This window comes from Clavelina lepadiformis, chromosome 9, assembly GCF_947623445.1.
Source record: "Clavelina lepadiformis chromosome 9, kaClaLepa1.1, whole genome shotgun sequence".
Taxonomy (NCBI): Eukaryota; Metazoa; Chordata; class Ascidiacea; order Aplousobranchia; family Clavelinidae; genus Clavelina; species Clavelina lepadiformis.
This window is the reverse complement of record NC_135248.1, coordinates 11,224,739-11,445,614: the sequence shown is the minus strand read 5'-3', so window position 1 is coordinate 11,445,614 and position 220,876 is coordinate 11,224,739. Positions and strand designations below refer to the sequence as shown.

The window sequence follows — 220,876 nt, the reverse complement described above, 5'->3', positions numbered from 1 at the left end:
AGCGACGATCCTGAGACGCGTACACCTCTATCGACTGGTAATCCATCGGAAGCGAAGCTACCACGTGGCGGGACTACGAACGTCGACATGACGGGGTTTTGTCTGCTCGATGTCGATGGAGAAACTGTCAGTTCACTCAAAACCGAAGTAACGACATTTGAATCCGGCAACCGACTTATACTACTATCGGGTACAGTTACGTGGGAGGTTACAATAGCGAAGGTTTCCTCGGTAGGATTAGACATTATACTGGTTCTAGATGTAGGACTTGTTTCCATAAGCGACTTTACAAAATTTGAGGTAGGCGTCGGTCGCGTTGTCCTATTAAAGATAGGCGATAACGTAGGTTTGGTTTTAGTCGAGCGCAAATTATACTTAGAGCTGAAAATTGGTAGAAACGATGCCATAAACTAACAATAAATGAATAGAAAATTACTACGGTAATGAAAGAATAATAAGAAAGACATTACCGTGAAGTTAAGCAATTCGATATATATCCCAAGTACAGCCAACGTCGCAGAGTAGTAATAATCCGAGTTCGTTGTGGCCTTGAACTTCTCGTCTTGCTGCTTGCTCGTCAGAGGTGCGTATTCTTCTCCTTGTTGTAGAAGAAAGTCGGGGTCACCATTTATGGGATTGCGTGGTGTGGTAATGGTTTTGGGATGGCCTAAGCCAAACCCAGTCTTTCAGTTTTATTGTCTGACTCCTATGATTGTCTTTGACTCCGTTGCGTTTGCTCTCTCTATTCTGCTTCTTAAATCAACACCAACTTCATAAAGTTTAGTTGTTATATTGTCCGAATAAGTTGTATCGAATTAGCAATATTTACACCATGATCCCACTTTCATAATAATTCAGTAATAACTTCAATTCAGCAGAACAAGGGAAATAACTCAGAGAAGAGAGAATTTCCAAGAGAGGGATTTAAATCCAACACTTGTTTTATATACTAAAATATTGACCAATGAGCGAGTGCCAAATTAACTGCTATCACACGTGTACATGTGTCCATGTTATTCTAAGCTTTTCATCACAAAGAATTCAAATCGATTTTACACCAGTACAGAAAAACCACTTGACACACTTACTATATCACATATTGGTTTAAAACTACGCTTGTGATTAAAGATACTAGAACAATACCTGCTACCATAAACCACGTGTCGCATATTACACCACGAAAACAAGGTACTTGAAACACTTCAATCTATGTCAGCACGCTACAAGCTTTGCACATTATTACATTATCTAGACTGGAGAAAAATCAAACTTTATGCAATGCCAATATATATAATTATTGCAATTATGAAATTGTCCGAACGCCACAACACCATGTAACACAAAATTTGTCCATGGGTTAAAACTATTATTTTCTGATTTAGTATGGTCTAAATCAATAAAAATGAGCATTCAAAAAGTTCAAACTTTGGTTCTGACTTTATGAGATTAATTTATTGGAATTTTTTGACTAGTTTTGCTTTTTTAATGCCTTTGCTCCCACTATATTTTTTTGAATCAATAGAATGGAGTTAAATCTAATTTTAGTTGTTGTTGTTGGCTTTGTCATAATGAAATAATAACGGAAAATGTTGTTTCCAGAATCTATTTCTAAAAAATTACGTAAAGAAGAAAAACACATGTATGCAAGGCGATTTTGCTACACAAACACGAGACAAAAGCCTTAAGGCCTGGTGCTATAGGTATTTATTCAAAACTGTTACAGAGCAAACCTACGCTGTCACTTAAAGCACTCAAAACTTATAACTTAATCACAAAGAAACATTTTTTCGAGATTGGCGACGATATGTGAGTTCACTTTCACGTAAAAGGTTCCATATATAGTCCCCCATCATATTTTCGTTGTACTGTCCTTGATAGCGTTCCTCAAAAGACCTGATATCTTGATGAAATCTTTCACCTTGTTCTTCTGAGTAGTCCCCCATGTTATCCTTAAATTCATCAAGATGAGCATGTAGTACGTGTAGTTTCAGCGACATCCTGCATCCCATCTTCCAATACGCATCCACAAGTTCATCGACAAGTTCCCTGTAATTCTCTGCCTTGTGATTGCCCAGGAACCCGTTAACTACAGAAACGAAAGAAGTCCAAGCTCTCCGTTCAACCTCAGACAGCATCTCTGGAAAATTGATGGAATTTATCAGTCGCTTCACTTCAGGTCCCACAAATACTCCAGCTTTGATTTTTGCTTCTGACAATTTTGGAAACTGCTCTTCAATGTGCTTGAATGCGTCACCCTCTGTGTCGAGTTGCTTAACAAACTGCTTAATTAGACCTAGTTTTATGTGCAGAAGTGGCATCAGTATTTTCGCTGCATCTACCAGTGGTTGTTGCTTCACATTATAAGTTCCAATCTCATAGCTGGTTCTTAGAGGCCAATTCCTCTTCTTGTAGTGGAAAGCTTTATTTCTGCTGTCCCAGAGACAAAGATAGCATTGAAATTTAATATAGCCACCCTGAAGGCCCATCAAGAAAGCCACCATCTTGAAATCACCAATAACCTCCCAATTGTAGTGGTCATACTTTAATGCACTCATCAGGATTTTGATGTTCTGATACTCTTCTTTCATGTAAACTGAGTGAGCCAGAGGAATGGAGGGACACTTGTTTGTGTTGTGCAGCAAAACGGCTTTGAGGCTTCTAGATGAGCTGTCGATAAAGAGCCTCCACTCAGAAGGATTGCAAGAAATTCCCATAGCCTGAAAGAGTCCTTCTATATCATGGCAGTAGCATAAATCATCTTTAAACATGTAGAACACTGAGAAGCCACGATGTCGCTTTCTCTGTGAAGTAATTCGAACACTGTCATCCAGTAAGTCCCATTGCTTTAGTCTGGAAATGAGTAGCTCAGCATTCGACTTTGTCAATGACAGTTCCCTGACAAGATCGTTCATGTCTTCTTGGTTGGGGTAGTAGGGACACCTTTCACCGCCAACTCGGTGTTGAAGATAAGCAACTGATGTATCCGTTTCTGAATCTGTAGAGAGTGCATCTGCTACGAAATGTTCATCTCTCAAGGGTGGTTGTGGCACAGGCATGTCAGTCGTGTTATGGGGTACTGGTGCAATAGATGATGGAATGTCAGGGTAATTGATGGAAGGTGCATTCTTTCCCTTCCGTCGTTTGCTTGGATCCACCATACAGAAGTAACAATCTGTGAGATGGTTTGTAGGCTCACGCCAGACACGGGGGATAGCAAAACGCATTGCCCTCTTCTCTCCCCTAAACCAACCTTCTAGAGTACGACGGCAGTATTCGCATATGACGTGTGGTGCCCAATGTTTATCTTGGTCACCGACTGGCATGCGAAAGTATGCATGATAGGCTTCTTTCGCACGCCTGCAACTCTCCAGACAGTGCTTTTTTGCTTTTTTTGCAAAGAACTCACCACACACATAGCAGAAGGAATCTGCTGAGTACTTGCAACCACGGCAAGCCATACCACACTTTTAATAATGGCGATAGAATTAAAAAATCTGTAAAGATTCAACAACCGAAGTTATGGTGGTATAACTAAGATTTTTCATGTTTTTTCGGCATAAGCAAATAGAATATAGCAATTATTTCCCAAGGACAAAAAAATTTTTTTTTTTTGTTACATAGTGTAATCTATGTGATATAATAAAGTTATGGATATGAATGAAACGCGAAGTCTTGTTTAGTTTTTTTGAAAGATATCAAGATTAAGAATTGAATCTATATAGCGGGAGTTATGGTGCAGACACGAATCACGATTATATTTTAACAGAAGAAGAATAAGTTATATGTTTTGCCTGTAGATGTGTTACAGTAACTAAAAAGTAAACAGGGAACCTATCGCATATTCTTATTCTAATATTCAGTTTATTTCAGTATAAATTTCAAAACACCTGTATTGGGAGTTTGTAACCTTCAAATTTTCCCTCGCCTACGCTGCTGGTTAATTATGATCAACAATGTCTGCGTGGCACTTTTACAGACATCAAATAACCCTAGAAAGATACAATATAACGTAGAAATCAAACTACACGTCCACATGAAAAACCATAGGTATAGCCTAGATATATACATATATGTATATATACATAGGTATATAGTCAGCCTAGTCTACACCAACAAACTAGGACTAACTGTTAAACGCAGAGTACCGGATCTGCTGGAGAAAGCTAAAAACTAGCTTAGCTCTGTTTACTTTGGAAATTTATTTAGGCAATAGACTGGTGGATGTTTGAAATAAAAATTCCCTTAGTTACGTGCATAACATAGAGTACAAAACCGTTTTGTTCACCAGTTTGTGGCAGAATTTCAATTAATAGCTTAGGCTATTCTCAGTTATTAAATTTTTAAGATCTGAATTCGGGCGACGAAGGGAAACTACAGCGAACCCGTAACTGAAGGCAACAAGCGCGAATAAAAGCCTAGGGGAACAATAGTAAGGTTTCGTTCTTTCAGTTATCTAGCCTACACTCACTAACTGATCTTGTGTTCAAATGTAAATTAAGAGAAAAACCTGGGCATGCGAATGCTCAATTAAAATGTGTTTTAGGCTATATCTAATTTCACTTTTGGAAGATCCGAACCTCCCACTTTTACTAATTAACCTACTGATTATTTCATTAACGAGGTAGTTTAAAAGAATTAAGGCTTCAGTGCCCACCATCTAGCCAAAATTTGCGTCTTCGCTGGCACAATTTGTCTTGAAAACTGCTGTACTTTCTAGATGCCTGTCCCATACTTCAAATGCAAGTGGAACTATGTATTGATTGTCTATTGATGTTGGGTGGATCTGCATGTAAACCTGACCGGAAAGTACTGCAGTTTTCAAGAAGAAATCGTGTGTGAAACGACGTAATTGTCAGATGCCTGTCATGATTTTTTGCACTGAAGTCTCAAATCTTTGTTTGTTTCAAATAACCAGCCTTTCTTTGTTTATTTAAATTGTAAGGCGGTGTGAGGATAAGTGAACCATAATTCGGAAAAGTGTGTGCAGGCGCCACATTGGCACACTTTCCACAATGGCATGTGAATCGAGTGTCAACACGGTGTTGGCATTCAGTTCTGAACTCAGCTCACTCGTTAGTATCTTTCAGTTTTGAGTGCAAGAGCAGGAAAACAACATTTGTGAAGAATCTCAAAAACACTCAACAGAAAATATTACCCTTCCTTTTCCTAACTCCGAGCCACTTGCCAGCAACTCAGTTAAAATTTTTGTAGAATATGAATAGAAGGTTTGTTTAAGCAATAAACCTAAACAGATGTAGGACCATAGGAAACACACGCACTATCAGGTTGTCCGATTATCTGTTTTAGGCCTAAATATACTGTATATATAACTGAATTGTTGTATTGGAAATAATTTGTAAAATACTATAGCAGGTTGTTAGGTACTGCACATTGTCTCACAAAGATAATCTCTGCGGTAGGTCGGGTGTGAATTCTGTGATCAGGTTTGTGGATTGTATGGTTGGAAACAATGTCGGGCCCGTGTTTACAACTTGCGCTATTTATTTCTTGCTTGTTTTTCGTAACTGATGCTTCATCGGTAGCAGTAATAATACGAAGTCAACAGAATGAATATCATAATCGGATGGCATTAGAGAAAAAAGCTGAACTGGATGAACAGATTAAGCTGCACAGCTTAAATGCAGAGGTCATTTTAATGCATCGTGAATGGCCAATTGAGGGTGGCTGGGTAATTGTCCCACTTTTTCCCGATATATCAAGAAAATATGCAGCAAAATATGACTGGGTTATGTTCATTGAAGATATCACTAATGTGGATCTGAAACGATTGATAGAAGAAGTTTTGCCAAAACATGATCCCGAAAAAGCTATGTATTTCGGGAGTTGCTTATATGACAATGAAATATCAATAATTCATCATTTTGCTTTTTATGATGGCAAAGTAAGGGAATTCAAGTATCCGGACTTTCATGCAGGATGGGTTATGAGCAAAACTTTGGTGAGAAAAGTAGCAGAAGACTACGACCTCGAAACAAAAAAATCCGATTTTCAAATTGATGTTCAACACGAGATTGCCATGTTTCTGGATAAAAACCAGGGAGTTAAAATGACGTGCGTGAAGGACTTGTGCGGCAGCAAGACCAACAATAAATGTGTTACATCTCTAGATTATCATTTCCCATACTGTGGAGATCATATTGGGCTTGATGACATTCATATAAGTGTTAAAACAACCAAAATATTTCACACCAATCGTGTACAGGTTGTGAAAGACACATGGGGAAAATACGTCAAAAATATAATCTATTACAGCAATATCACTGACCCCTCAGTTCCCACAATTGATTGCGGGGTACCTAATACAGAAAGGGGACACTGTGGCAAGATGGAGGCCATCATATTGGATGCATACAACAACGATAAGCTTAAAGAATTTCCGTGGCTTGTAATAGCTGATGATGACTCGATTATAGGTTTATCATCCCTAGTCAAGCTTCTCAATTGTTACAACCCTAAAATTCCCATAGTCTTAGGTGAAAGGTATGGCTTTGGACTCAATGCTGGTTATGGTTACGGTTACATAACTGGTGGTGGCAGCATGGTTATGAGCAGGGGTGCAGTTGATGCGTGGGTGAAGCACGGGTGCAAGTGCCCTAGCAATGATACTCCTGATGATATGTTCCTTGGCCAATGTTTTTCATACACCATCGGCATTCCAGTAACTCATTCTCCAAGATTTCACCAAGCACGTCCACAGGACTACTCAGATGGTTACCGTGGCAATCTCAAACCAGTATCTTTTCACAAGCACTGGGAGGTTGATCCAATGAAGGTTTACCAAGAGTGGTTTGCAGACGATGACGATGCAACTTTTGGAATTAAAATGCCAGAACCTACACAAGCTCCTGAACCTATCCCTGTACCAATACCACCAACACCAACAGAAAAGCCTTACCGTGATGAACTCTAAACAATTTTGTTTGTAGTTGTGACCTTGGAAAGTGACCACCTGCTATCGTATACTTGATACAGTTTTAATGAAAACACCATTGTTTTTTCGACACAGAACTTTAAAAGATATTAAAAAGGCCGTAAATTGAAATTTTTTGCATTGTCCTCTAAATGATTGAAAATTAGTGTATCAAGCAAGTCCCAGATGCAGTTTTTTTATTATCTAAAATGCAGTTTTTTTAAATTTCAATATCTCATTTGCTGATTTCTTTGCACATTTCAGTTAGTTGTTGTAGAATTTAAACCACTTCAAGATTGATGATATGCTTGTCCATACAAGATTGCCTTGTACTCATCTATGATATATCTATGGAAGACTATCATATCTAAAAGAAATAAGTGCTCATGCATTTATATATAATATACTTGAAGTCCCTTAGTCATATATTAGTGGTGGTTGTCTTACTCAATGTCACTGCAGTTCTAATTCATAGGAACATGGTGTTCCGGCACTTTTTATCTGCCAGTTGTTACACTTAGCATAGGTTTATGGTGGAAAAGGGCCCACTTTACTTGTTTCCTTTCACCATTATTTCATGTTAACAGTTTGATGCCATTAAGTATGATGTTTCACACAGTATTTGAAGTGTTTGTACTGTATTGCTGGCCAAATGTGAAAAAAAGAGCAAATGTGGAATTGTTCGATTTTTCTGACTGAAATTGTGCAATGACAAAAATGTTTAATATTTTGCTAGATGTAACTTTTCGTATGTTTTTCTTGCATGTTTTGGTGTGTCAAATTTTGATCATAACTAGTTGCTATCCGGTTTATTTTCATGTCTGTAGAGAACTCTAAATTTTGTTTAAACTGCTTTGGTGTTACCTATTATTAACAGGGGTTTTTCTAGATTTCAACTGCTCAAAATGTCAAAAATTGATGATACCCGGAAAGGTGATACTTCTAATGAACAACTGTTCACACTAAAGAAGTGGAATGCAGTTGCTGTTTGGAGTTGGGATGTGGAATGTGACACATGCGCCATATGTCGTGTTCAAGTGATGGGTAAAATAAGTGTTTTTGTATTGCACCTAGGCCTAATTAATTTTAAATTATATCTGTGTTGTTGTCTTAGTTTGCCCTTTTTATTTTAGAATGAGTTAAAGCTTGAATTTAAAGCCATTGCTTAGTTGTTAAAGAGCTGCACAATTATTAACTGTAATACTGTATTGTATTACACATAACAAGTTTTTATATTTGTCAAAATCACACTTTCCATCACAGATGCCTGTCTGAGATGTCAAGCGGATAATAAGCAAGACGGCTGCGTTGTGGTGTGGGGGGAATGCAACCATTCTTTCCACAACTGCTGTATGTCACTTTGGGTGGAACAGAACAACAGATGTCCACTGTGTCAAAAAGAATGGGTTATACAGGGCACTGGGAAGTGATTAATATTACATATAATACCATGTATTTGTCCCTTTTCTGCTTCAAGCAAAGATGAGCACTTGGAAGAGAAAACTTACTCTTACCTCAGTGGAACATGTCTAACATAACCGCCCTTTTTACAACGACCAGTTAATTTTGCATTACCGGTTGTTTGCTGTGGGTTTCGTGTGTGCTGTGATTGTTACGCTATCGTAGACTATTCTGAATGTATAAGTGTTGGCTCAGCTCATGTTACTGCTGTAATCTAGTCCGCTTTGCTTTGTCCCGTTTTTCTTTTTTAAATACTTTAAATTTCCTTACTAAAAATAGCTGCAGCAGTTACGTTTTTGCGTTAACTCTTCAAAGGCTTTCTGCACTTAACTACATATATAATCGTGTTGATTCTACTCTATGGCTACAGTGTGACGTAGTTTCGTTGAAATCATGACACTTTTCTCGTTTATACCTCATTTATATTGACGTGACATAAGCTTACATTTTAAAATGCAGTAATACGAATAACTGAGCTAAAAAAAGCGTGAATTTAAATGCTCGTATGCTGGAGTATAGCAGCTGCTGTCCAAATCTTTCACCATTCAACTCTCGCGCCTTTTCCCGCAGCAACAGCATAATTTTTCCCAAGTAGTGAGTTCTCTCTCCTTCGGGTCACCGACGTTGTTGTACCAGCCGGGAAGCAGGTCTTGCCGTGATTCCTGATCTGGAGTCGGGACAATAACTTTTGGGGGATCTGTCACCGGTTCTTCTTTGAGATCCAACTCGGTCATAGACTGTTCCACTTCACTAGGTCTTTTAAAGTCCTCCTCTTCTAAACTCTCTTCCTGATCTTCCGGCTCAGCTTTTGACAAAATAACAAGCTCTTCGGCGGGATCCTGCTGTTTGCTTTCTTCGCTTTCCACCACATCTGATTTTTGTTCTTCTTCGTCTTCTTTCATCTCCAGCTTTATTGGAATTTCCTTAAAACATTAAGATTATTCTGGTTGCATGTAAAACAAAATGCTAAATGATCTCTAAAGATTATGGTGGCTATTCTTAGTCTGCATATCTTTACTATAATGCCTTCATCGTCTTAGTTAAAAACTTATGAGGTTTTTTACTAATCTAACAGTTAAGGTTTTAAAAAGAGATGTCTCAGTTAGGTTAAGGTTAAGAATCAATTACATCTTATTTCCATCAAAAGCGCGGTGGGAACGAAAAAATCAACCAATTGCTAATAGCACGCATTACTGAGCAGGAAAAAGTGGCAATTTTGAAAAGGTGCTCGTAACAATCTAAGCAGTCTTGTAACTGCTGGTGACAACTAGTACTGCCATTAAATCCATCCATAGTTTCTCGAGTGTATGAATACACTTACTGGTTCAGGTCAGAAATGATATCTTTGATGACTATGATTACTAAAGGCGTCATAATAGTAGTTCATTCTGTATTACTAACGACAAAGCTAAGCTGATTTATTTCATTTGATAAACTTATAAATTATAACTCTATATCGATATTTTATCGCCTATACCTCGTCATCAGATTTTATGACAATGTCCAAATCCTTTGATCCGGTCACAGTAACCACATCCGGGTGTTCATCGTCACATTCTCCAGAAGCGTCCTCGATCACCATGTCCAAGCCTTCCACCGCTATTTCAAACTCATCCAGCTTTCTTCCTGTTGAAGTGATGACGATTTTGCTATCCTCCGGGGCACTGGGATCCAGCTCTACCTCAAGCTCCTTGAAAGGAGGCGAAGTTATTTCAATGTCATCCGATTCCATTTGGATTTGCTGGTCATCCTCGTTGTCACTCAATATCGCCACTGGCAATTTTAAGCCACTGTCTTTTGAGAGGTCCTGCATTGTAACATACGTTTTGGTTTAAACCCGTTATTTATAAATACTTTATAGGCTATTTTCCGTGTAGGGTTATTCTGTAAGGGTACGTCGACATCGGGCTATAGGCTGAGCAGAAAGTATAGGGTTTTCAAGCTTAAATTATTATTGTTTCCGCAGGTCTATAGGCTACATTATAAATACAGAGCATCAAAAATGTGTGTGGTTTAAAGCCCATCCCTTGCATACACCAGTGTCCCTATGACAAGCTGGTTTGGCTTCTATCAGCAATAGAACATAATAGTTGCACATGAGAGGACTATGTTTGAACCAGCGCATGGAATCCTTAAAAGCAAGGCAAATGGGTTGAATTTTGTTAAGTTTATCGTAAACGTGGGAAATTACTAGCTTTCCCTTCAGCATTCAAGAATGCAAGATTTATCATTGTCTCTTTCGCATAATCGTCTCAATTTTCGTTATAGGCATGAACAATTAATTCTCGATTGTATATAGATGCGGTTTGTAGACTCACCTGTCCGACAATTTCCAAGCTAAACTCATTTTGATCTGAGTTATCTGCAACACACTTTATATCTTCGTCTATGTCCAATTCGTCTTTCATAAAGTCGACGAGAACATCTTTCTTCGTAGATAAATCGGATTTTACCTCGCTTGGATCCGGAGCAGTCCCAATCTCCTTAATGTTTTCTGTCTCCATTTGAGATTTCACACTCATAGAAACAATTATAGGCTCCACTAATATAAAACCGAATAATATATCTCTACTAAATTCTGGATATGTAGGTATATCTCAAAACAAATATGTTGTTTCTGGTAAATATTACGCTTAGTATAACGTTTCCGTTATACGAGACACATTATAAGGTATAGCAGCTCATACTTAAAAGAACGATTATGATGCGGCGTGGTGGAAATACAAACTGTGCGTAAAGCCTGTGCGTAGCTTGCCCGTGTTTTGACTGTATAATTGGCCGCCGCCGTTCATATTTACTCGTTGTTTCAGAATCTTTACATATGGTCTGCTACATAGCTTAAAGTGTTTTTGGCCAATGGATTTGACTTATTTGCTTGAAAGAGTGGGGAGTTAGTTACAGTTACTTTTACATAACAAAATGCATCATTTCAATCTTTGCCTTGCACATACCATCGGTATTTATCTGGTCTTCGCTACAACCACCTGTTTCTATGGGTGGGTTTTATGATATTTTACCTCGGACTGGGAACAGTCTTTGCACTAGGTCGATACTTTTGAACTCGGCGATGGTTCTTCGCCGCTAAAGTCCCGGCTACCGAGCTTGTCTTTAAGTAAGTTTGGATGGATATAGCCTACATTTCGCCTATGCAAATCTTATTTGTTTTTCAATTTTTTTTTCTATATTGCCCGAATTTAAAACTACTCTTCAACACCGCGTATCAGGAGTAAGCTTTGTTTTTTCTCTCAAGGTTCATGGGTATTAGACATTCTACAATCGCTCCGACATCGAGTCGAAAAAATGTTTGTACACAATGCAATTATCAAAAAATGGTTTATTTACAAAACTTCAATAACATTTATTACCTGAACCTAAAATACGCAAAAGGGCAGTTTCAAAATTATAAAAACGATTGAAACTTGGACAGAAATAGAGGAGAAGTTTGTTAACTCAAACTTGAATAATATACTCGACCCACTAAATAACTTTGGACTATCTGAAGCTGATAAATAATTATAATTTATTTAAATGACCGCCATGTCTGTTGAGGTTGCTTCTCGTTATCCAAAATTTTATATCAAGTAAGGTCAACTGAACAAACTTCTACTTTGACTTCATTGATTCAACAGAAAACAAGAGCTGCATGTAGGGTATAGGTAGCTGGGTGTAACCATATACAAGTTAGATTCATTGCCCCACGGGAAAAATTCTATAGTTTAAATTTATATCGAGCACGTAAGACATCGTCAAGTCGTTGGTGTTTTTAACATGCGCAGGATTTCAACGAAAATGAAACAATTAGGACAATGAAAATTCGCGTAACGTGAAATATTTCGTCGCCATCCAAGGTCACAATTATTACAACATAATAAAAACTACCAAGAAAGAAAATTACAAAACTGAAACAATATATGAAAGTACGACGTGGCAAAAAGAGAAAAAACACTAACTTATCACCTAATCTCAGATAAAAATCAAACGAATAGTAGAATTAAGATAACCATATGAACCGTATGTGTCGCAGAAAATCATTTCTTATACATTTTGGGTCCAACTGCGCTTTCCAAAAGAAGTTGACGATCCTTATGACTTCTTTGTAGAGGTGGTGAGGTTCAGTGAAGTATTGGCACCTGTCAATCACTCTCTTCATACTGCTTCGCCCTCGGACGACGCTTGGGTGGTCAGGGTGCCGGTAGAAGTTGTCACAGACTCCGTTTTGTGGATCTTCGGTTCATTTCGGACATTTTTCTTGTTCTGGGTTTTCCGGTATGTTACGTAACTGACACCGACCACAGCCCCTATGATTAAGAGCTGGGCCATGACTGCAACAGCGATGAGCCAAGAATACTCCATGGCGTGCGCCTCTGAAACTTGAACTCCGGGACCAAGCAGGGATTCGTTCTTTTTCGTTGCTACTTCCGGTTCGAACTTAACCAATTCGCTGTCTGCGCTGTTGTCGTTGACGTCGTAATCAGTTGTGCTGACGTCATAATTTCGTGGTGGACTAGCGTCGGTTACGAGGTCAAAATTTAATCCAGTTACATCGGACGCTTTTGATGAAGAGATTGTTGTAATGATGAATTTTTCTGGTTCAATTGCGGTCGTCGTTTCGGAAAATGACTTTGTTTTCTACAGTTACCGTATTTAACAATTACTAAACGTGGGTAAAGTAAAAACAAGTTTATACGTCACGTAAGGAAATAATACGTAGCGCTTAAGGCTATAATCAGTCATCCATCAAATCTAATATTGAATAATAACTTATAGGTGATATAATACTGTAAGACGTACTTCATTGTGGGCACTTTCTGAAGAAGGATTCCTGGTGTTAACTGGTATAGGGCAGGCCCCAATTTTGTTGATCTGAACATGAAGTAAAATATAACATTCTATAAAAAAATTAATTCTAACGCACCCGCAATGAACAAGCAGAAATCTAAGAAAGTTTAGAAATTTATAAGTTAAATTAGTCTATTATCCTTCAACAAAAAAGTTAACATCGAGTTGGCAAAAATTCCACCCGAACTAACCCTACCTTAATTGATTTCTTTTCATGGCAGGCATGAACCCTCATCTGGCATTCATCCTTGTAGGATTTCCCGTCGTTACCACATACAGTCTCATTGATGTACAATTGCGTCTGTATTGATCTTCTTGGTCGTCTTCTCTTACCGTCTTTGTTGTTTCTGTGTCTTCTCTGAATGCCGCAGGGTAAGAAATTTAACAGCAAATAACAATGTGTAAGGTATTTCAGCTAAGCTATATAAGAATGTGCTATTTTCACATTCCTTCAAAAAAATTCAAAATCACAAAATGTTGTTTTAAAGAAATGTCAATCCACCTACCATTGATCTATCCATCAGGAAATCAGAATCGTCTCCAATATATATCTTGCGACCATTTTTCATAATTAGTTTTTGCTGTAATTCTGCTACGTCATCAAGCGAATCGATGAGAGGTTCGTCGCCGATTACGTCATCGGTGGTTGTCGTGGATGCGGTAGTGGTTGTTGTTGATGACGTAATATCCTGATTAGTTTCGTACAGTTCTTGCTCTTCATCGAAACGTAATTGGCGGCCGATCTCAGGGAGAAATTCTTCAAGATGGTTCATTTGAATACCACCGAGATGGGCTAACGAGTTCTGCTGAGCCATCAAGGAATCTATGTCGAAAAACAAGTCATTTTTCGGCTTCACGAAAACAGTTCAGAAAAAGTTAGTTTCTTCACAGAGTTACGCTAATTAATCGCCAAATACTGATAAATTAACCAATCAATATGTACTGTTTCTTAAATTGAACAAGAATTTCGTTATTTATAAATTTGCAAACACAAACAGTGTTGACTATAACTTGTACCTTCGCTGCAAATGTCATCGCAAGAACACTCGAAATCCTCGGAGCCCTTTGGAATGCAGACGGCGCCATAAAGACAGTAAACTACGTCACAAGGGCTTTCCTCTTGCAATGGGGCGTCAGTAGCTCCAACTGCAAAAGTAAAATTATTACTTTCTTTAAAGGAAAACACTTAAAACTGATTTCACAAGTCACTCAGTGCTGGTTTTTTTTTTTCAACTAAAAGTAATTCGAAGACGCAGCATGTGTGCTGAGACATTTATTCTCTGGGTCGTACCGGAAAGTCGATCTTGTGGGCTACAATAACCAGGGTGAAGAACTTTCAGTGGGGTCCTCATAATACAAGCCGTGAAACGTAATGAGCAGAGGTTCGGGTAATCCACTCCGTCGCTTCCGCAAACCGGCTTTATATAGTCACCTTGAAAACATGACGTCATACGGTAAACAGAAATATCTTAGTGCAAAGCTAAATAAGGTAGAAGTTTAACTGGGTAGGAATAGGACAAAGTAAATCAGTTTCAGACTATGTCTAAAACTCGGTTTGAATGTTGACATAAACATGGATTATGTTATAAAATAAATTCCTTGTACAAATTCAGGTTTTAAAGAACTTTCCAACTCACCTTCACAATTGAGTGTGCGGCATGCTGTTGTCGAGTAAATGTCTTCGTCGTCTCCGAACTCACCGGACCCCTCACCCGAGCTATCACCTTCCAAGATGTCCGGCACTGTTCGGTGAAGAAAAAAATTGTATATAAGATGCAAACAGGCAATAACCGAACAGTTAAAATAGAAATAGGAAACGGAAGCCTTTCAAGAAAACGATTTTCTCGTAACACTGCAAACAATTTATAAAAAAAACGCTGTATAAGTTAATGGTTGTATAGATCTTTTACGGAATTTTTGACTAATTTAATTACAACAATCTGCGACAAAATCATGAATAACTTGAAAGTTTTCCACTTCCACATTATTAACATGCTGTGTAATATTCTGTTAATCAATATAGACATTAATTCAAAATTCAATACCTTCAGGATCAAGGCAAGAACCGACATGTGTCAGTTTAATATCGGTCTGCCTTTTGCAAGAGGCCTTCTTCATGTAACATTCGTTGTGATATGTCCGACCATCAGATCCGCACACGGTAAATGGCAACGAGGCCTCGCATTCTGCGAAATACCGATTTGTCAAACCACTCAAACTCCAAAACCATACACCACAATAATTTAAGAACTTTTTTGTATTCCATAACCGATTAATTAATTTTTTTTGAAGTTTTTTTCAAGTTCAAATGTCGGCCATATAAGGCAGCGTATTTGTTTAGTGTCGGATTTCACCAGTTACATATTAAAACCAAATGTCTATTTTCACTAATCTGTTGAAATTTGTTCCTCAAATTTTTCAAGACTGTCTAAGATTACAGCTATAAATACAAAAATGGTGTCAACGAAAAGTCTTGCCGACAATTTAATCGGATTATGTTCTCATGCATTATATAAATTCTCAAAGTTTTTTGACAGGGAGATTTTCAAGGTACGGTATTACGTCACGTTGTCAGGGATTCTTAGTAAGATTCTTAGTATAGGCTACTAACACATCAAAAAACAAAAGTTCCACAAACTTAATTGAATAAATAGAACAACGTCTCCAAAGAGATGCGAAACGTTACAGTGTTAGTGTTATTCACCCATTCTGCATAAACAGGGCCCGTCTTCAGAGTCTACGTCACACACGCCACCGAATTTGCACGTCACGCCTTCGTCACAATAAGTTGCAACGTCATCACCGGAACCGGAACCATCGGTGTCCAGCGGAATCATCATGTCGTTCAAATACGGGATGGAATCGATTCTTGGGCCTGTAAAAATATCAAGAACTATGATATTCACTGCAGAGAGTATATAGCCCAAAAATACCCAGTGTTATTTATGAGAATAGGAATACGTGCTGGGTGAGACGAAAAATTCACAAACTGCCATGAGACGGGACAGAAATACATACAATCCTGCATAAAACAAAGGGTCTCCTCCTATTTTCTAGACCAAAATTCTCTAAAGTACAAAGTTTTAGCAACAAAGTTACAGCCAACTAGAGAAAATTTTCAGCTGAGTTTGCCAGATGTCTATTCTGCTTATGGCTTTCAGGGATACGTACAGGAAAAACAACAAGAATCACATCCGTCAAAATATACTAGCCAAAAGAAATTGCTACCTCTCTCACAAGGTTCTTTCCATTTCACTTCAATCGGATACTGGCACCTGCACGCAGCCAGGTTAAGCTTGCATTCGCTGGTGTATGTTCGACCGTCGCTTCCGCATACGTAATGTTTTTCTGGGTTTATTCTTGACCTCCTGGGACATTTCCATGAACATTGACAGGTTTCTATTTGACATAGCACTTATAGTTAACCAGTTTGATGATTTACAGAAACCAGTGTATTAGCTATTGTAGTATAAGCTATAGTCACAATAGTAACAAGAATAGCAATAATAATTAACATTAGCAGAAAGGTTTCTGCATAGTGTTTCGAAAAAACTTAGACGTTTTGAAGCTGGGATTGCGCAGGACGTTTGATGGAAAATCTTCTCAAGTCAATATGGTACGTCATTACGTACGTCATTAGGTACGTCATTAAGGCAAGGTTACCAAATAACGCCAATTACAGTTGGTGCACATGGTGGTACCGAAACGGTTACGTGACTTACAATCTCCACAAGTAGTTGTGGAAAAAGTACTCGGGCGAAATATATGTCAATATTTTTTACATGCAACGTTAATTTTAATCTGCTCTCCTCTTAACTTCAGCAGCCTTTCCCATAATTTCGAAAGAGTTTAATCTTACGCAAGTCGGTAAATTTCACACGTCAAGCCGTGAGCACTGAACAGCTTTGGACGCTGAATATCACGCGTTAAAAACTCGGGGTGAAGAAGCACAACTTTATCAAACAACGGAGCACATACAGTAGATCGTGCTTTTACTAAGTCAAACGAAAATCTGGCTTTAATAAAAGCGTTATATCAGCAATTTTGGCCCACGATTTGACCCAAAAGTAACCCTTTAAACAAGATCTTTTCAAGATATTATTGACGTTGACACCTACATTACGCGCATCGAGTATTGCTGCAATATTTTCGAACCCTAAACCTGCCTGTTCGTAAGCCTGACTGACAGCAGTTAAAATAGGCCAAGCTCTAAGTGACAAAGCACACCTGCGCGAATTAAGCTTCTCATAAACGCGCGATATCTCCTACTTCAAGGGATAAACGCAACAATCTTAGTTACAAAAATATTGTCACTCAGCAAAGAGCGTAAACACTGACTTCACTTTCCTGTTAACCTAATCCTGTTAGGATTTCGGTACCATATCTGTTACTTTTAGGCACATCCTGACATGACATGAAGGAAAACTAAAATTTGGCACATGTTGTAATTCAAATTATATTATCATACACGAACTGACAGCTAATTTAAAAAACCAAACTATCAGCGTAGTTATGGGACATTGGTTCATACAGTATTGACATTACAAGTTGCGTACAACTTAAATATATGTTGCAAATTGTAGAGTTCAATAAAACTAAACTTGGGCTTTTGAGTCCTGTAATTACAGCAGTAAAATCTCAAGTACCACGAAAAACCGCAGTGAAGTGTTCCAACCAATGCAGTTGTTTACTCAAACTCAGCAACACTCATACGTGTTCGCCCAGTTGTGACGAAAATAAATCAAAGTAATTTTGCAGTAGGTTCAAGTTCAGTTCGTTGAACTAGACCCAAGCTGCACAAAATAACAGGCCGTGATCTTCACCCAATTCCACAACGTACATGTACCTAAACATTACTGTACAAAAGCGAAAGTCGAAATCTAACAACAGACGTACCTTGTTGAGTAATGACGTCATGGGAGGAGAACCTCTCACAGATGCCTCCAAAGCGACAATTACTCGACGTGTCACAAGGGTTACCGGCGTTGAAGACGGTTGACGGTTTTGAGGGATTCCGGGCGCAGTTTCTTGTTAAATCCGCCACCTCCGAGGTACTTTTCCCTGGAAAATTACACGCCCGTTATCGACAAGTGGACTTAACCAGCGAAAAAGCTAATCCACGAAGCATAGCTGTATAGAGCAGTTAAGATATAAAACACAGTTCAGGCCAAGTGCCAGGTGCTTTCCTTGAAACTATAACGAGCGGGTTATCCGGCAAATTGCGGCAACAGATATGCTTTTGATGCTTTACTTTTTGACTTCGTTGATCCAACGGAACTTGTGTTAGTAACGCAGCTTATGAAAATGTGTCTGTAACTAAAAGCGACGTAATCCAAGGAACGGAAATAACTATTTCGAAATATTTTCTAAACGCTTGAAATGTTGGGGCTTAAACATTTATCTATTTATTTACGGGTAGGTGTAGAACCATGATAACTAAAGAAGAATTGGAGACGGAATAACATTTTAAGGCAACAACTACAGCTGTTTTGGGGATATCCCCGATCTTAAACCGTAAACGTAGTGTTTCCCAAATTAATTCCAATCTTTTAAAAGATCTATTTTATCAGCGCTGACGTGAAAGCTTAGTCAATGCGGCAACCGTTTAAGGTAATACGCACTCGGTTTTTATTTTTCAAGGTTGCAGAAATTCGTGCCAACGCCTTATAAAGCCGGCATTTTAGCAAACTCTTGCAGAAGCGTGGATATTATCAGGCTAAAAATCCGTGGTATGTTTAACGTACAGCTTATGTCAACAACGGGTCTGTTTGTATGTGTTACGTGCGACCGCTAAAGTGAAAGGCAAAGTGCGGCGGTTAAACAAAGACGTCGCAAGCGATGATCTTTGGAAAACTTTATCACAGAAAAGCAAACAAACACGGGAGATACCTAGATGTAACAAACGTGTCTTATCAGTATTTCGTACCCGTGTTGAAACTGATGGCGGTCTCCAGTTGCACGGAAAGGATAAAGATTAACATCCAATTTGTTTTCGTAGGAACTCGTTCAAAAAATTTCCCTTTACTGCAAAATGAAGCCATTTTGTTGCAAGTATTGCGCTTAAAATAATTTCTAACACTAAAATCACGTAATTTCTTTAATCTGTTGAAGAAAACATGCTGATTAGCGATTACTTACAATGAGGCATCTTGACAGTTACGTTTTACGGTTACGTTTTCAGCCCTCCACTGAAGAGTGCCTTTATAACTTTAACTCAAACGAAATTGCTGCTAAGATTTTCTTGTTTGCATTTCCTCAATATTTGAGCTCTGTTTTCCATATTACCTATTACCCTATTATTGCTGACACTAATTTGAAAAATGTTCGAAATCAACATTGTCTTTGATTGAGGAGGGGGTTTCGGGACTGCTGGTTCCTGGGTTGAGAAATTTGAAGTAAATAAATAAATTCTCTGAGAACCGGTACGAACAGCAGTTCCATTCCAGCTTCAAATAAAGTATAACGAATTATGTTACTGACTCGTGACGTTAGTCTGGTTATTTTAATTTACTTGATGCGTGAAGCCTGCGCCTTTCAGCACAGTATCTGATCTTCGTCATGTTTGAGCAAGTAAATTGATTCCGATCGAAATTTAACGTTGATTGAAATGTTTAAACGGGCGCAAATCGTGAGGCGCTCGTGGTAACGGGATCGACAGGCCGGCGGAAAATCTAAGCTGTTTACGAGGCGATACTCTGCTTTGAGTATGGTCGCCGCAGTAAGCTGACTCATTATTTCTGAGAACACGAAACAACAAAATTTGTTACAACCTCGGTTGTCATGTTTGAGTTTACCATTCCCAATCCCAGGACAAGTCTACACAACAACAACAACAACTAACAACGACCTCACTGCCTGCATGTACTGGACATTGCCACTGTACGAAGGGCCGTATGTTATACTATATAACGTACTTCGTTCAGGTCAAGTACTTTTTTATAGGAATCTTAGTCTGTGTAAGAGCTTTTATTAACTTAACTTGTAGTTTCCCACGTTTAGGCACAAACTTTATGACAAAAGATTCTTGCAGAGATTCTAAATCTTTCAACACCGGATTCTGCTTCGTAACCGAGTTCACTGAGCAAAGGTCACAATAAGATAACAACGGAATTGAAGTTCACTACAAACTTTTGAACATATAGTCATACAATTCAAACATATAGACATACAACAAACAGGTCGCTTTTCAAATGAACGTAACAAACGATTAATTTGGCAAGTAACAAACGCGCCAATTTCCTAACTTTTATTTTGCCCAATTAAAGCTTCCTATAGATCGATCCTATAGATGTAAACAGTTTCTCATAAAAAATGAGTGACTACAATTATACGCCCACGAAACGATAAAAAATATTTTAAGGAGAAACACCCGTTGTCGTCACAATAGCGTTGATGACGTGTGTGTTTAATTACGTAAGACAGGTTTAACGCGATTGAAAAAATACGATAGCTCTAAGCGACCAATCCACAAGAATCTATGAAGTAAACACGGTAATAAAACAAATGAGTTAAAAACAAACAAAAAACAAAACGTCTCATAAACCAACCGCGATGGCAATCTTACAGAAACCACAAGCAAAATGAAACGTCTATTTACACGACAAACAATTAGCGCATGAGCAATACGACCTGGGTATGGATGCGAGGTTTTTCAGGCCATAGACCTCGCACAAACAAAACAGCAATACGTTTCAACTGCTTTCTCGATAGATGATAGCTTTAGCTTTGACTTACGATAAACCACGACACGATAGTCTACAAGTCAAGCAACTTCAAACGCAAGTGCTTCAAGACTTAGAGAATTTTCTCAAATTTTCCTCCCACTTATGACAAAGATGCGTCTGTAGGAATTGCTCACGGTTACAGCTATATTTAATCACCTTTATTAATCAGCCGATGATGAATTACGGGCACTATTTTTCAAATTTTCCCTGAGCCCAGCATTATTCAGTCGATATTTTTTTGTTATTATTCCCATTCTCCACACAATCGTTCAACTCATTTCGACCTAAACCAAACATAAAAAGAATTTACCGATGAAAAGTTTCACGGCTTTAAGCGCTCGAATCGCTGCAGTGTTACTTATGTTTATCCCACGCGGGTGCGCCTTGAAATTCTTCAGACTCAAAAACCTCTTGCAGAACCAGTCGATTGAAACGAGCGAATCTTGAGGTGTCTTGTATCACAGTGACGTCAATCTGCGCACGTTACAGACGGCAAAAACGTCACAATAAAGTCCTTTTGAATGCGCTATTTTGCGCAAATACTGGGAACGTAGATTGCTTTCATAATAAAAATTTCCCATAAACTGCGTAATAAAAGCAGGGCCACTTTCTCACGTTGGTGCGTGTACCTCTTAAAAATCTAATCTATACCCTTATTAAAAACTACATTGTAATTTAGTTAAATAACTATAATATATACCTGGGAATGGTATACACTACAGTATATAGCTTTTTGCAAGAAATAGTAACTTGTTCCTAACGACAAATAATAATTTAATCAGTCGTATTAACTTGGGTGCCCCTATCCAGACTAAAGCTGAAATATTTAAACATTCTTTCTGGGTAGCCTATAGAAATTTTTCTTAATTAAAATCAAGCTCGCGTAAGAGTAAATCTTTAAGACCTATCTCGGCGGTAAAGTAAGACATGTGGCTTCACTAACAAGAAAAATCGCCCTAAGCGTCAGCGATCGCTTCGATATAAACAGATGAAAGATCTCCATCTAGAACGCACTTTGGGCTCGCCGTATTTGGTTTGCTCTGGTGCGCATTGCCTTGCGTTATTTATGGACGGCGTGTTTTCGCTGTAGCTTTCATGAAGAAAAACTCTCAGCCAGGCCTTACCTAAGGCAACTTTGGATTTTTATATATGAAAATATTTCATAACTGTTTGCATAAACAAACAATTTAACCGTAACTGTGTCTGACTCGCAGTCCAAATCCAAGGATGTTACTCTCTTTTCTCTACGTAGGTGCTCTTAAATCATCAAGTTTGTTCAGTTGCATGATTTTGAACTTGGTTGCTTGTTGGTTTAATGAAAACTTAAACTATATGACGTCAAACATGGTTTCTCGGCGTGATAAAGAGTAACGCAAAACAGACCTGCTTAATGCTGTGATGATGATTCATAGGTGCACATGCTACCAGCTGTATCGGGATTATCAAAACTGGATAATCTATTTTGTGACATGACACTAAGCATACGCTGGCAAAGTTTTGTCCGCCAGCATTAGATCTGGTAAAAAACGGCCAGGAAACGACAAAAACTGGTAAAAACCGGATTTAACAAGAACCAAAAAAAGCTAAATTATTATCGCAAATCCGATTCAAGCAATTTTTCGGAAAAATACCCAACAACAGATGATTAACATTTGCAACTGCTAAATCATCGCTACGAGAAATTACATCAGCCAGGTTCATTAATTACGACAAAGCACTTCTTTATGGAAAAACAATTCATAAACAAACTCTCCTTAGATCAATTCCCTGGCAATATGGCTACAGTTGTTAATTTCATCCTTGATTTGAACTGATGGGCTCACACAGTGGGGCATTGTCCCGGGAATGGGTCAAGTTTCTGCTGGGCGGGCGGAAGATTACATCATTGGCTTGTTTTAGTAGCGACGGCTGGTCTGAAAAGACAATTGAGTTTTCATCATTTTTTTCAGCATTTAAGCTAAATTTTAAGGCAGGCTAATTGTTTTGGGACAAAAGCGTTTTTGAGGTTTCACTGGTTTTGTTTGATTTTATCTAACAGACCATGTGAGCTTAGCAGAAGCCGAAGGCATAAAGTTATACCAAGGTGAGTCTCTTCAAGTGTATAAGGTTGATATAACGTCCACCCTAAGGACTTTAAAGACTTTGCGAATGAGGGCATAACCTATAATTAACCACGGTCTTGATCTAATTAAGGCAATGATTTGTTTTCCGTTGTGGTAGACTTGCAAAATTTTTACAGTTCCAATGTAACATAATTTGATTAAATTTTCGTATAGCTATTTCTTTTGTACACGTACCATATATACATGTATAGTCTACTATACCAAACTTCTTCAGCCTATATTGCATGACAATATAAGCTTGATATCTGTACAACGTGGAAACTGTGTGTAACTGAACTTTTGTTTAGTTTGGTTTGTCCCCAAATAGTCTCTTTGGTATCGAGCGACCGTCGTTCCAAAATTCATCGACGATAAAAAGTTTTCGCTCGTATATAGACCTACATATTTGATCGATAAGAAAGGTGGGCCGCGGTGAATGCCATTTACGGCAGGGACGAGAAACTTTCTGAGATTTGTCATAAATGGAATTCTCGTTCACTGAATCATGGCAAGTGCGTTTGAAAAGCATTGAAAGTGTCACATTTTCTAAGAAACGTCTTCAGCAGTAATCGCCTTAAATCGATCACCAGTGATTCACTGCAACAATCCATTTGCAGACTAATTCATATAGGGCAATTTATAAGGCTAAACGGTAACTGACAAATTGTTATTAATGCAGTTAATAAATTTACCTGCCAGGTGTAATTTAAAACCAAAGTGTTACTAGACCCGCTTAATACTTAGGCTATTAGGCCTAATTAAGTTTAAAAAGAAGGCTCAAATAAAATGCCTTTTAAGCTTTAGCGCTGCCCAAATTTGATTGAATACCAATTGTATTATTATCTAAAAACACCATTTCAACATGAAAAACGTGAATAATATGCTGTTCTGCATTTATAATCTATGCGCATGGCCTAGCTTACTGCAAGCTATACTGTATCGAATGTTTGAAATCATGAGCCGCATAATTCACAAAGAACAAATTTCCAATTTGCTACTCCATGTTCGTAAGAGATTTAAATCAAAAAGAGGAATGACTGATGCTCATTGATTGAGAGTCGATTTTTCTTCGGGTTATTTCAAAGATAGGGCAAATCACCAGACGTTAAATTTTGCAGACAAATAATGCGCGGTTCGTCAACTTTTCCAAACAAATAAAGCACCAATAGTTGGACACTAGCGACATACAGCGAAATAAAGAACAGAAGATGAATGAAACAAAATATCACTACAGTAGGCCTATGTAACACAATTTTTGTTTCGCTACTTTTTTTAATGCCTCTTTATGTATTTTTGGGTGCTGAGTTCAAAAATCCAGTTACATTTTTCCTACCGTCGTTACTTTTTGTTTCATCTGATGTAGCTTGAAGTAGCAAATTGTGTTCTACTATTGCAGTAGATTTTAACTCCACATCAAGGTTCTGTTCGGTTTATTAAATGCAAAAGCCATTTTAAAAACGTTACTAAGAAAGGCTTGAAGATAAATGTAACATGGTTTTTTCAAACAGTAAGAGTTTTTCAAAAATGTACTTTTAAATGAGCCTTGCCTTTATGACCACTATTGCAGGTAACTTTCCTTTATGACCACTCCTGGTAACTTTTATTTTGGTAACCGATAGTCTGGGAAACATTGAACGGATTTCTTGAAAAACTTGTCCTTCAAAATCCAAAGCTTTGGCAAGCTTTTTTAATTGACCTAGTTTTAACTGACCTAATTCGATATGAAGTGGTGGCAGTAAAACTTTTTTCCAGCTTACAAAAGGCTCCCTAATAACCTTGTATATTCCTGGAATTAGTTTTTCCCCTGTCGGCCAATGAGTTTTCTCATGGTGCTTACCGTCAGGTCTACTATTCCACAAGCACAAGCACAAAAAGCAAGATTATTTTGTGTAACCACCCTGCAGACCAAGCAAAAATTCCAACAATTGAAAGTCACCACCAACATACCACTTAAATTGAGCGTAAATGATTTTAATGAGCAGTTGCTTGATGTTTTTATATTCTTCTTTCAGCTGTAGGCCTAATAAATAAGCAAGTGGAATTGATGGATAACCTACATGTTGCCATTTTGAAATAACACTGCTTTAAGACTTTTGATAGAACTGTCAATGAATAGCCGCCACTGAGTAGGATCATGATCTATTCCAACAGCACTAAACAAGCCTTCCACATCTTTGCAATAGCAAAGGTCTTCAGTAACATCTAAGTAGACAGAAAACTCCAAGTGCCTATTACCGTTGGCAGTACTCTTAAAGTCATCACTCCCACATGCCCATTCACTTCCTCAAGTAAATAGGATGCCGATTTACAACATGATAATGCTGATAGACACAGATCATAGCAATCATAACCGCATAAAAAACCTACAGCTATTGGAAAATCACAAATAATAGAATTCATTGTATCTTGATAACGATTGAAGATAGAAAAAAACTGATAGTATTTTTGGAATCAGCGCTTGAAAATCATACCGACACACTTAAAAAATGTAGCCAAATAAAGTTTTTTTAAATTTTGTTACGTAGTGAATTATTTACCAATTGATGAAAGTCACGTGTTTTATGATTATGTCTTTATTATGTTTCAGTGGAAAAGAGTTGAATTCGGTATTTACGAAAGCTGCAGCATGTTTGGTTTCTTGTAACTTGTTACTTTTGCATTTGGGTAGAGGTTTTATTAAAAGTACACCTTCTTTTCAAAAGAGTGATTTTAAAGAATATGTTCATTTTCAGTGAAAGCAAATTCATTCGTCGTTTGCCGTATATGGTAGCCTACTTGACACGACAAAAAGAAATCTCCATTCTTCTTTGTTTGCAGCTGTTCTGGGGGCGATGACGAGGCATAGTTTTTTGACTGTTAGATCTTTCTCCATTTTTCTACACTCTACACAGTCTACAGTCTACATCAAGCTTCAATATAGGTCTGCTTCGTATACACCTGAACGCGCTGTTCTGGGTATAACAGGGTGCTGGACATGCGGCAGATGTGTTCAACAATTCATCTTCAACGGCCAGCCAAAATGGTTTCTTTAAAAATTACCATTTTGTTCTTCTCAAGTCGTCTTTATTTGAGATGGTGTTAGACCAAAAAATCAAGAACGTTTCGAAAGCATATTAGAAGCCCATACATAGCCTACCTTCTTCTAAATGGCAGTAGTGCTGGTTTCCCAACATTCCGAGTTTTGGGAAAAGACGTTGAGAACAATCCCGTAGATCTCGAGATGGGTACTAATCCTGGTACTAATTTCTTAGACACTGTTGCCACTTTACTTCCCAGATGAGCAAATTCCTGGACATCATCTGGTAATCTGACATTTACTGTAAGCGTGTAAATGAGTTTTTAAAAGCGGTATATTTCTTCATCGCTTGTGTCTTTCTTTTGTTGACTTTGTCGATTTTGTTTGTGTGTGATTAAGAATATCTGATGTCTTGGGCTAAGTGTTCTGATAGCTGTTGGACAGTAGGCCTGTAGCATTTGCCATCATGTCCGCTAGGTAGCGGCAGGACACCAAGCTCATCTGCTGAAAAAATTTTGTGTTTATTCTTTTTTCACAATCGTATCAATTGTCATTTAGACAAGGAGCACAGACGCTCTTTAGAGAAACATCTCCACTTCAAGTTATGACTGTGTTTCGGCGTATGTTGTCTGTTAATAAAATATTTTCAAGTTAACAGCAGTCATGGACCACGAACAGCTCAACAATACACATAGCGTAATGCTTTTTGTTACGCTATATTGCTATTAGCTTTTGCCGTCTGCATAAACGAAGTCTTCAAGGACTATTGTATGCGTGCAAAGTATCCTTTTTCATCTTTTCTGGGTGGTATATTCCTCATCAGTTCGCACATAGCAATGAAGAATGCCTTGATAGATCGGCGTGAGCATGCAACCTTGCTTGACGCAAATCTTCACCTTAAGGTTTGTTGTTTGTCGGTTTTTATGGATGACGCTGAATTTAAGTTTCTTATGAAAGGACTGGATGATATTCACCAGCTTTTGGGAAAATCTATAGGCAAGTGTCTAAAAATATTTCAGAGTGAAGCGATAGGCTACGGTAAAAGTCTTCAAATGCCTTCCGCAAATATACAACCACAAAGTAAAAAGAAACATTTCAATAGTGTGACTGCTCAAAGACCTAGAGCGGATTATGAAAATTTGATCAACGCATGATTTTCATCTCCTGAATTCGGCTTGTTTCTGATGCAGGATTTAATCTGTATCTGCACTGATGCACTCAAAAGGATGATCCGGTTTAAATTTTTGCTGGCAAAGAGAGTGATACCTTTCCAATTACTTCAATCTTCAAGTTCACCCTTTCGTTAGTAGTTTGGAGATGATGCCGGGTTCATTTCTCTATTATTTTTCTTATGTTATAGGCTAGGCCTATGTCATGTAAGATACCTTAAAGAATACACGTGGTCTTCGTGCCTGGCCTTCTGCCTTCAATATCTGAGTGCAAATGCCGTCTTCTTCCAGCCAACTGCTTTCAAGTTAAAAAGTGTGTGATAATATTATGAATTAATGTAATATAAGATTGTGTAAGACATAAAATTCTCGTCTATCGAATCAGCGAAGCATAACACTGCGTGACGTAATCGATTGCTTCGTGCTTACTGTGTGTGCATTTTGATTTATTCAGTCTCTTCTTGTTATTACGATCAACGCCGCAACATGTAGGTCTTTATGCTGTAGTTGCTGTACCAATGTTTTATCTTGATGTATTCGTTGAAAGAAGCTTCAATATAATCAGGATATAAAGTTGTCGAGGTGTACAACTAATTCTAAGATTAAGAAAAGCGAAATAACGACCTTGAGGCTCATTTACTTCGAGGACAATAAACTATTCAACAGACAACATTGTAATTGAAGTGGTCGCCCTTACAGGTTAAGGTACGACAAACAACCATTTCATTACAAGTGTAGCCACGTAGGCTACAAATTGACTTATTTTTTTATGCAGTTTTGTTGAGCAGTTGAATATTAGGCCTATTTTAAAAAGTTGAAAAGAAAAAAGTTATTTTAATCTACATCAGTAAAAATTGTGAAGTGATTTGTCTGGTCGGTTGCCGAGAGTTAGAGCGTTGGACTCGCAATCATGCAGCCCGTGTTCCGTGTTCGCTACCCAATAATCTTACTGTTGTAATGCCCTTGGGCAAGACTTTGCTGTGCTCCTGTTCAGTAGATTCTGTGAACAGTGCCAAACTCACGCAATACAGTTTAAAAAATACGACCAAATAAAAAGTGTGTGACAATCAGAAATTGCATAGAGGTTAGGTCGTTAACCTTGATTGATGAGGAATCATCCCCGGGTTTAAGTCGTTCAAAGACGTTCCTTATTTGAGGATAAAGGCTATAATGATAGATGGGAAGTGCCGCGGTACTTTTACAGTACCAATTGGTATTAAGAATTAATTATCATGTATTCTTGAAAACATACTTGTTAAAATTTTGACATTATCACGTGAAAAGTACCGAGTACCGGGACTGACTGAAATTTCTTAAAAAAGTAATTCGGTGCAGAGATTCGGTACTTTTTTTCAAAAGTACCGACGGTACCGGTATCGGTACTAAAAAAGCACCGCGGTACAGTAATTCGGTACAATAGTACCGCGGTACAGTAATTCGGTACAATAGTACCGCGGTACTTCTCACCTATGCCAATTTATAGAATTCGTATACGACGTAGGACATATGGTGAAGCGCAATTTAATTGGAAGTTAATAAACGAATTTGCATTGACCCGGGCCGGTATTTCAACAATGGTGCAACATTAGTTTCGCAAACTGCTTGAAAAGCAAGCGCTACGATGTTTACATATTCAATGGTTGAAAGTAATATTTTAAGCAGACTTAATATTGTATTTCTGCAGGCGTCTTTCGCTCCCTCCATTATAGCAAACATATGGGTACCGATAAATTCGTTGTTTATTTTGTTTTTGGTAACAGCGTACGCCATGTACGTTCCAAATTTTTGTAGTGTTATTTAAAATTGAAAGATCTAATTTATTCGGCATATCTTGTCATCCAAAGAAAATTATTCCGAGAAAGCAGACGGGTCCCTACAAATTTTGGCTTTCTGACATCTGTCAAAACTTCAATATAAAATTGTGTTATCGAAACAATTAATTGCACAATTTAATTTTTTATCATTTAGTAGGTAATTTGTCTGTTTCTTTTCGAAGTCTTCCGCAGCAACACCGACTAACTTGTGCATCCGATAACTCCCTGTAATTAGCTCTTCTCGAAGTCCCGTCCGGCGACGCGCTGTTCGTTTCGCTCAACTTGTTTTTGTTCGCTGGCAGATTTTAGGTATGGTGGGCATTGGGCAACACACCTTTCTGTTGCAAGATTCGAAATCAATGAACGTCATTTATTTGTCTGAAATCGTGAAATATATGACATAGCAGGATACCACACAGTTTGGTAAAAGATAAACAACCAGTTTAATTTTAAACGCTGAAGTTGGTGCATGGATTGCTATGTATTTTATTCGCCGGGTTTAAAAATCCGGAATAGACTTCTCTCACTGTGAGGATACAAATTAATTATTATCAGACCATCATTCATAGCCGCTGTGATCACACTGCAATGTTAAAAACCTAGCACTCGTCTTTTGAGCAAAGTTCTTATTTCTAGCGGTTGAAGGATAAACAATCACTTTGCTTGGGACGCTTTTTCCTTACTCCGTAACGGCTCATAGAACTGACGAGCTTTGTTTGGAGTGGGTGATGCATTGTTGTTTCAACAGAGAATCTGAGAAGCGTGCTTTGCGTCATTAATCCGGAGGTCTTTCCCAAAGCGTTAAAGTAATATTTAGATCTAGGCCTATAGAGGTTTTAAAAGGATATGGCTCCCAAGAAGTCTTTGGATGATCTTGTTGCTACATGGGAAGTAGCGTTAAGTGATGGAGTACATAAAATAGAATTCGAACATGGAACAACCTCAGGAAAGAGAGTTATTGTTGTCGACGGAAAGGTGTGCTTACCCATGTACAAGGGGAACATATGTATATATTAACAATTTTAATCAAAAAAGTTAATGCAATCCACTGCTATAGAATAAGCAGTTCAATGCCTTAGTAATGAAATGCTTAGATATAAAACTGGGAATAGTTAGCGATGTATGTTTATGATCTAATAGACTTTTATACATTTAGGAAATTCGAAGGAATGATTGGATGTTTAAATTAGTCGGATCTGAAGATTTTGTTATTGGAAAACAAAAAGTTAAAGGTATCATATATCTATATCATGGTTAAATTTCAATAAATGTTTGTTTGTTCTCAGTAAAGAGCTAATTGCTGCAATAGTATGATGCCTACTGTCTTCCGTATTAAACTTTTGAAATTTATATTGTAAAGTGGTAAAATATAATGAGGTTAGTTTGATTAATAAAAATTAATTAAAGGATCATATATAATTATAGAATTATATATATAACAAAAGCATAGTTGTCTTTACCCTAGTATTCAAAAAGCAAAGTATTAGGTCATTAAATTGCTGCATTTTACTTACAACATGACTTTTTGTAAGTGCAGATTTAAATAACTTTACTGTGTCAATATTTTTAGCTTCAATTAGTATTGATGCCTGCAGTGGTTTTGCATATGAGTACACATTACAAATTGAGGGAAAGACCTTGAAAACGTTTATGGAAAATAAAAGCAAAACAAGCAAGGCATGGACTTTACACCTGGATGGGCAGGATACAAGAATAGTTTTAGGTAGATGTTTGTTTTACATTGCACAATGAAACTCTGGTGAGAAACAGAGCTATGGTTTGGTGGCTTGGATCAATTAAGAACAATATTTTTTACAATGATGGTCATGTAACACGGTTTTGGGTTCCTATTCCCAATTTAAAGATTAGCCCTTTGTGTAACAAAGCAAATTATTCAGCGATTATGTCATGTAGTTTGCAAAATTTGGCAACTTTTGTATGAAATTTTTTCAGTTGATGGTGAAATTAATAGCTTTGAAATTTGTTTGTGTCAGGCTGCATGATATTTTCGTTCACACGGACTGGAATGATCTTGTTCATGGCACACCCCTTAGGGTTTAATATACAAGTGAATAATTTCTGTTTTAAACTTGGTAGTTCTACCTGAAATAACCTTTTTGTTTGAATTATAATTGAAATATAGTTCAGATAAAACCGCTGTTTCTGTTTTAACAAGTGTAGCTTCATGTCTGTTATCATTCATGTATATTCTATTTTCTTCATAAGATGTTTTAATATATTGCCGACAAATTGCTATGTTAAAACCATTTTTTTACTCATTGTCATTATGCTGTTTCACTCTAGAAAAAGACACCATGGATGTTTGGTGCAATGGTGATAAAATGGAAACAGCTGTAAGTAGTGATGCGATCTTTGAACAATTGTGTTGTACCGTATATACACTTCTTGTTAGTTATGGAACTTATATATGCCTTTGCTTTTTCAGGGAGAATTTACAGATGAAGGTACAGAGACTCATTTTGAAATGGGAAATCATTCTTGTTTTATTAAAGCCATATCAAGTGGAAACAGAAGGGATGGTCTTTTGCATACACTTCATGTTGATGATAGACTAATACCAGAGAAATAAGCTTTGTATTTTAGTGTGTGATTTATTTTGTATCTTGGAGTTATGAGGATAGGATTTCTTTTTCCACATGGTACTGCCATTTAATTCACTTGCATTAAGTTATGCACATGTTGTATTGATTCAAAGATATTACTTTGTATTAAGCTTTGCATTATATTAAATCATGATTTGCTTTGATTTAACATTGCAAGTATTAGTACCTTCATCCATTACAAACAAATGGCAATGATAAAAATCCTAATACAAGAATAATAGTCATCCTACATACATCACTTTCAACGACAGCAATATATACTCATCTTTTGATAAAATTCCATACCGTGAGTATTGGAATTTCATCAGAGTGGCTTTATTAAGTTAAATTCAATGTAAACAACCCCACACGCTTTTGTAACACCATTAAAAGCGTTTATATATATTATATACCACTTGTGTTACTTTTTACGTACATACTCTTTGCATTGTAAAGTTTTATTCTAAATCCATTACCTTTTAGTATTACATGTTATTTTAGTGAGTATATTTGTAAAAATTACTTATTACCACTGTGGTTCTGTGTATCAAAATGCAAACTTACATACAGATTTATAGCATACTGTTAACGAGCTGAGTTTGTAACAATGGGCAAACACATATTCATAACCAGTGCATCAATGGTTAATTTGTTTATAGTTAGTATCTGGATGTTCTTAGTATTTTCAGAACAATGTTAGGTACAGAAGGCATGTAAAATTTTACCTGAGTTGTATTTGCTGTTTCAAACTGTTTTTATTGTTAGAATTAGTGTGCTTTATCAGGTTGCTGTTTTCGTTTTCCAGTAATATGCCATTTCTATGGTAGAATTTTTAATAAACTTTATGTAGTCTATCATAAGGCTGTTGATCTACGAACTTGCATTGCTGAACATTTTCAGAAAAATTATGATTTCTGTAAATACCTACATTTTAAGTTGCGTATTTACTAATAAGCAAAAATTCTGCAGAGTCGTACATTTATAATCTAGTTAAATTATCTACGTACTAACCATAAATTGAATAAAAACATGGAGAAGTCTTCATAACCAAATGGAAATAAAAACCTTGACAATTATCGACTTGGTAGCGTAGCAATGAATAGATCAGATTTCAGGTAAGACCGCAAAAAATTTAAAGTAAATAAAAAAAACACACAAATAAGTTCAGTAACAGAGGCTCCATTATTGAGAAAATATCACCAAGTTTAAGTTGTGCAAAGAAGCTCCTCCAGTAGAGTAAATAGTACGATATCATAGGTTACACCACATAGATTGTGCCAACAGCACTCATAAATGTTAGTATTTAGAAATTAACACGTAAAACACGTTGCGACAACAAAGACTGCAGATGAAAATGGTATTTCCATCAAAAAGTTCATTTTAAACTTAAGGCTTCAGCATGTTACATATTAAATAACAATATGAATTTTCCGATAAATAAATAAATCTCAGTTTTAAAATTTATATGTTGATTTAGTGGTCTTGCTAACTATTATTCATTTTTATCAAGTCCATTTATAAATCGTGCACATCTTAAGCCCTTGGCAAATTTTTTCAGTTCATGTTTGTTTGCACCCCCATAAGTAATGATGAAATTGAAGTTTAATTATTTTCTCTACCAGATAATGTAAGATAGCTAGCTGATAACTTATTATAATGAAAAAATAAAACAATACGAAGAAACAAATCGTTGTAAATTCTGTAAGAATTTTGGGAATATTAAAAATGAATGTTTTAACTATTTTTATACCATTTTTGTCCCACATAGTAGCAATTGAGATAAAATTAGATTGATATACTGTAGCTAAAAAATGTTTCACTTAATTTGTGATTGTGTGTTAGAAAGCAGATAAAATTCTTACTAGTAAGGCAAATCAAAATACTGTAATATCCTTATAATATTGATAGTAAAGTAAAAATCAATATACAAGGTAGCACTTTTGAGGTTAACTTTATATTTGATTTTTTGAAGTGTAGAAGATTCAAAAATAAAGTTGACTTTAAGAATGCCTCCTTATATACTGCTTTCTTATTTTACTATTTTCTGGGTTAACGCGGTTCAGTCACCAGCAACTTTATATATAAAATTTATGTTACTTGATTTTATTGGCCGATGACCACAGCCTGAAATTGCATACAATGGACCTTCAAATAAAATAAAAGTTTGATAAGAAACAAAAATTGAAAGAACACATGTTTAGTATATATATAGCAAAATAACACAATACAACCATTGAATTTCTTTAAAATGTGAACTAGTAAGTTAAAAAATGTTCAACAACATAAAATTACTATAACCTATAGGTCAAGTGGAAGTATTACCATCATCTTTTTCATGCAAAATAAACTACTTTTTTGCCTATTTTTATTATTTTGTAAATGGAACATGTGGTCAATATGGCAATAACCACAGTTATAACCATTCATTGGGTAAGTCGCATGGCGCTTCACTCCCGTTGTTTCAATGTATTAATGCGTCAATTATCATTTATACGGAATTAAACACAAAGAATCAAACTGAAAACGATTCATACACAATATCCAATACAACAGTTAAAATTTTGTTTAGTCTTAACAACATGAAGCCCAAAACAAACAACAACAAACGTTAAAATTCAGGGAGTGAAACAGTGTCGGATCGGCAGTAGCCAATCAACGCAGCGCTTTGTGTGAGATCACGAGGACCAAGGCAGTCAGAGAGCGAACGTTCATGTCGCCATTACTTGATCGAGCAGAAACCAGCTAGCAAAAGACACTTTGTTTCCGCGCTTTATTTGCCCATATGTTTTTAGCAGTCGCGAAAGTTAAGATTTGTATATGAAGTACATTAGTTTGAAAGCAATCTCAAGCAAGTTTTAGATACAAAATGGTATTCGAAAAGTCCAAAATGATTATGTTATATTTGGTTTATTAGACAGGGTGTTGCCTCCCGCGACGTAAATTACGAGACGTGGCTCGACTCGTTCGTTACGGTCACGTGATATACAAGCAAAACAATGAGAGAAGGCGCTCCTGCAACATGCTCTGTAAGAGTTGGCATGCTTCAGTTGTGATCCAATTTCAATATTGCTGAGTCAGCTTCAAATGTGACCTGTGGCTTTATAATTGATGTGTGCAAACCTGCTGTGTTGTTTGCTACGACTTTGTTGCAAATACTACGGTACCACCCTACAACAGTACTGTAGAGGTCTTCACAGTTTGTCAATTAACCATAACTTTTTGCAAGTCAATACAAAATAAACGATTCAAAGTCATAGTCAGTCTATTCCAATATTTCATTTCTAAAACCCTTGATTATATTTTTTGCCGTGTTATGACGTCAGCACAGATAATAATCTAAGAACTTCCCACCCAAGATCTACGGTGGAAAACCAGACGCAATTTAGTAAGACGCAGAGACGTAGGCTACTTACTGTTCTCAATTAACTGTCACTATTTCACCAGAACTAAACGTTCGTTTGAAGCTGTTTACCATGGTTTCTTGTTAGCCTAAAATTTTATGACATAGATTAAACCCTAAATAGCTAAAACCAACTTTTTGCGTATACCCATTGTAACTTAACGCCTATCTTTAACAAAGGTTTACGTGACCTGTGTTTAGTGAAATAGTCACTCTCATTTTAATTTAACAGATTTTTAAAATAGATTTATTTTGATGTAAAATTGATGATGGCGTAAACTATTTTGGCGGCTGCTGTAAATTTTTGAGATTCCGCTATGGATACCAGTCATATGCTTGGGTTTAATGGCAGTGCTAGTTGTCATAAGCTAGTTTACACCATCACCATATTCATGCACGTTCTAAGCCTTGTAGGTTAATTGTCATTTTATCTGTTCATTAGCTCGTGATATGATCAACCAGCACTAATTTCTGTCCCCACTGCACCAATGACAAAAAATAAAACAATAGAGTTTTTCTTAACATTTTTCAAATTATTGATTATAACTTATGGTGAAACTTTTTTGAGTTTTGCTATTTGTATTATGGGGTGCGAGTCTACAAAATCTATGGTGTATTCTCTTGGAGAAAATTGGAATATGAATGTAGCATCTTGCTTGGCGCTACAAACAAGAAATTATACACTTCTGAAGGACACTTTGAATGTAACCTCATTGTATCTTCAATTTACCCAAGGGGGTGTGAGCCGGCTGTAGTTTTTTGGATGTGATAAGCCAGCGTCAGAAAAAGATCATCTTTGTTGCAGTGGTGAAGTTGATGAACATACAGGTTGAACATGATACAAGAAGACAATCATCTGTTGTACTGTCTCAGCCTCTCATTCACTTTAGTATTTTAGTGGTCTTCCAAGATGTCCTCTAATGACTGATGCAGCTTGTTAGGGATCCACAGGGTCAACACCATTGTTGCTGAAAAAGAGTGAAGTTGTGTAGCTCCAGACTTGTTGCTACAACTGTGATTTATAACACAAACAAGAATTTACTTCTACTAAAAGACATCCAGATTCTCGTCTCCTTATCCCCGGTAAGGTTTGAATCAACCACAACACTTTGGTCGTAACTAGCCAACAGCTGGAGAGGACCATCTCTGACTACATTGTTATTGGCTTTGTATGGAAATAGCTTGGAAAAGGATTTAATAGCGTCACATCAGACCTTTGATACTATTTTTGACTTTTTTTGCCTTGAAAATTGCTTTTCTGGATACACTGCGTTGCTGTGTATAAGCATTAGCATTGCCCTTAATTTCAGCAGCTTTCAATGTTAACTTTGCTTTTTGTGTGTGTTGTATGCCAGTTGATATTCCATAACAAAGGCAAAAGTGACTGTTTTAAGTTGCCTACACTGTCGTGGCATTTCAAGTTTATTTTATTGTAAAGTTAACCAGTGTCACTTGAATTAAACAATAGACTTAATATTATTGGTCTTTTTCTTACTGTTTTGACCATTCGTCCAGTCCAAAGTTGATCACATGAAATTGATTGGTAAGATATTAGGCACTGATGTAGTATCAGAAAATTTATCCCTGGATTGAGGGAAGTATTTAACAGTAATGAGACCAGCAGTTTCTACCTATGTATGTAAGCTTCAGTTCAAATACTTCAGCCACGATTAAGAAATATTCAGTGAAAGTCTAAAATAGTGTTACTCTGGATGATGTGTATGCTAATGTACAGTTATACTGTATATAATTAGTATAAGCTCACTTTGTTCAAATTATTAGGAAAACAATGCACGTTTTTTTGTTCCTAAGATTTGCTTTGACTGAGCATATGAATTAAAAATGAATTGTGGATATATACACTCGGTAATTGACCCAAGGCTTGAATATGTAATGTGAGTTTTTAGTCAATCTTTGGAAAGGCTAATTTTGCAAGTATTAAACATAATGATTTGGTATGCTTTCTATTGCTATATTTCCTCATTGCAGTATTTATGTTCACATGGCACTGGCAGCTGTAGGGCTTCAGTTTAGTAGATAAGCCTACATTTGATAGCAATCTTTTATTTGTCTTTGTCACGGATGTTGATGTTTTTTTGTAATAAGTCTTTCAGAATAAATGTTATATAAACACATTATACATTTACTCTGATACATAAGTATAATATAGCTGTATTTATGGTGAACTTTGTTTCTTTCTTGTGAATAGGTAACAAACAACTTTTTCACTAATTCACAGCTGTTACTGTTTTTCTGCTGAACGTTGTTTAAGATTGTATAGAGAATTGTGTCATGAGTATAAACCTGATCAGATTTTCTAAAAATGCACAACAGCCTCTAAAATTAAAACATTTACTTGTACACAAACATTAAACTTAAATAAATTCAACTTTTCTTGAGTTTTATAGCTGCCATTTCTTGTGATTGTAACTATTTTTAAAAGGAATTAACTCTTGAAATTAAACTGCTATCAATGTTTAGACAGCAATTTCATCTTATGTGGTGATTTTGTAAGTAAAAGTAGGTTTGCTTTGGATTTATTCCTGTTTAAATGTGTTTGACATTTGTTTTAAAAAGTTCTTAGCCAGTGCCATTAATCTGGTTTGCATCTCATGTTGGTTTTGCTCATTTTCGGCAGACTTTGCAATAACTAATGTTTTTAGTACAGCTAAATTGCAGTGTCATATTAGAAAAGTTGATATTGATTTAGTATGCTAAGTCTACCTCAGTACGGTTTACTTATTGCTTGCGAATAGTGATCATTAATAATACTGTAGTACGAAAATCTTACCGATCTTGTTTATGTAGTAAATGTATGCGCAAAGGGGCGCTGAAGACTAAAACATAATGCTTTGTTATTAGCTTCTGGTCGCACCACGTGGAGCCGCGAGGACGCACTGCCCTTGGCATGGTGTTGCGCCATTCTTGCGTGTCCCCAATTGCTTTTCTCTTTTTACGCTCTTTGGGTTGTACGGTTTTGCTCCGTTCATTCTTGTTTCTTATTTATTTGCAAGAAAAAAAATTGCTCCTCTGTACTATAGGCTGCGCTGATTAGTGAAGTGATTTTAAGTTCACTTTATTTGGTTGTTCTTAGCATCTTACGTTTAGCGACTTGATATTCTCACACTCCGCTTTGTTTTCGCCATTAGCGCATTCTTCAATTCTAAACGCCGCTGTTTTACATTACTCAAGTACAGTATCCATTCCAAACTAAAACTTGCCAGTAAAGTTATTGTTGGCTCATTTCCTAATTTTTAATGAGCGTTAGGCGTTTCCTTCTCGTTTGTGCCAGGCTCAGCTTAAACGCGCCAAGAAATGACAGACGCTTACGGGGATATGGCTTTATCCATGTGATATAACATTTTAGCTGCGATCAAAACACTAAAATAGAAGAAAAGTAACCAATCTCAGCTAACATGTAGATCGTTATCAGCAAAACGCCCTATGCGATTTTACTTTAAACGTTCGCTTCTAATTTGATCGTATACGGTCTACGTATAGCTACTTAGGTAATTTCGTTTACTTGTGTGGTTAAGAGTTTGGTTAGTTATCTTTGAATAATCCATACACACGGTAATGTTATACGTGCATTCTTGTACAATTTCTTTCATCCACCGTGTCTGGCTGATACAATTTTGGTTATTGAATATTCACGTCAATGACGTCAAAATAATAGCTTTGTTTCAAAACAAAGTGATGGTTGGTTAATTTAGCTTATGACCTATTTTGTTAATGCATTTTAAATGAGCAGCCGTACGGTCCACTCATCTGAAATTAATGTTAAAAGTTGTCCTTTCAGACTTAGTGTTGTTAAGTAGGTTTGTTTTATAAGAATGTTGGAATGGAAAGTATTATTTCTACAATGCCGCCGTATCGCTAGCACACAACGTGACGTTTGTTCTGAGAGACCTTTATTTATTGTGTGGGAGGGACAGATGAACTTTAAGCTTCCTGATATGGTACCGTAGTCCAGAAAGAACCCAGGCTTTCTGAACGCCTTGGTTTTCTGGTAGTACGTGTTAACGCGTCACGATCTGTATAAAACATACCAATAATGAATATCTAGATAAGGCCGTTTTTAAACAAGGAAGATGAGTTTAACGCTGCTATTTTTGGCTATGATCAACATATTGTATACTTAGTTTAAGTCTGTATTAGGATGTAGCTGCGGTAAGCTTAGTTAAAATGGTTTGAAGAGAACACACGATAAGAATTTAGCGTTTATTTTCCATCCTTGTACTGTAGCGGTGCTACTCATGCGATCGTAATTGCATGCATTGTGTTGGTCGCTTTTGCGCCGCTGCAGGTAAATGATTCATTTTCCCCGTAAACTCACGACCTACTTTATTCACGACTCCGTGTATCGTGTAATGCGGACTCTAACAGATTGAATAGGAACATTTGGGATAGAAACACTTTTTTGATGCTACACTTTGTGGTCAGGCGTTCTTCAATTCGTATTGTGATTTTTAATCCCGCAACTGGGTTTCGTAACTGAGATATGGAGTTTTACGCTTGACTACGTTTACGGGTTTAATAGAGCTTCTTAGCTTGAAATTACATAGCGACCAATTCTTGTGTAGGTTACCAGCGAATCAACGTTTTGTAGCTTCATTCCTTTTTTTGTCCTGTTTTATGGCGCTAAAGTCGCATGAGCATTTCCGGGCTGACGAGAAAAACATATTACATTTCTTAAGCTGTTAATTAAAATTGGGCTGATAATAAGTTCATTTCTACACACAATCGAAACTTTTGAGCAAATTAAACTGGCGCAAAGTCAACTGTGGAATCGTAACTCGTAAGCCGTGGTTTCGTTGTTTTGTGAAGAAAACAACTTGCGTTCTTGTCACGATCTCTTACGTTAAGTTTGGTCCTGCGCGTAATGTTCCTGTTACCGTTGCAGTGGTTTTTGTATGTAAAGTGAGTTGCGGCATAGCGAAATTGCTGCTAAATATACCTCGTAAAATCCTGCAATCGTCAGTCAGTTTAACCAACACAGGAAAGTAATAAAACTTGTTTAGCCAGTGAGGATGCATTTAAAAACTTTAGCCCGGAACACGTATTGTGCGCTTAATGTAATTGTGTAATGGTGTATTTTTCCGGATTGCTGCGCTGTTTCATATACTTAGTGCGACGTAGCGCATTATTACGTCGACACTTGCGCATGTTCGCACGAACACACACAGCTTTCATTTGAAGCGTTCGCGGATGGTTTTAGCATTGTGTACAAGGGCCGTAAGCTTTGCGAGAACGCTGCACTGCCGTGAGGACTGAGGACGGCCTATTTAATTGTTTGGCCATGATGCTGCGTAATAATAACAACATACATACCTTAGTGGTGTCTAACTTGACTTGGCCACTTGCCTTTTTTGTTCGCTTTCAGTTGTTGCAAGTGTTACGTTTTTTTTTCTAAATAATTTTATTGTCTTAGTTTGTAGTCGTACTAATTTTAGTAGAACATTGTTTTGTGGTGATACACTGCAAACCTATGATAACTTATCATTTCTATTTTTAAGCTGTAAGCATTATTGCAAGTGCTGCAACTTATAAAACAACAGATACTGTAGTGAAACTTGTTTGCAATTACATGGAGATATTATACACTGGTACAATCAGATGTTAGCCACCAGGTATGTTTTCCACTCTACAGAGCATTTAATAGGGTGCTCCTTTGGTTCTATCAAAGAACTAAATTTTTCTCTGTGAAAATCGTAACATCTGTATTAAAACTGTTGAATAGATGAATTTGTTCAACATGTTTTGGTTTAGCTTACAGAGGGGTGAACAGATGAACATGTTCTTTTAACAAACATGTTCCAGTTTGCACTTCTATGATAATGATATTATTCTGATATTGTTCTAACCTAACTTCACACCCTACTTTATGTATTATGAACGATAATAAACTTTTAGAGATTGTTGTTGCTATTTAACTCAACACTTGAGTGATACTATTTACTCAACGATGCTGTTACAGTGGGCCTTGTTAGTTGCTGGGGTATGACGAATGGACAAAGATTTTGATGAGAGAATGGCCCCGGCCTTGCACACAACCAACCACGATTCTGCAAGTGAAGCTATCAAAAATAGTCTGAAGCATAGTCTATCGTCTAACTCGAACCCAGACTCTTCACCTGATCAGAACATTTATGAACATGTCAGTGTAAACTTTGATATTAACAAGCAGTATATATTTATGGCTGCTCCGGCAATTGGCATACTTACCTTGCTTTCATATCAAGCTGTTCGCCATTAGTCTGGTTGTGTATACTGTATTCTATATAGACATACATAACATCTGTTATTGGTAGCTACAGGCTAAATCTTTTGGTTGCAAGTTTTTAGTATTTTTTTAATATCTGTATTTATATGCAGATTAATGGCATGTGCCATATCAGCGAGACGATGGAAGGTAAAGAACCTAAAAAGGGCAGTCACCTTGCGGCAATGGAGTATAATGCTCATCCTATATTGCCATCAAATTTGGTGATGTCAATCTCTACCAATGGTGCTGCAGGCGATCACGCTATAACTATAGGTAGGATTGTAAGAATTGTATAATATATATATATAGAAATTTCTGTGATCGATCAAAATACTGAATGCTTATTAGCCTTGCTGTGCTTAGTAATGTTGTTTGCTTAATATTTTTCAAATGATGTGAACTAGTTAATTTTTTTACTGTACCCAATGTAGAAGTATTATTATTAGATGAAAATGATATTAATTAATTTAAGTGTCAAAAAATCATGCATTGGTTATGTAATTGATATGCATAATATTTCATATCCTACAGACAAAAAGGAGACTTCAGTAACTTCTAGTGTACCAGAAGTTTCAGGCATGGGAGATGGCAGTGGCATGCTCTCAAATAAGACCACAAATGGTTGGCCAGTTCATCCAGATAACAGTACGTTCCAAGGGATTATATCAACTGTGAGCACCAATGCAGGATACGGTGATTCTGACCTTACACATATCAAAAATATTGGTGACAATACCGGCACTGTGCAGTCTTTGAAGATTTCACCTGAAGAACACCTAAAAGCTTTTCGTGATAGTTTACGTAAAGTCATTAATGAGAATGGCCATTCACATTCGGATAACCATTGTTTTCATGAAGTGGTTTCAACAAAATCTTCCCATAATCCTGGCGACAGTGCAAATATTGACGGTTCAGGAAAAGTTGATGTATGTGATGGCATTGCAATTTCTTCTGTTAAAAGAGACCAAACTAAAACTCAGTTGGAGAATGAAGATCCTGTGTCACTGACATCTGAGAAAGATCCGGATATGTCATCAATGTCATGTAAAGACAGTAGAAGTACCCCTGTTAACATTGCAGATGAAAATATCACACTAACAAAAGATTATGAATTGGCCACAGTTGCTAAAGCTACACTGCCGGTAAATGGTTTAAATGAGCAACGTGATAATCTTGCGCCTAAATCGACGGACACTAAAAATAATGACAACCTTATTGAGGTATCCTTACCAAGGAATTTAGCTGATTCCACCTACAATGGTGCTAGTATTTGTGATAAAAAGAAGTCATCTGAAATTTTATCATCAATTGAAGAAAGTTTACAACCATCTAGAAATAATGAAGTTAACTGCGCTACTGAGAAGAGTCCCGAAGAAAGCAACACATTATCGTTGTCCACAGCGTTAAGCATGTGTCCCAGAAAAACTGCCGCAGAGATCACTGTCATAAATAGAGTTGACACTACTGCTACTAAAGAATCGTCAGCAAAACAAGATCATGAATCTGCACACAAAGATGAAACTGTTGTAACATGTGATTCTTTAAAGAACACGCCAGTACCAGACGAGTTACTCGAGACCGATAAAATTTTAATTAAAAGTTCCAGGCTATATGTACCTAGTGCTGATCAGCCACGTTCCAGGTTAACAGACACAGATGATATTCCCTGCACATGCTCTAGTCAAGCTGTGAAGAGTGATTTCATAAGTAACTCTACAAAACCTATTTCTAGTAGTATCTGTCAAACTAATTCTAACATGGAAGGCTCTTTCACAACGCAAACTACTCTTGTATGTGACCACAACACCTCTATCTTGTCACACTGTGTTCATAATTGTAACCATTCCGGTGAGTCTAAAACCCTGAATGGTAGCTCTTCACCCAAAAATCACTCGGAAACTCCGTTAAAGGTGCAAGATTTTCTTGGCTTGGCTCATGGTCTTGTCACGGGTAATCACATGCAAAACCTTCCGCCAAAACTAACCAACACACTTCATGAGCTGGCAGCTTCCCTTAAAAGGGGAGAAGCACTCGGCTGTGAGCCAGAATCTCTTGAACTGAAGCAAGAACCAGTCGGTCAGATAAGGCAAACTTCAGCTGCCCCAGAGAAGGTGTATGCTGATGAGCCTGTTGGGAAAATGCTAAATGCAGAAGATGTCAAAACGCAACAGAGACAGCAGTTTGCAGTCATTGCTCAAAATCGACTTGAGCTGGAAAAGCGCATGTCGTCGTTAAAAGAACGTCTCAACAAAGTGCGAACTGCTGGCGTTTATCGATACACACGAAAACAAATGAGTTTGTTGGCTTCAAACAAGCCAGACGACTCCTGTACAGATATCGCATTGTGTGATAAAAGGTGCGTGTTGTTTTGGAAAAAAATCCACGAGCAGATTGAATCTCCAGAACATCGAATCGGTCCAAGATCCAAAGTCAAAAGGGAAAATGCCAAACCACTCAAAAGCATTCTAAAGCACCAATCTCCAAACCTTTGTGAACGTACAGGCAAGTGGTGCCTAAACTATATTAGATCTACAAGCTTTTTTCATAGCAGGATTTTTTCTTGCCTACAAAAACGGAAATAGTATATTCTTTTACCATTTTCACTTTACCTCGTCAGGAATCCTAAAAAAAGAGCTGCTTGCGATGAGGGTGAGGTTTGATCCTGACCTCACCGACAGTAGCTCTGATGAAGAGCTTGATGATGTCCCTGAAGTTCTTCGCAAGAGGATGTCTGGCAATCAAATACCAGTTTCCCAGTCACTCACTGATACTACTCCAAAACTACCACCTAAACAAAGTTTATCAGTGTAAGTAGTAGAGGTATGATCAGTGGGTTGATGGAAACAAGTCTTAATGGTTGAGACACATGTCGAATCAGTAACTTTTATCAAATCCAAGTCTAAACACATTCCAAGTCACCATTTACGATGTATTTTTCGTTTAAATCGATAATAAATGGCTTTCTGAATACTCATAATGTAAATATAAGCATAAAACCTGATTTTATCCATTTCTGACGCTTTTGAATAAATTCTTTCACAAATATAAAAACTAATCTTGACAATTTAAAATAATTTTTTTGGGATTCGAATCCAGTCAACTGAAATTTCCATGTTAACACGAGTCAAGTCGAGTCTTTTAAGCACTATAACACAAGTCAAGTCTTTCCAAAATCCTGACTCGAGTCTTTCCATCTCTGCCAAACCCAAGTACATTTGCCGAATATTGCCTTACATGGATAATTTGGGTGAACACGAATAACGAAACTGGAAAGCCAAAATAGAGAATACTACGTTGACTTTGGTGGCCATGCTAATCTACCAATCTTGCACCAATGTATTATTAACATCTTGCCATGTTTTAAGCCCTTGGGATCTTGCCATTTTTTCTCCATTCATCAAATGTTCCTGAACATGTCCTTAATGTGCTATAACGGTAAGCTCTGTACTTATCGCTTCGCGTGTAACGGCGAAAAATAAACGATGCTGTTTCTGTTACTCACAATTTTATTTAATTTGATGAGAAATGACCATCAAGTTTCGTGGCATCGGCTGCGTGTGACATTTAGGAGGTCAATGCAGCGCAAAAGCTTCACTGACGTGAGCAATCGGTTTTCGAACCAAATATAAAACCCTTCTTAGTGATCACTCTTTAACCGAACACAGCATTACAATAAGTCATTTATGAAACGAATTTTGATTGTATTTTTTGGAAACAAAGCGAGTTGTTTTGCTAATACTGTCATGTGGTAATTAACTCGGGCTATGAACTGATGAAAAGTGATTATCTGCTGCTGATACCAATAGATACGGTATTCGCTTGCTTCGATCTTTATGATGTTATTCGTGTTCACATGAACCCAGGTAATATTCCTCTGGCACATCCCAAGTAGGTAGAGTTGGGTAATTTCGAAAGACAAAGTTAACATTTTTGCGAGCAGCAACCAAAGTGTCCATAAAGTCAACGAAGAACTTAGGCCAAACGCCGTACGAATAGCACAAATTCACTAACATTTTTGTCAAATCGGTACTGATATTAACCTATTTCAAGAATACAAGTTTTTCCGATTATGGCTATATTTTTTTCTTTGTCTTAAAGATGGCGTTCACTTTATCGGATATATATGTATATGTTAACTCCTATAGAAATTGAGATAACTTACTCTGCATAACTTCAGTAAAGAGAACCAAATTTTCATGATATCACAAATGCATTTTGTTTTAGAAAAAGCACGCCGCTATGGAAGTGGGCCAATGAACGCTCTTCAATAGCTCGTCGTTGGACATGGCTTCATGGACAAGTGTCCGAACTCCAGTACAAGATCCAACAACATTCTGACCTTTACCAACAGCTTCGTGCAGCAAAGGTGCGTTCGTTGTACAGTTTTTTAAGTCTTCACTGTACAAAATTTGTTTCGCGTTACTCGCCAAAATAAGTGATTGTTCGTATGGAAACTTTTTGCTTTATAGCGACTGGTAAAAACAACGCAGAGCATGACGTAATATCCTAGATAATTTGAAATTTAGCTCGAAGATTCGAAATTTGTAATTCAACAACGGAGTTAAGTATCTTTAAGGAGTCCACTTTGTCATTCTTTCGTTTTGAACGTCAAACAGTGAATAATAGACCGCTCATAAGTCAATTGTCAGTCCTTTCTCCTTGCTCATTTTGTGTGGCATTGTTGGTAAAATTTATTTGTCCAAGCATCAACTTTGTAACTAAAATGACATGATCAAGATTACCAGTGTTGACTTTTTCAGGGCGAAGTTGCTTTTTGCGATGCACACAACAGCCCCGCAGAAGTATGTAGTAAATACACCATTGCAATGTAACATAAATACTCATGATTTGCATTTCGTTCAGGATATTTTGCATTATGCTAGATATATAATTTATTGTTTCTTTTTTTAAAGTTTGATACATACCAAGGTTTGATGTGAACCTGGTTGAATTTTTGAGATTTTATGAGTTTTTAAACATAGGAAAATGAACCATGGTCTGTGTTTGTTACATAGGAATTAGCTTCTGCAAATGGCAAGGTGTTGGATCAGGTTTCTATGACAAATGAAGCAGAGCCACACTTACCTAGCAACATCACACATCTAGTAAATAACATCAAGCAACAGTCATCGAGGTAATAATTGATATTTAATCACTTTCACTTCGCCGGGATATTTTGTGGTTGGTTGCCGTGTTATTTACGATCTATTTCCAAGTGTTCTTATCCTGTCTGTTACATAATTTATTTATAAATCGTGCAGCGTCTTGGAAAACCTTCGGCCGCTTTCAGTGGAAAATTCCCCGGTCACTGCCAAACATACCAAAGACAGGTAATCATCACTTATATTAAGTTATTTAGGTGTATAGCACATGACTGTAAATTATATGACAAGACAAAATCCTATATGGTGACATCACGCTACTTCAGTCTCGTTTGTTCATGACCTTTGCCGGTTATTAATTCAACTTCATGATGTCTGTATGAGTTGTTTTGTTAATGAGCAGACACGTATAAACAATAAATATGTATAAAAAAGTTTCGTCAAACTAATTACTGTATTTGTCATTTACAAATACAGGGAGCCATTGAAGGACGTGACGTCACAGAAGGACGATCGCTCATGCACAGCGGCGAGAACAAGAGCTCTGATGTATCCACTGCGAAGGAGAAAGATCGTTCGGGCATCGGATGCCGCTTTTCTCGCAAAGAAGGTGCGTAACGACCCTTTGTCAATGACACTTGAGTGCGCTTCATTTGTTGTGTTGTGCAGTTAAAAGATTGTAAGTGTGTGGAACACTATTGTCCGCACTTTGGTTTTTCTTTCGACTCTAATTGTGGTGGTAATTTTGCGCCCATGGGCCTAATTTGTTGCGTATTAATGGCAGCTCTTTTTAACTGGTTTAGCTATATTTCTCATGTATTATGCTTGATTATTATCATTTGCTATAAAATCACAGTGTTTTTGAAATTTGTATCTAAGTGAGAATCCCGCACGAGTACCAAGTAGTTTTAAGCTCCGAAATTAGACATAACCTCTTTATTCGATTATTATCCAAGTTGTTTGGCTGTGTGTTTTATCACTGCCATTTTCCTCATTGCCTTTTTAAGAAAAACATGTTCCTATGTTGCGACCATTATAAACGGCAATGCCTTCACACGTGACAGAGCAAATGTGAGTTTACGCGAGACATTTTCATGGGCATTTTCAAAAAGACGTAGAGAATAAACCACCGCATAATAACGTAAAAATTTTCGGTGTGGTTGAGCAATTGCGACGTGCACAGACAGCAGAAGTAGGTGATAAACTGTTATTTTCAAGTTTGGTCCTTTTAGATAGTACTTTACCTCAGTCATATACTGTATATCGGTTTCAGATATTTTTGTTGCTTTAATAGAAGCTGATAATATTCAGGAAAAGAACTTGTTTGGCCGCCTGAAACGAGTTCCTGCAGTTTCAACTGAATTCCTTGAATTTTACGCTTGAAAAGCATTGATCATTTTTGTGCGAAATTTTTTAGGCATCTTAAAGTCTAAAACCCTAATTTCTTTTTGCAGCCGCTGAAGCCTCCCACCATTTTCAGCGAGAGCTCGATCATGGGCTGCAACCACCACAGGCTCAACCCCTTCCTACGCGATGATGGGAAACCGATTGACCCCATTCACGCGTCCATGGTCAGCCGGGCAGCTCAACACGACCACTCCTACCACAAGATCTTGTCAAGACCTGAAGGTATAAGTTTCATTTGAAGAACGCTTACCGGCGTGCCTTGAAAGTTTGAATAATTTAAGTTGTACGCAGAGTTATGCGATTTCGTGCGGTGCAGAGAGAAATTTTACTTGCAAATGCAATAAAATTTTTCTTGGCTCAGTGTTACTTGAATGAAGTAGGGTTTTTACTAAACGCATTTTACGAAGGCATTTGTGTAACCACATGCGGACTTAGCCCGTCAGCATATCAATAATTACCTCATTGTAAACTGTCACAATGTACTATGCGGTCCGTTGTGCTTACCTGCTGTGCAAACACACGTCATAATCATGCTTTTATGTCGTTAGACATCCCTGTTTCGTTGCGTTTGAATGGCCACATGATGACAAACAATAAGAGAACGGCAGGCAAGCTTAAGAGAGTGAAGGAGCAGAAAAGGTAAGCGAGTTTGACAATTTCTACCCTGAAAATTCCCCATGATAGCCATGTGTATGCAAATATGGTAAAGACCACTGCGATGTTGTCATTATGGTCTTGTTTTCCAATGTGAATTAGCCTTTTAGACTTGAGTCTGTAACGTTTTACACCTCCGTCGTTTACTTTGATTCTGCGCAATTGGTAACGATTTTAACCTTGATAACTTGTATGCTGTGGTATATGGGCAATCGCAATCGAGTCAGGAGCCGCAGCGTTTTGAAAATCTTTCTACTAAACTTTGATAAAGTTCGAGTTTTGCGTATTGCCATCAGAACCTTCGCATTGTGTTTTTACAGAAACGTTAAAGACGTAGAAATTCAAGGAATCGAACATCCCTTGCTCCAGCTTTGAATTCTGTTTTTATATTTCGTAATTTTTTTCAGGAACAAACAGAAACCGAAAGACCAGCACAAGCGAGCCAAGGACGACCGGTCGAAGATTCGCCAGAAATCGGCCACGGTCGTTCTTGAAAGAGCAGACAAGTTGATCCGCAGCGTGAGCGCTCTTCACCGGAACAGCTCTATGGAGGATCGCTCCAGCATCCTTGATCAGAAGAGAAGAAGAGGAAGCGTCCAGGTTCACGTTTTTCCATCGTTGTTGTTCGAAGATGTGCAATGACCCATCGATTTGCACTTTTGATTTTTTATTTGTTAGATTTCGATTTTCAGTCGAACATTTTCTGCTTTAAATAATCGTCGACCGTAGCTCGTTAATTGAATTTCTTTGCTAAATTTGGATTTCAGGAACGCTTACTTTGATATCATAACCAAGTAACGTTTGAAGTATTCGTTACGTAAGGCACATCTCGTAATAATGAGATACCACCTCGTTCGTACGATCGTTGGTTTTGTCAAGTCACTATTGAAGAAAACGATTCTTTATTTAGCTGATGTCAGACTTCAACAAACGCCATCGCATGACGTCATTCGAATCGGATGCCGAGAACGTCCATAGAAGTGACGGCGGCACACCCACGCCTGAATCTTCTTTGAACAATCCCCAATATCAGGTGAACTCAACGATTGTTTACCCTCGTGTTCGTTTTGTTACATCGACAGCTCACATGAGATGTTTCACTTCACTTTGTGACCTACGCATTTTCTGGCGTCGTTTGGATATATTCGATCGTTTAAATACTAAAAAAAACTTAAGCAAATAATATACTACATACACTGCTATCATGTTATATGATGTATTGCACTAAAGCGCCACACATGGGACTTACGAATTCAATTCAACAGGCGGTGTTAAAACGCAAGCGCGCAGCGGAACAAGCTTACGATATTAACAACATCGTCATTCCACACGGCTTGACGACTACAAGGATCGAAAAGCTCCAGTACAAGGAGATTCTCACGCCAGGGTATGACCATTAGCTCACAACTTTTTTTTTTGAACCTTGTAGAGTATGGTCTTTATCAAGGGGCGGGCGGCTATTTTTTCTCACTTGTATTACAAAAATGAACCTTTTGATATTACGCATATACTGTTTGACGGTGCAGCTTACGTTTTGTTACGAATTTGCGTTGATATAATTTAAATAATGTGAATTATTTGAAGTGTACTGCAGTGTACAGTCGTGTTAGCGAGTTACGGTATTTCAGTCGGTTTTTAAATCCTATTTCTATAGTTAAAGCTTCATTATATGGTCTATTATTACTTCAGAACAGAGCGTTAAAATTTACAGTAAACGTCTTCATCCATCCAACCACTCAACCAAAACCGGTAAAACCCGCTCAGCGTTGGTAATTTGTGCCAAATTAAACTCTGGTAAATTTTGAATTTAGTCTTTTAAGGGCGTTTCTCGGACCTTTCTATATTGCAAAATGTAACTGCTGTAGCCAATATAGCTAATGTAACTAATTTAGTTACTACATTAGTTACATAAGCTACATTTTGGTATTAAGTAGTTACATTTTAGTATTTAGTAGCCACGAAAGTTACATTAGCTACATTTTGGTATGTAGAGTAGTCCCGTTTTTATGGCAACCAATGCCACCAAATTGGCTTACTTGACCTACCCGTTACGGCACATTCTCTTCCATTGAATTTTAAGAGCGCGGTTAGTAACGTGGTGTACAGCAATAAAGATCATTGTTGCAGCGCGTAATCACTGGATGTAAAACCACTCAAGGCTGTCTGGGCGGTTTGCTACAATTGAATTTAATTGGTTCAAAAGGCGGTATCGTCATAACGCAATTACCCGATTGTGGTACAATGACCGTTTCTTGTTACTGCTCTCTTAGTCGTTCTTACCAATTAGGGAGCTGGAAAAATTAACGTGTATTCATAAATATTAAGCAACGCTATTTATGTTCCATGCTGTGCAGGTGGAGAGCAATTAAAGACGGCGAAAAGGAAAAAGATGAACAGGAAGCTCAAGGTTTGTCACCGAATTTCTAATCACTCTTATTTTTATAAAGTTCTTTAAACTTATAAATCAAACGTTTTGTTTTATTGATGGACCATTTTTAACACCAATATGAAACCATTGCTTTCAGTACAGCTGCAGCGATTAACCCATATCCGAAACGAATGCATAAACGAAAACTAAAACAGTAGTTTATTCCGTGTAGTATACAGTGGTGCAGTAAAAGGTCTTGACTGTAAATAGGTGGTTCTCTTTTGACCACAGACGACAATGCAGATCTGGAGTCGAAGGATCAGTGTGACGACGGTTACAAGGACAGACACGACCGGTATGAGATCCTGGAGAAAAAGAAGTACATGGCTTACATGGAATGGAACATAAATAAGAAGAACGGTACCAGGTGGGTGACGAATTAATTTACTCATCAGCAACCGCAGCGCAGCTGAAAGTCATAAAACCTTTGCTATGCAAAATATAACATTTTTTTAAAACTGAATAGTTTTTCGTGCGTTACACTATGAATTAAAACAGCATTGTCACCTTATAGGTCGATGAGTAGGGCGAATATGCCCCCCAAGTCCCCGCTTGAACAACAGTCTCCTAGTTACTTCTACCCATCATCACTGCGTTCGAGTCCCACTGCCCAGTTTTCTCCTGAACTTCCCTCACCTGCCAGTCCTGAAGCGCCAGCCGTTGGTGAGTTAATATTTAAACAGTCAGAACAGATTAACAACGACTTTTCTCCTTTGAGATTAGTTATTTAATCGCTTATTAACCACTTCATATTAATTTGATTTAGACGCTACAGTGTACAGTAGGATGTTTCATTTTTTCACCATTTTGGAATTTACTGTACAGATTCTAATAACTTTTCTCTGACGCAGTTCGTTCAAGAAGGTCATCATCTGACCCCTCGGTATTGAGTACTGCCGCCGACAGACATCGGGTTTTCGATTCGGTTTCCTCCGACGATGGAAGCCTTTTTTTGCGGGAGAATTCCAACTACGACTCGTGGGATCTCCGAACTTTCCCGCTCAACGACGCCGACTACACAGAACTTATAAAAGAACCGGTTATCCGGGACGCCAAACCGACCAAGTTGTCTGATTCAGAGGCGGATATTAAATTTCGTCCTATTTTACACAAACCGCTCGGTCCGGACACGAACACCGCCCCGAAACACAAGACCACGACGCCTTTTGAACCCTCTTCTACTAAACGGAGGCGCTTGGACTCGCAACGTTCCACCCTGTCACGTGACGATGAACGCTTGAGCGACGATTCGAATGCGTCATCGATTTTTACATCTGTGCGTGTCAGGCAGAGTAAGAGCGAAAGCAGCAACCGAGCTCCAAGCCCGGTGGCGTCTTCCGCAGCCAGTACGACTTCACAACCGAGACGTCGAAAACCGCCCGTCAAGGATCAAGACTTTTTGTTTTACAGCGAGCTGGACCCGGAATCGGACAGCAATCCGGAGGAAGATTCGGATGCAGGGTCTATGGCCTCCGAAGACAACAAACCACTGGCCAGTTTATCCCGGAAAGCATCGGACACTTCCGCTGGCGGATGGATATCGAAAGCCATATCTAGGGAGTCCACGCCACGTCGTAGTGGCACCAGTGATGACGAAGTGGTAGGTGAGGGTTCACCGACCCAGAAAGCACCATTAGTGCTAAAATTAACGAAGCGATAATCAGTTCGTCAGAGATTGTTCATCATCGGATTGTTTCATCCTGCCATGTGTGAGAGTGAGGAAAGGTTCTTAGAATGCGACGTTCGGAAAGATTTGTTGAATACGAAATTACTTCACAGTTTTTAACTAGTACGTGCTCGAATGCTTTGTTCAAATTATTTGTAAATCTTTTCCAAAGTCTTGAACATTTGTTACCGATTGTTTACTGAAGCTGCGATTTTTAGGAAGATGATTGCGAGGCATTCATTGCCAACAACGTAACCCGAAGGCTTATAAGCTCTTACAGTAAATGAATAACAAGCAATGTACAGCGCGTTGTTGTATAGCGTTTGCGCCATCGTATTTAAAATTGGCATCACATATTGTTCCGTCAATAAAGTGGGTACACTGCAGATTGTTTCTGGCGTTTGACTTTCAAGAGTGCCATTTGGCCGGAACCTTTTTTGCTTCAAATATTTTTTGCCAGTTCCTTTTACACCAATATCTTGTTTTTTTTCTTTATGACGCTTTCGCTCAGATACGTCATCGTTCGGTTGTACATCCTGAGTAGTTCTGATTTGATTATACCATTGTTGTTGGAATAAAAAAAATTTAAATCGTGCACTGTGAAATTATTCCACTTCATAAAGTGAATTTGCAGCATATCGGCATTAGCACGGACAAGCTTGTAGCTCTTCTTTTTACTCCGGGGCGTAATCCCACTTACGACTTTATGACGTTATCGTATAAAAACGTTATAAAAATTAGCGATCTTTTTGCAAGGAAATAGATACTGCACTGTACCTTACTGTAGTAACGCCATATTGCTCCGCATCAGCACCGTCTGCGTGCATATTACGTTTAAATGCAACTACCATCATTTTTCACGATCTTGTTTGTGTTGTTCTTTGCCGTAGTGTACGCGAAAACATAAAATTAAGCGGCAGTGCTGATTAGAGTACACATTTAACCCTTACCGGGCCCTTACATTGAATTAAAACAGGAATTTAGGAACAATTTATATTGATTCGTCTATATCGACACGTTTTCTTCATCCCCTTGAGGTGTCGATATAGGCGAATTCTACTGTATAATGAAGAATCAAAAGAATATTACATAAATCAAAACAAGTGTATGAATTGGGAAACCCGGTGTAGTGCCAAAACCTGTCCCGTATTCTCGTATTTTTTTCCAGACTTACCTAACACGCACAGTCTTGAACTTATTCTATCCCCTAATGATCTTTTTTCTATTAATTTTCTTTTCATTCTCCATTTTTGCTCATATTGACTTTATTTCTTTGATAAAATTAATATGGGCGCCTATTAAAAGATATTAAGACATAGACTCCGCATAACAAATCTAACTTGGTTTCAGGGTCCCAAACCAGTATGATAAAAATGCCATCAATAATCTGTTCAATACAAATAATGTAATAACGTGTCTTGTTGAAATTGAAACATTTTTCTAAAATGAAAATATATTGCAGTTATCACAACGTTAATCATATCAATGTTTTTATCATATGATGACAAATGAGTATGAAAATGGTGATACATTCGAAAATAGTCAGCCACGTCAGAATAAGCCTCATCTATTCGTTATAAATAAAACGCAGACAAAATTGATGATGATTTTATGAAGCGGAATCTAGATTTATTCACCGGAAATTACATAATGTTTTTTTTTTATAAAGAAGACTCCGTGTTTGGCAAATTAAGTTTAATGAGTTGATCAGAATCTGTGGAATGATGGATTTATTTAAGTATCCATGGATTTATTAGGCCCCTTCTACCATACTCTCCACACTTCTACAGTATTGCGACTTCCTCGTTTTCCTCATTCCGTATGTTAGTGTTACCCTGTCAAGAGGCAAGAGTTGTTTGCTGCGTTACTGAATAGCTCTTCCTGGATTGATGTTGGAATTGGATTACAGTTGCCCAAATAAATGACTTTATCTCTCATTAAAGGATAAAACGATAAACAAAAAGTGAGCATCAGCAAGAACCGTGTTGCAATGTCTACCTTTAGTTAGTATGTCATTGTGGCGTACCCTATTATTTTGTTTGCGTTTTAATAAACCTTGTCCGCATGTGTCCTGTACGGTACGTTATTAATAATCAGCATAGGCCTATCTATTTGCATATGAACGATATTCATGGGAACGTTAAGGTAGGCCTAGGTCTGTGCCATTTCAAAATATCACATTTATTGAAATTTGTTTATTTATAAAAATTTATTTATTAAAATAGGCTACATATTCAATGACTTGAAGGTCATGATAAAAGTATGATATTTTGTAGTTTTTCACTTTTCGACACTTTATAATTAGCCTAAGTGTTTCACATAGTCATTTGTTGCATACTTACGTTCTGTAATTTTAGTTGGCTCTAATAAACCCTTTGGTAACTGGTTAGTTTGCAATGCATTTTAATCCCATCTGCAGCTTAGGCCTATCTGCAATTCTTTAGCAAAAATTTCTCTATCCACACCTGCACATTTTAAAACTTAGCTAAATTTGATCTATGATTCCACAATCGAAAAGTAGATTGCATTTATACTGTACATTTGATTGCCGCTCATCATAAAAGCTTTCCAAAATGGTAATTATTGAGTGACATTTGCTCATCATGGACCACCAATAGTTGCGATATATGTAACTTATATATATAAAATTACAATGCTAGCCTAGTATTGCCACTGCCCACTGGTGTCTATAGATATCAAACAAATTCTTTCAGTTTTAACTGATTTTTGCATCATTGAGATATTGTATGCCTTTATCTCTATTGTATTGCAATAAAGTTTGGTGTTGTACAGAACAATCAGACAAAGTCTAAATTTTGGAGAATTCTTCAAGTTAAGGTTTAAGTTTTATACATATATATATACTAGTTTTTCACACCAAGAGTAGAATATATAGTTATACCCAGAATCAGCTGGCAAATTATAAGCAGAAAAATTTATCTCGCCCACAGGGAGTATCATCAGTCTAATTCAAATAGAATAGAATTTTTCACACCAATTTGGTTCATCGATTAAAGAAGAGCCTGGGTTTGCATGAACTCATACTTATATTTTATGAAGAGTTTTATCCAATTGTTATGCTATCTGGCTAGCTTGGTTTGAGTTGCAAAGTCCTCTTTAGGCGTTCATAAAACCTCATGGCTTATCTACTACTTGCTTCTATTTTGACATGCCATACAATTGTAGATTTAACTTTGGGTAATGATACCTGATGCAAATATACATGTTCGTTTTATACAGAAGTCATTTTAATGTTGCAAAAAACCATGTCACTTCTAGTTAATTACACAGGTGGACAGGATACTTTGTTTTACACCAATATGCCTACTTGGACAGGCGTTTGACACCTGCATAATTTCAATATATTTTTCATGGACAAACTTTTTAACCCAATACAGTAGTCGCAATGGTTCTTAAATTTTTACGCGTGGGCCAGGTCATAGCAATTGCTGACATCATAATTAGTTTGTGACAACAATAGTTCTCATACATGCGGTCCACCATCAAAGAACTACATGGAGGAATTAGTTAATTATGGTTGTCTATAAAAACACAGGTTTGAACATGATTCAGAAAAACCCTTCGGCGGCCTGCAGTTAGCCCAGCTCGGATCCAGCCTTAAGTATCTTTCTAGTCTTAGTTGGAACCCAATTTTGAGTTTGACATGTCCAGTTTGTCCACCCTTTTATGTTAGCTTTTCTTTAGCCTTTGTGAGTGAAAGTTTTTATTAGACATTATTTTGTCTCAATGTGGTAAGTTTTAAAGCTTTTTCGCTAAAATATATAATGAAGTAAATGTACATTAGTTCCAACATGTGGACTGGATGGGTGTGTCCATACCTCACACACCCACCTAGGTCTATTTTAAAGCACCTAACAAACATGAAGAGATGAGTTATTTTTAATTTTGCAACATCAAGGTATATCAGCATTATTAGTCTATAGGAGTATATTATGCTCTCGCTAAACATGTCTCTTATGATTACCATAATTGAGCTACCAATTTTTCAAAACATCGGAAAAAGTCATCCCTCATCTGAGAATTGGGTACATGTTATTGAGGGGCACTTCCTTCATAACTGTACAGAGTAAGCATTTGCTACAATGACTGCATCATTGTAAAGTAGAATAAATCCTCCCACATCTCGCACAGGCCTGTAGCTAAGCACTTTCCGAATGTTTACGTTCAGCAAAGGTTGCAAACAGAGTAATAGAAATCGGTATCAGTTAATATTGTGCTTGTTTTGATATTATAATATAGCTAACTGTTTAAATGAGAAAATGTAAATACATATACAGCGGCAAAACTTCACAGTTTGGAATATTCTGGCATTGAGATAAAGAAAGATACCCATCCAAATAAGTTAAATATATAATTTTTCTGTAAAACAAACTTGCTTAAAGCTCCTTGTTTTTTAACGAAACCAATACAACTAGAGTTATTTGTGCCTGGAGGAATAAATTCCTCACAAAATACGCTTATGATTCTGATTTGCATTTGCATTACACTTAGGCAGGTTAGATTTCACGATTCTGCAACCCATTTGGGTGTTGGACGTTATAAAGTTTAGTGTTTCATGGTGTACATTTTGGGGAACTTCCAGTGTAAAGTGTTGAAAATATGAAGTAATTTATTGTATGGTGGTATATATCCGGTGGTACTACCATTGGTATCGAATTCCATAATATTTAAATTGTAGTCAAGTCGTTAGTCCATGCTGACTTGAGTCAAATTGAGTCATGATTTGTTATAGCAACTCTATTTGTGATACTGAACTGAGTCATAGCAAGTTTTTTTTGTATGTTACTCAATTCAGGAAATGTAACAAAAGTCCCCTATCAGGTCCTGACATAAAGCTTTTTTTCCACAACATTAGCTTGTAAAAATGCAATTGTACGACACAGTACAAACTTTGACATCGGCATTACGTCGTATGCTTTCTGATTTTAGAACATATGTGTTAGTATTACAAACAACTAGAATAGAAAATATATGCACAAACTTGTTTAAGGAAATTTGATTTTGTTCAAGGATAGGGACAAAAAACAAAAGTTACTGTACTACTCAGCTAAGTTCTGAGTAATCAGGTACGAAGTCCTAATATCATTAATTGTATGATGTCACTTATGTATATCACAGTACAATTAAGTCGTTGGATTGCATATTGTAGATTTGTAGTCAAAGAGAAGTGTAAGTATGAGTGCCGGTATAACAGTGTGACAACATTGAAATGTATCATAAGAAAAAATATCCAGGTTGGTGTGAGCAAAAATGTCATGTAGGTCGACATGAACGCATTCTGGATCTATTGGTATCAGCAACAAACAACAAAATTTTATCATTGTATCACGCTACCCAATTCAGCTTGAATTATGATTTAATCGCCAACTTTTTTTTCCAACATGGTATATATAAGTAAATAGCAATTGGAAACCTAGTTTTTTTTTGGTGAATAACCTTTACTGTGAGGAATGTTGTCCTTGCTGAAGCTTAGTCTTCCAATTCGTTTTTATTTCTCACCAGCTCTTGATAAATTTGTATTCCACTTATTATGTCTGCCAGTGTTAGCGACAATTGTGTTTACTCAAATCTCACTCAGGCAATATTCACCCAATGTATTTGGTTTGGGTTCAGGTCGTATCTCAATATTTCAATTTATTATTTCATCATGATTTTTGTAATACTGTGTATTGGCATTGGCGACTTTGGCGGCACTCACTCTTTAGTGATGAAGAAAACCTCAATGTGCCACTGGTGAAAAATGTAAGAAAAATTGTATATAATTTGACCTCATGACTTTAGGAAAGTGGAAATGCGATTATCACATGTAAATATTGACCAATTTTGTTATTCTTATGAATCCAATCGTTGAAAGGAGGGTTGGATCGACCCAACTCCTTTATTTTACAGGAAAGTGAGGAATTAACCGCAAAGCAATCAAGTTTTTGTTTGTACGGTCAACTGTAAAGACAATAGAATGGTTGTGATGACGAGTGATTTTGTGCAATTATCAAAAAATAGATTGATTTCTTTTGTTTACCGACGAGTTTAAGCAAGATTTGCTTTTCAGCCACTTAGGTTAAGTGTATTGAGCAAAGTTAGCATATTCAAATTTGCATGCATGTCAGAAATTCTTACTTATATTTTTACCAATCCGATTTTTTTCAAATTAGCACATCCCTACAGGCAACTGATATTTTGTTCATACAATCTGTATTTTAACTGGTTGTGGGTGAAATTATGCTATCTGCAGTATAACAACACTATCATGATAATGAGTGTTACGTATGAAGCAACACCTAGCCAAGGAAAGATGCTTGGCTTGGTACATTTAGGTCCACTTTTTCGGCTCAAGGCATAGCATCTCTGCATTGATGCTGTTTATGTAAAATCATAACACACAATTTATACACATTGATTGATCTTTCCTTTCAAGCAAATACTGGGCAATTATTATTATTTGTAGGTTAAATATAAATAACAGCTTTGGTATTAGACATTTGCAGGTTTCAAAATCAGGAATTTGTACTAAAGTGTAATCAAGGAATGTCTGGTGATAATCTAAATACTAGGAGATTAGATGCACCACGCCAGGAATTGGCCGACGCATACAGTCTTCCTGCTAATTTTCTTGAAATTGAAGTTACTAATCCCGAAACGCACGGTGTTGGCTGGAGACAGAGATATACCGACTATGAAATAAAAATGAAGGTATGGTTTGTGTTGTGTACCCAGCTTACTACGGTGTACAGTGGAAGCTCGGTAACTGAAGGTTGTTGAGACTAATTAAATTGCATAGATTTTCCCTAAGCTAGTAAAATTGTCAGCAAATGAAAATGAAACTGGACAACAATGCTTTTATCCGGCAATGAATGATATCATCATAACGGGCACTTCGAGTATTGAAATTTTGAGTTAAAATGTTTTGAAATTGCGTAAGTTGTTACACGCAATTTAATAGGCGATTTGACCTGAGAAGTTACTTTTACGTAGTTATTTGAAATTTTGATTTAAGCCAAGTCAAGTTAACAAGCTTCCACTTAATGTATGTGCTGACCGTACATATTTTAGTTAATGAACTACATTCCAGTTGATTGCAATGTTGTTAACGTTAATAAGCTATTTTTTCTGTCTTTAGACAAATCTCCCAGTGTTTAAAATGAAAGAGTCAGTGGTTCGAAGGCGTTACAGTGATTTCGAATGGCTGATGAACGAACTGGAAAGAGATAGTAAAGTAATTTGTTCTTTTATTCATAAAAAGTTACTCATTGTTCATGTTTGAGCCAGGTAGCATGCTCTGCCAAGGATTATCAGTAATGCTGACATAGCTTTTATATTAATATATGTCAAGTCCTGAAAAACAGGCTGTAACACTTTTAGGTATTATCAATGGAACTTTGCTGTTTTGTGAGCTCAGCAAAAAGAAAGTGTTAACAATCTGCATGTTCATTCTAAAAATTTAGATTGTTGTACCAGCTCTACCTGGAAAAGCATTAAAAATGCAGCTTCCGTTCCGCAACGATGAAGGTCTGTTCTCAGAAAGTTTTATAGAAGAACGCCGAAAAGGATTGGAAGTTTTTATCAATAAGTAAGTGTAAAAGCCTTTGTATATAGAGCTGTGATACCATATTGTAACTTAGCAGCAATTCAATTCAGAATAAGGATTTCTTTCATGTGTGTAAGACTTTGATAATAATGTTGGCAACTAATGAAATATTGTTTACAATTAAACTTTCTTTGCTTGTAGGGTTGCCGGCCATCCGTTAGCTCAGAATGAGAAATGCCTCCATATGTTCCTACAAGAGTCTACACTGGATAAAAACTATGCCCCTGGAAAAATTCGTAGCACATAACCGAGTACATGAAGCCTATTTATCAAACATAAAATTACAAGCATTGCGAGTATAGCTTTCACTTGGAAGTCTTATGCGATGCTCAAAAATCACCCAATGCAAATTACCTTTGCTGTTTTTGATTGTATCTTTCTAATAATTGCAACTGATTCGTATGTACATCATGTGTAGTACTGAATGGCAGTTTATGAATGGTGTGGCATTTACTCTCATGTGGTAACATTGACCTCAGTTTAAAACCAAGTGCAGAAAAACAAGGGTTGGTGATGTTAAGACTTGTAGTATGAATCCCAGTACCTTTGTTGCAAAACATTACTCTAACTCTGTTGTTAGTTTCCAAAATAGCCCGGACAAATTTTTATGACTTTCCAAATAATGCTTAGGTGACAAATGCTTTTGTATTTCATAGATCTTGTAAAAAGTAGCTATGTCAAACCCGAGTTGATGAATTTGCTTTCAAATTATTTCTTTATTCTGCAGTGAAATTTTAAGTTGTGTTACTTATTAAAAAGTATTTTTCTTCTACTCTGTTTTTCCACCACAGATTCTATTTCCGTTGATTTTACTTTTCTTGTAAGCAATCGATTCAACTGTCTCGGAGCAATTCAATTTCAAACAGTTGAGTAAGATATCTGTGTCAACTCGTACCCTTATTATCTTTCCGAGACAGTGTATGTTATTAATCGTAATCAATGGTTTAAATTCACTCATATACTGATTGTTGTTTCATTATGAGTAACCATTGTAATCACACCCCCCCATTATATGTATTCTGTATAAATTACTTCTATTGTACTCAGTGTGTTTGATTACTACTAGCTGAAAGCACAGCACAGGTCACTGGTATTGCAGTACTCAAACGTTAACAGTAACCCCAAAAGCATGCAAGAGTTTCTCTCATGCTACAATGAATTGTTTCCTGTAGTGCCTCGTGATAAAAGTAGCACAAGTTCAGAATGCAGCTGCCATGTTGTGAAATGCTAATCGGACTACAGAGTCATGTGTTTCAAAATAATACACTCACGTCATACACAGATCATAGAAATAAATGCATTTAGCTTAAACTGATCACCATGACCTCTTATATCATCTGATTGACCACTTGAATGGTGACTATGTTGTTAATATCATCAGATACAAGCATTGGTTCGTTTTTTTCTGAGCATGCTTTGCTCATGTTCGCACAATGTCTTTAATTAACTGAAGAATGGCCATTTGCAGTTTGATTTCCTAAATGGACATACAAATTCTTGTCAGCTTATAATTAACTTAAATGATACCATTTTAAAAATTCAAAATGCACTTCAACTGCAAACCTTGACGTGCTTGCATTACATGTACATAATACCCTTGGATTCGGCATTAATGTACAACAGGAAATTCTTATGGTATTAATGATGATACTTTAATCATACAAAGTGCATTAATTAATTATCTAACAAAGCACATTGCATAATAATGTAACATGCTGTTCTCTCCCTCACTCACCTCTTGTTTATCGGTGACAAAAAAACCTGGTACCCCAGCACTTTGCAAAGTGGCCTGTTGTCCTGTCACTTTCTGGTCAAGTTCATGCAGTATTCTTTCATCCATTCGCAAAACCTCAGTCTAAACATTTATGAAAACAAATGTTTTGAAATATCATCCTCATATAAAGAAATATGTCGTTTGATATACAACAAAGACAAAATATTGGCAACAGAAGTTGATCAAGTTACAGGAATGATTCACATATTGCCTGTAAACGTTTTTCAAGGTCGCTTTTTTGCTTCTCATGTTGTTGCTTCATTACGTTTAGATTGTGTGGTCTACATGTCTGTATTTCTTCCCTTTGTTTAATACGAAGTTCTTGCTTTAGACCTAAATCATACGATTCAGATTAATAATTTTTAGGCAAAAGACTTAATTAAAATACAACCCTTTTTCGTGACTTCCTTATAAATGTAAACACGTTTTCTGTGTCAATACCAAATATGGAAATACATCTATTTCCTTAAGTTAGTCTTTACATCAATTGCTGTTATGCAACACATTGTTATATTTGGCACAAAACAAAAAAGGTGAAAATATTCATGTTGTTTACGTCATAGCTGTATACCTATTTATACAACCCAGGAAACCAACCCATCTTGCTTAAAGCTCACCATTGTAAAAACAACAATACTAGAATCTCATTTTTCATGTAATTTTAACCTTTACTGAAGAATGTTCTAAGTCACATGAGCTAAACTCTCAAACTTCCTGCATGCTTACAGTGAAGACCATGTTAGGAAAAACGTTTAGACGTACGTGTTCCAGAATGACATTAGAAACTCAGCTCTTTTTAATGTCTCAGTAACCACAGTGCTAAATATGCTTTGTCTGCAAAAAGTGACTTTTGCAGTTTCAGCTCCTTTAAGGTTAACCAAAAACATTTCCTTCATAAGCAGCAATAACTCAGGTAACACAGCCAGAGTACTATATGTAGTTGCAAAGGTAACAGACAGTAAGTTAAAAATATGAGATTCTACATGCTGCATTACGTTGTTGTATTGTCTGTTTTCACAATGGTTTCCAGTCTCTCAGAAGAAGCAACAGGCACTGAAGCCAAGTCAGAAGATAATGTTTTCTCATTGATAAATGGTTTAAAGCGTTTATTTACAACTTCAGGAAGCCGAGTAAATGGTCAAGAGGACACCAAGTGAGATACAAATCGTTTCTTCATTCTTTTAAAGCAAAAACCTCCTAGTATTAGCTAGTTTGACTAAAATAGTTTTTGGTATTTCAGAAATGAATTTGACAATGCCACAACGTGCCCGGTTGGCTGTGACGCAGGTTGGCAGCCCCCACAAGAATGGAGTGAATGCAAATTTGGTATTGATTCGACACTACAGCCGGAATGCTATAGGAGCATACAGCGCAGAAAAATACTATGCAAGAAGAACAAAAAACATTGCAGCCTGGTGGTAAGTGATGCACAACATCAAAAATTTATTCTAACGTTAATAAAGCAACGTTTTTTGATTGATTTTTGTTATCTTGTTTATCTACAGGAAATAAGACCATGTCTTCACGAGGATTCTTGCCTTGGACAATGGTCATCATGGTCGACGTTAAGTAATAATTGCTCTGCAAACTGCACAGGATTCAAAACAAGGGTACACCACTGTTATAAAGATGGTGATCTGGCCAAAGGAATGTGCCTGGGTGGAAGCATAAATGCAAGCAACCAGACCGACCTTGCAGTATGTGAGAATCAAACAAAATTCTGCTTAAAATTTCAAAAAAATGCAAAAACAATACTGCATCATTTAAATTTGGTTAATATGATTATTCTTTAAGCTATAACTGATAAAACTCTTTTTAAAGATATGCACTACCCATGATTGCGTGGGAAACAACCAGCCTGTGAGCTTACCACCGAACTTGATTGCAACTAACACTTCATCATACTACATGTTCTACTCAGCAATTGCACTTTTTGCTTTGGTGTGCTTGATATTAATTTTCATCTCCTGTCATAAGATATTGAAGTAAGGATAACTTGGGCTTTTAGTTTGTGTTACATAATGGTTGTGACATTGTCAAAACAAATTGGTAAATTGTGTGGCTTAGAATAAGGATTTAACTGCTTATTGCTATGTTTATGTGCAGCCAACATAAAAGCTAAATTGCACAGTACATTTTGAAATCCCATCACCAACTTATGACAAAGACAATGCCGAGACTCAAATAACTTTATTTAGAAGGAAGAAAAAACCACGATTAGAAGTAGAAGATTACGGAGTCCAGTCATCCAACTCGTTCGTTGTCACTGGTTTGGGTCAACCAGAAGGAAATTTCCTACCAATCACAAGCAGCCAACCAGTACAAAACCTTAATATTGTTAGTTTGGACGCCGCCAATCTATATCAAACCATTAACCCAACAGGTAATTTTAAAAGCAAGGAAAGATTTTAAAAGTCCAAACTGGAAAGCATTCATTCATTCTTATTTTTCGTCTTCAATGTGGGAAACGAAAAAATTATGTTGACGCAGGTGATCGCAAACATATTAGTAGTTAATGACATTTTCCATAAATTGGACGGAAAAATGCGACAAGGCCTCGAGGGCAAAAACGTACCAAACAGAGAATGTAAAAAAGATATTAGCGTCAGCACAGTCACCAAACCCAAGTTTTCAAAGCAGTTTTCAAAGATGAGTTATTCTGTGAAAGCTTGTTAGCTTGAAGCTGAAGTGAATTAACTTAATTTGAGCAGTCTGACTTGACTAAATTGATACTGTGTTACTAAACAGGCAATTTGTCTGGGCCAGTTATAAGTTAAGAAAGTTGAGTTAGTGAGCTTTTACTGCATTTACTACTTGTCTGTGTATTACAACTTACAATTTCACTGCATTCTACACTTTTATTGTCAGTAACCTTTAATTTTCATTATGTTTTAGATATACGTCAGCCTAACATATCTGCAATGTCATACCCAACAGCTGAAAGCACATCACCTCATTTAGTACGGAGGTTACCTAGCCTACCACATTCTCAACATTTGCGAGGAATTTCTCAGTTTTCAAAACCCAACCCCACGAAGAGAAAAAAGGCATCAATTGCAAGTAAATACGGAAGCGTTTTCGACAAAGTTCGAGCAGTAGAAAGCAACTCTTTTGATTCCGGCTCTTACACAACAATGAGTTCATTTACCAGCACTACATCTGTCAGATCAACGTTGTCTTATGATGTTCAAAGCTCACTGTCAAGCACATACAGAAAAAAAAGGTCTGGGTCCAAAATTTTAAAAGGTATGTCGGAAGGTAGTCGAGTAGCAAGTCAGCTCTGGAAAAGGCCTTTAAGTTTGAAAGGTCGTCGCCGTGGCAACTCCAGTGTGGCAGCCAAAATTGAAAAACTGAAAACACGAAAATATGCGATGGTGAGGCGTAACATCAAACCTGATCAACACCAGGTAACCCATCCAGTGATGTTTGTAAACACTGTAAAAGTGGAACAGAGTGCAGATTTAGCTGTTGATCCAGGATTTACATCACAGTCCAAAATCACAAACAGTCAAGGAGAAACTCAAATATCTGCTGAATACCTCACACCCATTCAAGTTAACAAAATGACCACAGAAACAACAGTACCCGGCGATATGTGTAATTATGTCAATGTTGAGGATCAATGTGCTGAGAAGTCTGGAAATGGACCAAATGACTTTGAATATGTCACAATCATGGTCCAGAAAGAATCTAACAAGTAAATTGAACTTAACCGAATCACGGTGCACTTATTCAAATATCATCAAATCAAAGTACCAACAATCCTAATGTTTTAGCAATTTTACTATAAAGTTAGTTATATATTGGAAAGTATGAAATCCTTACAATTATTATTAGACACAATTATGGATGTGCTTATTTAATTACGAATCCAAATATAACAGGGGAATATCAACCATTGAGAATAATTGAGTAATGAATTGTATATTTTCATAAATAAAAATCTGCCAAATTGCAGATTGGGATTGAATGCATTATTTTGCAAGAAAAATAAAAACAGCAAAAACATTGTACAAGCAAAAATCAAGTTAATTTCCATGAAATCATACATGAAGTCACAAGTTTAAGCATATTTGATTACCTAGCGTTCATCCACTATTTGAATTAGGCTCAGCTGGCAAAGTTAGGATCTGACAAACATCCCTACAATATATTATAAGCACATGCCAAGTATTTACAAGCTAGACCTATAATGTGCAACATTGTGCTTCACCTTTCTGGTCTACAAGTAGCTTTTGTCGTTGTGTGTACAGATTTTTCTCCGTTAAATGCTGTATTTCCTCTAAATCACCTGCCATATATGAAATACGCATCACTGTAATAAAAGTAACTAATAATTTCATAAAGTGTCACACATTATATTATTTAAAATTGAAGCATTGCATCAGAAAGATTAGTAATCTATTGCAAAATCTGAATGTTAATAAACTATACAATTGCTGCTTAAATATCAATGGTATTGAAGGTTATGACATCAAACACAACAGGTCCTACCAACAATAGTGAATATAGCACGGTCAAGGAGTGCTGCTGCAATGTCAGATAGCAGACTGTGGGAAAGTCGTTGTTGGAGACTCCTAGATGGATAAAATAATATTTTAGAATAATGTAATAATAATAATATGTTATTACAGTAGAAAAAGGTTGGAAGTATGCTACAATGCGCTGAAGAAGTTAAACTTGAACCCATTTGATTTTGCGGCAAGCGGCAGACTGATAAAACAAAAATACTATGCCAGAATGTTTCTATAAACACAGCAACTGCAGATATAATCATATTTTTTCACAAAAAGAAATATTTAAGATGTTTCAAATTATATTTCAGTCCCTCGTCTCATAATTTCCCCTAATAATTTAAAGTTTAAATCACTATAATGGCAATAAATAGTGGAAAAAAGAAAAACTAATAACATGTCCACTCAACAAAGCTTGAAGTTTTAAGTTCTTCTAAACACAGCCTTTTTCGGCTTGTTGTTGTCATTTGAGCTGGTAGTTCTGTTAGTCAGAGATCAATAAACTATGAACAATGATTTACAACAAATATTACTCAAACAACTTGGGTAATAAAACCCTTACAAAATATTTACCTAATAAAAATCAACTAAAACAATGCAAACCAGAAATAAGCACTCTTTTAGACAAACTACCACCCAATCTAAAAATTCTTGTCATTGAAAAATCATCAATTGTTTTTTAAACACTAAGTGAATTGTCTAACTATGTAAAAACCAATTTCATCTCGAACCACTGTGTCTTTGCACCTATGCAAGATATCCAGCTGCTTTAGTAGTAAGTCCTGAATAGGCTACCTATTGCTCTATGTTCAAATTATGTGTATTTATCATCATAAGCAAACTTACATGACAGTTTTTACTAGAGTAGCGAGACACACACATTCAAAAAGACTATTTTAAATCAGTTGTAAAAGATCACATCGTCCAATTCAATTATTGCAAATGTCAAAACATTATCATAAATAATAAGAGCATCAAAAGTTGAAAAAATGATATAATTCTTTTCAACTGTGCTTCGGAAGCCTTGCAGTCTGGCAGCCTTATACCATCATGCTATAAATTATACCATGTTAAAACATCTGTTACTAATCCTAAAACTCTAAATTTTTAAATTAACAAAAACTTTAAAAAGGTATACTACACTCCATTGTTAAACATAAGTATTTCATGGCTGTAGCACACCCGAGATGAATTTCAGTCATACTTTTTGCACAGTCAACTTTAGATAAACATTACGTTGAGAGCTAACAAAATAGCAGCTTAATAGTCTAAATTTACCCTCTCATAATACATTACATCCAGACAACTTTAACGGCTACTTTTTCAAGCAAGATTATATTTATCAAAAACGCTTTACACAAAACACGAAGGAAGGACATAATCATAACAGCAAAAAACTCCTAAAAATGTTTAGAACAATAGAAGTGTGACGAATAAGCAAGGTTGGCTTCATATTTTTAGCCAAATAATTAATGATTGGCCTAATTGTGATAAAAATTGTTTTACCAACCCACAGAATATTTTCCTAGACCGTTAGATAAATCTGGAAAGTGTTAGACATTTACTAGAGAAAGATTGAATAGGTACACAATTGGCTAGTCTGCACACCCGAGATCTCAGAAAATCCTGCTATAAAATACAGACCGGATTCACAGTTAGTCAACGCGGTAGCAGAGTGGTTAGAGCGTTGGCTCGCATTAATGTGTCCCATGTTCCACGTTCGATAAGCAATGGTGTTGCAGTTGTAATGCTGTTGGGTAAGGTATTAAGAACGCTCGGGGCCGACCTTTGCCCAAAGCTAGCAATGCGACTACGTTGGGTCTCGTGCTGCTTAGCATTAAAACATAAATAACGAATTTACTTTCTATTAAGCACGAATCTCTGTGTTGTTTCTTAACTTGATCTCAAAAGACCCGACTGGAAAACGTGGCAGTTTTCAATGAGGACACATGCGTGCAAAGACGCAAATTTCAGCGTGATGGCGTGCACTGAAGCCTAAATTGTTTTGTTTATTTGCTATAAATTGGCTTGAAGACAAAAACGTTCGGCATGCATGTTAATGAACCTCGTGCGTGCAGGTGCCACACTTTCTACTATGTTCGAAAGGTAATGTTAATTGGTGAAAATATATCACAAAGCAAAGCTTTAATGAGAGCTGAATTGATAGGTAGCTTGAGCAGCTGACCTAGATGACTGTGAGGTTTTTTCGCTGCACCACACCAATTAAATGTGTTATGATACTTTTTGGTTTGCTTTTGTACAGTGAAATAAACTCTCTCTCTTTCTCTCTGATATTTAATTTACGTTATTATTAGTACATTAACTTTTTTTAAATCAGCAAGCGGCCCAGTCATTACAGTAGTTGTTGTATTGGGCTGCGCTTGCTAAGGCTGGCCCTGACAAATGACAACGTTTGCTGCTGTCAAATGGATCTGTTCAACAGTTGTAAAGTCAGGTAAAAAAATCTAAAAAATGAACATGTGTGTAACATTCAGTACAAGCACATAGGCTAGCTCAGTAACCGGGGCTCGAGCAAAGAGGTTTCATCGCAGGGTATATGTTGTGCAAACACTTTTCTTTGTCCGTTATCATGCTAATACCCACCTAGTAACAAACCAGAAAGCTCAAACTTATAAGAATCATTGATCAAAGATTCACCATTGCAATATAGTGTAAAATTTTAATGCTTACATTGGGAGTTTATGAACAAGGATCTGAAGTTGTTCTAGAAGTTCATACTGCCTTGACTGTTCATCTACTTCACTGTAAGACGTGGTTGCAACGTTTGAATTGTATGGAACGTAAGACGACATTCGTATAACTTAAATCTTGATGTGAAATGACTTAATACTGCCTTTTTTGTTTTAAACATTGAAGCTCAGTAATAAATTAAAGCCAAGTTCGTACAAATTTCTTGTTCCGCTAATAGATGTGCACACTTTTGCCAAAAAAGAATTTTCATCAAAGGGAGATTCCCATCCTTGATTTTACAAAAAAGTCACTTAAAAATTTTTATAAATATCCTGAGAAAAAATCATGCTTAATTTTTTATGTTTTAAATGTTTATTAATATGTTGTTCTATGGATACGTTTGCTTTGTAATAAGGTATTTAAAAATTACCAATATTAATTGTGATTATTAATTAATTTTTTATCTGTGAAAGAAATTTGGTAATGAAATGAGTCAATAACAACTTCTCAAGTGTACTTTTAGGATAGGTAATTCCCCTAAAACGACCTTGAAATTAAGATTAACGATTAACATGTGATAATAAAGGGATATCATAGTATACAAATTGAATAGAACATAGAATTCTTATTTTCCGACGTCTGCTTTACGAAACATGACGTCAATGATAGATAACATTGCGTGCCGATAACTTTCTGTTTTCCGTTTTAAGTCGTGACATAAATATCGTGCCTGCCTATCTTGCGTGAGTTATGCACAGCTGTTCAATGCATTCTTTCTACTATGATCAACGCTGTAACATGGACGTCTTTATGCTGTTGCTGTGCCAATGTTTTGTCTAAATGTAATTGTTCAAAGAAACTTCAATATAATCAGTATATACAGATGTCATTCCTATGCAACCATTGTTCAATTGTATTTGAATAGGTTCAGTGTCAAGATAGACAACTTTATTGTTATCTTCACAAGGTGACAAGGACTTTGGTCCTATAATATAGCAGTGGAAAACAAGACATTATAATATTGATAACTGCCAATTGAAGCTAGTCATCAGACAATAAGCCGTCAAGGTGAACAATTAAATCTGTGGGTGACAAAAGCAGACAACAACGTCATGAGACTCATATATCATCACCCGCAATAAACATTTCAACAAGTACTTATTGTAGTGAAGTGGGTCAATCTCTTCAGTTCAGGTGCCATATACCCACTTTCCGTTACAAACGCATTTAGTTAACGGCAGTCATTTTACGAAGTGACTAGGCCTATTTCACTGAATGTAGGTCATGCAGGCTGTTGCTAGGATAGGTGATTAGGAGAATAGATATGCAAAAAGTTGATTTTAGGTTTTATTGGAGTTAGATTTGGGTATGTTTAAGTTACTATGTTAGCCTAGTTATAATATATAAGTTAGGTCAAGAAACTTTAAAAAATAGCTGCGAACACACGATTTTTCTTTTGAAATTGTGGCAGCTGTCATTTTAACCTGACATTTTTTAAACTTTTTCTGTTATAGTGATATCCTTATTACGTGCGAAGCGTTTTTGATAAAGAGAATTTTGCTTGCAAAAATAGCTAATAAATTTACCTTGATATAATCTCTTATGAGAGGGTAAATTTAGGCTGTTAAACGGCTATTTATTCGGCCCCCAAATTAAGGCTTATATATAGTCAAGTGTGCAAAAAATTTAGTTGAAATTTATCACGATTGTGCAGCTGCACGAAATACCGACCGGCCTATAAAACTTAGCCTAACCTAGAATACTAGGCTAGTCTTTTTCTTTACACCTATTAATTTGTTTTTATTCTAAATGTGAAGTATGAAAATTGTCTTATTAATTTCATTATTAATATCTTTTGCCGTACCATTTCATTTATACTTCTCGCTTTTCATGCTATTGTAGTATCTAGCAACTTCAACTAAAGTAAGAATGGAATTGAATGCAAACCACATTTTTTCCAAACAGCTTCTATGTATGATGAAAAATCTCAATAAGTTTAATAATACAGGTAAACATCAATAATATGGAAATAACTACAATTGGTGGCTGAGTTGTTTGTGGAATGGTTTTTGTGTAAACATTTGTGCCAGAGTAATATTTTCTTTTAACAAACGTTTTTCATCTGATTAGATTGCTAAAACTGCATTTTACATTTTACAGATATTATAAATGATTTACTGTAATTTCATCATGGTAATTTCATCGCATGGTAATTACATCGTAATCTATCACTTTATCATATCATGTAATTTAACGCGATGTAATTACAATGCGATGAAAATGAACGAGATGTACTTACCATGCTCTGAAATTACTATGATGAAACTACCGGACACCATTACAAATGTATGCAGTTTTTAGACAAAACTTGGACATTCAATAGAATTGTTGCCACAATATCTATTGAATGTAAACATCAATATTTAATACTTATTAATAAACATTGCAGGCTCATCAAAAGATGTGAGTTCTCAGTTTTTTGTTGCTGGACAAAAAGTGGGCATTTTAACTCCAAAGGTTGTTGAAGAGCTGCAAAGATATCCCCATGTTTTTGAAATCTCTCTAAATCCTAATATTTCACCACAAAAAACTGTGCAAATGAGCGATAAATACGCAAGCTATGATGAAAGAACAAAAGTTATGAGCAAAGTAATAGAAGATATGGCCCAGAGAGATGTACATATTGCACTTAGAGGATGGAGAAATGAGGTTTGTCAAACTTTAGAAAGAGTTACGGCCAATAAAAGAAACAATAGTCGTTATTGCTCTATTAATTTAATGTGTTTTGTCTCCATCATAGTGTGTATCGCTAATTCATGTCACAGATAAGTCATAAATACAAACATAAAAATTTTACCAACTTTGTTATACACACTAAGCACAGGAATTTATTGCCAAGGTTCTAGCTTCTGCTAGATGCTTTTTAAAACCAAGTTTGGTGCACGATAATAATGTGATTAATAGCAGATACGTACCATATTATGTTCTTTGCCATATTCAACAGAAAATTGTAATGGTAATAATGAAAAGAAAATCCCAATATCGCCATCTTACAATTTTCTGTAGCTCTATGAAGTTGCTAGCGGCCCAACAATCCCATCTTTGTTGAAAATGGAAAGAGCTGCCGTAGGAATATTCGGTGTCAGAACTTATGGTTCTCACATGAATGGATTTGTCAATCACCCTGAGAAAGGAATGTGTTTGTGGATTGCACGCCGGTAAGATTTCATTTCAACGCTTTACTATTTCAAACATCGCGTTGCTTGTTACATTTCTTATGCTGGTAATTTATGCAATGCATTGACTGCACCAGCTATATTGATTCCACTAAGCAAGGCATTGTAAGTGTTAAAAAACATGACTATATTCCTGGTGGCCTCGTCATATATGTAATATGTATATAGCTCAAATTCAAAAGCAACATTTCCTGGCATGCTTGATAACATGGTGGCAGGTGGTATAAGCTCTGGAGTTGGGATTTATGAAACAATGGTAAAAGAATGTCAGGAAGAAGCTGGTATACCACCAGAGCTAGCCAAAAAGGTTGTTCCAGTGGGAGCCATCAGGTAATGTAATAGGCTTGTTAAGTGTGCAGTGCTCTGTGCGTTTTTTAATGATTTAAAACATTTTTGTCAAAAAATATGATCTTTATCTTATTAAATATGCTTCAAAAATTTAGTCCTGAAAACACCGATCTGCTTGCTTGCAGTATGACCCGCTTAAATGAGTAATACACACAATTCCACTTTCCATGGTTAGCTATGGAAAAGTAGTTACTTTACTTACTTTGGTTCAAATTTGTCTTTTAACATAGTTATATATATGAAGATGAGCGTGGCATACAACCAGATGTGCAGTATTGCTTTGACCTGGAGGTACCCTTTGATTTTGTTCCAACTGTGGTTGACGGAGAGGTTCAAAGCTTCTCACTTCATACTATAGATGAGGTAAAAAGCACTGATTAGGACCCTGTTGGATAGATAACGACAGGGTGGTGAACCCTACAAGTTTTCTTCTAAACATGGGTTGTCAAATATAGTCTCATTTTTGACTTTTGATTTTATGTCCCAACATTTTTCATGTTTTTTTCTGTAGCAAATTTTGCTTATGTTTTCTGTTTTGAATAGCACTTAGCAGGAAAAGATTTTAATAGTTCTGCTTGTAGTACAAATGACACATAAGGGATGACAAAATATTAATATTACAATCTATATGGTCTGCGATATTTTAAACTGTGCGAATAATGAGTTTTTTAAAGGATATCTGACGTTAAATCGTTTTCATTTTCAATTAATTTATAGCTTTGTTTGTTGGCTTTTTCCATAGGTAAAAGAGTTAATTGTAAAGGATGAATTCAAGCCAAATTGTGCAGCAGTAACATTGCATTTCCTCATAAGAAAAGGGGCCATTTTACCAGAACAAGGTGGCGCATGATTAGATTAATATAAAACGTGTCATCGCTTTTATAAAAGCAAGATAAAATTTCATGTGTAATTAACGTTACGTCAAAATTACCGTTTTATTCGTTCAGTCCCAGATTACCTCGAGCTTATTCGCCTACTGCACGTTCAATTTTGATGCTACAATTCTGCTATTTTATTTGAACCTTCAGTTTTCAAAGTACTGGTAAGTAGCCTCATGCACAGTTGGCCTGTAGGCGTGTTACTGGCGGTAAATTCTATTGATCATTGTGATAAGTATTTACTTTGTGTTTACGGATTACTTATTACTTATTAGAGATTTTAATAATTGAAAGAAGAATTGCGGTCAACGAACAACCGGTCGCGTAGCCAAATCCAATAAAAGATGATGTGGTTTCGTTTACAGTGCGATTTTTCCCCATCCTCCGATGTATGCCATTGAAGTATCTGTTCGCCTGCTTCCATTTGGAAAACGTTGTTTTAAATTCAAACTTTTAAATTTTGCTTGTTTTTTTTCTATTCTGGGTTTAGTGACTGTGCTAGTTGTTATCTGCAAAATAATACCATGAGTATTTTCATGCACTTTTTAAGCCTTTTAGGTTTTGTCACTTCGTTGTGCAATAGTGCATGCTTTGAACAACTAGTATTGATGGTTTGTTCCCACCGCACCAATGACAAAAAAATAAAATGATGTTGCAGCAATAATCCCCTACTCTGCACTCGAATTTAATTGAATAAAGTTAGATTTAGCTCAGAAGATAAGTTTGTGTTAGTTTAAGCTTAAAGTTAGGGCTGCTAAGTTACCTTCTTATAGCTTAACATTCAAAGTAAACCAATAAAACTGTGATAGCATCAAGCGTACGATTTTTTCCGGTAAAATAGTGTTAGTGATTCTTTGAGCTATTGCCGGAACAAGACATGTCAGCGATGAACTTAGGCGGGATTTTGTTTAAATCGGATTTGTTTTGAAAAAGTCAAAAACAACTAGCTCAAACTTTGTATGTCTAAATTCCCATTACCCGGACTGGTTAATGAAGCGTTGGCAGAAAAAAATTCTCTATCCCACCAGTTGTGCCTTGTATTTTATGTTATTATGCCTGGTGGCAACCATAGTATTTTATATTTTTGGCTTATGGGACAAAACTTTTGTATGATATTACAATGTAATTATTTGCTCAAAAAGCATCTTGTTATACAATATACTTTGTGACATAATTTCATTATTTTATCTCTTCGCTTGTCGCAAATTTGTGTTCTTAATCATTTTGCATTTCAAGGTTAGACCTACCCATTGGTGGACAGATCGAGCATTTTACCCGTTTGTCCTAACTACAGATGAAGCGCATCAGCTCCAAGTTGAAGCAACCGATTAAATTACTTCAAGCTATCCAAAGTGTGGGTTATCCGAAGTTAGCACGTTTAATTTTACCAAAGTCTTTTAAACGCATTTCTGTCTTACCGGTTAAACCAATTTGAGTTGTCGTGAAATAAGCAAAATTAAGTTAACGAACTTCCACTATAGCCTGTTGAATTTTCCTCAGTGTTTGGAGTCCAGACTTTGAAATAATATAAAGCAAAAACACTGTGAAATGACGAAATTCAGAATCACGCAAAAATAGACTTCATCAATACAGTAGCTTAGCCTACATAGCAATAAGAAATGGGAATTTCTTGTTTATTGCAAAAAGAAGAGGTCACGATATCCCGTTACTTTAGATTAGTGTTTGTAGCCTATCGCCTTCACAACAACAACAACTTACCATTTAGACATGAGTTCTTCGAATGGAATATATCCTAACTCCTGCTAGTTGAGCTGAACATGTGGCAAGGTGTGTATATTTGCAGAGAACGGTAATACACATCGGCAATCTTTTGTTTAAACGGAAACAAGGTGATGTAAGCTTCCGCTGTTACAAGCTAAACGGTCGGTTTGTACAATAGTGGTACATTACGATGCACAGTCTATACAAGGTGAGGTCTTTATTACTGGATATAATGATTTTGATTGCTTGATACAGCTTTTAGGCTTTGATATCGAAAGACTATTATGATGCTAAAGTGAAATGCCGGACATACGCCGTATTGCGTTTGATCCTTGACATAAATTAAAGATAAGTAATTTCACTAGTTTGTCCGTTTGCTGTTATTATAGAAAAATATGTATTCTGTCTATGACAGCATCGTCAGTTATTAAGTAGAAACAGCTTTCCAGCATACGCAGAATTGGAAGCACTTTTGTTTCGTTACAGTCATATTAATTGAGTTAGCGCTTCGCCAAATTTCTTTTTATGGTCTTGACTTATCATTGGGAAGATTTTCCGTTTTACCTGAAGTTTTATTTTGCTTTATCTATGGAAAAAGTTACCGACGTCACATACAAAATAATATTTCTAAAACTGACAGCACAGCACACTAAATAGATTGGTAAGATAACTTTTTTCAGGGATGCGTTTTTGTATAAGCTAAAGAATCGGATTAAGACTCATCGCTAGAAAAGTTTAAAATGGCCTGAATAATTCTATCAAAGCATTAGGCTAAGCTGTCGTATCTTTTCATATTAAAGTAAATAAAAATACGATCGTGGCATTATTAGATCCGGTTCTACTCTTATTTCATTGTTTTTCATTTTGTTTCCGTGTTAATCTTATTTCCTTGATATGAGCGATACGTTCTTCTACATTTGGGCTATATATGTAGATCTACTACACGATCTACACCAAATCGAAAACCTGTTATAACAGAAGAGAAATCCTTTAAATCTAGATTATTCTCCAAATAGACTATGGTGATACCGTAAGTTTACAAATATTGCTTTACATGTTTCTAGTGAACTTTGTTGAGACTAAACTTGGTCGTTTAAAAGGCAAGACCTGCATATAATATTTGTGTAGCCTACATATTGGTTTTGACAGCATTTTAATTACATGGTATTGCTTCAGAAAACCACTGCCAAGTATATTCAAAAGATAGATTTGAAGTTTGTAGCCTATTTGAAATAAAATAATCTAGAACGATTCAAAACACAATTGTATCAAGGATATCCTTACCAGTACGACAAAAGTGAAGATAGAGTTAGAGTATTTTATAATCAGCAATAGCATCAAGACATCTAGAATTATTGGTTTATTTTGACTGACTTCTTCAGCAACTAAAAAGTTAACCGCTTCTTTTGACAGCTTATCGTAGGCAATATTAACAACTTTAAGAACCTATGTGTTGGACTTCCATGTGCTACAACTGCTTTTAATGTATACAGTGCTTCAAAGATATGCTAGCAAGGATGCGCGGCCTTAAAAAGTACTGGCCTAAAGCAGTAATTGCGATTTTGGTTGTTCAATTGATGCTGTGGAAGACATCTGTACGAAGAATTTTATCCAAAACTCTACCATCAAACGCTCATGCAACATCTCGTTCTTTCTTTGAACCAGTGCAAATGCTGTGCAACGGTACAAACTAACTTACTACAGTGGTTATAGTCCAAGGGAATGTTAAGCATTTTCTGAAAATCTGTAGACACCTTTGGATTGTAGGGGTTATTCCACCCAATAACGAGTTGTTTGTGCCCTGCTCAATTATTTTGACTTAACTGATTAGCTTTGTTCGGTATTATATTCTTCGTTTTGTCATAAACTGCAATCAATATTCATATGAAAAACAGTTTGTGGATCGGAAAACTAAACTTGCCTCATGAACTTACATTAAAAAACAGCAGAAGGTTTGCATTTGCTTTGATTGCTTAAAAATAAAAGGTCCGTCGAGACAAAGGGCCATAAACCGCCAATGAATACTATATAGAGTGTTTAAATTTAGCTTTTCTTTTACGTCCGCTTTACTGCTTGAGTTTATATGTTCTTATTTATCAATTAACAGCTAAGTATCTTGCTTGTTTGTGTCATCATCAAGAAGAAGGAACTTTTTCCAAAGAATACATATCTAAAGGACCCCATTTGACTCGAGAAAGCTGCTTTGTAGAATGTTCGGAAAGGTTTGTAATTGGAACAAACTAACACTCAAATATAACTGACAATGAAAGACTTAATTGTTTAATTCGGTTTATTTAATCGCGGCAGAATCTCCTGCAATAGCGTACACATATATGAAAAATATGAGCATAGAATATAGGGTTTGGCATAACTTGCTCTAAACCAGCGCTTACTTATGGGTACCCATCCAAAACATCGGTGCAAAACAAGGTTTTGCGAGATTTACTTTGTAAAACCCAGGAGATCTGAATTGAAAAAAATGGCGAACACCACCTTAAACAGATGTCATGGAATCCTAATGCTAAAATGCCGTCATTGCAAAATGGGTCTCTAAGCTTATATAAGTTTTCTCCTTAATCTCAAAACTAGAACAATCCAAAACACCTGGGCAAATGAAGTCCCAACTGTACGCAGTTTTTGTAAACTCTTTAATCCTATAGGTCTATTTATTACTATTTCCAAATTTTGGCGAAATTCTCAAAGTTATCTTAGCGTTGCGGCTCTAAAACTATAGAATTACAGATTGTTGACATAAATTACCGTTTCTTTTGACAGAAAATTTCAGTTTGCTGCAATCACAAGCAACGAATGCATATGTGGTGATCATTTTGAGCGATATCAATCTATAAAGACGAGCAACACTTGTCCGAGGAAGACCATCCAGTATCCGGACGATGAATGCACTGGTGAGGACATTTCTTCCGAAGTCTACATTCTTCTGAGTCCTTGCGAAAAGAGTACGTTCCTAAGACTTATGCTTTGTCCAAATTAAAAATTTGTTTCAGTTATATAATTTTGCCTATTATGAGGATCTTGTAAGCCGACATTAGGCGAATGACAATTGCTTTGTGTAGCCTATGGCCAAAGCAAAATTCATAGCTCAAACATCGACACGTAAATAATTTTACTTTTCAAGGCCTGAAAATAAATCTCTTTATGAACAAAGAAGTGACATAGCTCAAACGTTAATGCATCATAGATTTTATACAAAATTACAAAACTGATAAACCGCTTTCAGAAAACATCGTACAAGAAACTTTTTACCATCACGTGGGAAATTTTGTAGAACCTCCAAACTTAGATAAAATTTTTCATCTCCAAAGAAAGGATCTTTCATCGGCTGAGTGTTACCTTTTATGCAAACGGCAAGAAATGCCCTTAGCTTTGACGTTACCCCAACGCGTGTGCTACTGCGGCTACCAAACCAAACGGTAAAAGAGCGAATAAATCTTTTGTTTTAAAAAAACAAGTTCCTGGAATGATAAACTGTAATGTTAGAATATAAACCACGTATTGTGCATGTACTGAAAAACGAAGCGTGTTTTTGGATCAGGTTTAATCTTAAAAATCTACTGCAAGATGAAAAAGGTTCTTTATCCGTTTGGCGAACCGAAGTCCCTGACAATCGCTGCAGCACGCGAAACTTCTTGGCGAAGAATGCTATACAAGATGTCTACGTCGTGAGTTTTCCTGGTTCAGGTAATACATGGACGCGATACCTCTTGGAAAGTGCGACCGGGATTTTTACCGGCTCCATATACTGGGACATGCCGTTGTCGTTGGCAGGTAATAAAACTGCAAAATATTCAAATATCCAATAGCCTGTTTGCTGTTTCCAGCTAATAAGATGGACTATATATGCTATATACAGCGTAATGCGACCTATGTTCGCATTGTTCGTAATGCCCGATGCCCCCATGGTGTCTTTGGGCAAGGAAGTAACAATGTTTGCTCTTGTTCAATAGTTTTGGTGAACAGTTTTTAATTAGAGCAATGCATGATAATACAAAATTTAAAAACAATCCAAACATAAAAATTTGTGATAAGTAGAACTTGAACAAAGACATGCTCGATAACCGGAGTCTACCGCAATGCTAAATTATCGCTGAGTTTAAGTCGTGCAAAGACTTTCAGTCCGAATATAAAGATTATGGTATTGTTCTGGGGCTTTCTGATATATAAATAACAATACATCATTTAATCTTCAATACACTGCAGATGATTGCTGAATAGTTGAATGCTTTTCTACTTTTCATAAAATGAATTGCTATATAAAAGATGTCTGCACTCTACAATAAATCATTTTTGTGAAAACAAATGTGAGATTTTGCCGTGGTCTTGCAGTACAGGCAGCGAAAGCTACATGGTTAAGGACAGATTAAATTGACGAGTTTTCAAAATTTTTCTCAAACGCTTGCAATTTTGTCATGCAGGTTTCTTGGGGGAGAACGATGACCACATAAAACGACGGTACATCGCAATCAAGTCCCATAGAATTTTGCAAAGCAAAGAGAAAACCATTGTCATTATTAGAAATCCATTTGAGGCACTGATGTCGGAATACCGGCGAAAAGCCTTTCATTCTCACACAATTCTGGGCGATACTAGCGTCTTTAATCATTCAGGTTAGCAATGTAATGGTTAGATTAAAATTAATGTTCAAAATAACTTCATTTGTTTGTACATCATACCAAAAGATGTTCTATACTCTATAGTAATAGGATAGATGGACCTAAAAACGATGTGCGTGTGAATACTTGAAGTATTTTCAAAGTGCCAGTATTCCATTACTTTTATCGAGGCCAGACCTTAGACAATTGCGAGCGATGCGACTGCGTTGGGCATTGTGCTGCTTAGCATAAAAAAAAATAACAAACTTTTCCCATAGCTCAGTGTTATTTCCTCAATTGCTCTCGAAAGAAAATGTCTTGGTGAAAACACATAATGAAGCAAATAGCCCTCACGTAGAAACTGATTCGCAAAGAATTGATATTTAGTGTACGTTAGTAGGCCTATATTATTATTATTATATTTACAATCACAGTATTCAACCAGAACGCCTAAGATATCCAATTCTGCGAATCACCAGGCCCCCAAAACGCATATTGTAAAGGTTAAAACGGAGGTGTACAAATAATACTCACTGCAGGATGACATCGGCAAGGTATCATTCATCAGTCCCTTCATTGGGCCCCGCGCTTGCTAAGGCAGGCGCCGGCTTTAGTAGCTACATTGCACACGAAATAGAAGTGGGTTTTTCCAGGGAAAATGTGCATGATTTTTTAGAATTTAAACGTAATATCTACTGCGCTATGTAATTCAAAACGACTTATTCGCATCCCTCTTTTCATATAGGCCTAAAGTATATTTTCCTTTTTTTTGAAAAATACAGGTGGAAACTGAGTAAACTTATTAGTTATTACCTAACCTTAATTGCAGAGTGGTATAATGACTCGAGTTTTAACTTCAATTTCTTCCTTGTAGGACGTTAGTCTAAAATTAAAGTACGTAACCTTAAACTAGTCAAATTTTGAGTCGGTTGTTTATAATTCTACTATTAAAAGTGAAATGATTTTTTCTTTCATCCAACAGTAAATTAAAATGAAGTTTGTTTGTCCACATACGTGCAGATCGCAACAAATTTTGAAAATTTCTAAACGTTTCTTGTTGATAAGAACGGTAGTTTTGCTTTCTTTGTGACTATATAGGTTTGACTTGACTCGAGTCTTATTTACCAAAAGACTCTCTTTGACATGAGTCGCTTAATAACAACAATAATGTTTCTTTATATTTTTCTTCCAGATTGGGAGCGCTTCTGTAGATCAAGCACCACCAGGTGGTTGGTTAACAACAAAGGATATATAGAGCAAGGGGACCCACTGTTAGTAATCTTTTATGAGGATCTCAAAGCAGATCCGATTAAAGAGGTTAAAAAGATGGTCAAATTTATCGGCTATCAAGTAAAGGACTTTAACAAGAGACTGGAATGCTTAGAAAACGATTTAACGGGACCTTCTAAGCGACCCTCAAGCAAGCAGAATCTTTTCCCCTTCAGTGAAGAGCAAGTTATGAAACTAAACAGTAACATCAAAGAATTGCGCAAGTTTTTTCAAGAAAGAGATCCTTCTTTTCCTTCAATCCCTGCTTACGAACACGAATAAAGTCTCGCACAAGACGTACTGACAGGCAGCGCATAAAACTATGTATTTAATCGACCTGTGTCATATTTGCTTGATATGGGGATTGAATCGTTTTTCGGTTCAATAAATCTGATAAATAAGCTGTTTAGCGATAAGGAGAAGACATTTTATTTACCGTAGCTCTATGGATGAAATGAAGTAGATGGATAAGTGCTAACGCCCAAAACACTTTGAAAAAGAAGCACACTTACCAGAAACTCGAAGTTAGTACCAACCTTGGTATTGAACCTTTAGAAGCTATACTTCCAATGTGCCAGATAATTGGGAATTGGCACTATTGTGTACCGAAATACTGTAAATGCACGTAGGCTACATTTTAAGTAAACCCCTGACGCCAATGTCTTGTAATATTGCATATATAGCGATAAAGAATAAACATTTCATTAAAATTAAAACAAAAACTGAAATAACAACCGGACGTCAACAAAATCTAACTTTGTGGAAAAATTAACGGATTGAAAAGCGAAATAGACTGCATGAATTCAACATGCAAAACACGTAATTAATTGTGCTTTTGTAATGGAAGTACAAAAACGCTATGTTGTGTGTTTTGCAAGGAGTGCTAACAATGTAACATGTAAATGAGATAACATATGTGGTTTTAGGTCAGGAGTTTATGGAATAGCATGAAAGTGTTAACTGTTAACATACACTTTGTGGGATTCCACGCGGGTTTTAGCTTTGGGTGTCTCAACCCTTTTGAAAACGTCCTCACTGCCAAAGGTGTTGAGACGTGATGGCAGACTGTCAGCTGACCGTTACCATATCTGTTCCGCCATCAATAGCTCCTGGAACTGTATTTCCTTACCTCAGAAATGTGAAGACTTGCATTTTTTACTGCAACTTTATCAAGTACTTGTCAAGCCTTTTGTAAAAATAAAATTACAAGGTTAATTCACCGAAAAGATATCCACTTGTATTTCTGGTTATTTTTTATTGGCAGGGGCAAAGAAAGATCATCCGTATTATACACCGTCATTTTTAACGTATAAACCATAATTTTACATTCCACAGTTCTCGTGTCATGTTTCCGCTGTACTGCGCATATGTTATGGCGAAGTTACTCACATAATTTCGCTGATTTTGGACGTTACCTGTGCATCCAGTTTTCGGTGAAGCGATGTTTGAACTGAATTCGTAGTGCCTTAGGAGGTTTAGGCAATAACCCAATCTTCCGATAACAAATTCATTTCTAAAACTGGTAAAAAGGAAGTGAACACATACACTAGTTAACTTACGGCCTGTGCGTTTAGAAAGGAGCAAAACAGCTTATTTGCTTGTATCTATATCAATAGACATCCGTACAACTACAAAAAACAACTTGTCTGTTGCAGATGTTGGAAGTAAATATACGGAAGTAATAACGTTTTTCTTTTCATTGAGAGTAAAAGAAATTGACTTTCAAAGTAAAAAATAATCATAAAAAATGAAAAAAGGAAAAAAGCAGACATTACAGCAGGGAAGGTGGCAAATGCCAAAGTTTGATCTTGGAAACTTATAAAACCTTAGAGTTCAGTTGTTAGACAAATAGCTTTACGGGCAGGGTTGTCTTCATTCTCTTCTACTGTACGTTCAAGTAAAGACTTCGACACACGTCACCGTTAGTGTTCTTACAACAATTACTCAAGGCAAATATGTTATACAACCGCGGTCCGCAGCAATAGACAAAACGCGTAAACCCTTCATTAGATTCACCTCCCCTAAAAAACTTAAAAACATGGCTTGGAGAGCTTAGGTGTCTTCTAGGCCTGACGTATTGGGATATAGCGTACGCTCATTACACTAATACACTTCCAAGTGGGTTAATCCTTGGACTTCAACGTCTGCAAGTAAGGGACGCCTGTCTGCAAAGTAGGCCTATAAGGTAGGCTATGACAGGTGAAGAGTTGCTTTAAGTTAGATTTAAATCAAAAGAAATACTTAGGTTAGGTTTAGGTTACTATGTAATAACAATTAAATTGGGTTAACAAGAAATTGTGAAAAATAGCTTCGAACGCAAGATTTTTTTCCGGTGGAATAGTGGCAGCCAATATGTTTTAATCCTGCCTTAATGCAAAATAACTTTTAACACCTTGGAGATTAATTGGTTGCGCCTTGTTTGCCTTTGCAATTATTGCGTAATAACCCAACCTTAATTTTGCGTCCCATGTGTGGAGATGTAGGCCTATACTGCGTCCTGACCGGGTGGTCCCCTTTAGCATTCCTTGTAATGCGTTAAAAATTGTTACTCAGTTTTTTGCATACAGTTTAAAGCAGATCTTATCCTTTTTCTTAAATCAACGTCCAAAAACGCTGATGAACAGATGAATGCGAAATACTGGCCTTATCAGAAAGCAACATCAGTTACGACCATGCGCTACCTGTCTGTGCGCAAGTGGTGCATGTGATGTATTATGTCTCTATGATTAAGCAATATTGAAATTAATAGCTGCTGATAAGTTGTCAAATGGATCGTATATTAGCATTGCGTGAACTCTTTGACGCGCCACTTGATGCAACGTCAGGTATAAACTGGCGCATAAATATGTGGCGCGTAGCCGTAACTGAATCTCTCAGAAAGCCACCTCGCACGTTTGACCATTTGGGTTGTTGTTTATGGCCCAAGCAAAGAGATCAAAACTATACCGGTAATCATACATCAGTCAAGCGAAGTTTACGACTTTTATCACACTCTTCTTGAAAGTTTAAACTTTCAAATGAAATCTTGTTTTCATAGTAAAATTACCGTTAGCCTAGTTAAAAAATTTGAGCAAAGACCAAACTGACCAGCGTTGTACTTCAACAGACAATTGAGAAAAAGTTAAGGGGGTCATTCACTACAGTCAGTTGTCTTGTAAACTGTATCCTATAAAATTGTGAAACTACTATTATTAGTGAAGAAATAAATATGTAAGGTTTATATAGGTAATGGTATAGTCGTAACATATTTAGTTGGTAGCCTGTGGACCGTACTGTAGAGTATGGCAGTTATCGCCGAGATGTCGAGTGTGCAAAAGCAAAATTCCGGTGTACAAGTAAGCAGTTGGGTGGACTGCAACTCGTGGCCCAAGGCTGCCCGATGTTTTATCAGGTGCGGCCCTTTTTTAAAGATATCAGTTTTAAACCTTTATTAAGTACCGAATAAATGAGAGCGAAAGTTAGTGTCTCTTTATGGAGACACCAGTTTGCCCAGGGGTGCAATGCCGTTTTATAAAAAATCTCAGGTGTGTTATTGCCATACTCTGCAGTCAGGGCCATGGGTACGTAGCCTATTAGAAAACTTGCTTTTAGTGCCGAATATACACATACCTAATAAAGAATGCCAAATTTTCCCTATGTCAGATTAAAATATAAAACATTAAATTTGCGGTGCAACAGCAATTTACCTGAGTCAAGTTAGCAAACTGTGTCTCGCTATTTGCTAGCTTTTACAAAAATCAAGTGGGTGAATAAAAGTTAGTGAACAAAACATTCCAAAATGGGAGAACTTTTTTTTAATTAGCTGGTAAAAGCAAAACAAAGGATTTAAATTTATTAGCTGTTCGCTGTTTGACTCAGGTCAGCAATTTTGTGCCTGCAAATGGGAGTATAAGCCAACGTTTTTGATCAAACAAACTTTTCAGTGGTGGCCTGGATTGGTGATCGTCTGACCAATTGGGCCTGGGTTTCTGCGGTCCAATATCAGACTGCAAACTTGGCAAAGTGTGCGCGGAATGTCAGTTTTTAAAAATATTTGAGCACCACTGCACCAGTATTGCGTCATTAAAAACTGTGCTGCTTCCAGCGCAAATTCAAAATTTTTTTCATGCTTGATTTAGAAATTTTATCAAACTGTGCTGTTGCATTACACGAGTTAGGTAAGGGAGCACATGGAAGATATTTCTCACAGCTTGCACACTATAAACTTTGCAGTCTAGGTTCCGCACTGCACTACTACTAGAGTTTACACAAAGCACTGGAAGGCTAGGCTGATGGTTACACTTTAAAGTTAAGTTACAATAATCTCCCAAACAGAGTCTGTCAGAAATCGCCATAGCATACTTAATGTTATGATAGTGCTCTAAATTGCAGTTTTTATTTAAATTTTTAAAAGTTAGCCATGTTTCAAATAACATACATCTTTGCAGTCATAATGTAAGATATGGATGCTCATGAAATCAAACCATGTGTGAAGGATAACTTTTTGAAAAGTGTTATCAACAATGTGGAAGTGGTGCATCATGGAAACTGGTTAGATACACTTGCAATAAACTATACTGATCCACTTGGCAATTCAAGGCAATGGGAAGCAGTAAGTTGCACCACAAAGCCTAAGCGTCAAGATGCTGTTGACAGTGTGGAAGTGATTGCGTTGCTAAAGCGGAATTTGCATCATAACTGCATTGTACTAGTGAAGCAGTTTCGACCACCTTTGGGTTGTTATTCCATAGAACTACCTGCTGGCTTATGTGATGAGAGTGACCTCAATGTAGAAGCATCTGCTTTACGAGAGTTGTATGAAGAAACTGGCTATATGGGAAAAGTTACAAAAATGGCTAAAAATTACCAGCCAACATCTTTAGACCCTTCAACCCAAAGTTCCTGTATTTCCAACGTGCACATTTTAATAGATGGCGATGACCCTAAGAACATAGACTGTGCACAGCATCTAGACGAAGGTGAATTTGTTGAGGTTCTATTGGTTCCTGTTAGAAATTTGCTCCACAGACTCAACGAATTAGTAACTAGGGCACCAGAAAAGACTATTATAGACTCTAGACTTTATGCATTAGCTACTGGCCTTGAAATGGGCTTAACATTGACTACTAAATGTAAACCCTTGGAAGATGAAAGTACCCTTCAAAGTTCAACATGATACAATAAATTTTAGGAAAAAAGTTTGTGTGTCTTGTCCTTAGCAGTTCTCCTTGCAAAAGTCAGGTAGAGTTTGCTATAAGAAAGAATTTATTAGGGGCATTTTAATTGAAATTTCATTGTCTACTGTAAGGATTAATTAGTGTCTGCCATAACTGCCGTTCCAAGTTATACTGTACTCTGCATTGCAGTGCAGTGCAGTACCCACAGTAAGCTGTTTATTATAAGTTCTACATTTTGACAGCATGCCCAGAAATAATTAATCATCAGAAAAATCAAGGAGATACGTAATGCTTAGGTCTAATTACAATGAAAGCAAACATTACAGACATTTTTTGTGAGGAGTCACTGCTCACCCTATTTCTGACAACGTTTATAAAAAAATGGGTAGAATTATTGTCTTTTGTGGTTGAATGTTGCCAAGTATTTAGTAAATTGATGCAATTAAGAAAATTGTTTCGCAGCAACAAGAAGAGTTTTGTAATAAATCAATAAAACATATAAATATGCATACTTTTATCAGAATAATGCCACAACATTAGACCTGGTAACTCATGAATTACAATTTGCACGAAACTTCCATAATTTGAAAGTGTGTTTTAGCTTCAGGGCGAGGCAATCGTTTACTTTTGCCATTGTCTGTGGAGAACGTTAAAACTGGTGCGTTATGCATACTGTTATAGCATAATTAAAGACAAAAAATACTCTTAAACGATCAATCAATGGGAAAAAACGACATAGCCCCAAGTGCTTGAAACCTGCAAAGTGTTAACGACATTTGTACTATAGCACAATTGCATTGTGGCTATCTTGCATGTTTAAGCCCATGGGCTTTGCCACTTTTTCATACTCGTTAACTGTTCGTGAGCATGTGTTTTATTGTGCTATAACTACTAGCATCGTAACTTTCGCTTCGCATAGTTAATGGCGAAAAATAAACCATACAACACAGTCTTGCAATGACGATGGAAGGTTAGCACCGCCACCAAACCTACAGAAAACGTAAGAATTGCGTACTTGCACCTTTTGTTACGAGGTTTGAATTTTTCTAGCTTTGAGATGAAGAAGGGCAATCAGATTAATCACCCTCCTTGAGCGACTATTGTAAAGATTTTTCGTGGATTGAAGTCATTTCAGGGTTTGGTATCTATTCTAGAAGATTTGAAGACAGTCTGCCGGAAAGTTTGCTTTCAGTGCGCAGGATAAATATGCCAATAAATGTAATACCAAAATTTGTGCCACGCCAACGTATTACTTATATTATAGAATATAGGGCGAAATGGAAAGAACATTTGCGCATAAGCCAACTTTCTACGCCGGAAAAATCGGCGCATCATACAGACTTTCTAGTAGGAGAAACACATTGCAAATAATTCGAGGCAAACCCATTCGATTAGAGTATATTAGACTAGACTACTAGAGCCACAGTAGATGCAAACATTGTAATTGCAAACGTTTTGAGTAGTAACTATACTCACTACAAGGTGGAATGAGTATAGACAACAATTAATATTAGAAACGTCTGCGAAGACTGCAATTAAAATGTTTGCATCTACCTTGGCTCTAGAGTCTAGACCTCTAGCGTTGTAACTTCAAACTGCTTTGTCTTCACTGCATATTCACCCAACATCGCAAATATTCTGCTTGCGTGCAACAATTAACAAAACAGACATGTTAAGGTAAAGTATAGAACAGCAAAGAAGTATAAAAAATGCAGTAACTTGGCCCGTTTGTAACCCTGTTCCGAAGTAACGCCATTCCTCGTGATTGGAGTAAAAATATCAGCGAGAGAGGTCGCAAAAAAGTTTCATTCGCTTGAGCAGTGAGCACATACGTTTCGATAAATGAAGCGGTGGTTGACATGAAGGTCAATCAGGGAGAGTTGTAAGTCAGTACAGGCCTACTTGCGTAGTTTGTGTACGGTGTTGTTTTAGACATAGGCCTAGGCCTAGATGGGAATAATGACTAATCAATAGGCTATGCCGCCAAGAATGAAGAAATATAGGCCTAGCAAAACGTAAAAAATCATTGAAACAGAAATATGCTATGTCAAAATGTTTCGTTGTTATTATCGTATTTTGTTGTGCAATGATAAGCTGCTGGCACACAAGCAGCTTAAGTTCATTTTTACTTCTTATAACTTACTATTATAGTAATTTAGTTAAATAAATTATTTATCATATTTGCAGTTTACATTTAAACTGATATGTAGCCTAACCTTATTCTAGCTAGGCTACCAATATAGACTTAATGTTTAGGCTATATTACAAGCTCAGATGAAAGACTACCTTAGCTTATAGCTATAAAGTACCGTATAGCTAACGCCTGAATGAGCACTGAGCAATGATTGCACTTACAGGTAGCATGATTACTAGGCTATGAAGATACGAATTTGATAAGATAATACCAGCTTTAATAGCTAATAATATAATAGCTTATTATAGCCTGTATGAAGTGTGCTCCACTGGAAAGTTTGTGTGATGTGCCATAGCTTTTTCTGGTGCGGAATTGTTGTTTTGCTTCTATGTTCTATAGTATAATAGGCCTAAGTATTATGTTGGTTTGGTGCAAATTTTGAAATTACATTTACTGGTGTAGAATATTTATCCCACGCATCAAAACCAAACTTCTCAATAGAGATAGTGTGTACCAGTTAAGTATTTACCTATCCAAAATAAAGTTGGCTGTTTTTGGGTGAGAAACTCCCCCTGCGCAACAAGATGAAACAATAACCAAGTATATGCGCAATTAATTTTAATCCCCCATGCACTTAGTAAACTTTCCAATCTGGTACTGATAATAGTGATGTAAATAGTTTTAAAAGTTGAAATGTTTCTACTATCACTCCCTACTTCTTGATTTTGATTTTTATGATTGATATGAAATTGGGTGCTGTTTTAAAACTGGCTAAGTTACATTCTGTATATATATACTAATATATGTTTCTGTATATGTTTACATCTGTCCTAATCCCTAACATATATACATTTCTGAAATTCCATTTGTATACCTGGCTTTCATAAAATGGAAACCTGTTGTCGAAATTTGAAATATTGAAGTCTTGTTGACCACCATCCATGCATAGATCAAGAATTGCCCTGCAGACACTGCAGAGAATAGCAGTTTCAAGGAGGACTCATAGCTCTGGTTTAAATCGGAACATTGTAAAGTACCCAGAAAGGACGTTAAGAAATTTGGGTTCCACACGGTACTATGCCAGCACATCCAACGTGTCACAGCAGCAGGCAACTGCTGCTGCTGCGAAAGCAGAGCCCTTCTTAAATGGAAGCAACTCTGCTTATGTGGAAGATATGTATGAAAGCTGGCTTGAAGATCCCAATAGTGTTCACAAGGCGAGTAAAATACTGTGTATAATGTGTGTTTTTGTAGCATGTATTGCATGATAAGTTGTTTTATATGGGTGTTCATAATAATTTCATCAAAAGAAGAAGAATAACATGGAAACAGAATCAAAACTATTGGAATAAGAGTATCTATGGACAGAATGAGACCAAGACTGTATAAAGTTAAAGTGAAGGGGAAGTCCAAAAACGAGTTGGCCTTAAAGCAAAGAGTAGTTGTCAGTAAATATACTGGTAAAAGGATTTGTATTAATATGTATATAATTAGGTAAGCAGTTATTGCCATAAATAAATCATAAGAATGCAAATTCATTGCTTAATTATGACAACGATCGCAGTTTATATTACGTGACAATAACAAAAACAAAGGGGATGAATGATGACTCAGATATTTGGATCAAGTATAACAGACAAATAAAAAGAAATAGATCTAATTACAGTGTACTTATGGATGTAACAGGAACATTTTGCATTAAATAAGCTTTAACTAGCTAGCTTACTGTTGGTGTATTTGTACTGGTTACTGAAAATGCTAACCTACAGTACAGTTCAGTATTGCTTGTTGGCTCTAGTCTCGTGTTGTACTGGTAAAAACAAGAATGTTTATAAACTTTTATATGCTGTGATCTGTGACATTCCTATGCTGAAAATAAACATTACCTAATACTAGTCACCTACCTATGGAGACGTAGTCCATCCATAATGCGACAACTAGCCTACCATACCTAATACAAACACCAGTCATATTGATTTTATATTGTGATGTCATAATGTCTTCCTTGTCATAATAGTAGGCCAAATTTGAGATACAATTTTAGCAATAACTACATAACCGCTATGTGTTATCGGAAACCTTTGGCTGTCACTATTTCAACGGAAAAGTTCATGCGTTCAAAGCCATTTTTCATGTGTTTTTGTTAAACTGACTTATAATAACTTAAATCTACCTTTTAATCTGAATTTAACTTCTATTAAACCCTAAATAGCTTAAATCAACTTTTAGCATACCCATTCTCCTAACTTAATCACCTATCTTTAACAACGGGCTGTGTGACCTACTCACTGATATAGTCACTCTAAAAATCCTTTCACCAAAAAAAAATCCTTGCAAGTTTTGCTGACAACTACTGTTTGATTTAAGGCTAAGTTAAAACATCATAGAAAGATGCAAGAAATTATTGCTATGATGAAATTACTCAGGTCATTTTGAACTTATTTCAGTGATGATATTATTTTGTTTTTGATTTAAAAATATAGCCCCTTTTATTTGCCATTTTTCCTTAAAGCTGGCATTACTTTTATTTTCTTACAAAACCCAGGAAAATATTCCTGTATATAATACTTATATGATCTCATAAGAAACGCCAAATTGCTACTTTTTTTCTGATATTTTTGACCAGTTTGTTTAACTAATAATGCTCCTTGCAATCTAATATAAAGCACCATATTATCGCGATAAACTCGTTTGTACCAAAGCCAAGATGCCAAAGCAAACGGGCAATGTCAAGCATATCAGATATTCCATTGCGCTATGTATTGAAGGTCATTGCCTGACCCCATCAACATAATAGGTTTCACTTCCACCACAGTTTCTTAAACGTCTGTTGCGAGGCTAACCCTGTATCCTGTCAATGACTAATAATTTCTCACGTTAAAAATTTACGTGCTTAAAATTCTTTCTTTAAATTGACGTCAGCAATCTGTAACTATAAAGCTACGCGACACGTTTAAAGGCGTGTATTGCCAACATTCCAAGGTGCCCTGCCGTTTCGTAAACGTTGTTTATGGATTATGATATTCCACCGCGATTTTTTTAGGAGCTGCTGCTTTGTTATGTACTTCGGTACAAAGCAGTTTTAATAAAGACCAACAATTTAATATATGGGCTTCAAGATATGTTGCAGAGATTACAATACAAATACCGCTATTCCGCTGTTAACTATGTATAATACAACATGCGTTTAACATTGAAATGGTTGTTGGGCGTTTTACTACATTCTTTCGGCTTGGTTGTTTGTAATGCTTTTCAAGTTACTTTTACAGGTAGCCCACTTGGCGAAACGTAATGCATAACTTAGCGTAGCATTTCGTATCCAAAGTTAGCAAATAATTTTGAACTCCGGTCTTGACAATGTGGTTTTCGACATTGCGTTTTCCGAAACCAGGCCAATGAATCAAGTATAATAGAAACGGTTTCTTTAATTGCGCTTAAATTAAAGAGGTCAAATTTTGTGCGTTTTCCTGCCAAATGGCTGGTAAACAATGCCGTAATCCAGTTGTGACATAGTTTAGTCACGAGAACTTGTCAGTCCTAAATAGATCGTCTACAAATAAATGCTTTTCGTCGCATTAGCCGTTTATAGCCAAATTCTTTTATGCATTGTTTTTTGCAGAAAGAAATTACGATTTAATTGGTGGCCTACTTTGCTACGGCTTTGACAGAAAAACAAACCCTCTGTTTGTCATTATTCCCACCCAATTGTAAACCTACTTCTTTTGAATCTGTTTTGTTATCAATGCAAACTGCATGTCGCTTGACAGTGTATGAGTGTGGTGATAATGTCAGCTACACCGATTTCGCTTCGTTTAGCGTCAGACTTCAGACCTGTAAACAAATAAATACGCTTTTTCCATCGAAGCAAGCCCATACGTTGTTAAGACGACACTAGATTGTCTTAACTCAATACCGTCACGTTTTCAACCAAAAACTTGCCCAATCATATCGACGTTGAAAGTGGGCGTTTAGTACATCGTCATATTCGCGCACACCGATTGGATGATGTCAGCGTGGCATAACTGCTTGGTAGTTTCACAGCATGCGAAGGCGGCAGACCTGTGTTACAATACCTGGTGGGTGATTGCTTTACACCGGATATACCAGCTGGCTATAATCGATGGCTCTTTTCCTTACTCTTAGTTAGAGAATTGGTTCACTCTACATATCATGTATTTAATTTATGCGGTTATTTACTGGTAGTCAATTGAGTGCATTGTCAAAGGCATGTTTTTGCCATACATTAAGTGAGAATTACAGCAACCTAAATACACAAAAGCTATACAAACCTATTTCACAAATCGTGTTTCTCTATGTAATACTACAGCGTCTGCGTATTACTACAAAGTTGTAAAACATAATTTAAAGCAGTTGCAAGTTGCAACAATCACATACAGCTTTCATAGAACCAAATAATGTCCACAGAAGTTTCATACGATTTATTAATTTATACTCTTTTTCAATACAGTCCTGGGATGCATATTTTCGAAACGTCAACATGGGTGCTGCACCTGGTCAAGCGTACCAGGCACCCCCGTCACTTGGTGGTGGTGTTCCTGGTGCTATGACTGCACAAACATCAGAAGCTGTGCTCGATACTAGTAAAATTCATGAAGTCGTCGACGAACATCTCTCTGTGCAAGCTCTTATAAGGGGATACCAGGTTTGTTATGTGGGCTAACCTGACTTGGCTCCGATAGGTGAAATACTTTGAGTAATTACAGGTTTATTTATGGTAAACGTATTAAACTTCATCTATTTACATTTTTTCCAAAAAAATTCACAGTGTTTTCAATTGTAATTTGTCGTTCATAATGTATTCAGCGAAACTCACTTAGTGCAGGTCTGTTGAATTAATTTCTCAACTTTACTGTGGATTTTAGTATATATTTATAAATACCATTAATATTTTGCAGCTAATTATGGCAGTTGTCTTAGTAATTTTCCAGGACCTTGTGCTTGATCCTCAAAATTGGTTGTTAGTTTTCTTCACTTATTTGATGCCATTTAGCATTGCGTTTATTAAAAAATTATGCTGTTTTCCCAGCTACCTTCAGCTACTGTACTAGTATATCATTAGTGCATTAATTAAATGTACATATATGCTGCTTCCTGTTGAAAATGACATCTTTGTCATCAACTTTATCTAACAGAATTAAATAGAGGAATTATGAAATGCAATCTGAATGGGCAACCGATTTTAATTTTCGTGCCCTTTTGTATTGTTTTTGCAAATTTTTTGAATCTTGGGGTTAAACACAAACAAAAGGATCAGTAATTAATAGGAAAGTTTAGACTCACCCAGTTCACTACTTCACCTCTCTCAATTGCATTCCAGTGAGAGTTACATACTTTTACAATTTAAAGCATAAAAAGCCCGATAGAACAAATATGTAAACAAATTTTTTTTTTAGAAATTTGTTCAAAAAGTAGAAAAGACAAATTTTGTTACTACCAATTAAGATCTTCTTTCCTGCAGATTCGTGGTCATAGGGTTGCCCAATTGGATCCACTCGGCATACTTGAGGCCGATCTTGACAGCTCTTCTCCGGCTGAACTGTCACTTGACAGTTATAACTTGGGTATGAAAATGTGCGCTGTGCAGCTAATGACACCTGAAAAAGTTTCTGAACTTTTTTGTGCAATGGAAATAGGGATGTGCCAAATTGAAAGAGATTCCCACTTGTGAAAATGCAAACAATTAATATATATATTCTGGTGTTCGTGCAAAACTGAGTCTGCCAACTTTGCCCATTTCGCATCATCAAAGTAACTGACGTGGAAGGAAATCATGGTTGAAGTGGTCACTTTGTTATTGATTGAATAGGAATTAACCTGCTTTTTATGTAACTTGTATGAAACCACAAAAAAAAATCTTATAAAACGTTTCATCGTCGTAACAGTCCTCCAAACAGGTATATATAGGCTTAAATGTTGTGCTCTTGCTATTTTTATACTTCTTACAAAATGAATACTGTAGTTTGGTCTGAATATGTCTAGAAGATTCAGATTTGTGAAAATAAGAAAAAATGGTTAAATACTCAAAGTTTGATAGATTTGGAATTGTGTTCGATTTGGCACATTCCTCATGGAAAACTGTCCCAATATCGTAATATGAAAAACTTCTTTTGTTACATTTTTGTATGTTCTGACAATATTTGCTGCATATTGCGACAAAATTTTTCAATTTGGACACGGAAAATGTCAAGGAGCAACTTAAGTTTCATCACTGAAAGGCTAATTTCAAAATATTTTGCATGCATTTCATTAGCACCTAATGTCAATAGTTTTACTTTTTCTTTTTGCACTTACAGCACAGTCCCAACTTGCTTGTCAATCACCTTTCAGTTAATATTGCATGATAACCTGTGTTTGCAATTGTAGTACCTTGAAGTACAGTATATGTCATACTTAAAGAGCATAATTTGGCCTATAATTTTATTTCCACTTCTGATGATTTTGTTATACTGCAATTATTTTAATCATTTAGAAGCAATATAAGCAACAGTAGGGCTTTGAACTTTGCAAATCTTTGCCTTTTTTACCCCCATGTCCACGCTTACAAGATAAAAGTTCAGGGTGGCTGTAACATACTTTCAAGGCTTCAAACTTTTTGCATTAACATTTGCGTTTTTGGGTAGCCTATATACAGTACAGAATCCTACCTCTGTGTGGAAAAGTTGGTGCTTTTGTTTGTTACACAGGCAATTGTGGAATTAAATATTTTCGCCCATTTATGTTATTTGAAGCGTTATCGCAGCATAGGTTTTAGGGTTGCATCAAGCTTTCCTGAAAGGTTAGAGTGAAGTCTTGTTCATACTTTTTAGCGATAAGTTTAGTGTCAAAGGTTTCTATAGTTTGAGTACAAGTTTCAAATATTAAAACAAATACCTCGTTTGTACGCATTTAATTATTTCATTCCTCAGATCCGTGGACACTTACTCAGCAATTTGGACCCTCTTCAAGTATCCTATCCTTTGCACGTTGCTTTGTCACATGCTTCTGATGATGAAATTTCTTCCAGAGAAAGCGTTGTATTTGGCACTGGAAAAAAATATCCATTCGGTACCATTCTGATTTAATTTGCGTGTTTTTTTCTAATTCGTTGATCAGACACATTGCAAAGTGTGGAATAACTGTTTACATCTTTTCTCTTCCTTCTTTGCTGGGAAGGTTTCAATAACAGTGTGCTTGTGAATGCTTGTAGTTATGTGTGACAACTTCCAAATCTGCTTCGGTTGTATTATTTAATATCTGAACTATTTAGCTTAAAACATTTACATATTGTTGCATTTGTTGAGTAAACTAGATGTGAGATGCAAGTTTATCTGTGCGGGAGCTTCCAATTGAGGTGCTGCCAAGGATTGGGTTTTACTAAATTGTTATATGTAAACGTAACATTTCCAAAATCTGATGGATATTATACATTCACTTCTATATATATAACACTTCACTTCTATATAACTATAACAACACACGTTGTGCTTAGCAATACATGTTACCAGAAATGTAACTATATTATTTACGTGCCATAGTGTTGCATGTACTTTATTTAGCCACCGTTTACCTCACTTAGCTTATTTTGGGTTTTCAAAGTTGGAAGTATAAATCTCATGCACTCGTATGTAGGCGTGGCAGTAATTAGAATAAGAAATAAACATGACTTGTTTTTTTCAAAATTCGGTTTCGAGTCAAATCCAAAACATTTAGTACGCTGCTAAATGTTGGTGTTCAGGTAGTTATGTAATTCTCGTTTTGGGAGATCACCGCATGATATTTGATTGTCTGTTGTCATGACATGTTGAAGTATATGAGTTTTGCATTTTGATTGACTTTATTGGTAAAAATGCAGATATTTTTATAGATGACACGTTTTCACTGTTGAAATATAGTACAGCCCCGGCATAATATTTTGGTCTGAATTGTAAGCAGATGTGTGTGAATTACTAGGCACGCATTGGTTTTCGGGTGCAAAGTTTTTATGCAAACCTTGCTGTTGACTTTAATTTTTGGTCTTACTGTAATTAACCACGGTTAAAATCTCAATTTTTTATGTTTGTGTTATACCGTCCTGTGTGTCCTGCTGACATAGGTTAGATTGATAAGTTTTAGACTAGAGGTGTGATGCAGCTAGACTAGAGGTGTAATGCAGTGAAAATTTATCTTTCATATTTTCATGAGCGTTTTTCCTTGAACAAAGAAAACCGTTTACTCAGTTTTGGTTGTTCAACTTGCTTAACTCATGCATGAAAAACCAATGAGCTCGTGGGCATGCACTGAACCATATCACAAGAGTGAAACTTAAGCTTGTCTTGACATTTCCCATAATACCCCTGCCTTCATGTTTTTAAGATCTCTTTATTATACGTATATTTCCGCTAACTCATGACTTGGAAGTTTTTACCGTAAATTCAAAGATTTTATGTGGAAAAGTTTCGCATTGTGATGTCATAATAGGGGAAGCGGAAATGGACAAAGTCTACCAGCTTCCGAAAACAACTTTGATTGGTGGTGAAGACAAGGCACTTCCTTTAAGGGAAATTATTCGTAGACTCGAGGTTTGTCTCATTCGAAACTTGTATTAATTGTCATTACGATTGCTTGCCTACACTTTTCAATTGACAGAGCAGCACTACATAAAACTGTCATGGTATCATCCATATCATTAGAGTCAAGATATTGGTGTGTATTTTCATTTTAAGCCCTATGGAACCAGGAAACTCTTATGTTTTTACAGCACACCTACTGTCGTAACATTGGCGTCGAATACATGTTTATTCATAACTATGAGCAATGCCATTGGATTCGACAGCAATTTGAGCCACCCGGCGTGACCGAATTGAAAGATGCAGAAAAACAGCTTGCTTGGGAAAGATTGCTAAGATCTACAAAGTGAGATTTTATCACATTGCAACGTTAGAAATTTTACTTTTGCAACGGACCTATAACGCTTTTCCGAAAACTTATTTACTTTTATGAAAATGTCCCGCATAAAATTATCCCGAAAAATAAGAAATACGTAACAATCTCGACTGTAGTACTAACAGAGTCGGGATTTTGTTATTGCAAAAATCGCGTTTCGGCATATTTGTAGGTTTCCATTTACAGCACAGTATAGAATTATTCAATTATTCTATAATTCAACATGTTTGTTTATTTTAAAGTCTTTATTTTAGTTTTTCTTATAAACGGCTCCACACGTAGTAGTTTCCTTTGTGCCTTCATTTCATTTACTAGTTTGCCGTTGAAGTCATATAGAGTTTCATGTGTGTACGTAATAGCGTTTCTTAAGTTTTCTTTCATTGTATTCTCCATTGTATTCTTTCTTCAGTAGGTTGAAAGGGCTATTTAAATGTGTGATATTTTTATCAATACTTTTTCCATCAAGAATTGTATTTAAATTAATTCCAGTTTTACATGGAAGGAACATTTCCAAAAAAAAACAATATTGAGCGTATTTAGGGTCCTGACATTAAACTATTGTAATATCTTTGATTTGCATAGAGTCCGTGAAAAGTTATTTTTGTTTCATTATTTTTACATCTTTCAACTGGCGTTGAAATAAAACGGTCACTTTGTTAATCATTGCGATTGAGCGGGTTATGAGAAATCCTAACTGCGCCATCGTTGTTAATGTAAGGATTCCGGTACTTCCCATTGTACCCGGGCCACCATGTAATTTCCTTTGACGATTTTAAACTCTCCTTTTCTATGAAAGGAAAATATTAATGTTACCATTGTTATAACAAGATCGTGCAAATGAACGTTGTGGTAATCGTGTCTTACTTGGCTTTTTTGTCCGTTTATTGCAAATCTCGCGCTGATCCTTGCGTGCAGTCATCTGTTACGAGAAATGTGTCGCTTCACGAACTTGCTATTCATTAATAGGCAAATTTCTGTTAGCTGCTATGTTCTGAATACGCGAAAATTTAATTTTAATTCGGTAACTAGTTGTACAGTAAACATGTACTGCACTTTAACAAAGTTTTGTTGTATCTTACCCTTTTAGCCTAATTTTAATGTTGGATCAAACTTCAAATTAAAATTCTATATCGCCTAAAAACTTCCAACTTAGATTTGAAGATTTCCTGGCCAAAAAGTGGACAAGTGAAAAGCGGTTCGGTCTGGAAGGCTGTGAGATCCTGATACCAGGTTTGAAAACGATCATCGACACCGCGTCTACTCACGGGGTGGAGAGTTTCGTCATGGGAATGCCCCACAGGTTCAGGATCTATTCTTGTTTGTTTCTTAGAGTATTTTTCTGTGCGGTTTATGTATAATGTTGTTCCTCTTTGACTCAGTGGCTAATTTGTTTTCAATTGTACAGTATGTTTGCTAGGAATGTGTTTGCTACCCGAATTACAGATCTACACCAGGTTGTCCCTAGTATGGAATTGCGGAATTTGCCACTGCCCGTTGTGCAGTTAATAACATGTATATCATTCTAAGTACTGTATTAACTTTTCGCAGGGGTCGTTTAAATGTTTTGGCCAACGTGATCCGAAAGGATTTGGACCAGATTTTCTGCCAGTTCGACAGCAACTTGAGAGCAGGTAAACGTTGCCAACATGCTCCATTTTAAATGCTTACAAATGTTGGTGAATGTGATGTAAATTGTGTAGGCTTAATAACAGTTCAGTTGTCTAGCGGTAAACCACGGCGGATGCGTTGGTAGAATGAAATGCATTGCTGCTGCTTTGTATAACCGGGGTCGTAAATATACGCTAGCCACGGAAATACACATCTGTGTACAATAACTAAATGTAGCCTTTTTGTTTGCTCTTTCGACACAATGAGATATTATTTCATCATGAACAGGCGACGAAGGTTCTGGTGATGTCAAGTATCATCTGGGCATGTCACACGAACGTATCAATCACGTGACAAACAAGTTGGTCAACCTGTCATTGTGCGCTAATCCGTCCCACCTTGAAGGTAAGTCAATAGCACGACTACCAATGACGTCACTGCTTATGTCAGCTGCAGTTCTCTATGCAAGAGCAAAGGATGTCATCACAGTGGATAATTTCACTGCATGATTTTCACACGTAGTTTTCACACGTGATTTTCACACGTGCATTATTGTATTATCAGACTTACTCTCTCTGAAAATCTAGACATCTGTAACAGGTCTCAGCCTAAATGAGCGGGCTTTTTTGCCGTTACTTACAGTATGCTCCGTTTTCATTGTTTTATTTCTTCAACCAGTCTTCTTCATCTTAGCATTAAAAAAGCATAATTATTTGAAAAAAATTATAGATAACGAGTTTGTATTTTTAAAATGCGTTTACATTTTTTCAGCTGTCGACCCGGTAGTCCAGGGCAAGACTAAGGCCGAACAATTCTACCTTGGAGACACTGACGGCTCCAAAGTAATGTCCATTCTACTACACGGCGACGCCGCTTTTTCAGGACAGGTAACTTCTTTTATGTTTTCGTATGTAAGAAATGAATAAACTAGTTTTTTTTTTATACAAAAAGTTGTTCATGTGACTCACTAAAACTAGAGATATTTCTGAGGAAAATAATGAAACAGTAACTTAAAATAACGAACCACATTTCATAAAGCACTTTCAGTTATCCATCCTTGTAACAAAACCGATCAGTCATTTTACTTTCGCATTCATTTGAGTCCCGCAATTTAATCAATGTACTTAAATCCGTTTTAGGGTGTTGTTTATGAAACATTTCACTTAAGTGACCTGCCAGAGTACACAACCAACGGTACGATCCACATCGTCGTTAACAACCAGATCGGCTTCACCACTGACCCAAGGCATTCAAGGTTGGGCAAATAAAATTTTCGTTGATTTCTGAGAAGTTTTTATTTGCTAGATTTCATGGTTATTATTGTTTGTGGCGGTTACATTAAGTTGGCGTTGCGTTATGGTTACGTCAAAATTAAGAAACTAATTAAGAATTACGAATATTGCAATAAATTTCAATCTTAGAATGTTTTCTTAACAAAGTTATCAATTTTTTTTAGATCTTCCCCATACTGTACTGATGTAGCGATGGTAGTAAGGGCTCCAATATTTCACGTGAATGCCGATGACGTAGAAGCCGTTATTCATGTCTGCAAGGTAAATATTGACCGGTGATGACCTTTCAGAAAGAGTCCAATTGGAAGCTTTCGCGTGACAGATAATATCCTAGCACAATATATTCATTATTCAACATATATGAGGTTATTGGTAATGATGAAGAGTTTTTAAAACCGTCAACTATGACATCAACTAATTTTCTTGCAGGTTGCCGCAGAATGGAGAATGAAATTCGGCAAAGACGTCGTCATTGACTTGGTGTGCTACAGAAGAAACGGCCACAACGAGGTAGATCGACCATTGATTACAGAAATATTAAAACGGTCTGTGTTACGCGCTTTTTGTGTGAAGAGGATAAAAGCAGAACATTGAACTTCTTAAGCGAAAAAATTTAAAAATTTTCTACTACAGGATATAATACATTACTGTACTCAGTGTACTGCATACAAAGCTGTTATAAGCTACAATAATTTCAATCGATATCGGTGGCCCAATGCGCCAATATTCGATTAGAACAATCACAATAAAGGGTAGACATAGATAAAAATACATATTTACTCCTTAAAGCACGCCAGCTCACCAATCTCTATATATGATCCACAGATGGATGAGCCCATGTTCACGCAACCTCTCATGTACCAGAAGATACGGAAGCATCCGAACGTATTTAAACTTTACACAGAAAAGCTTACACAGGAAGGTCACGTGAAGGGCGATGACGTTGAGGTCTGTTCAACAAATATTGAATTGTGTTCTAACTGGTGGTGATACTTTATTTTATTGGGGTAGTTTACCCATGTCGCTAATGACTTGTTCAAACTTAGGTTATGTGTGTGAAGCATTTAGAAGGGCTCTTAGGTCCATTGTTACCATAAAATCAACAAATTTGTATAATTTATGGGTTGATTTTTACGACCGCTATTTGCGAGATCACAAGCTTGTCCACGAATCTTAATTTTAACAAAAATCTAACGATTTCAGTTCAACTGGGTTTATTCACCATACGTCAGACCCGAAGACGTAATTGTGGCGAATCGCACGACTCGCGCCGTTTATGAATTATCGTTTTTTGACTGGCAAGTTATCACCATATAGTCTGCAGTCTGCACATGGGTTTTCATATTAACTGCGGATATAGTCGCTTTGCTTGGTCGCAATTTCATTTGTTACATTAAATACGAAAGGCAAACGTAAATGGGTCTTATTAAATTCACAGTTTGAATTTATTGAAATTTTTTTCTTGAGATGTGATCCCGAGTTTTTAGTAGAAAAAAAGTAATGAAAAGTATAAAAAGCAAAAGAAATCTAGCAAAAATGCAACATTCAAAAAAGCTGTTTACTTCGCAAACCGTATAGTAAGTATATGCCAATACGTCTGTTTAGTCCAGGGGTTCTTAACCTTTTTCTTTTCATTACCCACTTCCGCTACTTAATAAACCTATATTCCCCACATACTTTTAAAACTGACTGAAAAATCAAAATGAATCCTAGTGACCTGTGTGACATATCCCAAAGCACAATGGTATTTAACAAAAAGAACAATTTCAATGCGAAGAATAACATTAAAGAACGTTTACGTAGTTTCAAACAACGTCAATGCGATTTTTGTTCTTGCTTTTCAGCGACGATCGAGTCAATGTCAGGCTCTATTTTTGAGATTGCACAACGCAAATCTGATTCCAGATTTAACATTGTGTTTCGTTACCCACTTGAAATCCTCAAATTCCCCACTAGTGGGTAATTACCCACAGGTTAAGAACCCCTGGTTTAGTCCAACGGCACAAATTTTGGTATTAGAAGTCCATGAAATATATTTCATTACATAGGCATGTTGTCGGAACCAAGTTAAGTTACACTGAGTTGCACAAACTTTTGTTTTAAAGAGAGTTTACGAGCTTCCTCTGTATAGATAACGTAACAGTTTTATATTTTCGTGCAGAAAAAGGTGAAGGAGTACGACCAGATATGCGAAGCAGCGCTGGAGACCTCAAAATCGATCAATGAACTCAACTTCCGGCACTGGCTCGACTCCCCGTGGAAAGGATTCTTCCAGGATCGATACGGAAAAGTGGAGCTGAAGATGTTGAAGGACACGGGATTAGATGAAGACACGCTCCGACATATTGGGGAGGTTGGAGATTTTAAACGTTTTTGATGAAATTTTATTTGTTTTTTTGGTGGTTTAAACTTTTTCAGGCTATAGTTTTATGCATGAAAACGCCATAAGCTTAATCTTGCTAATATCAGGACAAACAATTATCATCCAAGTTTTGGCAAATGTTTTTTTACAAATCTATTTGTAAAATTATTTATTTGTACATTTGCTTTCTTTGATTTTGGTGTGCGGGGAAAATCTCGATACGCACGCCAAGAGTCTAAACAAAATGTCGGTTGGACCAAAATTTTTCTCACTACTAATCTATCCTGTCATCGTTGCCAGTGGCTCGACAGCGACATCAACTTGCTCGTGACAGGAAAGTCTCTCACTGACCATGCGTGATGGTCCAGACGGAAATGCGAGCGCGCTTATCCTTGCAACTGTCCGTGCTATGTTATATGACAAGCACCTGCTTGTTGTTTTGTCCTGACGCAAAGTGAACAAACTGTGATGGGAAGCAGAAAAGCATCAAATTTACCTTTTTTTAATAAACCGATCATTCCCAGGTTTTCTCCCAAAACAACGACATTCAAATCCACGGAGGACTGAGACGAGTGTTGAAAGGCAGATCTGAGATGGTGAAGTCGCGTACCGTGGACTGGGCTCTCGGTGAAGCGATGGCTTTCGGCTCTCTGCTTAAAGAAGGACTTCACGTGAGGTTAAGTGGCCAAGACGTCGAACGAGGAACGTTCAGGTGAAATGAGTTTTTGGTTTACAAAGGAAGTTTATAAATTTCAAGCGAGCAGATGCACGTGGTGATATTTTGCCATAACAAATTCCATAGCCATGCAGTGCAAGCTATTATGCTTGCATCATAATAGCCCTTACGCCATATATATTTATGCACTAAATCATGAAAGTTATCATGAACATGACAAATTACGGGAAAAAGAAGACTAAAAACGTGTTTTTGTATTTTCCCATCTAGTCACCGCCATCATGTATTGCACGACCAGAAGACTGACAAGAAGGTTTATGTTCCATTGAACGATTTATATCCAGACCAAGCCCAATACAACGTCTGCAACAGTTCGCTGTCCGAATATGCTGTGCTTGGTATGTTGCGTTTTGCGGTCAATTATAGTAACAGTGCATATTTTGATTTTATAACGACATTCATGTATTTATAGAAAGTTTAGTTTTGTGTGTTTGACTATGCTTATATGTTTTTTGTTTGTTTTTGCTCGCTTTAAAACAACTCTTTATCTTTGATTTGAAAATTTTTATCCCGCTTCACCCCAACCGCAATGTTTTTGTGTCCAGGCTTTGAACTTGGTTACTCGATGGTCAATCCTGATTCACTGGTCTGCTGGGAAGCCCAGTTCGGCGACTTCAACAATACAGCCCAGTGCATTATCGACCAGTTCATTTCAAGTGGTCAAGCGAAGTGGATCAGGATGAGTGGACTGGTGCTTCTGCTTCCTCACGGATACGAAGGAATGGTCAGTGCCCAGAGCGAATAACTGATTAAAACGAATCGAAAATTGCAATACTTCAAAGCATTGTGTGACATAACATAATACCGCAAAATGAAACTAATTACTGTATTTAACTTATTTCATTAACTTATACTCTTAATGAAACTTTCTAGGTATATTTCTTCACTGTCGCTATTAGTATCATCAAGTTATCAGTCATATGTTATTATGACTGACATATCTACTCAAAATGCAAAAAATTAACAGTCCTTCGTTTATTTACAGGGTCCTGAGCACTCCTCAGCGCGTCCGGAGCGCTTCCTGCAGATGCAAAACGACGATCCCGACTTTTTCCCGGATGTTAACTCGAGCGACTTCGTCTTAAAACAACTCCAAGACTCGAATTGGATCATCGCCAACTGTACAACGCCAGCCAATTTAATGCATATTCTTCGCCGACAGGTTGCCCTGCCTTTTAGGAAACCGGTCAGTGTATGAATTTGGAATATGTTTCAGATTTTGCTTTTTTCAAGTCACTTTCAGCTAAAATTGGATTAAATCATTTAATCAAACATAAAATGTAAGTCGTGACTGGATTGTTCGTTTGTCTGTGATCTTCGTTTTGCATTTCAGATGGGCGGCAGTAATTATTGCTCATGAGTGCATGAAAATAGAATTTGATACCCGTTTATTCTTATTCTTTACTGTTTTGACGTATCTCCTTGATGTCGCCGATATTTGATGTCGCCGCGCCAGTCAGCTCAAAGTTACAATGTATAATAATAATTAATAGGCTGCACATTGTTAGAATAGCTAGTTGGTTCGCGAGCTGTCGTTCCTATCGAGGACTCGTTCGGCAGGTTTCGTGTTAAAATGAAATTTACCAGTTGGTCTGACAAGGTGCATGCACACCGTTGTTATTTAACTCTGTAAAGGTATTTTTAATTTATTTTATTAAACAGGGCCGCTCTTGCAGACAAAACAAACTTAACCAATAACCATTCAAGCAAGCTTACTCTACAAACCATAACACCCAACACTACCACCAACGTTCAATTCATCCATTCTATCTACAGCTCATCTTATTTACTCCGAAGTCGCTTCTGCGCCATCCATTGGCCAGGTCGTCCTTTGACGAAATGCTTCCAGGGACAGAATTTCAACGGATCATCCCCGAATCTGGTCCTGCATCGGAGAATCCGGAAGAATGCCGACGATTGATCTTCTGCACAGGGAAGGTCTATTATGACATCTTGAAGGAACGTTCGGACCGCGATCTTGTAAAGGACGTCGCTATAACCAGAGTCGAACAGGTGTGAAATTGGAATTGTTATTCAGAAACTAGTTAAATTTCGTCCTTTGGTAAAACCATTTGCTTGTGTGGTCGTGAGGTTAGGTCCTGCTGAATGAGCCGTTTTGTTCTGCTCAATTTTCTGCCAATAGTCCGGTTGTACGAGTCTAATTGCTTCTTAATGCATATATTACTTTCATGCTTTTGCAATGTTCATGTTTGATTGAGTAGTTGCTTCAATTTTTTTCTGTTTTATTGATGGCAACTAAAAAATAACTTTAATGGTTTTAAAAGACTGTCACGTTTCAAATCTTTCCGTAACTCTGCAGATTGCTCCATTCCCGTTCGATCTGGTCAGTGCGGAACTAAACAAGTACCCCAATGCAGACGTACACTGGCTACAGGAAGAACACAAAAACATGGGATTTTACGACTTTTGCAAACCCAGGCTTCGTACCTCTAGCCAATGGTCACGAAGAATACAGTAAGTTTTGATTTTTGTGAAGAAAAGATTTTATCTCGTATGCCAATGTAACATGGTTATTGCTTAAGTTTAAAGCTGTTCAACTTGCTATGCTGTAAATATTCTTCAAGTTAGGACATTAGCAGTTGCTTTTTGCATCGCTCAAACGTAGCCAAGTGGGTGTAGGACGGTCATTCACTATTGTACGTTTTGTTTTGTCTTAGTTACACTGGTAGAGCACCAGAAGCCGCCCCAGCAGCTGGTTCAAAATCCAAGCACCAGAAACAACAACAGAAATTACTTGACGATGCCTTCCGTAAGCTCTGAAACATGCAAGAATATCATCTGTGCACAATATCTCTTTCCTTCATTGCTTTTTTCCTGTTAATTATTATTATACCTTAGAACTGGTGACTTGTAATTGCTTTGCATGCTTTTAAGAATAATAAAATACTTCTGTAAGTTATTTTTCAATTGTTTAGCATAGACTGACTGACTTGTCTGGGACCTTGGAAGTGATATAATGGATTAATTGTTTTGTTTCCTGTGGCCTCACCAATTCACCTGTGGATACTGAAACAACATAATATATTTTTTCTCAATTGTTCTTAATACAGATGTGTTTTGTTTACATTTGTGTGTACTTTGATACGAGTAATTTCAATACATAGTAGCGTTGGGAGTTACCACTAATATAAAAAGTGAACACATCAAAAATGATAGAAAGTTTATTCAAGTTATCCAAGCAAAAACGAAATCCGTCATTTTGGTATTCCTGTCATATCACATTATTACTAATTTTGCATCTAGAGACGTTAGTGTCCCAGGCTCATCAGTTAATAAAATTTCACCATGTCAAACAGGACAACTTCATACAGTAACTAATTGAAAATTGGTTTTGCGCAGGAAATAAATTCAAATAGAGCCGTGAGCCCACAGAAAAACTTCTATACGTATTTTGCTTCCATTCAAGATTTAGTATTGTTGGTATAATAGCTTCATTGCGGTTGTCTGGAGTGCAGGCAGCTCCATTTAGGATAGAAGGTAACCGCTAAATCAAGTAAAGATTAAAGTTAGATGCAAATATGTGTCCAGTCGTATCAAACCTATTCAATTTATTATAAACCTACAGTATGTACAACCAACTGTGTTATTTCCCTTTTACTTACTCGCACAAAATTTTGTCACACCTGCCAAATAATCATTTATAAACTAAATAAAACACTGTACATCATTTTCTGTGAAGTTTTAAGGATAAGACTTAAATAAAATGCAATACTTGAAATTTGCTTTCATGATTGAGAATGCTACTAGTAACTACAAAATTAGCATATTTAGTTATTTACCCCTTGGGAAAATAAACTGTACCCCAAACAAAGATCCCCTGTAGTAATCAATCAACTCACGGGAGTTTCATTCTCATGAATACTCTGCTCATTCCAAAACTGATGAGGATAGAGATCCCACCGATGAACATAAGCAAAGATCTGTTTAGCTTCGGAATATTGGGGGCATTTGATTTATCCAAAATGATAAAACCGAGACCGCCCAGGGAAAAGAGGAATGATGCCGCAAGACCTTCCATGATATATTGTCCATTAACTCTACCAAAGAATTGTAAATTTGATGGTGGATAAATTGTGTTAACCCAGTATTAACCCCAATAATGTAACCACTGTTAAACCTCTACACAAGCATAAGAAGCTTAGTGGCCATCTCTTAGTACACCTGATGAATCCAGCTTATGATTGCGAAAGCTTGTGTAGAGAAATTGAAAATAAAAGTTAACCTTAGAGTGCTATCCTACATCCTGCTTTTTTCTTTTGCTATATGAAGAATTGCAAGGTTTTTATTTACAACTGTAAGCAATTATAACCACATTCTGTTGGTAAATTTTTCAATTGTTAAGATTTTCTTTAACTTTTAACCAATTTATTAATCACTAAGTTTACGGTGCGCTAGTAAGAGGCATTTTGAAATAAACATCAATATAATTAGCATTGTGACTATATGAGTTACCTGTAAGCAAGGAATGCAACTGGTTTTGCATTTCCTTTCTCATCGACAGTCTGACCAACACTTGGTGGTTCCACAATCACATCATAAATGATACCTGATGACAACATACATGAATATAAACAGCATATAATGTATAATACTACAGTATATTGGAGATTAGTTAGTGAATTAATGAAACATCTAACTAACCTTTAGTAACGGAGGTGATAACTTTACTTTTTTGTATGTATATATTTGAAAAAATATCAGTTACAAACAAATATCCACCTGCAGTTACGAGAAAATAAGAAGCCATCACAAACGCAAACACCAACATAGCAGGCGGTTGTCGAAACCAGGTGGGTTTTTTCAACTTGAGGTTTGGACAGACCAACACTTTGAAAGGAGCTCCGAACATTGAATCCATTTTCAAAAACAAATTACGAATAAATAAATAAACCCTGTAGTTCCTAAAATAGTTTTGGAGAATAAAATTTTAAAACACAACCTTGTCTATACAGAAATACAAGACATATGTGCTGCTTAAAGGGTTAATTACACCATGTAACAAAATTTTGCGAAATTTTTAGTTGCCAAAAAATGTTTATGTATTGTGTTTTGCTACTCGGAACTAATCACAAAAATGCAAATATTTTTCCTGAAGTGTCCTAAATTTTCAAGAAATATCGCTTTTTCTGATTTTACCCAAAATTTTTCAGTATTAATAAGCATTATTTTGTATAAGACTCACAAACACGCTAACACATAGAAGTATTGTCCATAATATAGCCTGGTAATGCATTATGTAAGGATCCATATTGCAAACATTCCAAAAAACTTCAGAAGTGGTTTTGTTTGCGTGATTTGCGTCTATGAACTGAGAAATCTTCTCGTATTATGACCACAAATAAACCCCCATCATGTTGCGACTCCACCTTCCTTGGTATCTTCTTTCCATATCAGAAATGTCCTGGTGAAACCTTTCATCATGTTCTTCGCTTACACACCCATATTTGGACTGAAAAAATCAAGGTGAGAGTGCAGGTAATGCATTTTCAAGGACATACGACATCCCAATTTTTCGTATTCCTCCATCAGATTGTTCACCAAAACTTTATAGTCATCGCTTCGTTTACTACCGAGAAAAAAATTAACTACTTCTCGAAATGCATTCCATGCTTCTGCTTCTCTCGTAGTCATTTTATTTTCAAGTTCTTTACACTGGAGCATAAGTCGAACCTCCACAGAGTTGTATCTAGCATGGTTAATACTTTCAAGAAGAAACTTTACATTTTTGTAATCTTCTCTCATTTGGACAGAATGGTCAACGGGTATAGATGGATACTGGTTTCTATTGTTAAGGAGGACACATTTCAAACTTCGGGAAGAACTGTCTATAAATAGGCGCCACTCCTTTGGGTCATGATCGAGCTATTCGTATTTCTTCAAAAAGGTTATCAACATTACTACAGAAGCAAAGAGAGCCGGTCACAGAAAAATACCTTGAAAATCTTTCATGCCTTTTTCTCGACAAAGAACATCGACATGACGAATCTAATAAGTTCCATTGTTTCAACCTTGAAATCAGAAGTTCGGCATTTGACTTAGTGAGCCCCATGTCTCTAACTAAATCATTTAATTCTTGTTGGCTTGGGAAGTGTGGTTCTGAAATCAAGTCTGTATGAGATATGTTGAATTCATCATCTGAGTCTTTTTCAATATCTTCAGACCCTGCTAAATCTTCTGGAGCTTTTTTGCTCGGTGGTTTGGGCAGTGGCAACTCACTGCTATGCGGAACAGGTGCAATAGAAGACGGTATAGAAGGATATACAATGTCACGTCGGTTTTTAGTTCTTCTAAACCTTGAAATGTCAACCATACAGAAATAGCAGTCATCTGTATGATTTTGGGGTTCTCTCCAGATTCTCGGAATAGCAAATGGCATCGAATGCCGGTCTCCTCTAAGCCAGCCATCCAAATTTGATCGGCATGTTCCGCAGATCACACGAGGTGCCCAGTGTTTATCTTGGTCACCAATTTTCATGCCAAAATAAAGTTCATAAGCGTAAGAAAATTTTGCTTCTACCTTTATTCTGTATTTCACTTGCTTTAAACTAATGTATAGACCACAGACATAGCAAAAACAATCAGCAGACAGCTTACATTTACGTGATGATGACATCCCTCAATTTATCGAGAATCACGCTACCTGTAATTAACCTGATAAGATACCAGTAACAATAAAATAGCCAATGTGGCAACCTTGGTATACTGGCTCACTGAGACTATGCCAAGAATGATCATTGTTACGATACAGGCTACAATTATGAAGTTAAAATGTTGGGCCATAGTGACGTCACACTGCACCAATGTTATAACGAATTTACAATCAGAGTTAGAAAAAACAGGGTGCTGAAAATTTAAAAAGCTTAAAATAACATTTTTATACAACATTTGAGACAAAAAATTGCCAGAAATATGTTTTACTCAGTAATATGTTTCAGAAAATATTAAAAAATCGTCACAACTAAATTTTTGTTACATGGTGTTATTCATTATTTGAAACCTCCAAAATACATTGAATTGAGTGCAATGCACTGAAAAAATGGCTGAACACCAATTTAAAATGAAATAACAAAAAGGTTAAGTTTCAGTGCATATCACAATTTGTGTCTGGACTGCTTGGCGTTTTTCAGAGGATGTTATGTGCACACAATATTATTAGTAAGTATGACAACTTTCAAATTGATATTTCGTGCACACTTTGGAAATTTTACAGTCTGGGTGACTGACTAACTGCTACGGGAAGTTGTATTTTCATATGCACTTTACAACCCAAGTCAAACCATAGGCAATACTGGCCAATTTCACCGTTACGATAGTCATCAGTTCGATAATTCAACAACTTGGTATATTGATTACATAGCCCAACAAAAAAAATTTTTTGATGCCGGACATGTTTCAACAGCTTCAGGGCATTTTTAGAGTGATGAATCTGAAAATAGCATTGCTTTTACCAAATTGGCTCTATTTCTTGAGATATTCATGTTTTAATATTTTCATCCAACATGTGTTAGTCGCATACAAAAGCATGCGTCTCATAGGGTTAACTAATTTCATGATATTGTGACAGCTTTGGTAAAGACTACTTGAGGAAACTACTTTTGGAAAAGACTACTTGAGGATAAACTTCATTATGATAAGAAAACTATATACCTTATCTTATTTTACCAATGCCCTATAAAAAGTTATGATAACAACAACAGACACTTTCCAGACCGACTAATCTTACAGAATGATAATCTAAAGAAAGGTTGATCAATGATCATTCCAACTTCTTGTACTGCAGATCATACAGTTCTCAGTTGCAGAGCTATTGCAGGTAAAGTGCCTGACAAAGACTTAATAACTTGTGCTTAACCAGGTCAGTTTACAAATCTTTATCTGCTTTAGTGTAGCATCAGCAACAATCCAGGCTTATTTTGTCAATCTGTGGGGAACATACAATGCAAAAGCAAAGAATAAACATCACAACATTTGTCAAGAAGCAGGCATTTCTTTCATACTTCTGACCAAACCTGGGTGACCAAGATAAACCCTGGGTTTCCTACAAGGTATGCAAAATCTGTGTAGAGGCACTGAGGTTGTGAAAAAGTGAAAAATTTGAACTTGGGGGTACCTAGGGTGTGGACAGGACCACAAAATCACTATGATAACTGTTATTATTGCATAGAGAAGTTAAGAGGTTTCAATAAATTAAAACGTGGAACGTATCCTGGCTTGGCGATTATTAAATGAGTTTTTCAATCACAAACTCATGGTAGGATCAAACTTCACCAGAAATATAATCCATACTAATCTTGCTGATTGGCCAGTTACGTCGTTATCTCACTGTTATAAAGAACTTCTTACTAACCATAAAGTGGAAAAATATGTTGAATTAGTGCATTGTATGCTGAACAACTTTCAAGAACTGGGGCAAATATGAGCATCAAGGTTCATTTCCTCAACAGCGACTTGGGCAGATTTCCTGAAAATGTAAGTGATTTATTTGAAGAGAAGGTTGAAAGGTTTCACCAGGATATAAAGGTCATGGAAAAAGGGACCTAGGGAGGCTGGACCAACACATGATGGCAGGTTACTGCTGGAGTCTCCAACGTGATTGTCCTGTTGTCCACTGCAGAAGAAATTCATGCAAGCAGTCATCTATTAAAAGCTAACTTTATCATGTTTTGCCATTTCCTGTGCTACTTTTCGTCTACATTTCTTGGCAGTGTCTATTGCGCCTCTTTATAACAGTTGTGGGGAAAACTGGTTGCTGGGCCACTTCCACTAAACAAGTACTTGGAGGCCACAATCAGTGTGTTTTGTACGCTGAGTGTGACCAATATGTGACAATATCGGAATATAAGCTTCATGGTTTGGACGTAATCATGCAAGAATGAAAGAAAATGATATCAACAAACCCTTTGAGTTCTGTACATCATGATAGATAAAAAAAAAATTGGCAATTTTTTACGACTTTTTGTCATCTCTGAAACAAAAAATTGTAAATTTTCCAAAGATATAGCTAATTGGAGAAAAACAACCTTATTCTCGGATTCAGCACCCATAACATACTCTAAAATCAATGAAACATCTTAACATAAAAAATTCTGTTACCAATGTTATTCATCAGGATTAGAATTCAACCTCGTTATTTCTTCAGTTTGAGGAAAAAGATTTTGATACCATGGCATAATCTATTGATGAAAATGAAAATATCTACAGGAAAATATATGTTTAGATAGCCAAGATCAGTGTTTCTAAACCTGAGGTCAATTGCCCGCCAACGGGTCGATTTGACATCGCAAAGAGATGTTATAGGCAAATTTGATTCTCTTGTGAGGCGTTTGCTGACAGTTTATCAAAAACAGTTTCTCACAATTATCAAACTTACTAGGTGAAATATATATATTTTTTTATGAAGAAATGTACCTATAGTGTTATATCTACTCAACAATATTGGAGTCACTAGTATATTCAGATGAAAGAGTAACTTATGTGGTTTGGACTATAAAATAAAAACAAGGGATTTTGTATAGAAGTTCACAATGATATAACCTGAACCAGACAATGATGTCATTATGGTAGGCCATAGTGGAAAGTGTAGCACCTGTACGTATAAGATTTATCAACGCGCATGACAGACTTTTCTATCTTCACGCTGAATTATAATAAATAAACAAAAAGGCTCGTTATTTAAACACCATTTGTATAATAAATAAACTAACAATTGCGACTTCAATGTACGCCATCATGCCAAAACCTGCGTCTTTTAACACATGATTTCTCGTCAAAAACTGCTGCACTTTCCAGTCGGAGGCCTAGAAAAAAAGATATCATTACACACCAAAAACCAGAAACTGAAAGGGCCGAAATTGAAAACAGTGATCCCAAGTATTGTGCCTATTTTATTTATTTCAGCCCTTTCATGTTTTTTGTGAGTTCCGAGATATCTGTTGAAACCACAGGGAAGTTTGCAAAAAGTGTTTATTATAATTCCGTGACACATAAATTTTGCAAAATCAGTCAACTCTCATTTAAACTTTTAACTTGGAAAAACTAGTCATAAAGTTATAAGGTAAAAGGTAAAAGAAAAACTATGACGTCACAATTCCTCCATACTCGATATGGAAGTTTAAAAGTAAAGAAGATCGAAGAATCCACTCGGCATTTACCACAAACAACAACTGCCAGACCAACAACAAAACTTTACATTTTGCAAACTTTGCAATATGGCAGCCGAGCCTAGCCCACTTAGTAGTTTAACCATAATGGCTCATTTTTCGAAACATTTCTATTTTCTCAGCACATTTTTGTAATAAGATCGAATACATTCAAGCAAATTGAAACAGTGACACTTCAATTATTATGCTTTCCTTCATTTCACTGAATTAACTTGACACGTAAACAGTAATAGAAAAAGCACCTTCTTCAGATTTCTCTACTGCGTCATTGACTTCCGTGTATCGTGGGAAAATGTGTTCTGGAGAAATACAAAACGATCACAAATTCTCAGTTTAAAAACCAAACAAAATCGTTATCGGGATTTTGCTCCTTAAAAATTAGATTTTAAACAGTTTTAAAAATTATTAAAAATTTCTGGTATACTAATTTTTTGTGATAATCTTTTCTATTGCATGAAATAAAAAAAGCATACAAACAGATGATATCTATGACAAAGAATGGAGTGGATACTCACATAGTCGGGTAATCCCCTATGAAAAATCAAAAATTTTAAAGACAGATTAATACGCTGCAATCAGCATTGGTAACTTTTGGTTTTGTTTTTTGTGCTTTGTAACAATTTTTGTTTCATATATAGCAGGGTGCAAAATTAAATCGTGACATCAGTTACCATCAAGCAAATAAAATTATTTTATACACATGAAGTTTTGTAAAAAGATTTTGTTCTGTAAGATTTAAGGAAAAAATGGGAAAAATATTTATTAGGGTAATTTTTGAATGTTTAAAGTTTTACCGTTATCGGGGTATTCAATATAACCAGGTTAACTTCTTAAAAGAAGCAGCGAAGTACACCTGCTGCAAGCATAATTGCTTTTATGTTCTGCGATCTGGTCGATAAATTATTTATTATTTACATTATTGTCTTACTGGTCTATGAACAAGGATTTGAAGCTTTGTGCAAAGTGAGATCCCTGCCAGAACAACTCAATTAAATGTTGTCTTATAAGTAAGTTTAATTAGGAACGCAATTTCCGGTTTTACGCAACGAGAGAGCGCCGTAGTCGATGAATTTTTGACAGGCTATATTTTATTTCAACTGTAACATATTCCTCGTATGCTTTTGCAATAAAATAAGAACATATATATCGTCGGTTTCATTGTGTTTTCATCACTAGAACGCTGTCATTAAATTAGAGATGCGTTTTACTCGGATGAGTTAGCTGAATTTATCAATACATCTTTTCAGCTGTGCTGATCCTGACTAAAATGAAATAGATATCTTCTATTATTTAATTTGTTGTTGAATATTTTTATGAATTCGTCAATATATGTGCTTTTTCTTTGTTTTCTTACGATTAGTTGTTTATTGTATTTTTCTTGTATACCATACCACTAATACAAGACAATTGTTATGGTTTACTATGGTTTCTAAAACAATACAAGAAGTTTTTTCCTGAAATATTTTATCGAATAAACGCTATAGACCTATATGAGTTTTTTCAAATAAATAAGCTTGGTTTAATCTTTGTAAAATTTTGGCCACCTTTTTAATATAATCTTTTTTTAAGAAAGAATAGCAAAATGAGCGATACCGCCGCAACCCCACTTACGCAAGCTCTGTACCTGAAACTCTTATAAAGTTTATTCTATTTCAACATTTAGCCGTTTCCTTTTTTGTCTTAAATTCATTTGAAATAAACCGCTGTTTTAAATTTAGATAGCTAACTCGTATCAGAGCGGTAGTATTTCTATGTTTCTATTCATAAAAGTGAAGCAATAATAAACTCTTTACAGAAAAAACCTATTTTACGGTATATTCAATGACAAGTAATTACCGTAATGTGACACCAACTCAAATTTTAAAGCAACTTACTGCTTGTGATAAGTTTTTCCTCTATCACCGTGAAAACAATCAGGAGAATATATTTTGTTTAAAACTCTTTATTAAGATTTTTTCAATTCTTGATTTTATACATAGACATCAAATAAAAAAATGTGAACGCGTATCAAAATCAGAATAGCGTATGTAGTGGCGATCTGATCATTTGACAGCATTAGTAAGTATTACGTGTTTCATTTGGCCATTACAACATACATAACTTTTAATTTTCACGGTCAGTAGCGTCTGTTTTATCAATACCTTCGGCAGAACTATTTATTTCTCTTTAAATACCATTTTTGTCGCTTCGATGAGCTTGTTTTGTCAGGCAACTTTTGCTTAAGGGAATTCCCCTAAGTCAAATATGCAGTATCACTTCCGCGGTCAAAGGGTGCAACTTTCCAAAGCAAAGTTTTAAATATTGTAAAATTGCAGATATGTGAACGTTAATGGGGTATATGTAAGTATATACAGAAAGTAAGTAAGTAAGTAAGTAAGTAAGTAAGTAAGACAAACTTGTACGCCGCATAATCATAAACATTGAAATGTTACCTGGAAAAGATTGTGGCCTACGCGGCATGAAGCAACTTATAAAAGTTATTAAATCCTCATCAGAAGAAGTTCTACTTTCCATTGGGAGGTTTGAATATTTAGCTTACCCAGTTTAAATACCGAAAATTTAAGGCTTGAGCGGAGGTGAAAGATCTCCACCTACAAATAATGACAAGTGATTAAGTGATTTAAGATTTACTTCTAGTTACAGTTGAAATGTAGACCGCAGGCAAGTCTAGTAGTGTTTGCATTTCGGTATTAGGCCTATCTGCAAATCCAAACGATGAAGTCATTTGGTGCTGATCGATTAGTGTTGTTGAAATGCTTATTACTCAAGAGTGAAAAAAATGGAAGCGCGAGCAATAGACGCAAAACCGCCTTTATCTAACACTAACTTGCGAGAAGATGCCATATAGCTTATTCAAAAGCCAGTCGTCAAGAGATAATGACGTATATTGATAATGATTAAGGGCATATCCGGAACGTGTATGACGTATTTCTTGACGTTAACAGCTTGGACAACGAACTGCGTTAACATTGAAAGATTAATAACGATTAAGACATGATTAAAAACTTATCTGCATGTTGCCTGTTCATGAGAAAAATATGAACGTCATTATTTATTTGCTGTATAAAAACAAATTAACAAAATAACGAAAATAATAAAGTTGGAAATAGCAGTTGTCAACTAGCCTGCTTCTATCATATGTTGCCCTGTTCTTATAGTTCATTTTGCATTGGAGAGAACTTATGTATTTCTTTCCCTATGTACATTAAACAAAAATCTGCTGTACGTTAATTTATACCTATACCATAGTAGCCCATAGGCCTATATTCATTTGGGTTTAAGTTGTCTGGGTATGGTTTGATCGACCCACTTTATATCAACAATCACATTATGTTTTAAAACTTCAGCTAATGAATAATTAACTGATTAATTACAATTATAGGCTACAGGGTTAAGAATTAGCACTTGTTCTTCAACAACACTTCACCATGCCTTCACTTTCTCCTTTGCAAATTCGTTTTACACAAGATAGCATCGGAATGTACTTCCAAGATGGAGACGAAGTCAACGATGCATGTGAGAAGATCGCTCTGGAAAAGCTCTCAGCGAACCAGTTTCCAACAATTAAGACATTCAAACGGGACAACCAACTATACAGGTTTCTATCATGCCAGAGTATAACGCTGCAAGATTTTAACGTATTTTAAGGTGGAGAAGGGAAAGTCTCGTATACTTAATTCCAAAGCTTCGGGTGATGAAAAGTTAAGATTCTCATTGTGTTGGGCCAACAGTGCTAATGAAAGTAGAGAGGCCAGTTCCTTTCTCTCAAATTTACAATTATGCTAAAACATATTATGTCACCATCACCTTGGTGGTGATAAAAGAGCTCTTTTGAAGTCTGCATAACGTAAAATTCAAACCTGGAGCTAATGAAAACCATTCCTTCATGGACTCCTTATTTTAAGAGAATCAATGAAAAATTCTTGATAACGAAGTTCATTTTACTTGCAAACGATGATTTGGTTAACTTTGTTGATCTATGCAACACAATTTATACATTCTAAGGAATGATTATTATATAGGTCATATGTAAAATAATGGGTTCCACGACATATGGCCGCGGGAAAATGACCGCGAACAAACTCACCGGGGTCAACTGAACGTGACGTAAATTGACCGCGAACAAACTAACCGGGAACAGACTTACCGGAATGAAAATTGACCGGGAGGTAAATTGACCGCGGGAGTCCTGACGTACAGCTTCAATCTGACAATTTACTTAACTAAAGTGTCCATTGTTATTGCAATGAGTCCATTGTTACTACATGAGATAGGCTACAACACATTGTTTCATAATCTCATCAAACAACTCGTCTAGACCGGGAAAATGCATGTAACAATAGGAAATCTATGAATAAAGGTGAAAAACCCGTAGGGTCACCCTACACCCTACAAGGGGCCAAAAAACTCTACGAGTGGCAACCTTGACTGCAATACACATACTAAATTGGATAGTGACTAGATAGCGACTAGATAGTGAATTAGAATTTTGACCTTTTGACGGCCAATTTGTCGCCGGTTAATTTGATCGCCGGCCAATTTATCGACGGTTAATTTTATCGCCGGCCAGTTTACGTCACGGTTAATTTGATCGCCGGCCAATTTGTTGCCGGTCAGTTGTCCACAACCAGTTGTCGCCGGCGAGTTTGTTCACGGCCATATGTCGTGATCCGAAAATAATGATACTACGAAGCGGAAAATAAATATTTATTATCCCGCCTTCCGTACTCAGCCTGTTCTTACTTTTGCTATAGCCTTGACAATCGACGCTTATACGTTTTCCGAGTTTCCGAAAAACTTGGTCTTCTGGAAAAAGTCGAAGTCATTTTCACCAATAGAACCGACCACAGAGACGTCACCACCGAGAACAATGGATGTCACGTGACAGTCAGGAATAACAAGAAAAATGGAAGATGGGTCAGCGCTGACACCTACTGGCATTGCTCCTGTTCGCAATTTGCTTCCAAATCAACTTATCCGGGTGAGAGACTATATTAACTGAAAAAACCTCACTCAGTGTATCAGGTTATCCCAGAGTTGTAGTGGCTTGAAACGATTCGAGTCGAATTTTCAACTGACTTGATTTAAACAAAGTCACTAAAGTAAATAAACAAACTTAAGTTGCTTTATAGTAGACGTGGTAACTTAAATAATTCTTACGGTGCTTAAAATTTCAAACAATCAAAGTATTTTCAGTGGCGTGTTTTATTGCAAAGCTCAAGATCAAAAACGTTTGCTAATATTATAATTGCAATGTTCTTACAACGTTGCAATTTTCTTGGTGTTATGTTTTTCAGATTGGTGGGATAAAAGCCTTGGCTGTCATAAAAAACGGCGTAATATTTACCGTTCGACGCCATCTAACCTTCATATACCAAATTCGCAGGCAAGGGTAAGTGCATGTGAGAATACAACAGAGAGAAAATCATAGAAAAAAGAAAAAGTATTAAAACGATATTTTTGCAGCAAAAACCTGAGACCGTCATTTCTGCTTCAAGAACACCAACCTCGGTAATTCCAGCGTCCACCACACAACATTCTTCTCAAACATCAGACCAACTTTTCAACTTCAGTGCGTGTCGACAAAACCAAGTCGAAATAGAAATGCCAGAATCGGACGAAAAACCTGAAGAGAGAAGCTTTCTATCTCGAGTTTTTCGTGGTATCTTCAGCTGGATTGGAAGCTTTTTCAATAGCAGTTAATTTAATATGCTTTTTTGTCAGTTTTGTTTGGTATTGCTTTACTTCAATGTCTGTATTGTATATGCATTTATACTTGTTTTGTAACTGAAGCGAGATTTTAGCAGAAGGTATTTCTGGATAAGGTTTTCAGTCCGAAATCTTAATCAGAATCGGAATCAAGAAAACTATGATGGCTTTTTGGCTAAATATAGGCAGCATTACTGTAATTGATAAAAAAATTTTTGTACGCCTTCTTTTGTATAAAATGCTTTTTGTATGTGTACTTAAGAGTTTAGTAAGTGAGTTTCGCATTGATTTTTCGCTGCTTCCTTAAGCAATCAACTGCCCTGTAGATTTATTTTATTCGTTACCTATTACAGTACGCGGTTGGCTGCCTTTTGATGAATGTATTATTATTGAGTTGTCTGTGGATATCCTGTACGTTTGCAACGATGAGTTACCAATTGAAGGGTTGGCGTTTACCGTTACTCACGGTGACCACTGACTAAGCAAGCTCTCTGGATTAGTCATGCAAATACATAAAACTCTTACTCAATCGCGTCTGATTTATAAAAGCAAATATAAATAATTACAAAGTTGGCTTTTCATGAAGATGAGTCAGCTTCAGCTCGCTGAACAACAGCTAGCGCTGACAACGAAAATACGATACTTATGATGGCAGGTAGACTGGGCAAGGAATGCCTCTTATAGTTTATTTATTTCGACAAACGAAATAGTTTCTTCAAACCGACAGTAAAAGTCATTCTTTCGGTGCTCGATAAACACACCAGGACGGTGTGTTCCCGGACAGTCAAAGACATACAAACTCCGATTGTAAAGGCTGTAAAGTTCATAAATTGCAATGATTGCCATAAAATAAAAATCTACTTGCCATTTGACATGTTGACCCTTTGGCTAGTACGCCACTGGGCGCTTCCAATGGCGATGCAAAGGTTTTGAAGATAACAACATAAGCAAAAATGCAGTAAACTCATAAAAACTTATTCTGTCTCCAACTTTACAGCTGTAGCAGTGAAAGACGTGTTGGTATAGTCGAGCAAATAAGCAGGTCAGCATGTACACCTAAGTCAAGTAAGCAAAAAATCACAAAAAAAAAGTTAAATTTATTACGCATTTTATTTTGAAAAATATCACGGGTGGTTTACTCTGACTGGCTATAGCATAAGGTAATAACAAAGAAATTGTTTCGGCTGAATTCTCTTTTAAACTGTCTTTTGTAAAAGTCCCGGCTTATGAAAGCTCTCTCTGAAAGTATGCGTCGGAAATTGAACATTGCAGATATTCTTCTGATATAATTAAAGACTAATACATTTTGCAATGCAAGAATTTGGACTTTATGAAGGTTATGCTGACTTAAAGAAACAATAAGAGGAAGTATAAGAAACGAGGTCGAAAGTCAGTAAAAGACAAAAAGAGTTCAAAAGGTACAATTAAAGCCTTTGGCTTTTTGTGATCCAAAAAGAGTTATATACATAGATATCTTATATATAATAACTAGATATCCAACTACCTTGCGCTTGCGCTTTAAGAAGTGAAGCCAGTATGGGTCCGCCATTTTGTCAACATATGCGACCAGAAATGCTCTGGCGCATATGTGTTGAATGCAACATATGAAAAGATTATGTGACATTGGAAAATATTTATGAAATGGAAAGACGTTTTTTGATGCAGACGATGCTAAGCAATATTGCTAAAGCTCAATTGCATAGTTAAAGGGTGTTTAGCGTTTAAATATGGGCCCAGATACTGGAACGGCCCGTACCGTACCGATATCATTAGCGAGCAGTTTGTGCGAATGGTAGGATGTTTCTGGCAATAAATTGTTGAAAGAAATTATTTATGTATCAATTATTTGCTTTGGATCATGCAACTCTTACTCAAATGAAGGGCAACCACATTTCCTTATGCTAGGCCTATACGGTACCGGTAGGCAATTAGCCTAGGCAAGCTTACTTATTGATACAGCTAAAATACAAATATTTACAAAAACAATCGGTGATAGCGCAGTGCAAACAGCTCGGCTTTTCGTAAAACTTCAATAGAATTAGGCCTATACAGAACTAATTTACAATTGGCTTTTAGCCTTTCTCTCACTCTCTCCCAACGCTTTTGGGCGCATGTGTCATCGCAGGCTTGCTTCACTTTTCAGCGAGAGTTGGATATCTAGTTCTTATATATAAGATATCTATGGTTATATAGCCCTCGCCATCGCCACAGCTCTCTCCCAGCAATCACTAGGCTTGATGAGCGCGTATTTGCGTGAAGCGTATTTGTTTTCATTGCGCGACCAAGCAGCCTACCACTTGAGTCTCGTGTAAGACTTGAACACATTTAAAAACTAGAAAACTGATGATGTTCGCATTTGAATTTAATACTATAAAGTGATGAGCAGCGGTCTTCGTTGTGTTTGCTGTGTTTTTAAAATTCAGACGTTCCGCACAGTCAACGGCAAAAAAATAAGCAATAAAATACGACAGCTTTTCCTCTATTGCCGCTTTTATTAAAAACTTTTTTGTTAACTATAACAATGTATACTGAAATACTCTCGGATAAAGCCGCTATACTTGCTAGACAACAAATAGATGGAATATATCAGGCTGTACTATACATAGACTATACTGTACTCCCAGACGGATGGATAGATAGATTTTATATTTTAAATTCGATTTATAATGTATCTATGAGAACCAATCGTTACTGGTGGGAAATTCCCTTAGGCAAAAACAAAGTTTTGTCCTCATGGTGCAGATAAAAATAAATAAAGCACCAAAACGAAGAAATTCGGTTGCTCGTACAACACTGTATAGTGCTGTTCGCAAACCACGTTGTCTCTGAGGCTTGCAACAGTAAGGAACAGAAGAAAGCACCAGCACTACCTGGCTGATGAAATTGATATAACCTAGTTCGCATTACAGCAGGCTATTCTTATGTTTTACTTTAGCCCAGAACATTTGGAGCGACTTGGATATTTGAGTTAGCATAATATATCCTAAATATTACCGTACTAAAATAGTTACAGCAAAGGACTCGTTTCTGTCTCAAAATAATTTCAACACCGTTATGTTTAACGTGAATGTTGTTAAGCTGTTAAATGTTACGTTTTGTTATGTTATGTTAAATGTTGTTACGTAAACGTTTATGTTTAGAGTAAGGAAACGTGAAACAAGCAGCGAGCACAATTGAGCAGAATGTACAGAGTGTCGCCATCACAAGTAAGATTTACTCAAGATTCAATAGCGATGTGCTTTCGATATGGCGCTACAGTGAACAGCACCTGTGAAAAGATTGTACTTCAGCAACTAAACGTGGACAATTTTCCACGGATTAGGATCTTTATAAAGAACAATAGGCATTTCAGGTAAGTGTGCGGAGGTTATCACAGCAGATGCAGAGCTTATCTGTCTTAATTTATGTTATTTTGACTTATTTTACCTGCTGAATTAATTGTCTGACTCTATTGTTGCGTGCGGTTAGAATTCTCTAACCTCTTGTCAACCGAAAGCTTTTATGTTACAACAGATACAGTTTACCGGAAAAGTTTTTTTATTGTAGGTACTGTCCACGTTCCGAATATTACCCATAATCAAAAACCTAGTAAAATCACGGCTTAAAAACAGGTCTATTGAATTGCAATCACCAGGACTAACGTAGTACGATCGTACAACTCTCTGTATCTCTCCGTCTGCCCTTTTCTCGCGTAGAAATTCGAACTTATAAAACGTGGAGCGATGTGAGCGGAAATATCCGATAAATAAACACGAACATTTCAGAACGTGTGAAGGAGAAAAACAATGCGTTGGCAATGGGGATTACATTCAGTTAAACCTGGCGCGTTTTGAAACAACCTGGTAACGTACTAAAAAGAGTTTTCACACGAAGTTATTCAGAAGAAGTTTCACAGAAGTTATTCACAAGAAGTTTCCAAATATTAAACGACAATTGCACATGTGGTGCACACGCGTGTACACCACACCTGGATTTATGTGAGTAGCCCTATTGCGTGCCACACTAATCTTTTTTTTTAAATTTGACGTTTTTTTTGTTTACGGAAACTTTTATGTCAAGATAAATCAGGAAAACCAAACCGTAGATTCGAAATCAAGTAAAGTTTGCTTAATTCAAACTTTTGGGCACACATCCGCAACGCGGAGCCCGAAAATTTTATTTTTACGCTTAAAAATCGCTTTAAAATAAAATATATCCCAATATTTATATGGACAAGAACAGCCAATTAATGGTGCATAATTTTTAAACACCCCATAGAAGGATTTTGTAACGTCGTATATAGCCTATAGCGATTTTGAAATCCTGATAGCCCACCATTTAAATAGCCTATAATTTTTATAGCTCGTAGCTGATAGCGATAAGCAGATGCGCAAGATAATTTGGTGAACGAAAAGGAAAACACGTAAGAAAACGGGATTCGCCCAAAATTGTGTTTCTGAAAGGACATGGACCAGTATATACTTAATGCGGGGGTAAAACGGTAACGCGGTAAACGGTAAAACGCGACACTTAAACAGGTGCCGGGCCGTAGTTTGGACACCCCCTGCTTTAGTGGAAGGCGTAGGAACCCATGCAAAGCATCAGTTAACAGCCAAACTTATTTTTCCAGGGCAATTTTTCTTTACGTTTTCATTCAGCGATTGGTATAAGTCCAATATCGCCTCCTTACCGAGCTGATATTCTGCGACTATTTCAACCTCAGTTATAATTGGGTCCTTTTTTGATATTTTTTGCAAGAAATGTTTCTCTGTAACCCAATTAATGTAACCTGCCATTGCTGCAAATTATGTCACGGAGGTTTTGTTTTCTACAACTAAAAATAAATAGTCTTCGTTCTCGCAATGCGCCTAAGTGTGGTCTGAAGAACAACGAATATTACGAGCCATTGACTTGCAAATTTGTTTTCCGAGAAGCACTTTGGAAAAGTTTGGAAGCAATTTGCGAGTGAAAGCGTCCTTAACGCGCACGTAAACCCTTGCGAAATGTGTTCGAAATACCGCCTCAGTGCGCTACGTTTTAGTATTCTGTATTGTGGTCACATATTAGATTATGACTGAGTGCACCAAGCACCATAAATAGTTTTACAATTTGTGAATTTTGACAGCCTGGACAATCGGCGATTGTATATGTTTCGGGTTCTGGAAAACCTTGGGGTTTTGGAAACTATCACTGTTCGGATGACGGACAGAATTGGTCATCGAGAGGTTACTACAGAAAATGAAGGCTGTCACGTCAAACTTAGAAATAAAGCAGTGACCTACAAGCATTGCTCTTGTTTTTTCACTTATGATTATCCAGGTAGAAGATGTATATTAACTTTTTATCACTTGTGTTTACCGGTTAGCTGGCTACATACTTATTCACAGTCTTAGTGGGTTACCTGTTGTAAAAGTCATCATTTAAAATAAAATAATGCAAGTGTATGCAAATTTACATGAGCTCTTACAAGTCCAAATAGTTTAATACAAATAGGAATGAACTTTTTCATTTCAAAAGTTTTGAAAAACTCAAACAAACTAAAATAAATTTCTACGAATTGAAGTAAATTCAAAGATATATAGAAAAATTTATATAACTTCTATAAAGGCAGGTTTGATTGTTTTAAAATATACATTATTTTAATTTTTTGAATTTTGATACAGAGGTGGTTTTTATCTTTATCAAAAAAATTGACTTATCATTTTCATGTTTCTATTTGTATCGTCATAAAACTTTGCGCTGATGTAATATACTCTCTTAACAAATTATTTTCTGTAGGACCGGTTTATTTCAATTATGGAATTATATTAAAGCATTACTCTAGTGTTGCTATTACTAGATAAGAATAATGCAGTATTATAGCATACTCCATTGTTTTGGTCACGTGATTAATTTTTGGGGATATTTTCATGCAATGTTTCCATGTTTCCATGATTTTAACAGGATAGTCATACACTTGCAAATAGGTTTAAAAATGAAAACATGTTCGTTACGTATGCACGTGTTGCACATTTTTTTATATATTTACGTTAAAGTAAAAGAGACGACTTCTAAAGGAAAAATCTTCTTTGAAAAGTTTAAGGCTTATGGTCGTTTGGGCGTCATTGTCTTACTGTATTTGACAATAACCAAATTCGCTGTTTTCACATTTAAAATTCCTAACTAATTTTTAGTAGCAATTTTCTGATTAAAGCATTCAAGAGTTTTTGCTGAGGTAGTTTGAAAGTCAAACGCGTAAAATTACAAAGAAAAACTTTATTTAAACTCACATTGAATTTTGTGAATTATATACTTATACTCTACTCCCGCATATGCAGTAGGCTATACATGTAAATTCACCCAGGACTTTTTGCTATATATATTTTCAAACTTTAGATACAATTTTCACTGCAAAGTCGTTTTTACAGAAGTTAAAATTAAAATCGTACTGTAACTGTAATTTGATAATTGCAGACTGGTGGGATAGTTCTTATCGTTGTCATAGAAACAAAGTACATGTCACGTTACTTCGCACGCCCTCTCGTCTCCGTGATGTGGACTCCATGGGAAACAGGAGCATCAACAATAGCTATAATGTACGTAAAGGTTTGTTACATAGGTAAAGGACCCAATTAAAAACAAACTAGTTTTGTACACAAGTCAGTCAAGAAGGCATATAGCAAACTCGGAGTAGAAGCAAACGATAATATTAATACTTCAGGAAAATGAAATAAAAAAACCAATATTAGAAATATATTTTGAAATCGCCGTTGAAAGAAAATACATTCTTTATTAACATAAAATCATAAATTGTCTTTCAGAATATAGAGGCCGAGTCATATGACTTTGTTCAAAATGAAGCAAACCGCGTTCAGCGATATTTAACAGCACAAGCTGCTCATCAGCAAGACATGTCTGCAAGTCAATTTTTTTGTATGGTGATGCTTTGCATAATTATTTTTATAATTGTTTGCTTTATATTTATTCTTTTAACGCGCTCAATATGATTTTAACTGATTGTGAAATGTAACGCTTTTGAGAACTATACTGGAATGAGTTATTTTTGCCTTAACTTTCTCCATTTGCGGTCCGCGGTTCTGTTGTTGCTGCTGTGCGTAATTCGATGCTGTACATTTCGATGCAATTTGCTTACAATATTTTACAGTTACAAGTATAACTTCAATAAGCGCATCAAACTTCTCTTCGAATTTCGAAGTACCGTGAGCATTGGTGTATTATGCTATAAACTAAGTCTTTATATAGTACGTTACGTTATATACGCCTACGTTAAGTAAAGGAAATGGACAGTTTTTGTCAAATTATAACCCACGCGATAGAATACTACTGTACTATAGCCTATATGTTAATTGGGTCGCAATAACTTTTACATGTCGTTGTATAACTAAAAAAAGTGAATTTATATATACTCTGTGTTTTATTAACCTTTGAATGCTGGAATCTCTGTACCCACATTAATACAGAAACCAGGCTCGTAAAGTCAGGTTGTATAATATGCTTGAAAATTCAATGCAAGCACACTGTGGACATATTTCTAAAATAAACTAAACCCGCCCAGTGTTAATCCGGATCTGGGAGGTACTTCCAACTTCATCAAAAGGATTCATTGCTGTTTTTTAGAAGAATTATTTAGAATTCCCGAAATATATAAGACAACAACAGAAATATGACGTAAATACACACTCTCAGGCAAACAAAATAAAGTGGCTTGAAGATTTATCATATGGTAACGTTTGTTTGTATGACGGAAATGTGTCATTTATCTCTTATTATTTTACCGCTTGTATCATGTGGTAATTGTTTGTATTACATGCTGTATTAAGTGACGACTGTTTAAATAAGGGTCTGGTATAACGAAAATACAGAATCGTCTCTTAAGAGATTAAATTACATTTGTGACTGCTATCACACGAGGCGGTTTCACTGGTGCAACCATGAAATCCTTTTGGTCTGAAACATTTAAGCATCTCTTAAGGTTAAGCAGCTTGCTAATCTTTTCAGTTTAGCACCACAGCATAGGTGGACAGTACGGCGGTACTCTGGTGCTGTATTACTGTAGCGCGGTACTTTTTCAGTACCGATACCGGTACCTTCGGTATACTTTTGAAAAAACGTACCGAATTACTTTTTAAGAAATTTCAGCCGGTCCCGGTACTCGATACCTATCACGTCATAATTTGAAAATTTTAACAAGTATGTTTTCAAAAGTACATGTTAATTAATCCTTAATATCAGTTTTAGCACTTGTTGATCTTTTTTAAGCTAGAAATGTCAAGTAGAATTGCAAGCGATTAACGTCACATATGTTTTCACCTGAAATAACCTTTACCGGGGGCTTAATAACGGCGAATAATGCATTTGCAGATGCATCTTTTACACCAAAAGTACCCGCACCAAGTACCGAACTACCTTTTTAAAATAGTACCGAATACCGGATCCGTCGGTACAGTTTTTGCCAAGTATCGTTACCGACGGTGCATTCAAAGTACCGACTGCCAACCTCTGCTTAACAGTTTAAAGTTTTTGAGAATTTGTGGTCTAAGAAAGCACTTAATGTAGAATCTTATGCCAAAATAAAAATGCTTCAGGGATTCCAAAAACCAGCAATAGGTCAGTAACTAACTAGACCGTACTAGAGGAACAGAATGGAAAAAATAATGTTCTGAAAAAAAAGCAAATAAGTTAGGGTAAAGCAATTCACGACACAATTCACAATAAAACGGAAAGTATTTAATACAAATGTATGGTAAATGGTTTTTCTAATCACTGTAGCTTGATGATCAAAAAATTTTTATTTCACAGTAAAACAAGATAGTTCCCATACAGGCTGACACAGTAGTTACGTTTTGTTGTCCTCACTCTTAAAAGTACAGGCACATCTTTTATTTAAAAGCAGTTAAGTCAAGTTTCTGTTCACACAGCTCATTTCAGGAGCTCCAATACCAAAACTGTCAGTACAACTGCTTGTCGGACACACGTCGATAAAAAGACACATGTGCTTAATTAACCACAGAAACGCGCAATCGGCCGCCAGGGAGAAACGTAACAGATACAAGGCAAAAACAAGTGTAACACAGTGAATCAATGACTGCTTATTGTTATGATACAAACAATACATATGTTAAGTGGATTTAAATTACACGATATATTCTTCAGTACAAAGACTTACGCAAGAAATCAGTCATCCAACCAGCTGTGTAATACTAATAACGAATAATAATGAATGGGATTAGAAACAATGAAAAGGAAAAAAGTAGTTGCGCAGATCACATCAAAAGACAGTCCACGTACAATGCTTCAAAGAATTATTGAAACCACATAAAATTAGCCAACACTGAACTAACGAGAGAAATTTATGGCATTCAGAGGAAAAAACTCAATTGTCTATTATAGATAGAATCATCCAGATACCAATAAACGCTGTCAATATGACGGGCGCTCATCAAAACAAGCGGCAGCAAAATAGGATAAGATTCTTGAAAGTTGTTCGGGGTTGGATGAAGCGACTGCACACGCAGAAGATATAAAAGTGAGTTCCAATCGATTAAACTCAAGAACATCTTAATCCTTCCAACCTATGGCATCACAAGACCGATGTCTTTCGGGAAAGATAAACATGGCATCCAAGATCGTAGAAGAAGAAACAAAACATTATCACTTCCAGACACCAATGTCGGCAAAGATTTGGGATAATAGACCACAAAGGACACGTCAAAACTTGCTCATAGTGTTCAACAAGCGGACACTTCTACAAAGCACCGCCCTGATGAATGGCGTCAAACCAAAGCCGGCAAAGCCCACTCCATGAGTTGACCTTCAGAGAAGCCACTGGTCGCTTGAAGAGGTGGACCGGCGACCAAAATTTAAAAAGACTCGAATAAAACTCTATAGCGTAACGCAACCCGAAGAACAACTTACGAAGACGATAAAAGGAAAAAACATTTTTTAGCGGTAAACATTTCCCAAAACAGTTCAAAGCCACCAAACCAACAATTGAAGCACACCTCTAATATCAACACGAAAAAAGTATTAATCTAAGTTTATTTTCATTAAATACACGTCGTCGTCGTGTGAGCCAGATGTTATTCAGCCAGTATATAACCAGACTAGATGTCCAGGCACTTTTCAAGTAGCCACTGTGTTGTGCTGATAAATACACGATGTTCAACCTCATAACGAAAGAATTTAATTTCATATTCAGTAAGTTTATTATAAACAATTTTAAGTTGTTAATTTTATTCCGGAACAAAAGTAACACATATTATAAATGCCGGATTAAGAGAAAAACTTCCGGATCCAACAAATAAACTTCCGGATCAAGCTTCAACATGCTCCGGCTGAAATGAAGCGCTGCATAAAAGCGATTGTATATAATTCAAAAGAAGAACGTTTTGTCATGTTACAATTTTTTTAGTTGTTAAAATGGACCAATCTTACCCGCTACATATGTTACTACTCTCATATTTTAAAGCTACCTCGTTTAGAATTGATTTTATCCAAATTTCAGACATATTTCTGAGAAATAAGCTCTTAAAATCGGCTCATGCTTCCCCTCCCATATTGGGTGTACCGACACTTAATCACGCGACACTTGATCACGCGACGCTTAATCACCGACACATAATCACTAGGACATTTAATCACGCGACACATAATCACTAGGACATTTAATCACGCGACACATAATCACTAGGACATTTAATCACGCGACTTGGATACTTAATCACGCGACATTTAATCACGCGACATATAATCACTTGGATGTCGGAAAAGCGTGAGGAAAATTCAGTAATTCAAGCTCGTGTGCATCTCTCTGTGTGGATTGCTTTTAAGGTTGGCCTAAAGCCAAAGGCTATTAGTCTTTCTTTTAGAACTCCCCGACAATTGTCTTTGACTCCGTTGCGCCGGCTTTCTCTATAATGTTTCTTTAAATCAACACCAGCTTCATAAAGTCTAATTGTTATATTGTCCGAAGTAAGTTGTATCACAATAGAAACATTTTCATCATCCTTTCACATTTAAACAAAACCATAACCATGTGTAGAGACAAGAAGGGGAGATTTTAACCAAACTTTAGTTTTTATACAAACACATTAGCCAATCAGGAAATAACATGTCATTTTGCATTGCTACGTATAACCTATGTAATATTAATATCTAACATTATTCTATTGTCACAACGTGCACAAATGCAACGTGCAACGTTTCTGCAAGGAATTGCTGGTACTCAACCTTCTATTCCAATGCGGTACAAGGCACTGAAACTGCGCGTGCAAAACACAGTTGACCGTTATCTGTCAAGCGAGATTTTAGTGCAGTTGCTTACATTTCCCATGCATAACATTGCTGTGAATTGTAAATGTAAATAAACATTGTAAATGTGTGATTAAATGTCGCATGATTAAATGTCCTAGTGATTATGTGTCGCGTGAATAAATGTCCTAGTGATTATGTGTCGCGTGATTAAGTGTCGCGTGATTAAATGTCCTAGTGATTATGTGTCGGTGATTAAACGTCGCGTGATCAAGTGTCGCGTGATTAAGTGTCACCAAACCCCCATATTGGTAGCATAGATAAGGAAACCGGTAAATATTTCTAAATCCTAAACTCCAACCATTTGTGGCAAACATGATATCTCAGGATTAGTTCCAAATCACTTGTCTGTGATGGTATTTTGTGGTTTATTTATATTGTGTATAACTATATCTTCTTCCTGCGAACACCAATCAAATATTTCAAATAATACAGTATATCAGTGTCAGTTATAAATTTTCTCCGTCGCTGGACGTAAGAAACTACAGTACATTTATCTCTAATGAAATTGCACTATAGCCCCATGTAAGCCTAATTACAGTTCAACGCGTATCTGGTGGGCGACATGCCTCACGCTTTCTGTTACCGTTGTTTAGCCGAGTTAATAGAAATATAATAATCTTTTCTGGAAAAAACGTTGAAAGTGTTAAAATATAAACAATATAGCGATTTAGTTTGGCCACGAAATTTCACGTTTTGTAATTCGTTGTATATTAATCATGCTGACAGGCGTGTTAGTACAGCACTGCACTTTGATATGTTTTTAGACGTATATTTAGATGTATTCCAAGAGGTATTTTTAAGTGTGTATGTAGATGTATTCCACCCATATTGATGCGGCCATTCTTGTACACAATGTGTGACTGCGTGTTTGATATTAATAATTTACCGATATGCCACTATGCAATACATTTTATTGAATGTGAAAAAGCATCAAACGCTTATGCTTATATTTAAATTTAAAGCCGTTTATTATCGACCTATACAGCGATAAATAAATCGTAAATAGTGACTTGTTTGTGACTTAACATATGTTAAGACTTGGGCTTGGACTTGACTTGACAAACGTTACTTACTCGACTTAACTTAATCTCAAATAAACGTGAAAATTACTTACAAAACAGCAACCGTTGATGTACATCATATAGAAACAATAACGATTCACGCTCGCCTTCGTCCTGCAAAGGTGGATGTAATTTGCGTGGAAGTCGTGATTCACGCCGTAACAAATCATATGATCGAGGAAATTGTTCAGACTACGGTTGGCGCAACGACAGCCACCGCGGTTAAAGCTTTTGTAATCATAGCAAAACAGGATTTCAAAATTCAGTATAGGCAAAATAAGAACTAGGTCAATAATGATGAAGTTTGTTATTATCTTGTAAATTCCGGGATAAAGCAAGAGAGAGGCATCAAACTGCAAGCATTTTGACAAAAAATGCCGATTCGAAGGTAAGCCCTGGCTTTTATATGGCTAGGGCTTTGAATTCAGGCTGCCTGGAGATGTTTTCGAGGAACAAGGTGAAATTTTCCAACCCATTAATAATATTAATTACAGCCCAACAGATTATGTAGTGGCTTTGAGTGAAGCATTGGAAGAGTATTAAGCCGATTCAATCAACTAATCATGCAAGGTTAGAGAAACACGATGTAGATCCTATGCTACAAACATGCGACAAAGTGTATGTCAGAGCCGAGAGTAACAAAAGTATTCTGGTCCGTTTGTTTTCAAAATTCGTCACCCTTATAAATTCCTTCTTGAAACGGCTAAGGCTCAGACCGACCATAGAACTTCATCTTCTGCAAAGCGCGTACGACTCAAACGCACCCAACTAAATTCTTGAGTTAGCTAAGAAAAATGCCCAAGCAAAAATAACGTCGTTAACGAGTGAATTTTTTACGCAATTTTCTACTTCCAACGCACGGAGCTCGCTTCACACAGACAAGATCAGCAGTTTCGAGGGACGCATTAAACTCTGGATCGCTACGAGGATGGCGGCAGTTGCGGTCACTAGATGCGCAGTTCTCTTTCACTGAACATTACTTGTTCTTTCTTCTATTTACTGGACAATGCGTAATGCGAAATAGGAACGGGACAATTTCATATGACTCTAAAGTACTGTCAAAAATCACAGTCACGTGCGGAATTTGTCTTCGAAAATGACATAGTTTGTAAAACTCAATCACTAAACCGCGTCGCACACAGTCAAGCGGATTTGTTAATTCCGAATTATACATTACAGAACATAACTGCGTATTTTTACACGCGTTATCAGACCTTATCCTATTTCTTCGGGAAAAAGAACAGACGTATAACCACGGCCGACGCAGCGGCACCAAATTATGTCACGTGTAGGCAATGGGTAAGCAATCATATTTCCAGCAATGGTAGTCTTACCAAGTGAGGTCAAAACCTAACTGATAACAAAAGAAAGTTACGATATGTCCGGTTCAGACTTTTATGGGGACACAAATATAATGATTTTGTGCAGTTCATTTATTTTTTGATTACCTAGCCGAGTGACTGATCAGTCGAGCCTTCTCCATTTTGACTTGCCACGTTTTAAGTGGATATTGAGATGTTTCTTCAACACTCGAGTATATTTGGTAAGTTCATACCAAGCCAGCTTTACATTGTCCTAGAACGCGAAATTTGCGTCATAACAGCTTAGTATTAAGTAATTAAGTTTATTATTACAAACAAGATCAAATTGTAATAGCGAGTAGAGATTTCCGAACTCGCTTTATCTATTCATTGACAGAGTGACTACTTCACCGTAAGTAGGCCACACAGCCTATAGTTAAAGGTAGGCGGTTAGGTTATAGGAGAATGTTTATGTAAAAAGTCGATTGGAGTTGGCGCTAATTGGGGTTCAGTTGAAGTTTATTTTGATTAATAGACAGATTTAGGTTAGGTTTAAGTTGTTATGCTATAATATTTAAGCTAGGTTAACAAGAAACCATCAAAAATAGTTTTAAACGTACGATTTTTTCCCGTGAAACAGTGACAACTTTCTTTTTTATGAACAACTTTGATGGCCTTGTTCGAACTATAACTAACGCGGCTGGTGGTCCATTGTATTCTCAAAAGCAAAAAAATGTACAATAATCTAACTTTAAAACTTCAGATTAATATATAAATACATTTTTATGACAAACAGACCAATTAAAACTTAATAACCTTGATATGATCGTTTCATGATCATTAAGTTTCACTATATCAGTTAACTTCACCAAAAAACCTATACGTCGAACCGATAAAGTGACTTTTGATGAAAGAAGCGGCCCATTAGACCCAACATTTGAACAGTTGGCTCACTACTCGTCTGCCACTCTTTGGCTACAACTTTTAGATACCGTAGTTGACTCAAAATTACCGTCGGCCCTCTCACTACATGCAAGAGGAAGAGATGAAATGTTACTATGTAACCTAACTTTTTCTTAACCGGGAACCTTCCCGCTTGACAGCTCAATTCGCTCTTTGGCCTCACTAACTTTTAATTGCATTTTCTTCTATAAAAACACCCATCTTCCTTCTATAAAACCCAAACGTAACTAAAAACAACTACATTCGCCCAGGACTTCCCAGACGAGCGTAACACCACATCAAAACAAATTCCACGTAATGAGAGAATCAACGTGGGACGCTGAATACTAGTTAAGCCCTCGTGGTAGCGAGACGAGACGTCACTAGTGATCGAATAAAAACACGTGTGCCTATAAACAAGTAAGATATGGCAGAACGTGAACAGGCATAAAAATGACTAATGCGAACAACAATGAAATAAAACAAATATACATAAACAAACAAACATAAAACTGACACAGCAAAAAACACGTCCGACTAAATCAATCAATAAAAGGGGTTCAGAAAAACAGTGTACATTGTGATTGCTATAAAACGGGTGCATAAAAATAATCCCGTGACAACTGTAGTGTTTTGTATATTGGCATTAGCTGTTTTCTAACCAATTAAAAATATTAGATTTTTTTGGTAAGATAGCATATTGTTAGTGCTTGTGATTTCTGATGAACCTATTTATATAACTAATATTTACATTTTACAGATTATTTGGGCCTCTTAACAAACAAACAGTTTCGTGTAACTTTGCCATAAAATTCACATATTTTAGTTTCATTTTACGAATTTATTCATTCTAAAAATTTGAAAATCTACTTCTTCAAAGCAGGAGATATTTGATTTAAAATATGTGCGCCATACATAAACCGCGTACCAACTGTTCCTTGGCGCAGTGTGAAGTGCCATACGTGGCACGTGATCGGTATTCGATTAGCCGGTCAGCCAAGCATAGGCCGTTCTCTTAGCGAAGCAAACGATGATTGGTCAAGCAATATCTGGCAATTTTTTTCGACTGGGTAGTTTTTGATGAAAACCGCGCTATTTGAGGTCGGTTTGCCAACTTGATCTGCACAATGCGTTGTGTGACACGTAACTGTATTTGTTATGAGTTGAAGCATTTTCTTCCGTTCTATATGTGATCGTTTCCGCTTAATATGACTCTGGCTTCCTCTGTGAAGTTTCTTGACATGTAACATAAGCAAATGTTAACACCAGTGTCCAGAAAGGAAGTAAGTCAACGCAGCCGAGAACATAAGGGGTACAAAGATATACAGCATTTGGCTTTATACGTTACAGTACAAAATAGCGTGCTATTCAAAACATTGAAAAGCAACTTAACTTCGAGTCACCCAAATAGTACTGTCACTGAAAGGCCGCGAGTATATATTTCTCTCACAGCCAGTTATTTTTAGCTACTTTAAAGTAATTAAATGGAATATGCAGTAGTTAGTTGTAGTTGTTATTTTCGGGTTGCAGATATTATGTCAAACTGTTTTGCAAACGATTTAACATCGCACAAAATTTGGTTGATGCACATTGCATAATTACTACATTCTATAAGTTAGAAATAGGAAGCACAGGTAATATTTGTTGCATGAGATTAGAATTACATAAAATGTTATTTTGTATCATGTTACCTCCTGTTTATACATAGTCGCCTGAGCATCAACAAAACAGAAGTCATAGCGGTTTAAGGATTTCAAAAGAGCAGCCTGCTATAATTCAAAGTAAGTTACTGTAATTATATAGTGAAGCGAACCATGAGTGGCACCAACTCCAGACAAGTCTCTTGGAGCCGATCCTGGGATTTCATGTTTGCCACAGCAGGCTGGAGTATAGGGTTGGGAAATATTTGGCGGTTTCCTTATCTATGCTACCAGTATGGGGGAGGTAAGCGATTTTACATTCGATTCCAATATCACTTAAGACGTTAATTGGTGTCATTCTTTCACAAGTGAAGTATTTCTAGGAGCTTTTCTCATTCCGTATATTTTCTTTGGATTCGTTTTTGCACTTCCTTGTTTGATGTTGGAGGCATCATTGGGACAAATGGTCCGCAAAAATTTGATTGACACGTGGCGCTCAAAAGTTCCTGTATTCACAGGCATGGCTTTTCAATTCAAACCAATTACAAAAAACGAGATTTGACAAAGTATAACTTTTTAAGTTGTTTGCAGGAATCGCTTACGCCAACATGGTGATGTCTTTCTTGGTCGTTATTCATTACGTCACACTCCTGGTGTGGATAGTGAAGTATTTCGTAGCAAGCTTTTCGACTATTCTTCCTTGGATCAGTTGCAATAACACTTGGAACGATGAACGTTGTGTCGATTTTACAATTCAAAACAAAAGCGAGCTTTTTGGTTCAAATCAGCTAAATGGGACAAGAGGAGAATCAGCGGCGGAACAATATTGGAAGTAGGAATTGATAAATTTTCCAAAATTGGTTTTAAGCCAAAATTTTGTTATGTTTTTGAGAGGTAAAGTAGGCTTACATAATATCCTAAAGGCGCAAAAGTATAAAGCTACCTGGCTCGCTTAACATTTACTAAATCCACAATCATGGCAAAATCAATAGACATGTTTGTATATAATTTCAGGCTAAATGTTTTAAAAATTTCATCTGGTATCAATGAGGTTGGAAGTTTGCAGTTGGATTTGATGGCTTACAGTGCTCTGGTCTGGTTGCTAATTTATTTATCTACTTTTAAAGGAATTAAATTCTCAGCCAAGGTAAAGTAAAAGTAATAAAGTTGTCGAGTTTGTTGCTGATGCTTGATTTTGCAAAATCTTTTTGTTAATGCTTGTGCATAAATGTAAATACAAAGTCGTCACAGGACAATACACAGCTAAAATGATAAAGAAATTATGTTAGTGTTTTGAGCTTTCCAATGCTTCACAAAATTAAACTACATAATTAATTAAAGTACCATCCCATATTTTTTTTTAATCTTCCTGTTAGGAGACGTGCTGGTTAAGTTTATGCCATTACTTTCAATTGCCAATTGCTCGTTTTGGTGTGTTTCTTTGTATATATAAGTTTCTTCCAAATATATGAATTACTGTGATATGTTTAGTTATGTTGCATATTGTTAACATTTTCAAATGATTTTACTGACAAATTGGTACTTTATTTGGTTAAGCTTTTAAGCTGATCACTAGAATCGTTACATTCATTACGTCAATTACACTGATATACATTTTGATATTTACCTGAGACAGTATTAACCAATGAATGTATGAATTTCTTTTCAATTTTGCGACGTATTGATTATTTTGTTTTCGCAAAGAATTTCTGATATTTTTATAAACTGTTTCTCATTCTATTTTTTTGCTTAGGTCAGTTACATTACAGCGACGCTTCCGGCCATTTTAATTGTTGTCATGGTGATATTAGGTTTAACACTTGATGGCAGCATGGCGGGGATAAGCCACTATCTGAGACCTGACATTTCAAAGCTAGCAGATTTTGAGGTTAGTCTTTGCAAATATTAGGACAAGCTCTCGCTTATAAAAACTCATCAGATGTTAGTAAAAACTCCTTTTACAATCCTGCGTGAGTATTTTTACTCAAACACTTTGAAGGTTTGGCTGAAGGCAGCATCTCAAACGGGTTATTCGGTTGGCAGTGGATATGGCATCATGCTTGCGTTACGTAGTCATAACAAATACAATGATAACTTTTACAGGTAAGAGATAAAAGAACGAAATTTTATCTTAGAAAATACTGATAATGCTCAAATTTCGAAATGTTTTTCAACAACCTAGAGTGTAATTTAACATCACAATATCACTTAAACAAGCTTATAGTATATCAATGCACCACAAAATCATCCCTGAACACAATCCATGCATTGGAAACGTCACTCACGCATTATATTACTTGTTGTAGGGACTGTATGCTCATTGTCATGTTCAACATGCTTACCAGTTTCGTCTCCGGGTTTGCTGTCTTTTCAAATTTGGGTTTTGTTGCGCATAAGCTGGTAAGATGCTGTAAATTTTTTTACAATGTATTTGTGTACATACACTCTGGTTGTTTTCCATTTGATATTGCCAAGTCGTGTGAAAGCGACGACATTCCATATTCCTTCACTTGTTCAACATGTTTCACGTCACTAACGTCAATTCGATATCAAATATCGTTTTACATAACTGCGCCTACTTTTCAGAACACAACAATTGATGCATTTCAAACGTCTGGGCCTGGTCTGGTGTTCTTGGCTTATCCACAAAGTTTATCTCTTCTACCACTTCCTCAGTTGTGGTGCGCCCTGCTCTTTCTAATGCTATTTTTTCTAGGATTTGACACACAGGTAAATTTAGATAAAACCATTTTAGTTGTTAAACTTAATTTAAGCTCTTTAACATAATGAAAATTTGTGATGGCATAACTTGAGCGTTATTTAGTAATAAGGCAAATATGTATATGTTTTAAATGTCAACTTTGAAGCATAAGAAAACATACATTTATCAATTCAGTTCATTCACTATGAGTTCTTGGTCTCTTTGGTTTTCGATCTTTTTCCTCAAATGCGCGGACGTTATCGTTACGCAAAAGAGATTTTCAATGCAATGTTCTGTGTGGTGCTCTGCCTTATAAGCTGGATATTTTTAACAGAGGTAATTTCACCCATCTATCTATACGTTTTATTTTTTTGACCATACCATTGAATAATACCATAAACAGGCGGAAGATTTTTCGCCGTGTCTTGGGAAATAAATGCGTTGTCTTTAGTTAAATACAACATATTCGCCATGAACTTATTTTTATTGTAAATATTATTTTAGAGTGGACCATATCTGTTTGAAATATTCAATCAGTACAGTAGCGTAGCTTGGAGTTTTTTCATCATTTGTGGCTGCGAACTGGTAGCTGTGGCTTGGTTTTCTGGCGCCAAAAAACACTGCCAATTAATTAAACGTATGATTGGACCAACTCGAACTGAAAATGTGATCATTTTCTTTTGGAAATATTTTACCCCGGCTTGGTGTTTGGTAAGTTTACTGCCGTTTTGCATCGTGTATTTCGTTGACAAGCATAAAAGAAATGTCTTCTTTTTAGGCGTTAGCAGCATACAGCATTGTATTTCACAAGGCACTCACTTACGGTAACTACGTCTATCCACCTTGGGCACAAGCATTCGCACACACGCTCAGTTTCTCGTCTTTTGTATGGATTCCAGGTTTTGCCATATATCTGCTCCTCACTTCAAAGAAAACAAAAGCAGAGGTAATCGCGATGTTAAAATATGCAAACACTAAAACAAGTGGCTGCATTAGAAATATTTGCAATTGTGCGAGTGGACATTCGAATATGCCTATTCCATGTCAACAGTACTTTAAGACACAAACAAGATGAAAGATTTTTGTCACCTAGACAGAATGTTGTTCAGCGATATTGATTTGAGTGTTATTGTGGTAATGAATAAAACCTCAACTGACACCTATTTTGAGAAAATCAAACTTGTGCAGGTAAACGTCTGCTCTATATATTTGTTTTTGCAGCTTCTCGGAAGAGGAAGTCAGTGCTCCAACAACGATGATGGAAAAGAGTTTGATGAAGTAGACAAAGCACAGATAGAGCTCCAGTGTACAAAACTAGTTGAGAGTTCTGTTGCGTGATTTAGCTTATTCCCAACATCAACTGAACATTTTAATGTGTTTTATTAAACCAGATTATATCATATACTCAGTAAGACTCTTATCCAAAGGTCATATCTTGCTTGCGCTACATGATTAGAATCAGAACAATACGAATGGGTTGAACAATGCTTTATTGTCTATTGTACGAAACGTTTTTTCATTAACAAAACAAAACGTTTTCAAAACGACTTTACAGTAAGTACAATGAAAGATATATTTTAGCCTAATTTTGTTTTCTGTCGTTGGATACTTGTGTTATGTCATGAGTAATAGGTTTTTTTTATTGCATCATCGCTCATACATTGTTCAGTTTTGTTCAAATTCTACGCAATATGAGAAACTTACCATATCGAATAGGATCTGCTGCAGTAGGCAAATTGCACGTTTGCAAATTGCATTATTGCACGTTTCCTTGTATTTGAGCATTTTTGATTCCATTTTCCGGCTGCAGTGTAAAATTCTACCTCCACAATCATTCTTTTTACTTCCCGCTGCGTTTCACAACAACTCACTTAAATAAAATTGCGTTTGTCACCGTTAGTATTATAGCACGGACATCAATCACGTTGTTGGTCAAATAATGCGAAGAAACATTTCAACCGAGTCTCGTCATCAACATAGTTGTTAGTTCATTGCTTGCCAGCACCAAGCAAGAAAAGAGTTTAGTTTAATTATATATCATCTATTTTGTAAAAATTAGAAAATATGTCAGTATGTGTTGAAGTCTACTGGATGTTTGGTGCTCGGTGGAGGAATGAAAATTATCTATTGATAATTAAGTTAGGTAAGTGACATCAGCATCAGAGTGTTAAGGTATGTGCGCCATCTCTGATAATATTAACTTCTTTTCTCTTTTGAACTATAAAGTTTCCATTATTGCAAAAATTGTCTATGAATTTCAATGTTTTTACAACCTATGTTCCGATAAACCTAGCCGCAGTTGTGTGGCTGTAAAAGCGCTTTTTCGGGATAATACTAAAAGATATCAAGCATGTCATTGTCCTCTTGGGTAGACTTTCCTGTTTATTTTTCTTTCTAATAAAGGAACGAACCAATCAATAAATTGACAAGCTACTTGTTTTGTAATTATATTAATGAAGAAATTGACAACACCAAAGAAAGTAAAGCAATGGTATAAGCAAATCAATACTTTCACATAAGAACAAGAAATGTCATCGCTGAAACATAATTTTCGTGCAAAAGAATAACTTTCCATAATCTCTAGTTCTCAATAGTTTTGCAGTTTTCATGATTTCATTAACACTCAGGCAAGGCTAGAAATAGGCCTAGTTCTAGAAATATATTTATATCTATCTGTTTACTTTTAAAGAGATTAAATTCTCAACAAAGTTGCAATAAGTAGCTAAATATGCGTATATGTATATACTGTTGCTATTGTTGTGAGTTATTACTGCTTTACTATTTCGATTTTCTTCTGATTAGTTGCGTTTCGTCTTGGATACTGCAAGTCTTCCCGCCATTTTGACCGTTGTCATGGTGATATGAAATTTGACACTTGATAGCGATGTGACAAATGAAGAGATAAATATCGCATTGCTTGGCATATTGCAATTAACTTTCAATTTGTCACATGTCGACTGTTGTCATTCTGGTTATTGAGTGAAATGACCATTGAGGTTTGATGACGTTTTAGGGCTATATCTCCAGGTTAATGGATTCAGTCGCAACACATGAATATTACTGATTAGTCCTATATGATGCTGATTAGTTACTTTCCTTATTATACGACTTGCATGTTGCCAGATAAACGCCAATTTATCTTCTGATTATTTTATGATTCTACCATCATGCCATGAAAAGCCCGACATATAAACGTGAAGTTAGCACAGTCCATCTAACAGCGATTCATCTACCCGACTTATAGAATAGAGTGTAGAGAGACTTATAAAACGTCAGAATTATAGAACAGAGTGAGAAAAGGTTTCGCTGGTTTTAAATGACGCATCATGACGTAACGTTTATAGCAAGATATCGTTTTTTCTTCAAAATGACTTGCCCCGAGAGTACAGTAATATTCCGATTAATTTCGCTTCAAAGGTTCGAATACAATATTTGAGTACAATGAAAGATGTTATGTGTCTTAGCCCTACTCAATAAGTGGTTAGGTAACGGATATGAGGTACCGGTAAAGGCTACAGATTTCACCTTCCTTAAAGTTAATTTTGAATAAAAACATACCGTACAATATTTAATTTAAAACACAATTTTGCAGGTTTATTTTTGTTTTACCAGTTTACCACTTCATAGTCTGATTTCAACAAATAGTTTAGACAAAAAGACCTGCTGATTTTATGACAAAACTTGTCATTGCGTTTCAACTACACTTTACAAAATGGCACACTTGTCAACAACTAGGCTAATAGTTGTCGTGATACACTTTTGATATCTTAACATACTTGTAGAAATTACAGTATAGGTTATATGCGCTTTATTTCCAGAGTAGTTTATTAAATAAAAATGTCTTTAATGTTGGTAAAATATCCAAGTTGCTTCCAGTTATCTTACACAAACTGTATTCTATCCAGCATTTTAATCTTGCTATAAACAGATAACGAAGAAATTTCGCTGTCAATTTATTTTACTGATCGCTACGTAGCGAATCGTCTTTTACGTTTTCAAGTTCTTGGTACAGAGCCTGTATTTCCGTTTCCATTTTGTGGTTTTCCTTGAAATTATCATCCAAAAAGGTACAAAGAGGATATGAATCGTTATTGCTCAAACCGTTGCTGTTTGCTGTCGTGCTCGCAAAATGCAGAAAATAGACACAACCTATATATGGCAGACCCATTCTTACACATCATTTAAACTCATCAATAGCGACTTAATAAACTCAAGAAAAATATCATGTCATGTGTAGAGCCTATACTAGGCTTAGTTTGACTTGCATTTAGTAAATGACATATTTGCAAAACTATGTTTGTTTCTTAAATCGTGAACGTAACTTGGCTCGTGGGCGTCGCTTTCATCTGTAGAGCGCGATGAAGCTGGGCTACTTTGCACCATGTTGGATTAAAAAGAACAGCTAATACAAAAAATTAAACTGTAGAAATGTAGAATTCGTGCATACAATATAAACGCTCACTCAAAAGTACGCTGCTGAGCAACATACAAAAAGTTTAGTAAACAAACACCTTGGTTTATTAGAAAGGTATGCTTTGTCGTCGAACAATGTAATTAATTGATTTCAATTAATGAAAGAACAATAACATCACGTTGACAGGTAATTCCCCTAATACAAAGCGGCAATTCAACTTCCTAAACCCATTATAGCCAAGGCCTATATATATTTGGTTTATTAAACAATCGAAAATTTTAAATCTGATGTATAGAGAATGCTTTGGTTAAATATTTAAAAAATAAGGAAATTATATCACACGTTTATGGAAATACTGTTTGTGAATATTCTGTATGCATTTTATTGTATATTAAATTGTAGAGACAAAATTCCATATAGGTTCATTGATATTTTTTTGCCCCAGGCCCATCACAGTCGTAGTTCGGCTCTGCTCTTCATCACTTTAAGCCTGATGTATATAGGCCGACGATTCAGTATTGGGATTGTGCGAGCTTCCTTTTTTCTGTGGTATTAAACCACTAGTTTAAGAAACTTCCTTGTTCATTATCTCATGTCATTACTCAAAACAATTTCTCGGTGTATTTAGCCGAGAAAGGTACGAAAGTTATTATTTTTCCAAGCCCTTGGAGGTAAGCTTCAAACAATCGCTATTTAGCATAACTTATAGGCTATAGCTAAAAATTTACTTTTGTATAATTATATCTTTGAATCAGATCCATGTCAGATTTCATGATGACGTTGTCCATGGGAATGGGATTCCCACGGGAATCCCATGGGAAATGTCCCATGGGAGGGGATGGGATGGAACAGCACGAATTGCAATTCCCATGGGACATGGGAACCAGTACAGAGGTTATTGTTTGAAGCCATTTTGTGGGTGAAATCGATTTTAATTTAATATATCTATCCGAAAATGTAAATCTAAAAAATAATATCTGCCCGAAAATGTCATAGCTTCATTCTAACCTGCCAATTTTAAATGGGATGGGACATTGGGATGGGATGGGATGGGACAGGCATGAATTGCTATGGGATAGGATGGGATGGGACAGAAAAAAATGTCCCATGGACAAGCCTGCATATTAGCAAACATTTTGTGATCTACGACTGCTGTCTTTACCCATTAGCCTATTTGGGCGATGTATATAGCTACTGATCAGTGTTCAACATTGTTGTTATTATACTGTTTAGTTTTGTCGTACATCATATCGTATCGGTCATCATAACAGACGTCAAAATCGTCGTTGTAACAGCGTGACCTGCATCATTTGCAGGAGCTTCATCATATATTACCGTTTAGTTCAGTGCCATATACTAATCAAGGAATAGAAATCGCTACCAAAATCATATCCGTTAGTTCTGTATAACGTCAGTCTGTGCTTTCTTGATCAGGAAAAATGTCATTCTAAAAAAACATTTTTGAGCCCTGAGGGGTCAAATTTGTTTTTTATTTGGCAACGTCTAAACAAGTCATACAGTACAAAGTACTACAATGTTTTTGATCATCCGGTCTCTGACAATTAGCCCTAAATGCAACATGCCCGGAAGTAAACTGATGCAAAAATATATGTTATTAATGTTAGTACAAAAACTCAGTCACTTTTGCAGAAGCTTGTGGAGGAAATTTATTGCTGAAAAAATAAACAGTCTATGCAAAAAAATCTGTTGATAGGTGGTGGAATGTGAAACACGTTTTTGTAATTGAGCGTATAAATAAACGTTAACGATGGTTGAATCACATAAACAGTTTATAAATAACATAAAATTTTGAGGCAAAACACTATTTCTCCTAAACTTCTAGCAAACTTCTGTTCTGTTCTGATAGCACTCCTTAGAAGTTTTTAGAAAAGAGCGATTACTGCGGCAGACATTTGAGAAATGGCCTCTTTTTCCGCAATTGTGACATTCTCGATCACGGGTCACAGCGGGCAACGTTGATTTGGCCGATGCCACCAGGCGAGGGCCGGTATTACCAGAGCCCATTGAGCTCGATTGCAATTGAGCTCGCTCTAAGTTATCGGTTAAATCAGCCGTTCGTTGTAGGTCGATATCATCTATCTCCAACAGGCGTTGACGTACGAGCGAAGAACGATGAAAGAGTTAATTTATTAATGAAAGAGTCCCGTATAAGTTCGTCGCGGTACTTACTCGCTGTGACTGCTTCAAAAGTACAAACCTTAGCGAGAATCTTAAGGGCACGAAGGTACTCCAGGACACTTTCCCCGTGGTTTTGCTGCCGATTGACCAGTAGATGTCTTGCGTAGACATTATTTCTTGGTCGGATGAACAACTCTTTCAAAAGAGTTACAATACTCTGGTAGCTGTCACCTTCTTCTACGTAGGAGAAAACTTCGGGCGAAAGACAACTTCGAACAACTCTTGTTTTGTTTATAGCGGGCGATTGCGTAGCTCTTGCAGTGCAGCAATGTAGTCTTTCACCGTCTGTAACCAATACTTGAAAACTTTAGGAGCGTCGACGGTATCCGGGCTAACCGTGAGATCTTTCGGACGAAGTAAAAGCTTGTCCATGACCAGCTCGTCTTATCTTGTTTTTAATAAATTGTCATGACCTCGAAACTCAAATACGAAATCCAAGTAACTAAGGCTTTATTAAAAACAGAACAGAACAGTCCTAAAACAAAATATAATCAGTTAGGCAAAACGTGAAAACTATACAAGTATTATATATATAAACTCGTACTATTGAGCAGCCGACCCACCGGCACTGCGCTTACAACTGAATGACGTTCTACAGATGAGACCAACACATTTAAGGTGGCGTGATTATGCGCGAGGCAAACCAGCAAAACAAAGGAATGTCACCACAGCATGTATATGCTGATTTAACAGGCCCAAGATGGAAGAGTTGCAAGTTAATTTTAAATTGAAGCGGCAAAAAATAGAAACTTGTAGTGCTGTTATCAGTCGAGAAGTTGATCTAGGTTTTATAAAGATTCATGAAAAAGTGTAATCATCATATACTGTAATCTCCTCAAATCCATCTGTCTGTTGGTGCAATAACCAATAATGCAACAATGCAACAAGGATATCTTTTATGGTCATTCCACTTATTTATAACTAGTTATAGATTTCAATGAAAATGTAGCCCACAAAATAACTTACACGACGAAAGGGTAAACTGAGCGTGAAGAGCAACCAGCAAACAAAGAATTACCAACTCCAACACAGTTTATGGGCCTACTGTACCTTTCTAATGGTTGTTTATTAATTTTTACTTTTTATGCTTATTAAATTTCAAAACTTTGTAAAAATTGAAAATTTGTTCAAGTTGGGCGCCAAAGTTACCGTCCCAAGATCGAGCGTAAAGTATATAATTTGCAACCGCTAGAATTAACACGAAGACACCTCATCGTTGGTTACAAACTGGTGCTGGATTCTGACAACGACATTGGGACGCGCAGCAACGCAACCAGCAATCAACGTGATTAAGCACTTTATGTAACACGTCTCTTTGTATGTAACCTCTATACGCTTGAAACAAAATAGCAAAAAATCGCTAAATTAAACGAAACATAGCAGAATAAGCCGATATGTATATACAGTAACAGCTACATGGTTGGCATTAGTCAAAGTAACTTTGAATTTCAACTACAAATGGGGCACAAAACATGTTACCTACAATCATGATACTTGATCGAATATAATATTGGCCCATACAAGTCAAATTTTAATCTTGTCAATGAAAGTAAAACAGAATCTAACACGATTGGGACATAGGCCTAATATATTGTGGTACACCACACAAAGCACAATTTGCGCATGGTATATTAGGAGCCAAACGAAAATAAATAGAGTAGAGTACGATTCACACAGCTGCCTAATTTTACTCGTTATTTTCAAGAACAGAGTCTTCAACAAGCTTTGTACACTGGAGCTCCATTTGTGCTTTTTCTACTTCAGTCCGTTTATCTCCATCATCGTCGTTGGAGCACAATCTTTTTCTCCCAAAGAGCTAGAAAGGAAAAAATGAGCAAAGATGGTGACAAGAATATCTCCAACAAATTGTTTGAATTTTATCGTAATAAAGTTACTAGACGTTTCCATGCAAATGTTTATGGTGAACACTGTAATAAAACCTAACCAGACACCAGTGAGCAGTTCCTGTTCATTAAACTGATCGCAACTATAACTATGCAAAAATTAAAAAACTTTTAGGCTATGTCAGTTTTCACATTTTATACTTTATAGTTTATCCTTCAATTTCAAATATATTTTTACTAAAACATTCACGTCACGGCCTTAACTTCAAATCTGATAATAATTTTTTACCATGTACCTCTGCTTTTGTTTTCTTTGAAGTGAGGAGCAGATATATGGCAAAACCTGGAATCCATACAAAAGACGAGAAACTGAGCGTGTGTGCGAATGCTTGTGCCCAAGATGGATAGATGTAGTTGCCGTACTTAAGTGGTTTGTGTTTCACGATGTAATATACACATAAGGCCTAAAATTGGTAAAAGGTTACAACAAGCCACATACAAAAAAATTAGGGATATGTTAAAATATCTTTAATATGTTTCTTAACTAAATAACGCCGGCAAATTAATTGAATAACAACATTGAAGAAAGTTATGTGCAAGGTAAAAAACTACTTGGAAAAACAAATAAATCTTACGAAGCAACAGCAAGGGCTGAAAAATTTCCAAAGGAAAATGATGACGACTTCTGCACGACTTGATCCAGTCAGCATGCGCCTAATTTGTTGGCAGTGTTTTTTGGCGCCATAAAACCAAGCCACTGCTACTAGTTCGCAGCCACAAATAAGAAAAACGTTCCAAGCCGCTGCAGCATGTTGATTGAATATCTCAAACATATACGCTCCACCCTAAATAGATTCGAAACGATAAATTAACTTCTTCTGAAATGCTCATGTTAAATATTTTGTCTTGTTACAACAAAAAGATTTAATACTTCCTGTTAATTAATCATCTATACATTAAATTCAAAACTGTGCTTATGGTCATTTCTTTTTGGTTTGAACATTATTTTCTCAGTTAGTGTGAGTGACTTTTAGACTATTGAATTATATAAGTTCCATATATACATAAGTATATATATTATATATATTATATTATTTTATTATACCTTATATTATATATAAGTTACCTTTGGGAGAAAAATCCAGCTTAAAAGACAGATCAGGACACAAAACGCTGTATTAAAGATCCTTTTTCCGTATCGGAATGACCTCAAACTCGGAAAAAGATCGGAAAGAAATGAAACCAAAATTTCATATGCTATAAACTGAAAGTATTTATATATATGTTGTGTACATGTTAGCAGTTTTAATTATATTGTTTAAAGGTTGTAACCGATTTTGGTCAAACAAAAAATCAAACATTTTTTCTTTACCCACAAAAATCAAGATCTTGCTTATGATGTTAGTTAAAGGCCATAGAGATTTGCAATCTCACAATTATTGGAATAAAACTTACAGTACAACACCTAATAACAGTCAATGAAAACAAGCTTTGTTCCTCAAACACAAGTAACTATAGTAAACAAAATATTTTACTAACAACATTACATTATTACATAACAGCTTGTCGTCTTGATAAAACGTTTAAACTCGGTTTAGGCAAGCACCTGTGAGTCAAATCCTAGAAAAAATAGCATTAGAAAGAGCAGGGCGCACCACAACTGAGGAAGTGGTAAAAGAGATAAACTCTGTGGATAAGCCAAGAACACCAGACCAGGCCCAGAAGTTTGAAAATGCATCGATTGTTGTGTTCTGAAACATACAGTGACATTAGTAGTTTTCCATTAGAGAGCCTAGGATTGGGGAAGTAATTTTTATTTTATGTAAGTTTTATTTTCTATATTTATTACACTACCAGAATCTATATGTAAGACGCCATCCACACACTTCAGTGTGGCGTCATAATAACATCAACGTCATCACTTCTTTGAAAGGAAATTTAATTTAGTATTCACTTTAAACAGTTTACAGTATATGTTTGTATCAAATGACAAAGCAAATATTTAAGTAGGTTATGGCCTAAATTATAAACAGTATATGCTCGTTATAGTTCTGTGATAACTAGATGTAAAAATTTATTAAAAGTTTTTTTCATTTTCTTACCAGTTTTTTTGCCACAAACCCTAGACTTGAAAAAACGGCAAGTCCGCACGCAAAGCTCGACAGCATGTTGAACACAACAACGAGAATACAATCCCTGTAAAAAAACACCTTTGGCAAACCGATAACGCAACTCAAATTTTATTTGAATTAGTTTTCAAAGCAATGTGCTTAATGTTTCGATGCAAATGTTCTAAACTATGTTTTAAAAATACTAAGTTATTCATGTACAAAAGGTTTTGAAAGCATTTTTATATCCAAGTATTTCTATTATAAAGATCATCATAGGATAATGTTTAAAACTGTGAAGGAATCCTTGTAAAGCACTAACCTGTAAAAGTTGTCTTTACTCTTGTTATGACTACGTAAAGAGGGCTCGATACCAAGTCCAATGCCAATCGAATACGCGATTTGTGACGCTGCTTTTACCCAAACCTGGGAACAGTTACTCTCTTACTACACGAAGCAAAACTTCGGCGCATTAAAAGTATTTATTATTCACATGCAATGAAAAGTAAATTATATCTGTAGTGTCTAACTTCAAAATCGGCCAATTTCAAAATGTCAATTTTTAAGTAGTAGCGAACCCCCGTCATACCGCCATCAAGTGTTAAACCTCGTATCACCATAACAACGATCAAAACAGCGGGAAGACTTGCTGTAATATAACTAATCTGAAAAAATTTGCAACATTAAAACAGTGATAATAGTAGAAGCATCGACATAACTACCTAAGCTTGTTGCACCTTTGTTGAGAACTTAATCCCCCTCAAAGTAGATAGATAGACCAGCAGCCATAATAAGACATTGAAGAGAACCAAATCCAACGACAAACCACCAAAATCATTTAAACCAGAAGAAATTTTTAGAACTTCTAGCCTTGAGTATCAAATTAATAATTAAAATGTGAAAACAGATTGATTTTCAGATGGTCTGGGGTTTGCACCCACGAGCCCCAAAGCTTGCTACTCCTACATTTGTACAGAGTTGAATGGAAACGACCTTTATATGTTTCCTTTAGTGTTTAACATGAAATCTTTAGCATGAAAAAGTTTTATTCACATTTGGGAACATTATTTATTCAAACTAAGACACTTGCTGAAACATTAATTTTGACAGTATCATGTAAACGCACACAAATCCATAATGCTTTTGTAAGCCTAGCAAGCAGCACTATACCAATGCATAGAACTGATTTTTACTTCCAACACTGTTCCGCCGCTGATTCTCCTCGTGTACCATTAAGTTTTTTGATGCTGAAAAGCTCGCTTTTATTTTGAATTGCAAAATCCAAACAATTTTCATCGTTCCAAGTGTTATTGCAACTCATCCAAGGAAGAGTATTCGAAAAACTTGCCACGAAATACTTTATTACCCACACCAGGAGTGTGGAATAGCTCATTTTATCGAAAAAATTCATCGTCATGCTAGCAAAAGCGATTCCTGGAAAGCAGCAAGTAGATTGATTTAACTATAGGCTAAGTATTGTTGGGTTCTCGTTATAAAAAATTATTTTTTGACTGACACATGACACTATCAATTGACGCTTTGTGTTCAGAAAAACAATCAGTATTTTAAAGAGAGAACCCGTATGTAATAAATAATGCTATAACGGTCGTTTCACGTAAAATTGCAATTAGCGATATAGCAATTACTTTACCATAGCAATGTTGTTTAACCTATTTAACTCTATAATGGAATGACATACCAGAAAGGATAGGAACGGTTGAACGCCACATATCAAAGAGATTTTTTCCGACCATTTGCCCCAGTGAGGCCTCCAACACCAAACAAGGAAGTGCGAAAAATAAAGCAAAGAAAATATACGGATTGAGAAATGGGCCTGTAAACAAAGCTCATTAGCATAATCATAATAGTAATAATTTTAAGTCTGACAAATCCGTTCTGAAAATCGCTTACCTCCCCCATACTGATAGCATAGATAAGGAAACCGCCAAATATTTCCCAACCCTATACTCCAGCCTGCTGTGGCAAACATGAAATCCCAGGATCGGCTCCAAGTCACTTGTCTTGGGCTAATGTCCTTCATTTTGTGCGTTACACAGTTTATAATTTGTTCTGCAAATGCTTAGGATGCTGATGTAAAATCCCGAATGCTATGATTCTGTTTTTGTAAAATTTCAGGCGAATAAAGCGTGACCAGCAAATAAGTGTAAAGTACAAAACATTATTTTGCTAAAATACAGACAAGGATACTCCTTGTATGTTGTATGCATTGTATAAAGTTGGTTATTATTCATTACGGCTGTATCACAATTACTGTGGTCTACATGTTGGAATACTTTCTTTTAAAATAGAGTAAATTTAGGGAAGTATTTTTTATTTTCTGCACAGTTTTATTTTTTGCTGTCACAACTTCCACAATGGCACTTGAATTAAACCGATAACTTTCGATATTTGACACGAGTCAAGTCAGTGACTAGAATTATAACAGCACTCGGTTAAAATGACGCAAACTTTTTCAACCAAAATTTTGCGATGCCTGTAACCGTTTGTAAAAGAACTAGATGTCATATCTGCAACCTTAGAAGCAATAACTGTATCTCATTCAGTTACGATTATAGCCACAGCTGTCCATGAGCACAACATATTCTCGTCAACCACAATGCTATTCAGGTGACCAAAGTCTGGGTTAGGTCCAATCGTTTGAGAACAGCTCTATTAATGTATAATGTTTGACATTTTCCCTTATTTGCTCGGGTTCAGACTCAATAATTTCCCATCTAAATATTGGTGTTTCTATTCGTATGTGTTACAGGTCCGGAAATGTGATGTAGCAAGCCAGAGTCAAATTACGTGGAAGCATTGACGTATAAGGAAACGGTGAGAAATGTTTCATTAAAATCCACGTATTTTAGTTGTACTGCTATGCCTCCCTCATCACGTTGTGCATATCAAGTTGTTAAACAATCCTCAAAAAACACTGTCATCAATGAGAAATATAATTTTATGCAATGACAGATGTTTTGAATCACACCCTTACTTTAAAATTTAAATAGACAACGGGTACAATTGAACTCCTGCTTTTCAACTGCTTTAACGTCCGAGCTAGGCTATGTCGTCGTTGTCTCCACTCTACAGCAATGGTTTCTAAAGTTTTAACATTTTTGGTTCGCGGAACCATTTTTCAGTAAAAAAAAGTTTAACGGCACCCGAAATTGCTTTCCAGTTTTTGTTTTTGGGTTGTTTATAAACAAGCTGGTTTTACTGGTGTTGTACCAAATGTTTACTTCGCAGCTTTTAAAATAAAGAAAAAATGTGAAAACAAAATTGTGAAATAAAATTGTTAGTGATTTGAAGATAACGCTGCAATCTCTTGTTATGTCTAAAACCCGCTTGGAAAACGCTGTTCTACATGATGTGCTAATCCTTGTTTGTTTTAACTTAACGTACCGGACCAAATAGCAAATAGGAAATTAGCAACTGGAGCTTTTGAGCTTTTGAACTTAGAACTCATGCGAGCCCGAACCTATCACGTCATAATGAAACAAACAAAGAAACTGATTTGTGAAAGCAGGAAGATTTTTATCTATACACTGTTGGTCACATTTAGAGCCTATAGGCTATGTTTATGGTATACTTACTTATTAAATGATACTAAGTTGATGTTGTCTGAACCGTGTTTACCAAATTTAGAAGTAAAATAAGAAGCATGATATAGTTTGGCACTGTTAAGGTTAACTCTATATTTTCGACACGAGCTTTCGCAAGCATAAGCTTGCTTCTTCGGGGGTATACTGTGAAATGATTTCATTTGAAATGTGGAATGAAAGTCCGTAGTTTTATAAATACAGTATAGCTATTCAACAGGCGTATTATTATGTAACGTATATTGCTGAATGTGCTGATCAGTAACCATTCAAGACTGATGATGATGACAAGCCTTAACTGAAGTTATCCTGTAACTTTTTTGTATATATAGACCTACATTGCTCAACGGACGCAATTTGTATGAAATATATGCGCAAATATGCATCAGCTGACCATTTATGATATGTTTAATAAATCGTTAACTTTAGTAAAGTTACTTATTTAACTATTTTTTCATGACAAGTGTGATTTACTGTAAGTACCAACTGTAACGAAAATATGTCACGTGTTATTTATAGTATCTTATGTTTTACCGTTTTTATAGTGTGTTAATTCTCTACTTAATGTGCGATGATTACTTCACGTTGTTTTGGTTTTGGCTGATTAATTGCAATTATCGTTGTTTACCTCACGTTTTGCGCATTCTCGTCTTATCAATTGCTTAAAACCTCACCATTTGTATTCTATAAAAGCCGTTGTTAAATGATTTAAGAAGGTCGGTTTGGTTTTGGTCGTGGAGACTGTTAAAAAAAATAAATTTGTTTTCTTGGGTTTTACTGATGGTGTCGCTGTTCACCGTGAATGTGAGAAGACAGTTGGCATTCGAAAGCAAGAATTTTCGGTTACACCAACAAACTTTTGAAAGGTATATTTTTGCGAACTTAATCAGGGTGAGAAATTAATCGGGATATTACTGTACTACGTTATAACCAGCGTAATACTTTCTCACTCAGTTCTGTAAGTCTGACAAGTTGGGCCATTTTGACCGTTGTCATGGTGATATGAGATTTGACACTTGATAGCGATGTGACAAATGAAGAGATAAATATTGCATTGCTTGGCATATTGCAATTAACTTTCAATTTGTCACATGCCGATTGTTTTCATTCTTGTTATTGAGTGAAATCACCATTGAGGTTTGATGACGCTTCAGGGCTATACCTCCAGGCCAATGGATCCAGTCGCAACACGTGGTTATTACTGATTAGTCCTATATGATGCTGATTAGTTACTGTCCTTATTATACGGCTTGCATGTTGCCAGATAAACGCCAATTTATCTTCTGATTATTTTATGTTTCGACCACGATAAAATGAAAAGCCTGACATGTAAACATGGTTCATCTAACAGTGCTGCATTTCCACCTTGTCAGAATTAGAGAACAGAGTGAGAAAATATTACGCTGGTTATAACGTAGTACAGTAATATCCCGATTAATTTCTCACCCTGATTAAGTTCGCAAAAATATACCTTTCAAAAGTTTGTTGGTGTAACCGAAAATTCTTGCTTTCGAATGCCAACTGTCTTCTCACATTCACGGTGAACAGCGACACCATCAGTAAAACCCAAGAAAACAAATTTATTTTTTTTAACAGTCTCCACGACCAAAACCAAACCGACCTTCTTAAATCATTTAACAACGGCTTTTATAGAATACAAATGGTGAGGTTTTAAGCTATTGATAAGATAAGAACGCACAAAACGTGAGATAAACAACGATAATCGCAATTAATCAACTAAAGTCAAAACACCGTGAAGTAATCATCTCACATCAAGTAGAGAATTAACACACCATAAAAACGGTAAAATATAAGATACTATAAATAAAACGTGACATATTTTCGTTACAGTTGGCACTTACAGTAAATCACACTTGTCATGAAAAAATAGTTAAATAAGTAGCTTTGCTAAAGTTAACGATTTATTACACATATCATAAATGGTCAGCTGATGCATATTTGCGCATATATTTCATACAAATTGCGTCCGTTGAGCAATGTAGGCCTATATATACAAAAACGTTACAGGATAACTTCAGTTAAAGCATCTATCAGTCTTGAATGGTTACTGATCAGCACATTCAGCAATATACGTTACATAATAATACGCCTGTTGAATAGCTATACTGTATTTATAAAACTACAGACTTTCATTTCACATTTCAAATGAAATCATTTCACAGTATACCCCCGAAGAAGCAAGCTTATGCTTGCGAAAGCTCGTGTCGAAAAATATAAAGTTAACCTTAAGAGTGCCAAGCTATATCCTGTTTCTTATTTTACTTCTAAATTTGGTAAACACGGTTCAGACAACATCAACTTAGTATCATTTAATAAGTAAGTATACCTTACACATATAGGCTCTAAATGTGGCCAACAATGTATCGATAAAAATCTTTCTGCTTTCACAAATCAGTTTCTTTGTTTGTTTCATTATGACGTGATAGGTTCGGGCTCGCATGAGTTCTAAGTTCAAAAGCTCAAAAGCTCCACTTGATAATTTCCTATTTGCTATTTGGTCCGGTACGTTAAGTTAAAACAAACCAGGACTAGCACATATTGTAGAACAGCGTTTTCCAAGCGGGGTGCCCCAAGGTTTTAGACATAACAAGAGATTGCAGCGTTATCTTCAAATCACTAACAATTTTATTTCACAAATTTGTTTTCACCTTTTTTCTTTATTTTAAAAGCTGCGAAGTAAACATTTGTCACAACACCAGTAAAACCAGCTTGTTTATAAACAACCCAAAAACAAAAATTGTAAAACAATTTCGGGTGCCGTTAAACTTTTTTTTACTGAAAAATGGTTCCGCGAACCAAAAATGTTAGAACTTTAGAAACCATTGCTGTAGAGTGGAGACAACGACGACATAGCCTAGCTCGGACGTTAAAGCAGTTGAAAAGCAGGAGTTCGATTGTACCCGTTATCTATTTAAATTTTAAAGTAAGGGTGTGATTCAAAACATCTGTCATTGCATAAAATTATATTTCTCACTGATGACAGTGTTTTTTGAGGATTGTTTAACAACTTGATATGCACAACGTGATGAGGGAGGCATAGCAGTACAACTGAAATACGTGGACTTTAATAAAATATTTCTCACCGTTTCCTTATACGTCAATGCTTTCACGTAATTTGACTCTGGCTTGCTACATCACATTTCAGGACCTGTAACACATACGAATAGAAACACCAATATTTAGATGGGAAATTATTGAGTCCAAAGCCGAGCAAATAAGGGAAAATGTCAAACATTATTCATTAATAGAGCTGTTCTCAAACGATTGGACCTAACCCAGGCTTAGGTCGCCTGAATAGCATTGTGGTTGACGAGAATATGTTGTGCTCATGGACAGCTGTGGCTATTATCGTAACTGAATGAGATACAGTTATTGCTTCTAAGGTTGCAGATATGACATCTAGTTCTTTTACAAACGGTTACAGGCATCGCAAAAATTTTGGTTGAAAAAGTTTGCGTCATTTTAACCAAGTGCTGTTATAATTCGAGTCACTGACTTGACTCGTGTCAAATATCCAAAATTATTGGTTTAAATCAAGTGACATGGTGGCAGTTGTGACAGCAAAAAATAAAACTGTGCAGAAAATAAAAAATACTTCCCTAAATTTACTCTATTTTAAAAGAAAGTATTCCAACTGTAGACCACAGTAATTGTGATACAGCCGTAATTATGATACAACTTTATACAATGCATACAACATACAAGGAGTATCCTTATCTGTATTTTAGCAAAATAATGTTTTGTACTTTACACTTTTTTGCTGATCACGCTTTATTCACCTGAAATTTTACAAAAACGGAATCATAGCATTCGGGATTTTACAACAGCATCCTAAGCATTTGCAGAACAAATTATAAACTGTGTAACGCACAAAATGAAGGACATTAGCCCAAGACAAGTGACTTGGAGCCGATCCTGGGATTTCATGTTTGCCACAGCAGGCTGGAGTATAGGGTTGGGAAATATTTGGCGGTTTCCTTATCTATGCTACCAGTATGGGGGAGGTAAGCGATTTTCAGAACGGATTTGTCAGACTTAAAATTATTACCGTTATTACTTTGCTAATGAGCTTTGTTTACAGGCGCATTTCTCATTCCGTATATTTTCTTTGCTTTATTTTTCGCACTTCCTTGTTTGGTGTTGGAGGCCTCACTGGGGCAAATGGTCGGAAAAAATCTCTTTGATATGTGGCGTTCAACCGTTCCTATCCTTTCTGGTATGTCATTCCATTATAGAGTTAAATAGGTTAAACAACATAGCTATGGAAAAGGAATTGCTTTATCGCTAATTGCTATTTTACGGGCAACGATCGTTATTACGTTATATATTACATACGGGTTCTCTCTTTAAAATACTGATTGTTTTTCTGAACACAAAGCGTCAATTGATAGTGTCATGTGTCAGTCAAAAAATACTTTTTTATAGCGAGAACCCAACAATACTTAGCCTATAGTTAAATCAATCTACTTGCTGCTTTCCAGGAATCGCTTTTGCTGGCATGACCATGAACTTTTTCGATAAAATGAGCTATTCCACACTGCTGGTGTGGATAATAAAGTATTTCGTGGCAAGTTTTTCGAATACTCTTCCTTGGATGAGTTGCAATAACACTTGGAACGATGAAAATTGTTTGGATTTTGCAATTCAAAATAAAAGCGAACTTTCCAGCATCAAACAACTAAATGGCACACGAGGAGAATCAGCGGCGGAACAGTATTGGAAGTAAAAATCAGTTCTATGCATTGGTATAGTGCTGCATGCTAGGCCTACAAAGCCATTATGGATTTGTGTGCGTTTACATGATACTGTCAAAGTTAATGTTTCAGCAAGTGTCTTAGTTTGAATAAATAATGTTCCGAAATGTGAATAAAACTTTTTCATGCTAAAGATTTCACGTTAAACGCTAAAGGAAATATATAAAGGTCGTTTCCATTCAACTCTGTACAAATGCAGGAGTAGCAAGCTTTGGGGCTCGTGGGTGCAAACCCCAGACCATCTGAAAATCAATCTGTTTTCACATTTTAATTATTAATTTGATACTCAAGGCTAGAAGTTCTAAAAATTTCTTCTGGTTTAAATGAATTTGGTGGTTTGTCGTTGGATTTGGTTCTCTTCAATGTCTTATTATGGCTGCTGGTCTATCTATCTACTTTGAGGGGGATTAAGTTCTCAACAAAGGTGCAACAAGCTTAGGTAGTTATGTCGATGCTTCTACTATTATCACTGTTTTAATGTTGCAAATTTTTTCAGATTAGTTATATTACAGCAAGTCTTCCCGCTATTTTGATCGTTGTTATGGTGATACGAGGTTTAACACTTGATGGCGGTATGACGGGGGTTCGCTACTACTTAAAAATTGACATTTCGAAATTGGCCGATTTTGAAGTTAGACACTACAGATATAAAATTTACTTTTCATTGCATGTGAATAATAAATACTTTTAATGCGCCGAAGTTTTGCTTCGTGTGGTAAGAGAGAAACTGTTCCCAGGTTTGGGTAAAAGCAGCGTCACAAATCGCGTATTCGATTGGCATTGGATTTGGTATTGTGCCCTCTTTACGTAGTCATAACAAGAGTAAAGACAACTTTTACAGGTTAGTGCTTCACAAGGTTTCCTTAACAGTTTTAAACATTATCCTATGAAAATCTTTATAATAGAAATGCTTGGATATAAAAAAGCTTTCAAAACCTTTTGTACATGAATAACTTAGTATTTTTAAAACATAGTTTAGAACATTTGCATCGAAACATTTAGCACATTGCTTTGAAAACTAATTTAAACAAAATTTGAGTTGCGTTATCGGTTTGCCAAAGGTGTTTTTTTTCAGGGATTGTATTCTCGTTGTTGTGTTCAACATGCTGTCGAGCTTTGCGTGCGGACTTGCCGTTTTTTCAAGTCTAGGGTTTGTGGCACAAAAACTTGTAAGAAAATGAAAAACTTTTAATAAATTTTTACATGTTGTTATCGTAAAACTATAACGAGCATATACTGTTTATAATTTAGGCCATAACCTACTTAAATTTTTGCTTTGTCATTTGATACAAACATATACTGTAAACTGTTTAAAGTGGATACTAAATTAAATTTCCTTTCAAAGAAGTGATGACGTTGATGTTATTATGACGCCACACTGAAGTTTGTGGATGGCGTCTTACATATAGATTCTGGTAGTGTAATAAATATAGAAAATAAAACTTACATAAAATAAAAATTACTTCCCCAATCCTAGGCTCTCTAATGGAAAACTACTAATGTCACTGTATGTTTCAGAACACAACAATCGATGCATTTCAAACTTCTGGGCCTGGTCTGGTGTTCTTGGCTTATCCACAGAGTTTGTCTCTTTTACCACTTCCTCAGTTGTGGTGCGCTCTGCTCTTTCTAATGCTATTTTTTCTAGGATTTGACTCACAGGTGCTTGCCTAAACCGAGTTTAAACGTTTTATCAAGACGACAAGCTGTTATGTAATAATGTAATGCTGTTAGTAAAATATTTTGTTTACTATAGTTACCTGTGTTTGAGGAACAAAGCTTGTTTTCATTGACTGTTATTAGGTGCTGTACTGTAAGTTTTATTCCAATAATTGTGAGATTGCAAAACTCTATAGCCTTTAACTAACGTCATAAGCAAGATCTTGATTTTTGCGGGTAAATGAAAAAATGTTTGATTTGAGTTTGACCAAAATCGGTTACAACCTTTAAACTATATAATTAAAACTGCTAACATATACATAACACATATATAAATACTTTCAGTTTATAGCATATGAAATTTTGGTTTCATTTCTTTCCGATCTTTCTCCGGGTTTGAGGTCATTCCGATACGGAAAAAGGATCTTTAATACAGCGTTTTGTGTCCTGATCTGTCTTTTAAGCTGGATTTTTCTCCCAAAGGTAACTTATATATAACATAAGATATAGTAAAATAATATAATATATATACTTATGTATACATATAACTTATATAATTCAATAGTCTAAAAGTCACTCGCTCTAACTGAGGAAATAGTATTCAAACCAAAAAGAAATGACCATAAGCACAGTTTTGAATTTAATGTATAGATGATTAATTAACAGGAAGTATTAAATCTTTTTGTTGTAACAAGACAAAATATTTAACATGAGCATTTCAGAAGAAGTTAATTTATCGTTTGGAATCTATTTAGGGTGGAGCGTATATGTTTGAGATATTCAATCAACATGCTGGTGCGGCTTGGAACGTTTTTCTTATTTGTGGCTGCGAACTAGTAGCAGTGGCTTGGTTTTATGGCGCCAAGAAACACTGCCAGCAAATTAGGCGCATGCTGACTGGATCAAGTCGTGCAGAAGTCGTCATCATTTTCCTTTGGAAATTTTTCAGCCCTTGCTGTTGCTTCGTAAGATTTATTTGTTTTTCCAAGTAGTTTTTTACCTTTGTACATAACTTTCTTCAATGTTGTTATTCAATTAGTTTGCTGGCGTTATTTAGTTAAGATACATATTAAAGATATTTTAACATATCTCTAATTATTTTTTTATGTGGCTTGTTGTAACCTTTTACCAATTTTAGGCCTTATGTGTATATTACATCGTGAAACACAAACCACTTAAGTACGGCAACTACGTCTATCCACCTTGGGCACAAGCATTCGCACATGTGCTAAGTTTGTCGTCGTTTGTATGGATTCCAGGTTATGCCATATATCTGCTCCTCACTTCAAAGAAAACAAAAGCAGAGGTACATGGTAAAAAATTATTGTCGGATTTTAAAATTATAATTATTATGTAAATTATGTTTATTACGTATGTTATGAAATAGTGAAAAATTATGAAAATTTAAAAAGTATATTCGAATGCAATAGAATTTTCACGGTCGTGACGTGAATGTTTTAGCAACAATATATTTGAAGTTGAAGGATAAATTATAAACTATAAAATATGAAATGTAAAAACTGAAATAAATTTTTTTAATTTCTGGATATTTATAGTTGCGATCAGTTTAATGAACAGAACTGCTCACTGCTCACTGGTGTCTGGTTAGGTTTTATTACAGTGTTCACCATAAACATTTGCATGGAAAAGTTTTGTAACTTTATTACGAAAAAATTCAAACTTGGTAACGGACCATCTGAAATTGTTGGAAATATTCTTGTCACCATCTTTGCTCATTTTTTCCTTTCTAGCTCTTTGGGAGAAAAAGGTTGTGCTCCAACGACGATGATGGAGATAAACGGACTGAAGTAGAAAAAGCACAAATGGAGCTCCAGTGTACAAAGTTTGTTGAAGACTCTGTTGTGGAAAATAACGAGTAAAATTAGGCAGCTGTGTGAATCGTACTCTATCTGTTGATTTATTTTCGTTTGGCACCTAATATACCATGCGCAAATTGTGCTTTGTGTGGTGTACCACAATATATTATGTCCCAATCGTGTTAGATTCTGTTTTACTTTCATTGACAAGATTAAAATTTGCCTTGTATGGGCCAATATTATATTCGATCAAGTATCATGATTGCAGGTAACATGTTTTGTGCCCCATTTGTAGTTGAAATTCAAAGTTACTTTGACTAATGCCAACCATGTAACTGTTACTGTATATACATATCGGCTTATTCTGCTATGTTTCGTTTAATTTAGCGATTTTTTGCTATTTTGTTTCAAATGTATAAAGGTTACATACAAAGAGACGTGTTACATAAAGTGCTTAATCACGTTGATTGCTGGTTGCGTTGCTGCGCGTCCCAATGTCGTTGTCAGAATCCAGTACCAGTTTGTAACCAACGATGAGGTGTCTTCGTGTTAATTCTAGCGGTTGCGAAATATACTTTACGCTCGATCTTGGGACGGTAACTTTGGCGCCCAACTTGAACAAATGTTCAATTTTTATGAAGTTTTAAAATTTAATAAGCAGAAAAAGTAAAAATTAATAAGGTACAGTGTTAGCCCATAAACTGTGTTGGAGTTGCTAATTTTTTGTATGTTATTTGCTCTTCTCGCTCAGTTCACCCTTTCGTCGTGTAAGTTATTTTGTGGGTTACATTTTGATTAAAATCTATAGCTAGTTATAAATAAACGGAATGGCCATAAAAGATATCCTTGTTGAATTGTTGCACCAACAGACAGATTGATTTGAGGAGATTACAGTATATGATGATTACACTTTTTAATGACTCTATGAAAACTAGATCAACTTTCCAACAGACAACTGCATTAGAGATTTCTATTTTTTGCTAGTCACTTCAATTTAAAGTTAAGTTGCAACTTTTCCATTTTCCGTCAACCTTGTTAGATATTTTGCAGTTAATGGGGCCTGTTAAATCAGCATATTCATGTATAAAAAAGTTTTTCTCACTTCCAATACAATTATAGAAGTTTAGAAAAAATTGTGTTTTGCCTCAAAATTTTACGTTATTTATAAACTGTTTATGTGATTCAACCATCGTTAACGTTTATTTATACGCTCAATTACAAATGTGTTTCACTTTCCACCACCTTTTCGTTTAACAACAGTTTTTTTTGCATACACTGTTCATTGTTTCAGAAATAAATTTCCTCCACAAGCTTCCGCAAAAGTGACTGAGTTTTTGTACTAACATTAATAACATATATTTTTGCATCAGTATACTTCCGGGCATGTTGCATTTAGGGCTAATTGTCAGAGACCGGATAATCAAAAACATTGTAGTACTTTGTACTGTATGACTTGTTACGACGTTGCCAAATAAAAAACAAATTTGCCCCCTTCAGGGTTCAAAAATTTTTTTCTAGAATGACATTTGTCCTGATCAAGAAAGCACAGACTGACGTTATACAGAACTAACGGATATGATTTTGGTAGGGATTTCTATTCCTTGATTAGTATATGGCACTGAATTAAACGGTAATATGTGATGAAGCTCCTGCAAATCATGCAGGTCACGCTGTTACAACGACGATTTTGACGTCTGTAATGATGACCGATACGATATGATGTACGACAAAACTAAACAGTATAATAACAATGTTGAACACTAATCAGTAACTAGCCACCATACATCGTCCGATTAGTGGGTAAAGCCAGCAGTTGTAGGTCACAAAATTGTTGCTAATATGTCATCATGAAAACTGACATGGATCTGATTAAAAGATAATTATACAAAAATAAATTTTTAGCTCTTTAAGTTATGCTAAATAGCGATTGTTTGAAGCTTACTTTCAAAGGCTTGGAAAAATAATAACTTTTGTACCTTTCTCGGCTAAATACACCGAGATATTTCGTTGAGTAATGACATGAGATAATGAACAAGGAAGCTTCTTAAACTAGTGGTTTAATAGGCTACCACAGAAAAAAACGAAGCTCACACAATCCCAATGCTGAATCGTCGGCCTATATACATCAGGCAGCGATGAAGAGTAGAGCCGAACTACGACTGTGATGGGCCTGGGGCAAAAAAATATCAATGAACCTATATGGAATTTTCTCTCTACCATTTAGTATACCATAAACTGCAGAATAACAGAACAGACTACTCAAATAAAAACAGAATATTCACAAACAGTATTTCAATAAACGTGTAATAAAATTTCCTTATTTTTTAAATATTTAACCAAAGTATTCTCTATACATCATATTTAAAAATTTCGATTGTTTAATAAACCAAAATAGATATAAGTCTTGGCTATAATGGGTTTAGGAAGTTGAATTGCCGCTTTATATTAGGGGAATTACCTGTCAACGTGACGTTATAAACCTGTCAACGTGACAAAGCATACCTTTTTAATAAACCAAGGTGTTTGATTACTGTACTAAACTTTTTGTATGATTCTCAGTTCTTTTTAATCCAACATGGTGCAAAGTGACCCAGCTTCATCGCGCTCTACAGATGAAAGGCCCACGAGCCAAGTTTGGTTTTACAGAGCACAAGTGACGTTCACGATTTAAGAAATAGACATAGTTTTGCAAATATGCCATTTACTAAATGCAACTCAAACTAAGCCTAGTATAGGCTTTAAACATGACATGATATTTTTCTTGAGTTTCGCTGTTGATGAGTTTAAATGATGTGTAAGAATGGGTCTGCCCTATATAGGTTGTGTCCATTTTCTGCATTTTGCGAGCACGACAGCAACCAGCCACGGTTTGAGCAATAACGATTCATAGTTATCCTCTTTGTACCTTTTTCGATGATAATTTCAAGAAAAACCACAAAATGGAAACGGAAATACAGGCTCTGTACCAAGAACTCGAAAACGTAAAAGACGATTCGCTACGTAGCGATCAGTAAAATAAATTGACAGCGAAATTTCTTCGTTATCTGTTTATAGCAAGATTAAAATGCTGGATAGAGTACAGGTTGTGTAAGATAACTGGAAGCAACTTGGATATTTTACCAACATTAAAGACATTTTTATTTAATAAACTATACCCTGGAAATAAAGCGTGTGTCAAGTAAACGTGTTTCAGGTTTCGCCACCTTTTGTTTTAAAAGCAGATTATGTTGCATACACTGTTAATTGTTTCAGAAATAAATTCCCTCCGCAAAATCTTCTGTATATAGTAACTAACATTAATCATTTTTGTACTAACATTAATAAAATATCTTTTTGCAACATTATACTTTCGGGCATGTTGCATTTAGGGCCGATTGTCGGATACTTGATAATCAAAACTTTGTAGTACTTTGTACTGCATGAATTATTAAGACGTTGCCAAATAAAAAACCGTGTCTCAGCCGCGCATACCGTATATACATATATACGGTTATATATATACGTATATGCATACCGTATACCGTATGAGCCGCCGTGGTTATGTACTTCTGCTTATTTTTTTTTTGACGCTACTCAACTGAAACTTGAGAAAATACGGCAATAAGTTAGCTTCTATAATCGATATATCGGAAGTCGTAATACAGCTGCTTACAGCTGTTCCTTTTGGTATTTTGAACTCTTTTAGGTCCATGTCTTCAGTAGTTTCATGCGGTATGGTGAATATGACCATTGTACGAATTCTCATTAGTTCTTGAATGAATGCATTCGTATAAGGCATGCTGGCTTTGGAAGACTTGTTCACTTTGCCGTCACCTGCGGATGTTTGTAAAATAATTTGTGCTACCGGCGCTGAAAATACATAATTATGCAATGTTTAAAAGTGTAATGCTAGCGGTATCCATAGAAACTTAACAGTTATAAAATGTGTCAAATAAATTATTTAAGACGCTGTCAAACGTAAATATAAATGAACTGAAAGATATAAAATTAATGGTTTGGTCCAAAATAATTATCATTATGTAAAAGCTATATTTCAAGTATTTGGATAAAACAACCATTTGCAAACGTTTTCTACTCACCAATAACTTGATTAATTTCTTCTCGAAGTTTCTTCTGAGTTTGAGGATAATGAACCACGCTAAGGAGGCCCCAACTCAACATGCCTGATGTAGTCTGCCCTCCAGCGGTGTAAAGCTCCCTCATGTACTGTACCAGCTGCTCATACTGTGTAGAAGATGGATTGCATGTATTTAGCACAGAAAACAAGACATATTGGTTACAGGTTGTTTGCTCCACTTCATCAAGTAAGTTCTAATCAAGTGAAAATGAGATTACTTGAAAAACCCAAGAAAGCCATCAGACGTATTTTATGAGTGCAGTGACGCTATAACGAAGTGATATACGTAGCGCATGTAGAGACGCCATGTAGCACGCGATTAACCCAAACGTGATCCATATAACCTCCGCTAATCTAGCTAGACACCAGTGCCTTCAGATGAAAGGTTCCCGTCGGCAGACAATTTATGTTCAGCAAAAGAAAGGGAAAATCGGAGTCAGAAAAGTGACAAGTTGTGTCCATGATGACGAGTTTTCAAAAACACTATGACGTAAAAAATGTAAACGATTCCATCGATATCTGTAAAATAAAAATTTACGCTACTGCAATTTTGAAAAGTAAATAAGCAATTCGAGTGGTGACCTCATCACCTCGCGAGTCACTGACATGCACTTATCATGCATAGATTGGACAGTTTGGTGCTTGCAACGTCTGTGTACTGTGCAGGGTAAGTTAAAAAGTGAGATGTTGTCATTGTATTCAAAATTGCGAGCTGAAGACGTTGGCGCTCTGGTGGATATCGCTCGTCATCGTTCTCTTTCAAAAGGAATTGTTTTTTGGGAATCGGACGACCAATTGAAAAAGGTTTGCACACATTAGATTTTACCGTAAACCACAGTACACCACTATACACCACAATACACCAGAGTACACCACCATACACCACTGGCATAAGATAAAAGTTATTTCACCAGTTTGCATCACTGTATACACCTTCCTATATTAACTGAATTTTTGTAATGCTGCTGCGTTGCCTGTTGTAGACATGTAAGCCGGCTTCATTCACTTTGCTGCCTTCGCTAGTCACAAAAGAAGGATTTCAATTCTTGACGTCTCTGCAACCTCATATCAATAAACTGTTACATAAAGTCAGCCACGACCATCAATTCCTGGCCAAGGTTTTAGAAAGGTGCGACGTTTCATGTTTTTATTTCGAAGAAACGAAAAAAGTCATATAACTACAAACACAATTAAAGTTATTTGTATTCTTTTACAGTCTTGTCAATGTTGACGATTTCATAAAGAGATTGTACGATCTTTACAAAGCTTCAAAGTGTTCAGGTAGAAAGGTCAGTATTTACTTTGACAAGTTGGAAAGAATGTAAAGGAAATTTCTCTTATTGTTTTGTATGTTCATAACATTTTTACTGCTGATTTTTATCCAGGGCTTGGAGTTGGGCGTTTTTCGCTCCGATTACTTGTTTCATCTCGAGGTCGATGAAAATGGAAAAGAATCTCACATTCCGAAGCAGATTGAAATGAACACTCTGGCTTGTGCTTTTATGGAATTCGGCAGCAAATTAACCTCCGTTCATTCCAGTATCTTGAAAGATGCAGGAATGGAAACTCTTACGTCACAATTGCCTTCGAATAAAGTCATGAGCGAGATTGGTTTTGGTTTCCAAGCAGCTTGGGAAGCTTACGACAATCCCGACGCTATTTTTCTCTTCATGATTAACGAGTGTGATCCAAACAATTTTGATGTACGTGCGATGGAAGATGCAATTTCTAAAGTTAATAAAGATATCGTCATTAGAAAGAAGAAATTCTCACAACTCTTCGGCTGTGTTATGCTAACACCAGATAAGAAGCTTATGGTGTAAGAATATTTTTCATATTTTATAACGATCCATCACATTCTTAGAGACAACTTGTTTAGTTTATGAGCTTTTATAGCTTTGTATTGAAACCAATAACACTAGATTGACTAGAATCTACTGTTAAACCCACCTTTAAAACTACAAATATTTATCGACTAACTTTTTGTCAATGCGTATACTGTGAATATATCCCTAATTTCATGTTCCACCAGAAACAATGAAGAGGTCGCGGTCGTTTACTTCCAGACTGGGTACCGCCCTGAAGATTACATCAATGAGCGGGTAACCTTGACCCTGACGTCACCGTCGGCTAATTTTGATGGTTCAGTGATTACAATAATTTGATAGATCGCCAGTGAAATGTAAACGCAAAATATTGCACAAAAATAACCCGATGATGCGTTGCATGTGAATGACTCATGAGAAAGCGCAGTGACGTAGTTTATAATACAGTAAACATGAATTCTGATGTAACGAAGAAAAACTTTATCTCAGTTTGTTAAGATTTTCAAAAAATTTTCGTCATTTCAAATGACTTTTCATATAAAACTTCGCTATAGAGATAAGATGGAGTTTAGTTGCAAAACTTGCAACTTCAAATTTGACTTGATAGTTGACACAGATTGATTTGCCCTTGAATTATTTAACTATTGAATTATTGTTGAACTGGTTGAACTTATTTTGTAACAACAATTGCTTAATGCTGCGGTTTTTGTTTTTCTCAAGTCTTGGGACATCCGGCGAACAATTGAAATGAGTTGTGCAGTGGTAAGTCCTGTGGTTGGATATCAGCTTGCCGGGTTCAAAAGGGTGCAGGAAGCCTTGGCACAACCGAATGTCCTTGAGAAATTTATTGATGATCCCGAGGTGGCGCGACAAGTGAGGAGCACTTTCGTTGGATTCTATCCACTGGAGATGGTAAAGAAGTAACATTAACACCAATACGTTGTGAGAAATTTTGATTTACATCACCAAAACGAATGCACGTTTGATTTGAAATTCCTCCAATGTAATCAGCAAGACATTTATTTTTTTTCGTAATAATATGCCTTTGTCCTTCAGGTTGATTATAAAGAAATTCAATTTTACTTAGAGTTAATGTAAAACCAGAAATGATGTATAAGATGTCCACAGCCATCTTGGACATCTAGCGCCACAACGTGTTAAAAGAAATTGGGTCATTGGAAAAGAAACCCTCCATGAAATCGCCATCGAATTAAAAAAGGGTAGCGCGGTTATGCGATGAAATCGTGGCAACGCAGTCAGACAAATCAAAAATAATAATGTGTTGTCGTAAAATAAAAAGGAGTAAATTGCCGTCGATGAAAAGACGAGCAGTGCCATTATTTGAATAATGAATATTTACAAATACAGTATACAAATATAAGAATATTTGTAAAGTTTTTATCATATTACCATTCACGATAACGAGCTTTTTATATCGTGCGGTGGCGCTACCGTATCGCGACAGATCAATCGCTACTTCGCCTCTCGGTGCAAATCCTTCTTCGCGCCAAGCTCGCTCTGATCCCTCGCTGCTTATGAAATAATTTCATTGCTGTGAAGATTTTTCTTTTTTTATCTCGCCTTGACCTTTCGTAGCTCAGTTTCAGTTTTTGTTGTTTGAAGACTCCAACACTTGCCACAGATACTACATAGATTTTTCACAGAGGTTAAATGACTTTCTTAACATTTAAGAACTCTGATGGAGACAAATTCGTGCAAATGGCGATGAAAAACCCCGACTCTTACGTTGTGAAGGAAGAGCGCGAGGGTGAAGGTGAAAGATTTGAAACTATTTTGATTTATCTAGAATACTCTCAACAACTCTTGATCAATTGTCTGATAATAAACAAGCTTTTGTTTGTCCCGATCATCAGGAGACAATCACTTCGGTGATGACATAATCAAACTATTCAATGAGGTCGGCAGCGATAAACGAAGATGTGCTTATACTTTGATGGATAAAATTTGCCCGAAGCCAATTGACAACGTTTTTGTCACTGCCAATGGTTTTGAAGAAGTCAAAGCTGTCAGCGAGTTCGGGACATTTGGAGTTATACTGACGTACGCTTTACATCATCATTCTTGTTTCACTCACCTAACTTTATGTGTCTGCTGATATCAGTAAATCTTTTACCTTCGTAGCAAATTGCCTGTGACCATAATGCGGTAGAATTTTACATTTTCTTCTTTTCAGCCGTGGAGACAAAATTATCGAAAACTTCTCCTCTGGCCATCTGCTGCGCACAACACCTGGTGGAAGTAACGACGGTCGCTGCCTCACAGGAGCAGCGGTGCTCGATTCACCAATTCTTGTTTGAAGGTGGAAAGTATGACGAATTACGCAGGAAAAGAATCAATAAAATTCCGACTTTTTAAATCTGCATTCAATAGATCTACATCAGTGGTTCCCAAACTATGGTACGCGTACCACTAGTGGTACACGAAGGTCTTCCAGGTGGTACGCGAGCAACTTATCAAATTCACACTAAACGATCACAAAAGATCTTTTATTGTCCTCGGCATTAATTTAATTCACATAAATTAAGTAGAGCGTGAAATTTCATGCCATGTTCCCTACTGAATACTAATTTCTTAGGGTATTGACGCATTGGATTATAAAACAGGGTTTCTTTGTGACGAAATACAACGTCGTTTATTACTACATAACAAATCCTTGAAGTTAGTTTTTGTAATACTTTAGTTATGTTGTAGCACTGTAGCGAGGGCGGTAAAAGTTCGACTAATTTTTGTTTAACATTCACGAGCCTGTAGTAAACATTTTGCTTATCATTTTTTATTTGTGAATTCTGGAGTTTTGTCGGACCACCTACAATGTAGGTGGTACGCGAACGCAACATGAACCAAAAAAATGGTACGCGAGTAGACAAAGTTTGGGAACCACTGATCTACATCTTATTTATCCTCGCATATCGTTTCAAATATGCTTTGGTTGTTTTCTTTCACAAACAAATCTTATTTTGTGTCTGTAGTAGAATTCAATGTAGACTCTCCATCGTTATGGGGTTAGGTTAAACAAACTAAATTTAAACCAAGTGAAAGGTTTTTTCTATGCGCTCATTTTGGTATTGAAACTGTATTATATGCGGTGACAGAACAGTTTGTGTACAGTAGACGTTTGGTTTGTTATTGTTGATGCGAAGAGTGGTTTAAATAGAAAATTAATCTTCGCTGTAAGACTCATTATATCAACGATATGCTTCAGGAATTTGATGCACATTCAAAAAAATGATTTACACATTTTAATCAACCAACATGTTTACTTGCATTGAGATTGTACGGTCTGTATTTCATGGCAACAATCGCTTTCGGTTGGTATCGTTAAGGAACTTTATTGCTTACATGTTCTAGGAGCTAAAGGACATTGATGTTGACTTATCAACATCTGAAGATAATAAACCTAAAAATTGCACAAGGAATTGATACAAAAAGAACGTTTTCCAGGTTAGTGTATAAAAACTGGAACAAGATGTGTCAACACGTTTCAGCTGCTCGTTGAATGCAGCAACAACACACAAATACGCTTTTGTGTTTTCTGTGCGACTCGGAGATGAGAACAGAAGTGAAATACTTTTTGTGCTGGTTAAACGAAGCTTTAGCAACTAAGGCTTAACTTTCAAAGTTAGACTAAACGTGATTTTTAGAGTAAAATGCAATCGATTATCTTGAAAGGTCGGCTTTACTTTAGCGATATAGACTGAGGATATGGGCTGGAATTTAGTAGCAAGATAGTTAATATAGTTTCAGCATCACAAGTGAAATTTAGCTCAAATGTGCAATGAGCTTTGAAGATGGCGTTACAATGAGAAACGGTAAGAGGATTGTTCTTCAGGAACTAGACGTGGACAATTTCCCATCCAATAGGATTTTTAAAGGAAAACAATTCGTATTTCAGGTGGATGATGGAAACTTGTTAAGTTATGTACAGATTGCAACAAGCTTAAATATATGACATTGTTTAAATCTAGCTTTAAGGCATCAAATGTGCAAGTTTTTACAAACGCAAACAACATGTAACTCTGCATATACAGTACATGTATTATTATCATTATGCATTTGATTAAGCCACTCCTGTATAAGAGCAATAATATGAATATTTTAATATTTAACAACAAGTCATTATCGCCATTTCAACACAAAACAACGAAAAATTGTTATTGACTACATAGGCTTTATTTTTAGTATGGAGTAAAATACAAAGTTATAACCAGAGTCAGCTTGCAGATTTAAAAACCAGAAATATATTTCACCCGAAGCGGGCATCATCAGTTTTGAGCACGTGGCTTTCGAGCTATAGTTTAAAGTATAATTTTCAGCTGTATATTTACAAAGATCATTGCATTTCAAAACGGTTACAAGTTGTGATTGATGATTAGAACAATGCACGTTATTAAGCAAAATAAACTCCATTGCAGTTTTAATTCTATGTTGACAGCCTGGACAATCGGCGATTGTATATCTTTCGGGTTCTGGAAAACCTTGGGGTTTTGGAAACTATCAGGGTGCGAGTGACAAACAGAATTGGTCATCGAGAGGTTACTACAGAAAACGAAGGTTGTCACGTCAAACTTAGAAATAAAATGGACATAAATGGCGGTTGGATTAGAACATTGACCTACAAACATTGCTTATGTTTTGCCTATCGTTTCCATCGTTATCCAGGTATTAGTTACATGTTTTTGATATTTCCAAGAAATTAGGAAATTTGTTAATTCTTTAAGTTTAGAAACGGTTTTCGAAAGTTCGAAAGCCAAGTTTTTTATCGAAAAAATAACAGTATTAGCGAGAAAGTGCAAAATTTCCATAAAAATTTAAGCTCTCAATTATATGGTTACAATCATGCAGCATTTTTATGTTTGTAGAATGGTGGAATCCTTATCACCGTTGCCTTAGAAACGGAAAAAACGTGATGTTGCCTCGCTCGCCTGCTCCTCTCCATAATGTTGAACCGGAGTCTACGCAAAGAGACAACTACGACAACTACGACAACTACGACAACTACGACAACTACGACAACTACGACAACTACGACAACTACGACAACTACGACAACTACGACAACTACGACAACTACGACAACTACGACAACTACGACAACTACGACAACTACGACAACTACGACAACTACGACAACTACGACAACTACGTAAGCGATTATATTATTCACCAACTTCCAAACTACAACAAATTTTTTATAAAGTGCGATGAAACAATTTAAGAATCTTAACTTAAAAATAAAATAACCAAAGTTAAATAAATATAAACTTGTAAAATCAAAAAAATAAAAAAGGAAACGGTTTCCAGAATACGTTATGACAAAACAAAACTAAACTATTTAGCTTTTCCGTCATGTATTGAGGCGATCGTTCATTTATAAAATATTTGCTTATGCGGTATTGCATAGTGCGTACCTATACGGCGATATGAACGCGTTTCAGCGGACAACATAAACATATACTGCTGTTTTTTAGTACAAAGAATCAAATAAAACTATATTTTTTTACTTTTTAGCAGCAAACAGCACGACTCACCCTTCGACAAGAAGAATCAGGAATTTCGTGCAAGTTTTTGTGCTGGCTCTTCGTTGCTCTTTTCATCGTATTCGTTGCGCAACATAAGTTGTTTTTTTAGAAGTGATCAGTATAAGCATAATGCTACACTTGATTCACTATGAAAATATTTTTATAAATAACTGTGGAAGAAAACCACTTTACATTGTCGCCTATTTTTGGTGGTCACGTATATTGTTTGCAGGCCTTGCTAGCTTGCTGTACACGTTGTATTTGTTTTGTTCTTTGTACTACATTAATATGTGCTACTTCAAAATAAGTGGTGCAGGTAATAAGCTTTTTCATTGTTTCCTGCCCACTATATAATATTAGCCCAGTTCTTGACTCCGATGACGTACAGAAACTGCTGAGGATGATGAACTGATTAAGGGATCCATCATAATAAAAATTCTTAGTTATACTGTGCAGTCTCACAAAGCAAAGTGTTATCTTTAAAAGGAAAATACGCTTTTTATCCAACTAGGATCTAAATTGCAAACAGAATACATACGTGTACTACAATAGAAGCCAAAAAGATACGGTGAGAGGCGTGAAACAAATGAGTTCAACGTTCAGAGTGAATGTAAGTTATAAATAAATATTCAAAGGCTATATCACTATTTCACCGGAAAAGGTCGCACGTTTCAAACTATTTCACACAGTCTTTAACAGTTTGTTTGTCAACTTAATGTTTAAAAAATGTTATAATATAGTAATTTAATAATATATCTTCTAATCCAAATCTATATTCAAGTACGACTTACTGATATGATAACTGAAATCATTTTTTTGCACTGTTATTATTAAATTAAATGAATTAAATTACAGCAAAGTTACTCAAACTGGAGTACTAATGTAGAAACCAGCTCCCTACACGTGTGGTCGACTACTGGTACCGCTGATATACCAGTTTTGTTTTTTGATTAAACGTAAAACAAAATAACGCATGATCTTAATACCAACATTTATTTGTTTTCAATGAAAGACTCTAGATTAAGCTAGTGTGTATGTGTCTCAATTAGACTCGTAATTTGTGTCACATCGAGTTATTGTGAAAATGTTACTGTACAGTCCACTGTACGCTGTATATATTGTCAAAAGGTTTAACCAGTAAGCGTAAGAAACACAAAAAAGTGCATGGTAGAAATACAAATACATTGTGTCGCTTTTAAGCTTGTTTACAGGTTACTTTGTCAAACGTTTCCGAGAAATTAATGGTTAACGAGCATATCTTCTGTTCGTCAAAAGTGACAAAGTTCATAAATTTTCCGAAGTGAATTTAGCATTAGCAAATATACAGCAGGTTAATATTTACGCAAGTCGGAGTTAAAATTCTCATTCAAACAAAGAAATAATTTATCCACACCTTGTCAGTCAGTTCAGTTCAGTTGGTACAAGTATAGTATGTGGCTTCTTGTAGATAGATTATTGTCAGCCGTAAACTGTTGTCTTTAGTTATTTGGGAACCACGAAGCAAATTTTAGAGGACCTTCATGAACATGCTTCGATATGTTTTAAATTGCACTTTAAATGAACATTATTATGTATAGACTATGTCTTCATTGACCACGCTTAAAAGCATGAATGCTTCCAAGGGACTGACTCCTGAGTAGAAAGCACGATGCATAGAAGGACGTAGAAGGATTTTATTTCTTTCACGTTTGGTACATATACATTCCTATACATTACTATACTAAACAAGTGTAGTTGCATGTTTTTAACCACATGTTTTACTTTTGACTTAATCTCCCACGTTGTATTCGTGCAACGTAGGCCTAAATGTTCCGTTGACGTCTACCTCAACAGTGTTAGAAACTCCGTTCGTGTAAGATTACAAACTTTGATTAGCGTATTAGGATGTGTGCATTCTACATGGGGCGCTTGAATAGAAAGGACTGTATGTAAATTACTTTTGCGTCGTATCACCCTGTAAGAATGCTTTGTTTTGGGTTTGAAAAAGCAATCTTTAACATTTTTCATTTAAAACATGACCTTTGCACTGATACGTTGCTAAGAACACGATTTTGCGGCTTTGTGACGAGGCGTTAAAGCAAGAATTTGCGGACAAATAGTTTGGCGTGACAGAAATATCACGGATTAATATGTAGGAATGTAATGGGTTGAAAACGTCACAAAACCAAACAAATCAATTCAACCAAACCAGGCCGGCAGTTTAATGAAAAACCATTCCTTAAATTACTTGACGGAAATGAATCGGCCTTTTTATGGGCAGAATTTAAGCAGCGAGGAATTTGTGAAATATATGTCCTGCTGATATTAAGTAAGAGACAATCTTTCCAGGAGCATGATCAATGAGTAGAAACAATCATGAACGTCCTTCAGCTGTTGCCATCCGAGATCAAATTTACACAGGATACCGTAGCTATGCGTTTCCAAAATGGCAATTTGGTAAACAAAACTTGTGAAGACATCGTTCGTGGATATTGCAACGTTAATGACTTCCCCAAGATAAAGGTCTACGCACGACGTAACAAATACTACAGGTACGGCTCCAACAAATAATTAATGCAGCCTCTTACTCAATAACAGACGTAACAACGCTTACCGTTTCCATAGTTACTTACTTATTTACTTATCCGCGTTTCAAATAGATTTATAATTTAATTATCAATTAAATCTTTTGCTACTTGTAGTAAAAATTACGATTTGAAATAGATTTGTAGAAGTATATGCAAATTAGAACAAATTTATGAAAGTTCAAATAATTTCATATGAATTCAAAAATAATCAAAACATTTCATGTAAATTTGAATAAGTTTTTACAAAACAATATAGTTTTATTTCAATTTGTATAATATCTTGTATAGGCTACTCAAATAAATTTAAGCTAATTGATATATAAAAGCATTTTTTAAATGAATTATTTCATAAAAATTAAAACATATATATATAAGCAAACTGAAATGGTTCACACAAACTAAATTAAAAAACTCCTATAGATTCAAGAAAAATGAAATAGATTCAGAAATGGAAAAATTACGCAATTTTCTTTTTCTTGTTCCCACTACGGTGGCCTGGTTACCTCATCATAACTAGACCGTCGCAATAGTGACATACGAGTGAAGAAAAATGGATTTATTTGAAATAATCAAATTCATTCAAATAACAAGAATAATTGAAATATTTAAATATTCACTCAATTGATTTTAGTTTAATTTATATCAGGAATTACCAATTGATTGTATATGCAATATCTGCCAATATCGATGGCTTCCGATTAAATAAGCCGTAGTTAATCCAGTTTGTTACGAAAATATTGAGAATCTATGAGTTATTACAGTTTTAATCACGAACAATTATAGAATACGATTTTTCGGCCCAAACACGATAGCCAACAAAGCCAATAATCGATCATCTGCCAATACATCGGTAAAACCTTAATTAATATAAATCTAATCAATTTTTGATGAGCTCGTAAGTCTTTGTTTCCATTTATCTAATTTTTTTGGAATTGAAATAAATTGGCTTAAATATGTATAAACTTTTCAAATTTTACTCAAAATCATACAGATTTACATAAATTGATTTGCATTTTTTTAATTTATCAATTTTTATTACCTATTTATTACCCTATTCGGTTCTGAATAAATTAATTGGATTTTATTTGTGTTTATGTTAATTTTTAAATTTGTTCAAAACTGTTTGGTTTTTGTATATGTTCATTTCAAAATAACATAAATATAAGTGAATTTATTTGAGTTTGTTTATATTTATTAAAATTTACATGAACTTATTGTATTGATTTATTTATATTTTTATTCCCTTTTAAAATCTATGTAAACGTTCTTTTATTTTGTATAAACTTATTGAATTTTATACAAATTCCAATTTACTATTTTAAGCCATAATTTTTCCAAGGAATAGGCAACAACAAGTAATGTAAGAAGTAACTATGATATATTACCCACTTGATTTGAAAATAAGTATTACAAAAGTTACCACGGATCCGGTAACCAACCTTACGCGATACAGATGTAAATTTAGAGACGTAATTATATCAACATTGCACACGTTACAACGTAATGAAGTTCAGTCCTTACCTTTTTTCAAAATATTAGTCTCGACAATCGTCGTCTCTACATTTTCCGAGTACTCGAAAAACTCCAGTTTATTGAAGAAATTGAGGTGAAGCTGGTAGACAGAAATAATTATAGAGCAGTGACTACACAAAACAGAGGGTGCCACGTCATACTTCGGGGTGGAAAAGATAGCAATGGAGGGCGGCTTATTGACAGAACATATAAACATTGCTCTTGCAATGAAAGGAGCTTTATTTTTCCAGGTAAGCTGCAGAATTAAAAAAAAATTTTGAGTTAAAAGTGAGTAAATTAAATTTTCCGACAATAAATTGATTCAGAATGGTGGAGTCAACAAAATCAATGTCACATCAACCAGCTAAGATACCGACTTGTCCAGGTAAACCAACCCGGGTGTTTAAACATTCTTTTATGCTCAGGGTAAAACACAACTATCAGACTTGTACCAATAAAGTAGAATTACGGTTAATTGTAATTCAGTTCTATTACATTGTGTATCAAATTAATACAAAATAGTTAGGGCGACAACGAAACACGTAACTACAAGTTATTTTTTAGAATCTGTATTTTTCAGCAGACGGATAACACCAAGACAGGAATAAAAAAGAGAAAACACAAAAAGCGCAAACAAAAAAAGAAGTCAAATGATGACAACAAGGTCTATGGGACAGGCACAAGCCATGCAGGTAAAAAACTGTATTAATAAAATGGGTGTATAGTAAAGTGTTATTCACCCAAGAATGCTGCGTTCTCAAGATCGATCGATATTCATCATAATCGCCGTTTTTTTGGTGAAACAACAGCAGGTTAAATTTACAAAACTAATTCCAGCTTTCCAAGTTGCTTGAAAATTACACCGATTCTGCACAAAAAGTTTGAGTAAATATTTATGGTTTTCAGTTAAAAGAATTACAAACATACAGTTAACATAGTTTAAACAAAACCAAACTTTCTTAATTTTGTCACATTTAAACCATCGCCATGCAAAACAGAAAAACAAGTATCAAACGTAAAAAATTTTGAAATTTTAGCCGGCTCAATAAACAAAATATCATTCGTTTTGTCAAAAGAGACTTCTATACAGTTTAGTAAAAAAGTTAAATTACAAAAATTAATGCATTTGTTTGACGTTTGAAGCTATTTGTTCGATCAAAATCACAAGCATAACATCGTGGAAAATATCTTAATAGAAAACAATAAAAGTATAGCTTTTTGTTGACAGATTTTGGCGACGACGTACATGAGCATAGACGTTGGATTTTTAGTAAAGTAGAAACTGCTGGTTACGGCTTCACAGTAAAGAGACATCAACCTGAACCAATAAAACAGGTTATTAAGTCAAACAAGTTTAGCACCATTGTAAATAAGTTATATAACATAGTTTCATTTAATTGAAAATTTGATTTACCTAAAACGACAAGACACGAAACAGTGGTAACTGGTTAGGTATCTTTTCCAGTACGAAGAAAATGTGATGTCTAGAACAAGGTAACGATTTAAAAATGTTCTACTTCAAAACTGATTCAGTACATTTATATGCAGGCGCATGGCGACAGCCAAGCGAGTTATAGGAAAATGAATGTAAGCTCCCCATGTCCACAACAATTCCGACATCGCCTCTTCCGACAGACATGCAACGGCAGAGTAGAAAAGGACCAACAAAATGACGGTTCCAGTCTATTAACAGTAGCAAAAAAATTGTGTAATGCGTTCATTAGACTTGCATCTCGCAGTGCTCCATTTTGTAAATGGTGAAATCTAAACAAAATCTTGTAAATAAATACTGTACATTTTTTACAAGATTTACAAAAACGAAAAAGTGACGCTTTTTTAATAAAAATTATAACATAACTCGCCACAGATCTAATTCATCCAAATGGAAATTAAAATCAATCCTATAATACTTATGCCAATCTAAATACCGTATTTACTTGATTGCAACATTTGATTGATTGTAAGTTCGTGTAAACCTCCCTTCACTGCAAGTCGCATGTTATGGTGCAGTAATCAACACTGAAACACAAGATACAAGTTGCAGAGCCAGATGAAGACCGTGATGGGCTTGGGGATAAAAGGTATCAAGGAGCCTGTATGGAATTTTTTCTCTACCATTTAATCCAAAACAAAATGCGTCAAGAATAATCACAAACAGTATTTCCCTAAACGTGTAATGGAAATCTTATCTTATTATCTCTTCTCTTTACTTTTTTAAATATTTAACAAATACATTCTCTATATATCATATTCAAAAATTTCGATTGTTTAATAAAGCAGATATATATATATATGCCTAGGCTATAATGGGTTTAGAAAGTTGAACTGCGGCTTTACATTAGGGCAGGGGTGGCCAAACTGGGATCACGTCAATTGAACAAATTCACCGGCGACAATTGGTCGTGGTCAACTGACCGGCAACAAATTGGCCGGCGACACAAATCAACCGCTACGCATTTTATTTTTATTTTTTACGCAAATTAGCATTGTTGTTTATTCAAATTATATGATTTAAGTGATAATATGATTTAAGGTCAGTTGGTTCTAGGTAAATTTACGTCACGGTCAGTTGTCCTCCGGTCAGTTGTCCCCGGTGAGTTTGTTCGCGGTCAATTTCCCACGATTAATTGTCGTGGAACCGGCCAAACTGCGGCTCTTTGAGCCTTCGATTGCCGCTCTTTAATGAATTAGCATTGTTGAATTAGACATGCAATTTTCCCGGTCTAGAGGAGTTGTTTTATCAGATTATGAAACAATGCGTTCTATCACACGTAATAACAATGGACTCATTATTAGTAATAATCAAATTACACTCCAAAAAGTACATCATTGGACAGAAGTGTGCTAACTTGTACACTGTAGTTAAGTAAACTGTCAGATTGAAGCTGTACGTCAGGGCTGACCTAGTTTTAAGTCTTGGTTACGGTTATACTAATAATTGCAAAAAGAGTTGGTGAAACCCAGGTGGAGATTCATAGTATCACCACGCAGCACTAATGTTTATCAAATAGCTACACTTCGTTGTGAGTGAATAAATTCGTGTTTTTCATTTTGTTTGTGTTGTGGCTCTTTTAAAACTAGAATTTGTTATATGCGGCTCGAGCATGAAGCAGGTCTGGCCACCCCTGCATTAGGGGAATTACCTTCATACACAATTTGTATTGCTTCTTCGTTAATTGAAATCAATTAATTATATTGTTCGATGACCTAAGTTATTTTTACAAACCAAGGTGTTTGTTTGCTGAATTTTTTGTATGTTGCTCAGCATTCTACTTTAGAATAAGCATTTATATGCGCAAATTCTTTCTACAGTACAATTTTTCATATTAGCTGTTCTTTTTAATCCAATATGGTGCAAAGTAGCCTAGCTTTGTGGTGCTCTACAGATGAAAGTGACCCCCACGATCCAGTTTGGCTTAACAGAAAGCAAAGGATAATATTTAGGATCTAGATAAGCAAGCAAGCAGCAATGGGTTGAACAATAGCGATTCATAGGTATCTTCTTTGTACCAATTTCGATCACAATTTCAAGGAAAACCGCAAAATGGAAATGGAAATTTAGGCTCTGTAGTATGGACCCGAAAACGTCTACGACGATTTGCTCCGTAGCAATAAGTGAAATATTGCCAAGTAAGTCGTGCAAAAACTCTTTTCAAGCCAAAGATGACAAAGGTAGATAGGCAGGAATAAATAAATCACAGGCATTTCAACATCAGTACAAAATTTACCACTGTAAAGTTTAAAAAAATTTTTTTAAAGAACGGCGATCTTTATTTTGGTTACGATTTTAATGTCTACAGGCATTACAGCGTTAAAAATTGTTTTTTTTTACTCGTAAGCAAACGTTTGACAATTAGGCTAAAGTAACCGTTGCAGGTCTAGGTCTGTAATTGAACAAGTGATTTAAGTCAAAGGAAGCTACAGTACATGAGGAATCAAAAAAATCAGCAAACAAATATCCTTTTTGCACGGAGAAAAAGTTTTTGAAAAGTCACTTTAGATTTATATGAAGACACTGCTTGAAATTTATGTGTAATATTCATTTTTAAAAGTTGTTTGTTGTGCTACTAATTATATTCCCAGGGTCACGGAGCAATATTCCGTAAAGGTGCGAATAATAATCAATTGAAAAAAACATGTAATGTCCCATAATGTCAATAATTGTGAAAAAACGATCACCTCGTTACACAAGAATAACTTACGATTAAGAGATGCCAAAGTTCCAACCAGCTATATATATCGTATAATAATTAATAACATATAAGTTGATAGAAATAAATTAAAGTTAATCTCTGAGATGCTTTGTTATTCCACTATTGCTTTAGCATTGTAATACTGCATAGGCCTCCAGGCCTACTGTAAATTTTATGTTTATTTGCATTTCGCAATACAGGGCTTGCTTGACAGTATGTCAATCAATAAAGGTTTTACAAAAAGCATGTACCTACCGACTTTTTTGGTAAATATGCTAAAATTTTATAAAGACAATCGCATTCAGGTAGGCTTATTTTTGCCAGTGGGTCTGGGTCTGCAGCCACATCAGCCTTGGCCCGCCTTAATCTGCAACAGTCAACAAGCCTCTGGGAAATAGATTTATAGTTGCCATAGGTGGGCAGTACCGCGGTACTATAGTACCAAATTACTGTACCGCGGTACTTTTTCGGTAAGGACACCGGTATCGTCGTTACTTTTGAAAAAAGTACCGAATCTCTGTACCGAATTACTTTTTTCAAGAAATTTCAGTTGACCCCGGTACTTGGTACTTTTCACGTGATAATGTCAAAATTTTAACAAGTATGTTTTCAAGAATACATGTTAATTAATCCTTAATACTAATTTTAGCATCTGTTGATCTTTTTTATTCAAGAAATGTCAAGAAAAATTGCAAGCGATTAACGTCACATATGTTTTGGTCTGGACTAACCTTTACCGGGGCATAATAGCGGCAAACATTGAATTTACACCAGCATCTTTTACACAAAAAGTACCGGTACCGAGTACCAAACTACTTTTTTAAAATAGTACAGAATACCGGAAACGCCGTTACATTTTTTTGCCAACTACCGGTACGGTTACCGACGGTACTTTCAAAGTACCGACTGCCCACCTCTGGTAGTTGCATGTTTACTGCGATATAGGTCTGTTGTACTGTTTTTTTCTCTACGTCTCTAAGACAATCTCACAAACAACAGGCAATATGAAATTGAAGATAGTTTTTTGTAAGCCCTTGAATGTAAGCTGAAAAATGATGATAGAATAAAACTTGGCAGTATCAGCTACGACTAACTATCTAACTAAGGAATAAATACGATATCTATGAACAACGGTCGCCGCAGGGGAACCCCCTACCGTAGGACTTTTGTTTCTCTTTCTCTTTCAAACACGATTCGCTTGAAGCGTACTTGTCTGTGACCACTTAAAGCAGCACATAAAATTATTAGCGCTCGAAAAAGCATTGGTGCGAAACAAGTAACACAAAGTAAACAGTGGCCAACCAAGTTATGGAAGAACGTGTGCAAAATTACAACAATAGCATAACGTGCCGTGCAAGAAATCATTGTAACCTACAGGCAGTGTTAAAGCAGGGATGGTAATGATTATTGTTAAAGTGAAATGACAAGTGCAAAAACAATCTAACTTAAATCAAAGAATAATTGTCAGTAAGAATAAACGCAGAAAAAGATGGTTAAGAATATTTAGTGGTTAAGCAATTATTGTCAAAAATATGTAGCAAAAACGCGTTTGGCACTAATTATAATAATCTCTTAATGAGGGTTATATGTTGGTGTGTCTTGTGGGAGACGCCTCCGTCGAAAGCGGCGAAAAAATCGTCATTTGCGGACAATCCTCGGCTCATAAGGTTCGGGTCCAGATTGTGATTCGTTTGCGGCCGAGTCATTCTCCGGAGAGCGTCTCTCATGGCAGGCTTTCGGGCAAATACTACAACAAGAGAAAAAATAATGTATAATAATCTTTGCAAGTAGTAGATATTAAAGGTTAGAGGTAAAACATCACAAGACGCACCAGCAGACACAAGCAGTGCTTAAATTAACTTTAATATATGTGACCTATTATTGAAAGATTATTTTTCTAGTAAGCCTACACTTGCAACTTATTGTCATTTATTGATAATTACTCTTTGATCTAAACCTATCATATACTTGAGCGATTTTTGGAAGATAATTCTAGAAGCGTGGCTTACACTCAGCCACACTCATTATAGGATTTTTCGGCTATAAACTATGGTTAATAGCCGAAACAGTACAGAAGATTTCCGTTGTTTCAACAAAAGCCGTCAAGTTTCATAGGCTACAGTAGGCCTACTAATATTTAAACTTATGATTCAACACTTCCATAGATATCCTATTTGCATTTTCGTTAAACTTTTTCATTTTTCAAATATAATTTTGATTTTGTCGCTTTTGGAATGATTAATGGCTCTTTTACGCCTCAATAAGCTCACCTTCTATCTGAATGCAATTACTCGTAAAACAGTCTTCGTTTATTCTTTATAAAGCTTAAGTTGGTGCCAGTTAGAGCGTAAAGAGCCCTATTACTTTCGAAGGGACACAAGCTGTCAAATCAAGCAAATTTCTCGATATCGTTCCAAAAAGTATTAACTACACAAAAATAATTGCGTAATATGCATGATTTTATAACCAACTAAAGTACTTTCTGTACTTTTTGCACAATTTCAAAATAAATGATCTGTGGCTGATTCTCAGCCACACTTGAGTAAGAAAAACTATATGGTCAAGGTCAAGGTCAATTTGCTTTAGCAAATGCCCCTTATTTCGAGTGTGTCGAACAACCAGCAGAAGGACGTTACAAATTAGCTTTTTGCACAAAAGCTAACTTCATGGCTACGGACAGGAGGTATATGCTAGTACCAAGGCTTATATGCGCATTTACAGTCGCAGATTATCGCAATGTACTCAATCAGCAAAAACACAGAAAAGGCAGAGAAGAAACTTTGCGTATTGATTTGAAAAGTGGAAACTTAGATTAGACGACTAAATCTTCAAAGCTTTGTTTAAAAAAGAGATTGACGTGAAAAGCTTAGGCTGACAACAAGAAATGGTTTCACTCAAACCGTCAGAAATAAGATTCACACAAGACTCGATAGCGATGTACTTTCAAAATGGTGAAGCCATAAATAATGTATGTGAACGAATAGCACTGGGTGAATTGAATATCGACGACTTTCCCAAGATCGAGGTAGTGCCTTTGGACGAATTTTATTTCAGGTAAGCAGAGGAACGAGTTGATTCTTGCTTTCGTATCCTCGCCATATTTATTTCAGTTTTTCAACACCTTATATAAACTACAAGCTGTCTCGAATTTCAATTTTACTCGTACCCTTACAATTTGTTGTACTTGCTTTTCAAATTATATAGGCTGATATACCGTAAACACCACTGTCCACCTGGTTTAGCTATTATACTCGTCATACTTGAATGACGTTATAAAGAAGTTATACAAGTTATAAACAACTCTGGTTTGCAAGAAACTGTGTCATGATTTTTATAGTTTGGACAATCGGCGTCTCTACATGTTTCGTGTGCTGGAAATCTTAGGAGTTACAGCGCGAGTTCCAGTCATTTTTAAAAACCCAACCACTGACAGAAAACTGACCACAATCAACAAAGGATGTCATATTGAGATTCGAAAATCGAAAGATAACAACGGAAAATGGGTTCAGGTTACACCCTATCGCCACTGTCCCTGTTCTGTACAAGTGGTAAAAAGAAAATTTGCAAGTAGGCCTATCAGCATTTTATGTTCAGCTTCCATGAAGGATTGTTGCGTTTTTAGCGGAATTTATTCAAGAAATTTTTCTTGGTTTAAATTTTGATGTCTCTTCGTCACCAATCGTGCATTGGCTGTTACCACTTGATTATTAAATGAAAACTATTGCATTTTATAAACAAACATTTTTCTCAGTTTAGCAGTAATATAATAACCATTACTGTTGTTCAAGGATTGCTATAGCTATAACTCCGTCAATCCTATATATACTGGCTGTTCTTATTTGATTCATTTTTATTGGTTATTAATTAAATTATACGTATTTTAAAAATTGTTTTATTTCAGATTGGTGTTGCCCAACTTTGCAAAATTTATCTGGTTTTATCAAATCCCAAACTGATCTTGCATTTTTTCTTCGCAGACTGGTGGGACGAAGTAGAACATTGTCATAAAAGCCAAAGCGCCATATTCAAGAAGCGTTCCAAGCGAACGCAACAGTTAAATCAGCAACTGGCTATCCTGGTATGGCGCCGGAAAACATACACAGATGTTCAAACTTCCAAACATAACTAGCAGCAAATATTTTATCCGCGTTTTTTTAGAACAAATGGAACTCTCAAAAACCTGCCTCTGCCAATCTGTTCCCAGAAAGTTCTGCCAATGTACGTGTTTTAAGCAAGACAGTTTCAGTCTCAAAAACAATTGAGCTAATCAAGAAACGCTTTCTTTTATCTTGCAGATGTCCGAGACCATCAACCCTAAAGACATGGAGCAAACCTATAATGGAAATCAAGCTGGGAATAGCAAGTCAAATGCGAGAAACCGGGTTAATTTTAACGACCACACTGGTGATGATCTAAATTTAGGTTCAATATGATATTTCTGCCCACAGTTTACTGTAAAAATACCAACATTGAGACCTCTTCGGTGTAGATACTGATATTTTAATATTGATATTCTGATATTATTTATAATTGATTATTTTGATATTGATATTGATATAATGATACATTCGATATTTTAATTTTAATATTTCAATTTTAATATTTATATATTTTTATTTTTATATATAATCGGGTTGTCTACTTCGTACTAGGATCTGAAAGCTACAGTTCGACTTGCCGAAACGAATCACCTTTAACAGCAAAATCATCCAAATCTAATATACTAAACAGTGAAACTCCAACAAAAGCTCGGACGAGGTTGGTTCAGGCTATAAGGCTGAGGTATAAACCAATATATTCCGAGTTTTTTTTTGTCTAGAAAATCCGTTTATAATATTATATCAACATTTCTGTATTATTTAAATAGCTTGAAACTACTTGGAAACACAAAGTTTGAAAATAATTTAAGTTACAAATTCTTTCTACGAACCATTGTCCCGAATGCATAAACTTACACAAAGTGTACAAGCACTGTCGTCAGTCAGAGAATAAATATTCCGATATCGCATACACCTTATCGGCCTACCGACTTTGAAATACTCCCTGCGTTAATATTGCAAACACTGTAGTAGGCCTACTGAAAAGATAAACTGAGTTCATTTTTCCTGTTTCGCCTTGGTAAAAAATTCTCTCACTAAACTAGTATAGCCTATGCAGGTGCGTTTTCCAGGACACAGAGACCAGTCAAAATCATTTTCATTGCGATGAAGTTGAACGAGTTCAACGACGAACAGTGCAACCAGTTCGTCAGCAAGAATCGTCAAATAACATGATCCTATTCTTTATAGTTGTTCTTATTATTATTGCAATCGTTGCAAACTCAAGCAATTCAGCCAAGACAACTTGGCCTGGTTGGTAATTATTTTGTGGTAGATTCTTAAGTTAATCTCGTGCTTGTGAAAATAATTTCTTATCGATTTATCATATTGAAATATTCAGTTAGAAAATAATTTTCGAGTCTTCTACATTGTTGAAAAATTTGTGTTAATTCTTGTCGTTGTATAAGTGTCCACAGTACATTCTAGATCAATTCTGTGCTGGTTAGTACGCATTGTGTTCAGAATGTCTAGCCTATAATGTATGCCCACTCATCATTGTAAACGATAAAAAGTAAATGAAATATATTTTCTTCGATTTATCCAAGGGTCTCTCAATAAGTAAAGGAAAACTTTATTATTAGCTATATCTGTTTTCACTACAAATTTTCCGTAGACCCATTGCTGCAATTGTAAATAGCTTACGCTACGCTGTATATTCATAATTATGCACTTTGCTCGCGATACTACTGTATACCTTCTGTAAAAAGTTCAATAAACTTCTTTCACTCTTGCACAAGCGATGAGACAAAACAACGTACTGAGAGATTTCTATATAATTCTGCAAAACCTCTTTTTCGTACTCTTAGAGATCCGGACCAGATTTTCAGAAGGAATTTAGTATTTTCTATGGTAACGCTTCAGTGATTGACGTTGTCTATACGTGAGTGCGTTTTGGGTGTGTCCTGTGAAGCTACTGACTTTTATTTCACCAGAAAAAAAGCCACGAAGCCCGTTGTGAATGGTAGTTAGGTTAGGAGAAAGAGTATGCAGCAGTTTTTTCAGCAATTTTGAGCTCGATTCAATTTAGATTACCAAGCAGATTTAGATTAGGCTGCTGCGCTATGTTGTTACGTTTGCGTCTAACGTTCAAGAAATTGTAAAAAAGCTTCAAGCATGCAATTTTTTCCTATAGAATGGTTACACCCAAACAATAGATACTGTATTATAGATTTTGGGAAGAGACAATGGAAATAAAATTCGTTCAATGATCTAATTTTAACCAAGACCAACTGACCAAGTGTTGGGTAAATTACTGGTCAGCTTAAACACTTCGATCTGTTTTCATTAACGTTTGGAGATGTCGACTCCGTGAAGGAACCAGGTGGATTCTCTAGCTGTCGCCGTTCGGAGTAAACTTTGCCCTGAGGTTATTGGGGATGTATTTTCAAGGTAGAGATTTCGGACTCGATCACCTGTGATGACATCATTCGGACGAGATAACGATGTTGACGGACTGCGGCTTGTTGCAAAGATTGCCACTGCCGCTTTGCTGCTACTTGAAGTGTTACTGCTTATATAGGTTAACATTCAAGTGTAAAACAAGACATCATTTGTTTCAAAAAATGTTCAACTGTCGCCTACACTCGGTGAACCAAAAGGAGGAAAAGTCATAACTAAAAACAATGAATAGCCTGCACTACTACCAGTACGTCACGTTTCGTAAAAACGGACAATGAATAACTACAACACTACAGTGTATGTCACAAAGTTCATATTTATGTCATAAATACTAAATGCATGCCTTTTGTGATAAATTTTTTCATTTACCGGGTGCTTCGCTAAGATTTGTGAAACTGCTTCATGATATAAAGTGTATTCTTAATATTTCGGTTTTGGCGCCGGTAACTTTATTCCAAGTGCTAGCATTTTTGATGTTATAAGAGCGAAAATGATAAGCTGCGTTCATACTAACAATAGCTGCTTGTCTATATACTTGCATTGACCTTAGAATATCAGCAAGAAGAAGTAAAAAAGCCAATGTTAGTAGAAACCAAAATCTCGACTATCATGTTGTTTTCTAGGTCTAGGATACTTGGAACAATTTTAATATTTTTAATAAAAATTTTACAAGAAACAATAGTTAGATTTTTAACAAAAGGCACCGTAAAACCTAAGTTTGAAGCACACAATTGTAAAGCTTTGCTGGAGTATTTCAAAGATGAATTTGTCTACAAAAATTCGCAAAGGTAAGCGCGGCAAAAAAGCCTATTCGTGTGCCGATGTTTCAAGAAGAAATGGCTATTTAAGTTAACAGCCGTCGTATGGATCACTCAATGATGAAAACAAAGTATATGCTGGGCTGATCACTGTATTAAGTATATAGGCAACATTAAGTCGACTACAGAAGACCTTGTCGATCGTGCATGTCAGAAAAAGAATTAAACTCATTACAATAAAATATCAAGTAGTTTCATAGTTAGTGTTAGCAGGCCTATAGAGAAATCGACAAACAAGTTGTCATAATGTTCTCCCAAGCCGCATTAAAATTCACAATGTTCTGCTTCATTATCGCGATATTCGCATAATGTGATAAAATGATAAATAACCTAATAGATATTTGTGAAGAAAAGAGTTATACATTTTTAATTACCTGTAAAAAGTTTCCCTGTTTTTATTTTTGTTGACGGTTTAGTTTACATAATATGATGTACACTGCATCTGTACTTAATTATTCACACAGATCAGGGGGCGAAAGCTGTTAGGTTGTGAGCCTATAGCCTATAGGCCAGGGGTGGGCAACATACGGCCCGCGACGGGATTTTGAGCGGCCCGCAGACAGTTTCCGGTCTTACATGATAATGTGGCCTGCGGCCACATTCTGCCGCAATCCCTGTATTGCGTCACTGAATAAGTCCAAGTTTGCCAACCTGAGAAAGATGGCCATAAATCTACTTGTTCTGTTCGGGTCTACATACATTTATGAGCAAACATTTTCGACCATGAACATTAATAAGACAAAGCTGCGTTCCAATCTATTCAGGAATCCGGCCCGCCAAGTACTTCATTTTCTCATATCAGGCCCGCCGACCGAAGAAGTTGCCCGCCCCTGCTATAGGCGATATTTTCTTACGAATGAGTCTACAAATATTCCTACTTTTAATCTTCCAAATTTGAAATTTATGCTGTAAATGAATAAGTCCAAAGAATTGTCAAAATTGTTTCTGGTAATTTTCTGTCTTGCCTGCGTTTTCTGTTTTCAATCGACAATGGACGGATATATATTTCATTCAATCAAAGGTCACGTGGCATTGTGGAGAGCTACGAGTTTCCAGATAAATAAAGTAACATTCAAGTTTGGGCTGGGGAGTATTACTTCCTGCATTGTTTTGCAGGCGATTCTTGCATTTAACAAAAGAAAAAACAAGCTTGTTGGTCATTCAATGTGTTTCTTTTGAACGTAGAACGACCGGTAGAAAAACTCTATTTTTACAAATAGATGGTGCCCGATTACCATTACGATTACGTAGATTATGCAGCATATGGCTTACACTTGGGAATGATTTTTGTATAAGGTAGAGCTTACGGCAGTTTTTACCGTACTTTTTCTATTTCAAATTGCATATATAAGAGCTCCGTTGTAAGTGTGATCCTTTCCCAGCTGGGATCGAAGGTTGAAACTTATTTTTCCGAATTTGGACAACATTCCAAAATAATGGATCAACCATTAGGTTCTTATTTGCTCTTATCTGGTAAGTCCTGTAACGACATGACATTAATGCTTAAATGAAGCTATATAAGTTAGTATGAGCTCACACTTATGTTGATAGGCTAAATACACATTTATAAAGTTGTCAGTAAGTTACAAATCAACAGTTAAACGAATAAAGAGTGCAGAAGGGTCAGATGCCGAAAAATGGATCCTTTGTTTTGTTGTATATATTTTCCTTCTAAAGTGTATTCGTTTTATGCTTTTGTGTAATTTCAGTTGCAGCAAGTTTTTTCGCAAACGTTGACGGTCATGGTAGACTACTAAACCCCCCGAGTAGAGCAAGCATGTTCAGATTTAAACTATCCGATCCACACCTGCTGCCCTATCGAGATATCATAAAAGCAAATTACAACGACATGGGATTAAATTGTGGAGGACGATACGTAATCTATAAAAAAAACACGCAACGTTACCTTTGTGTATAATGAACGAAAATTGAAGTTATTTATAGCTTTATTTTAGACACAAATTCAGAATAAAGGCAAATGTGGAATATGTGGCGACCCATATAATGCAGTCACCAAACCTCATGAAGCTGGTGGGAAATTTGCTTTAGGAATAATAACAAGGTGCTGTAGTTTTCATGTATTCCTTTATATTTACGTTGTTCTGATTTTATCTGGGAATCAGTTTTTATTTTTATAATTGAAACTATACGTATATCTTCATTGCAAAATATCTTCTTTGTGCACACATACACCAAAATGTTTATTGTCGATTATTATTGACGTCAACATGACCATTTTATATAGTTAGATCAAATAAACAAAAGTTAACCTTTAAGGTGCCACCGCATTCTGCTACTGCTTTTATTATACTATCTTTCATTTAACACGATTATTTCACCATTAACTATAGTTAAATTTTTGGGTTGAAGCCAGCTAGTTTTAAGAAAACCTTTATGTTTGGCTGAAAATTAATCAAGCTAAGGAGTTAGCTTGTCTTCGGCTCAACTACTTAAGTCTTATGTTTGGCTACATGCTTATATCTATAATCATTTAGTAATTAAAACTTATTACCAACTCGATTGATTTTGCAGGAAATATGTAGCCGGGGACATAATTAATGTTACTGTTGAAATTACCGCAGAGCACAAAGGATATTTTGAATTTCGTTTATGTCCATGGAATGACGTACGTGAAGCCGTAACTCAAGAATGCTTGAACAAGTAAGTTCTGGTTCCAACTTTAGAAATGGAGTTTTTTCTATAAAAGGTCTAACCACAAAGCTAAAAATTAATCAATTAAGTTACAATCTATTTAAGCTGACGAGCAGGGCTGTCGTGACTGTAAGATGCACAAGGTCGCCTTCCCTCCAACAAGCGATACCGTCGCAATTAAAACTTAATCCAACAATCGGTAGTTTTTGTTTTATGGATGAATGCTAAGTTATAAACCAGACGGGTGTAAGGTTATGGCGAACAAACTTTATTACGGGATCAAAATCGAACAAAAATGATTTTTCACAGTTTAGTAGCAAGTCGCGTTCTTCACAAAACGACAAACTTTTTTAAAATGCAGTAATTGCTTATTTTTACTTTACCTTTTGAGGCATATCGTTATAGCGAATTTGAGCAACAGGAATGGATTCAAACATACGTCACAACTGTTGTATTACGACGTCATAATGATTAACCGATTTAGTTATTGATATTTTGTTTCGCTCCTCGATCCCCCAATTTACTGGTTGGCAATACGCCCAGCTGACGAGGCTTCGTTAACAGAAATAGGTTTTCCTATCTAGAACTTCTTTTGTTTAAGTTAGTTCTTTTTCAATAAATTGTAAATTCGACTCCTGCAGGCATATCTTGTCCTACGCAAATGGAAATACCAAATTCTACTTGCCTAATGACCCTGCCAAAGCGAGAGGGCTTCATGATCTGAAATTGAAACTGCCGGACGATGTGACGTGCAAACAATGCCTTTTACAATGGCGTTATAGAACAGGTTGAACTGAGTGACATATTTATATATAATGTACAACTCTAAATAGAGGAAGACCTATTGCTTTTAACTTATGCTGCATCTTTTGATAACGTTACAAAGCGGTCAACTGCAATCGTATATTTTAACAAATCTCTCAGGTAACTCGTGGGGCAGTGAAAATGGACGGGGTGGGTTAGGGCTGGGGCAGCAAGAGGAATTTTATGGATGCTCCGATGTTGCTATTTCTCCACGTGACGGAGGATCGGATAACACGGGAGACAATGAGAGCCCAGTTGACGCTAACGAACAACAAGATGTGGCAACATCCGTCCCAAGTGATCCGCTCTCTTCATCCACAAATCCACCTCTTTCGCCAACTCCTTTTTCTACCACGGCTACCGATTCTACCTCATTGAGTTTCAGAAATTGGCCTGCGGCTCCACCATCATATGGATTTAATGCACCAGGTAAAGTATAATAATATGGAGTAGGCTAGTGTTAACTTTTTCTTTGTTTGTTTCTTTTTTTTGCAAAGTTTGTGCTTGCGTCAAATCAGTACTTGTTGTAATTTCACGTTCGTTTCTAGGGGAATGTTCTTATATTGCTATTTCGAGCAAGTATTACAACATTTAAACAAATGTTTTATACGTAATATTTTCTGTTTGGTATACTTTATCGGTCACAACAAAAAACGATCTGAAGACAGTTGACTGTCGCTCTGACTTATTATTCACTAGTTGGTTGCTTCAGGTGGTAATTCATTGCTAACGACAACAAGGACTGCGCGTGTGTGCATGCGCACGGATGCATGTATTTGCGCATGATCGCACGCATCAACACACGCACCCATGCATGTAAGTAAGCATTGATAGCTATTCATGTCCATTACATGTGCCTTACAAGCATAGATTCATACTCGCATACATGCACGCATATAATTTAATCATTTCAAATGACTGAGATTGCAAAGACATCCTTGCACCTGCACACGCTCTGCCATTATTCAGCTAATCACCATTCTTTTGCGAATGAGTACTGATAAGCAAACGATTACAGGAAACCAACTTACCAACTTGTCTTTTTGAAGAACTGACTGGTTTCCAACTAAACGCCCGTACGCAAATATTCTTAAAAACGGACATTAGCATAGCTGACTCAGTCTTTCAATAATGTTGTATTTCCAAACTCTCATGAAGTACTCATTTTAAATTCGATGATTTTTAACGACAGACTGCTGGAGAACGAGACGCGGGAAACACATCTGCGCAGATTGTTTTTCTTTCTTCGTATGTGCCTTCCGGCATAGAAGTCCGTTCAGGATGTCTTGCGCCCCTGGAACGAGATGTAACCCCAGAAACGGCAGATGCGTTCACCCATACCAGGCTGCACGGCCATGCAACATTCCTTAAGTCTCAGTGCAAGCTGGATCCTAATGAAATCTTCTCATTGTCACAAAGTCATTAACTTTATACGGTATAACCTTTGGCTCAACCTCAATGGCTCACAAATAAAAGTTATCTAAACAGCTGATTAGCAGTATCATAATGAGTAATGACTCAAGCCGCATTACCAAATAGCCTACATGAAAATGGTGGTTATGGCAGGCTAAAACTAACGCTTTATAAAATAAAAAAGGATATTTGCAACAAATCACATTTAGCTAAAAAGATTTTATCACAAAGATCAAAACTTCAGCCGGGTTGTACCAAAAAATTTAGATAAAACTGTTGTAAATAGAGTTTTCTTACTTTTCTTCTACTTCTGTTTATTTACACTGGTTTCAAAGCAGACATCTCCAGACAAACAATATTACAGAAAAACTTGCCGGTTTTGCCAGCGAACAAGCTGTAGCTAGTCGAACTTTTTTCCGCAGAATAAAACAAATAAAGTTACAAAAATTTTAATTGATAACTGACTCATCTTCAATATAGTCACCATGAGACCGTAAAATATAATTGACTAATAATAATTAAGACTAATAATTAAGACTAATTTCCAATCATTTGGCCATTTTATAATTCATGGTATAAGTTACATGATTAAAAAACGGACATTTGATTAACAAAACTGCCACCCGATTAAAGAAAACACCATTTGCCATTAGGCATTGTAACTTGCCAACAGCCATTTTGCTTTGCAATTGTTATATCTGACTTAAAATGTCGTGGTTTGATTTAAAAAATTCAAGTTTATAAAACTGTGGTGTAATTGTAAATGTTGCAAAACCCTTTTGAAAATTGGCATATGAATCGTGCAACGGCAATCACAGAAAAGCCCGTTTGAATGCCGGTTATGACGTTTGGCTTGTTGTTTCGTGATTGTAATCTATCAAATTACGTTCGAAAACCCTCAAATAAAATTATGAAAACAAAACATAATTTGCAAAGTTGCGATACAATTTAACACTTTGCTATTTTTGCGGCGTTGGCGTTCCATAATTATGCCCCATTTTCGACCACAAGCAAAAATATCAACCAATTACTCATCTAGGTTTTCTTTAATTCTAGATTGTATATTACTCGGTTAGGGGCAATTTCAGCCGCTACGGAGAAGTTGACTATGAGATATTGATCATACTGGCTTTGGCTGTGCAAATGATATTAATTTACTGTCAAATAAATATATTAAGTACATATTGTAACTGTAATGATCTAAATCGTAAATTGCAATATGTTCTGACTTGACTTCCAAATCGTATCCAATGTCAGAAATAGGCCTATTGGGGAAGGGATTAGACAACGTTTCCTCCAATAACAAAAATTTGGGGGATATGTTTTCCTCTTCCAAGATTAACGCCCATGCTATACGTAGCCTTTCTAACCTGTAGGCGTGTCAAAGTGTCAATAGAAAACCTGGTGGGTCCGGCGAAATTATCAGCGGCACTTTCGAAAAATCTCGATTTAAGTAGTCGTTTTAAGCTGTCTTAAAAATTAATAAACGCTTAGTTCAACAAGTGTCTATGCTTGCATAAGCTTTTAAAAAACATAAGTAGGCTAAATAACGGATTAATACAGTAAAATCAAAAAGTTTTTTAACTGATTTAAACATATAATTTACTTACATGGAGCCCTTCAGCCGCTGTTCTTTCCACAGTTATTAATCCGGCCTAGAAAACCAGTTCAAACAGAAAGCAAAAACAGGATTATTGCAAAACTTGCTTCATTTGGCTGCACTGTACGCATTCGTAGACAAATAGCCTAAACTCATTTTTAATGTGTGAGGACCAAAAAATAGAGGTAAGTTTTACCTTAATGCTGCAGTGTAATCAAAAAGAACCAATTCAAGACATTTTAAGTATTTACATGAGTCAAATCAAGCCATGTCCTAGAAAAAAGTAAATCGAGTTTGGCTCTAATCATTTCGACTCTGCATAATAACATGTCTGTAAAACTTACTGATTCAACGCTTCATTGCGCATTTCAATCTAAAATCGATCTAAAAATCTGCCAATTAATACTGAAGTAATGACCAAGTAAAAGCTATATCTTAGATGTTTTATTTGGAACAAAACACGATTCTATCAGATGAGTTCACAACATAATATCAATCACATTCAATGATCCTCATAATAGCTGTACCGGTATAGATAAAAGTTCGCCAAGCTTCAGAAAAACTAATAGCTTGAGTCCATAGCAAAATACTTTTTAGCTCAGCTGCCGGTACAGCAACAACCATGGACTGAGACAACAGGTGACGTTTAGTAGAACTTCCATAACCACTTACTGCATGACAACAACAGAAAGCCACAGCGAGAAGTATATATAAATTGTATAAATACGTAATGGAATTTACAGTATATACAGTTCAGTTAACGACCAATTGAAAACTGATACTTTACAAAGCAACAATAGTTGCGTTGACTGAAGAATGGTAATCTCACTACAAGAACGAACATTTATATATTTATAAAACATAATTCGTTCAACCCCTTCAACTTAAAAGGGTGAACTTTGAAACTTTATGGAGGCGGCCGTACCAAACGTTCATCATGCGCTATACATACACTACGGTGGTAAATGCAAATATGCAATTATCATCAAAGCATTGAAAACAAATCTATGCAGATTTAGAAGATTTACAGCCAAGGGAAACGATTCCCAAAACAATAACTGTATAAACTATGGATTAATTCATGATCTGCGAATAAACTAGGACGTTTTGTCGTTTTACAGAGAAAAATAACTTTATTAGCGCAAGCAAAAATCACTAAAAATCTAGTTCACTAACATTGCCCTGAGAGAAGCACGTTGAGTTAGAAAAATTACGAGAAAAGGAAATTAATCAATCAACCAATCAATGAGAAATCAATCCACTGTTTGTACTGAGACGTACTATGACGAACAAAGCACTTGCATGCTCAGAAAGTTAAAACTGAAAATTGCCCGCAGTATCAGTTTAAAGCAAAACAAATTGCTGAATGAATAATCGTGCAAATAGAAAGACGATAAGCAAATTGTGGAAGACCATCACGCAATTGAAGGTATTTCGTATGTAACTAAACAGTGGCAAAACGTGCAGTAATGACATATGTTTAGGTAGCACAAATTAAAGCATAGTAACTACACATACCACAGTATCAACTGTATTTTGAAAATTTATCATCAGGCGATACTCTGTGCTTAACCACGCAAGGATACTGTAAAATGGTAGACGATTGCCGTATACTAAACTGCTAAATGGTAAGATTTGGTTTATGCAAAAAATCTAAACTGTGGATCAATGTCGGCGTGAAAAGAGTGACACAACGTGCAATTAAAAAGCATTTGATTGACGATTACATAACAGCTTCACTATCAAAACATAATAATTTACGGCAACAGCAATAACTCTTCTTAAAAATCTACGAATTTATAATTACAAAAACAAATCAAGCATTAAAACTCTGCTGCATAAACAACGTTTTTCCTTAAAAATCTCAAAAGCCGGGTAACAACTGACCACGTCATACAAACTGCCATCTACAAGCGATGGTGCGACGCATGTGATAGGGGCGCCACATCAAACAAGCCCGACAAAAAACTCCAGCTAAAGCAAACCCTAAAAAGTAACAAAAACTCTTATAAAAAAAACTTTGACTTAAAAAAATGCTTAATTTAAAAATTTTCACGTAAAAAATTAGATTTAATTGAACAGAAGGTTATAACAGAGGCAAGATGTATAAACTACATATATTTTGTCAGTCTGTGGAGATACTGCGATCAAGTCACTGACGTCATACACTATATGAAAGCTAGACAGCAAAGAACACGTAATATTACTGAAGTACCGACTACCATAACATGTAATAAACGGATAAACACAAGTTCTCTTCAATAAAGACAGCAAGAAACTGTGGTTCTCATAACAATTTCAGTGACTGTAATCGCATGGCAATTGCTGTTTAAATCGCATTGGCCTTACCTGACCGTCCAGATAATCCTTAAGCTGGTGAAAAAGTTGAAGCTGGTCATCTGGGGACATCGCCACTATCAAGGGAAGAAGCTTCTTGGGCGATGGTACCCTGTGCAAATTCCAAATCAAATTTCTATAGATATGAACCAACTTTTCTTTTGGTTGTGCATTTTATGAATCTAGCATTTGATCCACGATATTTGGAGTAGACATATTTTTTACGATTGCAACGGGGTATAACAGTGTCTTAAGCAGCGCAGTTTCAGCAACTGTTAACGTACAATCGGTCCTGGCACTAAATTCCAACCGATATAAAGGCACTGGGCAACGATCGACAAAATCAATCACGTACGAACAAAACACACAACAAGCAGCCATGTCAGTAATTGTACACTGCACAGGTGTTGAAGTTTGTTGTGGTTAAACTGGTGCCACCGGAACTACGGCTAACATACGCTTTTACTGCCTCGTTGATGTTGAAAAACAAAACGGAAGCAAGAATAGTTATCAAACGGCTTCCCTTATGCCTAACTGCGCTAAAAAGATTTGTGGGTTGAAACTCGGTATATATGTTCTTGTCTTTGGTGTGCCTACATCAACAGAGAAAAAAATTGGCAGAACTTTTACACGTGGGTCTTCCTTCAACTTACGTAATGAACGTGCTGAGGTACACATTGACAAATGTGGCCATCAAGTACTGGCAGTCAAACCTGTCCATCAGGCCACCGTGTCCTGGAATGGTGTCACCGAAATCCTGAAAAAGCAAAATTAGTTTGTGTAGGATTCACTGTAATTTTCTTTGATCAACACAACGCTTGCTGGTATTGAATTATGTGACGTTATATGGCAATTTCATCTGCTTCAGCAGTCAAAAATAAGATCATCGAGTCTACATGTAATACCTAGTAACCTACAATATAATTTCATCAAATCACTAATTTATTGCTGGGAATCTTGATTGTTGTCTTAACAATCAAAAGTACCTTGATTTTAAAAGCCCGTTTAAAGCCACTGGCAAAGAATCCACCAAACGGTGCAATCGATGAACTGAAGATAGACAAACTGAGAGAGTGAAACTGCAGAGGGTAGATGGAAATCGTCGATCGATCAAAACCAATCTAAATAAAATATTTTGTCAAGATGGTGATTTTAAGGTCACGGACAAGATAACGTCACAAAAAGGAATACTAAGAGTCCTTTATAGCGGCCGTTCAACGATCAAGAAGCAGCTCTATTTAGCAATGGTTCAAGTCACAATAGCAAAGCAACTTAAAAAGATTTGTCGTTAAGTGAAATTTCTTGTAATTAACGTTGTGCAACGTTTATACCATCATGATAAAGTCGTGAATATAATCATGCATTTCCTGTGACAATTTATTGCGTTGTGGCAACTTGCATGCAAAACAGGTAAATAGTGTGTTTGATTAGAAGTGTGTATAAAATATGTTAAAAAACCTTACCAATTTCAGCAAAACACGAATGAACAGAGGGACGTTGTATTTTTTTGGCTTGAAGATGAACATGGGGTCACAATTGACATCAACAGTGAAATTTGACGAGATTTTGGACGGACATATTAAGCTCGGAAATTGACATAGAAATAGAGCAAACTGCAATGCAGGAACAAATTTTACCAAAAAAGTAAAGATATAAAGTCATTAAAAAAACTTGCTAAGAGTGAACAGTGAGTCTTGAGATTTCGGAAATTGGGAATTCCACAATATCGTCTATCAAAGTTGGATAGTTGACTTACAAACCAGCCAAAAATAATGGTGAAGAATGCTCCTCCAATGAAACCTTCCCAGGTTTTTTTAGGTGAAAGCTACAAGAAAAAAACAGCTAATTAGTTAGCAATTAAAGTCGATTGTCAGAATGCTTTTAAGGCCTATTTCAGCCCCAACTTATTCAAAAAATGGTTGCAACTTCGGTTACCTTGATCAACGGTGTTTTTCCAAAAAAGAAGCCACACATGTACGCCATAATATCGTTGCAGATTACCATGGAAACGGGCAAAATCAGCCAAACCAGACCCTCCATCATGTTCTGCATGAGTAAGTGCGATTGAGTCACGATGATCAACAAAGTCACGTGAGTCCAGCCAAACTATAAATCAGCAAAAATGTACACAATAACACAACACATTGTTGTCATTCAAAAGCGTTGGTAAGAAATGCAAGCCATACGTTAACCATAAAGCCTGACATTATGATGATTGTTTGCTAAACTTGTACGTGAACTTAACGAATATTTTACATGAGGTCATACAACGTAACTTTAAATATGTTCAGTAGACAATGCTGTAAAATTTTACAAACATAACCCACCATGAAGAACTGGAGTCTGTAGCGTTTTTTAACAAGACTCAGCACAAAAAGCATAAAGCCTAGAAGGTATGTCATATAGGATATAAGCCGGTGATATCGTGCCAAGAACATCAGCCCCTCCTAGAAAAAACAAAATAAAAAATGAAAAGAAGTTCTAATAAGCCTGTGTGGCTAAGTATAGCAATTAATATAGTGTCTACAGTTATTAAGATGAAAACATAACACATGTGTTTATTTCTAAAAGTAACGAAATGGGAATGCATAATATGATACTTTATTTAAATGGCTAAAGTAAGTAGGACACGAATTGTCATACTTTAACTAGTGTGCAATGAGCCGGAAGCCATGACACTATGCTGCAGCAATCACTCACGTTTAGCTGAATGATGATGGTAATTATCACTGTGCTATATTATCGCTGGCACCAACACATGATACAAGACATGCAAGACGTCTGATGCACAAATGTGAGTCATAAATGGGTATGAATGTGTCATGTCGTCATGTGTGAGCACAAGTGTGCATAACAACAAAATAACTATGTGTTCAGATTTACAATCTAGTAGTTTGTGTGCTACTACTTAAGCAATGTTATAGTGGTGGCATCTGGCTACTGTAGTATAAAAACATACCTCTTTTTGAATTGATGCTGCAAAATGTTCTGCCAGTGTTTCACCATACAGAAAGTAATTCGTACAAAAGAGAAAATACCAACTGAGTGTACGAAACCATGGTAGATCATAGGACTTGTAAACCTATAAAATGACATGACGTTGATCTGAGTATTCTGGCCCTGCCAGTTATCACTAGTGAACACCATCACTCTTATCATGTACGTTTTAAGCCTCCAACACTTAGTCATTTTTCTACCATATGTTGGCTGCTGATATCTTATCAATTATTACAGCATTGTTTTTTGAGCCCACCACACCAATGACAATAAAGAAATGAATGGTTAATTGAGCAATGTTACACCGATACCATTAAACAGCAAAAAACAAAGATAAAAATTACAAGCCAGGTTTACATACTACAAAACGCTGAGGCATTGTTAAATGTAGATCATATTTCAAAGCCAGACTTCATACCTGGTGGCCAATTGTGATGATCTCATGAAAGCATTTCACTTGACACAAGATTACCTACAAAAAAGTATTTAATGAATAAACTAACACATTGTAAGCACTTGAAATCTATTATATGATATATGATATTAACATAAAATATTCATGTGCTTTGCATAAAACTTTAAATGTGATAGAGATCAATTTATTTCATAAAGCATATAAAAACAAATTTAGTGAAACACCGAGATTCGGAAATATAGTAAGCTAGGCAGTTGTACTGTGCATATCAATGCAGCGACAAACACACCAATGATAGGTTGTTAAACTACTAAAAAAACTTTCGCAATAAAGTTTTATTCAACATTCCTGCAAAGGACTACCTAGTACCTACTACTAAATTACACGGAGTATATTCCGCCAAACATTAGTTGCAAATGTGAACAGACTTACAACAAGCATGAATGCAAAAGTCCCAAAATAGATGAGAACTCCAAAAAATCCGATCATAAGCAACGAAAACCAACCACGAACCCACCAATTCCTCCACCGTGGAGTCAAGTCCTAAGTTTGACAAAATATTGAATTTTCAGAAAAAGTACAGACCAATGCTTAACACACAATAAGAATATTACTTATAAAAAGGAAACAATTCCAGCATGCACTAACAGCTACACTGACTTTATAAAAAGATGTCAGGTTTGTGTTAAGGCTCATACTGACTTTTAAAGCTTCTTTCATAAACTCAGGGGCTTCATCTTTTGGAGGAGACGGAGATTCAGTAACGTCATTTCTTGGCAAACTTGAATCGGTGAGAACCAGGTCAGCTTCCTGCACACACATTAACAATTAGCATTATACTCAATTATATGCATGATATTTACACAGTAGAGTTGAAAATAAATAGGCCTAATTGTTACATAATATAATATAATGAAACAAACTTTTTTGCACAATTTTAATTGTAAAATACATATGCGCTTATTCAAAAATATTTTGTTATATTTCATATAAGATTTATGTGGAAAAAAACTTAAATTGACAAGTATGATTATTACAAAAATTCCAGTTCACCTCCTGCTCGTCTTCAGGATCAACATTCCTCTTGCGAACTCCTGTTGAATCGTCCATTGAAAACTACAACCTTTAATCAGGTTTTTGGCTTCGGTATTAAAATATAGTTCCACAACAGGTTAAAGACTGCAAACAGGTGACAGAGGTCACATATACACACACATAGGTATAAGGAATGTCTAGTTTCTAATGACCTAATAAAATGAGTGATATCATATATTATATCATATACTTATTATAAAAGCAAACACAAATCATATATCACATATCATATATCACAGACAATCCAGATATTTTAGCAACATTGATGATGAATGTAGCTTAACTGACAAACCTTAAAATTGAGCAGACAGCTAGTAACTTCTTAAGATTTCAATGCACAATAAACAAGGTTTATAGTACTTCTTTTACGAATGAAAAGAAATTTATGATCTATGGAGTTATGCATTCCTCAATTCTTTATTATTTTTATATTATATTTATTTTATTCTTTAGTTATTCATTAACAGAATTATTATTCATTAACAACGTCAGTAAGTGAATTGAGAATACATGTGGCACAATTGCCACTGTCACGTTGAAAACTTAACACAAAAATTGAAGAGAAAAATTTAACGAGACGGAAAAAGTGATCATAACATCGAAAGATTGGCCATAGTAAATGGAGAATTTTATATGGCAAACTAGGAACTGTATCAAAACGGTCAAATAAAATGGGTGGTCACATTATCCAGGGTCAAAAGTGGATTTTACTGTAATTTGGTTGATTGGTATTCTCCTGTTGGACTTAGTCAACTCCAGAACTATCCAAATTGTATTTGGTAACATCTATCTACAACGCTAAGCTCCTAAGCTCCAATACAGTCATGTTTTTTCCCGATTTTTTTTACTTATTTTCCATAATGGAAAGTGTGTCAGTGAACGCACGGGATTCATTAACGTGCACAATGAATTTTTTTATTTTTAAGCCGATTTATAATAAACAAACTAAAAATTGAGACTTTTGTGCACGCCATTAGGCCAAAAGTTGCGTCTTTGCACGTGTCATTTCTCATCGAATACTGCCGTACTTTCCAGTCTGGCTTATTTATACATGTTGCAGTGTTAAGCTGACATAGTTAGTTATCATACACCCACGTTTTGTAAATTTGGATTTAAACTTATAGTAATTTGGCCTTTTAGTTTCGTAGCCTAAGTCTAACTACAAATTTTACAGAAAATTCCTCAATTTATCAACGCGTGAACTTGTTTTGAACTAAATTACACTAGGCTAGGCTGCTTACCTGAGCTGAAGCTAAAAGTAAATTATTCGTTTTCAATAAATAAATAAATAAATCAAGTGCAAGTGGTGGAAGTAAATAACTTTCGTAACTTTAACTTTGAGTTAGGCTCCATACAAGATCTTTTTCTTATACTTTGAGAAATGAGGCCTCGACACAAGTCACCAGCAGCAGCAGCCCATCATTCACTGAGCAGCAAGCAATAGCACGGTGCTATTCCACAAAAGCAACCTGTCATTCGGTTACGACCCGGCTTCCATTTCACCGTTAAGTCGGCTCGGAAATCGAGTAGTTCAAACGTTGGTCTTGCAAAAACGTGGCTTGCGTTCCGCGTTCGATACCCAGTGCTTGCAAACCTTTGTGATGCCTTGATCAAGTCATTACAATATTACATTCAGTGGACCTGACGGACAGTTATAAATTCGGGCAATGTTATGTAAAAAGAAAAAACAATATGAAAAGAAAAAGTTGATAACGGCGGAACTTGTACAAAGGCTCGGTCGGTAACAGGGTCTGCAGCGATGAGAAATAATCATGTTAAGTCGGTTTTATATTTAGGTTAGGTTTAATTTACTATCAGTATGTTTTAATGAGAAACCATGAAAAATACTTTTGAACGTATACGATTTTTTCCTATCTTCAGTAATGTGGTGTGGGTTACCTAGGCCTACCATATTTTCAACACCCAAAAAGAGGACATTTTTTTTGCCGGCAAGTAAAACGAAAGTAGAATAAATTGTTACGTTTGAGTTTGATGATGTTTTATACCAGGGGTAGCCAAACTTCGGCTCGCCAGCATGTTTTTTGTGGCTCTTCTAGTCGAATCGCAAAATTCCAAAAAAACTGTAAAGGCTACCAAGAGTACCGTTTATGAACGTTTCTGTCTATTTTTTTCTTCATTTAGGCCAGCATTTTGTTTATGACGTAACACTAGATATAGAATCCGAAATTGTTTTCAGATATAGATTCTATACTCAATGGCAAAGGTGGTCAAAGTGCGCCTCGCTGACATGTTTTTTATGGGTCTTCTAGCTGAAAAGTAATATCCCAAAATGACTACTAATAATATAATAACCAAATTGACAATCATTACTACTTTTGCGGCTCGCTGGTGTTTATAGTTTTCCGCAAGCGACTCTTTCATTGAACAAGTTTGCAAACCCCTGTTTTATACATTTCCTTGGTAGTTGGAGGCAAAAGTTCCAAAAACAGACAAAAAAACAACAAATCAATTTATTTTTCGGATTCAGTCCATGAAAACTTTGCGGTTCCCTTAACTTTTGCCAATAAGGAATAATCACTTTTAACGAGATCGTGAAATAGTTTACACTAAAAATCATTGAAATTATATAAGTTACAACCGTCAAGATGCTCGAAACTGATCCAACTATTAGACTGTCTTTTTCTTTGCACCATTGTGGCTGCATCAAAGAAAAAATGCGTTCAACATTTGCATTATGGGCCATAATTCTAAAGTAAAATTGCACGATTTTTAACAAGATCAAGAAAGTAGGGCTGGTAGGGCAATTTGTTGGAAAACCTTTTTTCAAACAGCAATTCAACATGTTTCATGGCTACAGTAGGCCTAATGTTTTGGAAATAAATACAACGTCTCGCCTAAAATTCTTGTTGAAAGTATAAGCAACTAACTCGAAATGCGAAAAAAGAGGACATTTGGGCATTTTTGAGCGTCCTCGGAGGACCATTCACTTTCCTTGAGAAAAGAGGACAAATCCTCCTAGAAGAGGACGTATGGTAGGCCTAGGGTTACCGTATGTACAGTATTTCCACAATAGTGAGGATTTGGTGGCGCAATGCCATTATTGTAACTGTACGTTGTTAAGGATATTTTTAGATCCTTTTCCAATGCTGTCGCTGGACGAATTTCGACAAAAAATAAATGAAATGGACGTGCGTGCGTCATGCACGTCGGACCATTTACCAAAATCATTATATTACTTAATATTCTGGTCGTGGGGTTTGGTGGCTATGCTAACCTACCATCTTATAGCACAATTGCCATCTTGCATGTTTTAAGCTCTTGGGGCTTAACCACTTTTCCCTGTTCATTTATTTTTCGCGGGACATTCTCCTTATTGTGCTATAAGTATGACGGCTGGCATTGCAATTTTTTCTCCGCACAGTTAGTGGTGAAAAATAAATGATATGATCTGTGTTTATCAAAACAATTAAACATTTTATCGTAAATGATAGCGATGTGAAAATAATATTTTTTTTCTTTAGACACTCGATAAGTATTATGATGAAATGATTTCCAACATTGGATGATTTTTTGTTACTAATAATAAATTAATTACTGAACGAAAATGGCCTTTTGGCCCGGTTCAATAATTTAATTAATTACAAATAAATGGTCAATAGTTATTGTGAGCGCACAGCAGAGGTCGGCAAATGTTTTGTAGATGTAACACGAAATTATTTTTTGTAGTGTGGTGCCGCCGCACTGCTTCTGGGCTGAAGAATTTTTTCTTTTTGATTCAATAACGTTGCTTGATGTTGCGTTTAAAATCATGTGTGGAAATTGAAGATTTTGTGTGAATGGGTTTTATCGAAGTAGCCTAGCCTTAACTCATCATCATTTCCGTTGAGTTGACTTGCCGACGCTGTCTTGATTAGAAATGTTATAAAATAACAAAAGAAGCTAGTATTGCTTTACTACACTGGACCGGGACCAAATAAATAGCAATACACACAGCGATAAATAACGTTCTTTACTGTTGGTGATGGGAAATTCAACCACAAGAATGAGGCATGACAAGCCCGTACTGCTGATTACTGACAAGGAACAACGCTGTGTTATGCTTTATGGTGCTATAAATGCATTATTACCAAGATTTCCTATAAACGTCGACAACCAATGAATGCACAGTTCCTAGCTTTACATTGCGTCCGTCCGCGATGGGATAAAAACGGACCGTTTGGAAACGTCATAAACGGTGATTGTTCCAACTGTGTCTTTAATTACAAACAAACAATTGTGATCGTTTAGGCTATTAGGAGATTTTTTGCACCCGCAAATCACTGAGTTTATAATTAATCGATGCACTAGGGCTGTTGATCAATATTCGTGGCGAAAAACGTCTACTTAAAGGAGAACTGAAGTCGTTTTCAACCTATTTCGTTAAGAAAAAAAATAAGCTGATTTCGAAAAAGCAAACAAAATTTTTCTACCGTTATTAGTTAACTAAGTACTGGTAAAACTGTTTCCACAAAACTATGCTATTAAGTGCGTAACAGGCTAACGTAAAGTACCATAAAGCTGTTAAAAAGTCGTTTCAATGAACTTTGTGGACGCGTTGGATTTTCGTTATAAATGTGAATTATTTGATATATAGCTGATAATATAATTATGCGCTTTTGGTTAAACAAGTTCACTTTGTTAGGGCGTGACGTCATACCTAAGTCTAGTCAAGTTTCAGAAGTCTAGTCAAGAATTATAAGCTATTTAATTTATAAAAATTTTCAAAACTATAGCTATATGCTGTTGCCTATACCCATACACGCTTGCTTGAATAGCTGGTACAGTATTTTTTATTACACGTATTTATTATAAACTTAGGCCTATAGATTATACAAGACAACATATCACTTCTTTTCAGTGTAGATTTGCAGGAAACACGAAAGCCGTAAATTTTCCGATCAGCATTGAATCAAAGATGACATTTATCTAGTTTTGTAAACATTCCTTGTGGCTTTCTTTTTCAAACATAAAATTGCTCACTGATTCAACTACTGCCGGCTCGAAATTTGAAAGAACCTTTTTACATAAACCGACGTCATTGATGTCATCAAATTTGCGAAGAAGTTCCTGGTTTTTCTTACTGGTTGGTTCCTCTCTCCACCGAAAGTATTCCCGATACGCAGTGTCATTTGAGTCTAAATACATCAGATATTCAGCTAGACTTGAGGGAGATTCAAAGTCATCAACGTGAATAAAGGAACCCTCCGGTGCCAAAGCGGTTATATCTTCTTTAGAAGGTCCCCAAACAACCGGCACTCGATCTGAGTATATTGCATTATGCCAGAATTTTTCAGTGACGTAATCTTTGCAATACTGGGCGTTTTCAAAAGAAAAATAGAATTTATAGAAGAAGCGGGTAGCGTTTGACTGCGAATTTTCCTTAAAGCAACGTCCAAAGCAATCAACTTGCAACCCGGCTTCAAGAAGTTGTTTCATATAATTCATTCGCATCTTTGAGCCTCTAATTAATCCACAATTGCTCACAAGCCACAGCTGAAAAACAAATTCGAAAACCAAATCGTTTAGCAAAAGCACAAAATGTAGACAACAGCATTATAAAAATTACGACTAACACTTTCTAACTTTGCATTACCCCAAGTCTGTTCTTTTTTGCAACTATCTCATCAACCACTGCACTTCCACTTTTCAGACGACTCTCAAACCAGGCCTTTTTCAGGTAAGGGCCATAAATATCGGAATCGGCGCGATATGTCCAAGTCCAGTTGATGAATCCTCTATCAAATTTTGGAAAAAACGGAGCGGCGTTTTCGTCATTGTAAATATGAGACGGGGACTCTTTACTCCAAAACACGAAAACCTGTTTCTGATCCCTAAAATGGTATCACAGAGCACAAATTCTTAACAACAGGATAAAGTGAAACTACACATCGAACTAATTTTCACCTGTAATGTGTCCAAGGCATGGGCTCCTTTCTAAGACTACTGTAATGAAATATAACTGCAGGAGCGTCCATCAGTTTACTGCGGTTGTACGTGTAAACGCAGTCGTCAACAACTGTCCCTTCTTTGGGACTCTCGGTAATCACATTCCAAGGGCGTGTCCAAAACAAAAGGTAGGTTTTGTTACTGTAAAATAAAAGAACGCTGTAATGGCACAGAGTGTCTCCAGTAGAAACAAGGAAGATGCATCATACATACTAGCAGACTTACTTCTCGTTCGTCTTCCTTTTCAGTTGATTGTCTTGAGGAAACATATGACTTGCGGTAGCTCTAAGTAAATGCATTTCATTAAGAAAGAGTTGGAGGAAGTAATAAACACTTTGCTATGACGGTTTCTAATATTTTTTGTTATACAGTGCACCCCACTTTTTGTTTTTGAGGGTTTGTGGTGCGGTGCTTGTTCCAATAACGTCCGTCACTGATTTTTTTGTCAAATATAAACCGGTAAAACGATAATAGCAAACTATTTGCCCGTTTTTTGTTACGTTTTTTTTTGCTTTTAAAAAAATTTGAGGCGTTCCTTCAGCAGCTTTTATAGGAGAGATCGATTCATGTAGGCTATATAGGCTATAGTGTGACGCATTTTAGATATCGGCTTAATTGCATTTTCAAGCTTGTGTTGTCAAAATATATACAAAATCTGTTTTATAGAAGTAGTATTTTTGCTATTTATTTTAGAAATAGCTAATTTTGCTTTATTTTCCTTGTGTTAGCATAAAATAATAACAAAAATTCAAATTTTGTTGTTGTAACTGAACCCAACACCGAGAGGCAAGTTTTGACAACTAAGTTATATCGGGGTAAAATGCGACACTGTTATTAACATTAGCAACAAGCAGTTTGAAAATATTACAACAACCTATAGGCCTATACAAGTAATTTTTGAGCCCAAACATACCGTACAACAAAATTGTCAAAACAATTATCAATGAAAAGAGAAGAAAATATAGGGTTAAGCATGTAAATGTAGGTTTGTTTGTTGTTGAGCCAAGTGCATTAGTAGATCTGGGCCACAATCTTAGCAAGTAAAAGTGTGTTCCAGAGTGTCGGCAGACCAAGCAACGTTAGCAATCAACATTTGCAAAGATCAACCCTTGCTGTACAATCTTCATTCGCTAAACTGTTAAAACTTGCTTATCAACTTCTATTGTCATTATATAATAACTACGTCTGACAAATAATTCAACAACAAAAAATTTTGCATCTAGTTAGATTTGTGATCACAGATCATTTAGTAAACGAAAAAGACTGAAATTTAGTCTACTCTTGCATCTATGCCTCTAAAATCTTACTGCCAAAATCTGGGTATATGGGTAGGCTGAACATGTTCTAAAATTTCGAGTACTGCCACAGATTAACGTTACTTTTTTTGGGAAAAAGAAGTTTTTTATAAAGTACGGAAAAAGTTACATCATGTCCCCGTTAAAATTAACAAACTCTGGTCTCTCTTACCAAAGCAACCGGTAAATAGTCACATTTTGCTAAGAAGCATGTATATGTACAAAGCTATACTTACTTCACATGTTCTTTGGTATGAAGATACGCTGGTTCCGTATTTAAAAAATGCAACATCAACCGAGCAGAGATTGATAACAAAGCGAGAGTTACTATAATAACCTGCCGCCAGTATTTCCCACAGTACGGGTTAAACCTGCACCTACGCTTCACCATTGTTCCTTGATACAATTATTTCAGCCAGTTGAAGGGAAAAGGTGCATTAAACTTTTCTGAGTAAACAATAACTTTATTTTTCTCCAAAAACGTTAAACCTACGGTGATTATAGTAAAGCTTCAACTGCCCAAAGACACAGGTTTTGTATTTGGAAAACGAAGGCTAGCAACCGTTAGTCAAACTTTTGTATATGCTTACCACATAGGGATCAAGTTACTCAAAACAGACTTGGTGAACTTTGGCACAATACACCTGTAGATATCGGAACCTTTACTTTTAATCCGATGAAAGTCTTTACACGACTTAAACAATGGTTTCGAATTTTTATTGAAACCTCACGATTACCAAGCTTGGCTTTGTGTATTTCGTGATAAATGGATTTTTATTAGCTCTCATTGTAATCGCCGTATTTGGAATTGTATTATGTTGGTTGTTCAACTATAGCCCGTATCAACATTTCTCAGAATTGTCTCCGAGGAGCTCTTGGGTCGAGAATGTCCAAGCGCTTTGCAAGCCTTTTTCGGAAAATATTTAGTCCATCTTCAACTATAACTATATTAATAGCAATACTGCATATACGGTCTTTTCGGCTGCACCCCTTCACATAATCCAAGTTCAAAACTAAATCGAAAAGATTGAAATCTTAAATAATAACTTTGTTCTGTTTTGTTTGTTTCGTGAATTAAATTGTTTTAGGCCGCCCACAAACAAATATTCGATCTCTCATCGACTCGAAACTTCTTTCTTTGAGAAAGTTGAGTATTTACATGACAGACATAGGCTTAAGATCAAATGAAGTTTGTGGAAGTGTAGCGGTCAGTGCCACACAATTATCTCTCACGCATAATGATTTGTATTCTATGTTGGAAACGAAACTTAGTAGGCCCAGTTTGCTGGTTAAGTGATCAATTACCTTAATCTTTCAAAATCATTTCTGTTTTCCTATTCCAGTAGTGGCTATGCAAATTATATTGGAGGAGCAGACACGAAAGAGGCAGAAATGAAAAGGCGATAAAATAAACAACTTTGCTGTAACTTAACTGAGTTTGACTTGCTTAACTTGTTTAACTGAGGCCCCCCATTTAGTCTGAAGTAATCCGAACCGCTTAATAAGACTTGCAACGCTTTGTCATTTGTCTTTGCTGCCAAGACAATCAAATTAACTTAAACATGAAAATCGTTGGCAAATTTATTTTTTTCGCGCTGCTATCTCTCATGTGCTGAGATTATTCTTTTATAGTTGATAGGTTATTTATGCGTTTCCAATGAGAAGAATCGCAATTGCATACAAAAAATCTCGAATTTTACTTATTGCGAGTATTGTTTTTGCTATGATAGCTTTATCACAATCAAAATTGGCTGATTATCCTGCTGAATCAGGTTAGAAAAGGAGTTATTTTCAGGTCAACTAATGGGCAACAACCTACTAAGTCATGTTGAAAAACTTTACCGTCATAGCATTGTGTAATTACACCACTATCTTAATCAAAGGAAAAGAGATAAAATTAAGATTACTATATTCGGTTTAACTTGCAACCGGTGTCATAGCACTAACTTAAAAACATAACAATTGGCCTACTTGATGAAAATGTTATTGGACGCACATTTTATCTCTCCAATATTTTAAATTCAATACCTGCATAAGAATCTCACTCTATGGAGCATACGTACTGTACGATGAAATAATCATTATGTCCCATTTTAGTCCCGTTACATATTACGCGTCTCTATGGTCTTTGATCGCATGTATGTTCCTGGGTTTGGAGCAATGTGAGCCGCTACAGGGAAGTTGACCACAAGATACTGGCTTTAGTCTCGGAAAAGGGCTTCATTTACTGACTTATCTTAGGTAACACAATGTAGCCTACTGTAATGATATAAATTGTAATGTGCAATAGCATGTATTCCAGAATGTGTAAAGTGATTTCATATTTTTATAGTTTACCACACGCATGTCATTAGCAGTTTTATAATCATTAGTCTTTATTGCTTTTTGGAATTCCTAGTCGGTAATTTCCATATAGTATTGTCTGCTCTACTCTTATCAGTTGTCACATCTTACGTTATCATCGTTATCAACGAATTTTAGCTTACCAGATTTTTGTTAGATTGGCAAATATTTTTACTAATGCTTTTAAAGTCTTTCTGCTTATCCATTGTACCAGTGTTTGTCTAGTCTAATGATCAACATATTCAGCAAAACTCACTCTTTTGCAGACCTTAAAGCTGTGCCTACACAGAGTATTTTCGCAAACGTGTTTTGCGTTTATCGTAACCGAGCAAGCGGTTGAACTAGCGTAAGCTGGCGAGAAAGCGTAATATCTCCCACTCGAGATCACAGATCTAAAAAAGAAGCCAAAATGCATTTAAAAGCTGGACGGCATGGGCGTAAGAGAAAAGATTTTTGTCTCTTATACGTTGCCGCGCTTGCAAACGAGCGTACGTTACGTTCGCGGCAGTATCTTTGTGGACATGGTCTAAGCCCAAACACTTACGAGAGCATTTTAAAATTAATTCAACGTTACTTCTTGATTTTTTCTGAAGGTTTGATGCGTTTTTTTACCAATATACTCGATTACCGAGCTAAGCTTTGTGTAAGTTCCGATTGTCACCCTTTTTTATTTTTTCATTATTTATGTAATATTTTCCGAATTTAGAACTGTCAACCAGGTCCACAGAACAGGAGTGTGTGTGTTGTTAATGTCTTGCCCAAGGGTATTACAACTGTATAGCGCACTTGAACACGGGACACGAGCCGCATTTATTGCGAGTCCAGCGGTCGAACTACCCGTCTACTGAGACGACCGTTCTAGTGTTTATTTCTCAATTCGGTGTTGTTAGTTTTTCAGATGGCCTACGATAATTATTATTTATGGTTATAAGTAGGGCGATTATTTTTTGACTTGTCAAAAAAAGTCAAAAATTTGTCAAATTTACAGCATTAGGTCAAAAAATGTCAAAATTGTTTACAAAGTCAAAATTTTTTACCAATTCAAAATTGTTTACAAACTGCATTTTCGTGGTGTCTTAGAAGTTGCACTGTAGGTGAACTTGTCATTTTACATTGTACACCTTGTAGCCTACTTTATACTGTTGTAAATGGCCCATTGTCTACTTATTGTGAATCAGCTCTTGCTTCGGTTTTGCTTTAGATAGTTCAATAACTTTATGTATCTTTAGTTTAGACAAATGTATTAAACAGTTTTTGTTATGTCGTTTTTGCAGTTTTCTTGGCAGTGATTTGTAATTAGCTCATATCCTTTTTCAGACTAGGCTAGGTCTGTCTTCACATTTTTGCCCTTATTTACTACAATAAATTTTAAATTTTTGTACAATAATGCGTAATTTAACTACTTGAGTTCTTCATATGTCAAAAAAAATGTCAAAATTTGTCAAAATTTGCAATTTTTAGGTCAAAAACTTTCGATTTTTAGGTCAAAAAATAATCGCCCTAGTTATAAGATATCTAGTGTCGAACTTACATAACAAGAGAAATTCCCATAATCGTAACAGAGTTGCATTTGAAGACCTGAAGGTCGTATGATATTGTCAGTTTATAAAAGACTGTCATTTTTTATTTATTACTTTTGAAAAAAAACAGCAGGTTTGATTTTTTTCAAAGCTATTTTTCCATTCTTTGTCAAGTTAACATAAAAGTTGTAACCCTAGTATTTAATTTTAAACTATCTTGTGAAGCCAAATTTTCCGCTTCTTCCCAACGTTTCTTCTTTGTTTGTTAGTGTATTGTTTGTTTGATCAGTCTACAACGAGGTTAGCACCATAACTTTCAGGTTATAAATTCACACTAACAGACTAGGCCTACAGCCCTTGAACTGTGTTGAAATTTAGCTCCGATTTGTACTGCAAACTTAGTTTTAAAAATCGAGAAACACTGATTTTTTTCCGGATTTCTAACGGAAAAGACTTGCATTCCTGCTTGCACTGGCTGCAGAAACGTTGCGCAGTCTTTGGCCACAAGTTGCAAATGCAATGCACACCAGCTGCTTCTTTGCACACCGAAATTTTGCCTCTGCATCCCCTATGCGTTAAGTTTGTGCTTGTTTACAGTTATATAGGTGGAAAGTGTGGCAGATGTACCCACTAGATTCATCAACGTGCAAGCAATACTTTTTTATCTTCACGCCTATTTTTAATGAATAAACAAGAGTTGAGGCTTCAGTGCACGCCAAAATTTGCGTCCTCGAACGCATTCAAGAATGGGTTAGGTTTTCCGAGGTTGCTGAATAAAAATTTCTTATGTTATGCCCATTGCTCATATATTTACCGCGAATTGTTATTGACAAGATCAGCTGTCGGAATGGATTGCTAAACAAAGCTAGTTAAATTTATCATAGCTTTCAGCTAGGCTGTGTGATCGGGTTTTACTATGCCCCGTTTTTGGCCCTCAGGTAGATTACATTTTTTCCAACTTAACCGGCTATCGCCCACAGTGCATTCTGCGTGATGTGTACATTGCCCAACTGGAAATTACAGCTGTTTTTGACAAGAAATTGTGTATGCAAAGACACAGATTTTTGGCTTGACGACATGCACTGAAGTCTCATTTATTTGTTTATTTATTATAAATTAGCGTTTACACAAACAGTTTTTCTTTATTTATTTATTATAAATCAGCATGAAGATATAAATGTTTGATGATTCTTGCCCGTTGATAAATGTTGTGCGTGCAGGTGCCACTTTCCAATATCCGTACACCGAAGGTTAGTTTGACACACATTTTGGGTACACCAAAGATTGAAATAAATATTACAGACGTATATATGTGTAATTTTACAAATATATTTACACCAGTATTTTGCTATTTATCAGACCGCATAATTTTAAATGATTGATTTGCACCAACTGTAGGTAAGAATATGTGACGTAACAATATATGGTGAGGGTATATATGGTATATACAAACTAACTGGTTATGGTGAGCACAACATTGAGGGGGCTCATGTCTCCTAAAGAAATATTTGACTTAGACTGGTTTATAATGCACAAAACTTCTCGATTTTAGATGAGCAAGAATGTAAATCTAGGGTGGGCATGGGCAACTGGATCCTTTTTTTATAAGAATTATATTTATATTTGCAAAAACTTTTTTAGATATTTTTTTAAATGTTTAATTTTGAACAGCAACAGCTCAACTCACCTGATCTATTGTACTTCTAAGAAAAGGATCTTTGTCATACTAAAATTACTGTGCACTGTTTACTGTACACTGTACAAACTATGCTGTTGATTTGGCTCATAAAAATAAGCTAATACTTTTAACAATAAAGTTTTTGTAGAATATATATATGAAACACGGTTTACAATATGACATATGTTATCATTTAACTTATTTTTTCATCCTCGTTAATTTGCCAAAGCAATTCCAGGTTATTTGGGAGCATGCCAATTGCTTACTGTAGATGGTTCATGGCTTCATGATTTTGTTTATGAGGAACAATGTTTTATAGAATGTTGATAAGTGAGGAATTATGGAACGTCATACTTTAGATCGTTGTGGTCATATAATGCCTTTAAACAATGGTGTTTAATATAAATTCAGATATTGGACTTTATGGAAGTTAAATATATAACAAGGAATGCTTGAGCTGGCAAAAAATATAGTTTTCAATTCATTGCAAATTTAAGCCATTTTGTGAAAAAGTACCAAATTTTTATGTGAAAAAAACTTAACCATGTCTAAGTTTATGCTTGTGCGGGCTTATGTCAACATCACTAAATCAATGCTTTCAAAAACTGCAAAATAAAATATTTCATAAATTATTTTTTAACCAAAGCCAGAGCCAGATGATGAATGTTTTTCAATTTCTACATTGTATGCTTTCCATTGTGTTATCTAAACAAGCTTGTTCCATGATTAATCAATTATAATTATTAAATAATAATTATTATCTAATTCTAAAGGTGCACACTTTTTTCATTTGCTTTTGTAACAGTTTTTATGTTGCTGATACCTATTTTGTACTTGTAATGCAAACAACAGTGCAGAACCAATTGTCATTATTTATGCAGCTTCTGCTCCTCATTGCAAAGGTCTTAATTATCAGCATGAAAGTATTTTCTGCTTATTGCAGAACTATAAAAGTTAAAATAAAAAGGGACACAATTATATTAAACTACTGTAATAGGTGCGTTATTGAGTTGTATAGAAAGTTGTGTCACTATGTTAGTGTATGAAGAATACCGTATTGGTAACATAGATGGTATTACCTTTTGCAATTAAGTTTTAAGTAATATTATAATCAAACAAATAATTCAAATTAAAAATTTATTTTTATTTTAATTAAATCCTTTTTCCAGTTTGACATATGTCAATTCTATTGAAAAGCTGATTTTTACAAATTAATTTAATGTCACAAAATAGTGTGACCTCAATTTCATCCTGCAAGTCATTGTTTTCATCTGGAAAGTCAAGCAGAAGTAACCCTTCTTCACACAGCAAAGGTGTATAAATTTTATCATTTTAATGAACTAATGTAACTTACTGATACCAAGTAGTCACCATAGTGGCAATAGTATAAATCTAGTAAAACTGTAAATGCATGCAATGTCATAAAATCTATTTCCTTCTGATGTTTTGAAAGTATACGGCATAATTTTAAGTAGAGATAAAATTTTAATTGAGGTTATTTTAGCAGGTGAGCTAAGCTCTGCCTACTATAGCCTTCACATTGATTGTGAAGCAGCAAAAGTGAAGAGTCAAATAGAAAAAGGTACTGTTGTGTCAAAAAATTGTATAAACTTTTTTGGTGACAGTTATTCTATTCGATGTTCGTTGTTTCCTTGTTTATGTGGTTGCAATGTTGCATTCATGTCAATGATCTGTCTATTGATCACTGCAGTATTCAATGATTACTTCACATTGTCTCTGACTTTAATTGTTTAACCAGACTACAAAACTACATGTTTGATAACAAGACAAGTGCCAACTTTTGCACTGGGTCATGCCAGTACCTATTTACAAAATTAATCTGCTGCCGTATTGGAAATGAAAAGCTGCTATGGTTTTGGCATATTGGCTTAATAAGATGACCCTTTCATCTGTGGCTTCAGTGTTTCTTCGTTTCTGCAACGTTTGTGGCAGTTGCAAAGGAAGTAATTATGTCACTTTAATGGTGCATATTACATAAGTTAAATTCACGGACTTTGCATTAATCACATAAGCACGTTTGCCAGCCGCTGTTCTTAAAAAGAAAAACAACGCAAAGTAGTCGCGATTTTCTTCTCACAGACAACGTTATTGATTATACTATAATTTAGCAACAAGGATAATAGCTGAAAGGATGATCGCGTCCGTCTTCTTATATTAGTCAGTTAGCAATACTAGAACGATCATGAAAGCACAATTACGACCGTTTTCAATCAAATATTTCAATCGCTTCTTAAGGTGCTTAGGAGAGCGCATACTGTGTGTTGTGGCAGGACGCGCTTTTCTATTTCGTATTTTTATGAAACAGGCGTTAAGACAATTTTCCAATTAAAAATACGCCGAAAGCTGCGCGCGTAAGCGTCTTGTGCAAAATCACTATCAAGCGTAGAAGCCGTTAGAAGCACTGGTAATATAAAACGTGACATGGAAAAAACCCTGCTACCAGTGGTGTCAGTGCTAACACAACGGTAGATCAATCTTAGTTGCGCAACCGAAGTGTGTAAAACGTACAACCATAAACGTTAAATGTTTTTTCCCAGACTTGCATGAGAAACGCGTTAAAGAATTGAAAGAACTTCTGACGAAGATTGAAGACGAAAATTGGAAGTATCAGCCGATTGATGAGCTGCTAGGTTTGGCATCTTCTTAAGAAAACAAGTCCACTCCACAATGGAATCAACCGCCCAAGCTCCGAAAAAGCTCTCTAAGGAAGAGATCTTAAAGCAGCTCCCGGATGAGTTTGAAAAGCTGAGCTTGCTCGGAAAGTTATCTGGACCTCCATCCACGGAAGATTATCAACCTTTGACCATGACCAAACAAGAACCCTTCCTGAAAAATTTCTTCAAAACATTTAACCCATTTGTTCCCCTCGGGCTTGCCGGAGTGGTCTACTTCATATCAAACGGCCTCCGACACATGGTCAGACGTGATAGGTTTAAGTCACAAGAAATGATGCGCGGTAGGGTTTTTGCGCAGGCCTTCACCTTGGTGGCTGTCGTGGGAGGGATGTACTATGAAGTTTACCGAAAACAGCAAGACAAATACAGCGATTAGAATCAACGCGGCGACATAATCCCAGTCTGGCAAAATTTGAAAGTTTATCAGTCCGACGTTGTTTGATTACTTCATTTCTGTGCATGTTTGACGTAACGCACGCTACTAGCAAAATAGTGACGATCGAACTAGTTTTTAAGTTTATCGATTGGTGTTTGTGTTGTCAGGAACGTAATTACAACTCTTTGGTGGATTGTCTTATTATGCGTAATTTTCTAGGTAATAAAATTTAGAAATATTAAACACGAGTGAGCGAGTGCTTTTTAATACACTGTGTTACATTTGGCAACACAATCATTGCTGATATCGAGCAAGATATATTAATAACGTCAATGTTAATCAATTGAAAATCTCTCTAGCTTAATATTGGCGACGAATTACTGAAATAAAATATCATTTCCATGAAAGAACGGAAACTTATCATATATGAATCATAAGGGAACCTTTTTTGTTTATTGTTTAAACTTTCTCATGACAATCACGAATCCCATGTTGAAACGAATCACCGCTGTAACTGATAATAACTAACCATTAGTCCAAACAAGGTCAAATACTTTGCTAACGCTTTCGGCCTGTCGATCTCCATTGACGTATCGAGTAGCCTACTTCGGCGGTGTGACTGTATGAAATCACCAATCGTCGTTTGAAATGCAAATGATCAGCCGCAAGCTTTGTTATAACAAGAGATAATGAAATTCTGCTTAATGTAAGCACAGCATTTTCTTCAGCGTGACCAAGACTAACAAAAGCAGACATCCTGAGGGGCCGGTGGGGACATGTCCCTTCAATATTTTTCATATAGAATAGGATTTGAAAGTTGGAACAAATTGCAAATTACTATCTAAGTCATTACAGTACAATGTGTTACTTAAAAAAAGTCAGCAAATTAGTTGCACTTGCGTGACTAAAGCCAGTAGCTTACCTCATGGTCAAATTCTTCGTAGCAGCTTATAGCCTATTGCTTCTAACCGAGGATCTTACAGACAAAGATCAGAGACCCAAAACGTGTAACACAGTGGTTCTCAAACTTTTTTAAAAGAAAGTACGCAACGGTCTCCTAGCAATTTTTTAAATGCCTCACGGTCCCTTAACAAATCAACACAAATAAACACAAAACAACACGTTGGTTATTATGTTATCAATGTGACGGGTTTACCTGCTTCTTTGCAACCAGTTCGACTACGTTTGGTTCCGTTTTGGACAACGCAACCCTAATATCGTGAATCACATTCAACCGGTTTCGAGCTTTTGGCTTGATGGCAAGTAGTGCCGTTTTTTTGGAAGGTGCTTCGGGGTCCCAGAAAATTGTCTCGCGGACCCCAGTTTGAGAACCACTGGTGTAACAGGTTGAAATTCTTGGTTATGGACGAAAATGGGGCATAATAACGTAGCCTAATTGCAATTATTTGAACGTACGTATGGCTTATAGAGTGAGATTTTTATGCATGCCTTCAATTGGAATTAGTGAAGGCACTTTGTTTAATCTATACTAACAATTTCATCAAGTGTTGAAAAACTTTGAAGTTATTGTGCTATGTTTCTGGTGTAGCGATTGGACCGGAGGGAATACGTAATGATATCCAAAAAGATGCCGCCGACTCAAACGTAGGTAGTGCGACCAGAATGTTAACAATGTTCGACTGTATACACTAATAAGCGGGGTAAAGTTGGCGTTTGTGATGCCTTGAAGTGGCAGCGGCAAGCGAGACGACACATTGGTTTCCAATATGCCGAAAGTAATAGTTTAATCTTTTATGATTGCATTTCATTTTTCTTGCGTTTAAATAAGATGCTGACATATAGCTAGTTTACACATGGCTACTGGAGTAAAACCTTTTCAATGTTTCTTAGGAAACCGTTTCTAATTAGTGGTAGGCTAAGTTGATCAGAAAAAAATCTTCTTTAACTTGGAGCAGCATAGGCCTAGTCTTCCTATTTTTTACCTTGGTAAAGCCTTTATTTTTTGTAGTGAAAACAATACATCCAATTGAAATTTTTTGCACTAAATAGGAACGCATAACTAGCTTACATCTACAAAAAGCTTTCCTGTTTTTGCTTATTTTGGGAAGTTGTCATTCAGAAAAAAGATGCATTCATACGCTTTTTACGGACGTTTTGACTCAAGTTGAATAAAAATTATACCATATAATCATCTTCATTCTCGGACAGAGGAAAATCTTTGAATAACTTAATCCCAGCAATGATCCTAGAACTGATTCTGATCCGAATTTAGAACTGTTAACCAGATGCACTGAACAGGAGCAGGCGTCGTCAATACCTTGCTAAGGGCATTACACAACTATAGCACCATTGCATATACCAACAGGAAACATGCGATGCAATATCGCCAGTCCAGCACTCTAACCTCCTGACAAATATCTTGAAGCATTAACCAGTCTTTCATCCAGCGGATGGTCTTGAAGTTCTGAAAGAAAATAATCACCTGATGCAAACCAAGATGCATGCAGTGGCGTAGCCAGAAAAAAAATTGGGGGGGGGGTTGGGAAATATTTCATGAGTTCAAGAGAACTACAAAGTGTTTGTTTTAAGACACCGCCACCTGATGTAGAAGCTTATAGACACAAATATTTGGAAGCCATGGCTCCTTTTGCCCCCCTGGCTACGCCTATGGATGCATGAGCTGGTTATCAACTCTACTGAGATTAACTCGATTTCCTTGTCATACCATAGAAAAAAATACAACATAAACAATGTAAGTTAATCGCAATCGTGGTCTAGAAACAGTTCACAATCATGTATATGTCTTTCACCTTGTTTCTTAATTTACATTTGGTACGAATGGTATCTCAAGTGAGAAGTGCAAGTCTATAATTACTTAAAACACATGAAAAAAACTTAAACAACATTTAGAGAAGACAAAACTATTACCCTAACAAAAATCTTGATGACAAAGTAATCGTTATGGAACCGTAGACATTTTGTAAAGCTGAGTAAAAACTAAAAGCAGACTGCTCATGACCGCATTATTTTAAAACTTTAAAATTTTTCACCCAAAATTAATTTATACGACATGTTTAACGTCATCTAGTGACAAAACAGTGATTTTCTGCCGGTTTTTGGGTCAGAGGGTCAGGGGAAGGTTCCCTGATTGAAGAATCAGGTTGGAGGCTACTGATACCGTATGTCACTCGTGGTGAAAAAAAATTGTTAATTGTGATTAAAAGGTTCCACATACTGTAATTGTCAGTTGCGACTATAGTTTAAAACTATTAAAGCAGTTAATTGCCAAATAGCCTACTAATCAATCCCGCTCCAAGGTGGAAGTTTTAAGCAGAATGTTAAACTGGAACAATTAGGCCTATAGGTCCCGAACTGCGGAGTATCGCCGTTTTCAGCAAGATCTATAGGGTGCGACAAACAACCAAAAATGATAAGTACGGTTCGCAAAAGTTCTCAGACAGAATGAAAGTGCGTAATTACACAGTTTGACTTATGCAAACTTTATATCAGTTGAAAATTAAGTGCACAGAAGTTCTGTCTAAGCCGCATTAAATGCAAAATCAAGCACCTTAAGTGCGGCACCGAAGCTCATGAAAATCAGTACTGAGTTCGAGTATGCCAAACACCGCAGTCTGGATTTGGCCTAGACCAGAAAACAGGTGTGTCATGCTAAATTTGTTTCGGCTGCCAAAATTGTTTCTAGCATTGTGCAGCTGTGAGATGTGACGTAGAGGTTTGGCAAGATTCAGTGTAAGTTTTCAGGGAATATTTACAAGGTTACAAACTTATCTTACAAATAAGAAACAAGTACTTACAAATTATCAAGAATACAAATGTTTTCATCTTAATCAGGAATCATAAATGTGGGCGTATTTCAATTGTTTTATCCTGTAAAATTTACCATCACACTTTGAACTTCCTAAATTGCCACCGTAAACGATTGACTTTTTTTCTCACAGTGTTATTGAGATAGGCTGTCGGCTGTTTGCTGGGT

At 36.1% G+C, this 220,876-nt stretch overlaps 25 protein-coding genes, 1 long non-coding RNA gene and 1 pseudogene across 43 annotated transcripts; 18 read left to right on the top strand and 9 right to left on the bottom strand.

Annotated features, from left to right (window-relative positions):
* Window positions 1-5,332: 5,332 nt before the first annotated feature.
* Window positions 5,333-7,821, top strand: LOC143470499 (beta-1,3-glucosyltransferase-like). Its single transcript, XM_076968669.1, has one exon. It carries the CDS (start codon window positions 5,471-5,473, stop codon window positions 6,929-6,931), a length of 1,461 nt encoding a protein of 486 aa, XP_076824784.1. The 5' UTR covers window positions 5,333-5,470; the 3' UTR covers window positions 6,932-7,821.
* Window positions 7,822-8,804, top strand: LOC143470501 (RING-box protein 2-like). Its single transcript, XM_076968672.1, has 2 exons — window positions 7,822-7,975; window positions 8,195-8,804. Exons 1-2 carry the CDS (start codon window positions 7,837-7,839, stop codon window positions 8,359-8,361), a joined length of 306 nt encoding a protein of 101 aa, XP_076824787.1. The 5' UTR covers window positions 7,822-7,836; the 3' UTR covers window positions 8,362-8,804.
* On the bottom strand, window positions 8,793-11,039 carry LOC143470500 (uncharacterized). Its single transcript, XM_076968671.1, has 3 exons — window positions 10,711-11,039; window positions 9,870-10,199; window positions 8,793-9,315 (listed from the first exon to the last, which is right to left on the bottom strand). The coding sequence occupies exons 1-3, from the start codon at window positions 10,912-10,914 to the stop codon at window positions 8,938-8,940; spliced, it is 912 nt and encodes a 303-aa protein (XP_076824786.1). The 5' UTR covers window positions 10,915-11,039; the 3' UTR covers window positions 8,793-8,937.
* Window positions 11,040-11,711: 672 nt separating this feature from the next.
* Window positions 11,712-19,350, bottom strand: LOC143470685 (uncharacterized). The gene is made up of 12 exons (XM_076968949.1): window positions 19,158-19,350; window positions 18,128-18,292; window positions 16,460-16,630; window positions 15,936-16,106; window positions 15,277-15,417; window positions 14,869-14,973; window positions 14,523-14,663; window positions 14,249-14,377; window positions 13,738-14,054; window positions 13,428-13,589; window positions 13,184-13,255; window positions 11,712-13,021 (listed from the first exon to the last, which is right to left on the bottom strand). The coding sequence occupies exons 1-12, from the start codon at window positions 19,270-19,272 to the stop codon at window positions 12,539-12,541; spliced, it is 2,172 nt and encodes a 723-aa protein (XP_076825064.1). The 5' UTR covers window positions 19,273-19,350; the 3' UTR covers window positions 11,712-12,538.
* A 10,369-nt stretch (window positions 19,351-29,719) lies between these two features.
* Window positions 29,720-32,513, top strand: LOC143471118 (fas apoptotic inhibitory molecule 1-like). The gene is made up of 5 exons (XM_076969477.1): window positions 29,720-30,031; window positions 30,213-30,288; window positions 30,627-30,779; window positions 31,361-31,410; window positions 31,503-32,513. The coding sequence occupies exons 1-5, from the start codon at window positions 29,903-29,905 to the stop codon at window positions 31,644-31,646; spliced, it is 552 nt and encodes a 183-aa protein (XP_076825592.1). The 5' UTR covers window positions 29,720-29,902; the 3' UTR covers window positions 31,647-32,513.
* Window positions 32,514-34,875: 2,362 nt separating this feature from the next.
* LOC143471117 (uncharacterized) lies at window positions 34,876-53,176 on the top strand. Of its 2 annotated transcripts, none has more exons than XM_076969476.1 (19): window positions 34,876-40,689; window positions 41,037-41,216; window positions 41,435-41,597; window positions 41,856-43,826; window positions 43,942-44,131; window positions 45,549-45,690; window positions 46,085-46,126; window positions 46,340-46,458; window positions 46,586-46,654; window positions 46,904-47,036; window positions 47,881-48,055; window positions 48,382-48,472; window positions 48,895-49,087; window positions 49,398-49,520; window positions 49,753-49,874; window positions 50,842-50,894; window positions 51,147-51,282; window positions 51,430-51,578; window positions 51,767-53,176. In XM_076969476.1, the coding sequence occupies exons 2-19, from the start codon at window positions 41,067-41,069 to the stop codon at window positions 52,573-52,575; spliced, it is 4,830 nt and encodes a 1,609-aa protein (XP_076825591.1). In that variant the 5' UTR covers window positions 34,876-40,689; window positions 41,037-41,066; the 3' UTR covers window positions 52,576-53,176. The 2 variants fall into 2 exon arrangements, with proteins under 2 accessions (XP_076825591.1, XP_076825590.1); XM_076969475.1 differs by having other exon boundaries at window positions 51,126-51,282.
* A 4,438-nt stretch (window positions 53,177-57,614) lies between these two features.
* Window positions 57,615-61,229, top strand: LOC143470321 (sorting nexin-12-like). The gene is made up of 4 exons (XM_076968377.1): window positions 57,615-59,292; window positions 59,720-59,815; window positions 60,045-60,169; window positions 60,329-61,229. The coding sequence occupies exons 1-4, from the start codon at window positions 59,128-59,130 to the stop codon at window positions 60,432-60,434; spliced, it is 492 nt and encodes a 163-aa protein (XP_076824492.1). The 5' UTR covers window positions 57,615-59,127; the 3' UTR covers window positions 60,435-61,229.
* A 155-nt stretch (window positions 61,230-61,384) lies between these two features.
* Window positions 61,385-69,423, bottom strand: LOC143470320 (protein DGCR6-like). Its single transcript, XM_076968376.1, has 6 exons — window positions 69,167-69,423; window positions 66,456-66,538; window positions 66,175-66,252; window positions 62,173-62,294; window positions 61,923-62,042; window positions 61,385-61,664 (listed from the first exon to the last, which is right to left on the bottom strand). Exons 1-6 carry the CDS (start codon window positions 69,286-69,288, stop codon window positions 61,608-61,610), a joined length of 582 nt encoding a protein of 193 aa, XP_076824491.1. The 5' UTR covers window positions 69,289-69,423; the 3' UTR covers window positions 61,385-61,607.
* On the top strand, window positions 62,580-66,356 carry LOC143470319 (uncharacterized). Of its 2 annotated transcripts, none has more exons than XM_076968375.1 (6): window positions 62,580-63,114; window positions 63,202-63,379; window positions 63,467-63,658; window positions 63,783-63,946; window positions 64,163-64,344; window positions 64,857-66,356. In XM_076968375.1, exons 1-6 carry the CDS (start codon window positions 62,933-62,935, stop codon window positions 65,660-65,662), a joined length of 1,704 nt encoding a protein of 567 aa, XP_076824490.1. In that variant the 5' UTR covers window positions 62,580-62,932; the 3' UTR covers window positions 65,663-66,356. The 2 variants fall into 2 exon arrangements, with proteins under 2 accessions (XP_076824490.1, XP_076824489.1); XM_076968374.1 differs by having other exon boundaries at window positions 64,160-64,344; window positions 64,857-66,349.
* Window positions 69,424-69,757: 334 nt separating the features above from the next.
* On the top strand, window positions 69,758-74,060 carry LOC143471202 (uncharacterized). Its single transcript, XM_076969596.1, has 8 exons — window positions 69,758-71,174; window positions 71,616-71,875; window positions 72,233-72,384; window positions 72,571-72,732; window positions 72,981-73,113; window positions 73,493-73,589; window positions 73,698-73,792; window positions 73,904-74,060. The coding sequence occupies exons 1-7, from the start codon at window positions 71,096-71,098 to the stop codon at window positions 73,742-73,744; spliced, it is 930 nt and encodes a 309-aa protein (XP_076825711.1). The 5' UTR covers window positions 69,758-71,095; the 3' UTR covers window positions 73,745-73,792; window positions 73,904-74,060.
* Window positions 74,061-76,742: 2,682 nt separating this feature from the next.
* On the top strand, window positions 76,743-82,330 carry LOC143470556 (sialate:O-sulfotransferase 1-like). 2 transcript variants are annotated; one of them, XM_076968771.1, is made up of 7 exons: window positions 76,743-77,033; window positions 77,458-77,572; window positions 78,126-78,307; window positions 78,637-78,781; window positions 78,904-79,136; window positions 79,784-79,975; window positions 81,153-82,330. In XM_076968771.1, exons 1-7 carry the CDS (start codon window positions 76,856-76,858, stop codon window positions 81,509-81,511), a joined length of 1,404 nt encoding a protein of 467 aa, XP_076824886.1. In that variant the 5' UTR covers window positions 76,743-76,855; the 3' UTR covers window positions 81,512-82,330. The 2 variants fall into 2 exon arrangements, with proteins under 2 accessions (XP_076824886.1, XP_076824885.1); XM_076968770.1 differs by having other exon boundaries at window positions 76,744-77,033; window positions 78,589-78,781; window positions 81,153-82,327.
* Window positions 82,331-85,613: 3,283 nt separating this feature from the next.
* LOC143470962 (ADP-sugar pyrophosphatase-like) lies at window positions 85,614-86,410 on the top strand. The gene has a single exon (XM_076969259.1). It carries the CDS (start codon window positions 85,671-85,673, stop codon window positions 86,382-86,384), a length of 714 nt encoding a protein of 237 aa, XP_076825374.1. The 5' UTR covers window positions 85,614-85,670; the 3' UTR covers window positions 86,385-86,410.
* A 2,932-nt stretch (window positions 86,411-89,342) lies between these two features.
* LOC143470960 (2-oxoglutarate dehydrogenase complex component E1-like) lies at window positions 89,343-106,524 on the top strand. Of its 4 annotated transcripts, none has more exons than XM_076969257.1 (22): window positions 89,343-89,736; window positions 92,988-93,182; window positions 95,446-95,584; window positions 96,977-97,077; window positions 97,257-97,411; window positions 98,595-98,741; window positions 98,990-99,072; window positions 99,338-99,454; window positions 99,821-99,936; window positions 100,189-100,304; window positions 100,506-100,602; window positions 100,771-100,851; window positions 101,167-101,289; window positions 102,503-102,694; window positions 103,228-103,415; window positions 103,650-103,777; window positions 103,985-104,163; window positions 104,425-104,625; window positions 105,216-105,452; window positions 105,760-105,914; window positions 106,118-106,209; window positions 106,381-106,524. In XM_076969257.1, exons 1-22 carry the CDS (start codon window positions 89,461-89,463, stop codon window positions 106,383-106,385), a joined length of 3,123 nt encoding a protein of 1,040 aa, XP_076825372.1. In that variant the 5' UTR covers window positions 89,343-89,460; the 3' UTR covers window positions 106,386-106,524. The 4 variants fall into 4 exon arrangements, with proteins under 4 accessions (XP_076825372.1, XP_076825371.1, XP_076825370.1 ...); XM_076969256.1 differs by having other exon boundaries at window positions 106,376-106,524; XM_076969255.1 differs by having other exon boundaries at window positions 89,344-89,736; window positions 106,118-106,524.
* An 84-nt stretch (window positions 106,525-106,608) lies between these two features.
* On the bottom strand, window positions 106,609-108,380 carry LOC143470963 (oligosaccharyltransferase complex subunit ostc-like). Its single transcript, XM_076969261.1, has 4 exons — window positions 108,180-108,380; window positions 107,913-108,006; window positions 107,300-107,497; window positions 106,609-106,944 (listed from the first exon to the last, which is right to left on the bottom strand). Exons 1-4 carry the CDS (start codon window positions 108,316-108,318, stop codon window positions 106,926-106,928), a joined length of 450 nt encoding a protein of 149 aa, XP_076825376.1. The 5' UTR covers window positions 108,319-108,380; the 3' UTR covers window positions 106,609-106,925.
* Window positions 108,381-116,981: 8,601 nt separating this feature from the next.
* Window positions 116,982-119,858, top strand: LOC143470867 (uncharacterized). The gene is made up of 4 exons (XM_076969155.1): window positions 116,982-117,218; window positions 118,375-118,601; window positions 118,918-119,012; window positions 119,087-119,858. The coding sequence occupies exons 1-4, from the start codon at window positions 117,049-117,051 to the stop codon at window positions 119,321-119,323; spliced, it is 729 nt and encodes a 242-aa protein (XP_076825270.1). The 5' UTR covers window positions 116,982-117,048; the 3' UTR covers window positions 119,324-119,858.
* A 2,207-nt stretch (window positions 119,859-122,065) lies between these two features.
* Window positions 122,066-127,197, top strand: LOC143470869 (uncharacterized). The gene is made up of 5 exons (XM_076969156.1): window positions 122,066-122,296; window positions 122,470-122,681; window positions 124,434-124,627; window positions 125,762-125,883; window positions 126,109-127,197. The coding sequence occupies exons 2-5, from the start codon at window positions 122,512-122,514 to the stop codon at window positions 126,292-126,294; spliced, it is 672 nt and encodes a 223-aa protein (XP_076825271.1). The 5' UTR covers window positions 122,066-122,296; window positions 122,470-122,511; the 3' UTR covers window positions 126,295-127,197.
* A 6,083-nt stretch (window positions 127,198-133,280) lies between these two features.
* LOC143470641 (sodium- and chloride-dependent GABA transporter 2-like) lies at window positions 133,281-140,240 on the top strand. Its single transcript, XM_076968896.1, has 13 exons — window positions 133,281-135,559; window positions 135,634-135,869; window positions 135,949-136,083; window positions 136,157-136,397; window positions 136,580-136,712; window positions 137,319-137,453; window positions 137,565-137,668; window positions 137,872-137,965; window positions 138,152-138,295; window positions 138,462-138,602; window positions 138,771-138,977; window positions 139,045-139,212; window positions 139,488-140,240. The coding sequence occupies exons 2-13, from the start codon at window positions 135,740-135,742 to the stop codon at window positions 139,602-139,604; spliced, it is 1,749 nt and encodes a 582-aa protein (XP_076825011.1). The 5' UTR covers window positions 133,281-135,559; window positions 135,634-135,739; the 3' UTR covers window positions 139,605-140,240.
* A 4,170-nt stretch (window positions 140,241-144,410) lies between these two features.
* Window positions 144,411-149,826, bottom strand: LOC143470642 (sodium- and chloride-dependent GABA transporter 3-like; annotated as a pseudogene). The gene is made up of 8 exons (XR_013119386.1): window positions 149,362-149,826; window positions 149,154-149,257; window positions 148,826-148,919; window positions 148,330-148,474; window positions 147,850-147,987; window positions 147,359-147,568; window positions 147,020-147,187; window positions 144,411-146,695 (listed from the first exon to the last, which is right to left on the bottom strand). The product of XR_013119386.1 is annotated as a sodium- and chloride-dependent GABA transporter 3-like (transcript).
* A 251-nt stretch (window positions 149,827-150,077) lies between these two features.
* On the bottom strand, window positions 150,078-150,790 carry LOC143470643 (uncharacterized). Its single transcript, XR_013119387.1, has 3 exons — window positions 150,743-150,790; window positions 150,531-150,665; window positions 150,078-150,265 (listed from the first exon to the last, which is right to left on the bottom strand). It is a non-coding gene; the product is annotated as an uncharacterized LOC143470643 (long non-coding RNA).
* A 4,861-nt stretch (window positions 150,791-155,651) lies between these two features.
* LOC143470640 (creatine transporter-like) lies at window positions 155,652-161,525 on the top strand. The gene is made up of 12 exons (XM_076968895.1): window positions 155,652-156,458; window positions 156,536-156,670; window positions 156,936-157,176; window positions 157,500-157,632; window positions 157,705-157,839; window positions 157,946-158,049; window positions 158,284-158,377; window positions 158,727-158,870; window positions 159,213-159,350; window positions 159,623-159,832; window positions 160,006-160,173; window positions 160,619-161,525. The coding sequence occupies exons 1-12, from the start codon at window positions 156,329-156,331 to the stop codon at window positions 160,745-160,747; spliced, it is 1,761 nt and encodes a 586-aa protein (XP_076825010.1). The 5' UTR covers window positions 155,652-156,328; the 3' UTR covers window positions 160,748-161,525.
* Window positions 161,526-162,302: 777 nt separating this feature from the next.
* On the bottom strand, window positions 162,303-164,981 carry LOC143470639 (cytochrome P450 2J3-like). 2 transcript variants are annotated; one of them, XM_076968894.1, is made up of 3 exons: window positions 164,764-164,981; window positions 164,337-164,497; window positions 162,303-162,854 (listed from the first exon to the last, which is right to left on the bottom strand). In XM_076968894.1, the coding sequence occupies exons 1-3, from the start codon at window positions 164,885-164,887 to the stop codon at window positions 162,810-162,812; spliced, it is 330 nt and encodes a 109-aa protein (XP_076825009.1). In that variant the 5' UTR covers window positions 164,888-164,981; the 3' UTR covers window positions 162,303-162,809. The 2 variants fall into 2 exon arrangements, with proteins under 2 accessions (XP_076825009.1, XP_076825008.1); XM_076968893.1 differs by lacking the exon at window positions 162,303-162,854 and having other exon boundaries at window positions 163,582-164,497.
* A 450-nt stretch (window positions 164,982-165,431) lies between these two features.
* LOC143470557 (glutathione synthetase-like) lies at window positions 165,432-169,250 on the top strand. The gene is made up of 9 exons (XM_076968772.1): window positions 165,432-165,605; window positions 165,785-165,930; window positions 166,018-166,090; window positions 166,187-166,620; window positions 166,834-166,903; window positions 167,348-167,539; window positions 168,320-168,401; window positions 168,502-168,688; window positions 168,822-169,250. Exons 1-9 carry the CDS (start codon window positions 165,486-165,488, stop codon window positions 168,943-168,945), a joined length of 1,428 nt encoding a protein of 475 aa, XP_076824887.1. The 5' UTR covers window positions 165,432-165,485; the 3' UTR covers window positions 168,946-169,250.
* Window positions 169,251-183,123: 13,873 nt separating this feature from the next.
* On the top strand, window positions 183,124-186,268 carry LOC143470521 (uncharacterized). Of its 7 annotated transcripts, none has more exons than XM_076968701.1 (7): window positions 183,124-183,493; window positions 183,777-184,006; window positions 184,417-184,517; window positions 184,598-184,657; window positions 184,735-184,861; window positions 185,092-185,197; window positions 185,597-186,268. In XM_076968701.1, the coding sequence occupies exons 1-7, from the start codon at window positions 183,324-183,326 to the stop codon at window positions 185,796-185,798; spliced, it is 996 nt and encodes a 331-aa protein (XP_076824816.1). In that variant the 5' UTR covers window positions 183,124-183,323; the 3' UTR covers window positions 185,799-186,268. The 7 variants fall into 7 exon arrangements, with proteins under 7 accessions (XP_076824816.1, XP_076824814.1, XP_076824820.1 ...); XM_076968699.1 differs by having other exon boundaries at window positions 185,092-185,221; XM_076968705.1 differs by having other exon boundaries at window positions 183,127-183,493; window positions 184,735-184,843; window positions 185,610-186,268.
* A 2,819-nt stretch (window positions 186,269-189,087) lies between these two features.
* Window positions 189,088-192,702, top strand: LOC143470513 (uncharacterized). Of its 2 annotated transcripts, XM_076968688.1 has the most exons (8): window positions 189,088-189,227; window positions 189,464-189,630; window positions 189,710-189,816; window positions 190,287-190,415; window positions 191,048-191,193; window positions 191,331-191,639; window positions 191,923-192,026; window positions 192,403-192,540. In XM_076968688.1, the coding sequence occupies exons 1-7, from the start codon at window positions 189,191-189,193 to the stop codon at window positions 191,994-191,996; spliced, it is 969 nt and encodes a 322-aa protein (XP_076824803.1). In that variant the 5' UTR covers window positions 189,088-189,190; the 3' UTR covers window positions 191,997-192,026; window positions 192,403-192,540. The 2 variants fall into 2 exon arrangements, with proteins under 2 accessions (XP_076824803.1, XP_076824802.1); XM_076968687.1 differs by lacking the exon at window positions 191,923-192,026 and having other exon boundaries at window positions 192,403-192,702.
* A 1,947-nt stretch (window positions 192,703-194,649) lies between these two features.
* On the bottom strand, window positions 194,650-201,242 carry LOC143470306 (phosphatidate cytidylyltransferase 2-like). The gene is made up of 13 exons (XM_076968358.1): window positions 201,026-201,242; window positions 200,675-200,782; window positions 200,405-200,515; window positions 199,976-200,029; window positions 199,520-199,642; window positions 198,888-199,007; window positions 198,496-198,666; window positions 198,317-198,385; window positions 198,024-198,173; window positions 197,547-197,681; window positions 197,214-197,317; window positions 196,573-196,672; window positions 194,650-196,209 (listed from the first exon to the last, which is right to left on the bottom strand). Exons 1-13 carry the CDS (start codon window positions 201,080-201,082, stop codon window positions 196,198-196,200), a joined length of 1,314 nt encoding a protein of 437 aa, XP_076824473.1. The 5' UTR covers window positions 201,083-201,242; the 3' UTR covers window positions 194,650-196,197.
* Window positions 201,243-205,845: 4,603 nt separating this feature from the next.
* On the bottom strand, window positions 205,846-208,833 carry LOC143470305 (4-galactosyl-N-acetylglucosaminide 3-alpha-L-fucosyltransferase FUT6-like). The gene is made up of 5 exons (XM_076968357.1): window positions 208,545-208,833; window positions 207,239-207,298; window positions 206,972-207,154; window positions 206,661-206,898; window positions 205,846-206,560 (listed from the first exon to the last, which is right to left on the bottom strand). Exons 1-5 carry the CDS (start codon window positions 208,697-208,699, stop codon window positions 205,994-205,996), a joined length of 1,203 nt encoding a protein of 400 aa, XP_076824472.1. The 5' UTR covers window positions 208,700-208,833; the 3' UTR covers window positions 205,846-205,993.
* Window positions 208,834-212,293: 3,460 nt separating this feature from the next.
* On the top strand, window positions 212,294-217,169 carry LOC143470304 (HIG1 domain family member 2A-like). Of its 3 annotated transcripts, none has more exons than XM_076968356.1 (3): window positions 212,294-215,162; window positions 215,357-215,431; window positions 216,408-216,545. In XM_076968356.1, exons 1-3 carry the CDS (start codon window positions 215,069-215,071, stop codon window positions 216,515-216,517), a joined length of 279 nt encoding a protein of 92 aa, XP_076824471.1. In that variant the 5' UTR covers window positions 212,294-215,068; the 3' UTR covers window positions 216,518-216,545. The 3 variants fall into 3 exon arrangements, with proteins under 3 accessions (XP_076824471.1, XP_076824470.1, XP_076824469.1); XM_076968355.1 differs by having other exon boundaries at window positions 214,681-215,162; window positions 216,408-217,169; XM_076968354.1 differs by having other exon boundaries at window positions 214,681-215,162; window positions 215,354-215,431; window positions 216,408-217,169.
* Window positions 217,170-220,876: the final 3,707 nt, after the last annotated feature.

What these genes read in the sequence shown, in the direction of transcription:
- LOC143470499 (XM_076968669.1), top strand. Translation starts at nt 5,471, where the DNA reads ATGTCGGGCCCGTGTTTACAACTTGCGCTATTTATTTCTTGCTTGTTT.
- LOC143470501 (XM_076968672.1), top strand. Translation starts at nt 7,837, where the DNA reads ATGTCAAAAATTGATGATACCCGGAAAGGTGATACTTCTAATGAACAA. An exon ending in ATGTCGTGTTCAAGTGATGG is followed by an intron (nt 7,976 to 8,194) that starts GTAAAATAAGTG and finishes TTTCCATCACAG; the next exon opens with ATGCCTGTCTGAGATGTCAA.
- LOC143470500 (XM_076968671.1), bottom strand. Translation starts at nt 10,914, where the DNA reads ATGAGTGTGAAATCTCAAATGGAGACAGAAAACATTAAGGAGATTGGG. An exon ending in GCTTGGAAATTGTCGGACAG is followed by an intron (nt 10,200 to 10,710) that starts GTGAGTCTACAA and finishes GTTACAATGCAG; the next exon opens with GACCTCTCAAAAGACAGTGG. An exon ending in TCATAAAATCTGATGACGAG is followed by an intron (nt 9,316 to 9,869) that starts GTATAGGCGATA and finishes TAATGTTTTAAG; the next exon opens with GAAATTCCAATAAAGCTGGA.
- LOC143470685 (XM_076968949.1), bottom strand. Translation starts at nt 19,272, where the DNA reads ATGGCTTCATTTTGCAGTAAAGGGAAATTTTTTGAACGAGTTCCTACG. An exon ending in CCGCACACTCAATTGTGAAG is followed by an intron (nt 14,664 to 14,868) that starts GTGAGTTGGAAA and finishes CATGTTTTCAAG; the next exon opens with GTGACTATATAAAGCCGGTT. An exon ending in CGATGACATTTGCAGCGAAG is followed by an intron (nt 14,055 to 14,248) that starts GTACAAGTTATA and finishes TTTTCGACATAG; the next exon opens with ATTCCTTGATGGCTCAGCAG.
- LOC143471118 (XM_076969477.1), top strand. Translation starts at nt 29,903, where the DNA reads ATGGCTCCCAAGAAGTCTTTGGATGATCTTGTTGCTACATGGGAAGTA. An exon ending in TGGAAAACAAAAAGTTAAAG is followed by an intron (nt 30,289 to 30,626) that starts GTATCATATATC and finishes CAATATTTTTAG; the next exon opens with CTTCAATTAGTATTGATGCC. An exon ending in GTGATAAAATGGAAACAGCT is followed by an intron (nt 31,411 to 31,502) that starts GTAAGTAGTGAT and finishes TTGCTTTTTCAG; the next exon opens with GGAGAATTTACAGATGAAGG.
- LOC143471117 (XM_076969475.1), top strand. Translation starts at nt 41,067, where the DNA reads ATGGACAAAGATTTTGATGAGAGAATGGCCCCGGCCTTGCACACAACC. An exon ending in AACAGCTTCGTGCAGCAAAG is followed by an intron (nt 45,691 to 46,084) that starts GTGCGTTCGTTG and finishes TGACTTTTTCAG; the next exon opens with GGCGAAGTTGCTTTTTGCGA. An exon ending in AGAGTGAAGGAGCAGAAAAG is followed by an intron (nt 48,473 to 48,894) that starts GTAAGCGAGTTT and finishes AATTTTTTTCAG; the next exon opens with GAACAAACAGAAACCGAAAG.
- LOC143470321 (XM_076968377.1), top strand. Translation starts at nt 59,128, where the DNA reads ATGTCTGGTGATAATCTAAATACTAGGAGATTAGATGCACCACGCCAG. An exon ending in ACTATGAAATAAAAATGAAG is followed by an intron (nt 59,293 to 59,719) that starts GTATGGTTTGTG and finishes TTCTGTCTTTAG; the next exon opens with ACAAATCTCCCAGTGTTTAA. An exon ending in AACTGGAAAGAGATAGTAAA is followed by an intron (nt 59,816 to 60,044) that starts GTAATTTGTTCT and finishes CTAAAAATTTAG; the next exon opens with ATTGTTGTACCAGCTCTACC.
- LOC143470319 (XM_076968374.1), top strand. Translation starts at nt 62,933, where the DNA reads ATGAGATTCTACATGCTGCATTACGTTGTTGTATTGTCTGTTTTCACA. An exon ending in GCAACCAGACCGACCTTGCA is followed by an intron (nt 63,659 to 63,782) that starts GTATGTGAGAAT and finishes CTCTTTTTAAAG; the next exon opens with ATATGCACTACCCATGATTG. An exon ending in TCAAACCATTAACCCAACAG is followed by an intron (nt 64,345 to 64,856) that starts GTAATTTTAAAA and finishes ATTATGTTTTAG; the next exon opens with ATATACGTCAGCCTAACATA.
- LOC143470320 (XM_076968376.1), bottom strand. Translation starts at nt 69,288, where the DNA reads ATGTCGTCTTACGTTCCATACAATTCAAACGTTGCAACCACGTCTTAC. An exon ending in TGCTATATTCACTATTGTTG is followed by an intron (nt 66,253 to 66,455) that starts GTAGGACCTGTT and finishes CATATATGGCAG; the next exon opens with GTGATTTAGAGGAAATACAG. An exon ending in ACCTTGAAAAACGTTTACAG is followed by an intron (nt 62,043 to 62,172) that starts GCAATATGTGAA and finishes ATAAATGTTTAG; the next exon opens with ACTGAGGTTTTGCGAATGGA.
- LOC143471202 (XM_076969596.1), top strand. Translation starts at nt 71,096, where the DNA reads ATGGAATTGAATGCAAACCACATTTTTTCCAAACAGCTTCTATGTATG. An exon ending in TTAGAGGATGGAGAAATGAG is followed by an intron (nt 71,876 to 72,232) that starts GTTTGTCAAACT and finishes AATTTTCTGTAG; the next exon opens with CTCTATGAAGTTGCTAGCGG. An exon ending in TGTTTGTGGATTGCACGCCG is followed by an intron (nt 72,385 to 72,570) that starts GTAAGATTTCAT and finishes ATATGTATATAG; the next exon opens with CTCAAATTCAAAAGCAACAT.
- LOC143470556 (XM_076968770.1), top strand. Translation starts at nt 76,856, where the DNA reads ATGCTAGCAAGGATGCGCGGCCTTAAAAAGTACTGGCCTAAAGCAGTA. An exon ending in TTTGTAGAATGTTCGGAAAG is followed by an intron (nt 77,573 to 78,125) that starts GTTTGTAATTGG and finishes TTCTTTTGACAG; the next exon opens with AAAATTTCAGTTTGCTGCAA. An exon ending in TGCGGCTACCAAACCAAACG is followed by an intron (nt 78,782 to 78,903) that starts GTAAAAGAGCGA and finishes TTTTTGGATCAG; the next exon opens with GTTTAATCTTAAAAATCTAC.
- LOC143470962 (XM_076969259.1), top strand. Translation starts at nt 85,671, where the DNA reads ATGGATGCTCATGAAATCAAACCATGTGTGAAGGATAACTTTTTGAAA.
- LOC143470960 (XM_076969255.1), top strand. Translation starts at nt 89,461, where the DNA reads ATGCATAGATCAAGAATTGCCCTGCAGACACTGCAGAGAATAGCAGTT. An exon ending in GTCGAACGAGGAACGTTCAG is followed by an intron (nt 103,416 to 103,649) that starts GTGAAATGAGTT and finishes TTTCCCATCTAG; the next exon opens with TCACCGCCATCATGTATTGC. An exon ending in CCCTGCCTTTTAGGAAACCG is followed by an intron (nt 104,626 to 105,215) that starts GTCAGTGTATGA and finishes TTCTATCTACAG; the next exon opens with CTCATCTTATTTACTCCGAA.
- LOC143470963 (XM_076969261.1), bottom strand. Translation starts at nt 108,318, where the DNA reads ATGGATTCAATGTTCGGAGCTCCTTTCAAAGTGTTGGTCTGTCCAAAC. An exon ending in TTATTTTCTCGTAACTGCAG is followed by an intron (nt 108,007 to 108,179) that starts GTGGATATTTGT and finishes TGTTGTCATCAG; the next exon opens with GTATCATTTATGATGTGATT. An exon ending in GTTGCATTCCTTGCTTACAG is followed by an intron (nt 107,498 to 107,912) that starts GTAACTCATATA and finishes ATTCTTTGGTAG; the next exon opens with AGTTAATGGACAATATATCA.
- LOC143470867 (XM_076969155.1), top strand. Translation starts at nt 117,049, where the DNA reads ATGCCTTCACTTTCTCCTTTGCAAATTCGTTTTACACAAGATAGCATC. An exon ending in CGGGACAACCAACTATACAG is followed by an intron (nt 117,219 to 118,374) that starts GTTTCTATCATG and finishes CTTTTGCTATAG; the next exon opens with CCTTGACAATCGACGCTTAT. An exon ending in TACCAAATTCGCAGGCAAGG is followed by an intron (nt 119,013 to 119,086) that starts GTAAGTGCATGT and finishes ATATTTTTGCAG; the next exon opens with CAAAAACCTGAGACCGTCAT.
- LOC143470869 (XM_076969156.1), top strand. Translation starts at nt 122,512, where the DNA reads ATGTACAGAGTGTCGCCATCACAAGTAAGATTTACTCAAGATTCAATA. An exon ending in AAGAACAATAGGCATTTCAG is followed by an intron (nt 122,682 to 124,433) that starts GTAAGTGTGCGG and finishes GAATTTTGACAG; the next exon opens with CCTGGACAATCGGCGATTGT. An exon ending in TTTCACTTATGATTATCCAG is followed by an intron (nt 124,628 to 125,761) that starts GTAGAAGATGTA and finishes TGATAATTGCAG; the next exon opens with ACTGGTGGGATAGTTCTTAT.
- LOC143470641 (XM_076968896.1), top strand. Translation starts at nt 135,740, where the DNA reads ATGAGTGGCACCAACTCCAGACAAGTCTCTTGGAGCCGATCCTGGGAT. An exon ending in CAAAGCTAGCAGATTTTGAG is followed by an intron (nt 137,454 to 137,564) that starts GTTAGTCTTTGC and finishes AACACTTTGAAG; the next exon opens with GTTTGGCTGAAGGCAGCATC. An exon ending in GCTGGATATTTTTAACAGAG is followed by an intron (nt 138,603 to 138,770) that starts GTAATTTCACCC and finishes ATATTATTTTAG; the next exon opens with AGTGGACCATATCTGTTTGA.
- LOC143470640 (XM_076968895.1), top strand. Translation starts at nt 156,329, where the DNA reads ATGAAGGACATTAGCCCAAGACAAGTGACTTGGAGCCGATCCTGGGAT. An exon ending in TCAGCCCTTGCTGTTGCTTC is followed by an intron (nt 159,833 to 160,005) that starts GTAAGATTTATT and finishes TACCAATTTTAG; the next exon opens with GCCTTATGTGTATATTACAT. An exon ending in CAAAGAAAACAAAAGCAGAG is followed by an intron (nt 160,174 to 160,618) that starts GTACATGGTAAA and finishes TTTCCTTTCTAG; the next exon opens with CTCTTTGGGAGAAAAAGGTT.
- LOC143470639 (XM_076968893.1), bottom strand. Translation starts at nt 164,887, where the DNA reads ATGAGGGAGCTTTACACCGCTGGAGGGCAGACTACATCAGGCATGTTG. An exon ending in AGAAATTAATCAAGTTATTG is followed by an intron (nt 164,498 to 164,763) that starts GTGAGTAGAAAA and finishes AAACATCCGCAG; the next exon opens with GTGACGGCAAAGTGAACAAG.
- LOC143470557 (XM_076968772.1), top strand. Translation starts at nt 165,486, where the DNA reads ATGTTGTCATTGTATTCAAAATTGCGAGCTGAAGACGTTGGCGCTCTG. An exon ending in GGAAGAGCGCGAGGGTGAAG is followed by an intron (nt 168,402 to 168,501) that starts GTGAAAGATTTG and finishes CCCGATCATCAG; the next exon opens with GAGACAATCACTTCGGTGAT. An exon ending in ACATTTGGAGTTATACTGAC is followed by an intron (nt 168,689 to 168,821) that starts GTACGCTTTACA and finishes TCTTCTTTTCAG; the next exon opens with CCGTGGAGACAAAATTATCG.
- LOC143470521 (XM_076968699.1), top strand. Translation starts at nt 183,324, where the DNA reads ATGGTTTCACTCAAACCGTCAGAAATAAGATTCACACAAGACTCGATA. An exon ending in TGGTGATGATCTAAATTTAG is followed by an intron (nt 184,862 to 185,091) that starts GTTCAATATGAT and finishes ACTTCGTACTAG; the next exon opens with GATCTGAAAGCTACAGTTCG. An exon ending in GTTCAGGCTATAAGGCTGAG is followed by an intron (nt 185,222 to 185,596) that starts GTATAAACCAAT and finishes TAGCCTATGCAG; the next exon opens with GTGCGTTTTCCAGGACACAG.
- LOC143470513 (XM_076968687.1), top strand. Translation starts at nt 189,191, where the DNA reads ATGGATCAACCATTAGGTTCTTATTTGCTCTTATCTG. An exon ending in ACTCAAGAATGCTTGAACAA is followed by an intron (nt 190,416 to 191,047) that starts GTAAGTTCTGGT and finishes CGACTCCTGCAG; the next exon opens with GCATATCTTGTCCTACGCAA. An exon ending in ACAATGGCGTTATAGAACAG is followed by an intron (nt 191,194 to 191,330) that starts GTTGAACTGAGT and finishes CAAATCTCTCAG; the next exon opens with GTAACTCGTGGGGCAGTGAA.
- LOC143470306 (XM_076968358.1), bottom strand. Translation starts at nt 201,082, where the DNA reads ATGGACGATTCAACAGGAGTTCGCAAGAGGAATGTTGATCCTGAAGAC. An exon ending in TTCGTGTTTTGCTGAAATTG is followed by an intron (nt 197,682 to 198,023) that starts GTAAGGTTTTTT and finishes TATTTTATTTAG; the next exon opens with ATTGGTTTTGATCGATCGAC. An exon ending in AACGGGCTTTTAAAATCAAG is followed by an intron (nt 197,318 to 197,546) that starts GTACTTTTGATT and finishes TTGCTTTTTCAG; the next exon opens with GATTTCGGTGACACCATTCC.
- LOC143470305 (XM_076968357.1), bottom strand. Translation starts at nt 208,699, where the DNA reads ATGGTGAAGCGTAGGTGCAGGTTTAACCCGTACTGTGGGAAATACTGG. An exon ending in CATACCAAAGAACATGTGAA is followed by an intron (nt 207,299 to 208,544) that starts GTAAGTATAGCT and finishes GCATTTACTTAG; the next exon opens with AGCTACCGCAAGTCATATGT. An exon ending in ATGCCTTGGACACATTACAG is followed by an intron (nt 206,899 to 206,971) that starts GTGAAAATTAGT and finishes ATACCATTTTAG; the next exon opens with GGATCAGAAACAGGTTTTCG.
- LOC143470304 (XM_076968355.1), top strand. Translation starts at nt 216,538, where the DNA reads ATGGAATCAACCGCCCAAGCTCCGAAAAAGCTCTCTAAGGAAGAGATC.